The sequence below is a fragment of the Urocitellus parryii genome, chromosome 15 (assembly GCF_045843805.1).
Source record: "Urocitellus parryii isolate mUroPar1 chromosome 15, mUroPar1.hap1, whole genome shotgun sequence".
NCBI lineage: Eukaryota > Metazoa > Chordata > Mammalia > Rodentia > Sciuridae > Urocitellus > Urocitellus parryii.
The window spans coordinates 16,358,217-16,616,389 of record NC_135545.1 but is presented as its reverse complement, the minus strand read 5'-3'; the positions used below and the strand labels follow the sequence as shown (position 1 = coordinate 16,616,389).

Sequence of the window (258,173 nt, the reverse complement as noted above, 5' to 3'; positions counted from 1 at the left end):
CTTGTCATTTTTGGAAAAATTACAGGATGCAATGACCAAAAAGACAATAAAGGATTAGATGGTAAGTGGTTATCAAATGAAACATTAGATTTGCACATGATTATTGCCCAAGTATTTAACTCATTAGCTAATTCATCAATTTGATTCATAGTATATGGAGTAATAATTTTATTAGGAGAAATTCCAAACACTGCCTTTGCTGTTTTTATTCCTTTGAGTATTAATTGTCCTACAGCCTCAGGATACCTAGTAAGAATAGTGTTAGGAGAATAAGATAAATGTATCCATAATAATGGACCTTCTTGCCAAAATACTTCTGTAGGAATATTTTTTGTTGATAGTACAATAAATAATAAAGGCAAACTTATATCAATTCTATCCAAATGCATATTTTCCATATATGTTTCAATGATTTTTAATGCCTTTCTTGCTTCAGGCGTCAACATTCAGGGTGAATTTGGATCTGATGGACCTTTTAGGATATCAAATAAAGGTCCCAATTCTCCTGTTGGAATACCTAGATAAGGCCTTATCCAATTTATGTCTCCTAATAACTTTTGAAAGTCATTAAGTGATTTGAGTTGATCTACTCGTATTTGAATTTTTGGTGGACGGACCATGGTTGAGGATAATAGAACTCCCAAATAATTAATTGGAAAATTTAATTGTACTTTATCTATTGCTATCTCTAGATTATAATTTTTTAATAAGTTTGTAAGTGTGGCATAACATTCTAGCAATGTGTTTTTAGCTTTGTGTGCTAATAATATGTCATCCATATAGTGAAATATTTGTAGCTCAGGATTTTGATTTCTAAGTGGCTGGATTACTTTGTTAACATAAATTTGACACATAGTTGGGCTGTTAGCCATCCCTTGAGGGAGTACTTTCCATTCATATCTCTGATCAGGACCTTCATGATTTAGTGCAGGGATAGTAAATGCAAAACGTGGACTATCCTCAGGATGAATTGGAATTGAAAAAAAACAATCTTTAATATCTATAACTAAAACATACCAAGTTTTTGGCAAAGCAGACAACTGAGGAATCCCCGATTGAGCAGGTCCCATAATGACCATTTCATTATTAATGGCTCTTAAATCTTGCAATAATCTCCATTTACCAGATTTCTTTTTGATGACAAAAATGGGAGTATTATGGGGAGATACAGAAGGTTGTATATGTCCTTCCACTAATTGTTGTTTGATCAGATCATGGGCTACTTGTATCTTTTCTTTAGTCAAGGGCCACTGAGGAACCCATACTGGTCTTTCTGATTTCCAGGTAACTTTTATTGTCTCAGTGGCCCTTTGTGAAAATCCAACCCATGTCTGTCTGTTCCTTGATTTATTTGTATTGGTGCTGCTATACCTTGTTCTTGTTTTTCTAATCTTTTTCCTTTCCTAAAACCTTGTCTAGCCATAATAGTGGGTGCATTTTGATTGATATTATTTGTTAATGTTAAACCTAATTGATCTAAGACATCTCGTCCCCATAAATTTACAGGAAGATGATCCAATACATATGGCTGTATAGTTCCTTCACATCCTTCAGGATCCTTCCAATCTAATACCATTGCACTTTTATCGGGATTATTCGCCACTCCTAGGCCTCGAAGCGTTTGAGTGGCTTGTTGTAATGGCCAATGTTTTGGCCATTCTTGACGAGAGATAATGCTAAGGTCTGCACCTGTATCCAGTAACCCATTAAATTCATGTCCTTGAATATTTAGTTTTAGCATGGGGCGAGAATCTAAATTTAAAGAAAGCATAGCCCAATCTACACCTGTGGAGCCTAATCCCTTGGAACCTCTTTCTACGGCATGACTGGAAAATTTATCATGTAGGCATGGTATTATTAGTAACTGTGCTATTCTATCTCCTGGTGAAATTACTGATATACCTTTTGGAGAACTGGCTATAATTTTTATTTCACCTTCATAATCGGGATCAATTACCCCAGGACTTATCAAAAGTCCTTTTAGAGTAGAAGAGCTGCGTCCCAATAATAAGCCTACTGTTCCTTTGGGAAGAGGTCCTTTCACCCCTGTGGGAATGATTTGAACTCCCATCTCTGGAGTTAGTACTGATTTGGCGGAGGCGCAGATGTCCAACCCTGCGCTCCCTCTAGTCTGTCTGACGAGGGATCTGATGCCCTGGGCACTACCCTGATGGGGTTGCTGGGGTTGCTGGGTTCCTCCAGAGCTCCGTATATTTGTGGTTTGGGGCCCCGGAGCATTGGGGCCCCCTGTCCATTTTTTGGCAACGGAGCCTGATGCCTTTGTCCACGATATTGTGGATAAAAACCTTGTCCTTGCTCGTTTTTTGATAATGGAGTACCCTCTATGGTGGTTTGAGAACGGCATTCATTAGCCCAATGTCTCCCTCTACGGCATCGTGGGCAAATACCCGGTATTCTATTCCTTTGATACCTAGTATTGTTAAACCCTCCTCCTATGGGGCAATTCCTTTTAAAATGTCCTGCTTGTTGACAATTGTAGCATGTTCTTGGCCCGGCATCTAAAGCCTGTTTTACTGCAGCTGCCATGACTTGCTCTTGTTCATTAATGTCTCTACACAATTTAATATATTTGTTTAAATCTTCCTGTTTCCATGGTCTAATGATATCTCTGCACCAACGATTCGCTTGGTCATAAGCCAGTTGTTTTATTAATGGCATTGCTTGTTCTGTATTCCCAAAAACTCTGGTAGCTGTTTGAATAAGCCTATCTACAAATTCAGCACAAGGTTCATTAGCTCCTTGTATTATCTTAGATAATTGACCTTGTAAACCTCCATGTCCTTGTAAAGTCTTCCATGCCTTAAGTGCATCTACAGCAATTTGTGCGTATACACCAGGATCATATGCAAGTTGTTGCTGCCGATCCTCATAAGGTCCCTTTCCTAACAACATATCTAGATTTCTCTGAGGATAACCAGCTGCTGCATTTCCCATAGCCGTCTCCTTGCAAAATTCCTCATTAGCAACCTTCCATAACAGGTATTGTCCTCCAGTTAGCACAGCTTTACACATATTAGCCCAATCTGCTGGCGTCATGTTTAAGTTGGTAATGGATTCGATCAAGCTTACAGTGAAGGGTGCTTGAGGACCATAGGTTGTTACAGCCTCTTTTAGCTCCTTCACTGTTTTGTAAAATAAACCCTGGTGAATTCGCTGCCCTCCTACCTCAAATACAGGGCATACTTGAGATCCTGTCTCAGGATCCCAACTATCAACTGCGGGGGTTGGGAGCCTCCTAGCATATGGAGGTGGTGCTGTTGATTGGACACTTATGCCCTCTGGTGATAGAATGCTGTTAGTAGCAGTCTCCTGTAGAGGTGGTGCTGTTGGTTGGAGACTTTCACTCTCTAATAGAAAGATGTTATTATCAGTCTCCTGTTGTAACTTTTCCCCTGATGGCTTTTGCTGCTCTAAACTTCCTTCCTCTACCTTTGTCTGAACTGAAGGCTTTGGACTAAGCAAACCAGATACGTTCACCCACAATGTCAATGTGCCAACTGGCAGAGTCCCTGGGTTGTACTTTTCTATTCTTTTTAAATCTTCACCATGATGGTTCCATTGTGATATATCTAACAACTCCTCCTTAAAAAGCCATGGGCTATATTTTTGTATTGTATCAACGTATGCCCTGAGTATTCTTGATTTTACTGAGATGCCTCCTTCGTCTAACAATTTACTTAACACTCTTTCGGTTTGTTTTTTACTAATTGCTGATCCCGTATTTCTACTATAATACAACCCAGCAAGATAACACCAAACCAAACCGAGACAGAATGAAATAAAGTTGGAACCACACAAAATCATTATATCAGCCTTTCTATCCTCCTGACGTGTGCATCCGTCCTTTCTCCCTATCTGTTCCTCAGACGCAAATAGTTTTTCCTCAGATGTGAGCGGTTTTTCTTCCATCTCACTCATCTCCAGGGACAGGCAAGTTAAAACAAAAATGAAGCAAAACAAAAGAGTAAACTTAGAATGGCTACCCATCCTCTCGCCCTGCCCTCAGGGGCGAGCAGTTTACTTACCCTCAGTCGCTCCCCTTGCGAGCCACCAAATGCCGCAGTCTGGCTGGGCACAATTTAGGAGCCACTTGTCAAAAGAAACAAACTTTATTTTTAAAACTACAAACGCCAAACAAAACAGCTCAGGAAAAAAAAATCCTCAGAGCCCAACTGCCACCACCGGCTTCCACAAGCCTCTCACCCACCAACCCTCACCACCTCCCACAATCCTCCTGCTCTTGAGGCCGATTGGCTAGGTCGTGTGGGCGGAGCCAAAGAAGTCCCCCAATGAGCAGTTCCGTAGTCTGAAGGGCAGGGAAACAGCCCAATGAACATGACCGCAGAGGAGCCAATCAGCTAGATGTTGCTGGGGCCACTGTGAGCCAATCATCAGCTGGCAGTCTGAAGGGCAGGGAAACAGCCCAATGAACATGACTGCAGAGGAGCCAATCAGCTAGATGTTGCTGGGGCCACTGTGAGCCAATCATCAGCTGGCAGCTTGAAGGGCAGGGAAACAGCCCAATGAACATGACCGCAGAGGAGCCAATCAGCTAGATGTTGCTGGGGCCACTGTGAGCCAATCATCAGCCGGCAGCTGGAAGTTTGCTGGCAGCTGGAAGTTTGCTGGGGCCCCTTTGGCTGTGGCTCTCAACAGTTAATTCCTTAAAATCTCCTATTCAGTTCATATTCAAATTGCACCAAAATAGTCCTCCATAGTGTTGTTCAGCTAGATCGTTTGTTTTTTGAACCAGGATACAATTGAGGTTCATATCTGCATGTGGTTATTAGGCCTCTAGGATTTTTAATGTTCTACAATAGCTCTTCACACCTCACCTACTACCTGCCATATAAAGGGGAGTTTATTTATTTATTATTTAGTTATTTGGTTAGTTAGTTGGAAGGATTGAACCCAGGGTGCTTTCCCACTGAGCCATATCCCCAGCCCTTTTTATTTTTGATTTTGAGACAGGATCTTGCTAAATTGCTTAGGGCCTCAGCAATTTAGTGAGGCCTTAAGCAAGTCAGTGAGACCTTGTCTCAAAAAATAAAAAGGGCTGGGGATGTGGCTCAATGGTTAAGCACCCCTGGGTTCAATCCCTGGTACCCTCCCCACCAAAAAAAGAGAGGGTGTGTGAAGGATACCTAGGACAGTGCCTGATACATTTCAGATACCTAAAACAGTGTGCTGTGCTCTCTAAATATTAGTTGCTCCAGGCACATCAGCCTGTGCTATGGTTTGAATCTGATTTTTCCCCCATCAAAACTCATGTTGAGGCTTGGTCCCCCTTCTAACTGTGGAAAAAGCCAACAGGGCCTTTAAAAAGGCTTTCTTGTTGGCATAAGTCCACCTGGGCTTGGAACTGGCTAGTTCCCTGGAGGGTGGGTTGTTACAAAGCCTGACATCCCCTGGGGCTCTACTTCTCTCCCACAGCCCTGCCTCCCCCTCCAAGACCCACCAGAAGTTGAGGCAGCATGAGGCCCTCACCAGAAGCCAAACAGATGTCAGCACCATGCTCTTGGACTCCCCAGCCTCCACAACCACAAAGCCAAATCAGCCTCTATTCTTCACAAGTCACCTGGTCCCTGGTCTGCAGGGGTAGCAACCAGAAACTGAGGCAGCCTCCCTTAGAGGCTGTGAACACCCCGAGGCGCTTGTCCACTTCAAGTCCCACAGGCCCTCTCTGTCAGGACCACTCCTCCCTGTCTTTCCCCACCAACCCCCATCTCTCCTTCAATGTCCCCTCCTCCCCCCTGGGTCAGGCACCTCCTCTAGGCCTGCGTTCACCTTTGTCTTCTCTGTCATGGCCCTGATCATTCTGATGTGTGCCACAGTCTGGCTCGACACAATTCAGGAGCCACTTGTCAAAAGAAACGAAATTTATTTTTAGAACACACACACACACCACACCACACAGCTCCTCAGGAAAACCTTCAGAGCCCAACTGCCACCACCTTCCCACAAGTCTCTCCACCTCCCCCACTCTTCCTGCTCTTGAGGCCGATTGGCTAGGTCGTGTGGGCGGAGCCAAAAAAAGTCCCCCAATGAGCAGCTCCATGGTCTGAAAGGGCGGGAAACAGCCCAATGAGCATCACTGCAGAGGAGCCAATCAGTTGGCAGCTAGAAGTTTGCTGGGGCCACTGTGAGCCAATCATCAGCTGGCAGGTGGAAGTTTGCTGGGGCCCCTTCGGCTGTGGCTCTCAACAGTGTGTGTTGTTGGTTACTTCCCCCTGACCTCAATGGGCTGCCACTCTCTGGTCATGTCAGTCTCCTCCTCTCTACTGGGAGCCTAGGAGGCCAAGAACAGGGGTGCCATGGTCCCCACTGTGTTCCCAGCATGGCCCTGCTCAGGGCTGAGCATGCAGAAAGCTCATTATGTACCTCATCCCTTCACCTGCGTTCAGGACTGAGCAGCACTTGGTGCTCAACACATTTGAGGAAAAAACCTGCTGCACCACACTAAGGCTTCTCTCCTGGCTTCACCCCCTCACACCATCTTTTGGCCTCCCTGTGACTTCTCCCCCAGCCTCACCTTTCCCCTCTCCTCCCTCACACAGCTCTGAAGTCCCCCTCTCTCGAGCAGGACATTCATTTTCCCATCCCACCCATTAATCTTGTGTCCTCCACTGCTCAGCTGACCCAAAGGAGCACCCTGAGTCTTCAGCCTCTACTGTATGCCCAAGCTTCAGGTTTCAGGGTGTTGCCAAGTCTGCCAATCACTGTGGCCATTGATGTTTAAATATATCATCTTTGTTGAAGTAAATGCATTTGGAAATGAAGCTTTAACCTATGAAATATCCTTACAAAAACTTGTTTGAAAAATCAAAACCTTAATATAATCTTTCTAATGTAATATCTCTAAAGTTTGGCTATATGTGAGGATCACCTGGGGCATTTTATTAAATTTGAAGTCCAGGCCCAAACCCAGAGAGTTCTATATATTCAGTCTGGGATGCAACCAGACATGGAGAGTGTTCTTGTTCCCCAGGGATTCTAAGATGCAGAATGATCTGAGGCACATTCAACATGCCTGGAGAGCTTGTTAAAATGCAGCTTTTTAAAATTCTAGGGCCTTTCACAGTGGCTCACGCCTGTAATCCCAGCAGCCCAGGAGGCTGAGGGCTGAGGCAGGAGGATCATGAGTTTCAAGTCAGCCTCAGCAACTTAGCCAGGCCCTGTCTCTAAATAAAATAAGAAAAAGGGCTGGGGTTGTGGCTCAGTGGTTAAGGTCCCTGAGTTCAATCCCCAGGACCAAAATAAATACATAAATGCACAAGGAAATAAATAAATAAAATGCAGATTCTGATTAGGCAGGTCTGGGTGGTACCTAAGACTCAGCTGTTCTCACAAGCTCCCAGATGCTGCTGAGGCTGCTGGGTCACAGCCACACTATGAACAGCGAGGGAGCCTGGGTTAGATCCAGGGAGCAGTTTATAGGCTCCATGGGGACTGCAAACCAGGTAAATGACCTACAGAAGAATCAGCAGAATGCAGAAGGTATGATATTTTTTTTTTTAAAGAGAGAGAGAGAGAGAGAGAGAGAGAGAGAGAGAGAGAGAGAGAGAGAGAATTTTATTTTAGTTCTTGGCGGACACAACACCTTTGTTGGTATGTGGTGCTGAGGATCGAACCCGGGCCGCACGCACGCCAGGCGAGCGCGCTACCGCTTGAGCCACATCCCCAGCCCAGAAGGTATGATATTATACCAGACAAATGTCACAGTTTCTTCAAGTGGGGAGAGAGAATTTTAATATTTATTTATTTTTTTAGTTTTCAGCGGACACAACATCTTTGTTTGTATGTGGTGCTGAGGATAGAACCCAAGCCTCACGCATGCCAGGAAAGCTCGATACCGCTTGAGCCACATCCCCAGCCCAACAGTTATTTTTTATTAGAACATTATAATTACACACAGTAGGGCTGGGGATGTGGCTGAAGCGGTAGGGCGCTCGCCTGGCATGCGTGCGGCCCAGGTTCGATCCTCAGCACCACATACCAACAAAGATGTTGTGTCCGCCGAGAACTAAAAAAATAAATATTAGAAGTTCTTTCTCTATCTCTCTCTCTCCTCTCTCACTCTCTCTTAAAAAATAAATAAATAAATAAATAAATAAATGGGATCTTAATTAAAAAAAAATAAATAATTACACACAGTAGTTGGGTTCTTTTTCTTATGAATTTCTGTGGTTTTTAAATTTATTTATTTAGTTAGTTAGTTATTGATGTATTTATTTATTTGTTTGTTTATTTGTTTATTTATTTATCTGCAATACTGAGAATGGATCCCAGGGCCTCACCCATGCTAGACATTTAACATCCCCCCAGCAATGTATGAAGGTTCCAGGGTCTCAACAAATTCACCAACTTTAGTTATTTTCCCTGTTTTTTGTTTTATTTTGGTCCTGGGGATTGAACTCAGGGGCCCTCAACAACTGAGTCACATCCCCAGCCCTTTTTTGTATTTTATTTAGAGACAGGGTCTCACTGAGTTGCTTAGCCTTTCGCTTTTGTTGAGGCTGGCTTTGAACTCCCTATCCTCCTGCCTCAGCCTCCCAAGCCACTGGGATTACAGGTGAGTACCACCAAGCCCAGCTATTTTCCCCGTCCTACTGGGTGCATGAAGTGGCATCTCATTATAGGTTTGATTTGTATTTACCTCATGACTAACTGATGGTGAGCACCTTTTAATGTGCTTATTGGCCACTCAAATCTTCTTTGGAGAAATGTCTATTCAAATCCTTAGCTGATTTTTATTTTTTCAATTTTGATTTAAGGGTATAATTGACAAATAAAAAATGTATAGATATTTATGGTATATAGCATGATGTTGTGATATGTGTGTACTTTGTAAAATAATTAAATCAAGATAATTAATATACCCATCACCTCACATACTTATTTTTTTGTGGTCAAACATTTAAGATCTGCTCTTATATCAATGTGCAAGTATATATGATTAACTATAGTCACCGGCTGTAGATAGAGCTCCAGAACTTGTTCATCCTGTCCAGCTTGAACTCAATACCCTTTGACAAAAATCTTTCTATCTCCCCTTCCAGCATGCCATGTCAACCACAGAACGACTTCTCGGCTGCTGTGAGTTCAATCTTTTAAAGTCCCGTATAAGTCAGAAAATGCAGCATTTTGGCTTATTTCACTTAGTATAATGTCCTCCAGTTCCATCCCATCCCCGTTATCACAAACAACAGGACTGATTTCTTTTTTTAAGGCTCAATAGTATGCAGGGGGCACATTTTCTTTATCCATTCATATGTCAAGGGACTCATCAGTGGATTCCGGATCTCGGCTCTTGTAAATAATGCTACAACAAGGCTGAGGATACAGATCGGGTAGGACCTGGTTTTGAACATGCCCCAGGGTCTGGGTTCAATCCTTGGCAACACACACACACACACTCACGCGCGCGCCGCGCACACACAGGAGTCTAATGATGCTGCAATAAACATGAGAGTGCACCTATCTCTTTGACATGCTGATGGATATATAGAAGTGGAACGGCTGGATCCTGTGGTAGTTCTGTTTCTAATTTTTGAGGAAACTCCATATTGTTTTCTATCATGGCTGGGCTAATTCTCACCAAGAATATATTTATCAAAAAATAAATACCACAAAAATCTGTGTTTAAAGTCTAGTCAAATGCAGAGGCCTGTTGAGGTCCACTCTATGCAAGGTTAGAAAGACTTTGAGGAGACAGTAGCATTTCAAAAGGAGTCTTTCTCCATGATACCATCATAAGACTGCATTACAGCCAAGCACAGTAATTACAGCCGGACATATCTGTAATCCAGAAGATCAGGAGGCTGAGGCCGGAGTATCGAAAGTTCTAAGTCAGCCTCAGCAACTTTTTTTTTTGGGGGGGGGGTACTGGAGATTGAACTTGGGGCACTCAACCACTGAGCCACATCCCCAGCCCTATTTTGTATTTTATTTAGAGACAGGGTCTCACTGAGTTGCTTAGCACCTCACAATTGCTGAAGGTGGCTTTGAACTCTTGATTCTCCTGCCTTGGCCTCCTGAGCCACTGGCAACTGTAGTTTTTCTTTTCTTTCTTTTTTTTTTTGGTACCATGGTACCAGGAATTGAATCCAGAGGGGCTTAACCACTGAGCCACATCCCCAGTCCATTTTATTTTTTATTTTGAGATAGAGTCTCACTAATCTGCTTAGGACCTTGCTAAATTGCTGAGGCTGGTTTTGAACTTGCAATCCTCCTGCCTCAGCCTCTCTAGCCAGTGGGATTACAGACGTCTGCCACAGTTCCTGGCTCCATTATACTATTGAGGGCTATTTCAGTGACTTCCATTTTGGGAATATTCTGAGTTACATTCACTGCATTTGATAGACAGAAGTGGGGAAATTCCCAGGGACAAATGGCTGGGTCATAGGTAGGCATATGTTCAGCTCCAGGAGAATGGCATTGTAGTTTTTATAAGGCAACAATTAGCACGTCACATTCATTCTTTGGAAAACTGACTTACGAACAGCAAGAAATAATAGTGAAAACTCAAGCCTGAAGTCAAAGAACATTTGCTTCATGTTGCAAACCAAAATGAGACCCTTTATGACCAGTGGCATATTAATGCCCCATCGATGACAACATTTTTGCTTTTATTGGACCTTTTATATAACTTGCAAATACTAAGAGTTGCCAACTATTTGAAATATTTCAAATTAGTGGCATAGCTCTGCTGTTTTGTAAATTATTTAAGCCAAACTTGTAAGATGTATTTGACAGTTCATGCAACATTATTATCATTTAAATTTTCTTGTTAGCCTTAATAATAAATGTAAATCAAAAGAGAAAAACTAGGACTGGGGTTCTGGCTCAGTGGTAGAGTGCTTGTCTCACATGTGTGGGACATGTGATCCTCAGCACCACATAAGTAAATAAAATAAAGGTATTGTGCCCTCTACAACTAAAAAAAAAAAAAAAAAAAAAAAAAGAGAGAGAGAGAGAAACTATAAAGTGGATTGACACACCAACTTAACCATTCTAACTGGAAAGCATCTCGTGCACCTTAATAACCAAGCCAGTGTCTTTATTTTGTTGTTGTTTTGGGTTTTTGTTTTTCTTGGCACATGGGGATTGAACCCAAAAGCGTTCTGCCACTGAGCTCTGTCCCCAGCCCTTTTTATTTTGAGCCAGGGTCTAAGTCTCTGAGGCTGGCGTCTTGACATTGGAACTGTAAGTGCTATTTGTTCGCATGCAACGGGGAAGCGTGGACTCTCAGAGAAAACACAAATGCCCTGGCCTCGGGGCTGAGAAATCCTGGGGAAGGTCTGGAGGCCCCAAACCCTCGTTTTCGCCTGCGGGACCAGCCCTTCGCCACTAGAGGGCGCCATAGGAGAGATCATGGGGCTCTGGGAAGCGCTGCCGTGAGGCGCGGTGCGGCCACTGGTCGCATTTATCCCTCGCAGAGGTGCCTTGGCTCAATTCCCACCGCCGCCCGTGCACGTGGTCTGAGAGCACCCATTTTGCAGATGTGCACGCCACGGAGGAGGCAGAACTAGGATTTGATTCTAGATCTCTTCCCCCTCCCAACCAGCCCCAACCCTGGGGCTGGGGATTGAACCCGGGGCCTCACCCATACATACTAGGCCAGAACTCAGGCTATGCTAGGACCCTGGCCCCTTTACATTTTTTAAATTTTGAGACAAGGTCTCATTAAGAGGCTGAGGCTGGCCTTGAATTTGCAATCCTCCTGCCTCAGCCTCTGGGGATTGCCGGTGTGCCATTCCTAGATGTCTTTGATTACACAACCTGAGGAAACCTCTAGCTATGGTTGTGTGAGTGTGTGTTGGGGGAGGGCTGCTTTTCTCCCACTAAACCCCTTCAATGTGCCCCCCTCCTTTCTTTTGACACTCTCCTCTTTCCCCTCTTACACTCCTCTCTCTCATCATCCTCTCCTCAGCCACGGCCTCTATAATCGGCCTCCTAAGCATGCCTTCCACCTCTCCCACTATAGCCTCCATCGCCCTGCCTTGGTCTGGCTCTGTCCTCCTCTCCTGCCTGCCAGGATAGGAGTTGGGGGTCCCTGGGTCCTTGCCTGGGTCTCCACCTGGGCTCCTGACTGACAGAAGTGAAGCCACCTGCCCAAGTTCACACAGAGGAGAGGAGGCAGTTCTGAGATTCAGGATGCTCAGGTGGCCCTGACAAGAAGCTGGTTCAGGGTCCCAAGAAAGCCCATTTCCTGGGATATCAGGGTGTGTCCCCAGCCCCCCAACCTTCCCTCCTCCACTACTGCAGCCTGGGAACCAGCAGCCATGGGCACATCACCCTGTCCAGGTGGCTGGATATCAGCTCAATCTAGAATGTCAGGTGTATAAATCACTTGCATGGCGGGAGCTCATAAAATCTGTCTCTCATCCTGGTCTGTCCTCTGGGTTCTTGTCTCCTCCTCCAGAACTCTCCTCCATTCTTTGGAGACTGGCCCAAGGAGGGGCCTGAGCATATATAGGGAGCTGCTGTGGGTGGGGCTGACCAGAGAGGCTTTGGCCAGAGAAGGTGAGGTGGGACCCTGGGAGTCTGGACTGGGCAGGGGGAGCCGGGAGGGGCGAGGTCCGGAAGGGGTGAGGTCCGGGAGGGCCAGTGCTGAGTTCTAGCCAGTGACTGCCTCCTGAAGCGAGGCTTCCTCTGCTGCCAAAGGGCTCACTGCCGGGGTTGTGGGGGCTGGGCACATGGGTACCAGCCTGCGCCCCTGCAGAGAGCAGGGCATCCTCTGGTAGCCCTGAGCCTCTGGGTGTGGGATGGAGATGGGGAGTCCTGCTCCCTCCCCCCCCCTCCTGGCCTCATCTCTGCCCATGTCATACAGGACTATGGCTTCTGCAGCAGCAGACGGGGAGAAGGGATCTCCAGTTGTGGTGGGGCTGTTGGTCGTGGGCAACATCATTATTCTGGTGAGCCATGCCGCAGTGCTGGGAAGCCAAGTGGGTGTGTATGTGTGGGGGGACCCTAAGCCTGGGGTGGGGGCCCAGGACTCTCCAGTTGACCTGTGTTTAGTCTCAAGTCACAGCAACCTGGTCCAAACCCAGCTCTGCCTCTCCCTAGCTACGTGACCTCAAGGGAGCAACCTGACTTCTCTGTTCCTCCTCCTCCTTATCGATAGATTGTGTCTTGGTTGTATGTATGGATTACTGTTGTAGAGATGAGTCCATGTACGGCCCTCGACTCAGAGAAAAAAGCATTCAGCAAACGCTAGCTACCATGATCAAGTGACTGCTTGGCACAAGAGGCCCACCAAAATGAATAATGTCTATTTTTTTTTCCCCTTTTTGGTGCTGGGGACAGGACCCAGGGCTTCAGGCATGCTAGGCAAGCGCTCTAGCACAGAGCTACACCCCAAACCATAATAATGGCTTTTCATTGACATTGTCTTTAAATATACCTGCTTGCTCCAGAGCCAGACAGCCTGGGTTCAGATCCCAGCTCTGCCACTTTCTGGTTGTGAGACCCGGGACCAGTGATAGAACTTCTCTGGACCTCAGTTTTCTCATCAGTAAAGTGGAGAGGAAACAGGAATGCCGTGAGGATAGCATGAGTTCTTGAATTCTTGTGCTTAGAATAGAGCTGGGCACACAGGGTCACTATTTGCATGACCAGAACAACCATAGGACACTACAGCTGGTGACAGTAGCGCTTATCACACGTAAAGTGTAGCTGCACAAGGCCTGGGACACAGCGGAGTGTTGCGTTTTTAGGGACCTGGCCATGAATTCCCCTCCCCGGGAATAACAGCACTGCCGAGGGAAGGCAGCGTGGGCCGGCATCTTGTCTGTGCCAGTCATGTGCTCTGGGCTTCGCATGTGACATCTTTTACCTTTGAAGCAACTGGCAGCTGGGATGTGGGGGCTGGGCGGGGGCTGGCTAGGCCCTCCCTCCTCTCCTGGCCTCCATCCAGTCTCATCCCTGCTCAGGGGGGACCAGGGCTCTGCCACTCTTACCATGTACCCACTTGACCCAGAGGGCAGCTGGGCCGCCAGCCCTGGGCAGACCTTCCTCACCAGCTGCCCTGTCCAGCTGTCAGGCCTGGCTCTGTTTGCTGAGACTGTATGGGTGACAGCTGACCAGTACCGGGTGTACCCACTGATGGGCGTCTCGGGCAAGGATGACGTCTTCGCTGGGGCCTGGATTGCCATCTTCTGCGGCTTCTCCTTCTTCGTGGTGGCCAGTTTGGGTGTGGGTGCAGCACTCTGCCGCCGGCGGTCCATGATCCTCACGGTAAGGCCCCAGGAGTGGGGTGGGGCGGGGACAGATGGCGTGGAGAGCACCGTGGCTGAGTTATCACAACTGCCACCACCGTGGCCCCTACGGGGACTCTTCATGGTGCCTCATTCAGAGTTGCTCAGGTGTTAGTTGTCCTGTCCCCCAGCCCAGGCTCCCTGTGACCCCCACTGTGGGAAGAAAACACGGGAGCTGGACAGCAGGGTGGCCGTAGCAGCAGGGCTAGGATTGGAACCCCAACGTAATGAGCCACCCCTCGAGCCAGGCGCTAAATGACTCAGATGGATTAGATCCTTATTCCTCAAGCTCCACACGAGACACTGTCATCCTTGTTGTCATCCTTATATCATCATCACTATGACCCTACTTGACAGAAATAGAAGCTGTGGCTCAGAGAGGTGAAGTCACTTATGCAGGCTCACACAGCCAGTCGGTGGCACAGCCATTTAAGTCCGAGTGGTGCAGCTCGTGAATTTCTGCCAACAATAACGCATACTTGCCAAGAGCCGCTCGTGGGCCTGACGTTAGAACGAGCAGTTTGGAAAATCAGCTCTCTGCAGCCGCCCGGAAGCCAGGGCCTGCATGGGGATCCCCGCCCTCCCAATACCTGGGCTCTCAGCCTCTCCATCTGGTAAATGGATTGGGAAGCATGGACGTCCCAGGGCTTCCAGGCGGCTGCACAGGTCTTCTGGAGCCTCAGGAGCAGCCACTTCCTCAGTCCACGAGTGTTTCTTGAGCAGGAAGCACTGCTGAGCCCCCGCTAGGCACTGTGGGTACAGTACTGAGCAAAACATAAAGGCCCTCCACCAAGGGGAAGGGGAAGGCAAGGCCTCAGGGTCAGGGAAAGCAAAGATCTGGAGCGGGCAAGGGAGTGAGCCAGGGAGCATTTAGAGGGAGAGCATTCCAGGGAGGAACAGCATGAGCAAAGGCTCTGAGGCCAGAGGGGGCTGGGGGACAGGGGTCCTGGGGCCATGGCCAAGGAGGGAGGAAGCCCGGGAGCCAGTGGGCAGACAGGCAGAGGGACGGGGGTGGGGGGGGTGAGAAGGTGCCCAATCGGCTGGGCCTCGTGGGACTGTGGTTTTATCCTGAGTAAAATGGACTCATCATCTTCCTCCTCCTTCCTCCTCCCCTCCCTCCCTTTCTTTCATCTTTTTTTCTTATCCTATATTTAATTTTCTGGCATAACAATTCAACCCACGTCCTAAAAGTCCACCAAACCAGTTAAAAAATACATATGTGTCCGCGTCTGGCTCCCCTTCAGTTTGTTATTAACTAAAACAGAATTGAAAAAAAAAATTTTTATTTTGGGAAATTTCAAACAGAGAGAGGGAATGACCTCTGGAGCCCCCTGAACCCCTCACCGACGCCGCACTGTCTCCCCCACCCGCCCTCCACCTGGCCACATTTCTTCTTCCTGGGATATTTTGAAGCACTTTCTAGACGAAGTCACTTACCTGTAAATACTTGAGTGCACATTTCTCTATGCCATCAGGACACTGTCTGAAAGCAGAAGGGCGTGTTACGTGATATCGTCCCATTTCTCAGCAATGGAGCTGGTACATCAGCACCCAGTGTCCCATTGCCTTAAGGGTGAGGGCTGGGGGCAGGAGGAGAATTTTCATAAAACACCAACCGTTGGGATCCCCCTCCCCCTTTATGACATTGGTACACACTGCACAATTGACCCTAATTCCTTCCTACCTTGCACTACCCAGTCTATGCTTAAATAAATGTCTCTGGTTGTCTTTATAATATACTTTTATTTATTTGTTTGTTTATTTATTTGTTTTTGTACCATGGATTGAATTGATGGGTACTTAACCACAGAACCACATCTCCAGCTCTTTTTATTTTTAAGTGTTTTTTATAAATTTAATTTAATGGGGGGGTGTTTCCAGGGATTGGACTCAGGGACACTCAACCACTGAACCACATTCCCAGCCCTGTTTTGTATTTAGAGACAGGGTCTCACTGAGTTGCTCAGCGCCTCACCTTTGCTGAGGCTGGCTTTGAACTCATGATCCTCCTGCCTCAGCCTCCAGAGCCTCTGGGATTACAGCACTGGGCTTGCTTCTTTCTTTCTTTTCTTTCTTTTCTTTCTTCCTTCTCCTATTAGACATTTATTTTACTTATTCCAAGCCAGTAATTAACTTTGGGGAATACATTGTACATTTATACTCATCCATTTCCCTCACTATTTCATTGTAAAATATTTTAAATGTGCAGAAAAGCTGAAGGACTTGCACAGTAAGCTCCCACCCGCCCATCACTGATGAGGCCATTGACACTGGTTTTTAGAAATCCTGTTTCCTCCCCCTCCCCGTCTGCAGTGCTGGGGACAGAACAGGGTCTCACACAACTGCCACTGAGCTACCCCACAGTCCCCAAAAGCCCTTCTACCCAAGGACCGGTCCCTCCAGGGCCTGGCCCGGCGGCCAGGCTGCCGGACTGACTGTCCCCCTGGTCTCCGCAGTACCTGGTGCTCATGCTGGTCGTCTACATCTTCGAGTGCGCCTCCTGCATCACCTCCTACACCCACCGCGACTACGTGAGCCGCCCCGGACCTGGACGGGCAGCGGGTCGGGAGGGTGGAGGGCGCCCTGACCCCACCAGCCCCCTGGCTCCCGCTCTCCCGTGTCCCCCACAGATGGTGTCCAACCCGTCCCTCATCACCAAGCAGATGCTCACCTTCTACAGCGCAGACTCCGACCAGGGCCAGGAACTGACCCGCCTTTGGGATCGCATCATGATTGAGGTGGGCGAGGTGGTCCCCGAGTGCGCCTGGCCTCGGTGGACAGGGCTCCCGTCATGTCCACGGGTAGATGAATGGGTGCTTCAGAGATATCCATTCCCGGGGACACTACCAGGGGACGGCTTTGCTCTTGCAGAGAGTACACAGGTCCAGAAAGGGAATGTCACTTGGCCAGGCTGGTAAGTGGCAGAGCTGGGATTTGCACCTAGCAACCTAAATCCACATTGTCTCCATAGCGATGATGATAATAACAATGAGAACAGTCATTAATTGAGCACTAACTTTGGAGTTTTTTAAATTTTTAAATTTGTTCTAATTAGTTATACATGACAGAATGCATGTTGACACATTGTACACAAATGGAGCACAACTTCTCATTCCTCTGGTTGTGCTTGGTGCAGTCACACCAGTAGTGTCATCATACATGTATATAGGGTAATAATGTCCATTTCATTCCACCGTCCTTCCCATCCCCACACCCCTCCCCTCCCTTCCTCCCACTCCTCTCTGCACAGCTCAAATTTCCTTCATTCATTCTTACTCAACCCCCAATTATGGATCAGCATTGTCTTATTAGAGAAAACATTTGGCCTTTTTTTTTTTTTGGAGGGGGTTGGCTTATTTCACTTAGCATGATATTCTCTAGCTCCATTTACCTGAAAATGCCATAATTTCATTCTTCTTTATAACTGAGTAATATTCCACTGTATATACATACCACATTTTCTTTATCCAGTTATCTGCTGAACTGCATCTCTCTTGTTTTCATAGTTTAGCTATTGGGAATTGAGCTGCTATAGACATTGCTGTGGGTGCATCCCAGTATTATGCTGATTTTAAGTCCTTTGGGTACAAACTGAGGAGTAGGATAGCTGGGTCAAATGGTGAGTCCATTCCAAGTTTTCTTAGGAATCTCCATACTGCTTTCATAATGGTTGCACCAATTTGCAGTCCCACCAGCAATGTATGAGTGTGCCTTTTCCCCACATCCTCACCAACACTTATTATTGCCTGTATTCTTGATAAATGCCATTCTGACTGGAGTGAGATGAAGTCTTAGAGTAGTTTTGATTTGCATTTCTCTAATTGCTAGAGATGATGAACATTTTTTCATATGTTTGTTGATCGATTGTATTTCTTCTGTCTTTTCAGTACCTTAGCACATTTATTTATTGGGTTTTGTTTTTTGTGGGTTTTTTTTTGTGTTATATTTTTTGAGTTTTTTTTTAAGATTTTTTTTAAAAGATGGACACAATATCTTTATTTTATTTTATTTTTGACATGGTGCTGAGGCTCCAACCCAGTACCTCACAAGTGCAAGGCAAGCGCCCTACCACTGAGCTATAACCCCAGCCCCTTGAGTTCTTTACATATCCTAGAGAATGGTGCTCTATCTGAGGTGTGTGTGGTAGAGATTTTCTCCCATTCTGTAGGCTCTTTCTTCATTTTATTGGTTATTTCCTTTGCTGAGAAGAAGCTATTTAGTTTGAATCCATCCCATGTATTGGTTTTTGATTTTACTTCTTGCACTTTAGGAGTCTTGTTCAGGAAGTCAGGTCAGGTTCTAAGCTGACACGGTGAAGATGTGGGCCTGCATTTTGTTTTGTTAGGCTCAGGGTCTCTGTGCTAGTGTTTAAGTCTTTGATCCACTTTGAGTTGATTTTGTGCAGGGTGAGAGAGAGATGGGTTTATTTTCATTCTACTGCATGTGGATTTCCAGTTCTCCCAGCACCGTTTGTTGGACAGGCTATCCTTTCTCCAATGAATGTTTTTGGTGCCTTTGCCTGGTATGAGATTACCGTATTTATGTGGGTTTGTCTGTGTCTTCTATTCTGTACCACCGGTCTACATGCCTATTCTGGTGCCAATGCCATGCTGTTTTGGTTACTATTTGAGCACTAACTTTTGTTTAGCACTGTCCAAGGCACCCGGAGCCTCACACATGTTAGGCAAGTGCTCTGCCACTGAGCTCCAACTCCAGCCCTCGGAACACTCTGATGGCTCATTCAATCCTTATAACTGCTGGGAACAGGAGATGAGCTTTTTCACAAGGAGGAAACTGAGGCAAGAGATTGAAGGATTTGCCATTTGAATGAGGTTACACAATGGGTCAGTCATAGAACTGGAAGGAGTCAACCCCAGGCCACCAGATTCTGGAAGCCACATTCGTAAATAAATCCAAATGCTCTTGCAGGAGAAGAGGAAGAAATGAGGTCATAAGGGAAATTGAGGTCCTAACTCAGCCCCCATCCTGGCCAGGAGTTGAACCATGTTTGACGGCTGCCCAGGCCTGTTTTTTCTTCATTCAGGGGCCATAAATTGCTCACCCCCTGAGACCAGGAAAAAAAACAGAAATCTGCCTTTTGGTGTCAATTTGTCAGCATAGTTGTTGACAAAAGAATTTAAAATAAATCTTGAATTTGTGTTTGATCCAAATCTCCCATCAGTCTCCTGGCTCTGGAACAAATACCAGTGATCCTTACACACACACACACACACACACACACACACACACACTTTGATCCCCAAGACACAGTCAAGTTGAGTCCCACTGAGGCAAAGGCCAAGCTTGCCTCTCCCTGCTGTGTGACCTCAGGCAAGTGGTTGTCCTCTCTGAGTCCCAGTCTGCCTCATCCGCAATTTTCTCTCCAGCAAGAATGCTGTGGCACATCTGGCCCCATGGACTGGGTGAACTACACATCAGCCTTCAGGGCGGCCACTCCAGAGGTGGTGTTCCCCTGGCCTCCGTTGTGCTGCCGCCGGACGGGAAACTTCATCCCTCTCAATGAAGATGGCTGCCGCTTAGGACATGTAGACTACCTGTTCACCAAGGTATGTCCCTTCCCTTTGCTGTACCTGTCTCACCATCCTTTTCTGGTCTCTGCTCCCTCCCACCACTCCCCTTCTGTACCAGGAATAGAATCCAGAGGCACTCCACCACTGAGCTACCCGCCCAGCCCTTTTTATCTTATTTGAGATGGGGGGACTGGCTAAGTTGCTTGGGTTGGCCTTGAACTTGCGATCCTCCTGCCTCAGCCTCCTGAGTTGCTGGGATTAGAGGTGAGAACCCCGGAGCCTGGCAGCCTCTCTGCTTCTTATTCTCTTTCTTTCCCACAATCTGTTCTCCTCCCCTCTCTGGCTTCCTCTTTCTCTCCTCTCTCCCTCGTTGTCTCAACTCTCTCTGCAAATCATCAGGAAGCACACGGGATCAGTCTGACCCAGATCCGGCACCTGCAACTTGTCTCAGACAAGAACCGCAGCCCAACATCAGTAACGACCCACATTTCCCAAGCCTTTCCTTTGTACAAAACAATCTTCCAAGGGCTCTCAGACTTATTTAATCCTCACGACAACCTTAGGAGGTAAAGGTTACAATTACCCCATTTTAAGGATGATAAAACTGAGAGGTCAGTCACTAGTGAGCTGGGAATGGATTTCAGGCAGTCGGGAACCAATGAGGTGCTTTAACTACCTCAAGACCAGGTTAGAGACGGTAGACTAAGAAGAGAACTGGTCCCACTGACTGCTTTTGGCTGCCTGGGACCTTACAATGGCATGTTTTGGATCAGGGACTGGGGAGCCCAGGGGCCAGTCACTACCAGGGTCGGAACAGGACAGCCATTTCTCAAGCCCCAGCTCCCCGCAGAGCACTTACAGGCACCACGTCGTGAGATTCTGTGGTTGCTCTCCAAGATGCCACTTCACAGATGGGAAAACCGGGGCTCAGTGGGCCAGAATAATATGCAGGCCCGACCATGGAAAAATGGCAGAGTTGGCCCCCACTTGGCCAGCTCTGACTCCAGGGCATACACCCCGAGCCTTTGTTCTTGGCTGCTGCCAGGCTGGGGCGGGGATCTACATGAAGGTGACGCTGGTGTGGCGCTCTGGGCCCACTCAGCCCCATCTCTAAATGGGCAGGTGTCAGAACCAGACTAAACCTAAGGATGGATTTTCAAACTCTTGGGACCTGTGGGCCGCATGAGAAGTGGGGAATATACAAAATCACCTTGGGCTGGCACTTCAGGGCCACCATCAGGGGGGTACTTTTTGCACAGGATCTGGGTTCAAAGTCCCCTCCCTGTTCCCCAAAACCTGCCTGGAAGGTAGATACCACCCTGATCCTGTGGCCCAGGTGGGGACACCAAGACTCAGGGACAGAAGTGACTTCTCCAAGGGTGCACAGTGGCCGTCCTTCAGCTGCCAGCCCCCCGGGGCACCTTGTCAGGTCCCTCTGTCCCCCTGCCCAGGGCTGCTTCGAGCACATTGGCCACGCCATCGACAGCTACACCTGGGGCATCTCGTGGTTCGGCTTTGCCATCCTGATGTGGACGGTGAGCGGAGGGAGCCCACGGGCTGGGGGGATGGGGTGTCGGCGGGGCACCCCCCACCTCACCGCCTCCCCACCAGCTCCCTGTGATGCTGATAGCCATGTACTTCTACACGACGCTCTGAGGAACAAGGAGAGGCCACCCGCGCACCTCGGTGTCCCCACCCTGCTGCTCCAGCTGGGGCCTCCACGGCCATCTGGCCCCTCCGCTCTTCCAATCCCAAGATTCTGTTCCAGGTTTCTAAGCCCTGCTGGCCCTACCTAGGTGTGTCCTCCAAACCTCTGGGTTTGTGTGCCTGTGCCCTTTGCCCTTGGCCTCACATCACCAAGCCGATTCCTGACCCATCTTTAGGTGTCAACTTAAAGATCCCGTCCTCGGGGACTTCCCTGACCACGCCCACCTGCTGTTATTTCATGATCTGTTGAAGCTCTGGTAGACTAGGATTGCCCTCAGGGGAGGGACAAGTTTTACGATGATCACTTTACTGTCCCCATCATTACCCAGTTCAGGACTGAGCATGGATCAGATTTTCAATAAATGCTGATGGATGGATTGATTGAATGGCTTCATTTTCTTTTGGAGTGAGGGTGAACGAACAAGAGCTTCTCTGAGAGAGGTGGCAGAAATCCAACTCACACCGACTGAAGCATAAAGTGGAATTTATTGGTTCATGACACTGGCTTCAGGCATGTCTGGATCCAGGAGCTCAATCAAGGGTTCTAGAAGATCTGCTGTGTTCTCAGAGAGGATTTCTCCACAACGCTAGATTTTTATCTTTATAGCTAAGCAATACAGGTATGAGGAAGGGCCTCTCTCCAAATAGCCTTAGCCAAAGTCAGGACTTAAATCTCACTGTCTTGGTTGAGGTATTGGCTCATCCTGTAGCTGGGGAAGGAAAGGCACTGCATAGATAATGCTGCTAAGGATGTATCCAAGATGGTGATAGGGAGGGGATGTGTTTATCACAAGACTGTTGAGATATACAAGTGATAGCATATTTCTCCTAGGAATTATAGCTTCCAGCAATTCTCTAAAGGTTCCATGACAGAATCTCAGTATCCTTTTGTTGTTGTTGTTACCAGGGATTGAACTCAAAAGCACTCAACCATTGAGCCACATCCCCAGCCTTATTTTGTATTTTATTTAGAGACAGGGTCTCACTGAGTTGCTTAGTGCCTTGCCATTGCTGAGGCTGGCTTTGAACTCCCAATCCTCCTGCCTCAACCTCTGGGATTACAGCTGCTGGGATTACAGGCGTGCACCACCACATTGGCTTCAGTATCTCTCTTTTGTTGTCTCTGAATCAGCCCTATACTTTGGCTGTTATGCAGCAACTACAATCTTGCAGAAGGGCCTGGTTTCCTTTCCTACCAAATGAGGTTTCCCTGGGTCCTCATTTTCTCCACTGGTCTGCAGATGGTCTATAATTTAAAAAAAATATGTACCTTAAAAATTGTAATGACCAAAAAGGTCATTATTTATTAGGGTGAAAAATCAAAAACAACCTACCATCCATCATCAGAGAATGGTTTATATAGTTCATTTTCTTAGACTGGAATTCTCTATGGCTGTCAAAAAGAAGGCAGCTCTTTATGAGTTGATATAAAAAAATGTCATAATGGCATAAATAATTAGAAGACACATATAAGGAAGTTTGTTGTAGTAATGTAAGTAACCATTAGTAGGGGACTGGTTAGCTATGCTATGTCCATTTCTAAAATACCACATATAGTACAAAATAATGAATGAGAACTTTGTGTTTTAGCATGGAAAAATACTCTGAGAAATACGGAGTAAAAGCTGGGCACAGCTGTAATCCCAGCAACTCAGGAGGCTGAGGCAGGAGGATTGCAAATTTGAGCCTCAGCAGCTCAGCGAGATCCTATCTCAAAATAAAAAATAAAAGGACTGTGGATGTAGTTCAGTGGTAAAGTGACCCAGAGCTCAATCCCCAGTAGCAACAACAACAAAAAAGAAAATACAGAGTAGAAAAAAAATTGGAAATTATATACATTACTTTTATTCTTGTAGATACATATGTAGGACTGGTCCAGCAGAACTTAAGCCTTTTTCTTTGTTTTTATTTAAAAAAATTTAACTCACATAAAAATTGTACACATTTATGGGGTACCATGTGATATTTTTTTGAGAGAGAGAGAGAGAGAGAGAGAGAGAGAGAATTTTTAATATTTATTTTTTTCAGTTTTTCGGCGGATACAACATCTTTGTTGGTATGTGGTGCTGAGGATCGAACCCGGGCCGCACGCATGATAGGCGAGCACGCTACCGCTTGAGCCACATCCCCAGCCCCCATGTGATATTTTGATACATATACATGGTGTGATGCTTAAATCAGGGTAATCATAACCATCTCTTTAGATATTTGTTTGTTTGTTTGTTTGTTTTTGCAGTACCTGGGATTGAACCTAGGGGTGTTCTACCACTGAGCAATATCCAGACCTTTAAAATATATATGTATTTTTATGTGGTGCTGAGAATCAAACCCAGTGCCTCACAAACTAGGTAAGCACTCTACCACTGAGCCATGACCAGCCCTCCAGATCTTTTTATTTTATTGTGAGACAAGATCCTTGCTAAGTTGCCCATGATGGCCTTGAATTTGTGATCCTTCTGCCTCAGCCTCCCAAATCTCTAGGATTACAGGTGTGCCACCATGCCCAGATTATCATTTTTTATAGCAAAAACGTTAAAAAATTATTTTCTCCTAGCTTTTTGAAATATATAGCATATTATTGTCATCTCTAGTCACCCGATTATGAATAGCACATCAGAACTCCCTGCTCCTCTCTAACTATAACTTAGTATGCATTGACCTTTTTAAATAAATGGTTTGATGTTTTCAAAATAATGTTTAAGAGAATGGCATTTTCAAAAGCTTATATGTACATTTTATGGAATCATGTCTTTGTTTTTTGTTTTTGTTTTTCTTTGTTCCGTGCTGGGGATTGAACTCAGGACCTTGTACATGCTAGGTAAGCACTCTACTACCGAGCCACATCTCCAGCCCTGGAATTATGCTTTAAATATTGCTTTACAACTTTTGTCTTTACTTAACCACATATTTTATATATATATATATGATTTTTTTTTTTTGGTGATGCTGGGGATTGAACCCAGAACCTTGTGCATGAGCTATATCCCCAGCCCCCAACCTAACCATATATTATTAAGTCAGTGAATATGAATCTACTTTCTTTTTTGGCAATACTGGGTATTGAACCCAAAGCCTCATGCATGCTATGTAGGCACTTTATCATTGAACAATATTCCCAGTTCTGAATCTACTTTTTCAAAACACTGTTGCAATGTATTCCAGAGTATAGATGGTGTCCCAGTGGAGCACTGAGCTAAAGTGGTTTTGTTTTTATACAAAGAATACATACATACCTATTTCCCTTGAGAGACTCCTTTGAGGAGTAAATGGGGTTGGGGCTGAGAGGAATATAAAGCTTATAATGTTTGAAACAATTTTTATAAGGATCATTTATTATTCTTTAGAAACAAAAATAAAGGGATTTCTAAAATACCAAATAACATACCACTTTACTTTTTAAACTAGAATTTCTAAAACACTACCTAGATGTGATACACACAGTATATTTTTAACACTTAAGAGTCCCTCTAGGCTGGGTGTGGTGGCGCATGCCTATAATCCCAGTGGCTCAGGAGGATGGCAAGTTCAAAGCCAGCCTCAGCAATTTAGCAAGGCCCTAAGCAAGTTAGGGAGATCCTGTCTCAAAATAAAATATAAAAGGGGCTGGGGATGTGGCTCAGTGGTTAAGTGCCCCTGGGCTCAATCCCCAGTACAAAAAAAAAAAAAAAAAAATTTCTCAGTGTTAACTGGCCTAACTGGCTTTTCTTCAGTCTCTGGAATGAAACTTGTCCCCAGTCCCTCAGTACATATTTGTCCAGCTCATAAAAAAGTTGAAGAAATGAGGGGATTCTATCTTAACCTGCTTTTAAAGTCAGGTGTCTTCCTGAGCCAGGTTACAGTGACAGTCTGTGGCTGGGATTCTCTGAAGCAAAGAGGCAGCACTGGGTTCTCAGGGGCCCCAACACCCTCTCTGAGCCTCCATGTGCCCCTCTATATAATGAGTGTAACAGTCCCTAGCTCATGGCAGAAAGCCTCATCCTAAAGAGCTCAAGAAATGGTCAACCTTTTTATCACGAATCAGGGATTTTCTCCACCCTTTGTTAGCAGAAAAAAAAAAAGGCATAAAGAAACTGCCTGATGGGACCACAACTATTTCTGGTAAACCCCAGTTTCAAATGTATAGGGTTCCTCCACTCATCCTCACCTTTCAGAAGCTGAATCATTGAAGTGACTTGAATATTTGCATTTAGGAAAGGAAAGTCACACTTGAAATTCAAAGTGCTTTCACTGAAAACTGTCCACCCCCTGGGGTAAGCTTATTTTGAATTAATATGAAATATTTGGCAGAAAAAATTTTAAAGAATATTTATGAAGTTATTAGAAATCAATATTATAAAATTCGGTTTTCCCTTAAAAGTCACACTGAAAATCAGTGTTTGATGGCATGGCAAATACCAGAGAAATTGCAAACTAAAAATTTATGTGATTAAAAACCCATGTTCGGGGCTGGGATTGTGGCTCAGTGGTAGAGCGCTCGCCTAGCACAGGCAGGACCCGGGTTCAATCCTCAGCACCACATTAAAATAATAATAATAATAATAAAGGCATTGTGTTGAAAAAAAAAAAAACCCATGTGCATGTTGGGACTAAAATTAAACACACACACATACAAACACACAAAATCTCCATAAGGTTAACATTGATTATAAAGGAAAAGGGGACTTACAAGGAATTCTTATTTCATTTCTTGGGTATTTGGGTATTTTCCAAATAGTTTATGATAACTGCTTTTGTCTTCCAACAGAAGTCAAGAATTAAATATCAATAAAAATGCCACTGCTAGACAGGACAGGAACACGGGGGAAGAGTTATTCTGCTAAACACATCCGTCTTTCCCTGAGCAGTTAAGACAGGCCAGATCTTGCCAGATGGGAGGATCTTGGGGTGGAGCTGGCCTCCAGGTGGTCAGGTAGGCAGGTCTCCATCTCTGCCCCAGGTCTGCCCCTATCTCCCATCTGGCCAAATACCTGCAGAGCGTGGCTCCACCAGCCTAGCAGCTGGCAGGACAAGTTTGTCTGCCCTGACCCCCTCCCTGGGAGGCCAGTGCCTGTGGGTGAGAGGGGAGCAGAAAGGTAAGAGCCAGGTTCACATGAGGGAGAGTCAGCCCCTCCGTGGTGATTCCTACTGCACCCCTGCATGACTGCAGGCCTCCTTGACTTCCAACCATCCACAATTCCCCAGCTCCCGCAGCACAAGATCTCGCTCCTACCTGGCACTGAGTGACCCGTGTAGCTTGGTTTCTATCCTCCTCCTCAGGCATCTCTCTCTTTCTCTCTTTCTCTCTCTCTCTCTCTCTCTCTCTCTCTCTCTCTCTCTCTCCTGATCCACTGAGACAAACTCTCTTTCACCATCTGAGATCAAAGACTGGGAAGAATAAACAATAATGCTCTGTAGTAATCAAGCAGGAAATGCATCTCTGACAGTATTCATTTTTGCTTACTCTCTTCCCATGAGGGCAAGTTGGTGTTTTGTTTTTGACTTAAAGTAAAACCTCTCTGACCCAAGCAGTTATATCTCTGGAATCTACCATATATGTGCACTCAGGAGTGGGGTGCACAGATCTATTTACTTACAAGTATGACTAAAGAGCAATAACTGGGGAGGAGAAGGGGGAGGATCATGAACTGAAATTGAATTCCATGCATTTATGAGTTTGTTGGAATGAACCCAGCCACTATCTATAACTATAAAACAAGCAATAACTGGGCCAGGCCCAGTGGTGTACTCCTATAATCCCAGGAACTCAGGAGGTTGAGGTGGAAGATTATAAGTTCAAGGCCAATCTCAGCAATTTAGCCAAACTCAAAAAATAAAAAGGGCTGGAATGTAACTCAGTGGTAGAGTGAGCCTAGGTTTAGTATCCAGTACTGAAAAAAAAATTCTGAATTAAAAACAATAACTGGGCTGGGGAATGTAGCTCAGAGTTAGAACATTTGCCTAGCATGTGCCAGGCCCTGGGTTCCATCCCCAGTACTAAAGAAAGAGAGAGAGAGAGAGAGAGAGAGAGAGAGAGAGAGAGAGAGAGAGAGAGAAAGAACAAACTGAGAAACTATTTCAATCACATTAATGAGAAAGGAAACTTGTTAAATAATTATTATCTTTCATACCATAGAATACTATACAGCTAAGTTTAAAAGGAACCACATTTACATCTGCTGATATGAAATCATCTGCAAGGTACATTGTTCAATGAGAAAAATGCAAAGTACAAAAATTAATGTATGCTAAGTTCAGTGTTATCCTCAATTGGATCCTGGAAGAGAGAAAAAAAGACTAGCAAAAAAAAAAAGTTCAATTTAAATAAAGTGTGGTATTTGGTTAATAATATCATAATATCTCATTGCTGTTAATCTTAGTGTTAATAAACGTGCCTTGTTATGCAATATGTTAGCATTGGGGATACCTGAAAGAAGCTATCACTGGGTGAAGTATATACAAGAGCTCTTATTATCTTTGGTAACCTAAACATTCAAGAGCTTGTATTATCTTTGCAACTTTTCTGTAAATCGAAATTTCTTCCAAAGTTTATTTTTATTTATTTATTTAAAAATATTTTTAGTTGTAGATGGACACAATGCCTTTATTTGCTTATTTATGTGGTGCTGAGACTTTAACCCAGTGCCTCACACGTGCCAGGCAAGTGTTCTACCACTGAGCCACAACCCCAGCCCCCAAAGTTTATTTTTTAAAAGCCGAAGGTACATTTCTGATTTTATAACTCCACAAGAGAGAGAGGGGGAAGGAAAGTTTTGTGATGTATAACCTTTCTTAATATAGTTTTATCTTTATGATGATTAGTTTTCCTTAATTTCTAGAATGATTACCTAGTTTGACAAAATGGTGACCATTCTTTAAAATATTTACTAAGGATCAAACCTAGTGCCTCACACATGCTAGGCAAGCGCTCTACCACTGAGCCACAACCCCTGCCCCAAAATGCTGACTATTTTAAAAATAATTTACACTTACATTTGTGTTGGGATTTTTTCAAAGGATCCACTGCCCTTATTTGAAACTTTTCTATACTGGTACACACTACAATTACACTTAACAATGGGATTCATTGTGCCATAGTTGTGCGTGCACATAATTCGACAATCTCATTCCCCAGAACCTTCCTTTTCCCTTCCCTATCTGCTATTCTATTGGTCTCTCTTCTATTGTGTTATTGTTCATTTGATTAGTGCATCATATATTTATATATATACACACACATATATAGTCACAGAAATTAAAATATGTGGGTATATATATGCATATATATGTATACATTTATACAAGGACATAACATAATCTGGTAGGTTTCATTCCCCAGTACATCTTTATTTGAAACCTTTTATCTAATGACATGATTTTAGAATGTCTTTGAAAGGAAAGTGAGGAACCGGGAGATGGGCCAGTGAGAAATGAAAGATGGAGACCAGGCAGAGATACACAGGATCAAGTTGTGGAAAAAATGGATTTTTGATTGTATTCCCCTCGGAACCACTAGGCTAAGAGTCTGAGTTAGAGACAGAGCAGGGAACGGGCTTTCCAGAAGGATAGGAAGCTGGAGGCAGAAATATTTCTCTGGAAAATATGGCCAGTGACTCACAGTTGCCCCAGTAGGTGGCCTTGCAGATAAGAATTTTGAGTGAGATCTGGGAGAGCCCAGAGGGGGTCAACCTCCTTAAATGGAAAATTTTACATTTTTATGTAAGGTTTTTGAGAATGGTGGTGTAAATCATGACCATTTAAGAGCAATATTATTGTAAGAAGTGAACTTTGCAGATGTGAGAGAACTTATCTAATGCAGAGAGATCACTAATAAGCTTGAGCTATTAAAGTGAGGTCCGTGTCCTAGGTGGTAAAATTGTGAATATCTTTTAAGCAAAATTGTGAATATCCTTGACTCATTCCCCACACACCTCCCTACCCCCATACTGGGGATTGAACCCAGGGGCACCCTGACATTGAGCTAAATCCCAAGACCTTTTTTTTTTTTTTTTTTTTTTAACAGGGTCTCCTTAAGTTGCTGAGGCTGGCTTTGATTTTGCAATGCTCCTGCCTCAATCTCCTGAGTCGCAGGCTTTGGCCCAGCGCCAGGGTCCCAGACTCAGTCATTCATTGTGATATTCATTGCTGGCCAATCTTGTGCATCCAGGGCTCTTCTAAGATCTGGGAACCCGTCGGGGAACAAATTAGACTTCAGACTCTCCCTTTATACAGCTGACCTTCTGGGGACAGGGGGTCACAGATAAAATCAATAAGAGAAACAGACGTGTCCGAGGAGAGTAGATGCCTAGAAGGAAAAGAGAAAAATAAAAAACAAAACCGAAGCCAGCCAGGAAAGGAGGCGGGTGGTTCCTGCACCACGTGCACATCCCAGCAGTGCGGCGTCCCTGGTGTCCCCGTGGGTCGGTTCCTGTCGTCCCTGATGGAACCAGTACTCTCCCCACACCGTGCGGGGGGCCATGGACAGTTCTGAGCGACCATTCCCGGCCGCAGACCTGACCTACCCTCAGGACCCTGGCAGTCCCATCCTCCGGCCCGGCCCGCGAGCGGTGACCCAGCTGTCGGTGACCAGCGCAGGTTCAGACCCTGAGCCTAGGGACCGGTGATCACACGGGGGGGGGGGCGCAGAAATGACCTCCTCTCCCTCCCTCAGCCAAGCTTCCTCCAGACGACGGGGTGACAAATGACTGAGAAAGCACTGAAAGATTTCAGTGTTAGCCCTTGACGTCGCTCTTGTTTTTATTGATATTAGAGGCCCCTCCGCCCCAGTTCCACTTGTCATGTTTGGCCTTGCCAGTAGAGGTCGCCGGAGGGACGCTGCTGGAGCCAGGGCTTCCTGATTCTCATTTTGTTCTCATTCCTACTGGGCCGTGTGACTAGTAAGTGGCTGTTAGTTCTTCACATTGCAAGTGATGGCCATTTTGAGCCCAGCTGGTGGCGCGCCACTTACCCAAGTAAGATATCTATTAAAACTTGAAGTAGCTTGACGCGGTGGTACAGCCCAGTAATCCCAGCAACTTGGGAGGCTGAGGGAGGAGGTTGGCCACGTCTGAGGCCAGCCTCAGCAATTTAGAGATACTCTCAGCGATTTCTGAAAACTTGTCTCAAAATTAAAAAAAAAAATTAATATAAAGGACTGGGGATGTAGCTCAGTGGTAAAGTGCCCTTCAGTTCAATCCCAGTATCAAGAGAAAACAAAAACCTCATGAATAGTATCCTTATTTCTTACTGAATTGAAAGCTTTCTCAGCTTCTCTCCACATGGAAACAGAAAGATGCAAAACAGAATGCAGAGGGACAAAAAAAGGCCTTTTTGAGGGGCCCATTCCCAACCTTGCTGAAAAAAAAAACAATCAAAAGAAAATACCAACAGTTCAGGAGGCTGAGGCAGGAGGATTGGGAGTTCAAAGCTAGCCTCAACAAAAGTGAGGAGCTAAGCAACTCATTGAGTTGAGGTCATTGAGACCCTATCTCAAAATACAAAAAATAGGGCTGGAGATAGGCTCAGTGGTCAAGTGCCCCTGGGTTCAATCCCCAGTATCACCCCCACCAAAAAAAAAAAAAAAAAGACCCAGATATTAAAGTTTGTTTCATAAAAACTTATTCTGAAATTTGAGGAAACAAATCTGGAAACAGAAAACAAAATGTTCAATTTTCAAGGTCTATACCTAGTCATGAATAGTGATATTTTTTTGCCTAAAAATGATTCTAGTCCAGGTTTATCAGGTAGCTTTTGTTAAGAACCCCAAAACACAGTGCCCTAAAATAATGTTTTCCCCCTCTATTAGACTTGTCAACAGGAGGTGTCCTCAGAGGAGGATCTGAGGAGAAGGAACTCCACACAGACCAACAGGGTTCTTGGTGTTCGTGAAAGAAAAGAATTTCAGCACATTCCAGTTAGAGACATAGACGTTTAATAGGAAGGAGATACACATTTAAGGGAGAATGTGGGCAATCTCAAGAGAGACTCATTTTGTGAGTTCCCAGCTCTTCTGGAAACTTGATGGATGAGGAATGTGGGAATGACCATCTCAAGCTGACTTCTACTGGTCTGGCCACTCAGGATGCTTAGGCTGATATGGTCTTCATTATCTGATCAGTAGATAGCCCTGGAAAGTCCCCCAAGTTATAGGTTCCTCAAGATAGTGTATCTCTTTGATGGATTGATTGGATGTTTAACAGAGCACAGGTAGATGACAGACTTCCCAGGAATGTGGAAGTAACAGGCCCAGAAGGGAGATAGGGCTTAGTGGGTAACAAGCATGCAGAACTATGGTTTGAATCCTATTTTTTTTTCCTTTGTCTTCTAGCTTGTTTCTTATTTCTTCTATCCTACCTAAGGACCATTCGGGCTGAGTTCAGCTGGGCAGTTCTGTTGGTCTCACCTGGGCTCCTTCCTGCAGCTGCAGTCTGCTAGTGGAGAGTCTGGGGGCTCCTTCATGCAGCTGCAGTCTGCTAGTGGAGAGTCTGGGGCTGGCTGGGCTAGAGCACCCTCCCATGTGTGGCATTTGGGGCTTGTTGGCAGTGGTATATGTAGCTGGGACAATGGCTCTGACTAGGCCATGTGTCTACTGCAGGCTGGTCCTGGCTTATTCACATGGTGCAGAGTTCCCAAGAACAGCTAAAGAGGACACAAGTCCCAACGTGCACAAAGCAATTATCAAGGCTCTGTTTTTGTCACATTTGTTGTCTCATATATCAAAGCAAGCCCAGAGTTAGTGTGGGAGGTGGTTACCCAAAGGTGTACAGCATGGAGGAGAATCATGGAGGCCATTTTCATAATCTACCACACAGGGTAGATGAAAAGATACCCACACAGTCTCCAGCAGAGGTAATCAAATGCCTCCACTTGAGTATTCCATTGTTAGGATTTCCTCAAATAGAGGAGTTCCCTGGAAGAAGTCAGATGGCAAAGAGGGCCAACAGTAGCCAGTCCTTGGGCCATTTCTCCAGTAAGCAGAATTATCCTGTGAATAGGTGCTTTTTCAACATTTCAGATATTACAGGAGGTTGAAAAGATAAGGCTCTAATTCATGTTGAAATTCCTGTTTCAAAACCCAAGTAGGAAATCTATTAAAGATATGAAGATTCCCTTAGATGACTGTTAGATACCCTGGCACTGAAATAGAAATACAATAGAAAAGGTAAAAAGTTAACAAAATGATCTTTCTGGAGTAACACTCTAGTCCTGTTGGAAATATAATAAAAAGAATGTCCCTAAGCATTCAAATCCTTCCTGTCCAAAAAACAAACAACAAAAAAAGACCAAAAAAACAAAACAGAACAAAATCTAAGATCAAACTGAAATATATGTCCCATCTCACAGTCCTTTTAACACTATACTGGAAGTCCTGCTAATGCAATAAGACAAGAAAAGGAAATAAAAGGTGTATAGATTGGGAAAGAATAAATAGGACTATCTTTGTTCACAGATGACAGCAACAACAGTAACCATCATAGAACTAATAAATGATTATATCAAGAATACAGTATTCAAGGTTAATAAACAAAAGATCAAACTGTAAGTCCAAGAACTGCATCTCTTGATTACATCATTGTCTGATGCCAAGTGAGTTACCATTAAGAGTCACAGATGAATCTAGAAATTACAGAGTAGTGACTGATATCTTTTTTTTATAATCATGATATACAAATGCCATTCCCAACTAGACTTTCCTGTCCCTCTTCAAGAAAATGATTCCAATCAAGTTCAAAACAGAATGAGTTTATGCTACATTTCTGTCATGGCATTCGGTAAGGAGTGGTGTAAATGGTCATTGTGACACATATCATATAATACCAAGAAATTTTGTGGAGAAGCAGACCTATTTGAATCCCAGATAATTACCAATGGGATGCTTATCATATAAATCCTCAGGTAGAGTGAGTGATTAAACCCCAAATATAACTACCTTCTTTTTCTCCTTTTCTTTCTCCTTTTTTTCTTTCCAGTACTGAACATTCAACCCAGGGGTACTTTACCACTGAGCTATATCCCCAGCCCTTTTCATTTTGTATTTTTTTTAACAGGGTCTCAGTAAGTCACCCAGTCTGGCCTCTTGAGTAGCTGGTATTATTGACATGCCTTGCTCAAACTTGACCTTGTGAAAACACTTTTTTTAAATGCTGGAAATGGAAGAATAGAAATAAAGTAGATTAGACAAGAGGAGATGGTAGGAAGGGAGGGGGGGATAAGCAAAGGAAAGACAGTGGAATGAATCTGACATAGTTTTTTCCCATGTATATACATGAAAACAATACAGTGAATCCCACTACCATGTACATCCATAAGAATGAAATTCTAATAGAATAAGATATATCCCATGCTTTTATAATTTTATCAAAAATGATTTTGTCACATATAACTTAAAAGAATAAGAAAAATAGAAAAGCAGAATGCAGTATTTCAAAGAATATTAATATATGCAAATGAATAATCAAATGTAAAAATAATCCATGCTATTTAAGTTAATTAGAAGGTGTTAAAAAGGTTTTTGTGTGTTCATTTTGTTTTTGTTTTGCTTATTGAATTAGCTAGATGAAGCCAGGTGTGGTAGTGCATGCCTGAAATACCAGCAACTCAGGAGACTGAGGCAGGAGAATCACAAGTTCAAAGCCAGCTTCAGCAACTTAGCAAGACCCTGTCTCTAAATAAAAAAATAAAAGGGGCTGGGGATGTAGCTCGGTGGTTAAGCACCCCAGGTTTAATCATGCAGTACCCCCCACCTAAATTTTATTTATTTATTTTAGTTTTCGGCGGACACAACATCTTTGTTGGTATGTGGTGATGAGGATCCAACCTGGGCCGCACGCATACCAGGCGAGCGCACTACCGCTTGAACCACAGCCCCAGCCCCCACTCAAATTTTTAAAACTAGGTATATGATATGGTATGAAGCAAGGAGCATGCTTCTGGAATTTTTTTTTTTTTTTTTTGGTACCAGCGATTGAACTCAGCTTAACCACTGAGCAACATTCTATGCCCTTTTTATTTTTTTTATTTTGAGACAGGGTCTCACTGAGTTTCAATCTTGCTGAGGCTGGCTATAAAATCTTAAATCTTGATTCTCCTGCCTCAGCCTCCTGAGCTGCTGGGATTGCAGGCATATGCCACCATGCCTGGCTGCGTCTGGGACTTTGTGTAGGGCTTAAACTGTCATATTTTCAATGCATATTAAATCAGCATATTTTACCAATAACCATCAAAAGCATTAAAATCTGCATAGCTTTTGAACTAGGAAATCTAAGCATTTATACAAAGGAAATAATCATTGATATGTACAAAGATATAAACTGCAGCCTTCCTTATAAGAGTGAAAAACTGGACATAACTTAGTGATTCAACAAGAATAGTTTATAAATTGTAGCACTTTTACAAAACTGTAAATGCTGTGATCTTAGGGGAGGTATATTATGCAATGAATGAAAAAGCAAATTGTAAAAAAAAATTATAAAATGCTAGAAATTTAAAAAAAATTAAGGTTCTTTTAAGGTATTTCACAAAATGTATCATTTTCTTTCCTTTTCTTTCTTGTTTTTTTTTTTGTTTGTTTGTTTTGTTTTGTTTTTTGCTAGCACTGAAGATTGACCCCAGATAAGGCAAGCACTCTTCAACTGAGCTATCCCTCCAACCCCTGAAAGGGTTAAGATCTGGGTTGTTAACATTATGATTTTGCTTTTTTCCTTTTTTTACTGGGGATTGAACTCAGGGCCACTCAAACCACTGAGCCCTATTTTGTATTTTATTTAGAGACAGACACTAGAGTTGCTTAGCACCTCGATTTTGCTGCGGTTGGCTTTGAACTCACAATCCTCCTGTCTCAGCCTCCGGAGCCGCTGGGATTATAGGCATGTACCACCTCACCTGGTTCCTTTTGCTATTTTTATTTTCGGTTTTCATAAATTACTACTTCATATGCGTAAAAGTCCCATCTGAGGCTACAGAATCAAAGATCCTTGGGCAGAAGGTCAAGCCAGATCTGTACTTCCCCAGGGAAGAGTGCCCTAGGGCACTTCTGTCACTTGGGTCCCAGAGTCTGCGGAGTCACGTGCATACCACTTTGCTTCTTGGGGAGGCCTTTGCTAGGGCAGCCATCTTTTTCCAGGCCTCCAGCTGGGAGAAGTTATGCAGGGTTTGCCAACAGGCACAGTCTGTAGGTCACAAGGTTTTCCTCTGGGCCTTTTAGTACTTGTTCCAGCTTCACTTTGTGAACATCAGATTTCTCCCTATACCTGCTTTTCCCACTTTCTCTGCCAACATACAAAGCAATTTTCTGCATTTTTATTGGTGCCCACACTGTTCATTCCACTTGTCCTCTGATCATATAGCACCGTGCCCATCCTCTAAAGCATTGTCAAATGTGATTCCCTGTTGTATTTCCTTTTTCTATCTGCAGACTAGGTGAAATCTGTGAAGGCAGGGGCTGGGTCTTCTCCAGGGCTCAATGTGGCCATATACTATGGAGGTTAGTATTTAAGTAAATGCAAATCTTTCGATGCCTACACATGGGCTCCAAGGAGCTTCAAGTCCTGAATTCTAAGTTTCACCTCTAAATCCCTGTGTAATCTTGGTTGCTGAGCCTCAATAATCATGGCCTTTGGTTTTTCCAGAGATCAAAGCTTAGTGAACTTAGTGAAATTCCTTTCTGCTTTGTAAAGTACAGAGTTATTTCTAAATATGCTGTGAACACTTGTGCAGTTGAGCTGAGTTCCTGAGTCTTAATCAACTGTCTGGCTCCAGCTGGACTTCTTACTGAATCTCAAACATACTAAGTTCACTCCTGGGTTAGGGCCTTCTACTTGCTACCTCTTCTGAGAAGGCAGATATCAGCCTTAATTTTCAGGGTCTAGAGCAGAGTCAAAGTAGTGGATTGCAAGGAAACAACAGTTTCCAGTGCAGTTGAGAAGAGATTTCACTGTTCTGTTACTTCTTTTGATTCTCTCTATTCTGATAGGTATGTACTATTATTATCCCCATTTTATAGTTCAGGAAATTCAGGTCCACAGGAATTAAGTAACTAGCCAAAGGTCTTACAACTAATACGTAGCAGGACCAGAATATGAATACAGGCAAATTTGGATCCAGCATCCATCTAATTAACCCCAGCTTCTCTTATGATTTTTTTAATACCTTTATTTTATTTTTATGTGGTGCTGAGGATCGAATCTAGTGCCTCACATGTGCCAGGCAAGCACTCCATCACTGAGCCACATCCCCAGCCCCCTCCTATGATTCTTGGGCTATATTAAAGTTTAGAATAGAGTCTGGCATGGATTGGGTGCTCAATAAGCAATAACTGTTTCTCCACTTTCTAGACAACTAACTCTACAAATCCTGCAATTCAACCCTCAGAACCAAGCTGACAACCCATCCTATTCCACCCTACCAGAGCCCGGTGCTGAATGTAAATTTGAGGACTTGGGAGTAGGATTCTTTGTGTTCCCTTCCAGGCTCCACCATTTTCTGGCTCTGTAAATACAGGAACGTTACATAGAATCCCTCCCTGGCTTTCAGTTTCTTCACTTATAAAATGGGGACAGTAAGAATCCCTATGTACTAAAATTATTATGGGAAATCAGTGAGATAATACAATGCATTATACTTCCTACCTTACCTAGTCTACAAAAAGGATCAATAAACTAGAAATTATCATTAGGGCTTCTCAATGAGAAGCCATTGTAAATACACCCTCAAACACCTTTAGGGCCAAAATTGGGACCACTTGAACTCAGTTTATAAATAAGCTTGACTGGGTTAGAACTCAACTGATTCCACCAAGGATTTATCAGACAAGTACTTCCTGGAAGTATGGTGGTTCATGGGATGATCCATTGGAGTCAGAAAAATCTGGAACTGCATTCCAGCTGATTTCTTCTCAGGGTTCTCACATCCCTAGCCTTATTTTGTATTTTATAGACAGGGTCTCACTGAGTTGCTTAGCGCTTAGCTAAATTGCTGAGGCTGGCTTTCAACTCCTGATCCTCCTGCCTCTGCCTCTGGAGCCACTGGGATTACAGGCATGTGCTACCAAGCTCTGCCAGGGTGTTTCTTTATCTGTCTAATGGGAAGTAGGAGAAGTGATTAACCCTCAGGTTTGGATTAGGAAGATCATGTGACATTCTACTCCTTGCTCAGCCTTAGATGAACTATATGACCTAGCTAATAGTATCTTGGTGAGCCCAAAGAGTCTTATCAGCACTTCTCAGGGTGGCTGTGAGTATTCCCCAGGAGCATGTGTGTCTGCACTCTGGACACTGTAGCTGTTAGGATATTATATATGAACGATTAGGAGCTGAGGTCTGGAGTAAGAAGAACAGGCCTATTCAAATTCGAGCTCTGACATTCCTCTTAGTGAGATCTTAGGAACAATCAGTTTCTTCTCTCAGCCTCAGTTTTCATATCTGCAAAATGAGAATAATAACAGTAAATACCTGTTAGAATTTGCTACAAGGATTCAGTCAGACGATGTAGGTAAAGCATTTAAACCCGGCCTGGTTCAGTTTAAGTGTAGAATAAGTGGCAAAAGATATTATACAGTAGACTCCCCCCACCCCCCACCCCCGGGGGCCTTGCACAAATTAGACAGGAATTCTACCACTGAGCTGTTCTTCCAGCCTTGATTGTTTAAAATAATCTTTTTTTACAATGCCAATTAATTCTCTCAAATATTCGAGGACTTGAAAATATGCAGACTCTTCAGGTTCAGATCCAAATCCAAAAGACAAACAAAAACAAAAAACCTTTCATTTGTAGATGAGGCAAACCAGGCAGGAACCATGTGACCACATCAGACCCACAAGATCAACCCTACTCAATAGTGTGGCTCAAAGGCTGGACTCCCACCAGAACAGGGTTCAAGGAATGCTCATATTCGCTGTGTGACCTGAGACAAATGACTTTCAGCTTTCTGAGCCTCCGAGGTTAAACCCGTATAGCAATAGTCTCCCTTGCGGGTTTATTTGGAAAGATTCAACGAGATGACGCGCAAAGAGCGATGCGTGGGAAGGGCTCCATAACGCGAGTTGTGGTTGCTACTACTACCACCGCGACGATCGCGACGATGGTTGTACTTATTGAGGTTTTTGCTCCCTCTCGGGCTGGGAACTCCTCTCGGGGGTGTCTCTGTCGCCACTCAAGGCTCTGGCTACTGACCCAGGTCCTTACCGTGTTGCCCTCCTCAAGTGGGTCTTCTTGCCCGTTCCCATTCCTCCTAACCCTAGTTCCTCTAGCAGCCGCCGGCAGGGAGGTGCCCGCAACCCTTTGCTGAGCCCCCAGCAGAGTTCTAAAAATAGCCTGAAACCGTTGGGCCCACCTCCCGCTCCCTCCTACACTGATCAATCAAGAGAGAAGAGTGAGCCTTCGGACCAATCAGAAGTGGCACCGGCAGAGCAATGCCCGCCTCTTTAAAGCGCCCTCGCGTCTCATTGGATGTCTCCGAGGGCACACTCTAGACGGAGACTGGTGCCAGCCAATCAGCCGTGCAACCGCAGCTGGCTGGTGCGAGGAAAGTGCAGTCAGCTGGCAGCGGGAGATTGGCGTGGTGCGAGCTAGCTACTTGTCAGCACCCAAAGCTATGGCTAGGCGGAAGTCCTCTGGCCATTTAATGTTGGGGCAGCACATTGGGCTACGGTGTGGTGGATGGCTGGTACCAGCAGTACATAGTTAATCCTGGCTCTGCAGAGAGTCGAGTCAGGGAGAATTGTAGTGAGAGTACCTAAGTCAATCACCGCTCAAGGCGCTGTCGGGTCTTGTGTCTTTCCTGCTCCCGAATACTTCCGGGTGAGGCAGGGTGAGTTGTGCAGCCAATCACCAGTGGGGCAGGGGAAGAGGCGGGAAACGGGAGCCACCACCGGCTTCTGAATCCTGGTCTCCCAGCCAATCAAACGTGGAAGCAGCCTACACGCCCCCTCGCGCTTATATAGAGTGTAAATCTCCACAGATTGTAGGAGGTTGAGAGAAAACTGAAAGGGTTTGCAAACAAGAGCCACTTAGGCCTGTAATCCCAGCGGCTCAGCAGGGGAGGATCGCGAGTTCAAAGCCAGCCTCAGCAACAGCGAGGCTCTAAGCAACTCGGTGAGATCTTGTCTCTAAATAAAATACAAAATAGGGCTGGGGATGTGGCTCAGTGATTGAGTGGCCCTGAGTTCAATCCCAGTACCCACGCCCCCACCTCCCGCCGCCGCCAACAACAAAGCCACTCAGGATAGCAGGATAAAAGCAAGAAAGGTGGTGGTTTCTCTAAGCTCTTGCCCAAAGAGCCTCAGGGTTATTCTGGTGAAGGGGGTTCAGGGCCCAATTCACAGATGGTGGCAAAGGGCAAACTCCATAGCCAATCAACTCTAGCGATGGGCTGGAAGACAAATGAGATCTCAGCCTTAGAGGCGCGAACCTTAAGCCCCTGGACCAGTCAGAGTCAAGGATCTGCTTCTCCGCCCGAGCTCCACAGCCAATCAGCTTCGAAGAAGTGGCGCTGTCCTAGGTGCCTCCCAACTGTTCAGTGCTCTCATCCCGCTCGAGCCGAGAGAGAGAGAGAGAGAGAGAGAGAGAGAGAGAGAGAGAGAGAGCGCGGCTGACGCTGCAACCAATCAGCGCTCGCTTCGAGATCCAGGCTCCTAGAGCTCTGGGCACCAGCTCTTGGCCTCGCGCTGCTCAGCTCTTTCTAACGGTCACTCGGTCACTCGGGCTTACGCTACCCTGAATGGGGAGAAGGAACAGGGTCTGAGTTGGTGAGTGCCGTGGATTTAAAACAAAAAGCAAAAAATCCTTTTTCTTTGGCCTTGGACCTGGCACTTGGCAAAACTGGAGTCCAGGGGACTTGAGTGTCCCCTTTAAGGATCGGAAGTGAGGGTAGAGAAAGTTGGTTCCTTTGGGCCTTCCTCTGTCCTGGAAAGGCTGAAGTGGGGGTTTCTGGGCACTTTGGGACCTAGGCTGGGCCAAAGTCAAGCTAGCATGCCCTCTGAGTTGGTCCATGGTCCCCGAGGCCAGCCTGCATTTGTAAGTGTGTTCTGGGGGTTCACTGACTTTGAAGTATGGTGTCTGGACAGTGAGAAGTTGTCTGGAGTCTCTGGACTGAGTGTGGACCTAGCAACTGAGAGTGGAGTCCTGTGGTTTTTCGAAGATTATGTAGTCACTGGCCAAAAGATGAAACTAGTGTGTAGTTGGGAGGTTTTCTGGGGTTTTGGGGGCCCAGCCTGGGCAGGGAATGAGTGTTAGTCAGGTTGACAGTCCACTGGGAAATTGTCAAGGGTCATTATTGCGCCCAGGCTGTGCTGGGAACCTGTGGTCCCAAGGATTTCTAGAGGGTTTCTGGACTGTGATTTGAGGTTCTCTTGGCAGTCTTTCCAATATTGGGTCTGGGTTGAACAATGTAGCCAGGAGATTAGGGAAGAGATCCTATGGAGGTTCTGGGAAGGAAGCCTCTGAATCCCAGCCAAGCTGGTTGCCCTGAATGAATTATTATTGCCCTGTGGTAGCTCTAGATACAATGGGAATAGGTGTTGTTTGGGGCTTTTCAGTCTCATCCCCACTCTTCCCCATGTTCTTTCTGGTCATTTCCAGAAGATATCAGGTTGTAAGAAGAGGCAGGTGCAGGGATATTGTCCTGGAGGATAATAAGTGTGTGAAATAGTCTGATCTTCAGGAAATCACCCAGGTTGTCTGTATTAATCATCTTTTTATACTCATGGGGCATTATGTCAGTATCTAATTTCATTCAGCTGTTCAATGGTGGTATAGCTTTCAGAGTACTTTTGTATACATGGATGGGAATGCAGGGGGTAGGTAGTATATGAGTGGACTTCAGGGGTCTGTTGGTTCCTAGAAATTAGAGGAAAATTTGTATAATGTGTGTATGGGGGTGCAAAAAAGGGCTATAAGGATAAGCTAAAGGAATATTTATCCCATTCAGGCATGGGCTTCAGAAAATCTGGAATTTCTTATCATTTGTTCATATGTAAAATGGTATGAATGTCTACACTTTTCTAATGTAATGGATTGGTCCTATGACTTACATTCTCAATTGGATGGAGCCCCCACCCCGAGAGTTTAAGACCAATTTGAATAAAATAGGTTCCCATATTATTTATGGGGAATGGGCAAAACTGTAAATATTCCCCTATTCTTCCCACATTTGGTATTGGCTTTCACCTCATGGCGTCTCACATACTAGTTTGCACATCCAAGCTTGCTCTACATCCCCCTCACACACAATCAGAACCCAGGGTGCGAATGTCAGCCACACAGTCCTCTCCTGAATGGACCTGAGTTGAGGCCCGTGTAGGCCATGAATGCCCACTTTAGTGTCAAATTTCAGGCCCTGGATACCCAGATCATGATCTCACAGCTGGTGGGGGGTGCTTTCAGTTTCCATGTGGGCACTTCCTAGATGCTCTTGAATTTTTCAGCTTATGGGAAAGGACAAAACCAAAAGATATCAGAGCTGGGCTTTCTGCCTGAGTTTAAGTACTGGTACCAAGTACTGGGTACAATACTACTACTAAAGAATAGCCATACTACTACTAAAGAATGCAGTGGACCCTAAGTTTCTGGCTTCAAGTCTAGTTTGTTTTCCATTTAATCCACAAAAGGTACGCTATGATAGGGTCTCTGTGACCTTGATTCATTTTGCCTGGGTATGACTATGTATGTGGTTCTTGGGTAATGTAGTGCACTGTTTAAAGGAAGGAACAAATTCACCCCATTGGGTGTCTTCTCTGATACATGTTGAGCACACTTATCTAGAAAGAGCAAATATCTTGAAAGTTCGTGTTGGATTTGAATAATTGGCCTTTATCTATATAAAAGGCCTTTCCTCACCTTGAATTGTGGAAAGAGGTGTGTTTCTGAGAAGAATTTTTCCTAGTAGAGTTTTTATAAATTGAATCTTGTTCAGCTTGGTTTGGGGAGTGGGATCAATATTTAAAATACGTGCAATAAAGGGAGAACATTTGGCTGGGGATATGGCTCATGGGTAGAGTGCTTGCCTAGCACACATGAAGTCCTGGGTTTGATACCCAGCTCTGGGGGGAAAAAAAAGGTGGGGGAGAACATTTTCATAAAACAAATAATTATCCAGGGCATTTATTTATTTATTTGGTAATGGGAATTGAACCCAGGGGAGCTCTGCCACTGAGCTATATCCCCAGGCCTTTTTATTTTTTTGTTTTGAGACAGGGTCTCACTACATTGCCCAGGGCTGGCCTCAAATTTGCAATACTCCTGCCTCAGCCTCCTGAGTTGCTGGGATTACAGGCAGGTGCCACCATGCTCAGTTCCAGGGCTTAGTCTGATGATCTAATTTTAATTATAGTATTTAAATAGAATCAATATTTTTATTGCTGTGTTGACATTGTTACATCAAGCTGGGTTGTGCCTGAAGAAGCTTATGATCCAAGATTTCTGGAAAGTTCTGATTTTGCAGCCAGGCTGTGCACTGAGAACTTCACACATTTTCCCCTATTGTCTCATTGGTCAAATCTATCAGAATAAAAACTTCCAGACTTCAAACTTGACTTGGTCATCTGAATATTGAAAAGAACAGAAGCAAAAACCATACCCCTTTTCCACAAGTTCTTTTCCAACATGACCTACCCTAATATTTCCTATGTACTTTATTCTGCCATGATACAGGCTCATGTCCTCCTAACCTGCGGTTTCCTTCCTCTATCCCAGGGGGACAATACATTCTTGTGATATCTCCTGAGTGTCACCTATTGAGTCAGCCTGGGAATTGGAAGGTAGGCAAGGTTTTTGAGACCAGAGAGGGGAGAACATCCAAGAATAATAAATCAGCAGTGTTCCTACCAAGTCAAAGTGCTATTTGCATCTGTTGTCACTACTTAGTGCAGGATGGTTTAGACTGCATTACCAAGAATGTAGGGGGAGAAGCTGGGCATGTTGCCACATGCCTGTAATTCCAGCTACTCAGGAGACTGAGGCAGGAGGATTGCAAATTTGAGGTCAGCCCTGGGCACCTTAGTGAGACCCTGTCTCAAAATACAAAATAAATAAATAAAAGGACTGGGGTTATTGCTTGTCAGTAAAGCACCCCTGGATTCAATTCCCAGTACAGAAAAAAAAATGTGGTAAGAGGTCAGAGAAGGGCATGAGGTGCAGAGGGCCCTGAGGATTCCTCTAAGGAGGTGCTAAGGGGATATCCTTAGATGGGGTAGACCCTAAACGGGAGGCAAGATGGGGTTTCCCATTCTTGGGGGTTTATGTTCACCCAGTGGGGAGTCCCCTTCCCTTTCTCTCCCCCCTTTTAGGTCCCTTGAAAGCCCACTGACACTGCGTGTCAACTGCATTTGGTTTTACAGAGGTTGCTGCCCTTTGAACACAGTCTCCAACTCTTGATCATCAATGAGCAAACAGTGCTAGTAGGGCAGCTGAGTCACAGGCACATGATGGAGGGGACCACATGGTCATGAGTTCATCTCCCAGACCCCTGAACCTTTCCTGTTATACTTGGGGGCTTCTTTCTAGTGGCTTTCTCCACTTCTTCCTGGACTTTAAGAACTTGTATTTCTGTGTTGGAAGAAGGGTGTTTCCCTGTCTTCATATACATATCAGAAGGATGTTTTATGTCTTTTACATGGGTGTCTAATGTGTCCCTGGGTGTGGTGGTGATATGAGCTCGGAAATGGAAAATACTCAAGCTTCAGAGTAGCAGGTGAATACCACATGCCCATTTGCATGTTCCCTTTCACTCTGACTCATCTTCCCCTCTCCCCACCCTGGTGCCCCTCCACCAGCCTCACCCACTGACACACCCTGTCTGATCTAGGAAGAATTAATACCTGCCTGTACCCAAGCTAGAATGAGATGGAAGGTATTTTAGATATTGAGGAAGAGAGAATAGGAGGGTACTCTGAACATTTTAGGATCCTGGAGCCAAAGGGAAAAAGGGGACCTTAGAGACAGTATTTGGGTGGAGGGGACCAGGATCTAAAGGAGATGTTAGGGGGAATCAGACTATGTCTTGTCACTAGAGCAATCTACCAACGCCTGACTTGTTTATCTTCTACTTATTTATTGCATGTATATGATATGCCAGACACACACCATAAATATTTTACCAACATTTGTTGAATGAATGAAAAATTTGCTATGGGATCAGGGATAATGGAGTTGTAGGAAACAAACTAAAAAGAAATTTGAACCTCTCAGGCCTTTTTCTCTTCCCCACACTAAAAAGTGCTTAAGTATGAAAGGAGGGGAAATCTCCAGGGACCTTGACCTCTAGGGCAGGAAATGAAAGAGGGTTCTGATTTCAGAGAAATGTCATTTGTCATCAGCCCAAGAAAAGAAGATTTTCTCTTCGAAGACCACCACAGGCTGTTCCTGGGGTTATCCCTTTGCAGAGCTTTGTGGGAGGATCTGAGTCACACACACATCCAGTCCCCAGTGGTGGCCCAGATGACAGAGTTCATTCCCATAGAGCAAGTGAGGCTTCCCAATACTAAGCCAGGGAGAAGGAAGAGGCATGCTTTTGGCCCTCCTTCCTTCTCTCCTTGAAATCCAGATGTTTCCATCCCTTTTTTATTTCTGAGATAGAAGAGTTTTCAGCTACTAAGCCACCTCCAAGAAAGGGAACTAATATCATCTGCATGTGCTATTACCTATAAACCACTTTCATATTCAAGCCATTTCATCTTCAAATGAGGCAAGCAGAGATTATCCTTATTTCACAGATGAGGTAACTGAGGCTCAAAGAGGTGACTTGCCCAAGTTGACTCAACTAGTAAAGGGCAGAGATGATACTTAAATGCAAATCAGATTATTCCAAAGTCCTCATTGCCAGAGATTCACTTCTGTGACTCTTAAAAGAGTTCAGAAATGAAGAGACAGGAGGTTAAGAGGCTGGGTTCTGGAAGTACAAGGGCCATCTCTCCCCTGCAGGGTAAAGCAGAGGCATAAAGCCACACCCTCTTGGGGGACTATGGCAGACTGATACTTGGGGCATCCAATGGAGGACTGAAGTCAGGGGCGGGGCTAACTCGGGGGTGGGGGGGCAGCATCCCCAACAGCATTTCAGAGCATGTGGTGTCAGGAGGCAGCTACAACCGGTGAGTGGATACCTTTCCCCAGCTGAGGCTTTCCTCCCATTACACCCCTCTTCCTGTCTACTTCTTACCAACATGTAACTTCCCTGAGGCATCCAAGTCATAACTCTCTCTTCTACAAGGGTCCTTATGGAGAACCTGCACCCAGAACTGGTGTATTGGCTGGCCTCTAAGCTGTGTTTCTGTTTGTATCTGAGTTCTCAGTTCTCTTCTTAAAAGTCAATATGATGGAGCCAGGAGCCTCATCGCATGCCTGTAATCCCAGCTACTTGGGAGGATGAGTCAGGAGATCACAAATTCAAAGCCAGCTTGGGCAACTCAGTGAGATTCTGTCTCAAAATTTAAGAATAAAAGTGGGGGAGATGTAGCTCAGTTGATAGTGCACCCCTGGATTCAATCCTTAGTATGGCAAAAAAGAGAAAAGAGCCCATGTGGTGGTTTTGATGTGACTTGTACAGTTCTTTCTATTCTTCACTTTTTGGCTTATGAGAAACAAAATGAAACCATCTCCTTACCCTCATGTTGGGAGAGAATAGCCTCCTCTCTCTATAGTTTCCATTCCCTTTCTCTCACTTTCTCAGGCACCAAAGTCTTCTCCAAAACCCTACTCTATCACTGGGTCAGGAGCCTTCTCTCTATGGCTCTTGAATTTGCATTCTTAACCCACTGGATGGGAGTCTTTAGTCTCTTCCAGTTCCTCCTCCAAAGATGTATTCTAAAAGCTTCAGCCTCAGGGAGATGATTGAGGGATGTCTTTGACCCTCCTGCAGCCATGACCACTGTCTTGCTGCCCTCTCTGTCTTTCAGGTATGTCTGGGGAGGACCTACTAGCTTTCTAAGCTCTCCTGTGAAATTGTGTCTTTGCCAGGGTTGACTGTTCTTTGATGATCCCTTTGTCTAGAATGAGGAAAGCTCAGCAGCTTGGAGGTCTTCCTCTGCAGAAGTACCCATGATGACTATTCTTAAGCCAGAGATTGCTTCCTATACTAGTCTTAAACCCACAACTGTTAATTCTCTGGCTCTCTCTCTTTTTTAATATTTATTTTTTGCTTGTAGTTGGACACAATACCTTTATTATCTTTTTTTATGTGGTACTGAGGATCGAATCCAGGGCCCTACACACACTAAGCGAGCACTCTACCACTGAGCCACAATCCCAGCCCTGGTTCTTACTGTTTAAAACTTGAATTTGATCTAATTTCCATTCTCTTACCACCACATTTTCACCACTGGCTCCTGTTATGACTTTGGATAAGTTTAGGTCCTCTCTTGGGTTAGCTTATTTGGTCTATTCAGAAGAGAGAACTCTGATCAAAGACCAAAAACTCATTCTTTCTCCCCTCCCCTCCACAGGCTTGAGAATATGCCGTATCTCCCTCCCCTTTCTGCCAAGGACCCCACATTGTGGTCTTTCTCTAAGAATCCCTAAGATTGGTATCCAAGGCAAGGCAAAATGCCCCTCCCCTCAACAAGACTGTTCAGCCCATATGGCTCTGATCGGTTGGTCCAGCTAGCAGCCAGGCTCCGGCCAGCACTATGTGATACCATGATCACCGTAGGAGACCAGGAGTTTCCTGCACACAGCCTGGTACTAGCAGGTGTGAGCCAGCAGCTGGGCTGCAAGGGCCAGTGGGCTCTGGTAGAAGGCATCAGCCCTTCCACCTTTGCCCACCTTTTGAGCTTTGTTTATGGGGAGAATGTAGAGCTGCAGCCTGGGGAGCTGAGGCCTCTTGAGGAAGCAGCCAGGGCTTTGGGGGTGCAGGCCCTGGAAGAGGCATGCAGAAGGGCTCGAAGGGACAAGGTTGAAGAACTGGATGAAGGGCTGAAGAAACATCAGGAGGAGCCAGAGAAACCCACAAGGGATTCAGAAAGAGGACTGTGGGGGCTTGGAGAGATGCAAAAACCAAAGAAATTTTTTAGAATTGGTGGGAGGGAACAGGAGACATTGCACGGGCACAAACCACCAATAGAGTACTCTGAGATGACAAGAGCAATACCAGAAGGTCAGGGGGAGATGAGATCAAAGAAACTCAGCCAAATCCCTGTTGACTACCAGGGAGCAGATAGAGAGCAAGGAGTGGTCGTGAGGGTGACAGAGAGAACAGGGGGCTCTGAGGAAAGTCTTCAGGGGTTCCCTAGTCCCCTTCCCCCAGCAGGTTCCCTCCAAACCAGCATCATCCCCAAGCCTTGGTGGGCCCAGGCCCCTTGGTTGCGGGAGGGCCAGCCTGCCCTGTGGAGCATCTTGCTGTGGCCGCCCAGATATGGCACTCCCTTCTCCCATAGCACACCCAGCACTGGAACCTGGCAGGAGGTCTGGCCTTGGAACCAGAGGTGAGTGAAGGGCCTAGTGGAAGACTCTAAAATGGGAGGGAGTGGTGCAAGAAGGGTAGCAGTGATGGATGAGGGGTACCACACCTCTTATCTCTACATTTCCTAAGCTGGTGTTGGGCCAAGAAATTCCCACCACAGGGGCAACCAGGGCCAAGCCGTGAGGGTTTGGGAAGGGGCCAGTGTTGACCAGGCTCCCAGGTCTTTCTATGGCTATAATTCTTCCCTGCCCTGTCCCCCAGGATCCCTCTGACCCTGAACAGCCCTAAAGGGTTCTGGAGTCAGAATCAGTTGGCTTCCTCCAGCCCTACCCCAGGTAAGCCCCTCACTGTCCTGCACACAGGGTCTCTTCCCCCGGGGCTGGGTCCCAGGCCTGACCTGAGCAGGGACCCCCACCTCACTCTGCTCCCTTTAGGTTCCCTCCCCCAGGGCCCTGTGCAGGTCAGCCCTGGGGAGATGGAAGACTCTGGGCAGGAGCGCAGAGGTGAGTAGGGTGAGGGCATTTTTGCTTCAGCCCCACTGGACCTACTGATTTCTTGCCCAGGTGCTAAGACTGTGGGATTCCTGGCCCTGCCCCGCTTTGATTTCTCTGTCCACACAGGCTCCCGGACAACCTGTGTGGGTCATGAGGGCACAGCAGGCTGCCCATCTCGCCAACACCCTCCCCCGCCTCCTGCTCGGTCTCGGCCCTATTCTTGCTCTGTCTGTGGAAAGAGGTTTGCACTCAAGCATCAGATGGAGACGCACTACCGAGTCCACACAGGTATGGGCGCCCAGCCCAGTGTGAAGCTGTCGGCATCCTTCCCTACCGGCGGTCTACCCACTCCTGGGTCCCTCTCTCCGGCTCCGGCGCAATTCCCTAGTCTCGTCGCCCAGTGTACCCCAGGCTTGGTCAGCCTTCGTCCCCTGTTCCTTCCTTAAATGGCCTCCCCCTCCCTCTGCCCTAGGAGAGAAACCCTTCTCCTGTAGCCTCTGTCCTCAGCGCTCCCGGGACTTCTCTGCCATGACCAAGCACCTGCGGACACACGGGGCTGCTCCCTACCGCTGCCCTCTGTGCGGGGCCGGCTGCCCTAGCCTGGCCTCCATGCAGGCGCACATGCGCGGCCACTCGCCCAGCCAGCTCCCGCCCGGATGGACCATACGCTCCACCTTCCTCTACTCTTCCTCCTCCTCGAGGCCGTCCCAGGCCTCCACCTCTCCTGGTAGTGCCCCCTCCACCACCACCTGACGGTGTGTTGGTAGGTCCTTTGGCCCCAGACGAATCCAATTAGATTTAGCAAATCTGACTTCAGAAGCGCCGCAGGACAGGCGCCGAGAGCCCTCTCCCGGATGACTGCGGGTTACAGAAGCCTGGGTCAGCGAGCTCCTGTGGGCTGAAATTCGCACGAGTGAGGACTAACTGTATGGGAACTGTTGATTTTATCACCATAATAAAGAGTTTCCTGTGCTCTCTGGTCTGGACAGGAAAGCCGAGCGCAGGCTTTAGTCCGTGTTTCGGCCCCCCGCCCCGCCCTCCCCAGCTTAGCCACTTGTCTTGTAGCGCCCCCTGGTGGCTGTGCTAACCAGCGGGACCGACACTTTCTCCATCTCTCCGGGTTCCTGGGCCTCCCACAGAGGCCATTGGCCATGAGGGCTCGGCATCTCGGCAAACTTCACGTCAGGTCTTGCAGGGATCGGGGTGAACTGTGAGATCGGAGGCACTGGCTCCATCCACAGCAATGCACGGTGCGCTGACTGATCTGGGCGCGCCCGGCCCAGAACTGGAAAGAAGCGCATGCTCCGGCTCTGCTTTCGGTTACTCGTCTCCTCTCCCTGAGCGCACAACCATCGTGCCTCAACACCCGACGGAACGGCTCCCGAGTCGCTCCTGGACCTGAAACTAATCCTCTGCTGCCGCCCCTTCCCCAGCCCACGCCTCCCGTACTGGCTAACTTCATTTGCCAGCGTCTGCCGGGTTCCCAGGGTCTGAAGCCCGCGGCACCCTGGGAGTGGTAGTCCATTCCGACCGCTGGCTCCGACAAGAACAATGGGAGGAGTCTGGGGCGCGGACCACACCTCCCGGAGACGGGGAACTGGCTTTCCGGGTCCCAGTCGGGAACCCCGTATTCTCAGCTCTCGCGTCCGAGCCGCCGGCGGAAGGAGCAAGGCGTCTGGACTACATTTCCCGGAGGCCCCTGCGCCTCGCCCCTCTACGGCCCGGACGCAGGGTCTGTGCTCTCTTCAGGTGCGGTCTGAGGGTGACGGCCGCCCGGCCCCGGACTCCCGCTCCCGTGGTGCCCTGCGCGTGGCCGGCCCAGCCCCCGGCTCCCGCCAGCCCCGCGGCGGCGCTGGTTGTTGTCGTGAGCCGCAGCCGCCCCGCTTCGCCCCTCCTCCGCTCCCCTCCCCCCGACCCTGCGCACGGGCCGCCCCTCCCCCCGCCTCCCCGGCCCCTCTCACGGTGCCAAGATGGCGGCGGCGGCGGGCGGCGGCAGTTGCCCGGGGCCTGGCTCCGCGCGGGGCCGCTTCCCGGGCCGGCCGCGGGGCTCCGGCGGGGGCGGGGGCCGCGGCGGACGGGGCAGCGGGGCCGAAAGAGTGCGGGTAGCTCTGCGGCGCGGCGGCGGCGCGGCGGGGCCGGGCGGAGCCGAGCTTGGGGAAGATACGGCCCTGCTCCGTTTGCTGGGGTTCCGCCGGGGCCTGCGCCGGCTCCGCCGCCTGTGGGCCGGCCCGCGCGTTCAGCGGGGCCGGGGCCGGGGCCGGGGCCGAGGCTGGGGCCCGGGGCCGGGCCGAGGCTGCGTGCCAGAGGAGGAGAGCAGTGACGGGGATTCCGACGATGAGGTGAGGTAGTCGGAGGCGTCCCCCGCGCCGGGTGGGGCGGAGGCCGGGGGCTTACAGGGACCTGGGTGCCCCCTTGGGGTGGCGTGGGCAAGTGGGATCCTCAGGGCTTCTGTGGAGGAAAGGCTTCTGGGAACAAGCATGGAAGGAGATAGTCTGCAGAGAGCTTTGGGTGGATAGGGCCTCTGAAAGTGCATAGAGAAGCCCTGTCTGCAGCTAGCCTCTTGGGCCCCAGACAGGTCTTGCCGAAGCGTCTTGGGCTGATCCTTCTTGGTAGCAAGACTAGGGGAATAGAAGTGTGGGCGAGAAGGCCATGAGGACTGCACGCCCAATCAGTGGTGGTTGACAGCAGCGACGGCAGCAACAGCAGCAGCGTGGCTTTAGTGGACTAGAGACTAGAGCAGTCTGGGCTCTTAGCTGTAGGCTTTCCCCCAGGACCTCAATCTCTGACACATCCCTAGTTTCACCAGTGCTCCAGTTCTTCTGCTGATCTTAAGGTAGAGTGGTGGAGGGCTTCTTGGGACACGGGTTGAAGAAGAATGAAAGGGAGGCTGAGACTGGGCACTCTGCCTGGTCTGAGTTCAGCTCCGGATTTATTCCCCTAACCTTTCAGAAAAAGCAAGAGTGTCGATTGTATTGCTGGGACCCCTATTAATCACCTGAGGGCTCAGTGGAGCCTGATATGATAAACCATTTGATGCTTGCTCCTTCCCCCCCTTGGGTGTCCCTACTCCCATCTTCAGGAAGAAACTGTGGCCTGAAAGGGTGTAAATGGAGATTCCAATTTGTTCTGAGTTGAAGTTGGCCATTAGTGTAGGGCTTACTTGCCCAACCTGAGGAGACACTGTTGTGTTTTCTTCTGGGCCAGGAACCCCTGGTGGGTGTGCTTGTCTGGCCTGGCACTGGGGAGGGGAGTTTAGAAACACCTTGTGCCTCCATTTGTAGGGAAAGACCTTCCTGTCCATTTATTTTATAAATAGGCAGAGGTACATTAAGGGGTAAGCTGGGGATGTTTCTCCATACCTTGAGTCCCAGGTGGAACCAGGGCTTTGGCACTGACTGCTGTTTCTCCCCTCCACCCCGGTCCCCTAAATCAGGAGTTTCAGGGTTTTCATTCAGATGAAGATGTGGCCCCCAGTTCCCTGCGCTCTGCGCTCCGATCCCAGCGAGGTGAGTGATGGGGGAAACTCTACCTCTGTAGCTTTACAAAAATGTTATTCTTGCCCTTTGTGTCAGTTCTTCCCTGTTCTGCTAGTCTCCGTCAGTTACTGAGTATGTCCTGTGTTCAGAGTCCAAGATAGACTGGGCTATGGGGGAAACTGATAAGTAGGACTTAGTTTCTGCCCTTCTGGAGCACCTTCCTCAGTCTGCAGGGCCAGTTTGACCCATCTCCCCACACCTATTCTCCTTTTAGGTCGAGCCCCCCGAGGTCGGGGCCGCAAACATAAGACGACCCTTCTTCCTCCTCCTCGCCTATCAGATGTGACACCTACCCCCCCAAAGACCCCTGCCCGGAAACGGGGTGAGGAGGGCACAGAACGGATGGTGCAGGCACTGACTGAACTTCTCCGGCGGGCCCAGGCACCCCCAGCCCCCCGAAGCCGGGCATGTGAGCCCTCCACCCCGCGTCGGTCTCGGGGACGGCCCCCAGGAAGGCCAGCAGGCCCCTGCCGGAAGAAGCAGCAAGCAGTAGTGGTAGCAGAAGCGGCTGTGACAATCCCTAAACCTGAACCCCCACCTCCTGTGGTTCCAGTAAAACACCGAACTGGCAGTTGGAAGTGCAAGGAGGGGCCTGGCCCAGGACCTGGGACCCCCAAACGTGGAGGACAGTCTGGGAGAGGAGGCCGTGGAGGCAGGGGCAGAGGCCGAGGTGGGCTCCCCCTCGTGATCAAGTTTGTTTCAAAGGCCAAAAAAGTGAAGATGGGACAGTTGTCCTTGGGACTTGAATCAGGTCAGGGTCAAGGTCGACATGGGGAAAGTTGGCAGGATGCTCCCCAAAGAAGAGTTGAATCTGGACAAGGAGGGGGCCCTTGTTGCAAAAAGCAGGAGCAGAAGCTAGAGGAGGAAGGAGAGGAGAAGAAAGAAGAAGAAAAGGATGAGGAGGAAGAGGAGAAGGAAGAGAGAGCTGAGGCTGAGGAAGAGGTGATGCTAGCCGAGGAAAAGGAGGAGGCAAAACCACCATCACCACCTTTAACTCCTCCAGCCCCTCCACCCCCTCCTCCTCTCCCACCCCCGTCAACATCTCCTCCCCCTCAACCTTGCCCTCCACCACCCACAGTCCCAGTGTCTCCCCCTCCACCACCATCCCCTCCACCACCTCTGGTCCCAGAGGAGCGAGAAGAGTCCCCACCTCCTGCAGTCCCAGCTACATGCTCCAGGAAGAGGGGCCGGCCTCCCCTGACTCCCAGCCAACGAGCAGAGCGGGAAGCTGCTCGGGCAGGGCCAGAGGGTACTTCTCCTCCCACTCCAAACCCCACTACCACCATGGGAGGCCCTTCAGAAGACAGTCCCACCGTGGCCCCCAAAAGTACCACCTTCCTGAAGAATATCCGGCAGTTTATTATGCCTGTGGTGAGTGCCCGCTCCTCCCGTGTCATCAAGACACCCCGACGATTTATGGATGAAGACCCTCCCAAGCCCCCAAAGGTGGAGGTTTCACCTATTTTACGACCTCCCATCGCCACCTCCCCACCTGCTCCCCAGGAACCAGCACCAGCTCCCTCTCCACCACGTGCTCCAACTCCCCCATCTACCCCAGTCCCACTCCCTGAGAAGAGGCGGTCCATCTTAAGGGAACCCACATTTCGCTGGACCTCACTAACCCGGGAGCCGCCCCCTCCTCCCCCCGCCCCTCCACCAGCCCCATCTCCACCACCTGCCCCTGCCACACCCTCCCGGAGGCCCCTACTTCTTCGGGCCCCTCAGTTTACCCCCAGTGAAGCCCACCTGAAGATCTATGAATCGGTGCTTACTACTCCTCTTGGGGCTCCTGAAGCCCCTGAGCCAGAGCCGCCTCCTGCCGATGATTCTCCAGCTGAGCCTGAGCCACGGGCAGTGGGCCGAACCAACCACCTCAGCCTGCCTCTATTTGCCCCTGTGGTCACCACTCCTGTTAAGGCCGAGGTGCCCCCCCATGGGGCTCCACCTCTAAGCAATGGGCAGCAGCCTCAGCCTCAGGCTCAGCTACAACAGCCCCTGCAGGCCTTGCAGACCCAGCTACTGCCCCAGGCACAACCACCCCAGCAGCCACAAGTGCAGCTGCAGCCATCACCACAGCACACACCACCACTGGAAAAGGCCCGGATGACCAGCCTGAGTTCTCTACCACTGTCTGGGGTGGAGGAGAAAATGTTCAGCCTTCTCAAGAGAGCCAAGGTACAGCTCTTCAAGATTGACCAACAGCAGCAGCAGAAGGTGGCAGCGGCCATGCCGGTGAGCAAGGTGCTGTGGCCAGGCCCTTTTCCCTAGTTCATCCAGCTGCCTCCCTAGACACTATTCAGCACTGTCAGCAGCCTTCAGAACCAGTTCTTCCCTTATCCTCTAGTGTCCTGTTTTGTCCTCCATCCTATTCCTTCCCTATGGCTATTCCCCTGTCCCCATCTGTCTTTACTTCCCAGATCCTGACCCTGTTTATTCCCTTACCAGCTGAGCCCTGGAGGGCAAATGGAAGAGGCTATGGGGACTGTCAAACAGACCCCAGACAGAGGCTGTGTCAAGTCTGAAGATGAGTCCGTGGAAGTCAAGAGAGAGCGCGCCTCGGTACGTAGTTGGAGGAGGGTTCTCGGAAGTAGGCTAGTTACGGAACACAGGGAACCATTGCCCACACTTATTTCTGGTTGCTCCTCTCCCAGGGCCCTGAGTCACCTGTGCAAGGCCCCCGTATCAAACACGTGTGCCGTCATGCTGCTGTAGCCCTTGGTCAGGCCCGGGCCATGGTACCTGAAGATGTTCCCCGCCTCAGTGCCCTCCCTCTCCGGGACCGGCAAGATCTCGCCACAGAGGGTAGGGGGGTCAATTTGGGGGGTGAGTTCTTGACAGCCACGTCAGGTTTGTGTATGATCAAGCACACCAGGAAGCTAGAAGAGAGGGAGCCTAGTTGGGGGCTTGGAGTTAGGTGGCAAATAAACTGAAATGCTGGATCTTTGACAAAGCAGGTTGACTCGGGAGCATTTAGAACCTATCAGTGTGGGAAAGTAGAGGCCAGAGGCCAGCTGAATGGAACTTGGGGGAGAACAGGAAAATGAGGCAGGATGCCTGGTGGCTTTGGGGCTCCATTTCCACTCTATCTTTTGCAATAGATACGTCATCAGCTTCTGAGACTGAGAGTGTCCCATCCCGGTCCCGGCGGGGAAAAGTGGAATCAGCTGGACCTGGGGGAGACTTGGAGCCTACAGGGTCTGGAGGGACCCTGACCCATACACCCCGGCGCTCACTGCCCTCCCACCACGGCAAGAAGATGCGGATGGCCCGGTGTGGACACTGTCGGGGCTGCCTGCGTGTGCAGGATTGTGGGTCCTGTGTCAACTGCCTGGATAAGCCCAAATTTGGGGGCCCCAACACCAAGAAGCAGTGCTGTGTGTGAGTAGCTGGGGGTGGCCTTGTTCCCGCCTGGGGTTGTTCGTGATCCAGACTTCCTACCCCAGCCCCTTTTCTGCCCAGCCAGAGCAGTGGGATTGGCATCCTTGTGGAGAGCTTCCTCTCTTCCCCCAGACCACCAGTCCCCTACCCTGGTGACGTGCTGCTCCCCTCCCCAGATACCGAAAGTGTGACAAGATAGAGGCTCGTAAGATGGAACGGCTGGCCAAAAAAGGTAACCAGGTTTGAAGAGCATTTTTTTTTTCACGAAACCTTATGTAGATTTGTGGTGTGGAGGAAGCCACATGTTATTTGCTCTTTCTCCTTATCTTTGCAGTTCTCTGCTTTTGTCTGTCTTCTTCCCCATCAAATGTATCATAACTCCTTCTGTATTCATTCTGTCTGCCCCACTTCTTTCTTGTCTTTTTTCTATCTCATTGTCCCATGTCCCCAGCTGAGCTCAAATCCTACTAAGTCCCCTGTTCCCACAGGCCGGACGATAGTGAAGACGCTGTTGCCCTGGGATTCGGATGAATCTCCTGAGGCCTCCCCGGGTCCTCCAGGCCCACGTCGGGGGGCGGGAACTGGGGGGCCCCGGGAGGAGGTGGTGGCCCCCCCAGGACCCGAGGAGCAGGACTCCCTCCTACTGCAGCGCAAGTCAGCCCGGCGCTGCGTCAAACAGCGACCTTCCTATGATATCTTCGAGGACTCGGATGACTCAGAGCCCGGGGGTCCTCCTGCTCCTCGGCGTCGGACCCCCAGAGAAAATGGTATGGACTACTTTATGTTTTCTCCATCAAGCAATCGGTTATGTTTCTTTTTCTCTTTTTTTTTTTTTTTTTTTTTAGCCATGTTGGGGATGGAACTAAGGGCTTAGTGTATGGTAGGCAAGTGCTCCATCTCTGGGCTACGTGCACAACCCTGGTCTTGTGTCTTTTGTGGAAGTGGCAAGGCATTCAGCACCAGGGCTCTTATCAGTCTGCTTGAGAGGGTGGCTGAGAACAGAGGAGGAGGTAGTTTTAGGAGAATATACAGAACTGGTATGTGAGGATCTCACTGAACTTACTGAGCAGGGTCTCGGGGTCATCCTTGTGGGTCTTAGTTAAAGAAGGCTTTGGTAATCTAGGTAACATTGAGGTTGTAGAAGACGATCATGGGGTATAGATGGGGAAGTCTCACTGCTCCCGTGTCCTGCCTAGAGCTGCCAGCACCAGAACCTGAGGAGCAGAGCCGGCCCCGCAAACCCACCTTGCAGCCTGTGTTGCAGCTCAAGGCTCGAAGGCGCCTGGACAAGGTCAGCACGGCCCGCTTCGAGAACCCCGAGCCCTGTGTGAGGCATGGCTCCTGCCCTCCAGGAGCTACCTGGCAAGTCAGGGTGACGGGCACACCGGAGTACTGTGGTGTGTCCACACCAGAGGACAGGCCTGAAGGGATGAGTCAGGCCTTGCCTATATGGAAAGCAGAGTGGAGTCTGGGCAAAGGTCAGGGTTTGGCAGGCTAGGGGAAGGGCATTGAGGAGGGGAGTCTGCAGAGAGGGTGAGATGGGCAGCCTCTGATCAGTTCTTTATCCCTCTTTAGGATGCTTTGGGCCCTAGCCACTTTGCTTCTTTTCCCAATGGCTGGACGGGAAAACAGAAGTCCCCAGATGGTGTGCACCGGGTCCGTGTGGATTTTAAGGTATGTCAGCGAGAGGGGTTGGTTGTAGGGATTGTGGTTGGAAGAAGCTTTTTGCTTGTGTCAGAGTAGCCAGGGCTTAAAGGATGGATCTGACCCAGGTTCCTGGCTATTCTGCAATCCTGTGTCCCCTCTTCCCCTAGGAGGATTGTGACCTAGAGAACGTGTGGCTGATGGGTGGCCTGAGCGTGCTCACTTCTGTCCCAGGGGGGCCCCCAATGGTGTGCTTGCTGTGTGCCAGCAAAGGCCTACATGAGGTTGGTGTTCTCCCTCTTTTCACAGACCCCCCCCCCCCAAGGCTTCATTGGCCCTTCCTGATTATTGGGGCCATCTCATCTCCTGGCCTTCTAACCTCACACTGTGCCCATCATTTGCTCTTTCCTATCCCACCTCTAGTTGGTATTTTGCCAAGTCTGCTGTGACCCTTTCCACCCATTCTGCCTGGAGGAGGCTGAACGGCCCCTGCCTCAGCATCATGATAGCTGGTGCTGCCGCCGCTGCAAGTTCTGCCATGTCTGTGGGCGCAAAGGCAGGGGATCTAAGGTGGGCACAGAGGCCAGCCTGGAATAGGTGGAGGCATGCGAGAGGGGTATATCCCTATGCCGATAGGTTTTACCATTGCCAACTTTCTCAAACATTCTGTAGCACCTTCTGGAGTGTGAGCGATGCCGCCATGCTTACCATCCAGCCTGCCTGGGGCCCAGTTATCCAACCCGGGCCACACGTAAAAGACGCCATTGGGTGAGAGATGAGGCTCACAACCCTCACTATGGTAGTGTAATTATGCCACCACCACCCCCGACTTGCCCCAGGGTTCTCAGGAGGAGGGGAGGGCTGGCATCACTTTGAGAATTTGATTAATATTTTCTCTTTAAATTTTCACAGACAAGATTTAGATGCAGAATTTGATGTAATGGTTTTAGGAGCTGGTGCATTCCACATTCCCAGGCTCAGCATTACCTGCCGTAGCCTGATGTCCATTTCTGCCCCTCTCCTCTTTCTCGTTTCCCCCACAAATCTCTTCTCTTATTGTCCTTCCTCATCTGTTCCCTCCACTTCTTCTCACCTATCTCCCCTGTTGTATTGCTTCAGCCCAATGTCTGGTTTCTTCCTAATATCACCCTGCTCTCCCAGATCTGTTCGGCCTGTGTGCGCTGCAAGAGCTGTGGGGCAACTCCAGGGAAGAACTGGGATGTTGAGTGGTCTGGAGATTACAGCCTCTGCCCCAGATGTACCCAGCTCTATGAGAAAGGTGGGACCTGCCAGGAAAATGGGGTCTGGAGGACCAGAGGGAGGAGGCCAGGCTCCTGATATAGGGCCCAACATAGGGCCTCTGCCAGCAAGAGTTGGAACAGATAGTCTAGTGGCTTTCTACCTTCTAGCTACATAACTTTTTGATTCAGAATATCCTCCCACAGAAGTTCATTTAAAAAAAGAGGGACACAGCCCCTCTGAGGGTGGTAGGAATAAAGGGCCTGGGACCCTACTCTTGGTCAGTTTCTGAGATCCTATCTATAAACTCCAATCTCCAATTGGCAATTCAAAACTTGGGATTTTTTCCTAATTTGTTCAAGCAGCACATTTAGCAAGACCCTGGTTTCTGAAGGGCATCAGGGCTGCAGAGTTAGAAAAGAGGCTTCATCCTCAGCCAGTGTGGGGGGACTATTAGGGACTTGAGACAGGCATAATGGATGCCTCCTACATGGCAGTCAAGGTGTGGTTGGCTCTCCACAGGGACTGTGAGGGGTAGGGAGTAACTCCAGCCTCTCTGACTCTTCCCTGCTTCCCTTTTCCTCTAGGAAACTACTGCCCAATCTGTACACGCTGCTACGAAGACAATGATTATGAGAGCAAAATGATGCAGTGCGCACAGTGTGACCACTGGGTGCATGCCAAGTGTGAGGGGCTCTCAGGTGAGTAGGCAGAGAATCTGGGGTGTAGCTTCAGCCCTAGGGGGATCCCTATCCCACCTCAGGTCCTTAGACAACATGTGGCTAAGTGTTCTTCATGGCCTGGGGGCTCCTAGGACCTCTGCCATCCTCCCAAAACATATTCTCCTCTCCTGCCTGGCTATTCTAGATGAAGACTATGAGATCCTCTCCGGGCTGCCAGACTCGGTGCTGTACACGTGTGGACCATGTGCTGGGGCCACACAGCCCCGCTGGCGAGAGGCCCTGAGTGGGGCTCTACAGGGGGGTCTGCGCCAGGTGCTCCAGGGCCTGCTGAGCTCAAAGGTGGCGGGCCCATTGCTGCTGTGCACCCAGGTCTGGAGGGCCCAGGAGGCAGGATGGGTGGGGCCAGGCCCAGCACCAGCCCTGCTGACTTTTCCTATTTGTAGTGTGGGCAGGATGGGAAACAACTGCACCCAGGTCCCTGTGATCTGCAAGCTGTGGGTCAGCGCTTTGAGGATGGCCACTATAAGTCTGTGGTGAGTGGGACAAGGGGAGGAGCAGGTGGGTGCCAAGAGGAGAGGGTAGGGCTAGGTCTGTGGGTTAGGGTTGGGGCTCAGACCCTGACAAACCCCCTTACAGCACAGCTTCATGGAGGACATGGTGGGCATCCTGATGAGGCACTCAGAAGAAGGAGAGACCCCAGAGCGCCGGGCAGGAAGCCAGATGAAGGGGCTCCTATTGAAGGTAAGCACTGGGGGATGTTGTTCCTAGGGCGGTTGAATGGTAGTGGGGGGAGAGAGTGGATTCATCAGACCCTGCCCCCACCAACTTTTGGGGAAGCCAGTTCTCATCCTGTTAACCCACTCCCCAGCTGCTAGAATCTGCGTTCGGCTGGTTCGACGCCCACGACCCCAAGTACTGGCGACGGAGTACCCGGCTGCCAAAGTGAGCAAGGCTGGGTAGCAGGAGGGAACCAGGGAGTGAGGGCAAAGACAGGGGCACCTACAAATCCAGGGTCAAGCTGGGCTGAAAATAGCATCAGAGTTAAGGTTGAGGATAAAGAAGAGGGTGGTGAAACCAGGATGAGATTCCCCGGCGGTTGTGGACTAGCAAAGACTCAGGTTGTGTAAGTTAGCTCTTGCTTTGTTTCTACTTTAATATAAGGCAGTTGAGGACAGAGCAGTGAGCAAGTAAGATTGGAGCTCACGTTTGGGGTGCTGGGCAGGTATTAATGATCTAGATGGGTAGGGTGGCAATGGGGAAATCCAGGGGGCTGTGGGAGCCTAAAGGAGGCACCTGCTGGAGGCTGGGGATCAGAAAGGCTTCCTGGAAGCAGTGATATCTAAGCTGAGAGGTGGAGGAAGATTATTTCAGGCATCAGGAGAACAGTATTTCTTACATCAAAGGAGGCACAAGAGGACCTGGCTTATTTGGGAGACTAAGAAAACTTCCACATGGAGAGAGGACAAAGAGTGTCATGGCACATTTAGACTGATGTTGTGGGTGGGCCCCAGTCCAGCTGTCCTTGTTAGACATATCAGATGCTAATCCTGCTTGTCCACAGCGGAGTCCTTCCCAATGCGGTGTTGCCCCCATCCCTGGACCATGTGTATGCTCAGTGGAGACAGGAGGAACCTGAGACCCCAGAATCAGGGCAGCCTCCAGGGGATCCTTCAGCAGGTACTGGCATGTGGGTGCTGGAAGCTAGTGCCCTTGAGCTTGAGGGCTAGTCTGCTGATCCTGATTCTTGGACTTCTTTTTCTGCATTCTTTCCAGCTTTCCAGTGCAAGGATCCTGCTGCTTTTTCACACCTGGAGGACCCCCGTCAGTGTGCACTCTGCCTCAAATATGGGGATGCGGACTCCAAGGTGAGGGCTGCTGTATGAAGCCTCAGGTTGTGGGGCCCTGGAAGCTCCCTCCTCCATCATACAATTCCTCTTCTGCCTATAGGAAGCGGGGCGGCTTCTGTACATCGGGCAGAATGAGTGGACACACGTCAACTGTGCTATTTGGTCAGCTGAAGTGTTTGAGGAGAACGATGGCTCCCTCAAGAACGTGCATGCTGCTGTGGCTCGAGGGAGGCAAATGGTGAGGGCTGGGTCCTGGAGAGAAGGGCAGCCCTGGGGTTCTCAGATAGGTCCCTGCCTTTAGTGGAAGCAGCTCTTATTTCACATTTTCTACCAGGACGTGTCTTTTGACTGCTATTTCTAGATATCTTTCTTGGTTGTTCCAGGACTCTGGTGCTACAGTGACAGATCTGGCCATAATTTGAGCCTGAAGCCTTGGGGGACTAAAGTTAGGCTTTAGTCTTTTTAGTCTTGTTTTTTTTTTTTCTTTTTCTTTTTTTTTTTTTTTTAAGAGAGAGTGAGAGAGGAGAGAGAGAGAGAGAGAATTTTTAATATTTATTTTTTTTAGTTCTCGGCGGACACAACATCTTTTTGTTGGTATGTGGTGCTGAGGATCGAACCCGGGCCGCACGCATGCCAGGCGAGCGCGCTACCGCTTGAGCCACATCCCCAGCCCTCTTTTTAGTCTTGTTGATTGAACCTGTACTAGATGTGCTATACCATGGCATTTTACGCTCATTCTGCCCCCATGAAGTGATGAGGTAGTACCTGGGTTAGAATTGCCCCCATGGACTGTCTGGCCTGGGGCAGGCCTCAGAGAGTGCCAAGTGCTCATCAGCACTTGGATGATGGAGATTCTGACTGAAGGGGTTAGTTGTGAAGACCAGATAGAGTAAAGCAGGCTCCACATTCGAATAGTGTGAGGAAAGGAAGATGCTAAACATCACTCAGTAAGTGTTGGCTATTGTTAATCTTTCTCTTTTTTTTTTCAAGTTGTCTAATAATGCTTTGTTTCAAAAACCCTGAAATGCAGGGCTGGGGTTGTGGCTCAGAGATAGAGTGCTTGCCTAGCATGCGTGAGACACTGGGTTTGATCCTCAGCACCACATAAAAACTAAAACATTAAAAAAAAAAAAAAAAAAAAGACCCTGAAATGGTTTGAATGTGCTCTTCGCCCTAATCAAGGAAGAGGTTTAGCCTAGTGAGAGCTTTTGTTGAGGGAGGTGCTGGGTTAGGCAGAGTCCTAGAATCAGCAGTGCCCGGCATGAGACCCTGGCTCTAGTACCTGGCTTGTCCACTAAGCAGCCCTTTCCCTTTGCAGCGCTGTGAGCTCTGCCTGAAGCCTGGCGCCACAGTGGGCTGCTGCCTGTCCTCCTGCCTCAGTAACTTCCACTTCATGTGTGCCCGAGCCAGCTACTGCATCTTCCAGGACGACAAGAAGGTTTTCTGCCAGAAACACACAGACCTCCTAGATGGCAAGGTGGGCCAGGACAGTTGGGGAGACAGTTAGCTGCCCATTGCACTTTCAGTGTCTCCTTCTTGTATGTTCTCCCACAGTCCTTAGGACAAGCTTCGGACGTGACAATTCAGTCCTGGCCTACAGAGCTATTCCCTCACATACCCCCACATTCCCCTCACTCCCACCAATCAACCTCCATTTGCCTTCTACTTCACAGGAGATTGTGACCCCTGATGGGTTTGATGTTCTCCGCCGAGTCTATGTGGATTTTGAAGGCATCAACTTTAAGCGAAAGTTTTTGACAGGCCTTGAACCTGATGCCATCAATGTGCTCATTGGTAAGCCACTTGGATTCTCCCTACTCTTCTGACCTTGCTTATCCAACTACCCGTCCTGATCTCTTGTTTGCACCACAGGCTCCATCCGAATTGACTCCCTGGGTACTCTCTCTGATCTCTCGGACTGTGAGGGACGGCTCTTCCCCATTGGCTACCAGTGAGCAATCCAGGGGTGATTAGTGGGTTGGGGAACTTCAGGACTGGATCCCTTTTTGCAAGTTGTCCTAACCCTCTCATCCCACACCCTCGACCTACCAGGTGCTCCCGTCTGTACTGGAGCACAGTGGATGCTCGAAGGCGCTGCTGGTATCGGTGCCGAATTCTAGAGTATCGACCGTGGGGGCCAAGGGAAGAGCCGGTTCACCTGGAGGCAGCAGAGGAGAACCAGACCATTGCGCACAGCCCTGCCCCTTCCTCAGGTCTGGCTCGGTACTACCCCATTCTTTTCCTTTGATGCTGCCCTCCCTAAATGGTTACCCATCAGCCTCTCTTTCCCTGCTCCCCTGGAGAAACTCCAGGAGGTGCTTATTTGTTACTGGCCATGCCTTACCTGCCTAGGGCTGTGCTCAGCATTTCCTAGGAAGTGATTGGGGGGAGAACACTCTGTGACTAGCTTTAGAGGAGTGGTGACTTGGGGACAGCCGTAAGAAGCGGAGTGGTTTTAGTTCCTGGATTAGGGCTATATGATATTTAATGCTTCACCAACTCTGGTGAAGGTATGGGTTCTGTGGTATTATATCTCATGGGGGACTTTTGCTATTGCAGTAACATATTGGTAGAACTGGAATTTGAATCTGGATCTACTTATTTCCCAACTGACAACCTCACAGCCATGCTGACAGGGAGGGATTAGAGCTGGATGACTCAAAGAATGTACTTAGAGATTAGTAGGAAAGGGAGAGGTCATTGTGGGCCAAATAGGAGGAAGAAGTGTGGATTGTATTTGTGGGTTAACAGTCTTACTCCAAGTTGGAGCATGATATGAAGTGGAGAGAAGAGGAGGGTGCATCCATCCTGACTGGAGAGAAGGGAGTGTCAAGAGGAGGCAGAGATCATCTTGCAAAGTCTGGGTGGGGCCAGTTAATGGAGAGCCTGAAACACCAGGATGAGGCTGATGTGTTTGATGTGGCATGGATGCTCAGAGCAGGTAGGAAGTGGTAGGACTGGCTATGTTGGAGAGAGGGCACTGCAGCTCATGGCAGGTGGTGCCTACTGTAGAGAAAGCAGTGGGCAACTAGCAAGTGGGGAGATAGCAAGGAAGAGGGGAAGAGACATCATGAAAGGACCCTGATGCAGGTGTTCATAGAGATTTTACAGGTGCCACAGATGGGGCCCAGTTGATGACAGGAGTCTAGTACATGATGTGACCAGTTCAGGGTTGAGATCCTGGACGGTGTATTTAGTTTAAATGAAGGGGGTATCGTGATGGGACACTTGGACTGATCACCCCTAATGCAGTTCTCTTACTTCTTCAGAGCCCCCGTATCATGAGGATTCCCCACCAGATACAGATGCCCTAATCCCTGGAGTTCCTGAGCATCACTCGCCTGTTCAGAATCTGGATCCCCCACTCCGGCTAGATTCAAGCAACGCTCCTCCTCCAGCCCCCCGCTCCTTCTCAGGGGCTCGAATCAAAGTGCCCAACTACTCGCCATCCCGGAGGCCCTTGGGGGGTGTCTCCTTTGGCCCCCTGCCCTCCCCTGGTGAGCACTTGGGGAGTGTCCAGGGGAGGGTGAAGTTGGGGAGGCTGGAGCCACTGGTTAACGCACTGACCCTTTTCACCACAGGAAGTCCATCTTCTCTGACCCACCACATCCCTACGGTGGGAGACCCGGACTTCCCAGCTCCACCCAGACGTTCCCGTCGTCCTAGCCCCCTGACTCCCAGGCCGCCACCATCAAGGCGGGCCTCCCCTCCTCTCAGAACATCCCCTCAGCTCAGGGTGCCCCCTCCTACCTCAGTCATTACAGCCCTCACACCTACCTCAGGGGAGCTGGCTCCCCCTGGCTTGGCCCCATCTCCACCACCACCCCCTGAAGATCTGGGCCCAGACTTTGAGGACATGGAAGTTGTATCAGGACTGAGTGCTGCTGACCTGGACTTTGCAGCCAGCCTACTGGGGACTGAGCCCTTCCAGGAAGAGATTGTGGCTGCAGGGGCAGTGGGGAGCAGCCATGAGGGCCCCGGGGACAGCTCAGAGGAAGAGAACAGCCCCACTACCCGCTATGTCCACTTCCCTGTGACAGTGGTGTCTGGCCCTGCTCTGGCGCCTGGCACCCTCCCTGGAGTCCCCCGAATTGAACAGCTGGATGGAGTGGACGATGGCACAGACAGCGAGGCCGAGGCAGTCCAGCAACCCCGGGGCCAGGGGACTCCTCCTTCAGGGCCTGGAGTGGGCCGATCTGGAGTCCTCGGGGCTGCAGGGGACAGGACCCGACCTCCTGAGGACCTGCCATCAGAAATTGTGGATTTTGTGTTGAAGAACTTAGGGGGGCCTGGGGAGGGGGCTGCTGGTCCCAGAGAGGAGTCACTTCCCCAAGCACCTCCCATGGCAAATGGCAGCCAGCCCTCCCAAGGTTTGCCCCCTAGCCCAGCTGACCCCACCCGGACATTTGCCTGGCTCCCTGGGGCCCCAGGAGTTCGGGTGTTAAGCCTGGGCCCTGCTCCTGAGCCCCCTAAACCTGCTACATCCAAGATCATTCTTGTCAACAAGCTGGGGCAAGTATTTGTGAAGATGGCTGGGGAGGGTGAACCTGTCCCACCCCCAGTAAAGCAGCCACCTTTGCCCCCTACCATTCCTCCCACGACCCCCACCTCCTGGACTCTGCCCCCAGGACCCTTGCTTGGTGTGTTGCCAGTGGTAGGGGTAGGGGTAGTCCGCCCTGCCCCACCTCCGCCTCCACCTCCACTGACACTGGTGTTTAGCAGTGGGCCCCCCAGCCCACCTCGCCAGGCCATCCGTGTCAAAAGGGTGTCCACCTTTTCTGGCCGTTCCCCACCAGCACCTCCCCCAAACAAAACCCCCCGGCTGGATGAAGATGGGGAGTCCTTGGAGGATGTCCCCCAAGTTCCTGGACTTGGTAGCAGTGGGTAAGTGAGTGTCCTGAGGTTGGGGCAGCAAGCAAGGATGATGGGCAGGAGAAGGCAGCTTGTCCTTTTCATGGATTCTCCCTGCCAGGTTTAGCCGAGTGAGGATGAAAACACCGACGGTGCGAGGAGTTCTCAACCTGGATAATCCTGGGGAGGAAAGTTCTGGGTGAGTGGCTAGGTCCCCTTTTCCTAGAGGCCAGTCTGGGACCTCTGTTCCTTTTTCTAACAGGTCTTTCTTCACAGGCCCCTCCAGGAACGGTCCCTTCTGCTGCCACTTCCAGAAGCAGGTCCTCCCCGGGCCCCTGATGGTACCCCAGACCTGCTGCTTGAGTCCCAGTGGCACCACTATTCAGGTAAGGGCCAGTTTTTCCTTTTCACCGTCTTTTTCTTGTGCTCGACTTAACTAGATGACTGACACATCCTGAATTGGCCCAATTTAAAAAAAGTACATACCAGTAGCTGAGGGTATGACTAACTTAGAGGGGCCCTGGGTTCAATTTTTAGCACCCGAAAACAAAGGAGAATATACCTAGTGGTTGTGAGCCCAAGGCTAAGTGCTATGGTCACAGAGATGCCCATGGGGATCTCAAGGCCTTGTGGCAGAAACAGACATAAAAATGATATTTTAGCTTTAATAACATTTCAGCAAAGTCCTCAAGTCCTTTGTCTGGCCTGCCCAGGGTAGCTTGGTCTGCCAGGGTCAGAGAGGTAGGTATCTAGTCAAGCTAAAGATGGACATCTTGGGGATCATCTAGAGAGGATGACCATAGGACCCAGAAGAGGGCCAGGAACAAGAGGACCAGAAGAGAGTGGTCAAGGAAAGGGAGTGGTCATTTGGGAATCTACCTGCCATAGGAAGCACCACTGGGAGTCTAGGAATAGTGTATGGTATGAGCAGGTGGAACGGGGTGAGGAGGATATTGTGTCACCATCCAAAATTAAAAGGTATTGGTTAATGAAGAAGCTAAAAGCAGGGCTGGGGATGTGGCTCAAGCGGTAGCACACTCACCTGGCATGCGTGTGGCCTGGGTTCGATCCTCAGCACCACATACAAACAAAGATGTTGTGTCCGCCGAGAACTAAAAAATAAATTAAAAAAAAAAAAAGAAGCTAAAAACAACATCAGGCACCTTGCCGAAAAGTTCAGCTAAGGGTTAGGAGGGGGAGGAGGTAGGGCAGCTGCTTAGAAGTATTTAGTGTGAGGTTTGAGATGAACCAAAGGATGCTTGTGGAAGGAAAGGCGAGTGGGAGAACTTATGGTGGTAAGCTTCAAACAGGTGACTCCTGAGATGGAGGAGAAGAGGTGAGATAGGTATCAATGCAGAAATTGGGAGATGATAGGGGCGCTCAGAGTAGTTTTGATTGCAGGACTCAGTGAAGCTAGAAGTGAAGTTCTCTGTTTAAGGGCAGTCTCTCGAGAGTCAGTTGGTGGTCAAACAGCCTTGCTTGGGATTTGTGGCCCAATCCTGTCCAGGTGTTTGGATTTTCTCATTACACAGAGATTAACTGTTGAGCACGAAAGTGGAGCAAGGTGGACTGAGACTGCTTAACTGAGAGGCTGCTTAGGGGGTCAGAGACAACATGAGGATATGGCAGTAACTTTGACAGGCATTTGTTGCTCTTAGGGACCATACCAAGTTTTGGTAGGGGAAGTAGACACAATGCAGTACAAGTGCATTGCAGGTTAGATGGATACTGTGAGGGAAAAATGAAAGAGTAGCTGGGCAAGAGCTCTGCAGTCAGCACTATTGTGCAGAGGTGAGGATGGGGAGCAGGTAAGAGAAGAGCTAGAAGTGGTTAGAAGTGGACCCTGGGGTGCTGAGTCCTGGGATGATGCGAGTCACACACACAGCAAGGGTCTGGTTTAGAGCTTCACTTGGAGCTGGGGAGGATGTGTGGCCAGGATACCCCTGAGAAGTGATGTGGCAAGAATGTGGCCATTGGGTCCTGCTATCCTAAATCATATTCCACTCAGGCTTTTGTGCTCTGACCCTGAACCCCAGATATAATGACCAGCTCTCACCTCTGAGAGGAGAATGTGGAGTCCTAGAAGCCAGGGAAGGAATGTGTCAAGGAGGGAGGGCACACAGCTGTACCAGTACTGCTGCTGGCACCACAGGATACAGACTGAGAGCTGGTCATTATATTTTCCCAACCTGCCAATTTTAGTGTGTCCCAGAGTCCTGCCCTTGATTTGACTATCTTTACTCCCAGATGTTCTCTTCTGGCTTTACATACGCATCTATAATCTGATAGTCCCCATATTGCTTTCCCAACCCAGACCTAATCTCTGAACTCCTAGTTTGCAATCTGCTGCCTCCTTTCCTTGCATTTCCACCAGCAAGTTGCAGGGGGAGTTTTCTAAGTGGCAACCCAAAGCCATAATGTCCCATTTTGAGCCCTTGACCTTCACCCCAAATTTGTTTTTCTTTTTCCTCACCATTGCAGTCAGTGGCAGTTTTATCCTTTCTCCATTTAAGCTCCAAACCTCGGAATTGTCTTTGGCCACAACTCTTTTTGTCACATCCACTTCTATGTCAGCAAGTCACCTACTCTTATCTTTAAAATCTATTAACCCCTGAGAAGTCTTTTAAATACCTTATGTACAGTGTACTTGGTTCTATGTGTATGAGTATGTATGCTTGTAATACATATATATATATTTTTTTTTTTGGTCCTGGGGATTGAACCCAGGGGCACTTAACTACTGAGCCACATCCCCAGCCCTTTTTTATATTTTATTTAGAGGGTCTCACTGAGCTACTTAGGGCCTTGCTAAGTTGCTGAGGCTGGCTTTGAACTTGCGATCCTCCTGCCTCAGCCTCTTGAGCCCCTGGGATTATAGGCATGCTCCACCACGCCCAGCTTACTTACAATATTTGTAGAAACTTACTGCATATAGGGCTGGGGCTGTAGATCAGTGTTAGAGCACCTGTTTAGCATCTGTAAGGCCCTGGGTTTGATCCCCAACATGGCAAAAAAAAAAAAAAAAAATGCAAAACATAATTTTCCAGTATTTTTAATTTGTGTGAAAAACAATGATGATTGATATATGGGCATTTATGATAGACTGGATTTGAGTGAGCAATCTTGTGTGGCCTGCAGAGTTCAAACACTCCATGCCTCTTTGAAACTGTTCTGATGGTTGAGAAGTCCTATAGAAAAGGAACCGCAGCCGGGCACGGTGGCGCACACCTGTAATCCCAGCAGCTCAGGAGGCTGAGGCAGGAGGATCGTGAATTCAAAGCCAGCCTCAGCAATGGTGAGGCGCTAAGCAATTCAGTGAGACCCTGTCTCTAAATAACATACAAAATAAGATTGGGGGTGTGTGGCTCAGTGGTGGAGTGCCCCTGGGTTCAGTCCCCAGGACAAAAAAGAAAAGGAAAGGAACTGTAGGCCCCTTAGAAAAACCCATGTTCTGGACTAGGGTGTAGCTCAGTGGTAGAAAGCTTGCCTAGGCATGTGAGGCACTGGGCTTGATCCTTAGCACCACATAAAAATAACATAAAATAAAGGTATTGTGTCCATCTACAATTTAAAAAAAAAAAAAATTAAAGAAAAAGAAAAGCCAGGCATGGTGGCACACGCCTGTAATCCCAGCAGCTCAGGAGGCTGAGGTAGGAGGATGGTGAGTTCAAAACCAGTCTCAATTTAGTGAGGCATTTAGCAACTCAGTGAGACCCTCTCTCTAAATAAAATATTAAAAAAGGGTTGGGGATGTAGCTCGGTGGTTGAGCACCCCTGGTTTCAATCCTCCATACGAAAAAGAAAAGAAAAACCATGTTCTGGGCTGGCGGTGGCATGCTTGCCTAGGGTGTTTGAGGCCAACCTAGAGTCAATCCCCAGCACCACCAAAAAAGAAAGAAATCCTTTATGAATGTCTCATTGAGAAAATTATGTCCATTTTATAGGGCTCACTGGGCAGAAGGAGCAGGAAGAGGGTGATTGGACTCCATAGTCTGTGTGCCTGGGGGAAGGGAAAGTGGTGTCTGCAGGGAGTACAGTGGGATGTTGGAGACTTTTGACTCCAGGAAGGTGATCCTTGCCCTCTTACCTGCTCATTGGGACCAGGTGAGGCCTCCAGTTCTGAAGAAGAACCTCCATCTCCAGAGGACAAAGAGAACCAGGCTCCAAAACGGGCTGGCCCACATCTGCGCTTTGAGATCAGTAGCGAGGATGGCTTCAGTGTGGAGGCAGAGAGCTTGGAGGGTGAGTTGGGAACAGTAGTGGCAGGGAAGAAAAGTGGCCCACAAGACCTCCTCCTGACTCTACTCTGGCACTGCTGTTACTCCAGGGGCGTGGAGAACATTGATTGAGAAAGTGCAAGAGGCCCGAGGGCATGCACGGCTCAGACATCTCTCTTTTAGTGGTAAGTAAGGGGTAGATCCACAGGGACTTGGGGGCTGGGATAACTCCCTGAGGGCAAGGTAGGCCTTCCAGGATTTGATCCATCATCAACCTCTCTCCTCAGGAATGAGTGGGGCCAGGCTCCTGGGCATTCACCATGATGCTGTCATCTTCCTGGCAGAGCAACTGCCTGGGGCCCAGCGCTGCCAGCACTATAAGTTTCGCTACCACCAGCAGGGAGAGGGTCAGGAGGAACCACCCCTGAATCCCCATGGGGCTGCCCGTGCTGAGGTCTATCTCCGGTGAGAGGTCTGGGAGCTCTCAAGGGTGGGAGCTGAGTCTGTAGTATTGAAACCAAGTCCTGGGAAGAAGATGCTAGGCTGCTCCAAGAGTGGTGGGGTTTTGTTGTTTGTTTTCTTTTCAGTCCTGGGGATTGAACTCAGGGGTACCTACCAAGCCACACCTGTAGCCCCTCCTCCCATTTTTGAGACAGGCTGTTGGACAGTCTGGCCTTGAACTTGTGAGCCTCCTATCTCAGGCTCCCAGGTTGCTGGGATTATAGGCCTGCACAATGCCTGGCTCCAAGAGTTATTTCTAACATAACATTCACATCAGAAGAATAAAGCCCACCATTTCCCCTTTTGCTGTGTCTTCAACAGCATATTCCTCCTATGCTGTCAGCAGCAGACCAAGGCCACAGAATCTGTAGGCAGCATGAAGGAATGTATGACCCTCCCTCCCTCCCTCCTTCCCACCTGCAGGAAGTGTACCTTTGATATGTTCAACTTCCTGGCCTCCCAACACCGGGTGCTCCCTGAGGGGGCCACCTGTGACGAGGAAGAGGATGAGGTGCAGCTCAGGTCAACCAGGTATGGAGGGTAAGCTGGGGTGCTGTGGGTGGTCTGAAAGAATCCTAAAGAGGGCGACCAGGGGTAAGAGAGCCCTCTTTCCTGGATTCCACACTTCTGTCTCCCACCAGACGTGCCACCAGCCTGGAACTGCCCATGGCCATGCGCTTTCGCCACCTCAAAAAGACGTCCAAAGAGGCTGTGGGTGTCTACAGGTTAGTGGGGTCGGGGGAGGTGCCCCTTGGGTGGATGGACAGGTGCCCTGGTAGGGGGTGATATGGTGTCTGGCCCTCTGCCCCCCTGAGTTTCCCCTTATCCATCCTACACGGCAGATCAGCCATCCATGGGCGAGGCCTGTTCTGTAAGCGCAACATCGATGCCGGCGAGATGGTCATTGAATACTCTGGCATTGTCATTCGCTCTGTGCTGACTGATAAGCGGGAGAAGTTCTACGATGGGAAGGTGGGCTGCACAGGCCATGGGAATGAGGTGGGTGAAGTGGGCCAGTCCTTGGGGATGAGCACCTGATTCTCTCCACCCATCTCTGTAGGGCATCGGGTGCTACATGTTCCGCATGGATGACTTTGATGTGGTGGATGCCACGATGCATGGCAATGCCGCCCGCTTCATCAACCATTCATGTGAGCCCAACTGCTTCTCTCGTGTCATCCATGTGGAGGGCCAGAAGCACATCGTCATCTTTGCCCTGCGCCGCATCCTGCGTGGTGAGGAACTTACCTATGACTACAAGTTCCCCATTGAGGATGCCAGCAACAAGCTGCCCTGCAATTGTGGCGCCAAGCGCTGCCGACGGTTCCTTAACTGAGGCCGTGGCTGCCCACCACGACTCCTCACAACTCCTCTTGCCATCTTGCCCCTAGCCTGAAGGATCCCTAGTCCCTCAGAGCATCTCACTTCCACCCTCCTGTTCAGAGTGGATGTGGACATGCAGGTGGCAAGGGGCCTGCCTCTACCCTTCCAGCAATTGCCCCCTTCCTGCCCTGGGGGCCCAGGATGTAGATATTGTACAAAGGTTTCTAAATCCCTTCTTTTCTATGCACTTTTTTTATTTAAGAGGGTGGGGTCTCAGGTGGGAACCCCCCACAATAAAGTCTGTCAATGTTTGGAGAGGTGGTCTTCCCATGTGTATGGTGTTGGGGGCAGGTAGGAGCTGTTGCTTCTCCATACCCCAGCCCTTCCTGAACCAAGGAAGTACATCAGCCTCAACAGTATGTGAGAGGCCATGTAGGAATTAGGAGTGAATTGTGTGGTCTGCGAAGTTTTCAAAGCAAGAAATGCCTCACGTTTTCTAATGTAGAATGCAGACTGAATGCCTGTGGATGAGCTGTCTGAGGTGCAGCAGGACTGTTCAGAAAGCAGCACTGAGGTCAGCTGTCCCACATGTGGCCCTTCTGTAGGGAGGAGGTGGTGGCATGTTGGGTCTTCTTTGCCCAATTAGGATTATGCTTCAAGAAGTCCCCTTGATGAGGAACAGACAGCAAGTTGAATTCAAGATAAACTATTTTTGAGCAGTAGGCCTGGCAAATCCCAAATCAGCCAAGCTTGGACAGCACCCTTAGTGCATCTTCCCTTCCTATGTGGGCCAGGTGCACACTTAGCTGGCCCAGGGAGGCAGATGGCTCCCTTGCTACCACCATCTCAATCAGGGCCCGCAATGGTGAGCGACTGGGCCGCAGTGAATAGGCAAAGGTGGACCAAGTAGCAGGCAGCCCATATCTTGCAGCCAGGTGTCGAGTGGTGCCATAGGCCATATATCCAGCAGGCCCGGGCTCAGGATCCAACAGCACTATCAGTTCCTCCAGCACCTCCAGTTCATCCAGGAGGCGAGACAGGGGCTGTGACTCCAGACCTGGCAGACCTGGGAAATGGAAAGTAAAAGGGAGGGAGGGGCAGACTTCTAGGTCACCCCTCACCTGTATGTGTCCTGTTTCCAACTAACCTTTGCCTGAGAGTGGAAGCAGAGATACTGTCCCTGTGGTCCTTTTCTCCAGTGCCTCCGGGGCAGCCAGGAAAGGTGAGTGTAAGGAGAGGATGTAGGTGTTGGGGTCTCCACAAACCAAGCCAGGAGAGGGAAGGGAAATGGCTTTTCCCTTGCGGGGACAGTAGTATCTTTGTAGGAGGCGCAGGAGGATCACTGCAAAGATCAGGAGTAGGACCAGCAAGGAGATCAGTACCAAAGACAGAACAAAATTTGGCAGCGTGTTGGTGCTCTCAGTTGTCCATGAGAGACTGGAACTCACTGGTGAACTAGGGGCTCTGGTTTCTTGAGATGACATAGGGCAGAAGTCCTTGGAAGGGATGGGCTTCTGGGAATAAAGATTTGGGAATTAATAGGGAGTCCATGTGCCACGCCTGTCCCAACAGCTCAAGCCCCTCCCATCCTTATATCCTTCATGGGGCTACATCCACTGTTCCATCCTGTCCCCACTCCACTCACCCCACACTACCTTAACCCAGTCCGCCTTCCCCACATCCCATCAGGCACACCACTTTGAGGTACTGCTTGGCCCTTCTGTGGGGAGGAGACCTTGTCTTAACTGCTGAAGGCCCACTCCTGCCTCTAAACAAGCCTCACAGGCCTGCCCTACAGCCCTCACTCACCCCTTACTCGGCTTCCTATCCCCTCCCTGGGTCCAAGCCCTGCCCATCGACCCCCAAACCATGCCTCCCACCCCACCTTGAGCAAGCCCTGACCCAGACCCTGGAGGCCGCCCAGCACCTCTTTACAACGTTGTAAGGTTCTGCTTCCACGGCTTCCCACGGGAGTGGAGGCTGCGACCCCACTGCTGCAGGGACTACATTGCTCTGAGTTGTTGGGGTTGCAGTGTCCAGGAGGACACTTTCTGAACGGGTGCATTAAGAAATCGCCGAAGTCGTTGAGCCCGCAGTTTTCCACGAACTCGAAGTCTAGAGGGAATCAAACGCATGATCCTGAGCGGCTGAGCGAGCCCCCAAACCTCTGCTGTATTAACTTGTCTCCTTTGCCCCATCCCAGTAAGTCCCGCCCCTTCAGCACGCACCCAGCCTAACAGTGCCCGCCTTCGCCTTCTCTTCTTTTCACACTGATCCCGCCCCTTTCACTACTTTATATTGGCCTCTCCCCTTTTTCCTCCACCCACTCTGCACCAGGCACTGCCCATACCCGAATTCACCCACAAAAAGGCCAACCTTTCCACACAACCGCTAGCCCCCACCCCACCCCCCACCCCGCCACTAGCGGGCCCCATCTCTGTCCTCCACATAGGCTCTGCCGGCCGGCCTTGTCTTACCTGCTGAAGGCCCACGCCTGCCTCTAAACAAGCCTCACAGGCCTGCGCTACAGCCCTCACACACCCCTTCCGCGGCTTCCTACCACCTCACCTGGGCAGGGAGGCGGCCCGAAGCGCTCTAAGCACCTGCTGCAGCACTTTCTGTCAGGGTTCCAGTACTCCAGGTGGCCGCAGTACTGGGAGGCTTCCGGCTGTGGTAAGGCCTGAGCCATAAGCAGCAAGGCGACACGGAGGAAGCGTCCGGTCCCCATCTGGGCAGGTCCTACACACCGCAGGCTGTGGCCACAAGACTTCCGACCACAGCTCTTCTGCTATACTTTCCAGAAATCCTGGGGGAAGAAGGAAGTAGGAGAATTCCTTGCGGGGAAGGAATTCCATGGCTTCTTTGGAAGTGGGAACCTAACCCCCACCAGAGGCCCCAGGCCAACTCCTCGTCCATTATCAGGACCCAAGGGGCCTCAAGATGGCTAAGGAGAACTCTGGATCTGGTATCCACCCTCCCTTTTCCATAGCACCTGGCTGCTGTGGAGAATATTATGTTATTAGAAGCGCTTGGAGCCAGCCAGGCCATGGTGGCCTGTAGGCCTGTTACTCAGAAGTTGCCGAGGGAGGACTGCTAGAGCCCAGGAGTTGGGAGATCAGCCTGAGCAAAATAGCAAGACCCTGTCTTGAAGGAAGGAAGGAAAATTACTTAGAAAAGTAAACCCCTTAGAACAGCACCTGGCATATACCAAATTCACTTCAAGTGTTAAGTATTACCACCATCTCAAGAGTGGTGGTCTTCAAGAACCCAGCCCTAACTCACTAGAGACTCCCACTGAACTACCAACCACCTCTCCCCTCCTGACCTAATCTCTTCCATGTTAGGAATCCTCCAACCTGCCATAAACAGATACCTCCCCCTTGAGGATGTCTCAAATGGAGAAGCTGAGGTTTCCAGGACAAAGGTATCCCCACCCCACCAGTACAGACCTGAGCCCAAGCCTCTCTCACATTAGTAGTTCGAAGTGCTTCTGCTGAGCGTGTGGCTGGAAGCCAGCAGTTTTCTTTCTCTCTCTCTCTCTCTCTCTCTCTCTCTCTCTCTCTCTCTCTCTCTTTTATCGGAAGTGTGGAAGGAAACTGCAAACCACAGATGACGCTCTAAACCCTCAGTGTGGAACTTTATTAGGTGAGGCACAGTAGAGAAAATCCTTGTTATAAAGATTACTTAATGGACTTCTGGAGCCTGGGGAAGATGGGGCTAGAGTGAAGGGGAGTTTGAGGGGTCCTTGCCAGAAACATCTGTGACTGTCAGGGGTGAAGGGCAAGGGAGCCAGTCTTAGAAGTGGTATGCCGGTGGTCTGGGAAATGGTGACAGTTCCTTTCTCAGGGATGGTGGCCAGTATGGGACCTCAGGGGTGATCTGGGGATAGGAAGGGAGAGAACTGGGTTACAGCCATTGGGAGTGGTGCAAAGATCCCCCACGCCTCTCTGCTCTGGGATGGGCAGGGTGGTCATTAATATAACTAGTGTTTCACAAGGTGGTTTCAGGAAAGGGCACTCAGGGATCAATCTCAGGGCTGGAGATCTAGGCTGGTCTTGGATTTGAGGTTCAAGCTGGTTTGGGGATTGAGACTGAGGTACTAGTTTTCAGATAGAGCTCACGACTATTCTTAGGGTACAAGAGTCTTGGGACACTGACTGAGATTTAGGATTAGGCTCATCTCAGGGTCCTTAGCTATAAGAAATCTTGACAGACTGGTCCCGAGTTACCTGTGCCTAGGTCACCGCCCATAGAGCTGCCGCCTGAGGTTCCATGATATGGGTCACAGGTGCATGAAGTTGCAAAAGCCACCTGGGGTACATTCCCTGAGTAGAGGATAGATGGATATAGGAAACTTTCCTCACTGGGTGTGTTTGAGCCTTCCAGCACACACTCAAGAGTCTGGGACTCTGACTCTGTCCCACCCTTAAACTACCATACCCCATTTCATACTGCTGACAGCATGACTCCTGAAAGTCGGTGACAGGAGACAGCTCAGCATGCACAGCCTGACCGTTGAACCAGAGGTTATTGAATTCAGCCACTGCCCCCTCTGCATCTTCATCCTGCCAAAACTGGAGAAAGTGGGTGGCTGTCAGCAGCAGAACTTGTGATCTTCAGGGAACTAGATAGTAGCTCTGAGGCTAGACAGGATTTAACTTAGTAATGGACCTCAAACTGTGAAGTTTCAGTGATGGTCACCAGGCATTGAAATGCTTCCATTTCAGGGCTGGGGAAAGGGGGGCTGGCAGCAAGCACCTTGACATAGACATTGTCCACGAGGTGGTCCCCCAGGCTGTCACACACATTCATCTCTTCAATCTCCCCATACTTCTCCTGCAGTTCTGTGAACACTTCCTGCAGAAGACAAGGAGAAACTCAGTTAAGCTGGCAGAGGAAACCCAACCTACCCGTGCTGACTCTCACCTCAAAGAAGTTATCATAGTGTTCCTGCACCTCTACATCGCTCATGTGACCTGGAGGTGGGGAGCAGGGTGAAATCAGGAGACGTCCTTCCTGCAAGGCTGTCTGCCCTGCTCCTGTCCTGTCTAGTCCCTTACTCACAATGAGATCCATCTGCGGTTGGGGCGGTGTTCTGTGATTCCGATATAGGTTGAGCAGCACTATGGTCTGAACAGAATTTAAAGGGGGCGGGACCTGAGCTCGGAGGGCAGAGCTTCATGCAGAGAGGGAAGTACCCAAGTTTGGGAGTGGAACCCTGCACCAGAGAAGAACTCTAAGCATCATCAGTGCATCAGCGGTGCTTGCCACTTAGAAAGAGGTGGGGGAGGACCTAGAGACAATAGACGGCCCAGCGGCACAGTCTGTCATAGGGGGGTGTGGCCAAGCCTCAGGGAGGGGGCGTTGAAAGCAAAGGGGAGGAACTTGCAGAGAGGGCCTACCAGAAAACAGCCGGGCGGTAGGCTGGACCTTAGAAATACGGAAAAGGTGGGACCTAGTGATGATGGACAGCGGAAGGGGAAGAGCCTGAAGGTAGTAGCCAGGCGGGATCCGAGTTCGGACTCATCTGGCTGAAAGTCGGCTTATTGTGAAGCCGGCCCCGATCTTGAAGTAAAAAGAGCAGTTAACCCTGGAAGAGGTGCAAAGACAGTGGTGAATTAGGGGCCGGGAAGGTCGGACACCCCAGAAACACCGTCCCCAACCGTCCGGCTACCAAGGACCAAAGCCCTAGCCCCCAATTCTCGAGAGGACACTCCCCGCGCCTGTTCTCACTTGTCCTTCTCAGTCCCGAATATCGAAACTAAATATTCAGCCATTTTCACTCGAACCCTCTAGCTTGCCCGATCCTTACGTCACTTCCGGTACTTAGGAGCGTTGGGAAGTGTAGTTCGTCTCTGCCTCCGCACGCTTATCACGCGCTCAGACTCCCTAGTGCGCTTGCGCATTGGAGGTCCGCGCCCCCCTTTCACAAACACCGCCGGGAGGTTCCTGAATGCGCATGCGTACAGCGTTGCCTCTCCAAAAAGAAAGAACTACAAACTCCAGCGAAACCTGCGGCACCTCTCGCAAACGTCCGTAGTTGAAAATACCAAAGGCATCCAAGGTAAAGGAAATAAACTCCACTGGTGAGTTTTGAGTCGCTTCGCGAACCCCAATAAATATAAAGAGCTTCGTTCACTCGTCCTGCTTGCTAATGGGAGCTGTGTGCCCTTCTTTCATCAAACCCACATCTGCATTTGTCTCTGATTTGTCGTAATAGGGGCGTGGCTGTTCGTGATCTCTGCATCTGTTACTTGGGTCTTGCCCCGCAGACCCTTAAGAGGACCCGGGTCTAGCGCAAATATGAACTTGGAGCGGGTGTCCAATGAGGAGAAGTTGAACCTGTGCCGGAAGTACTACTTGGGTAAGGGCCAATCCCTGAGGGTCTCGGGAGAAAAGAGGGGACTGAATTAGAGCGCTTGGGGGATAGAGGGCCTAGGGGTTTGGATTCGTGGGTCCCTAGGGGTAAAGCAGCTGGAAACTCCGACTCCTGGATCTGAGAGAAGGGAGGGTCCTGAGGAAGGAGGAAGTTGAGATCTCATCCTATAAGAAGTTGAAGAATCAGATTCCTGGAACCCAGGGAGGAGCCAGGATCCCTGAGCCCCTGACAGCAGCAATCTCCCGTTGAACTAGATCTTCTGTGTGGGCTTTGGTAGAGATCCTTATTGCTTTATAACCCAGTGTGGATTATCTTCCTAGGTGGGTTCGCGTTCCTGCCTTTTCTGTGGTTGGTCAACATCTTCTGGTTTTTCCGAGAGGCGTTCCTCGCCCCAGCCTACACAGAGCAGAGCCAAATCAAAGGCTGTAAGTCTAGGGCACAGAAGAAAGGGGAAGTGGGGGTGGGGGGTGGATGCTCCAGAATTCGGGGATCTGTGAAAGAGAAGAGAGGGATGGTCAGAGTGAGTCCAAAGAGCATCTGGAGGCCAACCCTCCTCATTCCTGTTCCCCATTATAGATGTCTGGCGCTCAGCTGTGGGCTTCCTCTTCTGGGTGATTGTGCTCACCACCTGGATCACCATCTTCCAGATCTACCGGCCCCGCTGGGGTGCCCTTGGAGACTACCTCTCCTTTACTATACCCTTGGGCACCCCCTGACAACTTCTCCACAGCCTGGGGACCTGATTTCTCCCTGGATGGGCTCCTCTGTTTTAGGTTCACTTTCAAGCCCCAAAGACATGTGTCCATCACCTGTCATCTCTGTTGACATCCCCAATAAATAACCCTAACTTTTGATATTGACTTCCTGAGATCTTTGGACGTTGAAGCATAAAATGATCATTAACATTCAAAAACATTTAGTGAGTGCTTACTTTGTATCAGGTTTAGTGCTTCACACATTATATGCATTTTTTTCCCCCACTAAAAACTAATAACCCTCTGGAATAGTAACTTTCCTGTTCATGAACCCTATTTTACAGATGAGGAGCCAAGAAACAAATAACATGCCCACTTCTAGAGGGTGCTATCCTGTAATGGTGGTTGTGAATTCAAAAACATGACTTTCTGGGCAGAGGATGTGGCCCAGTGGTAGAGCATAAGCCTAGAGTGCATGAGGACCTGAGTTTGATTCTTGGCATCACAAAACTAAACAAAAATATGAATTTCCTACTCTGGGCCCCAATATTCTCATTAGAATACAAATCAGGATGCTACCTCCTAGGAGTTTATCTAGGCCAAGACATGTGCTAAGTGGAAATTTTTCATTCTCTGAAGGAAGTGTTGTCTGCAGCAACAGAGGTGTTCAAGATCTTTCTCAACAGAAGTCTTCTTTGAACTTCCTATTTAAAATTTAAATTCCTGTCTTGCTCCCTGTTACCATTTCAAGCTATATTCTTTCTCTTATCATCAATCATTTGGAATATGTTATCTTATTATTGCCTATCTTCCATCCTCCAAAAGATAAGCTCCATTAGGGCAAGGATTTTTGTTCACTGCAATTTCCCCAGTGCCTAATTATTTGCTAAATGAATGAGATTGTACCTGAAATTAACATGTAGCTGGGCATCTAACTAGTGCTCCAGAAGAGGAGGCCACTCTAATTTAAGACTAGTCTCCCTTTTAGGAACCAGAGGGACTCCTACGGTTAGTTAAACCCTGTAAATAGGTAAATCGGTGTTCCCCAAACCTAAAACTACAACTCCCCAAAAGCCTTGCGATGCCGGAGCTTTTGTTTCCCACTGCGCCTCGCTCTGGCGAGGGCGGCGTTACAGATTGAGTCACGGGAGCTAGGACTACACCTCCCAGGAAGCACCCCGGGTTGTCGTTGGTTTGTTTCCGGAAGCGGCAGCCCAAAAGGTGGGACCTAAGGCTGGGAGCCGTGGGGGCGGCAGCTGTCAATTGGCCAGCGAACGAAATTGACGACTTGGCTGACTAATGGGAACAAGAGACTGTGGAAGGGGCCCACCCACAGAAGGGGAAGAAGGGAGGCGGCGGCCACTGCTGCAGTCGCGGCTGGACACTGCTCAAGCTGGAGGGCCTTCCGTACACGGAGCTTACCTTTGACCTCTCCCCGCTCGCCTCTTGCCTTGATTTGTGACACTAGGCACTTTTGGGTTTTTTGTGACCCAGCTAGCCAGACTCCGAAGCCAAACCATGTTCCCGGTGAAGGTGAAAGTGGAGAAATCAGGTGAGAACCCAGAGATCGGGGGGGGCCTGAAAAGGGAGCACTGTGCTGTTCAGGGTATTGGAGGTCTGCTAGGCAGGAGTATCGCGAAAAGGCGGCTAGGTGACTTCTGCTTGCAGCCCATCTGACAATCGCGATATCAGGCATCGATCATTCCATCCCCGTCTGTGCTGACAGTAGCTTTGAGATTGAATGGTGGTGGTTCAGACAGCTGGTTTGGTAAGAGGAGGGGATTTTCAGCCGGTAACTGAGAAGGGCCCTTTTCTTGCCCCCACCTCAGTTTCTCCGATTCCATCAGTGGTCATGTGTCAGGCGTTGTGCTGTGAATTTGAAAAATAAGGACTCTTAACCCTCACGGTCACTATATTCCAATAATCCTAGGAATAAGGAAGTGCATTGGATAGGGAAACAAGCTCAGACAGAAGAAGTCATTTTGGATTGGGGCAGAGCTGATGGGAATCCAAGACTGGCCTGGTAAAACCAGTGGGGAGGCAAAGAATTCAAACAAAAATATAATAGTCGAATGACATCCGGTGAATATTATTAAATATAGAAGACAGGAGCTGAGTTTGGTGGTGTAGTTCTTATCCTGTGGAGGATAAGAGAATCACTTGAGCCTGGGAGTTCTGGGCCTGCCTGGGCGATATAGCAAGACTTTGCCTTTTAAATCTTAAAGAGAGAAGTTAAGGAGATCAGGAGTGGGAGTGAGGCAAGGCACAGCAGAATGCTATGAAAATGATATTAGAGGGAACTGCCAAACAAAGGAAGTAGTTTTGAAGAAGGCCCGAAAAAGGCCCAGAAATAGAAGCCTTACCTGGTGAGTTGGGGGGACAGTAGGGAGGCCAAGGAGGCTGAAGCAGAGTGAGGTAGAGAGGAGGTTGAAGCAAAGAGGTGTTCAGGGTTGACAGATCTTGTGGGCCCAGGTGAGGACTTAGGCTTTTGCTTTGAGAGAAATAAGGATCCAAGAGAGGGTTTTGAACTCAAGTGGCTTAATAAAGGACCTTCCCAATGCCAAAAAAATATTCAGACCCCTTAGGGGTCTGAACACAAATGATGGTAGGGGCTAGAGATAGACCTGTGAACTCCAGACTGAGTGAAGACTCCACCCTCTGGGGGGCGCTGTGGAGTCCTGGAGGATTCTAAGCTGGGGAAAATCAGGGTCTTGTTTTTGATTTTGATTTTGGAAGTTCCCCTGGCTACCTTGAGATACTGAGGTTAGGATCCCAAGGAAAAGAGAAGACAGGACCAGGATGGGCAGGATAGAAAGGGTGAAGGAGGGAAGACACTCAGGAGGCCAAGTGGTCAAGCCATGGGGTAGAGGGCTGAGGCCAGTGTAGGGCCTGGTGCATAAAAAGCACAGGGGATGTCCAAGGGGAGGTGTCTAAGTTGTAGGATCTACAAGTTGGGATTCAGGAGAGAAGCCAAGACTGGGAAAGAGATGTGAACATGATGCAAGGCTCTTTGCTACAGTCTCAGCAGCCCCAACCCCCATCTTCAAACTGTCTGTCCTCTAAGGGATGTTGGGAATCCCTGTATCTCTCAGTCTCTGCCGGCTGTACCCTTTTAGCATGCCTGGACCAGGCAATAGTATTGGCCTTGGTGGAGATATACATACAGAGGTGACTTCTGCTTGGTACCCTTTGCCCCCAGAGTTGGAGATGGCCAAAGCCCGGAACCAACTGGATGCTGTTCTGCAGTGTCTGCTGGAGAAGAGTCACTTGGACAGGTTGGAACCTGGTCCAGGGTGGGATCATGGGGCTGGAGCTCTGGCAAATTGAAACTCCTGATCCTGGGTGGATCTGGGTGGGACCCCAGAGGCTAATTTTGGGAGAAAGGTGTCTCATGGGGAAGCCACTTGATGCAGTCACACACACACCAGGCCCTGGGAACCCTGAGCCAATAGTTCTCTTCTGCTACTAGGGAGCGGCTGGATGAGGAAGCTGGGAAAACCCCCTCAGACACCCACAACAAGTAAGCTGTTTTATAGGATCTGGATCCGAGAATGTGGTGGGTAACTCCTTTCCTCATCTAGTCCCTGGCCACTCTGCCTGCGCTTTCTCTGATACACTCCTAACCACACTACATATACAAAAACTGTGACAGAAGCAGTTTAGGTCCCCTCATGGTTGGCATCTAGAACCCCACGGTATGAGTGGGACACAAGACTCAAGGGGTCCCAGGGTGCCCTTTCAGGGGGTTTGGAGCAGGCATTTGTTTGAAGGTCAGCCTGCTAATGCCCTGTCTTTCCCCACAGAGATTGCTCCATCGCAGCCACTGGCAAAAGGTAAGGTGGCAGGGGCCCCAGCCAGTGGATGTGGTTTCCAGCCCTCACCCCTGTCTTGACACTTCCCTTCCTCACACAGGCCATCTGCCCGCTTCCCCCACCAGCGGAGGAAGAAGAGGAGGGAGATGGATGATGGGCTAGCTGAGGGAGGGCCTCAGCGATCCAGTGAGTAGGCAACCCCTAGAGGGTGGGTGGGCAGGGAGCCAGGGGCTACATAAGGATGCTTACTTACCTCCCACCCCCACCACCCCAGACACATATGTGATCAAGCTGTTTGACCGGAGTGTGGACTTGGCCCAGTTCAGTGAGAATACACCGTTGTACCCAATCTGCCGAGCCTGGATGCGCAACAGCCCCTCAGTGCGCGAGCGTGAACACTCACCCAGCTCACCACTGCCCCCACTGCCCGAAGATGAGGAGGTGGGATGGATGGTGGGCCCCAGCCCAGCAGCCAGGGAGGGCAGTGGGTAGACAGGCTCAAGGGACCCTCCCCTTAAGCTAGTGGTTGTCAAGTATAGGTCCCTAAGTCTCCCAAATGAATGTTGGACCAGGTGAGGCACACAGATGTACATACTCAGGCTAGGGGTATGGACAGAGGTCCCCTGAGGCAGGCAGACATGGCAATGTGGCCTTAGGGGAGAGGCAACAGGGCTCCCTCGGTCCAAGACATGACCTCCATTATTGGGTTCCCAAGGGCTAAAGGGCTGAACAGGGATCCTTAGTACAGATAGGTGAGGCTACTAGGTATAGCATGGACCCTCCTGGCTATGGAGGGATAGATGGGGATCTGTTAGTCATCTGGCCTGAGAGGGTAGACAGGGGTCCCCAGGACATACATATGACCCTTTGAACTATTAAGATACAAGCAGAGCCGGGCATGGTGCACACGCTTGTAATCCCAGCAGCTCAGGAGGCTGAGGCAGGAGGATTGCGAGTTCAAAGCCAGCCTCAGCAACTTAGAGAGGTCCTAAGTAACTCAGTGAGACCTTGTCTCTAAATAAAATACAAAAAAAAAAAAAAAAAAGGCTGGGGTGTGGCTCAGTGGTTGAGCACTCTGGATTCACTCCCTAGTACAAAAAAAAAAAAAAAAAGATCAGAGCAGACCACAGGTAATGGTGGAAGAGGGTTCCTAGGTGACACAGACGTGACCTCCCACCCCAGGATGACAGGTATAGATGGGGTTTCCTGGGCTGGGCAAGGGTAGACAAGGGTTCTTAAGCTGACAGGAGAAGACAGGTATCCCTGGAGCAGACAGAGCTGACTTCCAGGCTGTTTAAGGTATCTGTCCTTCAGATATGAGTCCTCCAAGTATAGATTTCCCAGTGAGCCCCTTAAGTCTATTGTCTGGGAAAGTCAAGAAGGATAAAATGTGTACTCCCAGCCCTTTACTCTGATTCTCTTGGGCCTGGTATGGGGTATTGTATCTCTAGGGTTCAGAGGTCGCCAACAGCAAAAGTCGTGATGTGTACAAGCTGCCTCCACCTACAGCCCCTGGGCCACCTGGAGATGCCTGCAGATCACGCATTCCATCCCCACTGCAGCCTGAGACCCAGGGCACACCCGATGATGAGGTGGGTATAGGAGGCTGGCCTGAGGCTGTGGGTCATGTTGTGGGGCTCCAGTATGTACACCTGATCTCTATCCACACAGCCCTCTGAGCCGGAACCTTCACCCTCCACACTCATCTATCGTAACATGCAGCGCTGGAAACGCATCCGCCAGAGGTGAGGTTCCCCCAGTTGGCTTCCCCCCATGACCTCTTTTTCCATTTACTGAATCCTCGCTCTACCTCACCAGGTGGAAGGAGGCATCCCATCGGAATCAGCTTCGTTATTCAGAAAGCATGAAGATCCTCCGGGAGATGTACGATCGACAGTGACATTCCCAGCTCCTCCAATAAATATCCCCCAACCGTACACTAGCGTGTGTTCCAGCCGTTTCTTCCCAGTCCAAACAAAGCAGTTGACAGTGCTGTAGCACATTTATTGGGGAGTGAGCCTAGGAAAGAATGGGGGCATGGGGTGACGGGTCATTTGGTAAGGGAATGAAAGAGTGGCCACTTGGTTGGATCCTGGAGGATGAGGTGTGGAGGGTGGACTGGAGGTCAAGACAAAGGGACTGGAGAGTTATAGTTAACTGAGGAGGGGGCCCGACACATCTTTGTCTGGGGAGGTTGGGGGGCAACCTATACAGTTTTGAGTTTGCAGGTCCTAGTTGGCCTGGGATAGGTGTCCCAAAGTTTGGGAATCAGAAAAGAGCTCAAGAGTCTGGGTGGCTGGATGAGGTTTCAAGTCAAAAAATGGGGTGGGGACACTGGAGTATCTGCTTTTAGGAAAAGATCCAGAGTATTGGGGCATAGCCCTAGACTGGAGTGGGAGGTTTGCAGTCTGGGCCGTTTGGGGAGGGGTTATGCCTGACCAAGCAGGGCTACATACATCATAATCCGGTGTCAGAGTGTGTATGTGGATAAAAAAATTTTTCATCAGTTAGAGGGAAGTACAGGAGGGAATCTTGAGGGGATATAAGACAAGAAAGTGGAGTCATTGCTAATGGAGTCTAGGCTGGGATCTAAAAGCTGGACGGGGGGTGTCATTGGAAGGGTCAAGGCTATTAAGGTTGGGTCTAGGGTGAAGGGGTCAGGACGGAATCTTGATTTGGATGGAGGGACTGTCTTGGCGCTGGGACTTCTGGCTGGGCGGAGTCAGATCGGCTTTAAGAAAAGGAACCTAAAGCGGCACCCCTCGCAACCACGGGGTTCAGGCGTGCCTGCACCTCTATTTGGCGGCAGGCGGTGGCGGCAGAGGGGCCTGGGACGACGCAGGTGCAGCCTGGATGGAGAGGACGCCCTCAGGGGACAGAGCCGAGGTCACGGCGGCAGGATCCACGCCCGGTGGCAAGCGGTAACGACGGTGGAACTCGCGAGCGATGAATCCGTGCTCGTCCTAGAGGGCAGAGAGGCTTCAGCTGGCCCGCCCCTTCCCGCAGGCGCCCCACCCCTCGCGCCTGCGCACGCCTTCCGCTCCAACCCGCCCGCGCTCACCGGGCGCTCTTCATGGCGCGCATGCACCTCCACGTGTTCGCCCACCACCTTGACAGCAATTTCCTCAGGCGAGAAGTGCTTCACATCCAGCAGCACCGAAAAATGACCGGGGTCTGTCGGCACCTGCGAACAGCGGGCGCGGGGCCGGGCGGGACTGTCATCAGAAGGGGCCGGGATCCCCAGACCCGGCGAGGCCCCACCCCTGTCGGCTCCATAACTACAGCTGACTCTGGGAAGTCCAGTTCCCTAATGAGAGTCAGTGAGGACCTCGTAACCCACTATAACGGGTATCCTCCCATCCCCTCTAATCACTGGATTCCCCTCACACAGAGAGTGATAAGGTTCCCTTTTCCTGCAAGGTCAGGTCGGAAGCCATCCTAAGGCGAGAAAGCCTGTCCCTTCCCCCAGTGTCAAACTCCATAGTCACTCTGCCCCCGCCCCAGCAGTCCTAACTCTCCACCCCGGCCAGAAATTGTCAAGATGCCTCTAACCACAAGTTTCCAGAATCCTTCTAAGCCCTCCAACTCGGGTCACCTAACCTCCTGCGCTCTCAGCAGTTTCTGGTACCCTTCCCCTGCTTCAGTGGCCAAGATGCCCTTCATCAAATCACAGGATCCTTTCTCTCCTTTACCTCTCCAGGAGACATCCGGGGAAGCACACACATCCTCCAAACTAACAACAACAAAACTAACAACCCTGCAACCATTCAAGAATCACTGCCTGCCCTTTCCCCCAGATTCCCTGGGTCACCGGCATCCTTCAGAGCCAAGACTCCCCTCCGAGTGACCCAGCCCTTCCACTCCCCTTAGAACTACGAGTCAATCCCCCCACCCCTGCCCCTTCTGAGTGATGGGGATCTCGAACTCTTTTCAGCAACCCGATTCCAAACTGAGGGAACTCCAGAAACCCTGGGTGGTCGCACTCTCCACTATGCTCAAAGTCATCCCAGCACCCCCTCGGAGTGACCCAGACCTCTGGCTTTGAAAGTGGCCGAGTTGCCCCCTCCCCCGTGCCTGGCACCTGGGCGGTGGGCAGCGCCACGCTGGGGGCGCGCAGGTAGTAAGGGGCGAATGCAGCAGGACAGAGCGCAGCCAGCTCCGCCTCCAGCAGCCCCTCGCCGAAACGCTGGTCAAAGAGGCGTCCGGGAGTGGAAATTCCCGGCAAGGGGGCCGAAGCGCGACGTAGCCAAGACGGCTGCACAGGCACCGGGATTTCCATCCTGTTCCTCCACCGCCGCCCTGGATCCCGCAGTGCCCCTGCATGCACAGGCGCTGATTTATAGTGCGTCTTGTGCCGGCCCCTCCGCGGGCCTCTCGGGGACACTGGGACCGTGGCCAGATTCGGCCATTAGGAGCCTTATTTAGAAACCCCAATAATGACTTGGCTATTTATTAAGCGCCTGCTGGATGCTTGGAAAGGACGCCAGGAAAATGTCATTAAGATTCTTCAGTATCTTGAAAGGGAAACTAAGGCTAAGAGGGCGGAGCCTTGAGGAGTATGGAGAACACAAAGTAGCAGTTGGGACCGAGAGACGAAAAGTCCACCAAAGAGTCCTCAGTTCTCTTAACCCACCACCACCCAGCTGGCAGCTCTGAGGATGACGCAGATGGAGGTCTTAGGAGCAGATTGCTGGAGAATGCAGTAGCCGGGCCAGGCTGTCAGAAGGACACAAAACAGACCCTACCCCCATCTTCAGCCCTGCCTTGGGCCCAGCCCCCCAGCAGGCTGGGCCTAATTCTGTGCCTCTGACTCAGCTTCGGGTACACAGAGGCCCGGGGGCGTGAGCACTAACACTCCAGTCTGGCCCCCCAGGGGCCTCGCGCTGGGGCCCGAAATAGCTCATTTTGATCCCGCTACCTGGGCCAGGAGCCCGGGCCTGGCAAGAGGTGCAACAGCTGCTCTGCAGCAAGAGGGAAATTGTTGGATGACCATCAGGGCGGTCTGACTGGCCTGATGGAGATTAGAAAGGAGAAAGAGTACCCGATTACCCTTTCAACGGGTAGAACACATTGGACTCGGGCGGGGAAGAACTTTCGGCTTCCACAAGAAGGGGCGGCGTGACAGCAGGACTGCAGGAAAATAAGAATTCTTTAGAGCGCCTCCAACTCCAAGCTCATTCCATTGGTCCACAGTCTTGCCAATTATTGCTGTACGCTCCAGGTTGTCCAATCAAACGCGCTCTCTCAAGCAGGCCAGCGTTATATGCAGTCGGAGACACCTCCCATTAGCCCCTTTCCAACTTTTATTTTCCTGTCTCTCATTGGTCGCCTTGGAGGCCGCTCTCTTCCAGAGCGGGCACTCCCAAAGAGGGGCGGGGCTGATGGAGCATTGCTAAGCGACAAGATGCGCACTGGGTTTGTCGGGTGAAGAAGCGGAGCTGGCACAAGCGCCCCAGAGTAGCTGCAGGATGGACCGTGGGTGAGGCTGATTATTCTTCCCGAGATCACAAGAGGTTTGGGAAGGGCCGAGGGTGAGGGTAGCACCAGTTTATGCTACAGTCCAGAGTGTCGGGTTCAACCGCATTAAAACTACAACTTCCAAGATGCTCCACAGCCTTTGGCCGCCCCAGCCTTGGATTTCACAGTCCCCAGTATCCCTAAATGCCTTATGTTCTTTTCTCTGAGTACCTGTAAAGGATTATTTCCCTTAAGGTCTTCTAAGAAGACATGGAAATTGAGTTTTTAAATTTTGAAATTGCCCTAGACACCCAAGGGTGTTGTGTTTGAACTTTCTTAGTTAGGCGGAGCCTAGTGAATCATGGGAATTGTAGTCCATTTCCTAGTGTCCTCCAAGGGTTTATGGGAAATGTACGGTGTACGGTCTAGTCCCGGGTCTTTTGTTTTTGTTGTTCGTCTTTTGTTTGTGTTTTCTCTACCAGGTATGGGGTGGTTGGGGTGGGGGGGAACTCAGGTGTTTTAACCACCTGAGTTACAGTACCCAGTCTTTTTTTTTTTTTTTTTTTTTCGAGACAGGGTTTTGCTAAGTTGCAGAGGCTGGACTGGAACTTGCAGTCCTCCTGCCTGTAAGCACCACCATTCCCAGCCTAATCACGGTTCTTAACCGTGGGAAATGTTTAAGGAGATAGAAATTATAATTATCCTGATATGATCATTATACATTATCTACTTGTATTCAGTTATCACACTGTACCTCAAAATGTGTACAATTCGTGTAAAAAAAAAAAAAATTAAAACAGGCCGCAGACCACATTTTGCCTTTGGGCTGCAGTTTTTAAAAAATTCACCTGGGACAATGGGAAAAAGATAGGATGCCTAGCCCCACTTCCTGATATTCTGATTCTGTCAGGAGTAGGAATGTCTTGTTTGTAATTTTAAACAAACCCCCACCCCCCTCCCACCCCCACCAAAAAGTGGATCCAGAATTGAGAACCACTAACAACTGGTTCCTAGGTTTTTCTGTGGCTCTCCAAAGGCTCATGGGACTCATGGCTCCACTATCATTATCTTAAATGTGCATCAGTGCTTCATGGGAATTATAGTCCATCTCTTCCAGGAATCCATGAGAATTGTCTGTTCTGCCCTCTTCTTCCATGCTCTGCCTTCCAATCCCATTCTTTCCTTGCAGCCTGTCAGTTTTCTCCATCCAAGAAAGCCCCTTTGGAGATGCTTCCCTGGATGGAGGCCATGATTGGCCATCCCAAAGCCAGACCCGGCAACCCAAGGTGAGGACTGCCCACAGAGAGTAGTACCTCTAGTAGAGAGGGAAGGAAGGCTTATATGGAGAGATGAAGATGAGACATTAGGAGAAAGTCCCTCCTTACCTCCCCATAGCCTTCCCTTGTACAGCTCTTTACTGCTTATATCCCCCATTGTTCCCCCAATCACCTGAGGTTGCTAACAGTGATAATATTGTGGGATTTGCTTCCTCCCCTCTGAACTGAGACTTCACATGTATCTTTGTTCCCTACAGGAAAGACCCTTCGGACCTCACTTTTTTCTTTTTGTGTCCTCCCCTATCTTAGACTCTGAGCCCATCCAGGTCCCAGAGATCCAAGCTCCCACGAGCTCCCCAGGCTGCAGCCAACTCCCCTGAACTGTTGGAAGAGTCCTGGCCATCCAGTTCAGGGACCTCTTCCCCATCCAGCACCACTGAGAAGGCCTCTCCACCACCTACCCTGATTGACAGTGGGGACTCAGTGATGGCCAAGTAAGTACCAGAAACCCTGAAGGGAAAGGAGAGTTTGGGTCAGGGGGAGGGAGAAGGTAATAATCATCGCAGGCAGACTGTTTATACAGTGCTCTTATAGGGCCAGGTGCTTCATGTGTGTTATGGAGGGCTTTGAAGTTCAGCTGTGTGGGTTCAAGTCCCAGCTCTGTCACTTACTCTCTGTATGATCTTGGCCTCAGTTTTTTTTTTTTTAATCTTTAAATTGGGGATATTGATAGCACATACCCCTAGGGCTATTTTGAGCTTTCAGTGAGTTACTGTATCAAATGAACACTTGAATTTGTAGGTTAAGGATCAGCTGCTGTAATAAAGAGTCTAAATTAATTATGGCTTGAACAACTTTGCATTTATTTCTCCCTCATCTAATGGTCCAGGCAGAAGCAACATGGCTGATATGGCAGCCTCTGCTTGAGGTGTCAGAGATATGGGTCCTTCTGCTTACTGCTGTTCCATCCCTGGACTGTGTTCTTTCCTTCATGGACCAAAATGGCTCCCAACTGAATCGACTTTCTAGAATTGCATCTCTTCATTTCATGTTTGTCAAGTATCTAGTCATGAGATCACAAGTCACATGGCAAATGTAGTCCTTAGAAGAAGTGACTACGTATCCAACAAAAATTGCATGGCTGGGCCCAGCGTATTGTAACTCAGTGTTAGAGCTCTTTCCTGGCATGCAGGAGACCCTGGGTTTGATTCCCAGCACTGCCAAATAAATAGATCAAATAAAATTAACACATAAGAAAGGAAAACAATTATTGAAAGACAACTACTTGCCTTTAGTGGTTAGATGGAAAGCAGGGTTTTGTTGGTTCTGTGGTGTTTGGGGTTTTTTTATATGTGTATGTGGTATTGGAGGTTGAATCCAGGTGTCATGCATACAAGGCAAGTTCTCTGTCACTGAGATACATGTCCATCCCATCTTTATTTTATTTTGAGACAGGGTGGCCTCAAACTTGGGATCCTCTTGTCACATCCTCCCAAATATCTGAGATTAAGGTGTGTGCCGCTACCATACCTAGCAAAAAGCAGGTTTGGTTTTTGTTTTTATGCTGGGGATTGAACCCAGAGGCATTGTACCACTGAGCTACATCTCCAGCCCTTTTTATTTTTATTCTTATTTTTATTTTCAGATAGGGTCTCACTAAATTGCTGAGTCTATCCTCAAACTTGAAATTCTCCTGCCTCAGCCTTCCAAGTCACTAGGATTATAGTCATGTGCCGCATGCCTAGCAGCTACCACTTGATTTTAGAATGAACATAGCTTAATCAGATTTTTTTCTTTTCCTTTTTTTATGTGTTCTTACATGACAGTAAAATGTATTTTGATGTTTCATTCATACATGGAGTCTAACTTCCCATTCTGTGGTTGTACATGATGTACAACCAGTTACTCTGGTTGTATATTCATATAGGAACATTGGGAAAGTTATGTCTGATTCATTCTACTCTTTCCCGTTTCCATCCCCTCTCCCTTCTTCTCACTCACCTCTGTCCAATCTGGTGAACCTACACACACACACACACACACACACACACACACACACACACACCCCTATTGTGAGTCAGCATCCTCATATCAGAGAGATTATCCCGCTTTTGATTTTTTGGTATTGGCTTAATTCATTTATTGGGATAGTCTCCAATTCCATCCATTTACCAGCAGATACCATAATTTTATTCTTCTTTGTGACTGAGTAGTATTCCATTGTATATATGTACCACATTTTCTTTATCCATTCATCTGTTGAAGGACACCTAGGTTTCATAGTTTAGCTATTGTGAATTGAGCTGCTATAACATTGATGTGTCTGTGTCGCTGTAGTGTGCTGATTTTAAGTCCTTTGAGTACAAACTGAGGTATGGGATAGCTGGGTCAAATGGTGGTTCCATTCCAAGTTTTCTGAGGAATCTCCATACTACTCTCATAGTGGTGGAAACCAATTTGAAGTCCCACCAGCAGTGTATGAGTGTACCTTTTCCTCCACATTCTCCCTGACATTTATTGTTACTTGTGTTCTTGATAATTGCCATTCTGACTAGAGTGAGATGAAATCTCAGTGTAGTTTTAATTTGCATTTCACTGATTGCTATGGTTGTTGAACATTTTTTTCATACATTTGTTGATCGATCTTATCTCTTCTATGTCTGTTCAGTTCCTTAGCCCTTTTATTGATTGGGTTGTTTAGTTTTTTTGGTGTTTTTTTTTTTTTTGAGTCCTTTATATACTGGAGATTAATGGTCTGTCTGAGATGCAGGTGGCAAAGATTTTCTCCCATTCTGTAGGCTCTGTCTTCATATTCTTGATTGTGTCCTTTGCTGTGAAGAAGTTTGATACCATCCCATTTATTGCTAATTGATTTTATTTCTTGGGCTTTAGGAGTCTTGTTGAGGACTATGGTTCCTAAGCTGACATGATGAAGATTTGGGCCTACTTTTTCTTCTATTAGGCACATTGCCTAGGTCCTTGATCCACTTTGAATTTTGTGTGGGGTGAGAGTCAGGGTTCTAATTTCATTTTGTTACATATGGATTTCCAGTTTTCCCAGCACCATTTGTTGAAGAGGCTATCTTTTCTCCAATGTGTGTTTATGGGGCTGGGGATGTGGCTCAAGCGGTAGCGCGCTCGCCTGGCATGCGTGCGGCCCAGGTTCGATCCTCAGCACCACATACAAACAAAGATGTTGTGTCCACCGAGAACTAAAGAATAAATATTAAAAAAAAAAAAAAAACAATGTGTGTTTATGGTGCCTTTCCAGTGTGAGATAACTGTATTTTTGTGGGTGTTTCTCTGTGGCTGCTATTTTGTACCATTGGCCTTCATGTCTGTTTTGGTGCCAATACCATGCTGTTTTGTTACTATAGCTCTGTCGTATAAGTTAAGGTCTGGCATTGTGGTGCCTCTGAAAGAAGTTATTTTTTAATTTTTAATATTGTGGTACTGGAGATTTCACCAGTTTTTTAGCTCTCCTCACATCCCCTACCTCCCATCCTCTAATGCTTGCAGGTATATAAACAGGTTCCGCCAAGCTCAGCCCACAAGTCGAGAGGAACGCCAGCCTGTAGGCCCAACCCCTGATGACTTTTGGTGGCTTCGGCCAGAGTCTCCAGATCTCAGCAGTCAGCATGCAGCAGGTACCTCCTTGCGCCCATCCACCCCCAGCCTAAAATCCTTCCTGATCAATGACCCCAGCAACCACTCCTTCTGGCCCCTTCACTCAGTTGAGGTTTCTCAGCAGGAGCCCATGAACGGAAAGGAAAACTCAAAACAGCAATTCTCGCTCCCAAGGTGGCCAGCGCATCCCAGGCTGAGGCTCCACTTCAGGAAATAAAGCAGGTGACCTCCTCATTTACTCCCTCTTCTGTGTGCCTCAACTATCAGCACCAGTCCTGAGATAGAATTAAAGCCATTCCCCAATTCAAGGAAGCTTAAACCTTAAAAGGAAGATTTTTTTTTTAAAAAATTTTATTTTGTTGAGTGTAATTGCAAGCTCCAAAAGTAGATTCTTTTAGGTGTGGCCAGATCAAGGTGTTTTGGACAATATTAGGAGGAACTCAGCTTTTTTGGTTCTGTGTTCCTCTGCTGGGTTCTGTCTCAGGCAGGCTTTCCCCTCACAGTAGCCAACATGGCCTCCAGCAGCTTAGGCTTCTGAGTACTAACTCAGCGACTTTAATGGAGAGTGGAGCTTTTCCATTAGCTCCATCCCAAACCCCAGGACTCTCTCTTATTCCCCCATCCTAAATCAATTGCTGTGAACCAGAGGATAGAATGCTTTATTTAGTCAGGTTCTCTCAGGAAAGTTGGTTCAATCCTTCAACAGTAGTGACTTGCAAATGAAGGGTGTGGATCCAAGAGGAAAACTGGGTCTCCATTCCCTGAGGAAATTGTAAGCTGCCACGTGAGGTACCAGGTGGAGTAGAAACCTGCACTTGAGCCCTCTGTCCAGAGCCCTTTTCCCAGCAGCCTTTGTGGGGGGGAGTAGCCTCTGACCCCTCTCATCCCACAGAGGCTCAACACATGGAGCTCGTCGCTGCTGGACCTGGAGACGCTAAGCCTGCAGAGCAGAGCTACCAGGCTGCTCAAACGCAGGTGCTTCCCCTACCTCCTCACCCTTCCCACTGCTCCAGCCACAGCCAAGCGCACTGCCTGGGCGACATCCAGTGCCTCACTTCTGCCTTCCCCTTGCAGCAAGGCCTCCATCTCCTCCTCCTCCTCCTCCTCCCTCAGCCCCAGTGATGCCAGCAGTTCCTCCTTCCCAGTCAGCTCAGATGGCCTCTCTCCCTTTTCCATGACCGTCATCCCTGACGCCAGCAAGGGCTCTGGCTCCAGAGCACCTGGTAAGTGGTGAGAGGCAAGGATTGAGGGCAGCCTGGGTTCAAATCCCATCTCTGCTGCTTACCCGCTGTGTGACCTTGTCCTCTCTGGGCCTCGTTTCCCCAACTGTGAAATAGTAGTGACAGTTTGATCCCTCTCCTCCAGGTGTGGTGAGGATGAATTGAGTTCACTTAGCACAAGTCTGTCAACAGGAGCTGTCATAGCTGGGTATGGGGGTGCACACCTGTAATCTCAGCAATTTGGGAATCTGAGACAAGAGAATTGCAGGTTCAAGGCCAGCCTGGGCAACTTAGTTGAGACTCTGCCTCAAAATTTTAAAAAGGGCTGGGGATATAGCTCAATGTAAAGCACCCCTGAGTTCCATGCCCAGTACCAAAAACAAAACAAAGCAGGAGTTGTCATGAGTGTGAGAGACCTAATGTTCTTTCTGCAGTGCGGAACACAAGCTCCAGTATCAGGCGGCTTTTTGCAGATTCGGTACCACATTGGTTTAACAACAGAATCTGACCTATGAGGCTATTTGTAGTCTGTATTGATCACATTTAGCGTTAACACTATACATAATTCTTGGTGAATGTATATTACATTGAACCATAGGGAATTTTCATTTTTATAAATAAAAGATAGGTGAATATTGCCATTCTGTATGGTTCCACTATATTTCTTTTTTGGGGAGGGAGGATACGAGGGATTTAACCCAGGGATGTTTTACCCCATTGAGTTAAATTCCCAACCCTTTTTATTTTTTATTTTGAGACAGGGTCTTGACAAGTTGCCTAGGTCCTCACTAAGTTGCCAAGGTAGGCCTCAAACTCAGTCCTCCTGCCTCAGACTCCCAAGTCACACTCCAGTGTCTGGCTTGGTTCCACTATATGTCAATATGTTTGAGTCTGATGTATTGCCTCAGACCCATGTCAATGCTATACATATATCATGCAATTTGGCTAAAGTATGCAAACTTTGGAACTCCAGATCAATTTCAGAGATGGGATGATAGATCTAGGTTACTATTACTACTGTCCCGATTGTTACTGTTACTTTGTGCTCAGAATGCTATCTTGGTCTCACAGGGGTCCCCTGATTGGGTACAAGTAAGCAGAAGTTAACAGAGGTGTTCATGCATGTTGTATGATCCTACCCAGGGACTCACCTATCCAGTTCTTCACTCTTTCTAAGCTTTGTCTTTTATTCATCTCTCCCTCCTGAGCCTCAGTTTTCTCATTTGTAAAATGGGGATAAAATTAGTACCTTCTTCATAAGTTATTTTGCAGTTAAATTTATTCAACTCATTTACATATTGAATCCTACCATGTTTGAGGCTCTGTGAATAGGACTGAGGATTTCATAACAAACTATGAATACATGGTACCTCCTTCAAAACCTTTACGGCATAGTGGATGTGGGACAGAGAATCACCACATAACCCTCCCATATATAAGTAAAACATGCAGAAATGAAGGATAGGCAGGAGAGTACTGTGGAACTAGAAGTCAGGGAGGGCTTCCAGAAAGTGCTAGCTAAGTGGAAACCTAGATGAGGAAGGTGAGATGAACAGAGCCTTCTAGCATATACAACTGACTGAAGTGAGAGGGAGCGTGGTGCAGACAATAGACCAGAAAAGGCAAGAGCCAGGATCAGACTAGCATAGGAGGGAGAGATTGGCAGGGCACCTCGAATGCTGGGCCTTGGAGGCATGGGGAGGCATCTGGTTGTAATGTTTAGATTGGAGATCCTCAAGAGACGTTGGAGCATGGAGAGGATGAACTTTCTTGGGTGTTAGCAGACTTCCTCTGGCTTCTATCTATATCCAGTGAGAGAAGCTGCTGGTTTGAAGTGGGCCAGAACTGAAGAGTGCAGTGGAGGGAAGTGTCCAGGTTAAAAGTAGAATTGCAGGATGTAGTAGGGGTGATGGGGGTGGTTCCTCCGCTCTCTGTGCAGCATCAAATGATAGGGCTTCTGAGAGATCATGGTAGCTCTACTGATAGGACAAATGAAATTATGCCCAGGGTGGTAGAAATAATGTCTGTTTGCCCAGTGGAACAAAAATACCCCCTGGCCCCCCCCTTTTTTTTAGGTATAATTAGCTTGCTGGCAAGCAAACCTTATTTATTTATTTATTTATTTACTTTAGTTGTAAGTGGACACAACTACTTTTATTTTATTTTTATGTGGTGCTGAGGATCGAACTTGGTGCCTCTCGTGTGCCAGGCAGGTGCTCTACCACTAAGCTCCAGTCCCAGCCCCCTGGCCCTGTCCTTAATCATTACCATTTCCCCAGTACATAGTTGGGGACTGAGACAGGGCACAATAAACAGTTCTTTTTGCATCGTGTCTCAAATATTGATTGCACCGAGCTCTATTCTTCACAGTAGGGCAAGGGTAATGGACAAGACAGACAGAAATCGCTCTCCTTGCATAACTGGCATTGTGGAAGGAGAGACAAACCATAATTAAGCTAGAAAATACCATTCAGTATGTTAGAAGAGGGTAAGTGAAAGGAGAAAAATGAAATAGGACAGAGGACAGGGAATAATAGGGCTGGTGGTTGTTGCGCTTTTGAATAGAGTAGTCGGGGAAGGTCTCACTAAGAAGGTAACATTTGGACAAGACACAGAGCAGGAGAGGGAATGAAGCATGTGATACATGAGGGAAGACCAGTCCAGACAGAGGGAACCACCAGCACTCAGTGGCCTTTGCCTTTGACCAATAGGGAGGTACAGCCAGGGGAGTGTTCATAACCAGGAAGGCCCTGGATACTCAGGTATTCACAACCTGCCTCTGGCTGTGAGTCTGGCACAGATTGGGAGGACAGGAGAGCAGGGGGCTCAGGCAGGAGCCTGTGGCAGTCACTATGATAGTCCAGGTGGGGTGAGTGGGGCTGGACCAGGGTGAGGGCAAAGGAACTGTTCAGTGCTGTAACCCCCATATCCAGAACACATCTGCGTGGCATGTAGTAAAAGCTCAGTAAATATTCATTGGATGATTGAAGAACTGAAAAATGATGGATGGCTCTCTCCTCTGACCTTGCCCCCTCCCCACTTCCCACTCCAGAGAGGAGCTGGCATTACTGAACAGCCTGTCTGAACAATCTTCTGGCACAGAGAAGAGTGTCTGCACAGGCTGTTGTTTGGTGGCTGATCACCTGACTCCTACCTCTCCTCTGTTTCCCTCACAGCAGCCCCGGTACCAGCCCAGGCCCCTACCCCTGCTCCAGCCCCAGCCCCAGCCCCAGTCCTCGCCTCCCCCCAAGAACCCCTTCGGCCAGAGGATGACATTTTGTACCAGTGGCGGCAGCGGCGGAAGCTTGAACAGGCCCGAGGAGGTGAGGGGGATGGAACCTGGGTGCTGCCCCGGACCCAAGCCCTCGGCACTCGGGTGAGTTGGAGGAAGGGGGAGACAGGGGATTGTAGGACCCTCTACCCTCTTCCCCACCCTCTCACACCCCTCTTCCCATCTGTCTACAGCCCTCTCCTACCCCTGCTGTGACAACCCAGCCTAACTGTGTCCCCATGGGAGGCAGTGTGGCCCAGCCTGGTCCCCACGAGGCCTTGTATGTGGAGAGGCCTCCTGTTCCCCCAGGGTCCTCTCCACACATCATCTGGGCCCCCAGCCCCTATAGCTTCTTCTGGGCTCCACAGTCCAGCCCCTGGGTATCTGTTGGGACCGTTCCTCCCACGCTGCTGGCTGCCACACAGGCTCCCTTGGCCTCTACCCTAGCTACCCCCGTTCCCACTCCGGTACCCTCAGCCTCCATCCCAGTGCCCTCAGCCTCCACCTTGGCTCCCCTGGCCTCCACTCCCACGCCCCCCACTACCCTCCAGGGCCCGGGCCCTCCCTCCCCTGAGCCAAGCAGCCCTGCCCAGCAAGAGAAGCTGGGCCCCAAACCTCGGAGGTCCAGAGCTCTGCGCCCAGAAGTCTCTGGCGAGGGGCCTGACCTGCAGCTCAGGGGCGCCTTGGGTCAAGTAGTGACAGCTCGGCTGTTCCCTGACTTCCTGGAAGACACACCCCCTCGCCTTGAGGGCCCGCCTCCAGCGGCCACTGAATCTCAAAAAGGCAAAGTCACACACCCACAAGCCAAGGTTTCGCCCCCTTGCCCAGAGGTCACGCCCGCTCCCTCTGACCCTCACTGTTGGTCAAGGGCCCAGGCTCGCAAAGCCAAGGCCACGCCTGCTCCAGCAGGGTCAGTGCTTCAGAAAGTTAAAGCCACTTGCTCTGCTGAAGCCGAGTGTCCACAGCCCAAGGCCCCACCGCCTCCAACTGAGGAGGCGTCCACACTCCCCAAGGCTCCGCCCCTAGAGTTCAAGGCGGGGCCTCTTGAGGCCATGGCCACGCCCCCACCAGGGGACCCTCAGCCCCCAGCAGAGGACTTGCTCTCCCAGGCCGCGCGACTTCTGGAAGCTGCAGAAGGTGAGCGCGTTGCTGGGGCCTCTGGGATCTTGGCGTCTGCCTCCTTGGAGTCCTGCGCCCCGGAACTCACTCTTTACCCATCCACCCAGACTCAGATGGCAGCGAGTTCCAGGACGACCCCGTGCTGCGGGTGCTAAGAGCTCAGAGGGCAGAGCTGAGGCTGCAGAAGAGGTAACTCTCCGTCACTGGGATCTGTGACACTGAACCCCTGAGTCCTCTGAGACCCGGGCTGGGTACCCGACCCCCACCCCATCTACATTCCCAGAACCTCATCCACTGTCCCAGACCTGATCCTTGATCCTGAGCTGCCTCTACTTCGCCTTCTCCAGGAAAGTGGATGCCCAATTATCCATCCTGTTGGACCATGCTGAAGACCCAGGATCGTGGTTGCCTCCAGCCAGGTCACCCGCAACATCATCCCCACGGAGGCGGCTGCGCAGGGAAGGAGTCTCTCTTGAAGCTAGACGACTTTGAATTGTATATGATCTATTTTTCCCAATGAAACTTGTTTTTCCAGGTTCCTCTTTGTCTCTGAGTAATGGATTATTGTGAAATGGCCAAGAGTTGTGCCAATTTAAGGAAATGTCCCTCCCTCTCTATTCTGACCACTGAATCAAAATTTATTTTCTGGGCTGGGGAAGTCTGGGCAAGTCTGAGACCTAATTTATCTGACTTCAACTCAGGAGTGGATCTTTTTGACTCAGGTGGACAAAGGGACTGTCCTCTAGGTATGAAGCTAACTAGGGTCACCCAAGCATTGACCAGTAGTCGATATCCTGCTTGTGTCAGCCACAGCCTTTTATGCAAGGGATCCTTCCCTCCTTGAAGCACTTCTTCCTCTGCTTCCAGAACCTTCTCATTACCTGTTGGCTCTTGCCTCTTTATTGCCCCAACGTCTCAACTTTGGTGTCTCCCAAGGCCCTGGCTTTGACTTACCTATCTACACTCTCTCCTAGGTGCTCTTGTCTAGCCTAATGGCCATACACTCCATCAATATTCTGATAGCCCCTAAGTTTCTATCTCTGGCCTAGAATTGTGTTTCTACATTGCGTTGCCTGCTCAACATCTCCACCCAAAGGTCTAAGAGACTTCTCCAATTCCATAGGTCCTCAAATTCCTGAGCTCCCAGCCTCCCCGCTAAACTTGCCTGTCTTTTTCCTCAGCTCTGTCCTTTTAGTTGACAAGCCAAAGCCTTATAGTTGACCTTGACTCTTCTTTCCCTTCCACCTACAGTCAGTCAGAAAATTCTGTCATTTCTAGCTTTAAAATTGTCCAAAATTTAACCCTCTTCTTCCACGGCCCTCACCTCAATCTAGGCTGTCACCACCTCCTACCTGGACTATTGAAAACTTATTATTAAACATGTTGGGGCTGAGGTGGTGCTCAGTGGTAGAGGACTCACCTAGTACCTGTGAGGCACTGGGGTCAATCCTCAGCACCACATGAAAATAAACAAAAGTATACATACATAGAGTATAAGTTTAAAAAAAATGTGTATTTTTTGGGGGGGGGCAGGTACCAGGGATTGAACTGAGGGGCACTTAACCACTGAGCAACATCCCCATCCCCTTTTTATGTTTTTATTTTGAGACAGAATTTCACTAAGTCCTTAGAGCTTTGCTTAAGTTGCTGAGGTTGGTCTGGAACTTGTGATCCTCCTGCCTCAGCCTTCTAAGTCACTGAGATTATAGGCATGTGCCACCACATCTGGCTTATGTGTTCTTTGATACACTTGCCAGGAGGTAGTCTACATTCCTTCCCTTTGAAACAGCCACTCAACCAATAGAGTACAGAGGAAAGGATGCAGCTTAATTTCCAAAACTCAGAAAAGATGATATCATCCATTTAGTTTCCTTTGGCTCCCTCTCTGATCCTTGTTTTAGAGTCCATGTTTAAAAAAATAAACCAAACTGATTTACCATGCTGGGGATGGATTACACACTTATAAAACTCAGTGAATTTTATTGTAGGTACAGATTTACCACAAAAGAAAAATAAAGATATGTGTGCTTAAATATTTAGGGGACAGTATACCAACCTATGCAATTTGTTTTAAAATGCATCAAAGATTAATTGAATTGATGAATGAATAAAGTAACAGATGTGAGATAAGACAAATAAAATGAAATGTTAATGGCAAGATCTAACTGGATATTTGGATGTCCTCTAAAATTTTTCAATTTGCTATAAGAAACTTTTTATAATAAAATGATGGAGAATATATGACCAAGATTGTTATATCTGTCTATAAAAAATAAAAGGTGGGTTAGGATGGATTTCTAACAGCAGCTCTGTGTGTCAGAAACATGATTTCCTGACTTTCTGAACAAACCATACATTTAAGGGAAATAAACAAGAGGATAATAGCTGTTTAGACATAAGGAGAAATAAAGAGATGTTTATAGTAGCAGAACCTGGTCTAGTTGAGCAAGAGAGCTGATTTGTAAAGAAATACACTTAAGTTGAGCCACTTAAGAATTAGCTAATTCACAAGGGACCACCATAATTACTACTGCTGGGTAAAAAGCTAACCCCAAATTTTAGTGGCATAACACAATCATTTCATTATACTCATGTATTCTGTGAGTCTGGAAATTTGGAGAGGACAAAGCTGGGAATAGTTTATCTCTGCTCTCTTCCCATGAAACTCAAGAGGTGGCTTAACAGCTATGGGGCGGAATCCTTTGGAACTTCTTCATTGACAATCTGGCACCACTTCAGGGCTCAGAAAACTTAAAGACTAGACTCATCTGGGACTGTTGACTGTAATGCTCATACGTCCTCTCTCCATTGATTTGGACTTCCTCAAATATGGCTGCCTCAACATAGTCACACTTCTCAACAGGATACTTCAGGTTCTTTGTGTGTGTCACTGGCGATTCAACCTGGGCCAGCACTGATCTACATCCCCAGGCCAGCCTTGGTCCATTTTTTAGACTGTCTCATTAAATTACCTAGCCTGGCCTCAGACTTGTAATCCTTCTGTCTTGGCTTCTCCAGTGGCTGGGATCACTGGTTTGCACAACTGTGCCCGGCTGTTTTAAAATATTTGTAAAATATTGTCTTTTCCCGTCAGCTTTGAGTTTCAATGTGGATAGGGTATATTTTCCCGTTTTGATTGTTGATGTATTCACAAAATTGGTCGGAGTTTTTTATGGAATGAGTGAGTGAATAAACCAACGTATGCTCTCTTGAGGTGAAGGCTCTTCTGAGGGTATGACCAACGACAGCGTCCTCTTGGAAAGAGCATTGTTACAGAGTATTTCCTGGTCATGGCTCAATCTGTTGTAGGAATAATTGAGAATGGCTTTATGGGAGGCAAGATCATGTTCCAGCATTTGGGGTTAAACCTTTCTCCAGGACAAAGGAGTCGAGGATGCTTGTAATAAGCAGTAGAAGGGGAGACGAGGAAAATGTCCAGTGGGTACGCCGAAGGCAAGTCGTAGAGGACTGAAGATTTTATCCCACGCAGGGTGTGCGAGGCAATAAAAAAAAAAAAGAAAGTGGGTGGAGCGCCCTCCTGATTCCGTGGGTGGGGTCAGGGTCTGGACTGACAAGGTGGGAGTCGAGGACCTAAGCTTTGAAAAGCTGCTCGAGGACTGGACCCAAACCCTAAGGCCGTGGGAGAATCCAATTAAGAATGTCGGAGTAGTGATCACTGAGAGTCAAGAGGACCGTCTATTGCTTAATATTAGAAATGTCGGAAGCAAAGGATAAAGAACCTGGGGGTGTGTCTCAGGAGGAGGATGACAGCCAATAAAAAGCAGTCATGGGCGTGGCGCTGTCAAACTTCGGGGGTGGGATCGAGGAGAGACAGAGCCGGGGGTGGTACCCAAGACAAAGCCAATGAAAAAACTCCAGGTGGGCGTGGCGTCGCCAAAAGGCCAAGGGTGGGGCCAATGAGAAGCGGCGCCGCGTCCCCGTTATCCCCCCGCCCCCGTGGGGCGCGCGCTGAAACCACCGGCGGCCGTTAGGGGCGGGGTCTGCAGCCGCCCGCGCGCGGCTCGCGCCCTCCCCTTTGTGTCGCCATGGCGGCGGCGGCTGCGGCGACGAGGACCATGAACCAGAGGTCTAGCGCGGCCGGGGCCTGACGGAGGCTACGCGACTATGGTGGTGAGGGGCCCACGCGGCCGTCAGTCTGTCGGTCCGCGTGTCACTCTGTCCGTGCGCGGCCCCTCCCTGCGCGCCCCGCCCCTGGCCCCGCCCGGACCCTCGGCCTGCGCCGCCCCTCACCCTTCGTCGCGATCCCTCTAGTCCCCAGGCCAGGTCCTGGGTCCGACCCCTTACCTCGACCCCGCCCCCTCCGCGCATCCCTCTCCGCGCCCTAAATGGGGCTGACAGTGGCCGAGGACCCAGGCTTTCGAGGAGGGACTGGTCCAGGGAAGGACCCGCGCCACGCGAGTGGCCCCCGCAGGGGTCTGCTGAGACTCCCTGGAAACCAGTCTCCATTCCAGCGCCTTCCTCGGCATCCTCATCCACACCCTCACTCCCCCCTGGTCTAGCCCCCTCCTCCTCCCAACAGCCCCTTTCTCATTCCTGAGCCCCACCCCCACCGGCTTCATCCTCAGCCTGACCCTTTTCTTCTCCTTCTCCCTCATTTTCACCCCCATCTCAGCTCCTCTCAATCCCCCGCCCCCCATCTGTCAGAACCCTTACCTTAGCCTTTCCAGCCGCTCCCCTCCTTACTCCACCCAACAAGCCAGTACTGTACCTCCCCTTGATCCTTGGGTCCTCTCCATCTTCTTGTGCTCATCTCCCCTCCTCCACTGGCTCCCTCTCCCACCACTCATCCATTCATCCATTTGTACCTCATTCCCTCACTCAACAGACATGCTCCAGGCACAGAGAGAGTCAGATCCCATCCTGCCTTGGGGAGCTTCATGGGCTGGCAGGGGACAGACCCTGAGGGTGAGACCCAGGGATGAACTCCGGGTTGCAGGGACATGGAGGAGGGAGAAGCTGGAGCCCAATGTGGGGAATCCCTGAATTCCCATCTGGTAGTTGGCTAATTTATTCATCAGGTTTTACCTAGCCCATGCTGTACAATGGGGCTGGCACTGGGCATTGCAGACCCAGAGAGGAATGCAGAATGATCTTCTCTATGAAGAGTAGCAACTGTGCCCACCTCTGTGCTGGGCGTGCTGGGGTGTCTCATCCTGGGGCCCTGTTTCTGGGGAGATAAAAAGTCCAGTGGGGGAGATGGGCTTGTCACCAGATAGTGGCATCTCAGGAGTGCTCATGGCTATGATGGGACAAAGTCAGGTAAAGTTGTGGAGTTTGGGATTGGAGGACTTCAGAGGATGGAGAGAGTCTAGAAAAGATGCCTGGCACAGCCTAAAAGATCAAGAAAGGCTTTCTGGAGTAGTACACATGTGAGTTGAGGCCTGAGGGGTGAGGAGAGGACCTAATGATAGGGTAGGGACAAAGGTTCCAGGCTGAGGAAATAGCATGTGCAAAAGCATAGAAAGAAATGAGAAGAAGGTGGTGCTTTTGTTGGACTCTCAGAAGTTCAAGAGCTCTGAGAGTAGGGACAATGGGGAGAGACAGGACTGGAGAGGTAAACAGAAACCAATTTAGAGAAGTTTGAATATCAGACCAGAGACTTCCAACTTCATCTTGAAGACAGCAGAAAGCCACTGAAGGTCCAGGATCTATGGATAGACAGGGCCAAATTTGGGTGATCCTAGCACTTGTGAAGAATCTGGAAGGGAGGGAGAGGTTGGAAGCAGAGGACTGACAAGATGTGAACTGTGAATGTCCAGAGTGTGGCAGGAGATAACTGTACCCTGCAGAGGCTCCTGAAGGGTCTTAAACAGGGAGAGCTGAGCCCACCCTGCTCTCTCTCCTGTTGATGACTCATGCCTTGGCCCCTGTTCCTCTAGTCCTCCACTCTAGACCACACATGAAGAAGCCTATCCTCAGTCCAGTCCTTACCTCCTGGTGACCTACCATTTTGCCCCATGCTCAGGAAAACGTGGAGCAAGGAGCAATCTGGGCCTGTAGGTCCAGGCTGGCAGATAACAATGCTCCTTTTGTCTGTTTGCTCCCATCTCTGGGAGCCTCTGATTCTTCTCTCTGCTCTACAGGCCCGCAGCACTGACAGCTTGGATGGCTCAGGGGAAGGCACGGTGCAACCTGTACCCCCAACTGGGGGGCCCAATGTGAAGGGGAAGCCTGGGAAGAGGTGAGGGGTGATGGAGGAAAAGGTTTAGCTTAGGAGGAAGGGAAGCTTAAAGAGGGAGGGAGCCTGAAGGAGGGAGTCATTGGTGATGTGTCACCTTCTCCCAGGCTCTCAGCTCCTCGAGGTCCCTTCCCCCGCCTGGCTGACTGTGCCCATTTCCACTATGAGAACGTTGACTTTGGCCACATTCAGGTATGGGGTCTTTGCATCCAGGTAGGAAGGTGAGATCCTACCCAAACATGAACCAATATCAACTGCTTTATCACTGAAGTCTGTTACTATACTAACTGCTCCTCCTGTCTGAGCAGTCAGTAGCAGGAGTTGCAGGGGCTAGGGCAGATGGGGAGAGCTGCTCATTTGTTCATCCAATTGTTATTTGACTTATTCATTCACTGATTTTTTTCTTAGTTATCTGTTCTGTACCAGAGCCCTATACTCTGACCAAAAGATCAGTAAGTCCTATCCTTGGGAAGGTTCAGGAGGATGACACAGACCCATCCCGAGATAGTGCCAATTTAGAGAGGTCAGGATTGAGACAAAAGTGTGGCCTTCATGTGGGCCTTTGTTTCCCTCTGCAGCTCCTCCTATCTCCAGAACGTGAAGGCCCCAGCCTCTCTGGAGAGAATGAGCTGGTGTTTGGGGTGCAGGTGACCTGTCAGGTAAAGCCACCCTTGCTTTTCATGTAGCCTAAGGAACTGGCCGCCATGGTCCTGCTCAATGTAATGGGACCACTGTTCTCTTCTGTCCCTCTTGCTCCAACAGGGCCGTTCTTGGCCAGTTCTCCGTAGTTATGATGACTTCCGTTCCCTGGATGCCCATCTCCATAGGTGCATATTTGACCGAAGGTTTTCCTGCCTCCCAGAGCTCCCCCCACCCCCGGAGGGTGCCAGGGCAGCTCAGGTAACATACTTGTTGTCTCAGCCCCTGCCTCAGCCATTGGTGTGTCTTCACTAGGCATGAGTGAAATCACCATGGTGGGGGGATAGATACATATTTAAAGATTGGTATGGTCTGAGTCCCAACCAATCAGAGTGGAGAAGCCTTAGAAATATAAAAGGGTTCTGGAGGCTTCCTTTAGTTTTGGGATCGTGGGAAGGTCCAGAGATTCCACAGGAGGGTTAGCATAGCCATATCAATTTCGCACTGGAGCTTAGCACAGCTTGTTTACCAATTGATGTGACAATATTTCAACACCCATGCATCCAGGTTGAATTTTGATCCTACCCAGAGATGAGCCAGGGCAGTGTGGGAGGGCAGAGGCTCTCTCAGCATCTGTTCACAGGAGCCTACCCTTACAACCTGCCCACAGATGCTGGTACCACTGCTGCTACAGTACCTGGAGACCCTATCAGGACTGGTGGACAGTAACCTCAACTGTGGGCCTGTGCTCACCTGGATGGAGGTGGGCATGGGCAGGGGGGCTTGGAATTAGGAGAAAGCTAGGGTGTCTGAGGTGTGAGAACCAGCTGGGAGTGTGTGTGGGCACAGAAAAGAAAGGAGCCAGAGTGAGGGAAGCGTTGGTATTTTAGTGTCTATGTGGGTGCCTGTGAGAGAAGTATGTGTCTATGCATGTCTGTGTTTTAGCAGGTGTTGGACTATGGGCACCTGAGCATTTAAAGGTATCCCAGTTAGAAATGGATTGGGCTGTAACTCAAAGAACACCTGGTTTAAAACCAGAGGGGTTTTAGATAGTAAAAACACTCCAGGTGCTGGAGTATGTGGCGAGGTCTTGGGGTCAGAAGAGTCCTGGGACTTGTCAAGTGTGAGAAAAGGGAGAATCGTTTTAAAGGCAGGGGGCAGGAATTTAGGTGATTGACCAATAGCTCTGAATGACAGAGGCTCTTAAGTCGGGGGACAAGCAGTGACATCACTGCTTTATTAACTTTATTAACTCTTTCTTTATTAACTCTTTCTTCTGACCTCTCCTTGCTACATCTTACCTCCCTCTCAGCTGGACAATCACGGCCGGCGACTGCTCCTCAGCGAGGAGGCCTCACTCAATATCCCTGCGGTGGCTGCTGCCCATGTGGTCAAACGGTACACAGCTCAGGCACCAGATGAGTTATCCTTTGAGGTGAGGCTGTGGGCAAGCAGGCTCCAACTGGGATCCCCACTTCCCCTGCCCCTTCTGACCTCCCTACTCCCACTTGCCCATTTCTAGGTAGGAGACATTGTCTCAGTGATTGACATGCCACCCACAGAGGATCGGAGCTGGTGGCGAGGCAAGCGAGGTTTCCAGGTGAGCCTGGCTTATTTTGGACATCTGGGTCTAGGGTGCCATGCCAAGTTAGATGGCCCAGCCACTGACAGTGCCTCCTCCTCAGGTTGGCTTCTTCCCCAGTGAGTGTGTAGAACTCTTCACAGAGCGGCAGGGTCCAGGCCTAAAAGCAGGTAAGTGCCGTGGACAGAGTGGGAGGCCACCCGCATCCTCTGCCTACCATCCATCCTTTCCACCCATTGTCCACCCCGCAGATGCTGATGGTCCCCTGTGTGGCATCCCAGCTCCCCAGGGTATCTCCTCTCTGACCTCAGGTAATGGAAACCAGGGGTCAGGTCTGTTCCCCCTGCCCCACCAGGCTTATGACTGAGCTGACCCTACAGAGCCTTCCTTTCCCCTACAGCTGTACCTCGACCTCGTGGGAAGCTAGCTGGTCTCCTCCGAACCTTCATGCGCTCCCGCCCTTCTCGGCAGCGGTTGAGGCAGCGGGGAATCTTGCGGCAGAGAGTGTTTGGCTGTGACCTTGGAGAACACCTCAGCAACTCAGGCCAGGATGGTGAGAATTGGGTCCACCACCCCACCTCACCCCTCTTATCTAGAGTGCTACCTCCCAGCCCTGACTCTGTTGCTTCCCCCCAGTACCCCAAGTGCTACGCTGCTGCTCTGAGTTTATTGAGGCCCACGGAGTGGTGGATGGAATTTACAGGCTCTCAGGCGTGTCCTCCAACATCCAAAGACTGCGGTGAGCGCCCTCCACCAACCCCTTCCATAAGATTCACTGAGCTCTTCTCTAGTCCAGCCCTGTACTTTGTGCCAGGTTCATAGTTATGGGAATTTAGGAAGGCACAGAGAAGGGGTGAATAAAAGCTGGGGTCAGGGAGGGAGGGCTTCCTTGAGGAAGTGACACCCCAGCTAAGGCCTGAAAGGTGAGAGTAGAATTAGCATAAGCAGAGGGATTAACCTTCTCTGGGCACCTGCCACATACTGAGCACTAGTCCACACTAGTAATGGAGAACAAGACAGAAACCTCTGCCCTCACTGGGCTCACATACTAGAAGGAGAAAAGAGCAAAAAAAGAAAAAAATGATAAGAGTTTACTAGAAGGTGACAGATGCTTTGGAGAAGAATTGATTAGGGGTAAGGAGGATCAACCAGGAAGGAGGATTGCAGTTTTAGATAGTGTGGGCAGAGGCGCCTCATGGGGAAGAGCAGTGGAGGCGGTGAGGGAACAGGCCACGTGGATCTCCTGGGAAAAGCAGTCACAGTGGAGCAAGCAACCAGCACAGTGGGGATAGCAGCAGGTGATGGGGTGGAGATTGTTGGCAGTGTGTGCCCTGCCTTTTCGTGACTGTTAGGATTTAGGCTTTTATTCTGAGCCAGGGAGAACCACAGAAGGATTCTAAGCCAAGAAGAGTCAGCCTTCATAACAGTCTAGTAGTGGGAAGGAATGAGGATGGTGGCACACACCTGTAACTCAGGCTTCTGGGGAGGCTGAGACAGGAGGATAGCAAGTTTAAGGCCAGCCTGGGCAACTTAGTGAGATTTTGTCTTAAAATAAAAAAACGTGGGGCTGGGGATGTGGCTCAAGCTGTAGCGCGCTCGCCTGCCATGCGTGCGGCCCGGGTTCGATCCTCAGCACCATGTACAAACAAAGATGTTGTGTCCACCGAAAACTAAAAAATAAATAAATATTAAAAAAAAAAAAAGTTAGGGGTTCAGTGGTAGAGTGCCCCTGGGTTCAATCCCCAGTATTGAAAAAACAAAATACAGCAAGGGAGGCCAGAGGCCATGAAGTGAGAGCTCAAAGCCCAAAGGAGCAGTGAGACCAGCAGGAGATTGTTCTACACAGGAGCTTCACCTTCTAGCACTGGGCCCCACCAGAGTTATGAGTAGGGGGTTGCTAGGATTTTATCTGCATTTTCCAGTGACTGCTTAAAGCCAGATGAATGACACAACTTCATGGTAGGAACATGGTTGCTCTGGAGTCAGCCTTCAGTAGCTATAGGCAGAGGTATCACAGACCAGAGCCTCAGTGTCCTCTTCTTTAAAATGGGGCACCCTTGTCTTTGCCACACAAGGTTTTTTTGGGGGGATTGTAAGGTTCTCTCTCTGGGTAGCTCAGCATTGGGCCTAGGGAAGACAGTTATATTCATCTGCGGGAACTTGGGGTAGGGCTAGGGGAATATGGCCAGGTGAGCCAGTTTGATCTGAACCTTCCTCCTCTGGATCTAATGACCTCAGGCATGAATTTGACAGTGAGAGGATCCCTGAACTGTCTGGCCCCGCCTTCCTTCAGGACATCCACAGCGTCTCCTCTCTCTGCAAGCTCTATTTCCGAGAGCTGCCAAATCCCTTGCTCACCTACCAACTCTATGGGAAGTTCAGTGTGAGTAAGGGAGCTGGCAAGGTTGGAGGGTGCGGGGATGTGTCTGGCCCAGCCCCATCATGCCTGTCCACCATCTCAGGAGGCCATGTCAGTGCCTGGGGAGGAGGAACGCCTGGTTCGAGTCCATGATGTCATCCAGCAGCTGCCCCCACCACACTACAGGTAAACCGGGAGCACCAGGGAAGGACTGTGGTAGGTTCCAAGGGGGCTGAGGCTCAGCTGTCCCCCTCTGCTCCCTTTCTCAGGACTCTGGAGTACCTGCTGAGGCACTTGGCTCGAATGGCACGACATAGTGCCAACACCAGCATGCATGCCCGCAACCTGGCCATTGTCTGGGCACCCAACCTCCTACGGTAAACTGGCAGCTTACCAGCATGACCCTCTTCATATTTTTCAAGTAACTCCCATGTACCAGGCCCTGATGTTAGCACTTGCAATATAGAAGTGAGCAAGATCCTATCCTCTTGGGGCCCACATTCCCATGGAGGAAATGGACAATGAATCATCAAGAAGAAAAATACAATGTAATTTCTGATACCAAGAAGGAAGAGAGGAGTCAGGAAGGGAAGCGTACCAAGTCATGGCGGTTTGAAGTTTCTAGATAGAATGGCAGAGAAGGCTTATGTCTTTTCCTTTTTTTTTTTTTTTTTTTTTTTTTTTTATGGTCAGCAGCAAGGTAAGCCCTGGCAGATCTGCTGCTAACCAAGACAGGTAAAATCTGTATCCTGAATCCTGGAGGAGTTCCATGTTCTGGGAAACATGCAAATAAGTAAAACAGGTGGTGCATCAAAAAAGGGCACAAAAAATATGGGAGAAATTAAACAGAAAAGAAAGACCAAGGGTTCAGAGAAGGAGGTCTACAATTTTAAATAAGGTGGGTGGGGAAGACTGCACTGAAAAGGTAAGATTTGAGTCAAGACCTATGTAGGGTGTGTGCAGTCTGGGAAGGAACAAGCCAAACAGAGGAGCAGTGAGTGCAAACAGAAGTTGGGATGGACCCTGATGTGTGGGAAGAACAGCAGGGAGGCCGGTGTGGCTGGAGCTGAATTGAGGAACTGAGGGGAGGTAAAGATGAGGTCAGAGAAGTAATCAGACCAGATAGAGGCGTGACTCACAGATCATTTGCTTTTAGCTGGAGTGTGGTGCAGCTGGGATGGGGCTCTGAACAGGGAAGGCCCTGATCTGACTCAGTTTTGTTCACAGGCTCCCTCTTGCTACAGGTAGGAATAGACTCTGGGGACAGGGATAGGAACAGGAGGCCTGGGAGGAGGTGCTCTGATGTTCATGTGGAAGGGAACAGACTCTGGGCTAGTGTGTCAGTCAGCTTCCCATCACTGTAATGAAATACTGAGATGATTAACTTATAAAGAGAAAAGGTTTATTTTGGCTCACAGTTTTGGAGGTTTCAGTTCACAATCAATTGGCCCTGTTGCTTTGGCCAGTGGCAAAGCAACACATTATAGCACCTAATGGCCAGGACACCAAAAAAAAGTGAGGAGGGGACTAAGATCCCCAAATCCCCCTTAAAGTCATGCCTTCAATGACCTAAAGACCTCCCACTAGCTCCGCATCTTAAAAGTTTCACCACCACCCAATAAACACCACCTTGGGGACCTTATGGGGGACATTTGTGATCCAAACCATAGCAGCCAGGGTATAGTAGAGGGGAGAAGAGTTAGATTCTGGGTAGATTTTATAGGTGAAACCAACAGGTTTTGCTGACAGATTGGATGTGGGTATGAAGGAAAGAGAGGGGTCAAGTAGGGAAGCTTGGGGAAAGTCTGGGCACTCAGTTCCACATGTGATTAGTTCAGGAAAGTCTGAGGTGTTGAACAGACAGTCATTACTTCATTGGTTCCCCACACTAGAACCTGCCAGCCCAGGCTTTAGGCGCCTGCCCCCTTCTCTTCTCCCAGGTCCATGGAGCTGGAGTCAGTGGGGCTGGGTGGAGCAGCAGCCTTCCGGGAGGTTCGGGTACAGTCTGTGGTGGTGGAATTCCTGCTCACCCATGTGGAGGTCCTGTTCAGTGACACCTTCACCTCTGCTGGCCTTGACCCTGCAGGTATGCCCATCCTACCCTCTGATGTCTTGGCTACTGCCCACTCAACGTCAGGGCAGCAGTGGGAGGGCAGGTGGGCTCCAGCCCTATCCCTACCCCACTGAAGCCGGACCTCCCTCCCAACTCCTTGAGGACCCCGCCCGGCCCATCCCTCTCCCTGCCCCCCCCCGCCCCCTCCTTCTCATTTCAGCTCCTACGCTCAGGATCCCCACTTCTTGGCCAGGACGCCGTTCTTCCTTCACCCCTTATAGCTCCTGGGGGCACTTGGGGCCATGGGTCTACCTGGGAGGAAGTGGGAGGTCCCCAGATTTGACCCTGCCTGGGCCCTGCCCAGACTCCCTGCCCTGCCCGGGACCCCAGCCCAGTCAGGATTCAGCTCGTCGGAGGGCCCTCTGGCCCGAGGTAACTGACCAGAGCCGCTGCCCTTGCTGGCTGCTGGGAGCTGCCTTCTCATCAGCTCGTTCTGCCTCACCTCTCCTCCTCGCCTGCCTGCTGCCCCACCCCCATTCCCTCCTAATCCACCCTGGCCCCCTGCCTTGCCAGCCCGGGTGGGCATGCTGCGGGCTGGGGCTTGGGCTGTGGCGCTTGGCTTTGCCTGTAGCCTTAAGTGACCCCCAAGCTGATAGTTTCCCCCTTTCTGACCTCCCCAGGCCGCTGCCTCCTCCCCAGGCCCAAGTCTCTTGCGGGCAGTGGCCCCTCCACTCGCCTGCTGACACTGGAGGAAGCTCAGGCTCGCACCCAGGGTCGGCTGGGAACACCCACTGAGCCCACAGCTCCCAAGGCCCCCGCCTCACCTGTGGAAAGGTGAGTGGGATTTTGGGTAAATGAGGAGGAGGACTGGAGGTGCACCGTGACTCAGATTGCCTTTTGTTTCTCACCCAAACCCCAGGAGGAAAAGGGACAGAGGTGAGAAACAGCGGAAGCCAGGGGGTAGCAGCTGGAAGACATTCTTTGCTCTAGGCCGGGGCCCCAGTGTCCCCCGAAAGAAGCCCCTGCCTTGGCTAGGGGGTACCAGAGCCCCACCGCAGCCTTCAGGTCAGTGGCTGTGGCTGTGCAGTTGGCACGGGGGGTGGGGGATGGTGTGTGGAGGCCCTCCTACCTCTCCTACCTCTCCTCACAGGCAGTCGACCCGACACAGTCACACTGAGATCTGCCAAGAGTGAAGAGTCTCTGTCATCCCAGGCCAGCGGTGCTGGTGAGCAGGGGGTAGGCCCTACATGTGCCCAAGCATCATAGGGGAACTGAAGCCCCAGTTTTGTCCCCAAAAGTTATATTTCAGATTTGGGAGGATTCTTGAATGTTTAAATTTTTAAAATCTGAACTTTAGGTACAATGAATTGGCTAAAATCCACTATACACTCTGCCTCCTGGCTCATCCAGTTTCCTTTAAAACAGTCTTTTGTTTATGCATTCCTTTTCAAAAAATTTAAATATTATGAATACCCACCAACTCCCTAAGCACAGCTAGAAGAGCCCTAGTATCTTGCCCAGGAGTCCCTTCCCTCTCCCCCATCATCTAAATTTGATGCTGATCATGAACTTGTTTCAAGGTTTTATCACATACAAGTATATGTGTAAAGAACATATTGCTCAGTTCTGATGCTATTTACAGGAAATGTTAAGAAAGGGACGAGGAGGTATCATGCTGTCTACAGAATGAATTTTTCATTCACAACTCCATTACGAACTGCCATCGTGTTGCTGAGCATAGTCCAGATTCAGCCCATTGCTTTCTATTCTGGGGTGGTGTCCCATCCTAAATCCCCAGGGTGAGGAATCCCTGTCATAGGTTGCTGTGCCACATTCCCAGGAGTAGAGGTGCTCTACTGTAGGGTCTGCACACATTGAAATTACAGGACAAGGGTGACTTGCTTTCCCCAAACAGTCCCATCTGGACGCCCAGCAGCTCACAGACCCTGGGGCAGCAAGACTCCATTCTTGTTTGGGATCTGGAGTGGTCTCTTCGTGGTCTTGCCTGATCAATTCTTCCTAAATCCACGGCCTCGTTGGCCCTCTCTAGGGAGGTGCCTCTTGTGTTGCTTCCTGCCTTTCTGTGGACCTGTGTCCTGTTTGCTCTGACGTCTGGTCTCTAACTGTGCCCCTTCCAGGCCTCCAGAGGCTGCACAGGCTACGGCGACCCCACTCCAGCAGTGACGCCTTCCCTGTGGGCCCAGCACCTGCTGGTTCCTGCGAGAGCCTGTCCTCCTCGTCTTCTTCCTCTTCCTCCTCTTCCTCCTCCTCCTCCTCTTCCTCCTCCAAGTCCTCAGCAGCTGGCCTGGGGCCACACTCTGGGTCCCCTTCACACCGCACCTCAGCCTGGCTAGATGATGGTGATGAACTGGACTTCAGCCCACCACGCTGCCTGGAGGGACTGCGGGGGCTTGACTTTGATCCCCTTACATTTCGCTGCAGCAGCCCCACCCCAGGGGACCCTGCACCTCCTGCCAGCCCAGCACCCCCGGCCTCTGCCTCTGCCTTCCCACCTAGGGTGACCCCCCAGGCTCTCTCACCTCGGGGGCCCACCAGTCCTGCTTCACCCACTGCCCTGGACATCTCAGAGCCCCTGGCTGTATCAGTGCCACCTGCTGTCCTAGAACTGCTGGGGGCTGGGGGAACACCTGCCTCAGCCACCCCAACACCAGCACTCAGCCCTGGCCCGGGCCTGCGCCCCCATCTTATCCCCCTGCTGCTGCGTGGAGCTGAGACCCAACTGAGTGACACCTGTCAACAGGAGATCAGCAGCAAGCTGGCACTGCCTAGTCCCCGGGGAACCCAGGGCCAGCATGGTGAGTCCTGCTTGGTCCATCTCATACTCTCTAGACCCTGAGGTTGTCCCAGAACACAGCTGACTTCCTTCCCATTCCTTTCTCTGTAGGTCCTGGTATGGATTCACCATTGCTACCCCCACCCCTGACCCTCCTGCGCCCTGGGGGGGCTCCACCTCCACCCCCCAAGAACCCAGCACGCCTCATGGCTCTGGCCCTGGCTGAGCGGGCTCAGCAGGTGGCCGAGCGACAGAGCCAACAGGAGCATGGGGGCACACCATCTGTTCCCCGTTCCCCTTTCCGCCGCTCACTGTCCCTGGAAGTAGGCGGGGAGCCTGTGGGGATCTCAGGAAGTGGGCCCCCCCCTCACTCCCTGGCCCACTCGGGTGCCTGGGCCCCAGGACCCCCATCCTACCTACCAAGACAACAAAGTGATGGGAGCCTGGTGAGGAGCCAGCGGCCCATGGGGACCTCAAGGAGGGGACTCAGAGGCCCAGCACAGGTCAGTGCCCAGCTCAGGGCAGGTGGGGGGTGCAGAGATGCCCCAGAGATGGCAGCTCAGTCCCCATGTTCTGTCCCCTCCCAGATTCCTACTCCTGGCTTCTTTTCCCCAGCCCCCCGGGAGTGCTTGCCACCATTCCTTGGGGCCCCCAAACCAGGCCTGTATCCCCTGGGCCCCTCATCCTTCCAGCCCAGCTCCCCAGCCCCAGTCTGGAGGAATTCCTTGGGCCCTCCAGACAGGGGAGAGAACCTGTACTATGAGATTGGGGCAAGCGAGGGGTCCTCCTACGCGGGCCCTACCCAGTCCTGGAGTCCCTTTCGCTCCATGCCCCCTGATAGGCTCAATGCCTCATATGGCATGCTTGGCCAGTCACCACCACTCCACAGGTCCCCTGACTTCCTGGTCAGCTACCCCCCACCCCCCTCCTGCTTTCCCCCTGACCATCTTGGCTACTCAGCCCCACAGCACTCTGCCCGACGTCCCACCCGGCCTGAGCCCCTCTACGTCAACCTAGCCCTAGGGCCCAGGGGTCCTTCACCTGCCTCTTCCTGTTCCTCCTCTTCCCCTCCGGCCCACCCCCGAAGTCGTTCAGATCCCGGACCCCCAGCCCCCCGCCTTCCCCAGAAGCAGCGGGCACCTTGGGGTCCCCATACCCCTCACAGGGTACCTGGCCCCTGGGGCCCTCCAGAGCCTCTCCTGCTCTACAGGGCAGCCCCGCCAGCCTACGGGAGAGGGGGTGAGCACCACCGAGGGTCTCTGTATAGAAATGGGGGTCAGAGAGGGGAGGGGGCTGGTCCCCCACCCCCTTACCCCACGCCTAGCTGGTCTCTCCATTCTGAGGGCCAGACCCGAAGCTACTGCTGAGCCAGAGCTGACAAGGACCTTATTCCCCTCCTTCGCCCTCAGTGACTCTCAGCCCAGCCCAATCCCTCATTTTGTATTTACTTGAGTTCCTGAGCCCTACCCCCGGTTTCTAACTTTGTAACTTGCTTCTGATGGTCCCTCACCTCAAATCAGTGTCCGCCCTGGCTGAAGGGTTTGCCTATCTCCCCACCATCTCGCACAAATCCAAGGGAGGGCTAGGTCGACACCCTGTTCTCTCTCCTCCTCCGGGAGCCTCCTGACTGTCCTGATTGTGCACAGGGGGTAGGGGGACAACTCCTGCCTTCTTTCCTCGTGTGCCCCACTAAACCATCTGACAAAATTAATGAATAAAAATGGTGAAAATGTGGCTGTTGTGTCTGTCATGCTGGGGCCAGACTCGGCAAATGAAAAAGACACAGGGTTGGGGGTTGCTTTATCTTCATTTTCTTTCCTCTAGGCACTTGAGGGGGTGTCAGTCTCTACTGGAAGGCTGCAGGGGGGTGATATCTTCTGGGAGAGGACATTGGCGCCCTAGCAATCTGTGCCAGGGGTGAGGCTGGGCTCGTCTTCCAGTTGGCATCCACTCTGCAGCTCTGCCATGATCTCCTCCAGAAGGTCCATCCTGGGGAGCAGTGGGGCAGGGAGAGACCCATGGTCACCTCAGGGATGAGGGAGGAGCCCAGGGTCCCCCCACCGGGGCTCCATTTCTCACTGCTGCAGGCTGGAGAAGAGCCCTTCTTCGATCAGTTCAGTGCCAGGTGCCTGCAGGGGAAAAAGGCTTGAGCTGCCCCTGGGGGTCACGCAGCTCCAGCGGGCCTGGAAGAACGGAAGGCGCACGGTGGGTGGGCTCAGGGTCCTCCACTTTGCTTGCCCTCATGGCCTTCCCTGCCAGCAGCCTCCCAAGGTGTGGAAGCCTCCCTGTGGGTCACCAGGCAGGGGTGGGCTCACAGGGCCGGGGGTCCAGCGGGGCAACCCTGTGTGGGTGCTGCAGCAGCCCCTGCAGGGCTTGAATCTTGACTGAGAACTTCCTCTCAAACTGCTCCTCAGAGCTCTGGGTCCCCAGCAGGGAGGCCGATTCCTGGAAGCTGGAGGGCAGGGCAGGGCCCTGAGGGAAGCAGGTTGGTCAGGGGTAACAGGTTCAGAGTCCCTGGTGGGGAGGTTCACTGGTCAGAGGAGAGGGGGCCAGGGGGCTACTGGGCAGGGGGATTGGGCTAGCAAGGGCTCTGGGGTGTCCGTACTATGGAGCTAGGTTCCAGACAGCAGTGCAGGCGGCCCCTGGCTCTGGGGCTAGGGCTGCAGCTGGGGCTGCTGCTGAGAGTCAAGCTGCTGCCGGAGTCCAAGGTTGCACTCCTCTGCACTCTACTGTGGCCAGTGGCCTCAGGAGTCTCCAGGGCCTGCAGAGAACAATGGCACAGTAGGCATGGGTCACCCAGGTGCCCCACACCTGCCTTGGTCCCCCACCTCCATTCCCCGGCCCCTACCTGGGATGGGACGGGGCCTGGTGGCACAGGCCTGGGTCTGGTCTTGACTCTGGAAGCTACCTCATAGAACAGTTTCTCTGGGGAGACAGAGCAACTGTTGTAACCGGGAGGCACAGATCCGCTACGCCCAGCACCACCACCACCCTTCCTTGCCCTCTAACCTGGTGGGGAACCCTGCAGTAGAGGAGACAGTGTGGTCCACTCCAATGTGGAACCAACCTCAGGGGATGAGTCCTGTGGAAAGGAGGCGTGTTGTGGGGGACAAAAGCCTGCCTGGGATTCCATGACTACCCCCAACCCCTGCTGACCTTCCTGTACCTGGGCCATGGCCTCCCGCAGCAGGTATCGAGTACTCTGCAAGCTGCCCCAGCGGTCAGCAGGCCCTAGGCCCAGCCCAGCCTGAACCAGGGCCTGGTAGGGGGCTGGCACCATGGGGTCCAGAGTTGGGCTCTCACCTGCCTCCAGCTTAGCCTTCACCTCAGGCCCCTCTCTCCCAGCCCAGGGCAGCTCTCCTATGAGGAAGTACAATCAGGGAACCCAACCAGGTGGGATGCCTCAATGGGCCAGGGTATAGGGTGGTCACTCACTGACCAGTGAAAACCTCCTGAGCCAGGATGCAGAAACTGTAGAGATCTGAGGTGGTGGCAGGCATGTCACCGTGGATCAGCTCAAGTGGCAGCCATGGGTACAGTTCAGGGGGTGGGGGCAGCCCTTGGTTCCCCCAAGGGTAGCCCTGCTGCAGCCTGTGGAGCCCAAGGGGCCTGATGAGGCAGTGGCCACTGGGAGGCTCACAGGGCAGGCAGGCGGGTGGCGAAAGCACTCACCTGGGTCGCAGCCGGCATTGATGCAGTGGGCGCCCATGCTCCAGGTTGCCCACCTTAGCCAGGCCTGGCCGCACCAGCTGCACGGCATGGGAGGTAAGTCCACCGTGGGCCCGCCAGCGGGCCTGCAGGAAGAGCAGGGCCTCCAACACCTGCAGCAGCAGGTGGCCAGGCAGCAAGCCTGGCACGGTTTGGGGACCCTCCTCACTTGGTCTCTGTGAGTGCAGCACCACGTGCAGGGAGCCCAGCCACACGGGCTCAAAGAGGAGGCACAGCCCAGACAGGTCCACCGAGGGGCTCAGTGCCATCAGCAGCAGCAGGTTGGGGTGGTGCAGGGTGCTGGGCGGGGAGGAGAGCGGGCCACTCACAAGCAGGCCCAACCTGCACAGGGTGGATTCTGTTCCTGAGCACACACCACCCACCCTGTGCCAGGGGCAGGCCACCTGCGCCAGCCACCAGCTAGAGGGAAACCTGAGACCCTGGTCGCACAGCCCCACGGTGGCAGAACCAGCACTGAGCCCATACTCCCCATCCATTTACCCCTCCCTATGCCCGCCTCCTCTCCGAGGCCCACGGGACACAGCACAAAGAACTGGGCATCCACTTTCCAGTGGAAGGGGAATCACCCCAGCTCGAAGGCTCCATGCTGCGTTCCACCCAGAGGTGAAGACTAACCATGGCTACCGCCACACTGCCCTGTCGTGGGGTTATGGAGTGCTGAAGTTGGGAGGGCAGGTGGACACTGGCGCAGGGAGCAGGCTGGGCAGCGGGGAGGCTGGGACAGGATACCTGCAGTGCTGAAGGTCAGCCAGCAGCACATCAGGGTGGGCTCCTGGGACCTTCAGCCGCCGCACAGCCACAGGGTGGCTCCTCCACAGGAGGCTAGAGAATGGCGAGCAGCAGAGGGCAGGTCTGAGACATGGGAGCAGGATTTCCTTGTGAGGGGGACAGGGAGCAGGGGGCACTGCAAGAACACAAGAGGGAGCTCTCACTTGACCATGAGGGTATGGGAAGTGCTCTCGTAGGTGCGGTCAGGTTCGCCCTGGGCTGGTAGCAGCTCCTTGAGGTCCACTAGGGGTATGCCTGTGACCAGCCCCAGCGGCTGCAGGCTGCTCAGCTGGGGACGGGGAGCAGGACCATGAGACATGAAGAAGACAAGGGTGGTCCACGCTCCCCCAATACCTCCCACTTACCTGGCCAAACCCCAAAGCTGGGATTTGAGGGGATCTCCTGATCTGCTCTGGCTTCAGTGTTCTGGAGTAAAGGGTGGGCTTAGGGTGAATCTGGAGTAACTGAGCATGGTGGGTGGGTGAGCTCTCCAGGGTGCAGAACATTACCTGTCTGTCTGTACCAGCCACAGAGAGGACAGGGAGCCACACATGCTATTCCCGGAGCTGGCCTGCAGTTGGCCCAGGGAAGTAGTAGGTGCCAGGTCAGCACCATGCAGTAGTGCTGACATATGGGCACGACACAGCTGCAACAGCTCCAGCATCTGGATGGGGACACATGGGTGAGGCTGGGTATGGTGCTGGCCCTGACGTCCCCACCTGCACCAACGCCACTGCTTACCTCCCAGCTTGGTTTGGCACCCCCCTGCTCAGCCCAGTCTCGCGGTGTGCGACCCTGCTGGTCATGCAGGCGCAGGTCACCCCCTGCCTGCAGCAGGTGCAGCATCACCAGGCCACAGCCTGAGAAGGCGCCCGCATGCACTGGTGTGCTGCCATCACGGCAGCGGCTAGGGCAGAACAAGGGTGGGAATGGATTAGGAAAGGGATGGAACAGGGGCAAAAAGTGGCAGGAAGATGGCCTTGGGGGATGGAGGCGTCACTGTGAACAAGGGAAGTGGGTACCAGAATGGGAAGGGTTACTTGAGGATGCCATTGGGTCTTTGGGGGGCTGAGAGGAGGACCACTGTGAGCATGGGAAGCAGCAGGGATGAGAAAGGGCTACCCCAGAGGATCAGGGGATCACCAAGGGATAGAAGAGGAGTCCTGGCTTTCAGGCTCAGGACCCTGGGCGTGTGGGGGCATCTTGGCCTGTCCACTCACTGGTTGGGGTTGGCACCAAAGGCCAAGAGAAGCCGCACGGCAGAGCTGTGGCCCAACAGTGCTGAGAGGAAAAGCCCCGTCTGCCCAGCAGAGTTCTCACCATCCACCTGGACAACTGAGAGGCAGCAAGACTTAGGACTGCCCCTGCCCCGCATTCCTGGGTCAGAGGTCCTAGGGCCATCAGGCAAACATTCTTGCCAATTCCCAGCCTCCACGGTCCCTCCTAGACTGGGTGACCCCTGACCCCGGGTTCCATCAGGGTCCCAGAACCCCCTCCACATATATGCACCAGCTGCTGAGGACTCAATCCTCAACAAGGTGCACCGGAAATCACCATTAGGTCCACAGAACAAGGGGCGACATCTGCCTGTCGTGCAGCATCCATATCTCTAGAGGTGTCAAGATCACAATGGGGCTGGGAGGAAGGAACCATCACGAAACCTTGTGCATTGTCCCACTGTCTGCGACAGGCAACCTTCACCCAGCCCTAACTCAGTATTGTATATAGTGTCCAGCCTTCAATCTTCAAGAAAAGCAAACTTTCTGGATTCTACGAGGAAATCTCATTAAACACTGCACCTAAAGGCTAACTCCAGATGGCAACCTCTTATTCACTGCCACCTCAATGCTGTGCCTTCCCCCATGTCCTTCCCCATCATCACTTTGCGCAGATGCCACCTCCCATTCACTCACCCTCTGCTCCATGCTTTGTATCTATGCCCCTCCCCATGATTCCTGAGTTCCTCTTTCTCCAGGTCCTGCGCCAAGGAGGGCCAATGCATGGTGTCCTTGTCTTTGTATCCCTGTGTCCTCGGCAGAAACAGTCAATCAATCATGCACTTGGTCCACCCCGGCTGGCTCTCTACCTCAAAACCCCTCAAATGTAGACCTTCCAGAACCTCTGAATACCACATTCACTGCACCATGTTTTACTCAAGCCCATCTTTTGCAATGGTCTTCTAATTGGTTTTTGCACTCATCATGCAATACAAAGGCATCTTCTTTAAATACAAATCATTTAAGAACTAGATAATCTTACACAAGTTGTTCCAAAACAATAAAAATTAAAAGGATGGTAAGGCTCACTTTCTGAGGCCAATCTGACCTGAATTCCAAACCAGATGAGAGTTTCCAGAACCAGAAAATACAATTATATTATCAGTTCTGCTTGTGATCATGTATGCAAAAACACTAAATAAAATAAAATTGCTTTATCTCTAGAAAGCAAGGATTATTCAACCCAAGAATAGCTATCCATGTAATAAAATGCATTCATGGATTAAAGGTCAAACATCACATACTTAAGTAGATAAAAAAGTACTTGATATAAGTTAATATCAACTTATAATTGAAGGAAGAGAACCTCAGAAAATAGACGGGAACTCCCTTACTTGATAAGAATTGTAAGCCAATAGCAAGCATGATAAAACAGAAACAGAGACTCAATCCCTTTAATATCAAGAACAAGGATAAAGAAGGGAAGGAAAAGGCGGGGGACCAGAAACTGAAATGGAGTAAATCAAATTCCATGCATGTACGATTCTGACAAAATGAACCCTCCTATTATGTATAACTATAATGCACTAATTAAAAGGAGGAAAAAAGAAGGAAAACTATGTCTGCCAACAACATGGTTTGGGAGTTCTGGTTAATACTCAAGGGAAGAAAAAGAAACTTAAGAGTTCAAATATTGAAGGGCAAAGACCAAACCTTAACCATTTTCAGCCAACAAATCATAAACATTTAAAAATAAAAATTAAGAAAAATAAAAGAATCAACAATTACAACAACTAAGCAAGTTCAGAAATAGGCCAGAACTTAACAAAAATCAATGAAAACAGAAATTGTAAATTTTTAATGCTCATTGTGATGTTAATTTCCTGCTTACAATTCCAATGGTTTTCCATCCCACTGAGAACAAAATCCAAAAAAATCACACACATTCTGAAGCCCTTTACTATCTGGACCTGAGTCCTCTACCAGAGCCCATGCACACACATGCCCAGTTTGCTTTGATTTCAGTGCCTTTGCATAGGCCATTCAGCTTCCAAGGGGGTCGGGGTCTGTCTGTCTGACTGTCTCTCTCTTGCATGATTGGCTCCTATACCGCAGGATTAAAGTTTTACTCCATCTGAAAAGCCACTTGTCCGATGTGTCTCATCCTCATTCCTCTTATAAGGCCACTATCAGATTTCATTCTCAATGATTCAGAAGTTAGATTCACCCTAAAATCCCCATCTCAGACTTCTGAGTCTGGCGCACAGTAGATGCCGGTGTATACAGCTGCTCACTGGCCCACTGAAGCTGTACCTTCCACACCCACCCACCCCACCCCACGCCCCTTGGTCCTGTCCCGCAGGCCTCCCAGCAGCCAGGTCCTCACCTCTCCGCAGGAGCCTGGCCAGACCCCAGCTTGGGCCCCCGGCCACGGCCAGACGATGCAGACGGCCCACCTGGGCATCTGGATCCCGCACGGAGCCCAGTTCCACTGGGAAGCGTGAGGGCAGCGAGGGCATCTGTGGGCTGTGGACTCAGTTCCCGGGCGGGGGTCAGCTAGGGGGTCTCATGAGGGCAGAAGGAGGTGAAGGACCGCACCTCTGGGGGCAATAAAGCAATAAAGTCAGAACTGGCCTGGTGGGAAGGGGACTTGGGAGGGTTTGATAGGGGTGGAAGCGTGGTCCATAACAGAAGGTCAGCTGTAAGGGGGCCTGAGGATCGAAGCCCGAGGGCAGCATAAAGGCGGGGAGAGGAGCTGGGGGCTGGGGAAAGGTGTGGCAAAGGTGACAGAGTCTGGAAGAGCGTCTGAGGGGTTAGGAGGCGGCTCTGGACGTTGCAGATTGGAGGAAGAGGCCAGCGGTGGAGGAAGAGGCGGAGTGGTCTACCCGCCTGGGAGAGGCCCAGGTGGGGCCTGAGGAGGGCCAGGTGGCGCCTGAGGAGGGCCAGGTGGCGCCTGAGTGCGGCGGGAGGAGGAATCGGAAGAGTGGCCAAGCTGCGGCGGTCTGCAGCTTGGCCACGTATTCTGGGATCGGGAGGGTCCCTGGAGGCTGATGGAAGGGACTAGTAAAGGGAGGGGACCGGGGGCGGAGTCTGAGGCCTGGGGGAGGAGCCTGGGGCGGGGTCTGAGGCCTGGGGGAGGGGCTGGGGGGAACTGAGGGGCCTGAAGCTTGAAAAAGTTCTAGGCCTGGACCCCAATCCAGGTGGCTTTGCACCTACCGTTGGGCCCTATAGTGGACATCACGTGACCACCACGTGACCGTGACCGCAGCGCGCGATGGCTGTCTGGTTGGGAATCTAGGCGCACGTGCACCAGCGGCTCCTGTTACTCTTGCGCAGAAGCTTCCCTCCCCGCAAAAGGGCCCTGGCAGACGTGTCATCGTGTCATCGTCAGTGCCTCAGCTGCACTCTTCCTTCCCCGCTTCTCGCCTACACTGCAGAACTTTTGGGGGGCAGCAGGCCCTTCCTGACCCTGTGTAGATTCCTTGGCTGTCTTGCCATGCTCCTCATTTAGCCTTTTCCCTGCACCCTATTTCTGAAGGAGACACAGGGCACCTCCCCTTGGACATCTGCTGGGACCATCACACACCCCAGGACCCACAGTGGCCTCAGAATTCTCCCCAAACTGTTTTCTCCTGTATTCCCATCTCAGGGTTGGCCCCACTGTCCCCCTTTTCCAAGTCAGAGCCCTGGACTTCGCCCTGGCCATCTCCCTCCCATTTGGCCCTCAGCCTCGTGTCCCACGACCTGTCTCCTCCTCCCCTCCCTGCCCTGCTCCAGCCTCTCTCAGGCTCCCAGCCTGATATCACTTTCTACTCCATTCTCCACATGGCAGCCAGGGGGGTCTCCTACAGCCCAAACTGACCCTGTTTCTCTCCAGTCTGAACCTCTTCTGATTCCCCAGTTCCCCCAGGACCGAGGCCAAGCTCTACAGTCTGGCCTGTGAGGCGGTATTATCCCACCCCTCTATCCTTGCCTCCCCACCCCCCAATCCATGCCAGACTTGTGTTTTGCACATGTCCTTGCTTTGAATGCTCCTCTCAATCTTCGTGATGATTCTTAGGAATTTTGGGGGATGGTCTCTTGATCATCCTCAGCTTGGGTCAGGTGCCTCCTCTGGCTTCCCACAGCCGCCATGCTACCCCAACATAGCCCTGACCACTCTGGGTTATCACTGTCTGAAGTGGGTCTGTCTACACCTCCTGGCCCTGTGATGCAGGGCCCAGGATCATCTTTGTCACTGTTATGTCACCAGCCTTACTCACCTCAGAACCTAGCTCAAAAAGAGCCCAGTGTTTATTAACTGGGAAAGTGCTCTGTTCGTCCCTGGCCATGTGTCCTTGGCCCAACCTTTCATCGTCAGTGCCTCAGCGTGCACTCTTCCTCCATGCTCCTCTTTTGGGTATTGGCTGAGATGAACGAAGCTCCCACATCAGTCACTGCCCAGGTTTATCCCAAGATGGGAGATCTCAGAGTGGAGGGGGACGTTTTATTCATGCTTGAACAATGTCCTTGGTATGCGCAGGGGGCCATTTAAAGAATCTCTCTTGAGCCCCACATCTCCTTCGCTTGGGTTGGTTAAAATTGAGATGAACCCTTCCACAAAAAAGCAGCATCAGTGCAGGACAGCAGCCTGGGCAGTAGCTCAGAATCTTTATTGAACACACAACCCTTGGGGGTGCTAATGGGGTAGCCTTCTGCTTCTCCCCAGCAGCCTCCGCCACAGTTCTCGGCTGAGCAATGCCTGCTCCCTGCGGGCACCCTGCAGCACACTGCGGTTCTCCTGGGCCCTCCGAATCAGGTAGGGGATCACCTCCTTCAGGCAGCCGTAGGGGATGGACTTATACACCATATATCCAGCCTGCCCTGGAGGGAGAGTGTTGGCAGGGGACAGGCTCAGGCTTGGGGAGAGGCGCCCAGGCCCCATCTTCAACAGAGATTTCCATTTTAAGAACATGGCAGACTTGAGTGAGTTGGACAAAATTTCCCAATGAGAAAAAAGTTTGATTCTGGAGTAAACATTTCAAAGAATCTTCTTAAGGTTATTAAAATGCTGCCAAGAGCTGGGCACCTCGGCTCACGCCTGTAATCCCCAGTGGAGTATCAGACAGGTGGATCGAAAGTTCAACGCCAGCCTCAGCAACTTAGCCAGGCCCTAAGCAACTTGAAATTTAAAAACAAATAAATAAAAAGAGCTAGGGATGTGGCTCAGCAACCCCTTGATTCAATCCCCAGTACCAAATTAATAATAATAATAATAATTCTGCTAAGACAGCAAGGAATTTACTAATTCAGAATTAAAAGAAAATGAGATCTGAGAAAGAAGGACGTACAGGAAGCTACGTATGCTTTGCATGCAAACTAGAGCTCCTATTTGATGATTTCACTGATGTCAGGGTACACTTGAGCTGTGAGCCTCACTAGAGGGAGAATTATAGGAAAAATTTTCCAAAACTACATTGCAAAACAGAGAAAGTTACACCCCTTAGAAAAAAAATCAAGGAGAAGTAAATTCTTCCACTTTCCCCCACTCCCAAGAAATGAAATGGCCATAAGTAGAACAGGGAAGAAAACAGAAAGATCCATCTCTTGAGAGGTCACTGCCATGGGTTAGTTCCCTCTCATATTTGCAGCCCAAATTTGCATCCCTGGAGAGCTCAAGAAACCTCAAGCTGTGATTTAGGGTACAATGGTTTTGTATCCCTGAACATCTTGCAGAAGGAGACATAAATCTTGTGGCCTCGGGTCCTGGGGAGAAGCACAGTCAAGATCACAAAGCAGACAGGAATTGTGGCCCCATGATCAAGAACCAGCAGAGAGCAGGGACCCAGCCCTGCAAGGCCCACAGATATCGGGACAACTCATCTATCTGGAGGGAGCTGGAGGATGGAACTCTGTGGACTCTGGATGGGAACACGGCCAGGATGGGTTGGGGATAGCAGAAAGGATCTGCTGGGAGGAAATGAGGCATGCAGCAGGTAGCTCCAGGTATGAATGGGAGATGGGCCCTTCACATACCCAGTGCTAGGGAGACGTGGTCACACATGCCCAGAAGTTGTCCAAAACAGACAGGTCCATCCAGAGGAATGCCCAACTCCCACATGCTACAGAAAAGACCACATCATCCATCAAGAAAGATAATGACTGAATCTGGAGCAGCAAGTCAGCCACTGCACACTCATAGGTTGCTCTGGCTATTCAATATTGAAGTACTGTTGGCCTGCTATATCTACGGATTCTGCATCCTCAGATTCAACCAACCAAGGGTGAAAAATGTTATTTTAAAATTGTGCCTGCACCAAACGCATACATTTTCCTTGCAATTATTCACTAAACAGTACAGTGTAACAACTATTTACATAGCATTTATGTTCTATTAGATATTATAAGTACTCTAGAGATTATTTAAATATATGAGGGGCTGTAGCTGTAGCTCAGTGGTTGAGCGTTTGCCCAGCATGTGTGAGGCACTGGGTACAATCCTCAGCACCACATACAAATAAATACAATCAAGTTGTTGTGTCCACTAACAACTATTTTTTTAAAAGTACATGAGAAGATGTGCATGCAAATATTATGCCATTTTAGACAAGGGACTTGAGTGTCCCAAGGATTTTGTCCGAGGGGGTGGTTCCTGAAACCAATCATCTGTGGATAATGAAGAATAATTGCACCTCCAAACTCAATGATAAATAACTATATGAGTCTCCCAAAGAACTCCCAATGAGTCCTGGTCACTTCCTGGAACTATCAGACTTCCCCACACCCCAGTATATAAAGGTCAATTCCTTGTCCATCCAGGGCTTAAATATTTTTATATCCTCTCTAAAGCACCGTAACCCCATCGCCCTCTGCCCATCCGTCTGAAGGAAGGGGGCCCTCCTGTGAGCACCTGTTTCCCACTCCCCCTCCTCATACCGCTTAGTTGCCTGGCGAACAGATTCTTCATTGTGGGAAGCCACCATGAGGTGGCACATGGGGCCATGGTGGGACACAAGGCTCAGCATCAACTCCAGACAGCGGCTGTAACTGAAGGGAGATGCCCCATTCGGTTCACCTGGTGGGCGAGGGTCAGGCCCCAGGAACGGGGGTAGGGTCTCTGGAGTTCAAAAGTCCCCTCATCCCACCTGTCCCAGCTCTAAGGGACATCCCTTCTCTGAGGCATTTCCTCTTTTTGTGGCCATGTGAGTTCAGTGACAGGGCTGCTGTGAGGGTGTGTGTGCACAGTCTCTGACACAATGGCAGACTCACAACCAGGGGGAACGCTGCCAGCACGGGATGCCAGCACCCAAGGGTGGTCCCCGCACCACCGTCCACAGAACAGGATTGGCAACAACCCACAGGGAACTGGCTGTATGAACTAGGGCACATCGAAGAGCCTGGGGTGATGGTTGGGGACAAAGGGAGGAGCAGGGAGCCCAAGGAGGAGGCGACCATTCAGGTGAGCAGTGTCCTGGACCAGGGAGGGGAAGTCACGCGTAGACAGATACAGGATGCTGGCCGGCAGTGAACTCTGATGAATTCAAGGTCACGTATTATTATTGCTCCCAAGACTGCCTGGCCCAGCCCTACCTCCTACTGGTGGCCTCATAGTCAGGCTGAGTGGGATCTTCTGTCCCCTGGAGCTGGGACACTTTTCTCTCCTTTTCCAGATAGGCACCTCGGACCAACTTCACTCCAAAGGCCAGGCCTGCCCTGTGTGCGCCCTCGGCATCACGCCGCAGCCGTTCGTGTGTATCCTATGGGGCACGTGGCGGGTGGAGGTGGGGCAGGTGCTGGGCCCCCACCCACGGGCCTCCAGAGGGCATCACCCACCTTCAGATAGGCCTGGTACGTGTTCCACACCCAGGGCCCACCTTCCCGGGGGCTGTTCCAGCGCACAGCCAGGGCAGCGACCAGCAGAGAGAGCGCGGGGTTGATGAAGGTGTACTCCGCGTCCACCAGGAGCCTCACCTGCCGGGCCTGGGCATACTGAGGGGAAAAGAGACCCTGGTGAGGATCCCAGGGATGTCCCGCAGGGGCACAGAGCAAGACTGCAGCTGGCATTACCTGTGCCACCCGGTTCAAGCGGCTCAGGGAGGCCTGGAGATGCTGGTTCTGCTCAGTGTTGAGGCAGGACACCTGGAGGTTCTGGGAGGGCAGCAGGGGAGCAGAGAGGGGCTCAGGATTGCTGGATGCTTCCAGGGCCTATGTCTCCCCTCCCCCATCATCAAGAAGGGGGAAAAAATTTAGAAATTATTAGAAGTAGAAAAAATAGCCATATCCAATAGACACCATTTATTGAGATAGACGTAATGCAAAGGTTAGGAGATCACACTCTGGGTTTGAATCCTGGCTCTACCATTCAGTGTGTAATTTTGTGTGTGTGTGTGGGGGGGTGCTGGGGATTGAACCCAGGGTCTTGTGCATGCGAGGCAAGCACTCTACCAACTGAGCTATATCCCCAGCCCTACTGTGAGATCTTGAGCAAGTCATATAACCTCTCTGGGCCTCAGTTCCTTCCTCTGTAAACTGAAGATGATAATAGTTCCTTCCTGCTGGGGTTGTTGTGTGCAGAAGATGGGTTAATATGTGAAATGCTCCTGGATGTCATCAGGACAAGACAGTGTCACACATAACAAGCACGCACTGTTATTACTAGAATGAGTAGAAGGCTTTACATACGATCAGACTTAGTCTTCACAATGATCCTAACAGACAGATATTAATGTTATTCAAGTTCCAATTTCCGGTGAGGAGATTAAAGCTTGGAGAGGTGCAGAGACTCAGGATGACATGGAAGGTGCTGAGCCCAGCGGCCGGCTCACAGAGACTGCCATGCTACCTCACAGTGGTCTCTTGGGACCTCATTTCCTCATCCAAGGCCAAGGGCCCCACTGTAGCCCCCAAAGGCTTCTCCTGGTCTGGTCCTTTGTGACTTCTCTGCTCCACATTCCTCCTTGCTCTGCCCTCTACACTGGCCTCCCGGTCACCCTTGGAATGTGCCAGCTACCTTCCCCCTGAGGGTCCTCGTCCTTGTTACCCAGATCATGTCCACTTGCCTGGCTCCCTCCTCTCCCTCTCCCTCATCTTTGTTAGTTTGCTGTTCTCTCCAGGACCTGCCTTTCCTGTTCCTCTGCCTCGTTTTCCCCGCAATGCTCATTTATACCTGTCACATTCTGACTTGGGTTTTAATGATCGAGGGTCTCCTGTCCCTGGCTAGCAAGTAAGTGACACCAGGGCAGGAACTTAGTTGTCTTGGTCACTGTGTTAGTCAGTTTCCGTCCCTGTGACAAAATACCCTAGGTAAACACCTGAAAAGGAGGCAAGGTCTATTTTGGCTCACAGTTTCAGAGGTTTTGGTTCATGGCCACTTGGCCCGAGGGGCCCGTGGCCAGGCCGCACATCAAGGTGGGGACTGCATAGAGGAGGAAACCGCTCATCTCGTGCAGCCAGAAAGCAAATAGAGAGACAGGAGGGTCCAGGTGCCCCAGTATACCCCTCAAGGGCACAGTACCCCAAATTAAATGTGTTAGGAACAAATGCAATTGTAACATGGTAGCAATAATTGTCCCAAACTCCCAGTCTTTTTGTGGGGACTCAAAAGGGTAAATGGGAACTGTTGGGGTGCAAAGGGACTCTAGCTGAGTTCAAAGAAATTGGGAAGGTAAAGAACGAGACCCAGGTGGGACTGAATCCCTTATTATATCCACGGAGTCCCCCCGGGACAACATAGCCTGAGGCTGCTGACCGACCCTCACCTGGGACGCATTGTTCTGGACACTGCAATCTTCCCATCTTGGCAGAGAGGGTTCTCCAGGAAGAAGGAAGAGCTGGGGGCACCCGCCCAGTCGCCTCTTCCCCATCACAGAACTGCCCCTCTCCCAGCCTGGAGCTTGGTCTCAGGGGTTGTGGAGAGTTAGCAGCTGCCAGGGCTTCCTCCCCATAACACCCCTCCTCCTAGGGCCCGACTCCCTGCAGCCCGCCACTCCAGGCACTGGCCAGGTGTTTAACTCGTTTGCGGTCTTCTGAGGGAGGGACTGTCATGGTCCCCATTTTGTGGACGGAGAAACTGAGGCACTGAGAGGCAAAGTCACTTGTCCAAAGTCACACAGCTAGTCGGGGCACACTTGGGATCTGAACCTCAGCCTCCTCCAAAGCCTGGGTTCCTAGGTTCATTGTCTAAACTCATGGCAGAAAATATACTTGAACGTATGTGAAGCCGGACAGTATGTGGCATAGTGTGAGTGATGAATAAGTTCTCCACGATTCATTTGTTTGATGTGTATTAATCATATCTCGTCTAGATGCCAGGGGCTGGGGAAATGGCAGTGACAGTGGATATGGAGACCTGGGCAGGGGGGTGGAGTCGAGATGGGAGGAGAGGGACAGGAAGGAAGGACAGGTTTGGGGAGACACCGAGGCCAGTGTGAGATCCATGTTCCAGGGGAAGTATCCATGAGGCTTGGGGGAAGGGCTGGGGCTGAGACAGAAATATGGGCATCACTAGTGCAGAGTAGGGAAACCGAGGCTGCTGTGGTGGGGGAGAGGTGGGGCCAGGACCTAAGCCTGGGGAACCTTCATATTTGAGAAACAGGCAGAGCCAGGCACAGTGGCACACACTTGTAATCCCAGCAGCTCGGGAGGCTGAGGCAGGAGGATCACGAGTTTAAAGCCAGCCTCAGCAAAAGCGAGGCACTGAGAAATTCAGTGAGACCCTGTCTCTAAGTAAAATACAAAGTAGGGCTGGGGATGTGGCTCAGTGGTCGAGTGTCCCTGAGTTCAATCCCTGGTAAAGAAAAGAAAGAAAAGAGAGAGAGAGAGAGAGAGAGAGAGAGAGAGAGAGAGAGAGAGAGAGAGAGGAAGGAAGGAAAGAAAGACATCACAAAATAAGATGGATTGAAGGTGGATAGAGGGATAGATATGAATTAAAGGAAGTATAGTGGACTCTCCAGATTGGTGGGTTCTGTTTCCATGGATTCAAGCAATAGCTAGTAAAAATAATGAGAAAATTACATCTGTACTGATCATGTAGGACTTTTTTCCTGCCATGATTCCCTAGACAAGAGAGTATATTTACATTTGCATTAAATATTATAAGTAATCCAGAGATGATTTAATGTGTACAGGGGATGTGCATAAGTTATATGCTAATAACAGCCAGCGCACACCATTTTATGTAGAGACTTGAGCATCCTAGGATTTTGGCACCCTTGTTGGTCCTGGAACCTGTCCTCTATATGTACTAAGAGATGACTATATGATTAAAGGTGGTGGGTGGACAGCTGTTTTATATATATATATATGATTTTTCCTGTTCTATGTTTGAAAATATTCATCATAAAATATTGGGGGAAGCCTGGCGCAGTGTCTCATGCCTGTAATCCCAGTGGCTCGGGAGGCTGAGGCAGGAGAATCATGAGTTCAAAGCCAGCCTCAGCCACTTAGTGAGAACTGTCTCTAAATAAAATATAAAAAAGGGCTAGGGATGCGGCTTAGTGATTGAGTGCCCCTGAGTTCAATCCTCTGTGTGTGTGTGTGTGTTGGAAGTATCACCCAAAATACTATTTCTGGAAACAAATCACCATAATAAAAAGATCCATACACACTACCCAAGATGGAGTGGCTGGGGGAGCCCCAGGACATGGATACAAAAAGGAATAAGGAACAGCCTCTGCACTCGGTTCAGCTGTGTTGACTGATAAAGTGTTGATACCCTGTCACCTGGGGAGAGAGCTGCTGTCTAGCCCTTCTTTGGGAGCACTCAGCCCCTGGGCTCCCCGCTGAGAACCCTGGAGGGTTCATATGCCATCCACGTCCACCATGTGCCACGGCTGCAGCCACATTCATCCTGATCGTTCTAAGCCTGGGAAGAAGTGGCAGTTAAATACGGTGCAGCCTTTGCCACTTACACACGGGGACTGACTCTGATAAACGCGCCACCGTGTGAACCTCATGAAGTGTGCTTCCACACATCCAGAGCTCAGTCATCAGCTGTGGCCTCTTTTTTGGGGGAGGGTGGGCACCAGGGGTTGACCTCAGGGGCACTCGACCACTGAGCCACACCCCCAGCCCTATGTTGTGTTTTATTTAGAGACAAGGTCTCACTGAATTGCTTAGTGCCTCGCTTTTGCTGAGGCTGGCTTTGAACTCACGATCCTCTTGCCTCGGCCTCCTGAGCTGCTGGGATTATAGGCGTGCGACATCAAGCCCCGCAAGCCGTGACCTCTCAATGCCAGAGATTTGGCAGACACGAGATCTATGAAGCTGCTGCCTGCATAACACAGCGCACATTTAAAACAATGACAGCAGGGGGTGCCGTGGTTCAAGCCTTTCATCCCAGCAACTTGGGGTGTTGAGGCAGGAGGATCCCAAGTTTGAGGCCAGCCTTGGCAATTTAGAGAGACTCTGTCTCAAAATAAAAAAAAATTTTAAAAAGGAAAGAAAGAAAAAGTCTGGGGATGTAGCTCAGTGGTAGAGTCACCCTGGGCTCAATACCTAGTACCACAACAAAGAAAATAAAACAATGGTAGAAAGGATAATAGAATACATAAAACAGTGACATAATTGTTATCATTATCAAATAGGTACTGTATGTGGTTGCATGTGTTGTACTTTTATTTTTACTTGTTTATTTTTTGTATTGGGGATTGAACCCAGGATTTCAACCATGTTAGGCAAGTGCTCTAGACTGAGCCACATCCCCAGCCCTTAATATATATATATATGATAGACACAATACTTTTATTTTAATTCATTTTATGCAGTGCTGAGGATCTAATGTAGTATCTCACCCATCCTAGGCAAGGGCACCAGCTCTCCCCTCAGCCCTTTTTATTTTGAGTCAGGTCTCCCTAAGTTGCTGAGGCTGGCCTCAAACTTGTGATCCTCTTGCCTCAGCCTCCTGAGTCACTGGGATCACAGGCGTGTGCCATTGCACCCAGCGGTACTATGCTTGTCTCCGACTGGTAGCACAGTAGATTTGTTTCCACCAACATTACCACCAATACGTAAGTGATGGCATCGTGATATGACGTCACAAGAACTATGATCTCACTAGGCAATAACAGAAATATTCAGATGCATTAGACTCTATGGGATCACGTCACCTGTGCATCATTCTGCCGCTAAACTCGCCGTCTCTCTCAACATGCCTGCTACGTCTAGTCTGGGGGACTCTGCTCCCGGGCACTGCCCCCCTCAAGTCCTTACCTGTCCAGAGTCCATGGCTTCTGCCAGCCTCTCCGGGCTCAGCTCTGAGGAGACCCCTGGCTTTGTGATCCATGAGGTCAGGTCCTTCTGAAATGGGGTGGCGGGTGGCGGGGTGAGGGGACGTGGGGGGCAGCCCCTCCGCCACCCCCATCATCTTACTTGTCCCTTACACAGAGCCGAGTGCTGGCCAGCGCTGTCACCTTCAGCTGCATGAGGGTCTTCCCAGCCAGGTCGGGGCTCTCTGGGAGGCCTCGTGACAGGTCCACACACCGCAGCATGGCATCCAGGTTGCCCTCATACCAGGCCTCACTGCCCGGCCAGCAGAGGACAGGGTCCGGGGGTCAGCCTCCTCCTGCCGTCGCCCCAGCCTCCCTGGCCCTGGCCCCTACTCACCCCGTCTGGGCAGCCGCGTCTGGCTCCTCCTCAGTGGGCACTGCCAGCAGCGGCCGGAGGCCCAGGGCCTGGAGCTGCCGGACACAGCCGTCCACCTCCTCTTGGGTCTCTCCAGCCACAAACTGCCCGTACACAGATGCCCGGAGAAGGGCACCCGACAGCCGCGAGCCCAGGAGTCGCTGAGACCAGGCCTGGAGCTGGGTGACAGGGAACAAGGGCTCAGAGCCAGTCCTGGGAGCCTCCAGGCCCATGCTCAGGGTCACAGCTCACCGCCAGCCCGTGGGTGACCAGAGGGGGCCAGGCACACAGCCGTAGCACCAGCAGAGCCCGCGCCAGCTCCGCTGTGCCCTTGAGGTGGAAGGCCTCGCCATCGAAGTTCAGGGGCTGCCGGCCCCCAGAGGAGGGCCCAGCCTGGGAGTAGAGCACCCGATGGGTCCGGAGCATCCCGAGTCCCTTGCCACTCCACGCCGGGGAAAGGGGCTTTGATGGTGGCAGATGCACACTGACTGCCCCTTGCCCAGCCAGGGGACAGTGACTGATTAACTGGGCAAATCTTTAAGATCGAAAGCTCTTTGGGGGCAGTAAATTATTAACCAATGGGGACAGAGTTCGGAGTAACAGTAACAGGAAAGGAAACCCCCAGTTTCGGCCCCCGGCCACCTTCAGTGTCACAGTGCACTCTTGCGAGATGCGCACCACATGCCTGGGGCTGCTGGGTGGACCACGGTCTGGGGAGCAGGAACTCTGGATTCAAGGCAGTTTGGCTTTTCCATCTTGGGAAAGTCACCTAAGCTCTCCTGTTGCAATTGTTTCATATTTTAATGAGAAGCAGTGTAGTGTTATTGAATAAAATTTAAAATACACATAATCTATAACCCAAATGTTCCATGCTAAGTATATATCCTGCAGAACTGGAACACTGGCATCAGGGAAAATGTACAAAAATGTTTATCATGGCCCCAGATGGGAACCACCCAAGTTTTTATCAAAGAAGAATAAATAAATACATTGCAACTTAGTCAGACGAGGGAATACTATACAGCACATAAAAAGAACAAACTGCTGATATATACAACCGCATGGTCCAATTTCACAAACACGATGTTGAGTAACAGAATTCAGCCATCTCTCTGACTTTTGTGTTAATCATTTCCTTGTTTTTCTTACTCTTTTGTCTGACCACCCATGTGTGTGCCTCTAAAACATTATTATAGTTTTACTTTCCCTGCTTTCAAATCTTAAAGATTTGCCCAGTTAATCAGTTACTGCCCCCTGGTTGGGCAAGGGGCCGTCAGTGTGCATCTGCCACCATCAAAGCCCCTTTCCCTGGTGTGGGGTGGCATGATGCTCTGCCGTCGGGTGCTCTACTCGCAGGCTGGGCCCCCATTTGGGGGCTGGCAGCCCCTGAACTTCAATGTCGAAGCCTTCCACCTCAAGGGCACAGCAGAGCTGGTGCGGGCTCTGCTGGTGCCACAGCATGCGTGAGGCACTGGATTCAATCCTCAGCACCATTAAAAATAAATAAAATAAATGTGTCCATCTACAACTAAAACTTTTTAAAAAATAAAATAAAAAATTAATTTGCCGTAGTATCAGTCTCCCAGAGTTGTTTTGAGAATCCAGTTAACGGACATACATAATTAATGGTGTATAACGTGTTCTGTAAATACTGGCTGTGATCATCAAGGGCTGTGTATGCACAATCTCATTGACACCTGTCTCTCTGGGGAGGCATGTGTCATAATCAACTCTGTGTTTGGGGATCCCCAAGACCACCTCGGGTTCAGTGATTCCCTATAAGGTCTCATAGAATTCAGAGAGGCCAGAATACTCAACATACGTGTCTAAAGAATGAGTTTGTTCTCCTACGTACCCACAATGTGAGTCTCACTTATAAGAAAATATCAATAATTCCTTAGCACCTGATATCTTACCCATGGTAAAAATTTCCCCAATTGCCTCTAAAATGGCTGTTTAAAATTAACTAATTAGCCAGGCGTGGTGGTACATGTCTGTAATCCCAGCTTTTCAGGAGGCTGAGGCAGGAGGATCACAAGTTCAAAGCCAGCCTCAGCCACTTATCGAGACCTTAAGCAACTTAGTAAGACCCTGTATCTAAAATAAAATATATTTTTAAAAAGCGCTGGGAATGTGCCCTGATAATAAAATGCCCTGGATTCAATCCCTGGTACCAAAATATAAATAAATGAAGAAATTAAATTAAATAATTTATTATTTTGTGCTGGGGATTGAACCCAGGGCTTTGAGCATGCCAGGCAGGTGCTCTACCACTCTGCTATGCCCTCAGCCTTTGTGATTCTTTTTTTTTTTTTTTTAACTAGTCAATTCAGGTTCATGTTTTGCATTTGGTCATGTTTCTTTAGTTTATCTTTGCAAGAGGGTTGGGGTAGGGTACAGTTTTCCTGACATTTAAAAAAATAATATTTGCTTTTTAAAAGCTCCCATGCAAGTTGTAGAATGCCCCACATATTGGATTTACCTGATTATGTCCTTATGACATCATGTGATGTGTCCCCTCATCCTCTATAATGCCCGTAAGCCAGTTTTGGTCTACAGCCATAATTTGCTAAGCCGGTTTCCACTGGTGACCACTAGGTTGCCTCCAGGGTCCTCGTGCCAGACCTCTTAACGACCAGGCTATTACATGGCCCTCCAGGCCAGCCTTCCAAGGCCTCTGCTGGCACCAACTCAACAGGAGAGAAAGGGACAGTGCGAGCCGCTGGTTCAAAGCCCCCAACACACTCTCACTGGAGGGCTGGGCAGCTTCGGAAGGGATTAGGGAGACACAGGGAGAGGAGAGAAGCCAGAAGCAAAACGGTCTCCTGGGCTGGATTGTGGGGGACCTTAAAGATTCATTATGAAGTGCTGACTTTACCTTGATGAGGCCAGGGAGCCATGGAGGATTCTGGGCAGGAAGTCTCGGATTTAGGCTTTAGGAAGATTACCCCTGGCTACCAAGAATAGAGTGGATCAGAGAGGGAGACGGAGGCTGGCAGCACAGGAGGAAGGGGAGGCAGATCAGAGTGGGCCAGTGTGGGGCTGAAGGAGAAGACAGGTACACAGGAGGCAACGTGGGTGGGAGGTGACCTAAAATTCCTCATGGGAACCCCAAGTCCCAAGGCAACGGGGATGGAGACTTTGGTCTAGTGTGGCATCTAAGGGACACTGTCCCCTCATCTGAAGACATTCCCATGGGAGCCCCATGTTCTAGGGAATCAAGCACAGAGGCTCTGGCCAAATATAAGAATCGGACTCCTGCTTCTGACCCCCCCATTTCCTCTTGCAATCTCTAAACTACCTTCCCTCCCTCCCTCCCTCCCTCCCTCCCTTCCTTCCTTCCTTCCTTCCTTCCTTCCTTCCTTCCTTCCTTCCTTCCTTCCTTCCTTCCTTCCTTCCCTGTCATTCTTATTTGTTCCTAAGAGGCTGCAGCCCCCCATTATGGGCAGCACATATTAGTGCTGAGTAACTATTGAATAAATCAAAGAAATGAAGTAGGCTGTGGTGTGGATGCGAGGTGTCTCCCCCTAAAGTTCCTGTTAGTCCAGGAATGTTCAGAGGTGAGGTGGTTCCATCATGAGCGCGGTGACCTAGTCAGACCCTCCTCATTTGAACAGACTGGGCAGTACCTCGGGGCAGCTGGGGCATGGCCGAAGGGGGCGGGTCACCGGAAGCTGCTCTGGAAGGGTGCAATTTCCCTACGGCTTCTTCCTCCCTCTCTGTGTCTCCTGACCCCACCGGGAGCTGGCACAAGTGGCTGGGAAAAGTCACTCGTGCCCTTTCCCATCATGCGCTGCCTCACCTCGGGCCAGGAGCAATGGAGTCCGTCATCTATGGACTGAAACCTTGGAAACTTAGAGCCCTAAATAAACTTTTCCTCCTTGAAGTTGTTCTTCTCAGGTCTTTTGGTCACAGAGACCCAAAGCTGACTCAAACAGAAATCGGCACTGGGGAGTGGGGTGGTGCTGTCACTTACCTCTTACCATGTGGTTCAGAAGTCTTTGGAGCCAGTCTGTGGGACTTTTAAACCTTGGGAGATGCAAGCTGGAAAACTTTTAGAATGTTGCAAGTGGAGCTTAATGGGTGATTCGGCGGGGGGGGGGGGGGGGGGGGGGGGCTCAAATGACCAGAACGGTGACAGGAATGAGGACTGTGCTCCTGAGGTCTCAGGGGGAAATGAGGACTCTGTTGGGAATTGGACTAGAGGCCACCCACGCTATGTTCTGGCAAAGGACTTGGCTACTTTTTGCCCATGTCCTGAGACTGTGTGTGAGGCTGCATTTAGAGGTGATGGTCTAATTAATCTGGCAGAGGAAATTCCAAGGCAGGACAGCATTTAGTCAGTGGCAGGGATGTTGCTGGCAGCTTTTGGCCAGGATTACTGTGAGACTAAGGAGCAAAAAAACAGAGCTAAAGGATTTTTTAAACTTGCAAATTGGCCAGAAAAATGCTTGTAAAACTGGGACCAAGGAAGTTGTGCTTATTGAAGGGATTAGAGTCCCTAAAGGGATGCTGAGTACTTCTCACAGGGACAATAGGAAAGTTGACTTGGGGGCATCTCAGGAATTTGCAAGAGCACATCTACTACAGGCTCCAGGGTACAGAAGAGAAAATTCTTTTGAAAGGAGATCATGGGGGTTCCTGCTCATACATGGGGCCTAGGAATTTTTTTTTTAACCATGCTGAGCTACATCAGCACTCAGAGGATGCTGCAGCTATGATTCCGTGGAGCTCAGGTATGTGTGAGCTGGCAGCAGACCTTGGCATCATCCACGTGAGGCTGGAATGAGGGGATCATGGAGGCTTTCCCTGAGGATTCAAAGGAAGGCCTGGGAAGCCAGGCAAGGGGTAGCAGGGTCTGTCGGCTTTTGCTGAGAGGGTGATGCATGAAGCTGTAAAGGAGAAGCCAAAGCTGGAGTGGGAACCCCAGGACCCCCAGTAGTTAGGAAATGCCAGTAATGTGGACTGGCTGCAGAGAGAGACAGGTTAAAAGAGAGGCCAGTGCCTTCCAAGGGACAAGACCAAGGGGCAGAGCTGCCCAAGACCTTTGGGGAAAAAACAAAAAACAAAACAAAACAAAAAAACCCTTGCCATCATGTAGTACAAGGGGGAGTGGGTCACTGATTGGCAGATGCCCTGGGCAGGTGCATCTTCCACCCCATCTTCCACCCTTCGGCTGTGTTGTTCTGCCTCCTCTTGGACTCAAACAATGGAGTTGGCCCACCATGGATCGAACCTCTAAAATCACGAGCCAAAATAAACTCTTCCTCCTCTAAGTTGTCCTGGTCAGGTATTTTGGTCACAGCAACAGAATGCTGACTTACACAGTGGTCCCTCCCAGATGATGGGACGTTCTACCATGTCACACTCTAATACCAAAGCAACCTTGCAGATCTTGCCATGTCCGTTCTTCTTCTTTTTTTTTTTTAATATTTATTTTCTAGTTATAGGTGGAAACAATATCTTCATTTTATTTTTATGTGATGCTGAGGATTGAACCCAGTGCCCCACGTGTGCTGAGTGAGCACTCTACCTCTGAGCCACAGCCACACACAGCCCACGTTTGTTCATCTTTGAGTAAGCACTTAGTTAATCCCTCCCTCCTCACTGGGCTGTGACCATCATGAGGGTAGGAATTACATTTAGCTTTGTCATTTATTTATACATATTACTTAGCACAGGACTTAATTTTTGTTGAATGATGTAAATATAGATGTTTAGCATTTGGTGGACAAGGGGCTTAGAGATTCCTTCTTACATGAATACAAGTAGATTCTAAATAGGACTCACTTTTGTAGTAGTAGTAGTAGTAGTAGTAGTAGTAGTAGTAGTAGAAGAGATTGAATCTAGGGACATTTTACCACTGAGTATACCCCCATGAGTGACTGTGAATGACAAAATCAACAGGACTCACGAGTGATTCCGTTGGTTCCAGAATACATAATACGTATGAAGAACTTAGAGTGGTAAGTGGAAACGGAATAAATGCTGTTATTACTGTTGCAAAATGACTTCCGTCCTCGGATAAAGGACAAACTCCCTAAGGTAACGTGATTGATCCTCGCTCATTTCATCAGCCTCAATTCCTACACTTGCCCTTTATTTTTCAGCAATTTTAGAAAAATCCCTACCTGCGCTGTGCTCCTGGAGTCCTCTCGGCCTCTACTCCTGCACCGCTACTTATCCTTAAATATTGGGGTTCAGTGGCCACTTACACGCAGGGGACACTCCCTGACCAGTGTTAATCTCCAGCACAGACCTCTAGCCCTTGAACACCGGAACCCCCTGTGCACGCGCTGATTCACGATCGCTGGCCAAGTCAAGTCTTCTCAACGGGGCAGTGCCGCCCCCTAGTGGGAGATTTGGCATTTGCACACGCGTTCGTGGTTGCTACATTGATCACAGGGCGCGGTACCCACTTTCAGAAGTCAGGGCCCAGAAAACTGGGCATTGCTTTCGCAGCCTGAACAACTTGAAAATGTCCTTACAGGCATTCGTGTGGGTAAAAATAAAAGGCAATACGATATTAATTACATTATTAACATAACATATATGCAAACATGAAAATTTTGGGTATGGTTAAAATATATTGACCCTTTGTGTACCTGTGTGTGGTGGGGGGTACTGGGGATTGAACTCAGGGGCACTCTACTTCTGAGCCACGTCTCCAGCCGATTTTCTTCCTTTCTTGTCTGTGTGTGTGTGTCTGTCTGTCTGTCTGTGTGTGTCTGTATGCGTGTGTTTTATTTATACACAGGGTTTCACTGAGTTGCTTAGCACCTTGCTTTTGCTGGGTCTGGCTTTGAACTTGCAATCTTTCTGCTTCAGCCTCCCAAGCCTGGTGCCCCCTGTGCCCAGAATATATTGACCTTTTCTGAAAGGAAACTATGATACAGAGTGACAATTGTTCCTTTTTAATTTACCATACTAGAAAATCACAATCCCAACTGTGAGATATAATATAAATTTTTAAGTAAAATATAACACATATAAAAGCATGGCCATATTACAAGCGTTCAGTATGATAAATTTTCAGAGAGCGACCATGCCCATATAGCTAGCTCCCAGGTCAATAAATAACATTATCTACTACTCCCCACCCCAGAAGCTCTCCTGGCACGGAAGTCACTATTTACCAAAGATATCTACTCTTGACTTCACAGATTAGTTTTTGCCTGTTTGCAGTGGAAATCATACAGCATGTTCTCTTTGGGTCTGACTTGGATTCCCTATTATCTTGGTAAAATCCGTCCATGTTGTTCTATATATCAGTAGTTCATTCATCCTCATTGCCTAGAATCCGTTGGATGAATATATAATTGAGTTCCATTTTCCTTTAATGGACAATTGGGTTGTTTCCAGTTGCTGATGCCATTGAACCTACTAGTTAGTGTCTCTGTTCACATATAGAATTATCTCCATTGGGTGTGTAACTATTGGGTCATGGCATATGCATATATATGTTCGGGTTTTGTAGATACTGTCAAAACATTTTTGGTTGGCGGTTTCACCCTCACAAGCACATGGTTGTGCCTGAATATTTCTTTTTCTTTTTTTTTTCCTTCTAAGCCTTCAGAAACACAGAACAGATTAATTATTATTCATGTGCATTCTTGTCCGTGCAAAGCCCATTTTTGTGTTTTGTTAGTTGGATTTCTCTTCAATTTCTATTGTAGTAAAATACCCATAATATAAAACTTACCATCTTTTTTTTTTTTTTAAGAGAGAGTGAGAGAGGAGAGAGAGAGAGAATTTTTGATATTTATTTTTAAGTTCACGGCGGACACAACATCTTTGTTGGTATGTGGTGCTGAGGATCGAACCCGGGCCGCACGCATGCCAGGCGAGCGCGCTACCACTTGAGCCACATCCCCAGCCCAAAACTTACCATCTTAACCATTTAGAAATACCCAGTTCAGTGGTATTAAGTACCTTCGTATTGGTGTGCCATCGTCACCACTGAAAGAGCTGGGCAGAACCAAGAACCCAGCTTCACATTCTTTTCTTCGCATCTCTGTCATTGTTAGGCACCTTTAAAACACATTTTTTTAAACTTTAACTTTTATTTTGGCATGATTTAAGACCTATGGAAAAGTTCCAAGAACAGAACAAAGAATTCCAACGTACACTTTGCCCAGATTCCCCAAATGTCAACATTTTACCACGTTTCATCTGGTTTTATCTCTGTGTAAATACGCATATTTTTTTCTCATCTGTTTGAGAAGAAACGGAAGCTGCAATACCCTTTCACCCTAAATATAGAAGAACACACACTTCTAAAGAGCAAGGCACTCTCTTATATAACCAGAGCACAGTAAATCAGTTTTTCCTAAAAACGAAATCACATGGTGTGTATTCTTTTGCATCTCCCCGCCTTTTGACGGCCTATTCTTACACAGGTGCTACAGTTTATGCATCATGTTTTATATACGTGGAAAACAATAAGCCGAGTACAGGCAGGACATAACCATGGTTCATAAACTCCACTTATTATTAGCTATTCCAGATGTAATCAAACTCAAAATGAACTGAGTTTTTTGTTGTTGTTGTTTTGGCTTTTGGCGATGCTGGGACTCAAACCCAGGGCCTCAGGTGGGCATTCTCCCACTAAGCTACATCCTCAGCCCTGAAATGAGGTTTTTTTTCTTTCTTTTTAAAGATGGCAGGGTTTTAAATTTTTTTAGTGGTAGATGGACACTGTACCTTCGTTTTATTTATTTGTATGTGGTGCTTGGGATCAAACCCAGTGCCTCATGCATGTTAGGCAAATGCTCTTACCATTGAGCTACAACCCCAGCTTCCCCTGCCCAGAAATGAGTTGCTAATATGTCTTTTCTAATTTTGAATTTTTACTTCAGAAAGCATAAAGACCCTTAGAATAGCTATTTATTGTTGAGGTGTCACGTGAATGACTCTGCCCCTTGAGAGAAGTTGAGTTTCTAAAACTAAGCCCAGAAAGAGCCTTGGTGATGTTTTGACACCAGCTTGAACCTTCTTCTGTCACTTACACATATCCCCCCACCCTGGGTTCTGTCTTGAACACAGTTCTGTCACACCAGCTCTCCCCTCAGCTCAAAGGGTAGAGAATCAGATCTCACAGCATCCAAGTCTTCTGCCACTTGGTCATAGATTCCTCTTGGGTTCTCATACTTGTCCTCATGCCAACGGAGGTCATAAGGATCCTAACAGGCAAAAAAGTAGAATTAGAACCATGGAGAGATCCTTTTGGGTCATCGTCACAGCTATGGAGGACACACAGCCCTACTCACCTTCCCAGGGGAAAAAGTCCTACTTAATTAGGGAAAAGATCCAATCTACACACAGAAGAGTGATTATAGTGAACCCCCTCATGAACCACAATGTACCAACACATAACTTCCACAGAACCATCCCTTGGTCCATCTTGATTTATCTAAATCTCTGCCTCTCACCCTCTACTTCCACCCAACTGGATTATTTTTGAAACTAGTTCAAGATATCCCATGATTTCATGGCAGGAAAATAATTTAAATGTCAGGAATACAAACCCTTTGTAGATATTGATATTGGCTATGGCAATTTTGGAATATGGGTCATGATTCTGTTAGCCCTGTTAGCATTTACAAAACGCTTCCCCCATCAAAATTAGAGAGAAAAAAAGACAATGAAGGGTTATCCTTGCCAGAGATGTGCTTTGTTCTAGAGCTGGGAGAAAATAGTTGTTTAGCAAACTTTAGAGCAGATTGGCCCATGAGCCAAATACAGCCTGCCACCTGTTTTTGTATTGCCTGAGAGCCAAGAATGGCTTGATATTTATAAATTGTTGTTGGGAAGATCAAAGGAATAATAATATTTGTGGCATATGAAGATGACATGAAATTCAAATTTCAGTGTCTAAAAATAAAGTTTTATTGTAACATAGCTACAGCCATTCTTTTATGTATGAGTGGCTTTAACCCCACTGTGGCAGAGCTGAGCAGTTTTGAAGAATCCTACGTCTCACAAAGCCCAAAATATTTACTCTCTGACCCTCTACAGAAAATGTCTGCAGATTCCCTCATCTGTGCCTTCCGGGCACGGACAGTCCAGAACCATGGACAGCGCCATGGGGCTCTACGTCATTTCCTTGTTGGTACAGAGCTACAGTCTGAGAAAACAATGCACCAAGGGGGACATTGTTAAAGGGGACTCCTTTGGCCCAAAATGCCAGAGCATTAGCCAGGCCACACACAGTCAAGCCTTCTGTCCCACTTCCCTTACTTTGGGGCAATGGGTGGGTGGATGGTCAAAGTGCCTGCTGTTTTCATCTACCTAGACACCATCTTTACTTTCTTCTTGGTTGTCTGTCTTCTCCCACCCTCAATCTGGTGAACTGAGTAGAGTTGGCCTCTATTCCCTGATCCCATGGGTGGACACGGGTCCAGGCTTGTCCAATTAGTACAGTCAATCCCCTGCCTCCGTGGTTGGTTCAACAATGAGGATATGACCCAAGCTAGATCAATACCATTACTGGGCATTGGGAGTTTTGGAAAAGAGGCATTCTCTTTCTTTGAAGATTCCTAATCTAACTGTCTACAAACCTGGTGTTTCTAGGAAATCTTTAGGGAGAAACTCCCGGATCTGTCTGGTCCTGAAGACAATTCTATCCCTCCTCAGCTAAATGAGCCAAAAAATTCTTTCTCTCTAGTTGCTTAACCATTGTGGTAGAGATTACTAAGTGCCCAAGGAAAAACTTCCCTTCAGTCTTCCACAGTAGCAGAACTGTAGTGAGGCGTGTAGGTACCAAGGTAGACTACATTTCACAGCCTCCTTTGCAGTGAAGCATAGCAATGGGACCCTGTTTTCCCTGGTGGAATGAGAGATGTACGTGTACCATTCTGGACCTGGGCCATAAGGCAGGGTGGTGCTTCCTTTCACTCCAGCTGAAAGTGGCCCTTCCACATAGACCTGGATGATGGATGTCCCAGGAGATGGCAGAGGAACACAATGGAAAGAACTTGGGTTCTGAATAAACATTTACAGTAGGGCTCACCTCTGACAGCCACGTGAGAAGAGAAAAACTGCTTCCTGCTTTCTTTGCAGTGCTGGGAATTGAACTTATGGCCTCACCCATGCTAAGCAAGAGCTCTGTCACTGAGATACATCTTCAATCCTAGACTGTCTTCTTTAAGCCACTGGATTAGGGCCAGGCCTCTTTGTTACAGCAGCTAATTTACCCTAACTAATACAAGCAGTAGGAGGCAGGTTTCCAGCCTGAACTGCGTGTGATACAAATCTCCTTACCATATGTACTTCATCATACAGGGGTCCCCAGGCTCCAGATGGGGCATACATTCTTTCCACCTCATCATACAGGTGCCCAGGAAAGGCCATGTCCTCATCTTTGAGACCTGTGAAACCCAGGGTTGGAGTGGAAGGAAGAGTCATCAGGGCACCCAGTCCAGACGTCAGGAGAACCTTGGAATAGGGGCGGTCCTGAGGGGGTCCTGACTCACCTTGGGGATAAGATCCCTCCTCCAGTGTGGGAGGCAGCCGAGGGCTGAAGTCCTTCATGGAGTGGTAATATGGCTCTACTTCTGACGTGCTAGCCTGTCAGGCACACACACACACACACACACACACACACACACACACACACAAAACAGGTAAAGTCCTTTCCATTTTCTGACTCCACAGTTACACAAAGGGAAATGATTAACTTGAAGCTCACAGAAGAGTTTGTCACTCCCTGTCATTGGATCCGTCCAAGCCACCCCCACTCACCATGGAGCTTTGAGTGTCCCGGTCCCCAGTCCACTGGCTCTCCTCATATTCATTCCTGACTCTCTCCTCCTCTGACCTTCCAAGATGGAGGTATGGACGGCAGTTGGGTGACTGACCCTCTGCCACCTGTCACCCCCAAACCTCCTTCCTCAGAGCCTTCTTTACAGCAAAATGCCCCTACTTACCCTGCCTCTGTCTTCTCTGAGGTGCCTGAGAGAAATAGGGGGAAAGGAATCAGAGACAATCATGAGCCCACCTGGTCCTGGGGAGATCTCAAATATGCAGCAACCCCAGGGTTCCTGTCCCCCTAGGGTCTCTGTCCTGGCAGGGGCAGGACCTCTGCTCACCCTCGGCAAGATGTTTCAGTCTCCGTCGCCAGAGGAATCCCGCCACACAGGAAGCATTGGAGAGCAGCAGAAGACCCCCGACAGCAAACAACATGGGCAGCAGGGGCAGCCCGGAGGGTCCTAGGGGTGGGGAGACCTCTCAGTGAGCCCCAAGCCATCTTCTCTGGGTGCAATGGGAGCTGTCTGAGAAAGCCACCCCTGATCAAGCAAAGCCTCCACCCCCACCCAAGGTCAAGGAAGCGAATGAGCAACAATCTCCGTCTCCACCTCTTCTTGCCATCTAAGGACAGGTGGCTCCTCCCTCAAGTCAAGTCAGCAGCAGGTTCAGCCATTGCCTGAGCCCTCTCTATAATCCAGCCTATTCCACAGCTCCAGTTTTGCCCACCAACCACAGACCCCGGAATTGTACCTTCTGGTCACACAAACGAACCACTACCTATTTCCAGAATCGCCGAAGCAAATTCACAACTCTGAGCCTTGGAATAATCAAGGGCCTATCCTCAATGTCCTTTCTTCTCCACAGACTTCATCACCAATGACTTATTTCCACCAACCGCCATCCCAGCCAATAGTGGGTCACCACATCCCTGAAGACAAGGTTCAGTCCCTCCATTTTGCCATCAACTGCTAAGGACACTTGTTTTCCTTTGGGAAAAGAGCCAGTCCCCTGCTCCTAGTCTGTGCGGTTCCTACAGAACTCTGGGGGGATCACCTGACCCACCCTGGAAAAGATCACTCATTCCGCTTTCCAGAGTGATTGGCATTTGACTCGTGGTGGCTCTTTGGCACAACAGTTAGGACACGTCTACACACAGCCAAGAAGTAGAATGAAAGCTAGAAGTGTGGGAGGTGGGAGGGCCTCTCACCCTGTTTTTGTCTTTTTCTTTTTTGGTCCTAGGGGATTGAACCCTCAGCGGTGCTCTACCATTGAACCACATCCCAGCCCTTTTTATCTTTTATTTTGGGACAGGGTCTTGCTAAGTTACTTAGGGCCTCACTAAACTGCTGAGGCTGGCCTCAAACTTGGAACCCTCCTGCCTCTTCCTCCTGAGTCCCTGGGATTCCAGGCTCCTGTATCGCCACGTCCAGCTGTTTCTACACTGTTGCATAATCCCCCTTCCACCCAACTCTGCTGGAGCCAATGAGACAAGAACAAACGTGACAGAATCAGAAACTTTAAAAAATGCTAGTAAATTAGTTTTTCTTCTCTTTCTGTTCTTGGGACCCCTAGGACCACCTCCCTGTGAATATGACAGGGAGAGACGTGTGACCCAGTTATCTCCATTGTCCCAATCAAGAGCCAGATGACTGCTAGACATGTGAAGAGAAGGATGCTCTTTGGTTTGAATATGAAGTGTCCCGAAGGCTCATGTGCTGCAGGCTTCATCCCCAATGCAGCAGTGGGGGGGGGACACTTTGGGGAAGAGATCCGATCATGGGGGCTCTAACCTAATCAATAGATTAATCCACTGTTGGATCCTTAGCTAACTGGACTATTGGGAGGTGACGGCAACTGCAAGATATGGGGCCGAGTTGAAGGAAGAGGATCCTTGGGGACTCTATCTTGTCCCTGGATCCTTCCTTTCTTCCCACAGCTGGCTCTTTCTCTCTTTGCTTCCTGGCTGCCACGAGGTGAGCAGCTTTGCTGTGACACACCCTTCTACCATGATGTTTTGTCCAAAGCAATGAGCCAGCTGAACATGGACTGAAAACTGAGCTAAAATAAATCTTTCCCCCTTGAAGTTGTTTTTCTCAGACGTTTTTGTTACAGTGACAAAAAGCTGACTAACATAGAGGCCATCCTATATGGACAATTCTCAGTCCTGCTGCCAGCTGATTGTAGAGATGACTCAACCCGCCTAGATCAGAACCGTTTCACCAGACTCAAGGAGTCATGGGTAATGACGTATGTTGCCATAAGTGCCCATGTTTGGGTGGTTTGATATGCAGCTAAAACTAACCGGCTCAACCTCCTTACAGAGCTCAGAATCAGTGAATTCTTTTCCAATTAAACTAAATTTGGAAGAGAAAAAATCAATCACTCCAGTAAGAGGAAGAGCTTCAGATGCAAGTGGGAATCTTCAGGGACAGAGCAGTTGTGACCACAAGGGAGAGGAGATGGGGTCAAAAGTTCCATTCTCAGGGGAGGGGGCAGGATTCAGGGGTGGAGCCCTTGCCTGCAGGCTGCTCTGTGGGTTCCTGGTGGTCAGGTTCTCCAGAAGGCTGGTCCAGGCCTGGGTGGGGGGTGAATATAGAGATTATGCATTAATAACACAAATCTGAGATGATTATGTATTTCTCAGTCTCTGACTAAGCTTTTCACCTCACTTTGAAACTCGTTGGAATGGGAACATGATTTCTTAGGGGTATTCTAAAGATAGCCAAGTATTTCTGATAATAATGACAACACACTAATAGCAATAGGAATATCAATAATAATAATAATAAATTATAAATGAGTGCTTTATGTTGTCCAAAGTCCTTTAACCTGAATTATCAATTTGCTGACTTAACCCTCCCCGTCTCCCTAAAAAGATATTGGGCTCTCAGGATCCACATCCTGAGCCCTATTTCATATTTTATTTCTAGACAGGGTCTCACTGAATTGCTTAGTGCCTTGCTGTTGCTGAGGCTGGCTTTGAACTCACGATCCTCCTGTCTCAGCTTTCCTAGCTGCTGGGATTACAGGCGTGCGCTACCACACCTGGTGTGTGAAACCTTATTTTTAGAAACTAAGGCACTTGGGCTGGGGATGTGGCTCAAGCGGTAGCGCGCTCGCCTGGCATGTATGCGGCCCGGGTTCGATCCTCAGCACCACATACCAACAAAGATGTTGTGTCCGCCGAAAAGTAAAAAATAAACATTAAAAAAAATTCTCTCAAAAAAAAAAAAAAAAGAAAAGAAACTGAGGCACTTGCCTAAGTTCACAAAACTAGGAAGTGGCAGGGGAGGTGGGGGCTTGAACCCAGGCTTTTCTGAGCCAGACCCTGTGGGATTAACCACGGGGCCTGTCAGAATCATAAGACTCTTCTTAGACATTTTCAAGGAATTTGTCCCTTTCATCAAAGTCACTGAACATGTTGGTCTAAGGTTATTCAGAATATTCCTGCATATCTTTTCTGTGTCCGTAGAGTCAGTAATAATGTCTCTTCTGGCTTTCCTGATATTTTTGGAAGTTGTGTCTACTCTCTTTTTTGTCTTGATCAGTTTTACACATTTCTTTTTTTAAATATTTTTTAGCTGTAGATGGACACAATACCTTTATTTTATTTGTTTATTTTTATGTGAAGCCTGGGATGGAACCCAGTGCCTCACACATGCTAGGCCACAGCTCGGGTCCCAGTTTTACACACTTCATCGATCTTTTCAAAAAACAAGCTTTCTGTTTCATTGATTTTTTTCCTTTTTTTTCTGTTTTCTCATTCATTAATTTCTTCTCTTAACTTCCTTCCATTTTCTTTGGGTTTAGTTTGCTCTTCTTTTTCAAGTTTCTTACGATGGACATGTAAAATGTCCATTTGAAGATTTTTTTTTAATAAAAAAACTAATATAAATTTTTTATGCCATCCAATTTCCTCTTAGCACTACTTTAGCTGCCCCTCAAATTTTTTGTTTTCATTTTTATTCAATTCAAAGTATTTTCTAATTTCCTCTTGTCAGTAATCACACCAAGATAGTACAGGTAGATCTATGGAGCTCATCTGCCTGAGATTTCAATCTCATCTCCACCTCTTCCTAACTGTGTGACCTTGGTTGATTTGCTCAACTTCTCTGGGCTTCATCTGTAAAAGAGGAATAGAACTAGTATCCATTTCACTATGCCACCCTCTAAGTCCTCTGAGGAACTTTCCAACCTGCCCAAGACTGTCCTTCCTACCTGGGGTAGTGACGGAGAGCTGTAGTCCCTTTTCAGCTAAGCCACTGTCCCCCAGGGCATTGCTGGCCAGCAGCCAGACCCTATATCGTGTAGAAGGCTTCAGCCCAGTCAATGTGAAGGTGGTGGCCTGGGGTGGTATGACATCCATGTAGAGAAATCCTGGAGTCTCCAGGGCCTCGTACCTGTAGGACAGAGAGGCCAGTAAGTTCAGGAAAATGACCAGCCCACTGGCTGCCACACCTTACTTGCCTTGACAGGGCTGACCCACCTGATGCGGAACCTCTGTGGCAAGCCCCCATCAAAGCCAGGCTTCCACTCCAGCCCCACTGAGTGTGGGGTGATGCTTACGACCTTGAATCCCAGGGGTGGGTCAGGACGGCCTTTGGAAAGAAGGATGGGGAAAATAGAAGATACAAAAGGATTCTAGAAGATTCCTTTCAGGTTTTTCCTAATAATAATTCTAAATTACAGTTAATTTCATTATTCATGGTGATTACATTCAATAAGTTCAATGTGAACACTAAGCTGGAAAATACTAAACTGTGGCTTGTAAAGGAAACTCAGGGTTAGTTTTCTTCAAACCTCTTTGTCACCGCATTTTCATCAACCAATGAATACAGGATCTTGTTTAGGCGTGTTCCTGTTAAAGGTGCCTTACACAACACATACCGGGATTCACCACTAGTACGTGGCCAAAAGCACTCTCACTCCAGCTCGAACAAACTTATCCAGAGCACAAGTATTTTTTCTATCACAGCCATCTTGCACTTAGAAATAGTGGACAGCATTTCAGCTTTGTGCTTGGCAGGCATTTTAAATGACAAAATCACCAACCCAAAGCACAAAAAGTTTTTTTTAAAAGTGACACTAAATAAACCACACTTATTTACAGTATAAGAACTGGAACAAGATGTGGAGTGTCATCTTGTTCAGTCTCAGCTAGGAACACACACAGCAGGTGACTCAAATTTTGCATTACTCTGTATATGTCCTTGAGTGACCACAAAGTACTATGAGTATTGATTTGGAGATTACAAATAAATTTTAGCAAGTAGATGAACGTGTATGTATAAAACATATGCGTATATGTTACATACATACATACACACACACACACACATACATACACATGCACACACATGTTCCTTGCAGTGGGTTTTTTATGCCAACCTCACATCCATTCTCATTGCTTACAGTTCCAACATCCTGAATTTCCCTTTGGAGAACCACCCTCCCACATTCTCAGGTCACATTCTTCTGATGGAAGTGACTCCACTCCTAGGAAGATGGACATGTGACCAGGCCTGACCAATTAGAGGGTTGCCCCTTCCATCAGATGATTGATTCGAGGATGAGCTGGAATCCAAGCAGAGCCAATGATATTTCACTCTAGTTTTTCCATATAACTGTTCAGAGGAGAAAGAATTCTATTTCCTCTGGGAATTCTAAAAGCCCACTAGGAGGAGCTTTAGAATTAAAGGCAAGACAGAGAAAAGCAGACCTAAGAGCTGGCCCTAGATCCAGCAACTCCTGAAATATACGCTTTTCAGTTACTTGACCCAATAAATCTTCCCAACTCATTTTAATCTGTTTGTCTTTGTTGTGGGTTTCCCTGAAGATCTAGTCTCCCATTAGGAAATTCAGGGTGGTCAGAGACTCCATCCTCACTCATACACACCTTTCAGGTGTCAGCAACACTACCAACTAGGGACTTGGGAGTTGACCCAAGAAGCATCCCCCTGAACCCTCCCAGCCCCCTCCCATCATACTAATGCTGACGAGCTGAATGTTGGTGTGGTCTGAGCCAAGGGGGTTGGTGGCTGTGCACGTGAAGAGGGCGTAATCCTGGGCTGCAGACACATTGGCAATGGTCAGGAGACTGCTGTGGACCCCACCCTGGTGATAGGTGTGCTCCGTGTACCTGGAAAGACAGTGAGGCAGGGATTCAGGGGCTGGGACCAGAGTTTGGGCTGGACCACTTCCTGGCAGGCCTGGCTCACCTGGGATCTTGGAGATCCAAAGGAACCCCATTTTTGGACCAAGTGAAGATGATGTTGGGGACGCCTCGGGCACGGCAGTGGAGGGTAGCAGAACTGGTGCTGTCTCCAGCTGCAGCCACTTTAGTTAGGGGAGTAGGATGTTCCACCTGGGGGGCAACTAGGATGGATTGGGGGATCAACATGAGGTGTGTGGGAGGACACGAGAGCCGTGAGTTCAGTGGCAGACTTTTGAAGTCAAGAGTTTAATGTTACCCACATCTGACGACAAGACGGACCAGCCCCCGGGCCGGAGGTGCCACTCCATTGTCCACAATGCACTGGTAAGCACCAGCCTGTGTCAGCTTGGCATGGTGAATCCGCAGGCGTCCTGTGGATCCTTTTGATATCTTCTCCATGTCATCTAGGCTATGGTCCTCCTCTTCTTCTTCTCCCTGGGGACCCAGGACTCAGAGGTTGTCCTCTAGTTTAGCCCCAAATCCATCATCACCCAAACTGTGTCCCATCTGTAAAGTCATTCTCCCACTCACAACTACTCTCCACAAAGCTATTGAATGAAAATTTCTCTTATAATCCATCCAAACATTTATTCGAACCATTCACGCAAGCACCAATCCAACCAACCACTCACCCACCCATTTATCTAACTACACATGCCTGGAAGCATCTTTCCACCCACACATCAATCCATCCATTCATTTAACTATCTAGCCACCCATTCATCCACTTATACTTGCATCTACTTACCCACTCATTCATGAAACCAACATTTGTCTTCTACCTATGCACCCATCTATCCATCCTTGCTGCTCCCTACCATAAGCACATTTATTCACTCATATGTGCACACACTCATAAATACATACAACCATTCACCCATATATCCAGCTATCTATTTATTCATCTCTCCACTGTCAATCCATACATCAATTCATCATTCCATATACATCTTTCCACTAATGATGCATCCATCTACCATATACACTGATCTGTCCACTAATGTCTCTCATTCCATCATCTAGTCACCCATCAACTCATTCATCCACCCATCTATCCATCCACCAACCCACTCACCTAACTGTAAATCCACTCATCCACCCGTCCCTCTACTGTTTGACTAGCAGTTACTCATTCTTGGAGTATGCCCTGATGAATCTCTAGTTATACAATCACACGGATGTGGACTTCACTCCCGAGGATCTCACAGTTATGAAAGCACAGCCCCCTGCCCCACCTCCATTCACTGAAGGCTGGGTCCTCACCAGCCTCTCCCAGTTGAACATCCCTGGGAGGATGGGATTGGCATCAGCAGTGCAGACGATGTCCACAGAACCCCCGACATTCACCTCTGTAGGGTCCTGGAGGGCACGGATGGTGGGAGCATCTGGTGGGAGATAGGGGGTTGGGAAAGGCACTTGGGCCCAGATAGATCATGGTGGGAGAGTGCTCCAGGCAAGAGGCGTGTCTTAGAGGTGACCTGGAAAGCTAGGTGTGTGGAGAGTTTGCCATCTATGTGATGTACTTGAAGAGTGAGACTTTACAGTGGGCTTGGCTCCCTGAAGGGAGTAGCACCCTTTTAGGTGGTCCTTCTCTTTGGGTAGAGATTCCACACTGGGTCTTTTTAGTGGGCACAGATTCCACAATAGAAGTGAAGGGACTTCCAGAATGGGAGTATTCTAGGATGGGTGGCTGTCCCTAAGTGGGCAGAGCTTCCGCAATGAGACTCCACAGTGGGTCCCAAAGTCCCCAATGGTAGGCAGGGGTGATCGGGGCGGGGCTCACAATGCACGTCCAGCCGCACTAGGGCTTCAGCGGTGCCCTCTGAGTTCTGGCAGTGCAACTGGTAGAAGCCATCGTCCGCACGCGTCACGTTCCATAGCTGCAGAGCCCCACCAGACAGGATGCGGTGCCGGGGACCGCCAGCTGGGGAAAGTCAGGGTAAGGGGCGTGGCGGACCCTCCCATCACCAGGAACCCACACCCCGCTCTGGGTCCCCTTCCCGCACCTGGGCTGAGGCGATAGCCGCGGAAGGTCCAGTTGAAGGCCTCCGGAGCGGGGTTAGCGGACACCAACACAGGCAGCAGTGCCTGGCCCTGCTCCACCGCGGTGACCACGAGCTCCTGCTCCCCCAGGAACTCCGGACGGTCTTCAGAGGGAGAGCCGCAGGGAGTCAAGCGTGTTGTTAAAGTCGGGGTCGGGAATAGAATTGAGATCAGGCACAGGTCTAAGGGTTAAAGTCGGAGTAAGGAAGGACTAGGGTTGGGGAGAGGTAACAGGATAGACGTTAAAATTCAGTTTAGGAAAAGTCTAGAACCAACGTCAAGCTGAAGGATGGAGAAAGGGGTCAGGATAGGGGTTAGGGGTTGGGGCAAATACCAGTTGGGGCAGGGATCAGGATAAAGGTAGGAAAGAAACAGGATTGGGGTAGTGGCTAATGACAGTGTCAAGGTGAAGACTGCAGTAGTTTAGGGTCAGAGAGGGGATCAAGGGTTACAGACCAACCACGTACACAGCACATTGAGGCGGTAGAAGGAGCTCACGGTTTCGCGGAGCTCCGCACTGTGGGCGCTGCAGGTGACCCGGTGGCCGTGGTCGCGGGATGTCACTTGAAGAAAAACGCTCCTGGACGCAGCAGAGCCTTTGAACGGGGCGCTCTGGGGAGGTGCGGCCACGTCTTCCAGCCTGTGCACACCGCAGACAGTTGGGTCAGCCAGGGCTGGTGCCAGGGTGGGACCCAAACTAGAGACTGGAGGGCTGTTACTCCAACAGTCTCTAGGGCCCAACAGTCTCAGGTGGGACCAGAACCGACTGGGTGTGAACCGAACCTTGGAAGGGCGGAGCCTCACACGCTCACCTCTCCCCCTCCTTGTCCCAGGACAAGTTGACTGGTGGGTTGCTGCTAATGCTGACACACGTCAAGTTTAAGGCGTCCCCTGGGCGCAGCGCAGACACGTTGGCCAGGATCGTCAAATTAGTCGGAGGAACTTAGCGGGTCAGAGGAGCGAGGCTGAGTCAGGAGACCCCTGGCCTACTTTCACAGCATCTCGACCCCAGACCCTGCCCAGTCTGCAGTCCCCAGCCCGGCCCCGCCCACCACTTGGTGTCTGTACCCCACGCCAGCCAAACCCTCCACCCGTCCAGTCCTTTGGCATCCTCACACTGCACCACCAGCTGCGTGGACACTATAAGCTGGCCCGCCTTGCACGAGAACCTGGCCTGATTGTCCGACGGACCTGCGACCAGCACCAGTTCGCGGGAGAAGGTGCTCCCAGACTTCTCGGTACTTCCCAGGTGCACCCGCTGGGACTCCTGCTGCAGCCGCTGCTCCGTCACCACGCGGGAGTTCTGAGGACCGGGACTGGCTGGGGACCGCAGGTAGCCCTGCCCTTCCCCACCCAGTCCTGAGACGACCCTATTGGATTGGTCATCGCCAGACCAGACAAGGCCTTTGTGTGATAAGGAAAAGGCATTCCCATCAACTGGCATCCCGCTAGAGTTAAGAAGTGGACCAGGAATTCAGAACCCCTAACCCCGAGTCTCTCCCTCTTTCCCTGAGCCCCCTGAGATCCCGCCTCCTGCCTCGCCCCACCTCCCCAGTCCCCCAGGACCCTCTGCCCCACTCCTCAAATTCCATTTCTTCAATATTAACCACCCTATGAACCAGAAATTTCCTTGAAATTCCCAAATCTTTGGCAGAACTTCCTTCCCTTTTTCCTATTCTCAGTTCTTTTACTTAACATTCCCACTCTCTTTGACCTTTCACTTAATTCCAGTGACTTCCTTGGAGTTCTCATCTTTTTTCTCAATATTCCCTTATTATCCTAATCACTAGAATCCTATGTGTTGCCCCAATTCTTGGTATTTCCCCAGAATTCCATCAATTAAAATGGAATCCTGTTGCCAGCCTATAATTCCTAGTCTTTTCTCCAGAATTTACAGTAGCTCCCTAACTTGCTAGAATTTTCCCAGAATTCTATCCCGTTTCCTTTAATTTTAATGGAACTTTATTTTCTTACCTATACATCTCAAGAATTCAATTTAATATTAAAGGATTTTCAATGTTCTGTGAAATCATTCGTCTTTTCCCCCAAATATCTAGCCTTTGCCCAAAATATCATTGTTATTTTGTTTGTTTTTGTTTTTTGAATTCCTGGTTTTTCCCTAAAATTCTTGACATTTTCCCTGAATTGAACTTTTCACCAGAATTTCTTTTAACTTTAATGGAATTAATTGCCTTTATCTCTAGAATTCCCAATCTTGATTCAGAATTCCTTCTTTTATCCTGGAATTGTTTTTCCAGAATTCCCAGAATTTTCCTTAAGATTCCATATAATTCTCATGACAATTTTTTTTCTCTTACAATTCCCTACCAAAATTCAGAATCTCCAGTATTTTTCAAGAAATTAAGGTTTTTCCAAGATCTCCAAAGATTCCGAAGGAGAGGAGAGTCCTCATCCTCCCCCAAATTCCTGGTCACCCAACAACCCTTGCTGGCACTGACCTTGTACCAGGTGAGGGAGGGGTCTGGGTTGCCCCCAATGGCCAAACACACCAGCCTCACCCGGGTCCCAGTCCTGAGATACTTCCCCTCTGGTGGTCCCTCAATCCACAGCTTCTGGGCAGGATCTGCAGGGAGAGGCTGGAGGGTGACTTTGCCTCTGGGCTGGGGCCTCAGGGTGGGATCTGTGGGGCCTGGTGGCATTCCTGGATCAGGATAGGGACTCACATTTCACATTCAAGGTGAGCGACTTCTTGAAAGTTTCCTTGGTGAAGGCCTCACTGAAGGCCTCGCAGGTGAGGGTCAGGCCATTGTCTTCCCGCCGCACCAGGAACGTCAGATTAGACATGGAGATGTGGCCACCATGCAGGCCCTAGCAGAGAATGAGATTTGGGACTTGGGGACTAAAACATCCCCACCCATGGTACCAGACCCCTGGGCCTACCCCAGACCCCAGCAAGGGCACATCTTGACCTCCTCCTAGTCAGATGCAGGATTCAGGGGACCCCAGGCCACGATTCTCAAGGACAAGGCCTCCGAGCCTTCTTGTCCCAGCTCCAGAAGTTGTGCCCTCAGCCCCCCGCCTGGCTCAGCCCCCTCCTCACATCCATGACTGTTTCATCCGTAGGAAGCAGCTGCCGCCCCCCCAGCCACCACTGCAGCAGGACCCGAGGGCGACTGGACTTGGAGATACAGCACAGTGTCACGTTCTTGTTCTCAGTCTGTGACGCAGATCCCAGGATGGTAATGGCACTGGGGGGAACTGCGGGACAGACGGACAGAGAGAGACCCTGGACTGAACTGGGTTCCTCACAGAACCAGCCTAGACAGACAAGGGGATGGGACCCAGATGGCAATGGATAAGCATGATGTGGGGACATGGGCTGACAGACAGCTAGCACCAGGACTCACAGGTGACCTGTAGCGTGATGCTTTGTTCCTGGGTCCCTGTAGATACGCTGTTGTAGGCTTCACAGCTGAGCCTTGCTCCGTGGTCTTTTGGCTGCACGGTCATCACCAGCACACTGCGGGCCACTGCCTGAACATGCTCTGTGCCCCACGCTGTGGACACAGGCTGGCCATTCTGGAGATAGGGTTAGACCTAGAACAGCTCAGAGCCCGTTCCTGGCTCTGGCTCTCCCCCAGCCTTCCATGTTGGCCTTTGCCCTCACCTTCAGCCACTGTAGTGTGGCTGGCGGATTTCCTCCTCGTGCAGTACACGGCAGCTCCAGGCTCTGCCCTGCCCTCACGTGCCCTTCTTCCAGGCCTGGCCACTGGATGACAGGGGGTCCTGGGGGGACTGGGGAGCAATAGCCACTCAGTAGGCCTGGGGAGTCCATTCATTCTTTCTAGTCCCCATAGCCAGACTCTGAATTCCCATGTTTCTCTTTGGCATGACTGAATTTCCCATAATTCTTGCAATCCCCCAAGACCCCCAATCCTGCCTCCCATCCTCCATGCCCACAACGGGGTCAGTTCTCCACTTACACAGAACATTCATGGTGATGGAAGCCTTGAGGGGAGTGTCCAAAGCTGGGCTGGACGCCTCACAGACTAGTAACTGCCCATTATCTGAGCTCTGGGGTGTCACCCTGGGATGGGAAGTTGGAATTCTGGAGTCAAAGTCATCTTCTGAAATTGATGAAGTGGGAGTCCCAGGCCTCCACACCTAGTCTAAGTCTCCATACTGATTTCCTCTAAGATCTGGAGTCCCATGGGAAGGATTTGGGGCTTTAGCAATAAGAATTGGGGCATCAGGGGGCCATACTGGCCCCAAATGTTTATACTTAATATCCTGAAACCGGGGTTCCCTTGAAGAAGTTTTGGGTGTTGGGTAAAGAATTGAGTCCCAGATGTTTATACCCAGCCTGAGTTTCCAGCCTGAACACCTGGGCTATGGAGCTCTTATGAAGAAACAGGAAGACAGGATCTGACATACCTGGCTGTGGCCTCTGTCATGAAGAGTTTCTCCTGGGACCCCTCGTTCACGTTAGCAGAAACGTCAGATATTGTTTGTCCACCTTGGGGCAACAAGAGGGCTGCAGGGGTGCTGGGCACTCCCCACAGTAGATTCTGGGGTGGTCATGATGCCCCCTTCCTCCTGGTTCTGGAGGAAAAGAACCTGAGGTGCCAGCTTCGTGCCCTGGAAATTCCTGTTATCTTGTAAGACTTAGGACTCCCTCACTTCTGTTCCCTGGAATTTTCCCAAATGATTGGAGTTCTCAGGTCCTGGGCCTCTTCTTTCTGTTGGCATCTTTATTAGGTTGTACCCCATGCCCCCATCACCTCAGCTTTTCTTTCCTGTGCTACCCTCACTGCCCACATCTTGCCTGAATCTTGGCTTCTTCCAGGCCCCCGACCAGCATTCCTGTGGTCTCCTGGATGCCTCCCGCCGGGTGTCCCCTCCCATCCAGTGCATCCCATTCGGGCCTCAGCTTCTCCCCTTGCCTACTCCAGGGTCCTATCTTGGTTATATTTTCTGGGTCCCTAGGAAGGCACCTAGCATAACACATGGACTCCCTACTCCAGGGACATCACACTGACCCCACCAGTTCACCCACACTCACTTTGGAGAAAGGTGATATCAGGTGCTGGCTTTGCATCCCCAGACACACAGCTGACCGTATACTCCTGCCCAGCTACCCAGGTGACTGTGCTCCCTGCCTCAGGGGTCAGCTGAAGCACCTTGGGGGGAACTGATGAGAAAGGATGTAGAATCAGCCTCCACCACTTGAAAGACAGGAGGATGTGGGCCAAGTCTCCTTGCTCTGAAATGAGTTTTGTACCCAGGATCTGGGGGAGGAGGATCTGGGACCATCAGCTCCCATGTCCTGGGGGAGAAGAGGACTAGAAGCCCAGACTTGAGGGTCCTGGGGGTCTCTCACCCATACCCAGGATGGAGAGGATGACTCTGGGAGACAGGAGCTCGGGGCCCATCTCTGAGCGGCTGACCTGGCACTCATACTCGGCGTCATCGCTGAGGTCACATGCTTCAATGTGCAGGTGGAATTCACCTGCAGAAGAGGCCCAGAGGGTCAAGGCCACAGCCTCTGCTGGTGGCTCAGAGTCTCAGGCTCTGATCTCTCACCTTTAGCAGGATCTCCTTTGAGGCGGTACCTCGGGAAGCCCGGGATCCCAGGGTTGGGGCCTAGGAGTAGCCCATCTTTGGCCCATTGTACCACACTGCCAGGGGCAGTGACCCCGCACCGCAGCTCAACTGTGGCCCCCTCCACAGCCGTCAGGTTTTCAGACAGGGCCCAGAAACCACGAGGGGCCGAGGCAGGGATTGGCAACTGAGCCAGGCCTGGAGACACAAAAGGATCAGCAAGAAGGGGCAGACGTTTGTCTAAAAGGTGGGAAATGAAGGCCATTTGGCACTGGGTACAGAGCCAGGGTCCCACTCACCTGTGGTCAGCAGCCCCATGAGCATCAGGGGAGCCCTGATGGGTGTCCTCAGGGCCATTCCAGTTCCTCTGGCCGTGGCTCCCACAGTGCTCATTGGCTGCCACTCATGTCTGCCACTACCTTTCTCTGACTCCCTCTCTCTGCGTCTTTGCCTCTTGTTCTCTTTTTGTCTCTTTTTCCAACTCTCTCCATTTTCCTCTCTCCGGGAGTGTCTCTTTATCTCCATCTCATTCTCCCTCTGTCCCAGTCTCTCTGAGTCTCCTCCTCTGTCTCTTGCTCTCCCTGCCTCAGGCTCTTTCTCTCTGAGCAACTCTCTGAATTCCCCCCTCCCCCCCACCACCACCCTTGGCCTGTCTCTCCACCTCAATCTATCTATCCATCCATCTGTCCATCCATCTCCTTGACAGTCTGTTTCTCTTCTCTCCTGCTACCCCCTGCCCCTTCACCCTCTTCCACCACTCACAGTTCCACAAAAAAAAAAAAAAAAAAAAAAAAAAAAGACTCGCTGCTCAGAGTCCAGTGAGCCCCATCAGCCCAGGAGAGCAAAGAGGCAGACAGTGGCAGAGCCAAGCCACTCCTGAGTCTCCAACTCCAGCCTCCGCCCAGCAGGCTCCTCCTGGCCCAGCTGGACCATGAAATCCCCTGTCAGCACATGCCAGGCACATTCCTCGGTGCCTCCCCAGCTCCCATAATCCCAAGGGAGAGCAGATCAGACATGGGTCATCTCCTAGTTCAGCTTAGGGAGTAGAGAGCTGGGCCAGCTCTTCCCTGTCCAGAGCATGACCTTGGCAAGTCCCATCCTTTCCTGAGTAGACAATCAGCCCCTCAGTGTATATGGGATCTCTGCTGGGGAGTGTACAAAAGTGTATGTGAAACTGGGAGAGTGTGGGAGAGAGGGAAGTTACCTGTGTGTGCATGTGGGTGTGAGAGCACGCCTGTGTGTGAGCATGAGTGTGAGAGGAAGGAAGCCAAGAGTGAATTGTGATTTGTGAAGGTGTGTGCTGAGTGTGTGCCTGGGTCAGAGTGTCTTTTGTGTGAGTGTGCAGGGCTCAGGGCAGTCAGAACGGTGCAAGGAAAAGATGAGTCCAAATCTGCCAGCCTTTAGTGTGGGTGACCTTTAGGAAAGATGCCGTGAGCTTCTGTCTCCATTCCTACCATTCCCCCCTCTCTTCCTCCCTTCCCTGTGTGTCTTAGTCCCTTTCTTTATCCATTATGATTTATCTTTATCTCTTTGAAACGTCTCTCTCTCTCTCTTTCTCTCTCTCTCTCTCATAGTTAAATCTCAGTCAACCTTTTATTAACTATTCCACTGTCTTTCTAAGCCTGTTTATTTTTTTTAAATTTTTTTTTCTGTCTCTGTTCTCAGCTCTCGCTGCTCCTACCTCACATTCAGTCTCTCATACCTCAGGAACTCAATAAATATTTGTTCTCAGTGAATCTTCCTGCCTGTGCCTCTTTCTCTTATTAGTTTCTCCAGCTCTGAGTCCTGATTCTCACATCCCTGAATTTTATAACCATATGCTAACTGGCCCGCCCTCTCCACCCCAGTGTGTACATACACACTCGCATGGGATAAGCTCCTTCTGTCTGCTTATCTCTTGCAGGAATTACAACGGTTCATGTTTCTTCCCCCTCCCTGTGACCCCCTATCTGATCCTCCTCCAGGAACAAGGCAAGGCATCTGGCCTGAGCTGGGGCAGCTCCACCCTTGATGCACCCTGTGGTTTTTCTCCCCTGCTTTCCATTATTGACTCCTTGCCCTCCTCCCACACTCCCTTTCCCAACTGCCCCCCACACCTCCTGGGAATTGGGCTGGATGCAGACCTGGGAGGGTCTGCCATGAGGCCCTCACCAGATGGTGTCCCTGGAGGTCAGGGTGTAGAGCTGTCAGTTGCTGGGACCTTTAATTAGCACAAACCTTCTACCTTCCACCTTGGCTGTTTTCCTTCTCTGCATGCTCCAGGGACCTCAGGCTCTCCATTTTTCCATGCCTGTGACCCCAGAGAGCCAGGAAGGGGAAGCGATGTCAGGTGTCTGGAAAAACAGTCTCATCACCTGACTTCCTCCCCAAGACTCAGGAGTCCTAGATCTGAGCCTATCCTAATTCAACATCCATGCCCTGGATCCACAACCCAGAAGCCAGGAATTCATGCCCCCAGAATTAGGAGTCTGGGCCCCCAGGACCCTCCTCTCTCCAAGGACCCAGCAGTTCAGATCTCCAATCCTACCGCCTCCCTCCCCCCACGGGACTTCGGACAGATGTTACTGTCTGTAGCTTTTCAAATCCTCCTGGGTCCGTATGGGGATGGGAGAGAGATTGTGGTTAAATCCACTGATTCTAAGACTTAAGACCAGATATTTGATCATCACCCAACTGCACCATGCTGCTTGCCTCAAAGCACCGGGAGTTCAGGTCATCAGAGATCTCGACCACCAGTCCCTACAGTCCTGGAAATCCAAGCCCCTGCCATTTAGGGAGGCTGGAGTCTAAGAGCCCAGGAGCAACTGAGAATCTAAATGTGGACTTCAATCCCTACAGGTCCACAAATGTCTGACCCGGGATCCCATCTCTCCAGACCCTAGACCCCGCAATAAGCTCAGGGTTCCTCCCACCTGCTCGGCCAGCTGCGCAGCGTGGGAACGCCCCAGCTGGGCTTCATGGAGCCGTCAGAACAAGCTGCGCAGTTCCCAGCCTCCCCGCCTGTCCCATCCCGGGCACCGCCGCCTCCCAGCCGTCGCCTGGCAACCAAGGCCCAAGGGCCCAGCCCCCGCGGAATGGGGAGAGGGGCTGGGCCCGGACTGCGGGGTCCTGGGAAAGGAGAGACTGGAGGCCTGGACTCCTGGGTTTGGAGTGTGCTACGGTTTGCAGCAATAACAAGGCAGCAGAGCGATATTTTTGAGGAGTTGTGTGATGTGGGGAGCAGAACCCCCTTTCTCAGGGGTCCCAGCTGGCCCTCCCGCACCCGGGTGCCCTCTCCGCGACCCGAAGACCCACGGGAGTCCTGGGCCCCGCCTCCCCAGGGCTCGGAAACTGGCGAGGCCCCAGGGGCTCCCGTTTATAGCTCGGTTTCCACTCATCACAGTCCCTGCAGGACCCGGGCTGAGCAAGTTTCTTCCACTCTTTCCCTTTTCTCCTCCTGCTCCTCCTCCTCCTCCTCACCACCCGCTCCCAGGACTCTCCCCAAAGCCGGCAGGACGCAGGTGTCCACTCCAGGCAGGACCCCCTTCTTGCACCCAGGTGTTCCGGCTCCCAGACCCCAATTAGGCTGCCCCCGCCCCCGCCCCGCGCCCGTTTCCTCGGAGCCCGACCGCGGGAGTTTCTCAATGGGAAGAGGGCGGTCCTCCCAGGGGGCGGGCGGGGGCGGAGCCGGCGGGATCAGGCCCTCTTGGGGTCTCCGAGAGACCCAGCGCGCGGAACCCGCAGGCCGTTTCAGAGCTTCAGAGGCTGCGGATGAGCAAAGTTGGAGGACTTCAGGCCAGAGCCAGGGGACCTCCAGTCTGGGGCGAAGAGTAGGGTGCAAGGGGGGGTTCCCCTCTAGGCTGAGGAGAGATCCGCAACTAAGGAAATTGGAGCGAAGCCAGTGCAACAGCAAGTCTTGTGGACCTTGGGGGACACACACTCAGGATGCTGGTCCCCGCCCTCCTCGTCCTCCTCTTCTGCTTTAGAGGACTTGCAGGTACCCAAGACCGGAACGGACGAAATTGGGGAGGATTGTTTGCTGACAACCGCTTTGGGGCTGGGACTCCTGGGTCTGAGGGAGGAGAATTCTGAATTCAGAATCCAAAGAGCGAGCAGGTTGGGAACTGGACCCCTGGGTCCTGAGTGAAGGAGTTCTTTAATGCGCTAAGCTCAGATCTGCTGTTCCCCATTCTCCTAGGCCGGTCGCCCCATTTCCTGCAACAGCCTGAGGACCTGGTGGTGCTGCTGGGGGAGGAAGCCCGGTTGCCCTGTGTTCTGGGCGCATACAGGGGTCTCGTTCAATGGACTAAGGATGGGCTGGCTCTAGGGGGAGAAAGGGACCTGCCAGGTGAGGCTGTCCCCTACTCAGGGAGCACTAGCACTAGAGTGGGACTACTGGGCTTGGGCTGTATCTGAAGTTTCTATTATGACGTTCTCAAGTTTGGGAAATTGATGGGATCAGGTAAACACTGGGAGTCAGGGTTATTGAGATGCTTCTTTGGGGGTGACTCATAGAGTTTGGGATTATTATTTTTTTACTGTAAAATATTATAGAAATGCGTAAAGTGCAGTAAACATAAATTATAGAAGTCATGTAACCAATACCTTGGGTCATTGCTAGCTCCCCCCAAATGCCCCTTATTCCTTTCCACTATCATAGCCCAGAAGTAGGTGCTAACCTTATGTTTATAGCAGTCATTTTCTTGTTTTCCTTTCTGATTTTATCACCCCCACATTTTCTGCATTGGGAATGGGGTTTATTTCTCTGGGTCTACAGCACACTTTTTAAGTGTCTAACCATGGAATGTGTGGGTCATTTTTTGGTGTGGTATATCTGGGGATGAAGACCAGAGGTCAAGAGCTCAAACTGTGGTGTGACTGCCTTTCCCCTGACTTTAGGGTGGTCCCGGTACTGGATATCTGGGAATGCAGCCAGTGGCCAGCATGACCTCCACATTAGGCCAGTGGAGCTAGAGGATGAAGCATCGTATGAATGTCAGGCTACACAAGCAGGTCTTCGATCACGACCAGCCCAACTGCACGTACTGGGTGAGGATCCAGCCCACTTGTCCTTAAGAGCTGGGGGCGAGGGTTGCAGCCAGTACTAGCTAGGAGTATTGGAATTCAGAAAAACCAGGAAAGTGGTTGGTTGGAGCTGAGAAGATGAGGGTCTCTGGGCCCAGGATCCAGTTCTGATCCAAGATCTACCATACAGTGCCCCCCGAAGCTCCCCAGGTGCTGGGCGGCCCCTCTGTGTCTCTGGTTGTTGGAGTTCCTGCAAATCTGACCTGTCAGAGCCGTGGAGATGCCCGCCCCATCCCTGAGCTGCTATGGTTTCGAGATGGTGTCCGGCTGGAGGGGACCACCTTCCACCAGGTCGGGTCCAAATCCTTTTGCTGGTTCTTGCCTATTCAGTGAAACTTAGGGTCCACTTTGATCATTCACCCAGAGTACAGGGTGGGGGGGGCAAGGATTCAAAGGTTAGGACCCTTGGAATGTGATTCAAGATAAGAACTCTAAGGCCAGACTACCTGGATTCAAATCCAAACTCAGACACTTGCTAACTGATTGATATTGAGTATGTTATTTAACCTCTCTGACCCTCAGTTTCTTTATCTGTACAATGGGATTAATAGTATGTACCTTATAGGATAATTATGAGGATTGAATAAAATAATACCTGTAAATGCCTAGGAGTGTGCCTGACACATAGTAAGCATTACCATATATAAGGGATAGATGAAATCATTATTATTATCCATAACCTCTAGAACCTGCTGAAGGAAGGAACCACTGGGTCAGTGGAGAGCACCTTATTCTTGACCCCTTCCAGCCATGATGATGGAGCCACCTTAGTCTGCAGAGCCAGGAGCCAGGCCTTGCCTACAGGGAGAGATACAGCTATCACACTGAGCCTGCAGTGTGAGTTCAGTTGGCCCTTCGGAAGAGGGGTGGGACCTAGATTCCTGGATCTGCTATAGCAGGAGAGGACAGAAAGATGGCTCATTGGGAACTGGAAGCCCAGACTGATGGCTCAAAGAAAGGAGGGAAGTACAGATTCAGCTTAGTGGGTTAGAGGGTCTGGGGACTGGATTCCTACCTAGATCAGCAATAAAGGTGTTCCAGGTCTTTGCCCACTCTGACCATTGTCCCATCCTTATAGACCCCCCAGTGGTGACTCTGTCTGCTGAGCCACAGACTGTGCAGGAGGGAGAGAAGGTCACTTTCCTGTGTCAGGCTACAGCCCAACCTCCTGTCACTGGCTACAGGTGAGGAAGAAGACTACCTCTCTCCAGCCAGAGCACCTGTTTGGGGAGACTGAGACATTAACAATACCATCATCTCTGCAGGTGGGCAAAAGGAGGTTCTCCGGTGCTTGGGGCCCGAGGACCAAGGTTGGAGGTGGTGGCCGACGCCTCATTCCTGACCGAGCCGGTGTCCTGCGAGGTCAGCAACGCCGTGGGTAGCGCCAACCGCAGCACCGCGCTGGACGTGCTGTGTGAGCAGGGGCGGGGCCGTGGGTGTGACCAAAGCGGCGAGTGGCTGTAGCGCACGGTGGGAAGACCTGGGGCTGCAAAGAGCATATAGGCAGGATTGGGCTGTGCTGGGTTAGTGCCAAAATGGGGCAGGGGCGGGGCAGGGGCGTGTAAGCGTGGACAATTTGTGGGTGTACTTAGGCTGTTGAATATGCGTTTCCGAGAGGCTGATCCCAAACCAGGGGCTTATCCTGCCCCAGCCATGTGACCCCTTCTCTTCCTCCTCCAGTTGGGCCGATTCTGAAGGCAAAGCCAGAATCCATGTCCGTGGACGTGGGGGAGGACGCCTCCTTCAGCTGTGCCTGGCGCGGGAACCCCCTCCCACGGGTAACCTGGACCCGCCGCGGTGGCGCGCAGGTGAAGCTCGATTGGGAGCCTGTGGCGGTAGTTGGCATGGCTCGGGCTTCCTCGCAAAGTCCCACCCCTGATGCCCTTTCACTGTCCCAGGTGCTGAGCTCCGGGCCCACGCTGCGTCTTCAGTCGGTTGGACCTGAAGATGCAGGCGACTATGTGTGCCGGGCTGAGCCGGGGCTGTTGGGCCTGGGGGGTGGCACAGCCGAGGCTAGGTTGACCGTGAACGGTGAGCAAGAGGGACTTTCTAGAGATCGGGAGGGTCATGGGATAGGAAGTGGTCAAAGGGGGTGAGGTCTAAAGGGAGTGGGCATGACCTTGAAAGTTTTGTAGATGGGGGCGTGCGGATTGCAGGCCATTCTGTTGAAAGGGAGACTTTTGAGAGTCGGTTGGGGTTAGCTGGGAGTGCTCAGGCCTGGTCTCCCTCTGGGGAGGGCGAGACCTCTCCTGAGTGGTCCACAATCTGCATTCCAGCTCCCCCGGTAGTGATGGCCCTGCACTCTGCGCCTGCCTTCCTCAGGGGCCCCGCTCGCCTCCAGTGTCTAGTGTTTTCCTCTCCAGCCCCAGAAGCTGTGGTAAGGAAGAGTTCTCCCTACCTTGACCTGCCCAGCCACACCCCTGAAGCTGCTGTGACTTTTTCTGACTTTCCCAGCATCCCACCCACTTCTTCCCTCCCTCCCCAGTCTCTTCAGTGATCTCTCTCATTACTTTATGTCCCCAGGTTTGGTCTTGGGATGAAGGCTTCTTAGAGGCAGGGTCAAGAGGCAGGTTCCTGGTGGAGACGTTTCCAGCCCCAGAGGGCTACCGGGGACAAGGTCCAGGTTTGATCTCTGTGCTGCACATTTCTGGGACCCAGGAGTCTGACTTCAGCAGTGGCTTCAACTGCAGTGCCCGAAATCGGCTGGGTGAGGGAGGCACCCGGATCCGCCTGGGTCGTAGAGGTGAGACATTGGCTCAAAGACCCCAAATCTGGGGATTTCAAACCCTAGGAATGCCAGGATTCCCAGAGTAGAGCTGCCAAAGAATAAGACCACCAAATGTAGAGAGCATGAAACATTGGGGACCTCAAAACTATGGGTTCCTTGAATCCTAAGACCCCCAAACAATAAATTCCCTCAAGTACAGAATCCTAAACCAGAAGACTCCTTGTACTTAAGAACTCCAAAAACGGAGCCCACAAATGTAGGAAATTGTAAAATAAAAGATTCCTCCAACTCTAAGACTCTCTAAAGCCCAGGAGTTTACACTCACACACTCTGAGACCTTTCAAACCTCAGATTCATGAGTTCATAAGTCCAAAACTAAGTGCACCCTGTAATCCCAACAGCTTCGGAGACTGAGGCAGGAGGATCACAAGTTCAAAGCCAACCTCAGTAACTTAGTGAGACCCTAAGCAACTCAGTAAGACCCTGTCTCTAAATAAAATGCAAAAAAAAAAAAAAAAAAAAAGCTGGGGATGTGGCTCAGTAGTAAGTGCCCCTGGGTTCAATCCCCAGTGCCAAAAAAAAAAAAAAAAAAAAAAAACCCACCTTGGATATTCCCAGACTTGGTGGCCTTTTGAACCCAGAGATCTCAAGCCTGAGCCTTGAGCCCCAGTTTCCCTGTTGTTCTTCAGTCTTTTGCTCAGCATGTCCCTTCTCCTCCCTGCAGACTTGCTGCCTACTGTGCAGATGGTGGCTGGGGTAGCTGCTGCAGCCACAACCATTCTTATTGTCATTACTGGGGTGGCCCTCTGCTGCTGGCGCCACAGCAAGGGTGAGTGCCTGATCCAGTCTCCAGTCCCAAAGCCCCCAGCCCCACACATGGCCTGCCCACTGACTGCTGGCCCTGGGACTTACCCCTGCACAGTTTGGTTCTCCTCAGCTTTTCACATTGTCCTCAGTGTCACCACCCACTTCCAAGACAAGGTTATCATGGGCTCCCAGACTCCCCACCGAATCTACCCCAGTCCTCTCTGTTGTGGCTTATTGATCCCCACAAACTGTGATCCTGCCCATCACTCACCTCAGCCTCTCACTGTTGGGGCTGCAGCCTCTTTCTCCAAGCAAAAGAACTTGGTGCGAATCCCAGGAAGCAGTGATGGCTCCAGTTCACGGGGCCCAGAGGAGGAGACAGGCAGCGGTGAGGAACGGGTAAGATGAAAGGGTCCCAGACCTGACTGTGCTTCCAGACCCCAATAATAACCTAGTCCAACCCACAAACTCAAATACTGCCCCAGTCCTAACAGTGATCCTAGACCCAAATGCACCCGCAGTCCACATATGCCCCTGACCATATCATTCCCTAGGCCCAATATATCCCCCAGCCTCTTGTCCTGAGTCCAGATTCCTGTTCCCAAGTGATCGCTGTGGCCTGCCTCCACTGGCTGGCTGAAGGGTCTCTGGGGTCTGTCATTGGGGCAAGAGGCTCCTCTAACCACTCCCTCTCACTATTTTCCATACCCCAGGGCCCCATTGTGCACACAGACCATAGTGACCTGGTTCTGGATGAGGAAGGGGCGCTGGACACCAAGGTGAGGAATGGGAGGGTGCGGGGTGGGGGTGGGGGGCTCCTTCACTGTGTCTATAACTCTTTCCCTGCTTTTGTCTCCTCCATTTTCATTCTGTCTCCTCTAGACCTGAGATCTATCACTTATGCATGTGTGAGAGCGAGCGCGCGCGCGCGCGCACACACACACACACACACACACACACACACACACACACCCCTCTTGGGCCTTATCATCCAGCTCCACAGCCCTAATTTGCACTATTTGTTGATTCCACTTATCTGCCCTGGCCTTAGTCTCCAGCTTGAGTCCTGACCAGACATTCTTTCCCCCGGCACAGTCATGTTTTAGGCCTTCTGGATGTCTCTCCTTGGTTATCCATGGTCTTCCCAGGCCCCTTCTACCTACTAGGTCCCATATTAGCTTCGCGTCTCCCCAAACCCATCCCACCTTTGGGATCCCACCTCAGGACAGCCCTGTTGGTTCCAGCCCCAGTCCCCTCTCTCCTCATCATTTTCCTCTGCACTTAGCAGAGGCCTGAAACCCTCCACGTTCCTACCTCCATCTAATTCCCTCCTTTATTCCTCCAGTCTCAGCCCAGACTTTGCCTATTCTAGGAAGCCCATACTTTTCTCATCACAGCCTGGTTATTCTGCCTGCAATTTTTCCATCACAGCCATAACCACTCGGTCCTGGGCTTCCCTGTCACAGCATGATCACTTTGCCAAAGGGTCCCCTGTCAGCCCCAGTCACTGCCTGTTCTTTTCCTAGTCACATCTCTGACCTCTCTGGGCTCTGCTCTATCTGGGGGTTTGTCATTCCCTCTTGGCCTGAAATCTCCATGAAGACAAGGTCCAGGCCTCCTCTGAACATGTCTCCAGCAGAGGCCCAGGGCATGATATAAAATCAAAGCCCAGGGGCTATTAGGCAGATGAATGAATGGCTGTCCTTCCCTCTGCCCCCTCCTCTGCACCACCACCCTCCCCTCAGTAGGCCTGTTCCTCTGTCTCTGTCTCATTCTTTTTTGTCCCTGTCTCTAGCTTTCTCTGCTGGTCTCCTGTCCCTTTGTCTTTGTGGCTATTTTTGTGTCTTGCTTTGTCTCTCTGCCAGTTTTTATGTCTGTCTCTCTGTCTCTGGGTCTTTTCCTGCTCCTGCTTCTGTCTTTTCGCCTCTCTGTAGGTCTGGAATCTATCTCAGTCTGTCTGTCCATCCTTGATCCTCACTTCCCTGTACTTTTATATGTGTTACCAATCCAAGTCCCATTTGTCCCCTCAGGACCCAACCAACGGTTACTACAAGGTGCGAGGGGTCAGTGTGAGCCTGAGCCTTGGTGAAGCTCCAGGAGGAGGCCTCTTCCTGCCACCCTCCTCCCCCCTTGGACTTCCAGGGACCCCTACCTTCTATGACTTCAACCCACACCTGGACATGGTTCCCCCCTGCAGACTGTACAGAGCCCGGGCAGGTTATCTCACCACACCTCATCCTCGAGCTTTCACCAACTACATCAAACCCACATCCTTTGGACCCCCAGAGCTGGCGTCCGGGACTCCCCCCTTCCCGTATGCTGCCTTCCCCATGCCAAGCCACCCACGTCTCCAGACTCATGTGTGACATCTCCAACTGAAGAGTCCTGGGATTTTCAACTTGCCATAATGGGTTGTCCTGATTTCTGAGGGACCAGAACAAGATGACAACCTTATTCCTCCAAAGTTGAACATCAAGGTGTGGGGGGGGAAGGATCATTACAATTATCAGGATCATTTATACATAGTGAACTCAGCCAAAGCAAATGCCCCAAGTGGAAGCAATATGGCCATTGTGCCCACCTAGTCTGCTGTGGAAAAGGTATTCAAGGGTTTAGGAATGTAGGTCAGTGGTCGAGAACTTGCCTAGTCTGAAAGAGGCACTGGGTTCAATCCCCAGTAAAACACACACACACACCCACACACACGCACACACACAAAGATATTCAAGATGCAAGGCCCTTTGCAGAGGTTGAGGACAGAGGGTGATAAAAGTTAGGGGCAGGAATGGAAGTCATTTCTAGTTACTGAGGAAATATATTTCAAGAAGACGACTTGCATTGAGAAGAAAGATAGTATAGGGCAGATCAAGATGGAAGACATAAGCAGGCATGGTGGCACATGCTTGTAATTCCAGCCACCTCTGAGGCTTAGCAAGGCCCCTTTGTCAAAATAAAAAAGATTGCTAATGTAACTAAATGGTAAAGTGCCCCTGAGTTCAATACCCAGTACCACCAACAAGGGGGGAAAAAAGACACTCTCACTGTGTCCTGGCTTTCCCTGACAGCACTTTATTTAGCCAATAGAAGTGCAGCCATCTTGATTCCTTCCACCGTCCTTAAAGACTCAGAAAGAGCTGAACTCAAACAGTGGGGATAGGGTGAGAACTATCATTGTGGGGATGAAGGAGACTCTGGGGATAAGAATATTTATGTTTATTAAAAAAAAAAGAAAGCCAAACAGGCAAGCATGTCTGGAAGATTTTCCTGGTATTATTACTTTTCTTCTTCAAGGAAGAGGTCGATCAAACATGTTCTAAGGGTCTTCTTCTACCCTAGCCTGGGAGGTGACTGTAGGAGCCAAAACTCTGAGCCACCTCTCAGTCCCTTGCTACCTGTTTAACACTCTAGATGTTTTAACTATACAACTACACAAATCTATACATACACTTGCATACTCAGAGCTGCAAACAGAAATATAGATACCCATGTACCCACAGGACACACACATAAAAGTCCATATTGATGCACACTTGTGACACAGCTGCCCCAGTTAGCCGGGGAAAATAGAATTCTAAGCTGTCATTTGAGGAGACAAAGCAGTGAGCACTGAAGGGGAGAAGACTCGGGATGGGAAAATGGAAATCCCTTGGTCCTTAGAGTGAGGATAGGGGGCCAGACCTTTGTCCTGAGGTGCTGGGTCCTTGATGGATGCCAGACTTAGGTCATCCTTACAAAGCGGCTGGGAGCTTTGGTTCATGGATCCTTGGGCTAGAAATTAAAGGTCCTGACACCAGGGACTTAAGAGGCAGGATAGGAAGACTGAACTTCTGGGTCTGAGGAAGAAAGGGTGGGAGGGTGGTTTGCCTCTGTTTCTGAGGGAAAAGGGGCCTGGGGCTTCCTCTGAAAGAGGATGGAAATGGATCTCCATCGCTGTGTTCTTGATTGAGGAAATTTGGGAGACTGAATTCTTGTGACCTCCAGAGAGGAATTTACTGGGAGGGGGGTTCCCCATGCTGGCATCCCTGGCGGAGGACAAAGCCGCTTATGGGTGTCTGGATCGGAAGAAGAAGAGGGCTGTGCATGACAGCCCTGAAGGAGGACTCAAAATCCCAAACCGCACAGCCCATGAACCAGACTCCTGGCTGGGTTTTTGCAGGAGTGGGTAGGTCGCCTGGAATCTCAAGGGGCGGGGGCCTGGAGCTGGCTCCCACTCGGGGTTCCGGAGCCGCTCCACTCTGCGCAGAGCTGCCACGCTATTGTCCTGGCTGGGAAGGCGGGGCCGGCGCGGGGCGGGGCTGGCGGCGCCGGCGCAGCCCGGGGGCAGCGGGAGGAGGAGGCGGCGGCGGTGGAGCTGGGAGCTCCTGTCACCGCTGGGGCCGGGCCGGGCCGGGCGGTGTGCAGGGGACGTGAGGGCGCGAGGGCCGGGACATGGGGCCGGCCAGTCCCGCCGCTTGCGGTCTGGGCCGCCGCCGGGGCCCGCCGCCGCTGCCGCTGTTGCTGCCACTATTGCTGCTGCTCCTGCGCGCGCAGCTCGCCATCGGGAGCCTGGCCGGTGGGAGCCCCGGCGCGGCCGAGGTGAGGCCGGGCCGGGTCCTGGGGGATGGGGGAAGGGGTGGGACCGGGCCTCGGTACCCCGATGCGGACTGTCTAGGGCAGAAAGCGCAGTCTTTTCAGCCAGGTGGCCCTCTCCCAGGAGCCCCTAACAGCACTAGGTATTCATGAACCCAGGATTCCAGGCCCCAGCTACCCCATCATCTGACGTCCTAGCCCACTCCCACCCGCAGCATAGGAACTGGCTTTTCCAGAGCCCCTGGACCCAAAAGTCCAGCCCACTCCTCCACACCTTCTCAGCCTGGACGACTTGGCCCCAACCCCTTGCCACCTGAACATAGGATCCACCAGGCAGCAGGGCACTTGAATCTAAGAATCCGGGCTCCTTGCATCCTCTGGTCCCATGAGGGCGCCCACAGGCTCGCCGGAGCCAGGAGTCCAAGCCTCCAGTCATTACCCGCCCCCCAAACAGAATGCAGCTCTCCAATCCCAAGGCCCTGGTGTCCAGGCCCGCTGGGAAGCCAGGCCTTGTAGTCTTCGCACCCCCGCAATAGGAGCCTGAACTAGGGATGGAGGGAGGAGGGGCCAGAACGCCTGGGTTCTGGCCTCCTCCCCCACGATTCAGGTTTAACCCTTTCCGACTCGGTCTATGCAGCGCTGGGGTGGGGGCGGAGCCTGTCTCCGCAGCAACAAGGCCGCGAGAAACCCGGGGGACCTGGGTCGCCATAGCAACGGGAGAGCTGGGGCGCTCCCGCCCTTCAGGAGCTGTTTCCCAGGGAACGGTGCCTCCACCGAGGCCGGTGTGCGGTGCTTGGGGGGAGGGCTGGTATTGGGGATATGAGTAGCTGGGTCTTAGGAAGCAAAAGACCCCGTTCGTCAGCTTCCCCGAGGCTCTCACTGTCTCCTCCGCCTCCACTCCCAGGCTCCGGGATCAGCGCAAGTGGCCGGACTATGCGGGCGCCTAACCCTTCACCGGGACCTGCGCACCGGCCGCTGGGAGCCAGACCCACAGCGCTCACGACGCTGTCTCCGGGACCCGCAGCGCGTGCTGGAGTACTGCAGACAGGTGGGCGGGACCAACGAGAGGGGCGTGGTCAGCGGGAAAGCCGGTTCCAGAAGGGGCGAGGTCTAGGCTAAGAAGCTAGACTTGCAAAAGGCGGGATCCAAGGACTTGTGGGATTTAAGTAGAAGGGAAGCTAGGGGGCGTGCCCCACGAAGAAGCAAGGCTAGTTTAGGGTGAGACCTGTTTTGAGAAACTAAGGAGAGTGGAGAACCACGCAAGAATGCCAGCTAAGGAAGATACCCAATGAAGAGGCAAAGTTTAGAGATACGTGGTGGATTTTTGTCACGAGTACAGCTGTAGGTGGGAGAGGCTAAGGAAGGAGCGTGGCAAAGAAGTAAAAGAAACCTAGGGACCAGCAAGATGGGGAGGAACGGTGGAACTCAATGGGAGAATAGATAGCTAGGAGGCGTGGTTTAAAAAGGAGGGCTTAATATAAAGAAAACCTGTAAGATCTACTGAGAGGGACCTGATGGGAGGGGAAGAGTAACCAGAGTAAGGGGCTTAGAGAGGTTAAGCTGATGGGTTAGGTGGAAGGACCTCCATAAAGAAACTGGGCAGGAAAAGAGCACCTAAAGATGGCCAGATTTTAAAGGAAGAGCACTAGGGGATTTGACCAATGGGCAGGAAGGACTTGGCATCTAAGGCTGCTTCTATGGAGAAGCAGGGACTAGGGAGGAAATGTCCGTATGAATACTAGACCCTTGAAAAGGAGATGGGCGGCTGGCAAGGTGGGACCGTGGGTTGACTGCCCTTTCCTGGTGCCCTTAGATGTATCCGGAGCTGCACATCGCACGTGTGGAGCAGGCTGCACAGGCTATCCCAATGGAGCGCTGGTGCGAGGGTGCCCGGGGTGGCCATTGTGCCCACCCTCACCACCAGGTTGTGCCTTTCCGCTGCCTTCGTGAGTCACAGGCTGGGAGAAGGGAAATGAGGTGGGAGTCTCCCAGAGAGGAGGTTCTGAGCCCCTGTCTCGGACCCACATTAGAGGGCTGAGCATCTGAACTGAGAGTGGGGCAGAGAAGCTGGAGGATAAAATATCTGGATTCTGCGGAGCATGAGGCTGGTGGCTGTAGGAGAGCCTTAGTCTGGTGTCCCCCTTTCCTCAGCTGGTGAGTTTGTGAGTGAGGCTCTACTGGTGCCAGAAGGTTGTCGGTTCTTACACCAGGAACGCATGGACCAGTGTGAGAGTTCCACCCGGAGGCACCAGGAGGCACAAGAGGTCAGACCCTGGCCCACCTTTCCCCATCCCTCAAACCCAGGAGTCCAGGCCTATAGCTCCCTCTTCCCACTGGGATCTAGCACTTCTATCCCCCAAACCCTTTCTCTAGAGCCAGGAATCCAGGCTTCCAGCCTCCTCATCCCCCAAGACCAGCTCTCAAAGCTCCCCTCTATACCCTCCTACTCTACAATCCTGGCATCTGGGCCCACTCTTCTTACAGGCTTGCAGCTCCCAAGGCCTCATCCTTCATGGCTCGGGCATGCTTTTACCCTGTGGTACAGATCGATTCCGAGGTGTGGAGTATGTGTGCTGCCCTCCTCCAGTGACCCCTGACCCATCTGGGACAGCAGTTGGGTGAGTGGGAGGGAACCCTCCATGCCCATCCCAAGATTTCTGAGGCAGGGGATGGAAACATGGCAGCCTAGGCTCAGAATCTTACAGACTGAATCTTCTGTTCTCTCAGTGACCCCTCTACCCGGTCCTGGCCCCTGCGGGCCAGAACAGAGGGGAATGAGGATGAAGAAGAGGAAGAATCCTTCCTACAGCCAGTAGATGATTACTTTGTGGAGCCCCCTCAAGCCGAAGAACAGGAAGAAGAAAGAATCCTGCTCCCAAGTTCCCATACCCCTGCAGTGGTCAGCAAAGGTCAGGCAATCTACCAGTCCTCTCTACCATAGAGGAAAGGGTGATTTGGGGAGCCTTGGTATAATAGCATCTTTGGGAAGGACCTGAAGGGGAGAGGCCCATTTGGGAAGAATGGAAGAGACGTGTAGCTTTGGGTTAAGTAGAGGTGGAAGGGTTAGCCTGTGAACAACGCAAAGAGCTTTGGGGCACTTGGAAGTGGAGGGGCCATTTGGTAGGTCATAAGTATCATTTTGGGGAAAGCTCAGAAGTATAAAGGATTCCTGAACTTTGCAAGAGTAGGCCCAGACTAGAATTTCATCTCCCATGTAATTCCTAGCAGCTATGACTAAACCAGATACACAATGGTCTCTAGAACATGTAGTTCTCCAGGTAGGAAAGGTGACCTGGAGGTGGGCTGCAGACTGATCTCCTGATTCCTGGTCTTGCAGTCACTCCCACCCCAAGGCCCACTGATGGTGTGGATGTTTACTTCGGCATGCCTGGGGAAATCAGTGAGCATGAGGGGTTCCTGAGGGCCAAGATGGACCTGGAGGAGCGTAGAATGCGCCAGATTAATGAGGTGATAATACTGGGGACCCCAGGACCACACCACCCCCACAGATTTCCATAAATACCAGGAGATTCCTTAGAAACATTGATATTGACACTACATCTGAGGGATGCCCAGCCTCCTTCAGTTCTGAGCCCTCAACACTACTGTGTAAGATGACCAGGCATCCCTGACCCACCCAGAATCCCACTGAGATGCCACCAAATTCCATGGAAACTCTGGTCCATGGTGCTCTTCCACTTTCAGCTTCCTCTAGGTCTTCCCTTTGGGGAACCCAAGAATCGGTGGGACTTAAGGGATCTGGGCTTTCCAAAGTCTTAAAGAGGGACTGGGAGACTAGCCGGGTCAACCAGGGTGGGCTCCCGGATCCTGAAGCTCCTCCCCCTCCAGGTGATGCGTGAATGGGCCATGGCAGACAACCAGTCCAAGAACCTGCCTAAAGCTGATAGACAGGCCCTGAACGAGGTAAGACAAAACTTCCAGTGAGTCCCACTCATGCCTGTCCACTATGAGGGGTGCATGGTCTCAGCCTGGCTCTGGCCATATTCTGCTCCATCCATTTCAACCCCTCTTACTTACCTTGGCCTTTTCCCTACATTTGGCCCTGTTCCTTTTAACACCACATTACTCTCCTCCTCAGATTGGCCAGGTTTAGCCCTATGTCTCCTTGACTTTCCTTTGAGGACTGCCTCTGGAGTCTTCTTCCAACCCCAGCCTCCTGCTGTCATAACTGGGCCCTTTTTGTGGAAGTATTCATGGCCCTGTTAGCCCCCAACCCCTTCACTTTGGTCCTGCCCCTCTGACGTCACTTTTATGCAGTCCCTCTCCAGTAAACATGGCCTTTGACCTCTTGGCCCCTCCTCCCTTAACCCATTCCAATTAGCTCCCATTTGAACCCTTGGTCCCACTCCTATCAGCCTTATTGGGGCGCAGCCTGTCTCAGTTTGACCCTAATCTCCCTAAAAGTTCCCTTGCATCTTAACATTGATCAGTTCTGTTTCCAGTTCATTCCCATCCAGTCAACACCCTCAGACTAACTCCAGTAAGCCTCGTGCTACCCCTACTCTACCAGGTCCCATAGCCCCTCCTTCCAGTCAGTCTCCTTTGACCTAGTCCTACCCTAGTTTGGCCGAGATGCACTGAACCCCACCTTACCTGCCCCAATATCCCTGCCTTTCACCCTTCTTTATCTCTCCTGACCCCTTGTCCACCTCCACCCCTAGCACTTCCAGTCCATTCTGCAGACCCTGGAGGAGCAGGTGTCCAGTGAGCGACAGCGTCTGGTGGAGACTCATGCCTCCCGAGTCATCGCTCTCATCAATGACCAGCGCCGTGCTGCCCTGGAGGGCTTCCTGGCAGCGCTGCAAGGGGATCCTCCTCAGGTACAGGGCCATGGGGCACAGAGCAGAAGGTGAGGAGAACTAGGGCAGGCCTGGGCAGCCTTTGTCTCTCCCACAGGCAGAGCGCGTCCTTCTGGCCCTACGGCGCTACCTGCGTGCAGAGCAGAAGGAGCAGCGGCACACGCTGCGGCACTACCAGCACGTGGCTGCAGTGGACCCTGAGAAGGCCCAGCAGATGCGCTTCCAGGTGTTCATGTTCTTCCAGCCCCCACATGCCTTGCCATCCTCAGACCCCAGTCCCTCAGATTCTTCTCTTGTCCCTCAAACCCTCTTTCTGTCCCGTGGATCCCCTTAGAGTGCCTTCCTTCTGTGCCCCAGGACCCATTCCAGTCCCTCAATTCCACTTCCTGTCCCATGGATCCCTACTTCCTGACTCTGGTACACTGCCCCTACACACGCACTGGGCCTTTGACCCCCTTCTCCTCCCTTGGATTCTTACCTCCTGGCTCTTGAATTTCTACTTCCTTTCCTAGAATCCTCTTCCTGTACCTAGAAACCTGTTCCTGCCCATCAATCCTCCTTCTTCTCTAACTCCACTTTTGTTTCCTGGAACCCCTGTTCTGTGCCCTCAGATTCTAATTCTTTTTTTTTTTTTTTAGGATTTTTTTTATTGGTTGTTCACAACATTACAAAGCTCTTGACATATCATATTTCATACATTAGATTGAAGTGGGTTATGAACTCCCAATTTTACCCCAAATGCAGATTGCAGAATCACGTTGGTTACACATCCACATTTTTACATAATGCCCTATTAGTAATTGTTGTATTCTGCTACCTTTCCTATCCCCTACTATCCCCCCTCCCCTTCCCTCACATCTTCTCTCTCTACCCCATCTACTGTAATCCATTTCTCTCCTTGTTTATTTTCCCATTCCCTTCACAACCTCTTCAGATTCTAATTCTTTCTTTTTGGTTATCTTCCTGTCCATGAATGCTCTGTTCTGTGCTCTTGAACTCCAGGTCTCGCTCTTAATCTGCTGTCATTTCTATATGACTCTCCAATCCCACTTCCTGTCTCTAGAATCCCCTAAAACCCCACTTTCTGTTCCTCAGATCTATTTTCCGCCCCTGCCCCACCTACCTTGGCTTACCTTGTCTCCTGTGCCCACTTCCTTAGGAATCACTTCTTTCCCTGGTACCTTACTTCCTTTCCCAAGCCCCTCACTTCCCGTCCTGTGTACATCTCTTCTTTCTCTTTGTATCCTGCTTCTCCTTCAGTTTCCCTCCTATAGCCCAATTCCTGAACCTTACTCCCTACAGGGTGGCTGTCTATCATTATGGGCTACTTTCCCTTGGACCCTACTGAATTCCTCCTTCATGCAGGAAAAGAGGAAGGCGGTATTGCCCATTTCATCCTTCCAACCTACCCTCTGCAGGTGCAGACCCACCTTCAGGTGATTGAGGAAAGGATGAATCAGAGCCTGGGATTGCTTGATCAGAATCCCCACCTGGCTCAGGAGCTGCGCCCCCAGATCCGTGAGTAGCTATGACCCTGGGCCCTCATTCCAGATCTCTCAGGGCAGACTTTGACCCTCAACCCTCAGCCTTCCCTGATTTCAGTTATCTGTTCTTATATAACAAACCATCCCAGAACTTAGTGGTTCAAAACAATGACCATTTTTCTTTGTTCATGATCCTGCCATTTGTTCTGGGTTCAGCTGGCTGCTCTGGTAATCTTGCCAGTAGTCAAATGTGCAGCTGTATTTAGCCAGCAGACTGACTGGGACAGGCACTCTCTGGTAGATGGGTCTCTCTTCTCCAAATAGGCTCAGGGCTTCTCTTCTCCATGGATCCTCTCCATGTGGTCTCTCCATCAGGATAGATGGATTTCCTACATGGTGGCTCAGGCACCCCAAAGCAGAAAAGTAGAAGTTGCCAAATCCTTTTATTTTTTTTCAGTAATGGGGAATCAAACCAAGGTCTATGTGCATGCTAGGCAAGCACTCTACCACTGAGTTACATCCTCAACCCCTCCAGATCTTCTTAAGGCTTAGATAGACATTCTATTGGTTATAATGAGTTACAAACCAAGTCAGATTCAAGGGGAGGGGCCTAAATAAGATTATGAAAATGTGGTCACTACCAGAAAGTGTGACCTTGCACAGCCTCCAAATCTATGTGACTTTTTCCTGGATGCTCCATACCTAACCCTAAACCTCCTGATATTTAAGAACACCCAGAATCCTGGATACACTTGTTGCTACCCCACACTTGGGGCTGCCTCTGCTATCTGTGTAATCATCCAATCACTCTACTCTTAGGGTTTTATTCACACACCCAGTTTTCTTTGTGGAGTCCCTGGGCTCACCAACCCATCCACCTTTCTATATGTTCTTTTCAGAGGAACTTCTCCATTCAGAACACCTGGGTCCCAATGAATTGGAAGTCCCTGCACTTGGGGGCAGCAGCGAGGACAAGGGTGGGCCGCAGCCTCCAGATTCCAAGGATGGTGAGTGAACCTAAATATCGATAACTCAAGATTTTGGGGGACAAGCCTCCAACCTTATTTCTATTCCCCTAAACTCCGTGGGTGTCTGAGTCACCATAGTGAGTAAAAGAGGATAGGGAGGAATGTTGAAGGTGTGGAGGCCTCTGCAGGGTCCTCTGTCCCCCTTTTTGTGTCCCTGGGAGGGTGTTTCCCTGCTCTTTCTTTGATGATACCTTCCTCTCTTTACTATTTCACCTGCCTTTCCCCCCACTGGCTGCCAGCAGACACCCCCATGACCCTTCCAAAAGGTGAGTGTCCAAGTCACTAAATCCCACTGAATCCTAAACCCAGAATGGAAAAGGTCCATACCTTGGGGACCTCAGACCTCCTGGGGTGGAGTCTGGTGCCCTTTATGACCCCCTCCTCAGGCAGGGGCAGCACCCCTCTGGACCCTCAAGAATGAGATGGGACTTGGGGGGTAGGGTCCACAGAACAAGATAACACATCACCTGGAAAAGAGAAGATGACCCCCTTGGAGCAATATGAGCCAAAGGTAAGTAAAACAGACCTGTGGGCACCTGAGGGAGGACAAGAGGGAGCCTGGACCCCTAGGCGTGAGGGAGGGAGGTGCTAAGGGTTTCGATGCCTTGGCCAGAGGAGAAAAGAGGGCTGAAACCATGGGCTTTGGAGTCCTAGGAGAGAAGAAGGCTGTGGGGAGTCCCCTTTTGGGCTCCTGGGGAGGAAGAGGCTGGGATCCATGATATCTCCTGCTTCCCCAGGTGAACGCGTCTGTTCCAAGGGGCTTTCCTTTCCACTCCTCAGAGATCCAGAGAGATGAGCTGGTAAGAGGAAGCATATTCTCAGTGCTTAGGGGGAAAAGATCAGAGATCACTGTTTAAGCTGTGGCTCCCAAAGCCACAGGACCTAGATAAGCCTCAAAGATGTCTTTGGCCCTTTATTCTCTCCCTTCAGGCACCAGCGGGGACAGGAGTGTCTCGTGAGGCTGTGTCGGGTCTGCTGATCATGGGAGCCGGTGGGGGCTCCCTCATCGTCCTCTCCATGCTGCTCCTGCGCAAGAAGAAGCCCTATGGGGCCATCAGCCATGGAGTGGTGGAGGTGAGAGGCGCAAAGACCTGGTGCGGACATGGATGGACCATGAGCTCTGCGGCCAGGTCTCTGAGTTCCATGAGCCCTCCTCTGCCCCTGTTGCAGGTGGATCCCATGCTGACCCTAGAGGAGCAGCAGCTTCGTGAACTGCAGCGACATGGTTATGAGAACCCCACCTACCGCTTCCTGGAGGAACGACCCTGAACCCACTCCCTTGATGCCTTCAGCTGAGCCCAGACCTCCCCTCTTCCTGGGGCCCCAGAACCCCAATTCCCAGCCTAGGGTGGGGGAGGGAGGTCTTGACAAGTTCACTCTTATTTCCCCTTTCCAGTGCCATCCCTAAGAAATACTCAGACATTCCCAGCGGCCAACCCACTTTGGACCTCCTCACCTTAATTTATTTTGTAAGTTATTGCTACTTACACTTTGGTTCCAGCGTCTATTTTTCCCTAGAGTTCACCTGCTCACGTTTTCCCCACTAACATCCCAATAAAGTCCTCTTCCCTACCAGGTCATCCTATGTCTTTATGGAAGATTCAGTGTGTAAATATGCTGGACGCGATGTCCCTCTCTGCCCAGGCCTCCTTTGGGTCTCTAAGTAAGAGAGAGCTTTAAATCTGGGCGGAGCCGGCGGAAAGGGCGGTTGGGCAGGGGGGCAGGGCCCAGAGACCTAGGTGAGGGTTTCTGCGCATGCCCAGGAGCTTTCCGTGGTGCTGAAGTGGCTGCGACTTCCAGGTGTCTATTTGCTGGGTTCCCGCAAGTTTCTCCACCCTTCTAGTTACCCGCCCATACAATCATACACAGCATCTGCCCCAACCTGCGAGCACTGGGAATCTGGAATCATTTCCCAATCCCAAGTCTTCATAGCTTCTAGGGAGTCAAAAGGAGATTCCCTGGAATGTGGAAATTCCAGTCTCCTGTCCCAGTGGGGTGTATGTGATGTCTGCAAACACCTATTGGAATGTATATACTCAAGGGTCCCATCAGATGATGTATTCCCAAGACAGTCATTATGATGATTAAAAGAGTCAATATTTGTGGAGATATTAAAACTGTTCCTGCCACTTAGCAAGTGTTTGTTAAATAAATTGTAAAACAAAACACAATGGAGGGGACCCAGTGGTAGAGCAGTTGCCTAATATGCGTGATACCCTGGGTTTGATCCTAGTACCAACACACTTTACATGCTTGGGTGCGCTTCATCATTATTTTCATTCCATAGAACTGGAATTAATTTATCTCCATCTATAGCTTAGGAAAGGCAGGATGAGAGAAGTGAGATCAAATTTCCTTTTGACTCCATCATCTAGGAAGGATGAGCGCTGGGAATTCAACACAGACATCCTGTGTCCAGTGCATATACTTTAGAGCACTTTGCTAACATACTATTTAATAATTCAAGACTGTCATATATGATGCTTAAATTGTGCACTGCAAAATTCCAAGTCATGCCTACTATTCCTTCACCCTTAGACATTGCAGATTTGCTCTTTTACCACAATTTCCCAGCAGATGGCGGTAATGTGCCATGTTCTAATGTAAGCATAATTTTTTCAGACAGATGGCTTAGGGAGGAAGCACCTATTTCTAACTCTCCCAAAGGGCCTATGAGCTAGCAGAGTTCTTCATAATATATCCCTGTAAATACAGGTCATGTATATTAAATACACCCTGGTAGGTGTAAGGAGGAAGGTGCTTTTAAAACGCAAGTTGGATACAACGCCACAGCTTTGTTAGAGAATTCAGGATGCATCATCATTCCAACAGTGGTTATGTCTTTAGTTATAGTCAGATGAGCTCAGCAGAAATCTATCGCCAACAATACAGGCTTGGGGGAAAGCTGTCTTTGTGTTTTCACAACCATGAGTGAACAACAGGCTAACAGTAGGGAAGGAATTTCGAGCAGGTGAGACCAGGACTGAAAGGCCATTCTCTCTCCAATCTGGTCAGTGTCCGATTCCTTAACCAAGTTTCTACTTTAGTGGCGATGCTTAGAATAATTCATTTTAAAATGCTATTTTTATGAACATATTGATTTTATAATGCTCATTTGATGCTTTTGTGCCCTTAAGCCACACTGAAGATGATTTTATTAATTTTTCTTTTAATATAATTTAGGTTTTCAGGGACATTCTAACATATTAGTGGCTTGTGAGTGTGTGTGAGTGTGTGTGTGTGTGTGTGTGTGTGTGTGTGTGTGTGTGTTGATACATGTCTTAGTTCTGGTTGCTATAACAGAATACTATAGACTGTGTGGCTTTCTCATGGTTCTAGAGGCTGGAAAGTCCACGCTCAAGGTACCAGCAGATTTTATGTCTGAGAAGGACATGCTTCCCAGTTTGCAGATGGCTCCATCTTCTTGCAGTGTCCTCACAGGACAGAGCAGAAAGAGGGCAAGCAAGCTTTCCCCTGTGTCTTGCTATTAATCTCATCATGAGGGTTCCATGCTCATGACCTAATTACCTCTCAATGGCTCCACCCCCATTGGGGCTTGTTATTTCAACATATTGATTTGGGGGAGGGACACACAAACATAATAATATGAATTGGAATAAACATCCATAATAATATAAATCGGAATAAATATATGTCAACAAAATTTCAGATGCTATCAATGATGAGAAATAACATCATTGGGCTGGGAACATAGTTTCATGGTAGAGGGCATGAGGCCTTGGTTCCAATCCCCAGAAACACACACACACACACCCCACAAAAAAACCCATTGTTTTATGTATCACAAAGGAAAAAGGGCAGAAATTAAACTATGTCACACAATTGGTTGTAAGATGAATTCCAATTAAGTTATTCTTAGAATCAATGAAATAAGAGCATCTTCATATAAATTCTTCAGGGGCCAGCTGCCACTGTATTGATACATATAAGAGTGACACAGGTTGGCATATAGAAGCTGATGGGAGAGTTAAACCAATGGCCCCTGACAACTCTGTCTCCCAGTTTTCCCAACTCTTGTCTCCCAATTTTCCTGCCCCTCACCCCGCATGCTGATTCTGGGCATGGCCCCATGACTAACATTGGTCAATGGCATGTAGGAGAGCATGATACAAGAAGGGCATGCTCTTTTGGAATGCTCTTTAAAAAAATTTTTTTTTAGTGGTAGATGGACACAATGCATTCATTTATTTATTTATTTTTATGTGGTGCTGAGGATTGAACCCAGTGCCTTGCTCATGCAAGGCAAATGCTCTACCACTGAGCCACAACCCCAGCCCTTGGCCTGCTCTCTTTTGGAGCCCTTATCCACCATGTGAAGGGATCCACCTACCCTCCTGGACCACGTGGAGATATTCTTGGTCCACTCCCAGCAGATCCAGCAATCTTAGCCCAGAGAGCAGACCTACGAGTGAGGCTGTCTTGGATCCAGTCCAGCAGTGTCCAACTAACTGCAGCCACATGAGTGACCAAAGCTACAGAACAGAACTGCTAGCTAAACCCAGCTCAGACTGTAGAATCATAAACATTTTAAGAGGCAAACATTTTTAGCTTTAAAAATTGGGATGGAGACTCCTGAGGTATGCAAATATATACTTGATTTGTTGTTCAAGAGACTCCGAGCAAAGGGGCTCAGGTGGGCCAAGGGGCTTTCTGAGGCGGGTGCTCTTGGTGTGATTCGTCTAGAATACAACCAGAGTTGAAGTTGTGGGGAGAGTATACGAAGCAGGCATGGCAGAGGAACTCAAGAGAGTTCCCCCAGAAGCTGACTCAGGCGAGCACTTAAGGTCAAGCTTAGGAGGAAGGGTTGGAGAAACTTGCAAGGGGAGGCAGGAAGAGACACAGAGAAGGGAAATGGAGTTTTTGAGTTCCCCCAAACCACTCTGGGAAACTAGTGCTTCATTTATTCTGTTGGGGGACTCTGGGAACCAGAGTAGAACATAAAAGTTATCCCAAGGGCGTTGAGGGACCTGAAGCATGTATGTACGATTTCCTAATAGTCACTGGCTGAGGGCTGCCCAAGAGGCAGGCATGAACTCCCTGGCCTTTCTTTTATTCTTTTCTTGTTTATGGTGCTGAGACCAAACCCAGCATCCTGCATATGACAGGCAAGCCTGCTACCACTGAGCCATACCTGAAGCTCGAATAAACTCCTTGGCTTTGCGTGTGCACTCGTGCATTCATGTTCGCACATGTGATAAATTGGGAATTGAACCCAAATGCGCCCTACCACTGAGCTACATCCCTAACCACCATCACCCTTTTAAAATTTTGAGATAGGGTTTCACTAACTTGCCCAGGTTGGTCTCAAACTTGTAGTTCTCCTGCCTCAGCCTCCCAAGTAGCTGGTATTACAGATGTGCACCACTATGTGTAGCATAAACTCCCTGGATTTTAGGATTTGCCAACATCTTACACAGTGGACACACCAGAAGTATGAAAATGCGTGAAGTACGAAGATGGTCCTCTGCAGAACCAGAGAACACCTTCATTAGAAATTGCACCTGTGGCATATAGGTCTTGGACTTCCCAGCCTCTACCACCATGAGAAATAATCCACAGGTGCTGGACCTAGCTATCAGGGCACAATGTTGGGTAGGTCGAGGTTGATGGCACCCACAGTGTCTATTACATGCCCCGCTGAGCACATGCATGCATACGTGACCCCTCAGTGGGGTGACAGCCACCTCCCTGCACCAATGTCCCCAGAAATGAGATGATAACAGTGATGTTCTAAGTAAAGTTTAATAGGGAGCTTAGAGGAGGCTCATATTAGGGGAGAGGGTTCACAGGGATGCTGAGATCTGGGGCAGGGACTCCACTGAATACTGAATCTGAAAGCAACAGACCCCAGGGACACTAGTCCCACAGGGTCCTTCTTATGTCTCAGGGGTTAGGACTGGAGGGGTGTGGGTTCTGGGGAAGGTTAGGGAACCCTGCTGAGGTGCTCCAAGTCCTATGAAAGGGTTACATGGGTTTCTAGACATGCAGGACTGAGTTAGGGGAGAGGATCCTGAAATACCCTAGTGGGTAGAGGGTCAGAGGGCCCAGGTTGTTTCACAGAAACAATCAAGAAGCCTCGATTTCATGGAAATCATCCAGATGGCTCCTTGAGGGTAGGGAAGGGGTATCACACCACCCCAAATATTGGGGACTGTTCACCCTCCCGGCAGCCATTTTGGGGTTTTAATGTAAGACCCTAATGGCAGGACATTCCACATACATTATCATGGATTTGCAACATTAGCATACGCTGGCTGTCCCACGGGACGGTGGGGACTGGAAAATCAGTCCAGGTTCTGGGTTTGAGTCCTAAGAGGACAAGCCTGGGGGTGCCACACGGCTCCTCTTCAACAACTGCCGGAGCTGTAGACGAGAAAAGGCAAGGTGAAAAGTGTGGGCGACTGGGAGGAAAGTGGGGAGTCACAGGCACCCACGAGTGAGGGACCAGAGAGGAAAAACCTAGCAGAGCAGAGATGAAGGGAAGGGTGTCCCTGGCCTGGGGTCTCAAGACCTTCGGGTCAGCACTGAATCAGAACCAAAGGGTTAAAGCAAGAGTTGGAAATACATTTGAGGTCAGGACCCAGAGTTACAGACAGGAGTTCAAAGGATCCACTGAGAGATCAAAGGGCACATTTAGGTCAAGATTTGGGGTTGAGAGCTCAGGGTTGGATAAGAAGTCAGAACCAGGTCTCCTGTGGACAGAAAGGACCAGATACTGACACTGAAGATCACATTTTGAAGTCGGGGTTGGATAAGGGTTGAAGGTCATTTTCTGAGATTTGAAGTCACCCTCCAAAGTCAAAACTGGGTCAGCGGAGGGGGTCCCTCTGTGGTCAGGCGCAGTACTCACCCTCTCAGGGCCCGGCCCTGGTCGCAGCAGGTGGACAGGCTGCTCATTCTCCAGGTTCCTCAGCGTTGGGTCTGCGCCGGCTGCCAACAGGTGCCGCACAATAGCCTCTTGGGGTGGCCCAGGGGGCAGGGCAGCTGCCATGTGGAGGGCTGTGTTCCCGTGGGCCTGAAGAGAGGGGGTAGGGTTGATAAGGCTGCAGGCTAAGCTGCCTGAGTTCTCCAAACCACACCTCTTATTCTTCTGTATTCGCATGCCACACCCCCCCTTCTGTCTGTCTTATGCATTCCCCTTCACCTCCCACCCTCTGTTCCCTCCATGACCACAGCCCACAGGACCCTCTACCCTACTGCCCTTCTCTCCCACAACCTGCATACCCCAGCCTAGGTCCCCACCTTCATGTTGACAAAGGCCCGCAGGTCTCCCCGGGGCAGCTCCAGCAGCAACTGAACCAGGGTAGGGTTGGCAGCCTGCACGGCCAAGTGCAGAACTGTCTTGTTACTCTTGATCTCCTGTGGGGGGCAATGGCAGAGGTCAAGGCCAGTCCTCCTCCCATGGAACTCAGGGTTCCTGCAGACCCTACCCAGGGGTGCCCGTGTACAGCTACATGTGTTGTAGCTGTGTAAGAGCACCACCTCCAAGGGAGACAGGTAGCAATTCACACCATGTGCAGCACAGAACTGTACCTTTTATATATATATTAGTTGTAGTTGGACACAATACCTTTTTTTCAAATTTATTTTTATGCGGTGCTGAGGATTGAACCCAGTGCCTTGCATGCTAGGCTAGCGCTCTACCACTGAGCCACAACCTCAGCCCCCAGAACTGTACCTTTTCTATGACTATTTTCCTGTTCAAGTGTTGTTGAGAAACAGGCTCCTTTTCCAATCCCTCAAAGGAACTCTGGCCTGCAGCTACCTGGCTGTCCTGCATTCTGCCTAACACATTAAAGTGCACCCTGTCCCACATGACTGTATTCTATCTACAAGGATAAGAGTCGGTGGCATTAATCAGTGGACTAAGCCTATATCCACTGCAATGTTGAGTTGCTCTCTCCGTATTTTTTTTAATTTTTTTTTTTTAGTTGTAGTTGGACACAATACCTTTACTTTTTAAATTTATTTTTATGTGGTGCTGAGGATAGAACCCAGGGCCTTGCACGTGCTAGGCAAGTGCTCTACTGCTGAGCCACAACCCCAGCCCATGCCCTCCATATTTTGGGGGAAAATAGACATTTTCTAAAAAGAAACTTCATTACCTGCCTTTATGGAATTACTGCACATTTTTAATGAACATCAAAAATTTTAAGTGCTTGTATTCGGAAAACAACCTATTTTGCTCACCAAATTATGATGAGAACACAAAGAGATGGAAGGAGGAGCTCTAAAATAAAAGTAACTTTAAAAAGACATCGTTGTAATATGTGGTTATTAATTACTTTCTTGTGTGTGTGTGTGTGTGTGTGTGTGTGTGTGTGTGGTGCTGGGGATTGAACCCAGGGCCTTGTGCATGTGAAGCAAGTACTCTACCAATTGAGCTATATCCCCAGTCCCCTAATTACTTTTAATGAACAAAAAAAGTCACTTTAGAGCCAAAAGGAAATTTGAACACAGCCAGGATTTTTGAGATTATGAGATCACTAATCTTTTAAGGTGTAATAGTGGTACTGGGAAGGGGGAGGCAACTTTTAAAGACACAAAGACTGGGGTTGTAGCTCAATGGTATGTTAGGGAAGGAGCAAGGCCCTGAGCTTTATCCCCAGCAGGGTCAAAAAAAACAAAAACAAAAAAAAAAACAGGAAAGTGGGAGAGTGGATGGCAGCACTGGCCATGAGTTGCTGATTACTGATATTGGGTATGTGGAATTCATTCTAGTATTCCTACACTTTATCTGTGTTTAAAATTCTTGATTTAAAAAATTTTTTTTAAAATATCTGTTTAGTTGTTAATGGACTTTATTTTGTTTATTTATATGTGGTGCTGAGAATCGAACCCAGTGCCTCACACATGCTAGGTAAGCGCTATACCACTGAGTCACAATTCCAGCCAAAAATTGTTTTTAATTAAGTGATATTTCATTCTCTCATCGAGCCTGCAAAGAAGCTTCATGGCAAAGGTGGATAATATGATTTAGAGCTGGGTTTTAGGGTCAGACTCCCTGGGTTCTAATTCTCTCTCTGACACACAAGTTTTAAGATTTCTGATTCCCTGTGCTTCAGTTTCCTTGTTAGTAAAATGGAGAAAGAAATAATAGCATGCGCCTTACAAGGTTCTTGTGAGGATCCAATAAGTTAATATATAAAATTTGGTGCTTGATCACTATTAAGTGCTAGATAAATCTAAGCTAAGATCCGTGACAGTACCCCAAGTTGACAACTAGAGCACAGAGAAGTAACATGTTCAAGGTCACACAGCTAGGGAGTGGCAAACTCAGGCTTTGTTTAGTGTCCCTGGACATCCAGGTGACCCTGTCCCACACACCCTCCTATGGGCCAGCCATCCACAGCCTAGCTCACCTGGCTGGTATGATCTGCACCCATGTGCAGCAACATCTGGACACAATTCAGCCTGTCTCTGGCTTGGGTACTCAGTGTCCGAGGACAGAGGCTGGGTGGGCGCATAGCAACATTGAGGGCCAGGATGGCTGTGTGGAGGGGTGTGAGTCCTGTAGAATGGAGAGAGTAAGGGACCTACAGCTGGGGCACCCACCTCGCCCAGCCTCGCCGCCATGCCAGCCCTGCCCACACATAGCTTACCTTCGAAGTCTCTGGCTTCCAGGTCCACCTGAACACCAGATTTAAACACAGCCTAGGAGGAGGAAAAAGATGTTGTGAAAGGGTCTCCCCAGGCCTCCTAGCCCTGGATCAGGATCTGGGCAACCAATCCACCCCAGACACCTGCCTGCCAGCTAACCATACCGAAAGGACTCCTGGGAGCCCGTAGGTAGCAGCCACGTGCAAGACAGAACGTCCCTGATGATCCGTGGCGTTAGGCTCCGCTCCCAGGTTCAACAGATCCTCCACAATCAGCGGCTGGTTGGCGGCAGCAGCCACCAAAAGAGGGGTCTGCAGGTCATGGGAAAAATCAGTCTGGGCCCCGAGCAATCTCCCCTCTGAGAATCAGGAATCTAGGTTCCCAGCCCTCTCCACCCTCAGACCCAGAAGTCAGGGCCCATACTGCTCCCTTCTCCAGGATCCAGGAATTCCAACCCCCAGCTCTTTCCTCCCCTGTACCCAGAAATCTAGGCCTCTATCCCTCACCTTGCCCTTATGTTCACGGATGTCCAGATGTCCGTACATCTGGAGCACCTCTGCTGCAGCATACGCTGCCCAGCGTAGTCCCCAAGCCGCAAACAGGTGCAGGAGCCTGCGGACAGGTAGGGGGAAGCAATGAGAAGAGTCCCCCTGCTGACTCAGGAGTGTGCAGATGACCCCTGTTTCCCCTATACTCACGTGTCTCCCTCCTCATCCTGGGCCAGCAGCTGTTGTGGCCCCAAAGCCAGCATATGAGCTCGGGCTGTCTCCAAGGATGGTCCAGTGGATGGGAGCAATGGTGGGGGTACTGAGGGGGGCCCAGAAACTCTCCAGGATTCTGCCTGTGACAGGGAAGGTTCTGCATAGAGCCGAGTGTTCAGGGGGTCCTGAAGGGGTAGGGACAGTCAGTCAGTTAAGAATTCCCCTTCCCAGCCCACCACACATACATATACACAGCCTCTGGTCAAGTGGCTAGGGCTGGGAACCCCGTCTATGCCAAGTGACCTTGAACCTTTGGGCCTGTTTTGCGAGTCTGGGGAATGGGATTTTAATCCCATTCCATAGTTCAGAATACTGCCCAAGGGCAACTGGGAAGTTTTCGAAGCCCTTCAGCATCCTTCCTCATTCTGTTTCTCACCTCCATCCCTAGGGAAAATGCACAGGATCGCCCTGAGTCCGAGGGCTGGTAGAACTCAGGATTCAGGAACCCTTCAGCAGCAGAAGCAGGGTAAGAGCAGGGGCTGTCTGTATAGGCGGCATGTGTGTTGGGGTCCCAGTCTGGAAAGCTGGTCAGGGGTGCCAGGGTGCCAATTCCAGAACCCACAGTCTCCTGGATTGTTGGGAAGTGAGTATGGCCTGTATGTGAGAGGAGGGCAGGTGGGGGCTTGGTTACCAGAGCTTGGGGGAGTCACAGTCAGGGAAGGAGGAGCCTGAGTCATAAGGTGCTCAGACAAGGATTTCTGGGACACTAAGGGGCTGGGGCCTGGGATCCTGGAATACCCAGGGGCAAACTGGAACCTGGATTTGTGGGGTCCTCACAAGGTGGAAGCCTGGGGCTCACGTGCATAGATGATTGGGATCCAAAGAAACTAGATCAAATTTCTAGTAAGTCCCAGAAAAAATGTGAACCTGAACCCCCTGTTCCCTAAAATTCTAAGAGTTGGGGTGTCTGAGGGCCTGAGGGAGGCTGGGGCTGGGAGCTCAGGGAACCAGATGAGTTTCCAGACTTACCAGCTTCGGCCTCATTCACAGACTGGGTCAGGGGCTGGGTCAGGGGAGGGGAGAACTGAATCTGTAGAGACATAAGCAAAAAGGAACAAGGGAGAATTAATCTGCCAGATTTCTCGGCATTTGTTTCCAACCTCTAGGGCATCAGAGTCAGAACTATAACTCTTATCAGTTCTGAGGGCCCAACAAGCACATGGCCTCTTGAGATTTGCTCCCCCCCCCCCCCCCCCCCCGCCTTTTTTTCTTTCATTGTACTAGGAATTTAACCCAGGGCGCTTTACCACTGAGCTACATTCCCAACCCTTTTTTATTTTATTTTTTTATTTTTTAATTGTTGAGACAGGGTCTTGCTAATTTGCTGAGGCTAGCCTCCAACTTGCAGTCCTCCTGCCTCAGCCTCCGGAGTGGCTGATTACAGGCGCACAGCGAGAGCTGTCTTTTAAAGTGCTTCTCAGGCCTCACCGGTACAGCACCAGCGTCAGGCTGCTGCTGGCGACGCCTCTGTTCTTCCAGGAGTTTCTTCACCGTCTGTGTTGGGCAGTGGCTGCGCTCATTTCGGCTCACTGGTTGGGGAGGAGAGAAGGAAGTCGTCAGGGGTCCTTAAGTCGTCTAAATGCACTCAGAGCGGGGGAGGAGTGGATGTGGGCACCCATCTCGCCCTCCCGTGAGCGGAAAAACTGGCACACAGATGCCGCCTGAGAACTCCAAAGCCAATAGAAGATTTTCAGTGCGGTGCCCGCCTCCGCCGTTTCCTTCTCTTTGCTCCGCACTTTCCCGCTGACCCAACTTTCCACCAGCGTCGTGGAAACTGAGGAAGGGGAGGGGGGAGAGCACCCCTCTACTTCTGTGAAAAATCCCACCCCCAGATCTCCAGTTCTGAGGCCTGGGGTAGGGGAAACGTCGCCAGCCACCATTCCCCAGAGACGCACAACCGGGTTCCCATGAAGCTGACGTTCTTTTACTGTTCCCCGGGAGACCAAGCGTCTGAGCCCCCAGGTCCCCTCCCCCAAGGAATCACGAGCCAGTAGCCCCCCCCCCCGCCAGCTCCCCAGAATCCAGAGGTCCAGAGCCTCCAGCTCCACCTCTTCAGAACCTGGAGTCCAGGGTCCACCCCGCAAACGCAGGAGTCCGGGAGTCCCGCGTCCTCCTCTCCAGGACGCGGGGGTCCAAGCCCTCAGCCCCCTCCTCTCCAGGACCGGGGAGTCCAGGTTTTCAGACTCCTCCTTTCTGTCACCCGGGAAGACCAGCCCTTCCACCACAACCTGCCGAGCTTGGGTTCCGGCGACAGAAGGGTTAAGCCGGCGTGGAGCAGATTCGGAAACCGCCCAGACACTGCGCGCTAACGTCACGGCGCTCGCGCAAGGGAATCTTCCATCTCCGCCTTCCGCTCCCGCCCCGCGCCGCAGGTGTCCCGCTCGAAGGCGGGGCGCGCAGCCAAGCGTGGCACTCCTGGAATCCCCGCACGCGGGGAATTCCTGCCCAGCTGGGGGACCTGGGCCGGTGGCGCTCTGGGAAACCCCAAGGAGGGGCAGGGTCGCTGCCAGCGTGGACCCTGCGCCAGGTGCCGGACCTTCGCCACTAAGATCAGGGGCAGATTTTAAACAACCACGCCCCCAAGAGCTCGCTGCAGCGGGTCCTTCTGGGGAAAGGAGTCCGGGCCACCATCCCTCTCCTTCCACAGGACACAGTAGTCTGGCCTCCCAGCTCTCGCACCGCCGAGAACCAGGATTCTGGATCTCCAGTCCCCAACGCCCCCAAAACCCAGGAGTGCAGAATCCTGGCACTCCTCCATCCCGAGCCGGGGGTCGGACCCCCTGCTACCCTCAAACACTGGGTACTCGATCTCAGAGCCCAGATCTTGGGGTTCCAGCTCTGTCCCTCAAGGACCCCAAAGTCCAGACCTCAGGCTGTCACTCTCTTAAGAGCCGAGGTACCTCACCATCCCCCCATCTAGTACCTCGGGGATTCCGTGGCGCGGATTGTGGGCCCCCAGGGCCGCGGCCTCGGCGCTGCGCCAGCCTCGCTGTTTCCCTCGGAGCCGCCGTCGGGTCCCCGATCTTGAATAGGGTCCCCGCGAGTTTTTAAATTAGGTTCTGGCACCGCCCAGTGCAGGGCAGGGCCCCGCCCTCAGCCCTGGGAGTCCCCACGTCACACCCCAGTAAACTCAGTTTCTAAATGGGCGGGGCTGAGTCAAACAAGTCTCCCCAGAAAAAGGGAGTTGGGGGTTAGATCTTTGGCCTGAAGGAGCCTGATACCAAACTCAAGGAGAAGGGTGACACTCGGGACCTAGACTCCTGAGTCTGTCCAAAGGGAATCAGGAATCCGGAGAGGTCCAGAGCCTCCAGCTAGAGACCTTGACTAGAGACCTTTCTAGAGACCTTGACTTTGAGGCTCTGGGCTCGGGGTGGACGGAGTAGTATTACTGGGTCCTGCGGGGAGAAGGGCCCGGGGATTGGACTTCCTGGTCTGTAGGGAGGAAAGATAAGGCTCAAATCTCTCGCTCTTTCCCACATGGCCTCCGAAGTCTGGTTTCATTTATTCTTTTATCATTTTAATAATTTGTTGTCCCGGGAGGCGCCTTGCTGGGTGCTGTGATACAAGTGAGAACTGAACAGGCAGGAATTCCCAGCCCTCAAGCCATTCCAGAGGGAGGAGATTCTCACTTCCCATTTGGTGGCCATTCTCAACACTGACAACAGTGACCAAATTTCTCCTCTGCTTTCAAGACTCCGCTCTTGTGGGTCTCCCCCCCCCCCTTGCTCCTCCTCCTCCCATTTCCCTGGCCGGTTTGTCCCCTTCTCCCATTCTCTCTCTCTCTGTGTGGAAGGGGCCCCTGTGTGGGGTTATCATCTGTCTGTACTCACTTCTTTGGTGATGTCATCCAGCCTCGTGGCTTTAAATACCAACTTTAGGCCATCAACCCCTGAACTGACATCCCCAGACCAGACTTGTCCCCTGAATTCATAAATGCAGCTTTGAGCATTCTACATTTCCACAGGGAGCTGTGTCAGACATTTTCCAACTCCGTATGCCTGAAACTCAGCGCTTGCCTCCCAAACCAGCTTCTGCCACTTCCCTCTCCATCCACACTCCATCTTTTCAATGACTCGGGCCAGAAACTTTGGTCATCCTGGATCCCTCTTGCCTACACACTTACATCCACTCCACCAGCAAATGTTGGCTGTACCTCTAAAATATTTCCAGAATCTCCCTAGATGATCATAGCAGCTTTCCTGGGCTCTCTGACCCTCCCCCAAAATTTGTTCCCCAAAGAGTCATAGAGACACCCACGCATACACACATACACAGGAAGTAAGTGGCCTTGCCACCATCAGGGTGACATCCGCTATAGTTACCTCTCTACTCCCCCACTGTTCCTCAGGACTTCTCTGGACCACAGCCAGATCCCTTCAGCCCCCAGTCCACCATGACCCCTCCAGGCCACATACTGCTCCTGCTTTTGCTCCCAGGTGAAGCCAGGGGCTATGGGGGGTGGTGGCAGGCAAAGGACTTGTGGGAAGGGTGACATCTGAAGGCAGGGTGGTGAGGGCAGGCCCTTCTGCCTGCGCCCTTTCTCTTCTTGGAGATCATTCTGCATCAGGGCTGGGCCTTGGCAGGGAGGGAGGGAGGAGGGGAGCTCCGGAGTGGCCGGTGGCCTGTTAACCTCCCCTTGTCATCGGTAGTCACTGCTTCTACTTCCCATTTTCTGTCTCTCTGTGTCCCTGGGAGCTTCCCTCTTCACTTGACCCTCTTTCCCATTCTGTCCCTCCAGAGTGGAGGTTCCTTCTCAGGATATCAGCTTCCCCTCAACCCTGCTCTGGGGCCACCTCACCCACCTCCCCTGTCCTTCCACAGCTGCTGCTGCCCAGATGTCCACAGGTGAGCCATCGCGCCCTACCTTTGACCCTGGAACTTCAGGTACTGCTTCCAGCTCTAAAGCCTGGCCTGAGGGTCCTAGAATGCCCCGCCTCCATGGCTCTGTGGTCACCAGCTCACGTCCTCTCCCCAACTCTGACTCCCCAGAGGATCTGCCACCCTCCCCAGGTCCCATCCTGCCCCCTCACCACCACTCCCTGAGCCCCAGGGAAAAAGAGGACCCCAGCCTCCCTTAGCCTGTGGCCTATGTGCCCACTGCACAGTCTCCCTGGAATCCTGGGACACTGCTGCTGCTACCGGTCTCCATCTTTCCTTCTCCATGCACCACCTGGGATCCACACCCCCCCACAGGGGACTTCCTCTTCTCCCTGTGGCCAAAGCACAGCCCCAGGGAACCAGGACCCCCCCCCCAGCCACTTTCTTGTCTGGGCCCCACCCTCCAGGTTCCTGTTCCGGATGTGGGCCCCTCTCCCCACTTCTCCTGGCGGGCCTGGTGGCTGCAGATGCCATCATGTCACTGATAATTGTGGGGGTGGTGTTGGTGTATGCCCGCCCACGCCCAGGACGGAGGCTCAACCATGGTAAGGGCGGGGCCTGGAGGGGCGGTGGCCTCCCAAGAGAGGGGTCCCAAGGAAGGGGCCCCGGGGGAAGCCCTGGAGGAGGTGCTGGGGAAACCCTGGGGGAGGGGTCTGGGGGAATCCCTGAGGAAACCCCTAAGGCAGGGGGTCCCCAGGAAGGTGGAGATGTGGGGTGGGTGGTGGGTGGTCAGGCTTCATGCTTTCTCTCCCCCACCCCCAGAAAATGACAAAATCTACATCAACGTGCCTGGTAGAGGCTGACCTCCTGTAACTTCAACCTTTGACTTCTGACCCTCTCATCCTGAATCGTGTGTGATGGCACAGGAACATGTACACCACCCCCACCCTTTTGGATTGAATAAAGCGGTTCAAATATCTCTGGTTTGATTCTTCTCCAAAGAACCTTAGGATTCCCCAAAACTCCCCTCACTTAGCTGTTTCTGTGTTCAAGACCCTTCTCAGGACCCCGCAAATCCCCAATCCTTTAACCCAAGGGTCCGGCATAACTCAACAATATTTTTGCGCTCTATTGTTTATTTGGGAACGTTAGTGGGGAGAGGTCTAAAATCCCAGGGAGGACTCTCCATGGAACTGTTTCCTAGTAGGAGTAGGAATGATGAGCTGGGTGGGCAACAGAGGTGACTGGATCCAGATATGGGTCGTTGACTAGGCTCATTTGTAATACTGCCTCTGTGTGTTGAGGTCACTGTAGACATCTGACCTCTGACCCTGGAGCTCCTAAAAGGAATGAAGGACATTAGTGGAAGGGGTTCACCAAATAAATTTCAAACAAAATCCAGACTTCTCCTAATGGTCTTCAAGTCCCCTGCCCCCCCCCCCGAAACTTCTTCAAACATGGCGGTCGAAGAGATCTGGATTTTATTCACCTGAATTCAGCATCCACCTTTCCTTGACTCACCATTATGCCCAGCCAGCCCCAGGGCCTTTGCATGTGCTATGATGCCCTCTGCCTGGAACACCAGTCCTGTAGACCTTCAGTCTCTTTCTCCCTCTTCAAGTCTCAGCTCTCAATTTCCCCATCTATAGTATCTTTCTCCCACACCCCACTCATTATCACACAGCCTGCTCTATTTTCTTCATGGTGCCTCTCCAAAATGATGTTGTTAATTTGCTTCAAGTCCATCTCCCCAGCTAGGATGTAAATTCTGCTATATATGTAGGTGCTCAACAAATCTACTGAAGGAATAAATAGACCAGGGTAACGCTTTGCCTAAAATTTCACTGCTATCAATAACAGGAAAGCTTTCTCAGTCTTCAGGACCTCACAGAACCAATTTGAGATTTTTACACTTTGCAAAGAAACATTCAATCTACAAGTGAAGCAAGCCAACAAAGCTGATTACGGATAATAAATTGGCTCACAAATAAGAGGTGTCTGTGGTCCCAGGGGGCAGGCCTTAGGTAGAATCCCTGAACTCATATACCAATAACCCGCCTCCTGTGTGCCTTTTTCTAAGGACAGGAAGGTCTCAGGATCTCATGACGCCCCTAAAGGATTAAGAAGGAGCCTTAGCAGAAGGAGAACTAGAGAGATACCTCTGTCTACATCACTTGAAGTACCTCTGGGGTTATACGCATGGCTTTGTATTTTTGTGGGTGGATTTTTCTCAAGAGTCTCTAGCTTTGATTACTTCTCAAAAGAATTTAGGGTTCCCATTCCTCAAATTCTAAGATTCCTCTCTTTTGAGTCACTAAACTAGGGCTGAATTCCATTCTTTGTCCTACTGAGGGCTTCTTCTAGCCCTCTCCTAGGGCTAAGCTTTTTTCCAGAACAATTTGGGGCCTCATAAGGCTTGTTTTTGATCTTACAAAGGCAAGACACCCCTTTATTTCTGCTCCACACATTTTAAGCTAAGCTTAAGGTTGCAGTTTATCACCGAGTGTGCTTTTGGACAGATGTCCCATTTGCCTTCTAGTTATGGGGTAGCACCTGGGAAAGGGGCATTAGGGTCCTCAGGAGGACATGGGGGTGTCCCTAATCCAGATGCCCAGAGGAATGGGCAGGAGAAAGATGTGGGAATGAATCTGGTTTTCTTACCTGATAAGGTGACTCCATCTCAGTGATGTGCTGTTTCTGGGTCCCTGCAGAGGGACAAAGGGGTGACACAGGGTGCAAAGATGGACAGGATAGTAAACTAGAACCATTTCTTTTTTGTTTTTGTTTTTGATAATGGGAATTAAACACAGGGTTGCTTTCCCATGGAACTACATCCCCAGCCCTTTTTTATTTTTTATTTTGAGACAGTGTCTTGCTAAGTGGCCTGGGCTGGCCTTGAATTTGCCATCCTCGTGCCTCAGCCCCCAAGTCACTGAGCTTACAGGTGTGCGCCACCGCACCCAGCCATATTGCTGTCTTAAAACCAGCCCTTCTCCCTCCAGCCCTTTGGATGCTTGTGACCTGGGAGCTTACACCCCACCACCAGTGTCTCCCTTACAGGGTCCCCGACCATCTCTTGCCAGCCCCACTCGCCTGCTGCAGTTCCTCGTCCCCGAGGGACAAGCCGACCTAGTGAGTACACGGCCAGGGCGATGAGCAGGGTCAGCACCAGGTCCCCCAGCACGATCCCCGCCAGCACGCCGCCGCTCACTGGGGAGCAGTTGCATTCTGGGAATATGGCACATGGGTGAGGGGAGGTCTATATGCTTTGGGAATTAGGGGGTGGGTGTCAGCAGGGGGGAGTTTGAATGGATTGGGGAAGGGTCTTTGGGAGGGAGGGAGAGGGACCGCAGGGTCTAGGCCTACCATTCTGAGCCTGGACAGGACTGAGACCTGAGGAGGGAAAAAGAGGTAAACTGAGGCACAGGGTTATGGCTGGTAGTGGGCCTTAGAAGCCAGAAAAAGCAGAAAGTTGTATCTGGTGGGACCTGGGAGGGGACTAGCGCCAAGGCTTAGATGCCATGTGACTTCTCTGCCCGTTTGTCCTGTTGCAACACCCTTAGATGGTCCCCTTCCCCCACCCCAGCCGAATCTTGGGGGCTCAGATTTAGAGACCCAGGGGCTCCACGCGGACCTGCTTCCACCCAACCTCCCCTCTGGTTCTCACCAGAACCACACTGCTCTGCTGCTAGCTGAACCCGGGGCCTCAGGACACAGCTGCAGAAGCCCCCAACTCACCAGCCACAGTCAGGAGGAGAAGGATCGGGAGCCGCCACGAGGGATCCAGGTCCCCCATGACTCCTGGACACTGCCGGACACCACAGTCCAGGGGCCAGTGGGATGCGATGTGGCTTCCAACCAAGTGAAGGAGGAAGTCTGAGGTGGGTGGTGCAGCGGGAGGAGGGGACAATAGGGGAGGAGGAAGGACAGACAGAGATAGCACCAGAAAGAATCAGGCCCAGGGCCTGCGCAGCACGCAGAACCTAACAGCTGCAGGTGAAGGGCGAAGGGTACCTGAGTCAGCTCTTGACCCCCATCACCAGTCAGGGGTCAGCAGCCTTGTATCAGGGGAGTCACTCCTGAGTATAAGTGAAGCCAGTCCTGCCTCTTCCTGGCCAGGCAGCCTTGAGCATCATCAGCCTCTAGGCCTCACTTGTAAGACTAGGAGGAAAACAGTGCCTAATTGTGGGGTTGTTGTAGGGGACTCAATGAATTAACGTTCTTAGAACAGGGTCTGGCACCTGTCAGCTATAATTATTTGATAATCAGACCCCTTTGGAGGGGGATGTCCTGGGGACCAATTCCAGGATCCTGTGTGTTCTAGGCAAGCTCTCCACCACGGGGCGACCTCCCCAGCCCTGGTAATCAGACTCTTGTGCTGTGCATAGAATATTGAGAGCCTCAGCATCTAGGCACCATGACATATAGTACTCTGTCCCAAGTGTTAAATCATTTAATCCCCACAAACTTCCTCTGAGGTCGATGCTCTTATTCCCATTTTACAGAGAGGTAAAGACGCTTGCCTAAGTTCACACGGTAAATAAAAGTGAAAACCGAACGCACGACGGTGATGTTAAGTCTTAGGGGGAAGAAAAAAGAGACGAAAGATGGAGAAGGAAAAAATGATGGCAAAGAAGAGAGAGAAAGTAAGAATTCGTGTCACAGAAACCACACCACAGAGACAGGATTGGGTTTAGGTGAGATGGGGGAGGGCAACGCGGTGACCACTGAGCTGCCTGCCTGAGGAGGAAGTGGCTGGGAACAGGGACTGAGGGAGGGCACCAGGAGGAGGCAGGGACTTCTCTCTCCCAGTGGGAGCTGAGGCAGGGGCAGGAGAAGGAGGAACCTGAGGTCAGGGTGCTGGGGGTGAGCCAGCTGCAGGAAGCCCCCTCCCCCGTCCCCACGTCACACCCCAGCACTCCCAGGCCTGGGTGCAGGAGAGAAAAGGGGAAGCTGGGTGCTGGTCATGGGGCAGACGCTGAGTGCCAGCAGGGGAGGGTTGGGGAGTTGGGGGCTGCTGGAGGGTCAGGGCCAGGCTGGCTGCTCACGGCTGCCCCTAGGTCTGGCCAAGTCTGATCCCTAAAGAACCCAGAACCTTCCCATTAGGTCTAGAGCAAGCCTGGAGGAAGAGACCCTGTGCCCTCCCTCCCCACCCCACCCTCACCCCAGAGCAAAGGGAGCCAGCAGGGTAACCAGGGCCCTCACCTGACAGGTGTTCCCAGGCTCCCTCTGGCTGTGGGTGGGAGCAGGAAGTGGGGCAGGCAGCCTGCTGCGGTGGTCGGGTTTTGTAACATCTCTTAGAATGTCTGGCACAACTGCAAGGGCTCAAGAAATGTTAATTACCATCCTCATTATTGATATTGGTGTTAGTACCGCCCCGTATTGAGTTCTGGGCTTGATAAAAACCCTCCCTCAGCCCTTCAGCATCAGCCTCCTGACCCAGCCTCCAACTCCAGCCAGGCCCCTGGGCTGTCCCCAGAAGACATCTAGTCTGACAGTCGGATCACCCAGGCACCATCCAGTCAGAACAAACGTGGCCTGTGGGCTGGGCTGAAGTCCTGGAGTCCCTTTTTAGTGTGAAGTTCAAGGGGGTCCCAAGGGGATTGGAGTGATGCAGACACTTTTTAAAAAAATATTTATTTTTTAAGTGTAGATGGACACAACCCAATGCCTTTATTTTTTTGTGGTGCTGAGGATCAAACCCGGATCCCGCCCATGCTAAGCAAGCCACAATCCCAGCCCCTGATGCAGACATTTATAAGACATGAGTTAACAGTATCTTTATCAGAAAGAAGTGAAATACCTCCATGTTTTTGCAGTGGATGCAGGTGTGCTGGCGTAGAGCACAGAACGCAGTGGCCTGGGCTGGTCTCTGGGCCTGATGGGCAGCTAAGATTCCCCCTTTGGGTGAAGGAAGATAAAATGGACGGTATCCCCACTGTCTGGCCTCTGCCTCCAAAGATGCCGGGCTGAGGAAGCTGGACTGAAGGTCTCCACACAAGACCTGCAAAGTGGCCCCACCTGTCCTGGCAGCAGGCCAAGAGTGGGCCCAGGCCAAGAGTGGGCCAAGGCCAAAGTCGGCTTTCCTGGAAATCAGGCAGTGACCTCTGTGGAAGCTGCTGCTGTCCTCCCCGACAGCCAGAGGAAGCTTTTTGAAATATCAGACCAACAGGCCTGAGGTGGTGGCTCAACGGGACAGAGCCACCTCACATACTTTAGGCCCTGGGTTCCAACCCCAGCACTGCAAAATATAAAAAAATCAGACAAATATTCTAATTCTAAAAAATGGCCCTAAGAGCTGGGCGTGGTGGCATATGCCTGGAATCCCCGTGCAAGATCAGCCTGAGCCACTAGTGAGACCCTGTCTCAAAATAAATAAAATAAAATAAAATAAATGAAAAGGGCTAAGGGTATGGCCTAGTGGTAAAGCAATGCTGGGTTCAATCTCCAGTACACGCCCCCCCCCAAAAAAAATTGTCCCATGGTTTTTTGAACACTTAACCGAAGAAGAGACACATATAGCCACTACTGAACATGAGGAAAAGTATGTGGCATCATTAGTCATTAGGGAAATATAAATGAAAACCACAAGGAGACATCACCATGCACCCGCTGAAATGACTAATTAAAGAGATTGACCCTTTCAAGTGTCATTCAGAGACGTGGAGCAATTGGAAATCTCATACACTGCTGGTGGAAACATGAGACTAGAGCAACTGCTTTGGGAGCTTCTTAAGTATTCACCTACCCAGCTTCCAGCAAACCCACCACTAGTTATTTACCCATGAGAAATAAAGCCATAGACACATCAATGTGTGTAAGGTCTACAGTATTTCTCCCCCTGCCTGTCCCTCCTGTCTCTCTCTCCCCCTCACTGACTACACTATTGCCTGACTCACTTACTACCCCGCCCTCCAGGCTGCTTCTCAAATAAGTCAAGTTCATTCTCACCCCAGGGCCTTTGTACTTGCTACCACTGCTGTTCTGTGAGTTGAGTGTCTCCTCTAAAACTCATGTTGCCTTTGGAACAGCATGAAGGGGCAGGGGCTTGGGCAACTTAGGGAGACCTTATCTCAAAATAAAATAATAATAATAAGAAGAAGAACTGGGGATGTGGCTCAGTGGTAAAGCACCCCTGGGTTCCATTCCCAGTACCATGAACAAAAACAAAAAAAAAGAGGTGAGATCTTAAATGGATAGATGCTTCATCAAGGAAGTACGTGTCTCATCAAAAGGATAAATTCCTTCAATTTCCTCTGCCTGGCATGTGATAGCCTGCCCTGCTGCCATTTTATGACTCAGCAAGCAGGCTCGCTCCTGATGCCAGCCCCAAGCTGCCAGACTTCCCAGCCTCCAGAGCCCAGAGCCAAATCAACTTCTCTTGTTTACAAATTCCCCAGTCTGCCGTATCCCGCCACAGCGGCAGAAAGTGGACTGACACCCTGCCTGCGATGCTTTTTCCAAAGTCTTTGCATCCTCAGGTCTCAGCTCAAATGTCAAGTTCACAGAGGCCTCTCCTGACCGCCACAGCTAAAGTCACCCCACCACCCTCAGTTTCATTTTCGCCCTGGTATTTGTCAAACCCTTAATTCTCTGATTTATGAGTTCCTTTTTTTTTTTCCATCTGCCATTTCTTCTAGAATGGAAACTCCGTGAGAACAGGGACCTTTTTGTCCTATTCACTGTTGTATCCCCCAACACCCCAATCTTTGGCTATGGAACTAAATGACAGCAATAGATGGTTGAATTAAACCCTGCTCCTTGTCTCTGCAGGAGTCTAAGGGTATCCCAGACCTGTGCATGGTACCTTCTTGATTTTATCACTTGACAAATAAAAATGCTACTGTCTCAAATACTCTATGATTTCATTTATATGTGCTGCTCAGAGTGGTCAGAGTCCGAGAAATCAGGATGCTGGTTGTCAGGGCTAAAGTGGAGGGAGGAATGAGAAATTCATGTTTTGGTTTTATTTATTTTTTTATAAATGTACCTATTTATTTAGTTTTTAATACTAGGGTTGGAACCCAGGGACACTATCACTGAGCCCAGACCACTGAGCTGAGCTACATCCCAGATCCTGTCCTTTTCTTTTCTTTCTTTCTTTCTTTTTTCTTTTCTTTTCTTTTCTTTTTTTTTTTTTTGCCAACATTTCACTGAATTGCCTAAGCTGGCCTCAAATTTATGATCCTCCTGTCTTAACCTCCTGTGTAGGTGGGATTACAGGTGCACACCACTGCACCTGGCGGAATCAGTGTTTAATGAGTGCCTTAGTCCACTTTGGGACACTATAACAAAACACCTGATGAAATTTATAAAGAAAATAGATTTATTTTCTACTGTTCTGGAGGCTGGAGAGTTCAAGTTCAAGGGTCCTGTATCAGGCGGAGGACTTCTTGTGCATTATCCCATGCCAGAAGGCAGAAGGGCAAGACATTTGAGAGCGAAAGAACATGCAGGAGAGGACCTAATTTACTTTTTTTTTTTTTAATTTTTTTTTTTAATATTTATTTTTTAGTTCTCGGCAGACACAACATCTTTGTTGGTATGTGGTGCTGAGGATCGAACCCGGGCCGCACGCATGCCAGGCGAGCGCACTACCGCTGAGCCACATCTCCAGCCCCTAATTTACTTTGTTTTGTTTGTAGTTCTACGGATTGAACCCAGGGTCTCCTGCATGTCAGGAAAGTGCTCTACCACTGAGCCATGCATGTCCCCAGCCCCATAATTTACTTTTATAACAAAACTGCTGTTGTAATAACAGACCCACTTCTGAGAGAACTGCAAAAAACCATAATCCTTTCTCTCTCTCTCTCTCTCTCTCTCTCTCTCCTGTTTTTGTTTATTTTGTTTTGTTTTTTCGTTTATTTTTTTGTACCAGGGATTGAGCCCAAGGGCGCTTTACCACTGAACCACATCCCCGCCCACCTTTTAAAATATAATTTATTTTAGAGACAGGGTCTCACTGAGTTGCCTAGGGATTTGTTAAATTGCTGAGGCTGGCTTTGAAACCCCAAACCTCCTGCCTCAGCCTCCTGAGCTGCTGGGATTACAGGTATGCACCACCACACCTAGCCACTAATCATATCTTATAGGTTGAACCTCTCAATATTCTTGCATTAGGGATTCAATTTCCAACGCATGAACTTCAGGCACATATTCAAACCATAGCAATGGTTATAAAATTTCAGTTTAAGAAGATGAAAAGAAGTATGGAGATGGATGGTGGTGATGTTGTATAACACTGGAAATACATTAAATACCACCATACTGAATGCTTACTGGTTAAGATAGAAAATTATATATATTATGTGAATTTTAATACAATAAAAAAATGAAAATTAAAAAAAATATTCTAGTGTCCTCCAATATCCTCTTGCTTCTTTTGCCATGGAATTTTTATCAGGACTTAGGCCACTAGACAAGGCTATATCTCCCAACTTCATTTGCATCTAGAGTGATCACATGGCTTCATTCTGGTTGACAGACAGTGTGCGAAGTGAGGTAAGCCATTTGTAGGTCATATCTTTGTGAAAGAGTGTACATTAACTCCTCTTCTTTGATTTTTCCACTTGCAGAAATCTGAATATGTGAGGGGTCCTCTTGGAACAAACAGATGAGAGCAACACCATAGAATGAGAGAGAAGCAGGCCCTTCGTCTTGGAGGGGCCACACCAACCCTAGACTAGTAACTTCTACCTTGTTTAAGCCTTTTGTGGCAGGTGGTCTCCAAAGATGGTCACCAAGAACCCCTCCCTCCCAACACGCACATGTTGTCCCCCTCATCAGGAGGTAGACAATCTATTTTCCCTCCCCTCAGGATCTGAGCTGGCCTTGTGACTTGCTTTGGCCAAGAACACAGTGGAAGTGATGCTCTGCCAGTCCTGAGGCGGGGCCTTAAGAAGCCTGTGAGAACAGCTTCTGCTTTTGGAACTTGGCTGCCATGCTGTAAGGAAGTCCAATGTCTACCTGGAGAGTGAGGCCTCACAAAGAGGCCCTAGGGGAGGAGACACCAAGTGGAAAGAGAGGCCTCACAGAGGAGAATCAAAGAACCCCAGCCAACAGCCAGCACCGAATCCCTAGACAGATGACAGGCATCATCTTGGATGTTCCACGCCATCCCAGACACCAGCCAAATGCAGCCACGTGAGTGGCCCAGGCAATACCACATGGAGAAGAATCAATTCACAGAATCATAGGAAATTAGAAATCTTTGTTTTAAGCCCATACATTTAGGAAATGAGGGGTCTGTTACAAAGCCATGGACATTGGAAACAGCACTGTTATCTTGGAGATTTTTAAAAATGTTTTTAGTTATACAAAAAATATTGTGGATATTGTGGAAACAATATCTTTATTTTGTTTATTTATTTTTATGTGGTGCTGAGGATTGAACCCAGGGTCCCTCACATGCCAGGCGAGCTCTCTGCCACTGAGCCACAACCCCAGCCCCATCTTGGAGATTTTTTATTTTTTTTATTTTTTTATTAGTTCTTCAAAACATTACAAAGCTCTTGACATATCATATTTCATACATTAGATTCAAGTGGATTATGAACACCCATTTTTACCCCAAATACAGATTGCAGAATCACATTGGTTACACATCCACATTTTTACATAATGCCATATTAGTAACTGTTGTATTCTGCTAGATTTTTTAAAATATTTTTTTAGTTGTCAATGAACCTATTATTTATTTATATGTGGTGTTGAGAATTGAACCCAGTGCCTCACACATTCTAGGCAAGTGCTCTACCACTGAGCCACTAACCCAGCCCCTCAGAGACTTTTTAATGCAGGCAAAGCTATCCCTGTTTGAACTGGCTGAGTTAAGAGGTCGTAACTGGCTCATAACTTGATGACCCCCCAAACTAATCATCTGTAGCTGGCACTGGGAATCAAAATCTATAAGATGACACGGTCCATAAGGATACCAAGATGAATGGAGGAAGCAGTAGTCTCTAGAGAGAAGCTGTTGGTACTCACCCACATCCCTCCGCACTTACCATCTCCAAGCACACCACTGGGCTTCCAACTGTCTGGACTGTTGACTATCTGACATTGGCACCCACCCTGCCCAAGAGTCGGGCAGACTGGAAGGTCCAAAGAATTAAAGCTCCTGAAAGAAGCTCTTAACTAGCAACTGATGGAGGATGCTTGATAAATGTCCCCAGTTCCTTCACCCTTTGGTTGGGACAACTCTATGACACACAGTCTGCACTGGCTCCCAGAAATCCCCAGCAAGATTAAGCCCCAATCGCTGTAGATAACACACCCTTCATTCACCCTTCCCTGTGACCCTTCCCTACTCCCCATACATCTTCTTGGTACCTCCCAAGTAAATGACCTGCATATGAATCTTCTTTTCACTGTCTGGTTCAGGGACAATCCACACAAAGACAAAAGAAGTGTCATTCCTAGAAGGAAGGAGAGACACTGGGTCATCAGGACAACTGATGTCCCTGATATCTCCCCATTTCTACCTCCTTCTCAAAGAGCCTGCTGTTTCTACGCTTTGGAAGTGGAAACTGCATGTGCTCATTTCTTGGCTCCGATCAATAAGACAGACTTTACATCTGACTCACATGCAATCAGCATGCTTAATTGCATGCAATAAAAGACACTTTAACTAGTTTAAACAGAAAAGAGGATATGTTCAAGGACATCAGGGAGCCTGGTGAATCTCTAGGAAGGTCAGAGAATCAGTCCTGAGCTACACATCTTGCTGTCATGGAGTACAAACCCCACAGTTCCTCTGCTAATACCACCCTGGATTTTCTGCTAAGACCTTTGTTATGCGTCTTAGACACTTGGGAAAATAGTCCGGCAGTTCCTCATAAAGTTAAATATACATTTACCATGTGACCCAACAATCCCCTTCCAAGGTATTTACCCAAGAGAAGTGAAAACTCAAGTTCACACAAAAAACAGAACAATATGTGAATGGCGCCTTTATTCATAATTGCCTCAAACTGGAAACAACCCAAATGTTCTTCAATGGATGAATGGCTAAAGAGACTGGTACATCCACCCAAAAGAATACTATTCAGCAATTAAAAAAAAAGTGGGCTATTGATACTTGACAGCAGCAATCAAAAAGGAATGAACTGATACATGCAATGACCAAGACCAATCCGTAGCATGATGATAAGTGAAAATCCCAATTCAAAAGGGCACATACTATAAGATCCCCTTTGCATGACATTCTAGAAAGCCAACACTACAGGGACAGAAATCAGATCAGCGGTTGCCAGAGTATCTCTAGGCGTAGAAGAAGCAATTGATTACCAAAGGAAAAGAAGGAACTTTTAAGGTGCTAGAATTCAACTTTTTTTTTTTTTTTTTGGTACTGGGGATTGCATTGCACTCAACCACTGAGCCACATCCCCAGCCCCATTTTGTATTTTATTTAGAGACAGGGTCTCACTGAGTTGCTTAGCACCTCACTTTTGCTGAGACTGGCTTTGAACCCGGGATCCTCCTGCCTCAGCCTCTAGAGCCACTGGGATTACAGGCGGGCACCACTGCATCCCACCAGAATTCTATATTTTTATTGTAATATTGGTGACATGGCTGCATACATTTCTCAGAACTCATAGAATTATACATTTACAAGGGTGACTTTTCCTTTATAAATTATACCTAGATTAAAGTTTTGTTTTGATGAAATGGAAAGTATAAGCACCAAAGAAACCAGGGAAGAGGCGTCATGATCCCTTTATTTCCTATCAGTTGCAATATCAAAGATCAGCCGGACTTCTCCCACCCTGACTCATTGGAAAGTGCTAGCAAATGCTGGCTTGCTAGAAGGTGTACAAGACAGAAAGCTAGCAGTCCAACAATATTTTTTCTCTCCTTCTATTGAAATAGATTTTGCGATTGGGTGAATAGTCCCCTAGCTAAGACGATGTTTCTCAGCCCTTTTGCAGGCAAGCATCTGCATCTTTTTTGTCTTCTAGTCAATGGAATGTGACAGAAATGATGTAGAAAACTTCTGGATTGTGTCCTTAAAGTCATGGTGTGACACTACATCATGTACAACTAGAAAATGAAAAATGGTGCTGCAATTGTGTACAATGAATCAGAATGCATTCTGCTGTCATACATACCTAATTAAAATGAATAAATAAACTAATAAAAAAAAGGAGACTGTGCCTTCCCTTTTTCTGTCTCTTCTCTTGGCTAGAAGGTGGCTCTGCTACTGGCAGTGGACCGTGAACTTAGACCACAATGGCTAGCTTTTCTTTATTTGTAAAATGAAGGCTTTTGAAATATAATTCAATAATGCTTAATTGGGTTCTTCAACTGTGGTTCATTCATATCATAAATGAAGCTGTCACTAATAAATTGGAACTCTGAAAACTGACTGAAAGGAATTTTAACTGAGAAAAGCAAAATATAGAAGAATGAATAGAATACAACTCCAAACAGCAATCAGAAAGAATCCCTTATTAAAGTGTGTGTGCATATTTACACCTTTGTTTGATGATGGGGAAAGCTAGGATGCATCTCAGCTGGTAATGTTGGCAGCCTGTGTAGGAGATGGGAAAGAACAAAACGGGGTGGATATCAAAATAGATTCTACCATCCTGTATCACCAAAAAAACAATAATTTTTTTAATTAAAAAATAAATTTAAAAGTCAGGGTTGAAAGTAAATGAAATATATAATGACATTTTGTTGGACAAGATGCCATGTACATAAGTTAAACTGTAAATCTGTGTAGAAAAATATGAAGGTGTAGTCAAGAGAAGGTCCACAGTGGTATCTCTAGGTGATGAGATGTAGATGTTTTACATTTTATTTATTTATTGAACTGGGGATTGAACTCAGGGGCACTCAATCACTGAGCCACACCCCCAGCCCTAGTTTGTATTTAATTTAGAGACAGGGTCTCACTGAGTTGCTTAGTGCCTGGCCTTTGCTGAGCCTACCTTTGAACTCGCAATCCTCCTGTCTCAGCCTCCTGAGCCACTGAAATTTCAGGCGTGCACCATCATGCCCAGCTGTTGTTTGAATTTTTTACAGGGTAAAACATGCAACTAAAGTCAATTCTGTGGGAGGAAAACATCCTGGACTTCTGCTACTAGTAATGATTCTCCAAATAACCAGAAACTACCTTCCATCCAACAAACCATAACTTAAAATGCTGGATGAAAACACAATGGGATAAAATTTTGGAAAGTGTGAAGCACTAGGAATAGGGCAAGTGATTACAGCACTGTCCCAAACCCAGAATAAAAAAAGAGAAAAGCCCAAACTCAAATGCCCTCACGTTACTGATTGTATTTTTCAATCCAGATGACAGTTTGAGACTAAGTGGGACAACAGTAAAGACTCAGGCCTACCCAGACGGGACAGTCCGAAAACCAGCTCTTCATCTGAAAGATGTCACCCTCAACTGGGCATGGTGGCTCAGGAGGCCGAGGCAAGAGGACTGTCAAGTTCAAAGCCCTCAGCAATTTACTGAGGTTCTAAGCAATTTATTGAGACCCTGTCTCAAAATTAAAAGGACTGGGGATATAGCTATTATTAATTAATTAGACATTGCCAGCAGCAGGGAACGAGATATATATATAAATAAAACACCCTCAAGGTAAAAGTGAATCAGAAGTCACTGAGCCCTCCTGTGAATTTACTGCTTACCTTTGTACCCGCTAAATGAGTTAGATAAACTCAAGTCTTATCCTGGATTAATGATGTTCCAAGGTGACTGATAGAAGCAAAAAAAAAAAAAAAAAAAAAAAAAAAACCACTGTATTAGTCCTTCACAGTCTTCCTACAAATCAGAATGAGAACCAGAAGAATCAACAAATATGAGAACATATCCACACACACTTATATACTAGAGTTTTCAGATACAAACTATAACATGGCTGCATGTATTTCCAAGAAAACAAAACATAGATCAAAAAAAAATTTTTTTTCTGGGGATACTGGGGATTGTACCCAGAAGACCTCAATAACACCCCCCAACCCTCTTTACTTATTTATTTATTTTACTTTGAGATAGGATCTCACTAAGTTTCTAAATCTGCCCTTAAACTTGTGAATCTTCTGCCTCCGTCCCCTGAGTAGCTGGCATTAAAGGCATGTGCCACCATGCCCGGTTCCACTTTCACTTTTTATAGTTCCCTGATAAGATTTTCAGATTTGTGAGCCAGGCCCGGCAATTTAGGGAGATCCTATCTCAAAATAAAGTAAGAAAGGGGGCTGAGGATGTGGGGTTCAGTGGAAGAACTCCTCTGGTCCAATCCCCAGTACTCCGCCTGCCCACCCGCCCCAAAAAAGGTGAGAAAGACTGAGTGCTAAGCTCAGCAATAGAGCTATGGGTTTGACCCAACCCTCACCTTTATACACACACACACAGAGAATTGCATAACAGAATACAAAACAAAAAGCAATTACAGAACTGAAAAATACAATCGCTAAAATTAAAAACTCAAAAGATAATGTGACAGACATTATTATACAAAGTAATGTATGAAGACTTGAACTGAGTGTCAACATACTTTATATACAAACAGAGATACAAAAAAAAGAGATAAAGTTTAACATAGATTAGACAGAATTGAATAAAAAGAAAGTAGGTCAAAAAAAATATCAAGAATTGGGCAGAGACAAAAATACCAGATAAAATACAGAAAGTTTCTAGCTTATTTTATTGTGGTACCAAAAGCGTGGGGCACAGGCAATATTTGAATAGATAATAATCAAATTAGAGTTACAGCAAGAATGCAAGATTGGTTAAATATTCAAAAACCAGATATTAATGTAAACCAGCACATTATGAGTTTAGGGAGAAAATCATAGGGTACCTCAACAGATACAAAAAAAAAATACTGGATGAAATTTAACCTTAATTCATGTTTAAAACTCTCAGCATAGTAGGAATAGAAGTAAATTTTAAAAAAATATTTATTTATTTGTGTATTTTTTTAGTTTTAGGTGGACACATTATTTTATTTTTATGTGGTGCTGAGGATCGAACCCAGTGCCTGATGCATGCTAGGTGAGCGTTCTACCACTGAGCTGCAACCCCAGCCCCTAGAAGTAAATTTTTTTAATTTGATGAATAACACTACCTAAACTTACAGCCAGCATCATTTGTGGTTAAGTATTAAAGCAGCTAATTTAAAAAGTAATTAAGTACCAAAAACTTTTCTTCCTTCAGAATGAGACAAAAATGCCAGTTGTTTATTTTGTCTTGGAGACATTATATGGTAGTAAAGCAGGAAAATAAAAGTTATTAGCATCATTATTAAGAGGTGATACAATTGTGGTTACAGAAAATTTACAAGACTCTATAGAATCATTTATTAGACTTCAGGGCAGATTTTAACTAGATTGCTTGATAGAAAATCAATTTTATAAACCCAACAAAAGTAGAAAAATAACCATTTGTATTATTACAAGTGGTCAAGTACCTAGTAGCAAGTTTTGAAAACTACATGAAAATTCTATACCAAAAAACCTTATAAAAGACCTAAAAGACTTTTTTTTAAAAAAATTGGAGGTTTAACCCAGGATGCTTTATCACTGAGCTACATTCCCAGCACTTTTAATTTTTCATTTTGAGACAGTATCTTACTAAGTTGCTTAGGGCCTTGTTAAATTGCTGAGGCTGACCTCAAACTTGCAATCCTCCTGTCCAGCCTCCCAAATTTCTGGAATTACACGCATGAGCCACACACCCAGCTATAAAAGACGGGCAGAGTACTTGCCTAGCATGTGTGAGGCACTGGGTTCAATCCTCAACATCACATAGAAATAAATAAGTAAAATAAAGGCATGCTGTCCATCTACAACTACTAAAGTTTTTTTTTATACTAACTAAAAATAGTGTTATATATCAAATTACTGGATCAGATGTCAGTTTCCCTCTGAATTTACTTATTTATTCAATTCATTTATAATCCAAGTTAAAACATTTTTTTCCTTTGTAACTTTCATGTGGATTCCAAATTTTATATAGAAATACAAAGAGTCAAGTCTAACAAAGATGTTCTTAAGGAAAAACAAGGCAGGTGGTCTCACTACTTGGAACCAAGACCTATTATAAAGCTACAGGAATTAACACAGTGATTGGTGAATTTGAATAGAACAGAATCAAGAAATACTCTCATGCATATGTGGCCACCTGATTTGCAATAGACATTTTACTACAAAACTCAGTTGTGGGGGAAAGCACTCTTTTTAGTAAAGAAGCTAAGCTAGTTTGCCATCCAAATGGATAAAAATGACATTAGATTCCTCTTTCATTCCAAACATAAAAATCCACTCTGTCTAGATAGATTATGGACCAGGATGTAAAAGGCAAATCAAAAATTTCTCTTTTCTTTCTTTTTATTATTTAATTAATTAATTTATTTTTGGTACCAGAGATGGAACTCAGGGGCTCACTGGGATACATTTCCAGTTCTTTTTATTTTGTGACAGGGCCTCACTGAGTTGCTGAAGCTGGTTTTGAACTTGCGATATTTCTGCCTCAGCCTCCCAAGTCACTGGGATTACAGGCATGTGCCACTGTGCCCAGCCAAAAATTTCTTAAAGGTAATGTAGAAGGATACATTTATAACCTCAAGGGAGGGAAGACCCTCAAAAATCACTGATTATAATAGAGAAGGTTAATACCTTTGACTAATTAACTTCAGGAATCTGTAGTCATCAAATGATATTTTAAATTAATATGATTTTATCTTTATATTTATGCTGGGCATGGTGGTGCATGCCTGTAATCCCATTAACTTGGGAGGCTGGGGAAGGAAGACTGCAAGTTCAAGGCCAACCTTAGGAATTTAGTGAGACCCTGTCTCAATAAAAAATAAACAGGGCCAGCGATGTAGCTCAGTAGTAAAACACCCCTGGGTTCAATCCCTAGTGCCACAAGAAAAAAAAGCAAGCAAGAAAGAAAAAGAATATTTACCTATCATGCAGAGACAATGTCTATTAATATTTAATTCTATTTCTTCCCCTTGTTCCTGGGCATATTTTTAATAAATTCTAACCATATCATAGATACAAATTTGTATCCTGCCCATTTTTGTACACAAATCATATTAACCTGGAAGGAACAGCTGTATTCCCTTTGCTCACCTGTGACCTGACCTCCCTGTTATACATTGATTCTTTGCCCTGGAAATAACCAAAGAGACAACCCCTGACAGTCCTTAGGGAAGAATAAATTAAAGCTGATTTCATTTCTCAACTCATCTGTGTTCGGAAAGAGCCGTGGAGGGAGTCTATTTCCTTTCCCCTTCCCACCGCGTGGAATAGGGACAGGTGTTACCAAGAGCATCCTGAACCACACAGGCCTGGGCACTCTCCCAGGAGGGCAAGAAATAAACAAAACAAAGATATTATGTCCATCCACAACTTAAAAGAATATATCAATGACTTCAGAGTTGGACAGCTACCATTTCTTCAAGGCTGATATTTCTAAAGAAAATTAGAAACAAGAGAAGTTGCTGATTATACATGAACTAAAGGTAGAAGCATCCTGCATTTCTGACCCCATGAAGCCTCCATACCAGGCCTGGACTGTTTATGTGTAGTCTCCAGTAGTCTTCCCTTATCCAGGGGGGATACCTTCCAAGACCTCTGTGAACACCTGAAACCTAGGACAGTACTAGGCCCTATATATACATTTATACCTATGATAAAGTTTAATTTAAAAATTAGGCACTAAGAGTTTAACAGCGATGAATAATAAAATAAAGCCATTTTAACTATATACTATAATAAAAATGTGAAAACCTTCTCTCTCTCTCTCTCTCTCTCTCTCTCTCTCTCTCTCTCTCTCTCTCTCTGTCATTTGAACACAATGATTGCACTACAGCACCAGTGGATCAGACAACTGAAAGGGCTACTAAATATCTAATAGGTAGGTAGCGTATACAGGGTGGATACATTGTGCCAAGGGATGATTCCCATCCTGGGTAGGACAAAGTATTACAGTGTGGGATTCATCTTGCTACTTGGAAGGCTGAGCAATTTACAACTTAAGAATAGTTTATTTCTGGAATTTTCCATTTGATCTTTTTGAAACTGAAACTGTAGAAAGCAAAACCACAGAAAAGAGTGTACTGGTGAGAGAGAAAAGTTCTTCTCTCTTTAAGCCACTGTTATATTGAGTTCTGTTGCTGGCTTCACATCCTACCTACTCTTCCTAACAATTCATTTATAATCAGCAACTTCTCTTGTTTCTAGATTTCTTTAGGAATACCAGCCTTGAAGGAATGGTAGCTGTCCATCTCTGAAGTCATTGATATATTTTTTTAAGTTGTGGATGGACATATCCCTTTATTTTATTCATTCATATGTGGTGTTGAGGATTGAACCCACACATGCTAGGCAAGTGCTCTGCCACTGAGCTACAGTCCCAGCCCATGAAGTCACTTATATTTTTAATTCACTCATTCCTTCATTCAGCACTTACTTATTGTCTACTATGTCTAGGCCCAGTAAGGGGCGATGGGGATGTGGTGGTGAACAAAACTGCTCTCGTTTCCTAGTGGAAAGAGACAGACAATAAACAAGAAAGCAAATATATACAGTAAAAGTTCTCTATTTTCAGGGATAGAATATTGCAAAATGAGTGGCAGAGGCTGGCTAATTGCTCATGAAAGCTCTTCCCTTTGCACATAGCTGGACTGTATTTCCCACCCTCCCTTGCAGTCATGCATGGGCAAGTTACTAATTTCTGGCAAAGCCGTTGTGCTGCCTGGTGCTCCAGGCATGAGCATAGAAACCTCCCACACAGGGTCCTTGCCTCTTCCAACCGCCACGGAGGCTGGCGATGCCAAACAGAAGGAGCCTGAGTCCCCATCTGCCTCCAACAAACAAAGTCATCCCCCTGACTTTATTGCCCTATAGAGTGAACGATTAAGCCATTGAGATTTGGGGGGGCTCTTTGGTTAACAATGGCTAATTATTTACCTAACCTAACATACCCCAGGAAGAAAGGACTCTGATAGACTGAGAAAATGACTCCAATTTGTCACTCCTCCGTGTCTCCTTGCCCTTTTGCCATCAGACTTCACAGCAATTCCCATCAAAGGGTGGAATCTATTTCTCCACCTGTTATGGTCTGGACATGAGGTGTCCCCCCCAAAAAAAAATCAAACTCCTGTGTTAATGCAAGAACAGTCAGAGTTGAAATGATTAGATGATGAGTTATGACCTGAGTAGTCCATCGGAGTTAATGGGCTAACTGGATGTTAACCCCAGGCAGGTGGGCAGGGCTGAGGAAGTGGATCCCTGGGGGTGTGCCCCGGAAGTGTTCATCTTCCCCCAGGATCCTTCCCCTTTCTTGCTCTGCTTCCCAGTGGTAATGAGCTGAGCAGCTAGTCTCAGCCTCACCTTGGGCCTAGAGCAGGGCAGCTGGCTGACCATGGACTGAGACCTGTGAAACCATGAGCACAAAATAAATTTCTCCTCCTCTAAGTTGTTCTGGAATGCTGGTTTGGTAACTAACACACCACCCACTGAATCGGGGTAGGTTTTAAAACCTGATTTGGCTGAAAAAAATGAGACAAAAGGGATGCAGTGACACTTGCCATCCATAACAAATTCATGCAGTTGCTCTGACAAATAAATTCAGAAATTAAAGCCTAGGAGGCTCCTTCTTGTATGGTTGCCATGGACTCTAGCATGTCAATGAACTTTGCTGTGACAAACAGCTCATTTAACTTCATGAACGCCATCATTCCCCATATTTCATTTAGCTAGGAGTGCCTTTATCTTTGAGTACCTATTAATATCCCATGGATCTTTGTCAAATGCTGGCAAGATGCATGGTTACTACCAGTTTGTTTTGGTTCCCCTCCCACTCCACTTTATTTTGCTATTATTCAAAACTGGCATCAAAATCCTTGTTCTGAAATCTTTACCCACTACCTGGATCACTTCCAGATATTGAATTCCTAAAGTATAATTGTTAGATCAACAGATGTGCACATTTTCCGTCTTTGGACTTGGATTGCCCAGACCTTCTCCAGAAAGGTTGTTCGTATTTGCATTCTGAACAGGACGAATGGGGTCTCTCGCCCCTCAGAGCTCTCCTGGGCTACAGGGAACCACAATTCAAACATCTTTGCCGATTGACAGGGAAAGGGATGTGTCTCCATATTTCAAGTAGCAAATCATTCAAATACCAATTAAGATAAACTTGGCTTTGATCTTTGTGTAGTTATTTGCATTTCTTTTGTGAGTTATCTATTTCATTTGTCTTTCACATTAATTCATTAATATCTTCATTACATTTAGAACAGTAACTATTTTTCTATCATCCTTGTTGCATATATTTTTCTCTGTTATTCATTTAAGTTGAATTTTTATCATGTTCTTTTTGGATATTTGGAGTGTTCAACTCTTAATACAGTCAAACCCATCAATTTTTTTCCTTAGTGATTTGTTCTTCTGCTTTAAAGTACAGAAAGTCTTTCCATGCACAGAGGTTATTAAATATTTATTTCATCTTCAAGAATTTTATTGTGTAATATTCTTCCCACATTTTACTCTAGTCCATCTGGAATTTATTTTCATTTTGTCATGTAAGATGAAGCTCCAAATTGATATTTTTTCCCCCGAATGGTTGAGATATAAATCCAACTGGTATGATATTATGCTTCTGTTCTATAATACATTTTTGCTTTCTCCATTTGGTCTGCTATATTACCCAAGATGATTGTTCTTACACTGAAGCCAGATTTAAATTATGCAAGCTCTCTTTTTTTTTTTTTGAGCTGGGGTCTTGCTCTGTTGCCCAGGCTGTCCCTCTAACTCTTGGGCTCAAATGATCCTCCTGCCTCATCATCCCAAACAGCTGGGACTACAGATGTGTGCTGCTGTGCCTGACTGAGCTCCTTGATTTTATTATCTTGTTACCAGTGTATCTGCAGAACCTAGAATCTGGTGCCTGGTATGATCTCAATAAATATCCAGTAAAAGAATGAATGAAGGGCTGGGGTTGTGGCTCAGTGGTAGAGCACTTGCCTTGCATGTGTGAGGCACTGGGTTTGATTCTCAGCACTGCATATAAATAAATGAATAAAATAAAGGTCCATCAACAACTAAAAATATTTTTAAAAAGAATGAATGAGTAAGTGAATAAATGAATGAATATAATATATCAGCCCTGATCTGGGAAGGGAGCCTATTTATGTTAGGAACAACGTTCTTCTCCTTCCTCTGTGAGACCCACGGAAAACAGCAGAAAACAGTTCACTCACCCTGTATCAGGTAGCTATTGCCACATAAACAAATACCCCCAAAACTAGTGGCTTAAAACAGCACCCATATTGTTGTTGTTGTTGTTGTTAACACTGTCCAGTGTTTCAAAAATTTGGATAGAAATGGCCTATCTCTGTTCCACATGATGTTGGCTAAAACTAGAAGAGCCAAGAGACCTTCTTCTCTTCCATGACTGTTGCATCAGGAAGAGCACCTTAAATATCTGGAGTCAGATGTTAGGGACATCAATACTTGCTCTTTTCAGCTTCCTCAGTTCTCCTCCAAGTGGACTCTCCATGTGGACTCTAAGTGGCCTTTCCATGTGGTCTCCTCAGCAGGGAGCTCAGGGCTCCTGAATACACAAAAGCAAAAGCACCAGTCTGTTTTCCGTTGCTACAATAGAATACCTGAGACTGGGTAACTTTTAAAGGAAATCAGTTATTGTGGCTCATGGTTCTGAAGGCTGGGAAATCCTAGACTGTACGCTGGTATCTAGCGAGGGCCTCCACTGCAGGAAAGCTGAAGGGCAAGTGGGCACACGTGCAAAAGGCAAACCACAAGAGGCACTCACGACCTGTTCTTGTGGCCCATTTATAGAGAAAGTCATTAATCCCTCTTAACAGTCCCTTTTTTCCCTTCCTTTTTGCATACTGAGAATTGAACCCAGGGCACTTAACCACTGAGCCACATCCCTAGCCCTTTTTAATATTTTTATTTATGAGACAGGATCTTACTGAGTTGCTTAGGACCTCGCTAAGTTGCTAAGGGTGATTTTGAACTTGTGATCCTCCTGCCTCAGCCTCCTGAGTCCCTGGGATTACAGGTGTCCAGCCTCTTAACAGTCTTACCACCTCTTAAAGAACAACCTTGCCTCCCAATACGGCCACAACGGCCATCAAGTTTTGATATGAGTTTTGGAGGGGATAAACAATATTCAAATCATGGCCACTGAGTTTTAAGAATGAATAGAACTTGCTCATTCAAACAGAAGAGCATGTCAAGATTCATCAGTGAGAAATCATTGATTCAGTCTGGGTGAATTGCTGAAATTCAAGTTGGGGAGATGAGGCTGGAGTCCAAACAGGGCCCATGGAATGGGCGATAATGGAGCCACTGAAAGGTGCATAAATAAATGTGGCTTTCAAATCAAAACTACCCTAAGATACCATCTCACTCCAGTAAGACTGGCAGCCATTAGGAAGTCAAACAACAATAAGTGCTGGAGAGGATGCGGGGAAAAGGGCACTCTTGTTCATTGCTGGTGGGACTGCAAATTGGTGCAGCCAATCTGGAAAGCAGTATGGAGATTTCTCGGAAAGCTGGGAATGGAACCACCATTTGACCCAGCTATTCCCCTTCTCGGTCTATTCCCTAAAGCCCTAACAAGAGCATGCTACAGGGACACTGCTACATCGATGTTCATAGCAGCTCAATTCACGATAGCAAGACTGTGGAACCAGCCTAGATGCCCTTCAATAGATGAATGGATAAAAAAAAATGTGGCATTTATATACTATGGAGTATTATTCTGCATTAAAAAATGACAAAATCATAGAATTTGGAGGGAAATGGATGGCATTAGAGCAGATTATGCTAAGTGAAGCTAGTCAATATTTAAAAAACAAATACCAAATGACTCCTTTGATATAAGGGGAGTAAACAAGGACAGGGTAGGGACGAAGAGCTTGAGAAGAAGATTTACATTAAACAGGGATGAGAGGTGGGAGGGAAAGGGAGTGAGAAGGGAAATTGCATGGAAATGGAAGGCGATCCTCAGGGTTATACAAAATGTCATATAAGAGGAAAGGAGGGGTAAGTCAAGAGAATACAAATGGAAGAAATGATTTACAGTAGAAGGGGTAGAGAGAGAAAAGGGGAGGGGAGGGGAGGGGAGGGGAGGGGGGATAGTAGAGAATAGGACAGACAGCAGAATACATCAGAATCTAGAAAGGCAATATGTCAATCAATGGAAGGGAAACTGATGTGATACAGCAATCTGTATACGGGGTAAAAGCGGGAGTTCATAATCCACTTGAATCAAACCGTGTAATATGATGTATTAAGAACTATGTAATGTTATGAACGACCAATAAAAAAAAAATAAAAATAAATAAAAAGAAAAGAATAAATGTGGCTTTCATCTGGGGGGACAGTGAATCCCAGCAGCATCTGTGTATCAGAATTATGAGTCCAGGTGTGAATATCATAATTTGGAGGTTCCTAAGCAACTTTGGGGATGTGGGAAATGTCCAGTTTACAATCAATCTATACATCAGGAACGGGTATAGACGGAGAATTGTAGTCATGTAGATAGTCATCAAGGCCACCAGAATAGAGAAGGTCATCTAAAGAGAATGCATGGAGTCAGGAGAGAAGAAATGTATGTAGTTAGAGGTGACCACCACATCAAGAGGTGGGATTTAGGTAGCCTCATCTTGGGTGAGCTTGTGACTGTTTTAACCAACAGACAGAAACAGAATTGATGCTCTGTGACTTTGGAGGATGTGTCAGAAAGGGCCATGCTTTGAATTCCTGGCTCCAAGGGACGTTTCCTCTGGAAGAAGCCAGCTGCCATACAGGCTCTCAGGGCTGGAGTGGCCATGTGTGGTTGTTCTGGTCAACAGCCCAGCTGAGCTCTCGACTGACAGTCAGCAACATTGCCAGCCATGTGAATGAGCCACCTTGGACATCAGCCCAGCTGAGCTTTCAAATGACTGCCACCCCAGAGGGACACCAGGGTAAGGACAGCCTGCTGAAACCTTCCTGAATTCCTGACCCGTAAAATTGGAAGAAGATTAAAATGGTTGTTTTTAAAACTGCTTTATTCAGGGATGTTACTATGCAGCCAGAGATCACTGAAATTCAATCCTAACCCCCAAGTGATCAAACAGGGTACCCAAATCAGGGCCTGGTACAGGACAACAGGCATGGTGGGACCCCTGTCACACTGAGGGACCTGTTCACTGCTGCTCTGGGCTGTGTCCCTTTCTGCCAGCTTCTCTGGCTGCAGGTTTCAGCCTCCCCTTCATCTGGATTCACCTTCAACCACTGGGAAGCACAGGAGGGGACGAGAGCCGAAGCCAGGGGCTAGGTCACTCTCCCCCTTCTCCTGCGGTGTGCCTCCTCCACAGTTCCAGCTCCTAACAGCCAGACCATCTCCTTTTGGGTCCCCAGCTTCTATTCTGCGACTTCCTCTCTGACCTCTGGTAATACACCACCTCCTCTCTTGGTCCCTCTAGCCTTTAGTGACAGCAACTTGCTGCTATTACTCACTTCCTCTTGCTTCACTGATTCCCATTTAGCCCAAAGAAAATCATCATATTTCTCCCTTAAATACAAAGGATTGTTGAGCTGAAGAAGGTTAGAAAGCAGAGGGACTTTCCATCCTTTCTGTGTCCGCCTAAAGGCACGACATAAATCCTCCTTTGCTGATGATGACTTTTATCAGCTCAGAACCAGGCACTAGGGATCTGCAAACCCGGCTCCACTAAATTCTTCCCATATATTTGCATCGCACAGTTTCCCATCTTTTAGCTGCCCTCCCTTGTCCTGTCACGGCTCTCAAGATTTATTGTTCTTCGTCTAAAAAATACAAGAGCACCTTGCTTGGGTTGATTTCTGTGGATTTCACAGTCTTGGAGATCTCCAGGTACACACGAATGTAACTAAATTTGTAAGCTTTTGCCTTATTAATCAGCCCCTGTATAAATTTGTTTCCTTGATCCAGCTAAAGAGCCCCTATAAGAATTAAGGGTGGTAATCTCAGGGGAAATAGGATTACTTTTCTTCCCCAGCTTAGGCAGATTGATCTGTCCTTAAGTACACACCCACCAGAGGAAGAAAGGAAGTCATCCAGACTTTGGGGGATGGTAACAGAAGATCTCAGAAATGACTCTCCCCCAAATTAACGAGTGAATTACAACCCCACAGAGAACTGTGGAATGTAGCCTTTGAATCACCTCTTCTAAAGACCCCTGTTCCTGCCGATGGGGAGAATCACAGCCTTTGGAACAGGAGTCCCCTGTGTTTCTCCTTTACTAGCAAAGCAATAAACCTTCTTTTTCCTTTTTCTTAAAAAAAAAGAAAAGAATTAAGGGTGGTATCAGGGATCTCTCCTTCCCCTAGAGGTCCCTCAGCTCCTCCATCCCCTGTATGACCACCTCCATGTGTTAATGTCCCTCTTTTCTCACATGGGAGTGGTTCTGCATCTTCTCCAGTCCTTACAGGTTTAGAGCCTCCAGCCCACTGAGCCCAAGTAGGAAGATGGACCCATAGTCAGATATCCTTGTGTGGCAAAAGTCAGAAGTAAGGATCATTGTGGGAAATGTTCCAAGAGTCAAATACTGTGGATTTCCATGGTCCTCTGATTTCAAAGTAGATAGTGGCTCAAAAGAGACTGAGGAGGAGCAGAGGAATTAGATCACTCACTGGGTCAATGAGCAGACCTTTATTGAACATCTACTATGTCCAGACCCCTTGGGAGAGTTGGAGACCAGAGATGAGTAAGACAAGTACCTGCCCTTATATGCATGAGTTACAGTGGGGGAGACAAACAAATGAAGAGGGAGAGGAAGAAGGGCATGTGGTATCTGCCATGCAGAGAATCAAAGGTGATGTGTGAACAACACACGTGCAGAGGAGTCAAGATTTAGTTAGTGGCACAATGGCAGCTTTGAGATTGGGCCATGTGAGTTGAGACCCCAAAATCCCTGCAAAGTTCTGGGAGAACAATGTTCCCAGAAAAGAGAATGGCCGTCACAAAGCCTCTGAGGCAGAAAAGAACTGGGAGTTGTGTGAGGAACAGAGAGAAGATTAGCGTGATGGCTGGGCAAGATGGTGCACACCTGTAATCCCAGTCACTCAGGAGGCTGAGGCAGGAGGGTCTCAAGTTCAAAGCCAGTCTCAGCAACTTAGCAAGGCCCTAAGCAACTTAGCAAGATCCTGTCTGAAAACAAAAATAAAAAATAAAAAGGTCTAGGGATGTGGTAAAGCACTTCTGGGTTCAATTCCTGGTGCAAAAAAAAAAAAAGGTATGGTTAGGGTGAAAGGACCAACAAGGAACTTGCAGGATGACATGAGGATGTGGAGGCTTCGGTGGCCACATGATAGAGGGCCGGGGGACTTCAGGAGGAGTTTGGATTTTACTCTAAGTACAATAAGAAGCCATTGGAAGTCTTTACACAGAGGGAATCTGATTTATGTTTTTGAACAATCTTTCTAGCTGTGGTGTGAGGACTCTCAATAGGAGACAAGATTAGAGGCAAGGAAACCACGTTCTAAGCTAGTGTAGTGGTCCAGGTGGGACCCAATGGTGCTTGGATCAGCAGTTCACAATGAAGTGGTGACAAATGGGTGGGCTTGGGAGGGTACTGCATCACAGAAACCAGGAAGGAGCTTTAACACAGGAATGGTTTGGAGGGGTTGTTAGTAACTACATTGAAAAAGTCAAAAGAAGTCTGAGTGATAGAGTGCTTGTCTAGCATGCCCAAGGTCCTGGGTTCAATCCCTACCCCCCTGCAAAAGAAACTCAAAAAGAAACAGGTTAAAGTAATTTTAATAAAATATTATACTTGGGGCTGGGATTGAGGCTCAGCGGTAGAGTGTTCCCCTAGCACGGGCGGGACCCGGGTTCAATCCTCAGCACCACATAAAAATAAAGGCATTGTGTTGTGTCTATCTACACCAAAAAATAAATATTAAAAAAATATTATGCTTGTATTTAATTAATAATAAATCACTAATATTTATTAATTTATCCCAAATATTATCATTTCAACATGTTATCAATATTTTAAAAAATTATTGATAAGACATTTTACATTCTATATTTTGTATTAAACCTTTGAAATTTCAGTTGTGTTTTATACTAGTAGCACATTTCAGGACTAGTCAAGTCTTCAAAAGCCATCTGTGTGGCTGCTGGCTACCAAATTGGACAGCACTGGGCAGGCCAGGAATGTCAGCTATTGTTGCAGAACTAGTAAGTGGAGGATGGAAACTTGCCTCTGAAATTAGCAACAAGAATGAGCTTTCGAAATAAAAGGTTTCATTTTTGTGAAGCAGAGAGAGAAGGATAGAGTATGTAGACACTTCCTTCCTGAAGTTTGGCTGTGGTTTTGCAACAGATGGGTCAGGCTGACAAGACTCAAAACCAACCCTAGATATTAACATCACACAAAAAGACAATCAGACATTATGTCCTTCCTGATGGAAAAACTCAACATCATCCATGAAGTATTCTTACCCCAAAATTGAACCTGAATCTGACCCAGCTTCTAGATCTACCAGTTTGCAAGACATAACAGGGGACAGTAAAACATATTAACAGACACAAAAAGGTGCAACCAGTCAAAGCCAACTGTAAGATGAATGAGGAGGGGGAACAATTATAGAATAAAAGTTAAAGAAGTACCCAGCAAATACAATATGCTGACCTTGTTTGGATTCTAATTTGAGCAAGTGGAGAGTTAAAAGAAGGGCTGGGGTTGTAGCTCAGTGGTAGAGCACTTGCCTAGAATGTATGAAGCACTGGGTTCAATCCTCAGCACCACGTAATAAATACATTAATTAATTAATTAATTAAAAATGTTTTCTTTAAAAAAAAGAGTTAAAAGAAAGTTGTAAGACAATCAGAGAATTTTGGAGACAGGTTGGATGTTAGATACTATTAAAGAATTAGTGTTACTTTTTAGGTGTGATAAAGATGTTATAGTTATGTTTTTTTAAAGAACCTGGTATTTTAGAGATACTATTTATGGATGAAATCATAGGATGTCTGGGATTTGCTTTAAACTAATTCAGGGGGAGGTGGAATAAATAAAACAAGATTGGCCATATGTTGACAATAATTGAAGCTGGGAGATGGGTACTTGGAGGATCGTTATATAACTCGATTTTTGTGTATGGATTAACATTACCACAATAAGGTTTTAAAGGCGGGGGGAGGTGGCTGTGAAGAAAAAGAAAATAAGGGGAATTTTTTTCTATCAAGAGCCATCAACATGCTCAAGAGCTGACAGGACGGTTTGGAAGCAGGGAAGCCAGAAAGAGGCTGAGCGAGCTCCGGGATATAGCCAGTCGTGGAGGGTGTTGAACTCTCTTTTGCTGGAATAAGGGCCGTCACAGCCTCTCCTGACAGCTCTGCCTGCAGTATGGACAGCCACAGCCCCTACACCACACGTTCCGTTACTATCTACCCCCTAACGTCCCGTGGGACCCGCAGACCTTCCGCGCCTGCGCAGCACCACCCTCCTCGGGGCGTGGAGCCCTGTCCCCACACCCCATAAACCCCCGCGCCGCTCTGGAGGCGCGCACTAGTGGGGCGAGGCCTCCACCTCCAGACCAGAGCAAGGTGAGGCAGAGGGTGCCGCGTGGCATTCTGGGAAGTGAAGTTCGCTCCCAGGCTGTATCCACCGCTTAACCTGCCCGCTAGACTACGCACCCCACAATGCACCGCGCGCGTAGCGACTGAGCGGTGTGTTGCTGCCCCCACCTGGCCGTTGAGCGGTTGGCCAGGAGTCTAGGAATCGTGCAGAGAGGGAACCGGACGATGCTGCGAACGCTGAATGTCGCTTTGGGAATCTCTTTCCAGAGAGTGAGGCTCCCAAACCTATGCCAGGAAAGGGTGGTAGCATGAAACTGGAGGAGGGCCTGCTATGAGGATTAAATGAAATCAGGACAGTAACTGTTGGCTGCATACTGTGGTTATTACAGCTAGTGCTTGTCGAGTAAGCTCTTTTCCTGTGCCAAGTACAGCTTCCAGTGCTTTACATGTATTAGCTTATTTAATCCTCTCAACCGCCATTTGAGGTATTATCAAACCTCTTTACAGGAATGAAGTGGAGGCCCAGAGAAGGGAATGTCAGCCAGAGTTGTCAGGGTTCAGTGGCAGAGCTGGGATTTGAACCCAGACAGACTATCCAGCTTCTGTCTGTTCTTTTTTAATATGAATATCATATTCTGTTATCTTGAGGTTGTAATTGGCACATGAATCCACTGAAAATGGCTATTAACCATGTGAACTTCTTAAAGGAGTTGGTGATTATCCATGCTATTCTTCCACAAATTAATGACATTTTTTAATATTTATTTTTTAGTTATAGGTGAACACAATATCTTTATTTTTATGTGGTGCTGAGGATCAAACCTGATGCCTCACACATGCTAGGCCAGCGCTCTACCTCTGAGCCACAACCCCAGCCCCAAATTAATGATTTAGACCCGCTCTGGGACAAAGTTTACAATCAAAACAGATTAATAATTAGCATATGAATCATCACAGGTTTCTGTTCACAGGGATCAGATTTCTGATTAGTTCCTGAATCAGTAGTGGTTTGTGTCAGATTGGGAGTCATTAGGTTTCTTATTTGCACAGTGACACACACAGGTTTTGTTCTCCCCCAGAAAGGCCTATTCCCTTTTGGTCCAGGTGACCTCCTTCTTTGTGTCATTCTAATTTTAGTATATGTGCTGCAGAAGTGAGCACTGGACAAGTTGCCCCATCCCTTTCTTGAAATCCACAACCACCACCATCAACACCAGCAGGTAGTGTTCTTGTTCCTCTCCTTGTTCTTAATGGAATATCACAGTGACAAACACAAGTTCAGAAATTATCTGTTCTCTTTGCTGCTTATGAGGAGAATCAAATTCAAAGCAAAGACTGTGTCTGATTGATGGGCATGTTCCCAGCACGAGACCCACACACAGAGAGGGCTCAGAAAGAGCACTGGTCACTCATCATCATCCCACACTGACCTCATTAGACTTATCAGATTAAGCCAGGTCCACTTTGCCCTCAAAGTAATCAAATTTGTGTTCACTCTAAAAGCAGGGCATGGTAGATGAGTGGTAGTCAGGGGGAGATTGGGAACTTCTTCCTGGAGCAGGATTTGGTGTAGTGGGTGGAAGGTAACCCAATAGCTTCTTCCTGCTGCCTGTCCCTAAGTTTCTGGATCTGTTGGTAGCTAATACTGGTGCCATAATAATCCATACTCCCTTTGTGGCTGGATGGGAACTGCCTGACCTGGGAATATATTCTAAGCCCTTTTTGTATCCTGGATGACTGTTTGACTAGTTCTCTTTAATAAAATATGAACAGAAAGGATGTCTGAAGGTCACTATTGGACAAGTCTTTTTTTTTTTTTAATATGGAACGCTTCATAAGTTTGCATGTTATCCTTGTGCAAGGGCCATGCTAATCTTCTCTGTGTCATTCCAATTTTAGTATATGTGCTGCAAAAGTGAGCACCGGACAAGTCTTTTAAGAAGTTGAAAAACCACCTCCATCCTGTCTCTTCCCTTTTACCAGGTAGAAACTGATAACTTGATAACTCTGAGCCTTAGGAAATAATGATGTCTCAAGATTAATGAGTCTGGTATGTGAATCACCAGATGGAGGACAGCTGCCAACCAACTAGGACACCTGTGAATGAGAAATAAAATATTGTATGAAGTCAGGGAAATCCAAGGGGGTTATTTGTTATAGCAGCTGACATTACATTAACTAATACACTGACCCTTCCCCTCTGGGCTCCTGATGTCTGTAAATCTTGAGCAGTATTAGTCTGTGAAATGAGCTTCTAATCCCCAGCTGTGGCATTCAGGCTTTCATATACAATATCTGTACAATGAACCAGAGTCTCTATGCTTGTTAGTTAAAAGTTAACAGTATTTCCCCCCATTCTTTGCACAAATATAAACTTTTTCCCATGTGCTTATGGAAGTCTTCTTCCATGTTGGTAGCTGAAGTCATTAAGGCAGACCCTGACAGTTGCAACTAGGTCTTCCAGCATTATTAAGCAGAACCTCATGTATGGGGGCTTCTTTATTGCCCTGCAGAAGTTAGTGCTTCCTAGAACCCCTTAGTGTGATTTAGAGTGATTAGTGTGGTGGTGGAAATGGGGATGCAAATCTTCATGCCACCTTCTTTTGATCCCACCCTGTAGAGATACCTTTGGGTCTGATCTTCAAAGTGAGTTCCTAGTCCTCAGTCCAGATCCATGTGCTAGTTACAAAGCTGAACCAATTCCAGTGAAACCCACAAACTTGAGCTGGTGGGTGCTAGGTGAGAGATAGGAAAAAACCACCTCCTCCCTCCTTGCTCTGACAGCCCCCTGACTTGGAAGGGGACTACGTCCCTTTATAAAGTGACCCTTTGGGGCAGATTAACTGATTTCATTGATTTGGGTGCACATGCATATGCCTGTGTGTGTGTGTGTGTGTGTGTGTGTGTACCCCTTCCTGTGGGTGTTTAAACATGAACCTCTGTTTCTTAGGGGAGGGGAGCCAGAGAGAATATGTGTGCAGACTGCTTCTACACACATGCCTGGTGTAAGATTGTGTATGTGCATGTCCCTCTGTCTGAACATGAGCCCATGTGTCTGCATGACTGTGTTCCAGTAAGCCTCAGTACATGATGTGCATGTGTGAGTACGGGTGTGTCCCCTGCGTGTCTGTGTCTATAGGGGAATGTTCTGTGTGCCTCGGGCTGTGTGCAGATAGGAGCAGTCTCCTTCCCCACAAGGCCCCCTCAGCTCACAGGAAGTTTAACCTCATTCTTTCTTCTGCGGCTGTTTCCGTCCTCTTCTCCAGATGTTGCAATTAAGCAAATGCAGCAATTAAGCAGAGTCCCCCAAACATTCATCCCACCAGAATCCCTTTCCAGGAGCTAATGAGGGGTTACAGAATATGCAGACCCACTATCCAGGCACTCAGGGACTCCAAGCTGTACGTGCCATGGCAGGAAGGCACAGGCGAGCTGCGTGGACACAGTATAAGGAGCCCTCAGCCCGGCTGCCTCATGTGTACTTCTCCTTCACATCTCAGTATGTTGGTCTCCTACTCCAGGGAGCCTCCAAGGCTCAGGATGGGGCGGAGAGACTGGATTTTGCTTCTGGAGCCCCATGCCCTCTGCTTTCCCCATAAGAGCCTGGGCTACTCTGGCCTGTGCTTTGTCATCACAGACCTTGTTATTTTGCCCTGAGCTTTTCCCTTCTCAGCCCTGATGGCTCTGGGCTGTCTGGAAATGTGACTCTCTCCCTTCTGGATGTGAGTTCACTGAAGACAGGACCTGAGCTCTCTTGGTCACCACTTTTACTGCAGTGTCAACTAACATGACCATGTGCAGAAATCTATAACAAATGCCAAACTAATGATAGCATCTGCGCCTCTGAATCTCTGTTTCTGGAACATACCTGGGCTGCTACATCATCCCCTCAACTCACCAGGTTTTAGCATAGCTGTGGTGGACAGTTCCCTGCACATTGCAGATGTTCTCAGTTTAGTCCAGTGACTATCAAAGTGTGGTCCCCAAATCACCTGGGAACTTGTTGAGAATGCAATTGTTGTCTAGGTCCCACCTCAAACCTATTGAGTCAGACTCCGAATCAACTCTGAGCTTGGGTCCTAGAGGTCCATGGTGAACAAGCCCTCCAGGTGATCCTGATGATCTAAATTTCAAGGACCACTCACTGGTCAAGGCACTGTTTCTACTTTTCCACCTCCCAGATCTTGCATGGCTCATAATTACCATTTCTTCCCCCACCCAACCCCCAGCACGCACACACACAGGGACAATCATCACCCAAGGTGGGCCAGAGATCATAGATAAATGCCCCAGCTTCTTTGAACTTTGCTGGGGGACTAGAAGGACAATTCTGATGTTTTCTATAAGGTCCCTTAAAGTTCTCTAACCCCAGTTGCCCAGAGAGATAACGTGCTCCTCATCAGTACACCTTCCACTAGCTTTCTTTCTCCCCTACCCAGTTCTTCTCTTGCCTCTATTTCCTGGGATCACTCCCCAAATCAGCCAGTTCCACTGAATTCTCTAGTCCTGCTTTCAGTCCTCCATTTCTGTCCTCTTTTCCCAGCTCCTCTAACTTTGTAGCATCTCTGAAGCTTCTATAGTCTTTTTCTGAGTTTCTAAGTGACCAGTATCTGCTGTGCTGGGCCAGGAGCACTGATGAACTTTGCTAATGATCTGGAAAGGCGGGTCCCAGGGCCAAGTTAATTTTAGCTGCAATTTTTCAATACACATAAGTGCAAAGAGCCAAAAGTCTATTCTGAAACCTTCAGCAGACTAGGGATGCCAGGGTGATGTGCATCCACACCCCAACTGCAAGGTTACTTTACTCTTCTCCTCAGATAGTGTATGTAGGATACTCCCCAGGACCACTCAGATTCCCCAGTGTAGGGCCATGTCCCCAGACCACCCAGGGCAAAATTGTTCTCTTTGGACCAGGGCTCCTGCAAGATCAGTTCCCTCACATTGCTATAACAAAGTTGCCAGATTTGCAGACCATTACCCATACCCTTCTGCCTAAGATACCATCTGCCGTGACAGTGTGGGACACCCGCCCCCATCCCTTCATCACTCCTGGTAGCATCTTCTGTGGGTAGTGGCCCTGAGAGGCAGGAGGGGAAAACAGTGGACATAGTTCTCTGAGCCAGGCCAGCCTCGTCAACCCCCTGCCTCTGAACCATTTCCTATCTTCTCTCTCCTCCCTAGGGCATTTTCTCAGTGCATCTTGAGGTCTACCCCTAATCCTATAAGGTAAAGAAACTTAGATCCAAGTTTTGTCCTTTCAGCCAGGGAAAGGAGACTTGGGGAGGAGGTCTTCTGGCTTGAAAGGCCAGGCCTGTTGCTGGGCAGAACCCAGGTACGACAACTTCACCTGTAGAAAGGACATTCCAAGGAGATGGTGCTGAGGTAGAGGGGCAGGAGACATGTGTGTGTTGGCTGGGGTAAGGGGTGTCTAGGATGGAGAGCTACTTCAAAGCTATGAATGAATTCCAAACACACATCTACACGTACCCATCCTCATGGTCTAGTTGCCCCCAAGTGCTGCATATTAAAGCTTGTGTGTGTGCGCACGTGTGTGTGCATGCCCATCTCTGTCTCTGACTTGTCCTTGCCTCTTGTCTATCTCTCTGAGTCTCTGTCTCTACATTTCCGTCTCTCTTTGAACACATGCGTGTATTTCTGTCTGTATCTCTCATTCTGTTCCTCTCCGTCCCTCAATCCAAGCTTGCCCATCTTTTTGTCTCTCTCTCTCTCCTATCTCTGTCTCTCTGCCTTAGTCTCTGTGCCCGTCTCAGTCTCCTTGTATCCAGGGATTCTCGCTCCCAGCAGTGCTAGGGCGACTCCATAGGAGGTGGGGCCAGGGGCGTGCCTTTGAGAAAGGGGGGGGCTGCCTACGCCTTTAAGCGCGGGCGCGCGCGAGGTCTGCGCCTTTAAGCGCGGGCACGCGCGCGGCCCTGGGTTCCCGGCGAGGAGGCCGCGGGAGCTCCGGGACCCGGCCCGCCTGCCCGGCCCGCCTGCCCGGCCCCCGCCCGGCCCTCTCCCCGGCCCCGGCGGGGGAGGGGTCTCTGAGCGCGGCCCCTCCCCCCTGGCGCCCCCGCCCGCGCTGCGGTGCCCCCATCCTGCGAGTTCCTGTCTGTCAGTCCGTCTGTCTGCGCCCAGGCCTCGCCCCACCCCGGCCCTGGGGCTGCCGGGCGGGCGCCCCCCTCCCCACCGCAGCGGACCCCCTCCCTCTGGGCCAGCGCCAGCTGCAAGCCGGGAAGCAAGCCGCGATGCTGCCGCCCTAGACCCTGGGCCCGCACCCCGACATCGGGGGCTTTCACCCCGAGATTGGATGGAGAGATACGGAAACCCAAGCCTGAGACCCTGATCTGGGGCTAGCACCCCGAGATCCAGCCCGAGAAACCCGCAGATCTGGACCCTGAACCCCAATATCTGGAGCTGGAATCCCAACATCGGTCCCTGGGACCCCAAGATTTGGAAACTGAATCCCATGATTTAGAGCATGGACCCCAAGATTTGGTATATAAGCCCCCAAATCTGGAGCTGAACTCTCAATTCTGTGCCTGGCACCTTGAAATCTGGGACTGGATTCCAAAATCTATATCCTGGAACCCACTATTTGGGAACTGAACCCTGGGATTTAGGCCTCAAATTCCAAGATCTGAACCTTGGGATTCCAAGGCACCTGAACCTGAATTTGGGCCTGAAGTCCTTCCTGCAGACCTGAAGGCTGAAATCTGGGGCTAGAGACCTCCAAGTCTTTACTTGGCACCCCAGTATCAGAACACAGAACCCCACTACCAGAATCCAGGGTTGGATTTGGAACTTAGACCCTAAACTTCCCCATTTGACTTATTTAGCATCCTAAGACTGGAGCTGGGAAACCCTGACCCTAAACCAACCAAACTTGGGCCAGGATCTCTAAAACAGGATCCTAGAGGTCCTATATTTGGGGGTCTGGGACCCTAAGTATCAAGATCTGGAGACTCCATGGGCACGGATTTAAGCTGAAACACAACAGTCCTTCTAGAGACCTCAGGAACAGGGACGGCATGACCAGACACCCCCTCCAGAGTCCTGACCTCTGACCCCCTTGGAGCCTGAGGACTCCGCTCCCTGGGGTGGCTTCCAGCTCAGGTAAGGCCATTGAGAGACCTCCGTGGTGGGGAGGGACTTGAGAGGACCTTTGTGACTGGGGTGGAGGACCAGGTCCCCTTTGGCACTCTTGGGTTTCCCTGGGAAAAGTCATTTCATTCTCTACATCTACCTCCAGTCCTGCTCTCCCTCCAACATTCCCAGGACACTTGGCCAGCCTACCCCTCTGACCTCCTCATTCCCAGCAGATAGCATCTCCAGTTCTTTGCTGCCACCACCCTTACAGCTTCTCACCATCTGTCCTGCCTGACCATCTCCAGCTGCCTTTCATGTCCACCACCACTCTCTCTAGTCCCCTTTCTGCCCCTTTCCTCTCAGTGACCATCTCTGTTCACCTTTACTCTCTCTGATATATCTGACAGCTCTGTCCACAGCTCCTCTCTCCAGCCATCTCTGTCTACTGCTTCACTCAGTGACCATCTTTGACATCTCTGTCCCCTGTACTTTTCTCTAATCATCTTCCACTGGCTCTCTTGCTCTCTGTCCACACCTGGCTCTAATCCTGGGTCTGTGATCGCCTCTAACCATGTTTGACATCTCTATCCACCACTCTTCTCTCTAGCTGCCCTGCGGTCCCTCCTCTCTATCTTCCCTTTCTCTAACCATCTTCCACTATCTCTCCTGCCCTTCACCCACCCCAACTCCAACTCTCTGTCTACAACCATCTGTTCATCTCTGGCCTTTCCTGGTCCCCTCTCACCCGTTATCTCTCTTAATTGTTGATCTCTGATTATTTCTACCATCTTTGGTTGTCTTTCTTCCCTATGATGACCTCTCCCCGCTCCCCTGATCTCCAACTGGTTCTGATGTCTGTTCTTTCTCCTCTCTCTGAACGCCTCTCTGGCTTTTGACCATGTCAAATCACTTCTCTCTCTGACCAGCTCTCCTGGCTGGACTATTCCTGACCACCTCTGACCACCTCTCCTCTCTGGTCACGTCTGACCATTTCTGATTACCACCTGACCACCTCTTCTCTCAGTAGGAATCTTTGACCCTCTCTTTGCCCACCCTGGCCAACTCGCCTATTCTTTGACCATCTCTGCCCATTCCCTAGCCTCTTCCCTTCCCTCTGACCATCTTTGTTCATTTCCCCTCCCTCTGTGCCTCCACTATACACATCTCTGAGTCTCTGACTACCTCCTCTGGCTTTGGACTGTGTCTGACCACTCCTCCCTCTGAGCATCTCTGACCAGCTCTGCTGCTCACAGCCCATGGTGACCTTCTCCCTGTGGGGCCCCTCTTCTGGCCTCAGCCTTCCCTAATGCTGCTCCTCTTACCTGCAGGTGGCCCCCGCCCGCGATGGCCGTCCTCCCGTTGCTCCTGTGCCTGCTACCGCTGGCCCCTGCCTCGTCTCCACCCCAGCCAGCCACATCCAGCCCGTGTCCTCGCCGTTGCCGCTGCCAGACCCAGTCACTGCCCCTAAGTGTGCTGTGTCCAGGGGCAGGCCTTCTGTTCGTGCCACCCTCGCTGGATCGCCGTGCAGCCGAGCTGCGCCTAGCAGACAACTTCATTGCGGCTGTGCGCCGCCGCGACCTGGCCAACATGACGGGCCTGCTGCATCTGAGCCTGTCTCGCAACACCATCCGCCACGTGGCAGCCGGCGCCTTTGCTGACCTCCGTGCCCTGCGCGCCCTACACCTAGATGGTAACCGACTGACCTCGCTGGGCGAGGGACAGCTACGTGGCCTGGTCAACTTGCGCCACCTCATCCTGAGCAACAACCAGCTGGCAGCCCTGGCAGCTAGTGCCCTGGACGACTGTGCCGAGACACTGGAGGATCTCGATCTCTCCTATAACAACCTCGAGCAGCTGCCCTGGGAGGCTTTGGGCCGCCTGGGCAATGTCAACACGCTGGGCCTTGACCATAACTTGCTAGCTTCTGTGCCTGCTGGCGCCTTTTCCCGCCTGCACAAGCTGGCACGGCTGGACATGACCTCCAACCGCCTGACCACCATCCCACCTGACCCCCTCTTCTCTCGCCTGCCGCTGCTTGCCCGGCCCCGTGGTTCTCCTGCCTCTGCCCTGGTGTTGGCCTTTGGTGGGAACCCCCTGCACTGCAACTGTGAGCTGGTGTGGCTGCGGCGGCTGGCTCGAGAAGACGACCTCGAGGCCTGTGCCTCGCCACCTGCATTGGGGGGCCGCTACTTCTGGGCTGTGGGTGAGGAGGAGTTTGTGTGCGAACCACCTGTGGTGACCCACCGCTCACCACCCCTAGCAGTGCCTGCAGGTCGACCAGCTGCTCTGCGCTGCCGGGCAGTAGGGGACCCAGAGCCCCGTGTGCGCTGGGTGTCACCCCAAGGCCGGCTACTGGGCAACTCGAGCCGTGCTCGTGCCTTCCCTAATGGGACACTGGAGCTGCTGGTCACCGAGCCAGGCGATGGTGGCATCTTCACCTGCATTGCGGCCAATGCAGCTGGTGAGGCCACAGCTGCTGTTGAGCTGACCGTGGGTCCCCCACCACCTCCACAGCTAGCCAATAGTACCAGCTGTGACCCCCCGCGGGACGGGGATCCTGATGCCCTCACCCCGCCCTCTGCTGCCTCTGCCTCCGCCAAGGTGGCTGACACCGTGCCCCCTACTGACCGTGGCGTCCAAGTGACTGAGCATGGAGCCACAGCTGCTCTCGTCCAGTGGCCAGATCAGCGGCCCATCCCAGGCATCCGCATGTACCAGATCCAGTACAACAGCTCAGCTGATGACATCCTCGTGTACAGGTGCAGGGGCCAGGCAGAGGGGTAGCTGGGTGGGGGAGTGAGGAATGGGGAGGATGGAGGGCACACCCATGAATGCTCCATACTGAAGCACAGCTGAGAAATGATGCTACAGGGTCACAAAGAAAATCAGACGGCAAAGGTAAAAGAAATCTGGCAGCGAGGTTCACCAGAATCAGGCAGAAGTGGTAAAAGAAATTTGACAGCAATGGTAAGAAGAAATCAGGCTATAAGGAAAAAGGAAATCAGACTATAGGGCTAAACAATATCAAGCAGTAATGATAAAAGAAATGAGGCTGTAGAGGTAAAGAGAAATAAGACAGTAAGAGTAAATGGTAACAAACATGAGGAAATTAGACAGCAAGAGTAAAGAGTAATCAGGCCAAGAGAGTAAAACATTAATGGGGATGAGTGGCGGGGGATAAAAGCAAATTTCAGCAGTAAAAGGTAAAGAGAGAAAAGCCTAGTTTTCTAGATGACGGCTTTATACAAGCGAGGCTGCAAGAAGAAAAAGATCAAGCAGGAAGGTACAGGAATGTCAGAGAAAATGAAATGAGGCAGCCCTGTTACAAAGGAAATCAGACCAGAGTTTAAAAGGAAAACTCGGGGGGAGGAGGTTAAATAGAGACTAGGCTTTGGGTTCATGCGGAGAGTGATCTCTGTACATGTGGAGTTCTGATAATGGTGACATCAATTTTTGATTTGCTAAGTCAAATCAAACCTAATTCAAGCTCTTCTTTCTGGGTGATCAGAAATATCCTATTTGTCACTCTTGGGGGTTCCCTTCTCTCTTCCGTGGTTGCAAACAAAAAACGGAGTTTTTAAGAGTCCAAGAGGTGGGGTGCTTCAACTTCTGCCCCCAAGCCAGATAGCATTTGGTACATATGGTGGAAAGTGGTTGCTGCTGACACCTCTTACTGAAGTCCAACCTTGCATGAGCAGTTGTTAATGACACCCTGTTCTTGCCACCAGGCTGGGCCAAGTGTGCAGTCCCTGAGGCGTGGTTCCAAGTGTGCAGTCCCTGAGGCGTGGCCTCAGTACTGGTCTTCATCTTCGTGCTGCTTATGTGCTTATGCGCTATAAGGTGCACGGTGGCCAAGGACTGGGATGTACAATGTGGAAACCCAATACCAGGACCCCCTCCTGCCTCTGGGACCCACCCCTCAAGAGATCATCACTTGTTTTTCTTTTCAGTCCTGATTCTATTCCTTTTTCTCAGGCAACACTACTCAGTAGATTCCATGGGGGGCTCACTCTGAAAAATCACACAAGTCCTGGCCTCCTTGCCTAGACTTGTTAATGGGACCAGCGGTCTTTTGGATGGCCACCATCCACAGGCAATCCTGGAGATTCCTGTTTCTCTCTCAATAAAGCAGTTTAGTAATAAAACAAGTTAAACCTCCAACAGGGTACACTGCACCTACAGGAAATATGGTGGAATTGGGTGGTAAGGTTAAAAGGAAATGGGAAAGGTAAGGATAACAATAGACATAAAAGAGAGTTAAGTGATGAGCCGGAAAGAAATAAGGCAACAGGGAGAAAAAGAAATCAGCAGCGGTGATTCAGATGACAGGACTCACTGGAAAACAGACTACAGATACGAGGATGATAGTAATAATAAGGGAATGGGGCTAGGGGGAAATTTTTTGGCAGCTTAGAGGAAATCAGGCAGCAGGGTAACAGGGAATCAGGTAGTTAGATTAAAAGATTAGAGAGAATTCTGCTATACACTAGGGGAAAATCAGGCAGCTGGAAAAGGAAAATTAGGCAGAGACTGGAGAGAAGTCAGATAGGAACCAGAGGGGAATTGGGTGGGGGTCTGGAGGGTGATGGGGGAGTGAGGGTAAAGGGAAATTGGCTGGCAGGCTAGAAGGAAAGGGGATTAGGTCCGAGGGAATTCAGACAGGGTTAGAACAAAATTGGGCTGGAGAGACGGCTGGCATCAGGACTGGCAGGAACTTTTATAGTCAGATCAGAGTGAAATCAGGCAGAGGATTGGGGGAGAACTAGGCAGGGAAGTTGAGCTGCAGAGTGGAGGGAAGTTGGGTGGCAGTGCCAAAGAGGAACAGGGCAGGTGGGTATAAATACACTAAACAGAGTGGAGGAACTCAGGTGGTGGGCTGCGGAGAAACTGGGCATGGGGTCCAAAGAAAAAGCAAAAAGAAGTGGGTTGGCAGGCTCAGGGAGGCAGGAGGGTGGACTAGAGTGAGATTGCAGAGCAAACTGGAGGGACGTCAGGCAGGTCGCTGAAGGGGTGTCAAAGGCCCAAGGAAACTGAAATGCTGGCCAGAGGGAACTTGGTGGCTAGAAAAAAATGAGGTAGCAGGGTGGAGGGAATCTAGCCCCGCGGGGCTTTGGGTGGGGGAGAGAGAAGATGGGTGCTGGGCAGCAGGGACCTGACTCCACCTGCCTGCCCCTCCAGGATGATCCCGGCAGACAGCCGCTCGTTCCTGTTGACTGACCTGGCGTCAGGCCGGACCTATGATCTGTGCGTGCTTGCGGTGTACGAGGACAGCGCGACGGGGCTGACTGCCACGCGGCCTGTGGGCTGTGCCCGCTTCTCCACCGAGCCTGCGTTGCAGCCGTGCGGAGCCCCGCACGCACCCTTCCTGGGCGGCACAATGATCATCGCGCTCGGTGGTGTCATCGTGGCCTCGGTACTGGTCTTCATCTTCGTGCTGCTAATGCGCTATAAGGTGCACGGTGGCCAGCCCCCCGGCAAGGCCAAGACACCCGCGCCTGTCAGCAGCGTTTGCTCCCAGACCAATGGCGCCCTGGGTCCCCCGCCCACTGCACCTGCCCCTGAGCCCTCCGCACCCAGGGCCCACACCGTTGTCCAGCTGGACTGCGAATCCTGGGGGCCCAGCCACGAACCCACGGGACCCTAGCTGGGCACCCACCTCTACGGCTCCTCTGGCTCCAGGGGACAGCAGGACCCGGACACCCCGCGGGACCTGGCCTCAGACTCACCAAATTGCTCACGGTTTTTAAAACTCTGAAGGGGAGGGTGTCGGGGCACCGGGGCACAACAAAAAAGTCCTATTTTTCTAAGCTTGGGCCTGGGCTCTTGCCCTTGTCTCTGTCTGTGGGGTTTGGGGGAATGGTACAGGGGTCTGGGGCTGGTTGAACCTCTTCTGAGAGACCCCCAGTTCAGCCTGAGGTCCTGGGGCAGGAGCCGGTGGGGAAAACTGAGGATGTTCATCCATTCAGTCAACAGACATCCCTGGAGTGTCTACCTGGATGACACTGCAGTGACCCTGGAAGCCTTGAGCCCTAACCTCAGGGAGCACAAAGTCCAGTGGGAGACATGTCTTCAGGCAATGATAGCCCAAAGAGACTGGGAATATGGTGATGAGTGGAGCCTGGGGGATTGTGGAGCCGGGAAGTAATGACTGGCTCAGCCTGGGGTGTGGTCAGGGAGGAGACCTGGGCTCTGAGAAAGACATCTGAAGGAGATAATTGGGCAAAGGGCTGAAGAAAAGCTGTTCCAGGAAGAGGGCACAGATAAGCAAGAGCTTAGTTTATAGTAGGTACTGGGTGTGCTGTGATAGAGCTACAGCAGGAGGGTGAGCAGGGTTTAGGCCTGCTAGAGCTAGGCCAAAGACCTCAGGCTGTGGCCTGACAGGGAGCCATGGAGGATTCAGTGCAGGGAAGGGATAAGGCAAAGGGATTTGGGCTTTAGGAAGATCCTTCTACTTAAGGAAGATGGACTAGGGGAAGAGACGAAGCTGGGAGCAGGAGGAAGCCAGAGCCAGTGTATGGGTTGGTGAGGACAAACTTGGACCAGGGTCGGGGAAAGGAGAGGGAGTGGGTAGTAGAGGCAGGAAGCTGGGATGGTCATGGAGCTGAGGGTCATGGGGAAGAAGTGCCAGGATTAGGCCCTGGGCTCTGGGAAGGGAGATGGTGGGACTTCCCTGGTAGAGGACCAGGGAGAAGGGGCAGGTCTGGGGAGGACGCTCTGGCCAGTGTGGGACTCAGTGGGTGTGGGGGATCCAGAGGATATCCAGAGGGTGACATCCAGGATACCAAGGAACTCCTGGTCTGAGGGTGCAGCTAAGGAAAGAAAGGAGGGTTTTGTCAGCAGAGATGGGAACTGAGGCTACTTGGGGTGAGAGAGTCTCTGGGAAGGGTCCCAAGTCCCAATCACTAGGACTTTCCATATTTAAGGGGGAAACAAAAACATTAACAAACAATACAGGAGCAGGGGCCGGGGAAAGAAAGACAAGCAATTCAGACCCAAGTAACTATTGTGTTTAATAATGTGAAAGTGGAGGTGACACCATCAAGAAAGTGGAGGTGACACCATCAAGGGATCAGTGGGGGCAGATGCCACATTTGACTGATTTGAGAGTAGGAGGCGAGAAGTGTAGACAGGACTTATAACCTGTGTTTCTGTGGGCTAGAGCCTGGTTCAGTTTGATCTAGAACTTGAGACCACGTGACTTTGTCTGGTCCTCACTCCGTCTTTGCCCTAGGCCCCTTGGGTACCAGACCTACAAGTTTGTGGGATCAAACACTGGGCCCAAGACACGTCAGGCCTCATTGGAGGTCCAGACGTGGGATGAGCAGCAAGAGGCCAATGGTGGGTCCAGGCAGGAATGTGAGGAAACTTGGATCCCATCCCATCAACCCTTTGGAGTAATACTGGTGTGAGAGACATGGTGAGGAGAGCCCAAGACTAGAGTGACCATTCATTCTCATGCCCTGGTCACATGACTTGGTCTTGATGGGATGACAAATCTTAAATTCCCCAGTTTTTGTGGTGGACCTTGGCCTTGGAAATAATATTCCATTAACCATGGGAACAACTTGAATCCCAGAGACCTTGGATTCTTCCCAGTCTGACTTCCCAGTTCCCCAGCAGCAAGTCCTTCCTCTTATGAGGACCTTCCTCTTATTGTTTGTTATCCTGGGTTGACTGAGGTCACATGAGGTCATCAGGGACAGTGAGGGCATCAATCTTGGGGAATAGGTCCTAGGGAGTAGGAAGATTGTGCCCGCTACAAAATACCAGTTTCTGCCATAGGGGGGTGGGGAGCCAGCGTGCACTGTTCCTGGACCCTCCTTTTAAATTTGAAGGACCTTTACTGTGTGCCTACTGTGTACAATGCATTGAGGACTCAGTGCTGAACAAAAGTAGGTCCTTCCCTCCCTTATCTCACCATCTGTAGGGAACACAAATGTTAAATAGTCCCAAGCAAGTTTTAAAGCAGCCATGGTGACAAAGGGGATCATGTAGGAGAGAGATGGAACTGTGAGGCTATCATCAAGGGACCTGTCCCAAGAAAAGTCGAGGAAGGCTTCCTGGAGGAGGTGAGGCCTGAAGCATGCTTAGGTTAGAGTTCACTACAAGAGATAGAAGGGTGTTCCCTGGGCAGGGAAGGGCATTGCCAAGGGGTCATGGTGAGTTAAGAGAGTGAAGGAGGCCAGGTGGCTAGGGTGGGATGCAGGAAGGGGAGTAACAGAGCTTTGAGGCTGGAGAGTTGGCAGGAGACCGATGATGCAGTAACCTGGGAGGAGGCTGCTGGGAGGAGTCTGGACTTTCTAAGTGGCATGACAAGCCATTGGAGGGTTTGACCTGTGAAGGAAGTCATGTTCCCTGATCTCAAGAAAGCCCCGGTGGCACATCTGTTTACATGTGGAGGGTAAAGGAGAAGCCAGGGAGGAGAATATTGCAATGGCCCAGGTAGAAGGGTGGAATGGGACAGACCTGAAGTGTATGAGAGATGTGAAGCATTACCAGAAGTCTCCAACCCTACCCAAAAGGAGCAGTGTAGACTACTATCCAGCTGCCCAGTGCTCAGGCAAAACTGCAGAGACCAGGGAAGAAGAGCCGTGGAACCCTGATCCCGGATATCCCAGGATCCATCCGCTAGGTGTGGAGCTGATCTCTGTAGCACAGGCATGAAGAAGATTTCCAAGTCCAAGTCCCAGGCAGACAGTGCACGGAGGCTGAAAAGCAGATATTGTGTCTGGCTGGGAGGATGTGGACGCAGGGAATATACAGCCAGAATGGGGACGTGCACCCAGTGATAGCTTGTTACAAGTTTGGAAACAGGGAGAGTGGGAGGATTTGGGGCAGGCTGGTCCCTCTAGCATGGCTCCCTTTGCTCCCCACAGGATGCTGGGACCATTCCTCATCCCCTGGGTAGGAACAAAGGAGATTGTGTCTAAGATTTAAAGTTAAAATTTGACCTGTCCAATCCTGCCCAGATGAACCCTCCAATTTCCTGAGCTCAGGAGTATGGCTTTTACTGTCCATTCCCTATCTGGCTTTAGAAAATGCCCTGCACAATCTAGAGACCAAAACTCTATTGAGTCTATTGAGGCTTTTTTTTTTTTTTTTTTTTTTGAGTAGTGGAGATGAATCCATCCAAGGGTGCTTTTACTTTTACCACTGAGCTACATCTCCAGCTGTTTTTTATTTTTTTTATTTTGAGACAGGACCTAAATTGCTATGGCTGGCTTCAACCATGCGATCCTCCTGCCTTGACCTCCCAAGCTGCTGGGATGACAAATGTAATCCACCACACCTGGCATACTGAGGCATTTTCTTGAAGTGACTGTAGTCTTAATACCAGAATTCTCCCCAGCCTGCATGCTGCCAGATCCAACCCATGTGTCTTGGAATGGCTTAGTCTAGCACAGGTGCTCAACATCTGGAGATGCTTTTGACCCCTGCAAGGCCTACACTAATGCCAGACTTTTGCAGCTCTCTCCATGAGCTCCTATGTGGGAGAATTGATCAGGGGTGCTCCTGAGGAGGATGGTCCTCCTTTGGGTGGCACTTGGTGGCTGCTGCCTGTGATTCCTCATTGATATCCCTGCCCCCATCTCCACGTGTCACAAAAGCAGTGTTAGGTGTTAACGCTTGGTGTTGCCCTGGTCTGTGTGGCAATGCTGGGATATAGTGGTAACCCAATAGCCCAAACTCTACTCCCTCAGAATTCCAGTTCTAGGGGAGCAAATAGATGCTCTCCAAATGACATCCCAGAATAGTTGGAGGTGGGGTGGAGAAGCGTGAAGCAAGAACAATTGGGGGGGATGGGGATGTTTTTGCAGAAGCCCAGAGGACTTCAGGAGCCTCCCAAAGGGGGTCCCCAACTGAGATGGAAGATGGGGAGAATCCAAGATTTCCAGAAGGCAGGGTCTGCTTTATGATAGTGTGATCTGAGGAGTCACCCAGCACTGCACACTTAACAGGGACCCTGTGTTTGGTACCAGGGATTGAACTCAGAGGTGCTTAACCACGGAGCCACATCCCCAGCCCTTTTTATATTTTATTTAGAGATAGGGTCTCACTCAGTTGCTCAGAGCCTCACTAAATTGCTGAGGCTAGTTTTGAACTTTCAATCCTCCTGCCTCAGCCTCCGGAGCCACAGGGATTATAGGCATGCGCCACCACACCCAGCTCCCATTTTCATTTTGCACTACACCCTGCAAGTTATGTAGCCAGTCCTGCCTAAAGGAGAGTACTTGAAAGATATACAAAGAGAACCAGGGCAGAGAGGGTCTTCTAGGGAGGAAGCATCATGTGTAAAACCAAGACAAGAAGAGGGGAATATTCACTTGAAGAACTGGCAGGAGTTGGTGTGACTGGAACACAGGGTGGGACAAGAGATGTGACAGGTAAGTTCAAGTGGTGGGCGGAAGTCAGCTGCCAGGCCAAGAAGTTCTGAGGCCATCCCAGGGCGCTGTGGAGCCAGGGAGCATGATAAATAGTGGAGGGGAAGCTCCAGGTTTGCACTTCAGAAAGATCCATTTGCTGCTGTGGGGAGGGAGGAGGGGGCACGTGACCAAGAACAAACAGAGGTTTCAGCTGCCTGTGGAGGGGGCTGGGAGTGTCCATGACCCTGAGGAAAGGCTTGGGGAGGAGAGGTCAGTGTGGGCAGGCTCATGAAGAACCTTGAATGCTTGGATGACCGACACTCCAATATACCAGGACAACAGCTGGGGAGACCCCAGAGCCACAGGATGAGCTTAAAGCTTCATTTTCCCTTGAAAATTCTCGCTATAAGGGGTGGGGAGGAAGCACAGAGGTTGAGTTACAGAATGTCACTGGTAAGTACTTGAAAATCTTTTTATATGAGCACTCGAATGGCTAGACTGATGGAGGTGAATGCAAAATTGGCAGGAATTTAGAGTATAGAATGTGAGACTTCAAAGGACTTTATTCTGGATATATTCTGGCTTCAACTCCATGGAACCCTGGGGCACTCTTCGCTCTCCCCAGCCCTCTGGATTCAACCAGCAGTTGCTTGGGAATTTCCTCTTCAACTTCCCACTAAATGCTGTTCCCGCCCCAAGGCTGGAAACTGACCTCCTTCTTCCTTCTCTTCTCACCTCCTTTTGTAGCATCCACTCCAGGGCCTCAGTTTTTCTTCTCTGCTGCCAAACTCTGCATATCTCTGTCTCTGTCTCTGTCTCTCATTGTCTCTCTCCTTCTTTCTTTTGGAACACAAGAGTGAGCTATCTCTCAACTGCATCCACAGCCCCCTTTTATTTTATTTTGAGAAAGGGCCTCACTAAGTTTCCCAAGCTGGCCTTGAACTTATGATCCTCCTGCCTCGGCCTCAGTGTCACTGGGATTACCGGTGTGCACCACCACGCCCAGCTGACCTCCACATTTCTGTTCCTGTGCCTGGCCTCTCTTAAACCCCAGACCTGGCTTACCTCAACTTCCTGGACCCTGTCCTCCTGGACAGCCCCCAGGCTCTCATACCCACCCTGGCCTCAGTTTCTTCCCAAATGTGCCCCTCCTCCCAGGTCCTATCTCAGGGTAACCCCTACTCAGCTTCCCCTGTGTCCATCCCACCACTCCTTCCTCCCTTCTCTGGCCCTGTCCTGATCTAGCTGGCCTCAGACATTTGGGTCCCTGCACTGGCCTCCCTCTGCACTGCCAGCCTCAGTCTCCTGATTCTGGTAGAAAATCTTCCTAGAGCCAAACCAGACCCTCCTTTTCATAGACTCCTTTATGGCTCACGGGGACAGACTCTAAGCTCCCCAGCCTGCTATTGCTATGCTGTCCTCCTTCCCCCAGTGCCATCTCCAGCACGCTTGTTCCCACCTCGGGCTGGAAGGAAATCTGCTCCCTAAAAGGCAGGGACAGGGACATTCAGCTCTTCCTTCATGTTGTTCGCTGTGCCCTCTCTGGAACCTACCCTCACTTCCTGCTTGCAGTGAAGAGCCAGGAAAAGATCTTAAGAGAATGGCAAATGAAGCTACTGGAAGAAAGCTAGTTCCTTCTTGAATTGTACCCTGTCTCCACCAAAGGCAAGGGTTCCAGGGGAGAAGGGATCTAGGGGTGTAGGCTCCTGGGGCCTGAGGTGGAAGGTGGTTGGAAACTATCACCTTCACCTTTTCCTTTCTAGAGACTGCCTTGTCCTCCACTCCCAGACCCCCTCGGGAGAAAGCAGCTCTGTTGCTCTCCAGCTAGGACTTCTGGGAGGATGGGAGTGGAGGATGGCCATTGTCCTCCCGTGGGGAGATCTGCCCCCCACTCTCCACCTCACATCTGAGTGCATGGTGTCCTCTCCTGCTCCTGTCTCCACTCACTTCTGTGACCCAGAAGTCCAGGCCTCCCACCCCTCCTTCCCCAAATTCAATTCCCCAGTTCCCTCCTCCCTCAGACACAGGAACCCAATCTCCATTCCCCTCCTTCCTCAGAGCGTTCCTTCCCAGGTCTCACAAGCACAACCTGGAAGCTTGTCTCCCCCTCCTCAGCAGGCTCAGTGGGGGGCCACCTCTCTTTTCTCTGGGGTTCCCCTTGTGCCTCCTACTGCTCCTACAGTGGGAGGCTAAAGAGAAGACAGGCAAAGGCCTCCAGCCCTTACCCAGTTATGGCTGCCCACGTGCCTGGCCTTCCATGCCTTGGTGCTCTAGGTTTCCCAGGGGCTGCAGTGATCCATGGGGGACACAGAAAGCAGGTAAGCTGGTCTGGCCTTATAGCAGAGGACTGGTCATGCTGGCTGGGGTTGGCATGATTCTGTGACAGAGGGGTGACAGTGAAACTTCTTGGGATCAAGCCCTGGCCGGCTGGCACACAGGGGCTATTAGGACAAACTCTGTGCCAGGGGTTGGCCAAACTGGAAGGGGGCACAGCAGTTAGTTCAAGGAAGCAACTTTAATATTTATACACAGGACACTGATCCATGGCCTTTCTACTCCATTTCATCTACCTCCAATAGCTCTATGAATCGTGTACTAATAACCCCTTTCCAGATGAGGCAACAGAGGCCCACAGAAGTTAGATACCTTGCTCAGCTTTATATGAGTAGAACCTGGCAGTCCGGATTAAAACCGGATTAAATCCACCCAGTTATTCTGACTCCTCTCCCCTCCAGCTTCCCTCAGACTCAACAGCTGCGTCTGTGGGTTTCTAGGATAGCCACTTCATCGCAGCTTTCTTGGAAAACGGGGGCGCTGAGAAGCTTGACTTCCGGCTGTATGTATTGCCACCGCCCAAAGGCCCCCGACGGGGGTGCTAGTGACAGCGCCTGAGCGCTGGCTCGGAATCCCTGTGGGGGCGCCTTCCTGGACGCGGCGCCTGCCCCACGGCGCCGCCTACTGGGCACTTACTGCTTGGTGGCGATGCGGTGGCAGCATCCCCGCGACAGGCACAAGGAGTGGGGCTGGGAGTGGGTTCAGTCCACGTGCCTGTGTGTCTCACGCACCCTGTGCTGGTCCTGCTGGATCGCGCCGTCCACCCTGCCGTCGGCCGTTCCTCTTGCACCTCGAACGGTTCCGGGCACCACCGCTACAGAGCACAGGCCACCAATCTAGCTCCCGCATCCTGGCCACCCATCCCGTCGCGCTACTTACTGGCCGGCCACAGTTGCCTACAAGCTAGAACAACCGATGCCCTAGAATCTCTGGGGCCACATCAGTGGTTCCCTGACCCCGAGACAGCGTGTAAGTGGCGGTTAGTGGCCTGGGTAGCCTGCACTTCTTCTGGGGCCACCTCCAAAGGACGCTGTGTGGGCGTGGTGTTTCTTTAGTTCTTTGGCAGTGTGCAAGTGCTTTTTCTGGTGGCAGCCAGGGCTCCCAGAGATGCCACCTACGATCCCTTTTTCGTACACATGTCATGAGTTGGAATGATCGGCTGGAGCTTCAAACTCACTGTACAGCCGTAATTTTCCAACGTGGCGGTGCTGATGGCTCGCTCCTGCTCTGGTGGACCTGGACCGTGGTTATTGCCCTGCCCAGGCCCTGGCACCTCAGCCCTACTGGCCCCAAGCCGCATCGCCAGCAGCAGCCTCCTGGCCAAAGCCAGCTCAAGGCTTCCCTGAACCGAGGAGGCTTAAGTGTACCGGTATAGAGTTGTGCACCACCTGGAGACTCACAAGTGACCAGTGCTTCTGGACTGTGGCTTTAGTGCAGCCAGAGGTTCAACAGACCTGAGGACCAAGGGTCTTGGGAAGCGATCGTATGATGGGATTGCTGAGGATGGGATCGAGGAAAAGGACAACACTACATTTGATTCTCGAATAGCAGCCAGAGAGACTTTTTAAATGCAAGTCACATTCCTACTCCACTCAAAATTCTGCAATGTATGGCTGAGGTTGTGGCTCAGTGGTAGAGTGCTCGCCTAGCATGCATGAGGCATTGGGTTAGATCCTCAGCCCCACATAAAAATAAAATAAAGATATTGTATCCACCTTTAAAAAATAAAATAAAATAAAAATTTCTGCAATGTAATTATCCCACCTCTCAGCAAAAGCAAAACCTTTACAGTGGTTCATAAGGCCCTACACCTTTGCTGCCGTAACCGCTCTCTTCCCACTGTGTCCTTCCCTCCATCTACACCAACCACACTGTTCCCCTTATTTTCTTCTTTCTTCACCAGAGCCTTTGCACTGGCTGTCCTGGTGACATCCCTCTGGATCCTTCTGTCACCTCCTTTGCTCAAATATCACCTTCTGACTGAGGCCAACCTGACTACCAGATTTTAAATCACAAACTCCCACCTCCTATATTCACTAGCTCCTTTCCTGGCTTTTTCTTTATAGCACATATTTCTTTCTATATGCTTATTTATTCTATAATATTTCTCTGTTACACAGATGTTCCTTGAAGGCAATGATTTCCCATTGTTTAAGTAGGTCTTAAGATAGGCAGTTAATTGCACAGTGTGTAGGTATCTAGCCTGAATGAATTGTCACATATATGTATGCCTGTGTAACCATCATTTAAATGAAGCTATAGACATTTCCATCACCCCAGATAGCTTCATAAAAGGTCAGATTTTTTTCAAGAATATTTTGTCCACTGTTGAATAGCCAGAATCTATGATACTGCTCAGTGCTAAGTAAATACTTATGGAATGAATAATATTCATTATATTTTGTTAAACATACACCACATCAGCCAGGCGTGGTGGTGCTCACCTGTAATCCCAACTACTCAGGAGGCTGAGGCAGGAGGAGAGGATCACAAGTTCAAAGCCAGCCTGGGAAATTTATGTATACTATGTCTCAAAATAAAAACTAAAAAAAGGCTGGCTCTGTAGCCAGCAATACAGCATTTGTCTAGCATGTGCGAAACCCTCAGTTTGATCTCTAGTACTGAAAAAAAAAAATAACACATCTTGTGCCAGGTGCTGGGCTCAGAGAGGAAACTGTTGGCCAACACGTTTTCTTTATTACAGTGTAATATGCAAGTAGTGGGGCAGGGAAGGGACAAAATAATAAAGGTTAGTACTGAGTGCCTTCATATTCATTCTCATTCTTTCTCTTCCCCCTTTCCCGCTTCTCCCTCCCTCTCCCTCCCCCTCTCCCTCTCTCTGTTAGTTGGGACCTAGGGCCTTACACATGCTCGATAAACTCTCTACCTCTGAGCTATGACCCAGGCCTCTGCATCCTCTTTTTATCTTCCTGCCAGCCTTTGAGCTATAATAATATTGAAACAATTCCTTTTTCCTGAGGAGAAGGAAAGGGGCCAGAAGTCACCTCTCTTGCCTTACATGACTAAAAAGTGATAATATTTGAACTTAGGTCTGCTTGCTTCCAGAGCACAAGCTTCAAATCACTTTTTGGGTGGTAGTGGTGGTGGTGATGGTTTTGTGTCTGTGTGTGTGTGTGTGTGTGTGTGTGTGTGTGTGTGTATTTTGTACTTCCTCACAAAGACTTATAAATAGTCCAGACTTTATGGGCTAAGTGGTAAGTGCTTCTCTGTATAAAGTACATACATCATATAATATATTCCTCAGTCACCCTGGAGGCAGGTGTTTTATCAAGCCTCTATTTAATAGAGAAGGCAGTGAAGATTGAAGGCGCTAAATCATCGCCCAGAGGCACACAGGAGCAGGTGGCAGCTTGTACCCAAAATTCGCTGGGGCTGCTGGGAACCAACCTTGTGGCGGTGGAGAGCGCAGTGTTTCGCGCAGACTCAGTGTGTCTGGGCGCTGGCCATGGTTCTGAACACACTGAGACTCAGGATTTTTCTGTGTCCTTGGAATTAAGAGACTCCCACTCAAATTTTTTTTCCAGTCTTGAAAAACAAACAGGAAACCAGGGAGATGCGAGAAAAAGTGAAATAATGTTCAGAAACAGGCTGGAGTTTTTCAGAAACGAAGACCTTGACTTCATTTTTTCTAATGGCTTAGAGCTGAACTCTGGAGCCAAGAAAATTCAAATCCTGCTCAAACCAAACTGTGAGCCCTTGTACAAGTCGCTTCATCTCTCTGAGTCTCTATTCCCTCCTCTGTGAAAGTGGATAATAAGGCCAACAACATCATAAAGCTGTTGTGGGTTTTTTTTAAATGAATTATAGAACAGTGCCTGGTAAGCAGTAAATATTTGCTATTACTATATTTTGATGATCTTTTTTTAGCATTTACCTAAGGCCAGTCCAATTGTAGACACTGGAGATGCAACAATGAACCATATAGACAACATCCTTACCCTCAAGGTGTTGACGCTAATCAAATCTGTCTAATCCATACTAAAACTTTGTTTTCCATTTTCATAGAAAATAAACAAAACTCTAGAAAAAGCAAGATTATCTATTAAAGATCCACTTTGTAGGGGACCAACTTCATCACCAGCTATGAACAAATATCTCCCCTCCCTAGGAAGAAGGAAGGCAAGCTACTCTCAAGGCTGCTTAATGTGTCAAGCTGAAGTCTTCACTGGTCAAAATTAACCCACAAGATGTGTTTGGACTGACTGACACAGGTGTGTGTGTGTGTGTGTGTGTGCGCGCGCACACACATGTGGGTGTGTGTGTGCATGTACAAGTGCTGGGAATTGAGCCTAGGGTCTCATACATGCTAAACATGTGCTCTACCACTGAGCTGCACCCCCCAACCCCAGGGATTTTTAAATAATTGAATCTGGTTATCTTTACATGGGGCCTGTGCTCTACAGCTCACACCAGTTCTATTCTATACCCAGACTGTGCTGATCATTTCTGTATTTTCCCTCAGTCCCATCCTTCTCCTCCTTCTGATACATATAGGCCCACTTAATTTTATACTAGGAGCCCTGCTTGCTTCTGAATGTTGAGTTTCTGGTTCCAAGGAATCTGGGGGCCTAGATATGGAGGCAGGTCAGGGGTGAGGCTAAACACAGGCATTAAATTCTCCTGTGGCTTCTCTTTATCTCATCTCCAGGCATTCTGACTGAAGAGCAACTGAACCCTTCCAAGAATTCCATCCCTTCCTAGACTCTTGTCATGAGACATCCATGGGCTGTGTATGAGCTATGCACGTTTGAGTGTACAAGGGGACTGATCTGGTGTTTCACGGTTTTGGGGCTGTGCGATGCATGTGTGCCTTTCCTCTCGCTCTGCCTGTGATCCCACACAGCACCTGAGATGGGTGTGGCTTTCCAAGATGTCAACCAACCTGATGACCACAAGACATCACCAAGCAAGACTCCACCCTTCGAAACCCAATCCTTTGCCTTATTTGGGTGGAATATTCTATGAATGGCTTTTCCCCCAATAAATAGGGGGGTTTGCCTTGCCTTCCTTGCTCTCCTTGCCTTCCAGTGTGGGAGCTGACACCTGAGGTCTCAGAGCCATCCCTGACCCCCAAAAAGGAATTTCTGTGTTTGTGTGGGGTTTTAGTTGCCAGCCTGGACAGCTGGTGACCCTTTCCTGGTAGTGTCATTCCAGTAAGAACTTTGCATGCTGTGATGGGTTTACGTGTCGCTTTGTGAAGCAGAAGCCTAAATCTGTGTCCAGTAACCATGTCACATCTGGTCCCAAGACCACATCCAGTTCCAAGATGGTATTTCTAAAAGGCTCCAAAACAGAATCCATCTCCATCTCCAAAACCACAGCAATGGCTGAGCCAGGATCAAAGATCGCACCTGAAGCTGCTTCTATGGTCATTGCTGAACCTGCACCTGAACCTGTGGCCATGGCTCAACCAGGGCTTTCATGAAGGGCTGTGGATGAGTGTCTGGCCTGAGCCTATAGCTGTGGCTGAGCAAACACCTGCATCTGTACCTTCATCCAAGCCCGTAGATGAACCAGTGTCTATAGCCACATCCAAAGTCAAGTCATTCTGTCTGTCTGGATCAGAATCGTCACAGTGGGCAAACCACAGCTCAAAATGGTAAATGTGACTGAACCAGTCTTACAAGCTGTGACAAAACTAGAACTTAAAACTGGTGTCTATGGCCAAATCAAAGAGTAAGCCTCTCTAGCAGGGGCAGAAGGACACCACAGTGGGTACCTGCTAGGCCTCTGGGTTGCCATACCATTATACTTTTTTGTCATAGTTGGAATTGAACCCAGGGCACTCCACCCTTGGGCTACAAACTAACCTTTTTTAAAATTTATTTTTGAGACACAGTTGCTGAGGCTGACCCCAAACTTGCAATCCTTCCTTCTACCCCTGCCTCCCAACTTGCTTGGATTACTGGTATTTGCCACCTACACTTTAGATGGCCTGTCTACACTTTCAATGGTTATTTATTCCCTGTGCCTGCTCTGGAAGGAAGTATCCCCTGTGCTCTGTACAGTGTGCATCTTTGACATCATTGCTTGTGCTGTCAAGCATGGGTAAGAATCCTAAGGCATGGGATCTTGGGAAAACTCATCCTTCTCTCTCCACCACTTTGGTCATCTCTAAAATGGAGGCAATCATACAGTCCAAAGTTCTTTGCCTTAAATGCTTGGCCCAGGTCATTTCAAGTTTTGGAATTTAGAATGATCATACCAGTGAATGCCACATATTATATAACACAACACTACTATCCCTGAAGTGAACTATCTGAATATTCACATTAAGTGGGGACAATTAAGAGTATAAGCAGACACCCATGGGTTCAGGTCAGCAAGTGCTGCCAATCAAGTTTTAACATCAAATCCAACTTTTGGTCTTTAGGCTATTTTTCACTCTTGGGGATAAGGGATTGTGAATCTTTAGCTCATGGCATTCCTATGAGGTGGAAATGATTTAACAGATAAAACGTGCCTGAAACAGAGCCCAGCTCATAGGAAGTGGCATATGAAGAGTGTTTGCTATGTTTATTTTCCCCATAACACTGCCCTCTGGAACCTCCAGATCCTCTGAGCTTTGAACATATCCTAGGACCACATGCAGCTACTAGAATGTTCCAAACTTCTCCTCAGAGGAAGTTTAGGGATAATGCTCTGGTTGAAAGGTTGTAGGGACCACAGTATATTTAATCAAGGTTGCTAGAGGAGGAGACTTGAGAGAGGTCATGGATGTACTAAGTCACCCTCAGCACCACTGTAGGAAGACTATGGGGAAATTCTTAAAAAAAAAAAAAAGAATAAGAAGAAGATGGATTCTGAAGACAAATGGCCTGGGTCCCAGCTTAGCCTCTACTACTGTGTGACCTTGGGCAAATTATTCAACCCCTCTGGGCCTGTTTCTTCATATGTGAAATCAGAATGATGAAAAGATATAACCTGTAGGGCTATGGTGAGGATTAAGGAAACTAATATATGGAAAACTCAGAGTGTGAAATGCTAGGACCTGATATATGATCCCGTAATGCTCTATATGAGAGAGAGAGAGAGAGTGAGAGAGAGAGAACACGACTCTTGAGATGTTACCCTGCCACTCAGAAGTCCCCAAATGCTCCCACAGCTCTCCATGATCCAGTGGCCTCCACCCCAGGTATTCAGGACCTTCAAATTCTCAAGGATCCAGATCTGTTCTCTCACTAACATGAACTCTTACTTCCCAGGGACCTGACACTCCTGTGTTCCTTCCTTCCTTAAGGAGTGTTTTATTATTATGTATCAAGCCTTGTTGAAGGTGCTGAGGACACATCAGTGACCAAGACAGGCAAAAATCCCTGTTCCTGTGGTGGTTGTGTTCTGGCAAAGAGAGATAAGCAATAAATATAAGTAAATTGATTACATAGCATGTTAGAAGGTAATGCACACCAAGGAGAAAAAAAATAGAGCAGGGAAAGTGGGATCAGGATTTCTGAATGTGCAGTTTTAAATAGAAGAAGAGGTTCAAGCCAAGTCTTAGAGGAAGTAAGGGAGAGAGCTATGTGGCTGTCTGGGAAAAGAGCATTCCAGGCGGAGAACAGCAAGAGCCTAAGGTGGGAATCTTCCAGGCACACTAGAGGAACAGCAAGATGCTCACTGCAGCTGCTGCAGAGGGATCGTGGTGCAGAATAAAGGGAGAGATGACAAGGACCTCATCACTGCAAGAGGCTGAGGCCACCACACATGCTGGCCCTGGGTGGTAAATTCAACTGGAAGGGGACTGACAACATGGGCACAGATGGGCCCTGCAGCACCTGATGCCCTGAGCCACATCCTTTGAGCTGCCCCTTGCACCAAGCCCACATCCCCACAAGAGATCCCAGGACCCTGTGCTGTTCTGGCTGCCTGGAAAGGTGTGTTTCATCACTGTCACCGAGTGCTGCTGCCTACGCCCTTCAAGGCCAGCTGCAGTGCCTGGAGTTGCCACTTCCCCAACCCCCATGCTGCACAGTCCTCACATCCATGCACATACATGTCAGTGCCTGGGGGTCAGTGTCCATGGAGGTTCCAGGCTGGCTACTGTAGGCAAGCCTCCAAGGAAAGGGTTAATGGCTGATGGGGAAAGAAACTCGGGGAATCAGGAGTGACGCTTCTTACTTCTGGAGGTCTGATGCTGGGACAAGGCTACTGGTCCCTGGGGTGGGACAGCCTCTAGGTGCTGGGAGCAGAACTACTAAGTTGTTGGGGGTGGGGTAGTTAAGAGGAAACTTCTGGAGTCTGGAGGCAGGACTTCTTGGATCCTGGGTCCTGGGGATGGAGACCCCGTGGCTCTAAGGCTGGGACTTCTTGGTTTCTGGGGAAACAAGACGTAGGTCCTGTGGGTGGGGGGGACATCCGAGTCCTGGGGCAAGGACTTCTAGGGCCTGGGGAATCAGAACTACTTCATTCTAAAAGGGATGGCTTCCCAGATTGGGTGGACTGAAAGGTCTTGGTTCTAGAGGGTGAGAAACCTATGGGCTGGGATAAGAGTTCTGTGTTCCAGAGCCAGACTCTCATTTTGGATGGGGGACTTTGGGTTTCTGAGGACATAAATTTCTGTACCCTGTGAGTCCTTTCAAGAACATGTTGGTCAGGACAACAAATAGCAGCTCAAACACTGATAGGCATTATGGGAAGATTCCTAGCCCTGTGGCAGAGCCCTCCAGAACCCACATTTCTTACCTAGGGATCCAAGAATACTCAGAACCAAGACTGGGTTCCTAGTCTCCAGCTTGACCCACTCTCTTCCCAACATCTGGTGTGTCAAGCCAGGTGTGGTGGTGCACACCTGTAATCCTAGTGACTAGGGAGATTGAGGCAGGAGGATTGCAAGTTTAAGGCCAGCATCAGCAACCTTGTGAGACCAAGTTTCAAAAAATAGCTCAGTGATAAATCCCCTGGGTTCAATCCCCAGTATCACACCCCTGCCAAAAAAAAGAAAGAAAGAAAAAGAATCTGGCATTTCAGACTCTGGGCAACAATGTCCACCACGGGTGGGACACTGGTCAGCTGCACCATTGACCTACTTGTCACCTACACTTTGGGATCCACGTGGTACTGTGTCGAGAGCCACCTGTGGGCTGTGTATGTCGTAGACATCTTGTGCATTGAAGCCTAATGAATAGGAAAATCTGGGAAGTGCCAGTGGACAGTTCCTCTGGTTGACTGCCCAGACACATTGTGAGCCCTATTCAGGTTCAAAGGTCCAAAGGTCCCACACAGCACCTGAGATGGGGTGACCTGCTGTAGCTGCACAGCCCCTCTGAGATGGGTGTGACCTACCAACATGCCAATCAACCTGCTGACTGCAAGACCTCAGGAAGCAAGACTCCACCCCTGAAACCTATCCCTGCCTTTGATGTCCCCCTTAAATAAACCGCAGGAGCCTTGTGCAAGCTGGGGGTGCAGCTGGGCACCTTCCACACAGCCTGCTGCTAAAGCCCTTCTTCCAGGCTTGTGTAGAGGCATGGGCATGCCTGCCTGGACCACCAAGAGATCAGGCCTTGCTCTCTTCCTGCCTGTGACCCTGTGTGGCAGCAGCCAGACAGCTGGTAGCAGGGAACACCCTGGAGGGTGGCAGGCTTCCGTTGTGAGTCTTCTACCCAAGGTTGTCTAGAGCCAGAGTGAGCGGGGACATGAAGCCTTTAGTCATCCACAGGTATCAGTTGAGGACCTACTAAGTGCTGTTCCCAATGCTGAGGACAGCACCAAACAAGAGGAATTCTGTGTATATTCTCATGGAAAGGACAGATTTCATTTGAGTTCTTAGCTAACACAGGGCACTGTGTGGGAGGAGTATGGAGACCAAGAGAGGGAGGAGTAAAGTAGTGGGGTGGGCATGGGGAGAGAGGGGGTCTTCAGGACAGGGGGCGAGATCTGGAGGCCTCTGTGGTCCCTGGGGACGAGGGGGGGATGGCAGTTTGTACAGAGCCAGGGAAGAGGCGGGAGGGATATTGGGTGCTCTTTTAAGGCAGTAGTTCTCAAAGTTTCTCAGCAGCCCCAGCAATAACCAGGGTTTGTTAAAAATGCAAATTCTTGGGGTTGGAAGTTTTTAGCTCAGTGGTGAAGTACATGGGTGAGGCCCTGGTCCAATCCCCAGCAGGGATTGGGGTGAGGGTGATGTAAACCCTTGCCTTACCCCAAACACACTGAATCAGAAACTCTGGAATGGAGCCCAGCCATCTAGGTTTAACAAACTCTCCAGGAATTTCTGGAGCAAGGCCAGACCTGAGAGCCTCTGTTCTACCTCCTTTAATTTAGCTCACTCTGTCATCAAACTGCTCTATGACAGGGCAGGGTGTAGAGCACTTGTCTAAAATGCACAAGATCCTGAGTTTTACCCCCAGTACTGCAAAAACTCAAACAAAAGTTACTCCACAAGATAGCAACAATTGTCTGACTTCTACAGTTGAGGAAACTGAGGTGTAGAGAAGCTAAGCAACTCCCGCATATCCCACAGCCAGTAACTGGCCTTTCGGCTGATCCCAGAATCCTGACTCTGACTTATTGTGCTATAGCACCTCTACATAAGGTAAGAAAAGTCTCAATGATGGTATAAAAAGACACCTGCCACTGAGGAGGCTGAGGCAAGAGGATCACAAGTTAGAGGCTAACCTCAGTAACTTAACAAGAGCCTGTCCCAAAATTAGAAAAATAAATAAAAAGGACAGGGAATACAGCTCAGTGGTAAAGTGCCTCTAGGTTCAATCCCCAATACCAAATATAAATAGATAGATAGATAGATAGATAGATAGATAGATAGATAGATAGAGCTGATCTTTTTATTTATTGTTTATTTTTTCATTGTTCATAGATCTTTATTTTATTTATTTATATGCAGTGCTGAAAATTGAACCGAGTGCCTCATACATGCTAGGCAAGTGTCCCACCACTGAGCCACAACCCCAGCCCATAAAGCCAATCTTTACTGCTAAGCCCTCTCCTACTTCAATTAGCTCTCCCATCAGCCCCACCAGGCAAGTACATTTTACAGATGAGGGAAACCAAGGCACAGATGGCTAAGGAATCTGCCCAAAGTTACACACCCAAAATATGGCTCAGCTGGATCCAAACAATTACTCATTTTTTTTAAAAAACAGAATCTCACCAACTCTGAGTCTCTGTGTCCACTCCTGAACTCTTGGCCCCGCGTTGACTTACTCTTTTGTGTCTGTGTCCTCCACTCCCCACCACCCAACCTCTCCCTGCCTCTAGGTTCATGCTCCTGGGGACATCTGTTTGTCTAGTCTTACTATATATATGGATGACCTCTATATGTACTTTTTGTCCAGTTCTGACCCAGTCAACTGGCTATAGCACAGGCAGGGTGCGTTTTTTTTGTGTGTGTGGCACTAGGGACTGAATCCACTGCCTTGTACCTTGAGGTTGTCCCCAACCCTCTTATTGTATTGTTTTACTTTGAGAGGGGTCTCACTAAATTACGCAGGCTCACCTTGAACTTACAATCCTCCTGCCTCAGCCTCTTGAGTAGCTGGGATTATAGGTGAGTGCCACCATCTGGATTGGGCAGGGTTTTGCTTTTGTTTTGTTTTGAGGGGCAAACTGGTTTTTTGGTTTTGTTTTTGGCTTGCAGTGCTGAGGATCCTACACCCCAGCCCTCAGGCAGTACTTCTTTTTTTGGTACTTCGGATTTTGAACCCAGGGGCACTTTACCACTGAGCCCCTACATCTTAGTCCTTTTCATTTCTTATTTTGAGACAGGGTCTCACCAAGTCACTTAGCACCTAGCTAAATTGCTGAGGCTGACCTCGAACTTGCAATTCTCCTGCCTCAGGCTCCAGAGCAACTGAGATTATAAGCATGCACCACTGGGCCCAGCAAATAATTTTTTATTATTCTTTGTTTGTTTATGGTGCTGGGAATTGAACCCTGGGCTTTACACATACTAGGCAAGCATTCTACCAAATGAGCTATGTCCTCAGCCCTCAGGCAATACTCTTAATGGTAGTGTCAGAATCAAAGAGTGGAAGAAAAAAGGTCTTGGAGCACACACAACTGCAAAGACTAAAGGGGCATTTCTACCTTCAGGCTTAGCTAGATATCGGGAATTCATTCTCTCTCTCTCTCTCTCTCTCTCTCTCTCTCTCTCTCTCTCTCTCTCATTTGTTTGTGCTGGATTGAACCCAAGGGCACTTTTCCACTGAGTTATATCCTCTGTCGTCGTCTTCTTCTTCTTCTTCTTCTTCTTCTTCTTCTTCTTCTTCTTCTTCTTCTTCTTCTTCTTCTTCTTCTTCTTCTTCTTCTTCTTCTGTATCTCTTCTTCTTTGTCTTGCTCTGGCTTGTCCCTTTTTTCCCCCGCCCCCCCCCTTAGTTAGCTTTATTATTTATTTGGAACAGAGTTTCCCTAAATTGCAGGGGATAGCCTCCAACTTTCTTTTTTTTTTCTCCACTGAAGCAAAAGAAGAAAATGTATTGAAAATCGAGGAAAATCAAACAGAAAATAGCCTCAAACAAGTAACAAAGCAAAGACGAAAAGGAAAGAAGAGGAAAAGATATCTAAATTAAGACAAAGCTCCAAATTAGTTCAAAATGATGAAATTGGATTGGATATGGAATCTAAAAGATTCAGGTGAGGGATGGGGATCTGATGTGGGTGTGGCTGTCAGCAGAGGACTGTGGGAAAATCCTTGTGGGAGAGCAGAGGTCCTTCATTCCTGGAGATGCAGGCAGCCGCTTTGCTGGGCTGTAGACCAAGATCCCCATAAATGAGGATCCTTGGGCTGTAGACTAGGGGCGGGGGCAGCATCAAGGGAAGGAAGTGCACCCAGGAACACCCTTTCACTCCCAGACTGGAGACCCAGACACTCCCAGGTGACTCAAATGACAGGTGAGGACAACAATTAGATGGAATAGTGGCCAGAGTGAGGACCTGTGGGACCTGTGGGATGGGGCAGGTGCACAACCCCCATCCACTCCGAAAGCTCCTGGACCTGATTTGTCTGCGCCTTCAAGGTCACCTTCCTCAGGCTCTGCAGTGGACAGTCTCTTCAGGGCGGCTTCTAGTTCCTCATCCTCTCCCCTGAGGGGCCAGGCACTCTCCTGGGCACCAGGTTCCCACAGGCCTGGGCATGAATGGAGAACCTTCTGGATCTTCTGGGGCTGGGGTAGTGGACATCTTTCAGGATGAGCATGTACAACAGAAGCTAGACCAGGACGGGCCTGCCCAAGTTGAGTGGGCCCACAGTGAGCGCAAGGGCCGCCCAAGGCGTCGTGCAAATGGCTGATAGCCTCGTTCAGGGTTTGGATATATCTTCTGTTGCACCCTAAACCAATTCTGCATCTGTTGCTCCTCTAGGCCGAGGCTGGAGGCCAGGGCCATCAGGGTACCGTGGGATGGGAAAGGGGTCCTTCAGGAAGTCTGCCTCCAGCTCCTGCATCTGCTGCTTGCTGAGGATCAAAATAGACCAATCCCAGGCCGATGGGCCCAGCATATTGTGAAGGCTTTCGATCTCATCCATGGCAATGGAGGCTCCGTTCAGAGGAATGGAAGCCTCCAACTTTCCATCCTCGAGTCTCAGCCTCCTGGGTAGGAGAGATTACAGGTATGCCCCAACTCGGTTCAACTCTATTCTCAAACAGATTCTCCCCCCATGGTAGCAACAAGGCATCAATAATTTAGACTAAATCCTACAGCTTCAAAGCCTAACACCATTTTCCCCAGTAGCAGCTTTCTGTAGGCTTTGTTGGCCAATTATCGTGGCCTGGAGGAGGGAGAAATAATCTGAAAGCCAGACTTGAGGCTTGTTAGCACCCCTAACAAGGAGGCTGGTGATGGAATCACCTAGGTCCACATATTGAAAGTAAGGATGGAGAGGCTGGGTGTGCAGCTCAGTGGTAGAGTAGTTTCCTGGTATGTGTGAAGCCTTGGATTTGTTCCTCACAACAGGAAAAAAAAAAGGTAAGAATAGGCAGTTGTCCAGGTACAGACTGGGCATGGTAGCAACTCTGGAGGCTGAGGCAGGAGGATCACAAGTTGCGGGGCAGCCTCAGCAACTTGGCAAGACCCTGTCTCAAAATAAAAATGGCTGGGGATGTGGTTCTGAGTTCAATCTCTGGTACCACAAAAAAAAAATAAATAAAGGAAAGGAAAGAAGGTACAGGTTATTATTAGAAGGGTATGGAAGCCCTGCATGGGGTTG

At 49.5% G+C, this 258,173-nt stretch overlaps 18 protein-coding genes and 2 non-coding genes across 40 annotated transcripts; 11 read left to right on the top strand and 9 right to left on the bottom strand.

The window, feature by feature from the left end:
* The first annotated feature begins 12,857 nt into the window (after window positions 1-12,857).
* Window positions 12,858-21,466, top strand: Upk1a (uroplakin 1A). Its single transcript, XM_026380109.2, has 7 exons — window positions 12,858-12,938; window positions 14,059-14,259; window positions 16,736-16,810; window positions 16,910-17,017; window positions 19,667-19,846; window positions 21,262-21,345; window positions 21,422-21,466. Exons 1-7 carry the CDS (start codon window positions 12,858-12,860, stop codon window positions 21,464-21,466), a joined length of 774 nt encoding a protein of 257 aa, XP_026235894.1.
* Window positions 21,467-47,023: 25,557 nt separating this feature from the next.
* Zbtb32 (zinc finger and BTB domain containing 32) lies at window positions 47,024-49,126 on the top strand. Of its 2 annotated transcripts, XM_026380114.1 has the most exons (6): window positions 47,024-47,573; window positions 47,646-47,901; window positions 48,141-48,214; window positions 48,314-48,382; window positions 48,500-48,661; window positions 48,846-49,126. In XM_026380114.1, the coding sequence occupies exons 1-6, from the start codon at window positions 47,024-47,026 to the stop codon at window positions 49,124-49,126; spliced, it is 1,392 nt and encodes a 463-aa protein (XP_026235899.1). The 2 variants fall into 2 exon arrangements, with proteins under 2 accessions (XP_026235899.1, XP_026235898.2); XM_026380113.2 differs by having other exon boundaries at window positions 47,024-47,901.
* A 1,217-nt stretch (window positions 49,127-50,343) lies between these two features.
* Kmt2b (lysine methyltransferase 2B) lies at window positions 50,344-71,620 on the top strand. 4 transcript variants are annotated; one of them, XM_026380063.2, is made up of 37 exons: window positions 50,344-50,712; window positions 51,807-51,879; window positions 52,124-54,141; window positions 54,355-54,468; window positions 54,561-54,711; window positions 55,008-55,287; window positions 55,464-55,519; window positions 55,776-56,054; window positions 56,484-56,578; window positions 56,863-56,961; window positions 57,102-57,215; window positions 57,355-57,501; window positions 57,604-57,699; window positions 58,093-58,210; window positions 58,758-58,871; window positions 59,038-59,222; window positions 59,297-59,386; window positions 59,490-59,594; window positions 59,722-59,795; window positions 60,415-60,530; window positions 60,627-60,718; window positions 60,801-60,938; window positions 62,019-62,177; window positions 62,374-62,494; window positions 62,573-62,651; window positions 62,753-62,913; window positions 63,970-64,197; window positions 64,282-65,584; window positions 65,673-65,750; window positions 65,828-65,937; window positions 69,656-69,793; window positions 69,879-69,953; window positions 70,056-70,233; window positions 70,693-70,800; window positions 70,911-70,994; window positions 71,112-71,241; window positions 71,330-71,620. In XM_026380063.2, exons 1-37 carry the CDS (start codon window positions 50,344-50,346, stop codon window positions 71,603-71,605), a joined length of 8,151 nt encoding a protein of 2,716 aa, XP_026235848.2. In that variant the 3' UTR covers window positions 71,606-71,620. The 4 variants fall into 4 exon arrangements, with proteins under 4 accessions (XP_026235848.2, XP_026235847.2, XP_077649498.1 ...); XM_026380062.2 differs by having other exon boundaries at window positions 70,693-70,809; XM_077793372.1 differs by lacking the exon at window positions 51,807-51,879 and having other exon boundaries at window positions 50,632-50,712; window positions 70,693-70,809.
* A 696-nt stretch (window positions 71,621-72,316) lies between these two features.
* Window positions 72,317-76,979, bottom strand: Igflr1 (IGF like family receptor 1). 3 transcript variants are annotated; one of them, XR_013342498.1, is made up of 6 exons: window positions 76,657-76,979; window positions 76,519-76,568; window positions 76,351-76,449; window positions 76,033-76,166; window positions 75,822-75,917; window positions 74,322-75,471 (listed from the first exon to the last, which is right to left on the bottom strand). XR_013342498.1 is itself a non-coding variant. In XM_077793374.1 (5 exons), exons 2-5 carry the CDS (start codon window positions 74,318-74,320, stop codon window positions 72,333-72,335), a joined length of 1,041 nt encoding a protein of 346 aa, XP_077649500.1. In that variant the 5' UTR covers window positions 74,321-75,471; window positions 75,822-76,018; the 3' UTR covers window positions 72,317-72,332. The 3 variants fall into 3 exon arrangements, 2 of the variants coding, with proteins under 2 accessions (XP_077649500.1, XP_026235849.2); XM_077793374.1 differs by lacking the exons at window positions 76,033-76,166; window positions 76,351-76,449; window positions 76,519-76,568; window positions 76,657-76,979 and adding exons at window positions 72,317-72,658; window positions 72,740-73,106; window positions 73,520-73,707 and having other exon boundaries at window positions 74,161-75,471; window positions 75,822-76,018; XM_026380064.2 differs by lacking the exons at window positions 76,033-76,166; window positions 76,351-76,449; window positions 76,519-76,568; window positions 76,657-76,979 and adding exons at window positions 72,317-72,658; window positions 72,740-73,106; window positions 73,520-73,707 and having other exon boundaries at window positions 74,161-74,398; window positions 75,822-75,881.
* A 547-nt stretch (window positions 76,980-77,526) lies between these two features.
* Window positions 77,527-78,823, top strand: Psenen (presenilin enhancer, gamma-secretase subunit). 2 transcript variants are annotated; one of them, XM_026380067.2, is made up of 4 exons: window positions 77,527-77,656; window positions 77,813-77,956; window positions 78,292-78,396; window positions 78,548-78,823. In XM_026380067.2, the coding sequence occupies exons 2-4, from the start codon at window positions 77,896-77,898 to the stop codon at window positions 78,685-78,687; spliced, it is 306 nt and encodes a 101-aa protein (XP_026235852.1). In that variant the 5' UTR covers window positions 77,527-77,656; window positions 77,813-77,895; the 3' UTR covers window positions 78,688-78,823. The 2 variants fall into 2 exon arrangements, with proteins under 2 accessions (XP_026235852.1, XP_026235851.1); XM_026380066.2 differs by having other exon boundaries at window positions 77,570-77,678.
* A 1,100-nt stretch (window positions 78,824-79,923) lies between these two features.
* Window positions 79,924-84,784, top strand: Lin37 (lin-37 DREAM MuvB core complex component). Of its 2 annotated transcripts, none has more exons than XM_026380074.1 (9): window positions 79,924-80,218; window positions 81,866-81,941; window positions 82,136-82,186; window positions 82,470-82,499; window positions 82,579-82,664; window positions 82,753-82,919; window positions 83,988-84,070; window positions 84,150-84,223; window positions 84,297-84,784. In XM_026380074.1, the coding sequence occupies exons 1-9, from the start codon at window positions 80,185-80,187 to the stop codon at window positions 84,344-84,346; spliced, it is 651 nt and encodes a 216-aa protein (XP_026235859.1). In that variant the 5' UTR covers window positions 79,924-80,184; the 3' UTR covers window positions 84,347-84,784. The 2 variants fall into 2 exon arrangements, with proteins under 2 accessions (XP_026235859.1, XP_026235858.1); XM_026380073.1 differs by having other exon boundaries at window positions 83,930-84,070.
* On the bottom strand, window positions 84,462-86,854 carry Hspb6 (heat shock protein family B (small) member 6). Its single transcript, XM_026380075.2, has 3 exons — window positions 86,560-86,854; window positions 85,540-85,662; window positions 84,462-85,441 (listed from the first exon to the last, which is right to left on the bottom strand). The coding sequence occupies exons 1-3, from the start codon at window positions 86,755-86,757 to the stop codon at window positions 85,274-85,276; spliced, it is 489 nt and encodes a 162-aa protein (XP_026235860.1). The 5' UTR covers window positions 86,758-86,854; the 3' UTR covers window positions 84,462-85,273.
* A 259-nt stretch (window positions 86,855-87,113) lies between these two features.
* Window positions 87,114-100,670, top strand: Proser3 (proline and serine rich 3). 8 transcript variants are annotated; one of them, XM_077793365.1, is made up of 11 exons: window positions 87,114-87,957; window positions 89,125-89,221; window positions 89,539-89,706; window positions 92,732-92,859; window positions 92,964-93,061; window positions 93,732-93,814; window positions 93,914-94,062; window positions 97,236-97,435; window positions 97,525-98,467; window positions 98,557-98,638; window positions 98,797-100,670. In XM_077793365.1, the coding sequence occupies exons 2-11, from the start codon at window positions 89,163-89,165 to the stop codon at window positions 98,939-98,941; spliced, it is 2,055 nt and encodes a 684-aa protein (XP_077649491.1). In that variant the 5' UTR covers window positions 87,114-87,957; window positions 89,125-89,162; the 3' UTR covers window positions 98,942-100,670. The 8 variants fall into 8 exon arrangements, with proteins under 8 accessions (XP_077649491.1, XP_026235856.2, XP_077649488.1 ...); XM_026380071.2 differs by having other exon boundaries at window positions 92,961-93,061; XM_077793362.1 differs by having other exon boundaries at window positions 89,522-89,706; window positions 93,953-94,062.
* Window positions 100,671-103,297: 2,627 nt separating this feature from the next.
* On the top strand, window positions 103,298-115,673 carry Arhgap33 (Rho GTPase activating protein 33). 2 transcript variants are annotated; one of them, XM_026380097.2, is made up of 21 exons: window positions 103,298-103,375; window positions 104,554-104,651; window positions 104,756-104,840; window positions 105,227-105,307; window positions 105,411-105,548; window positions 105,958-106,050; window positions 106,600-106,722; window positions 106,810-106,887; window positions 106,973-107,039; window positions 107,121-107,180; window positions 107,270-107,422; window positions 107,506-107,608; window positions 109,108-109,252; window positions 109,332-109,414; window positions 109,498-109,605; window positions 111,169-111,314; window positions 111,962-112,115; window positions 112,201-112,346; window positions 112,432-112,506; window positions 113,420-114,097; window positions 114,187-115,673. In XM_026380097.2, the coding sequence occupies exons 1-21, from the start codon at window positions 103,298-103,300 to the stop codon at window positions 115,440-115,442; spliced, it is 3,948 nt and encodes a 1,315-aa protein (XP_026235882.2). In that variant the 3' UTR covers window positions 115,443-115,673. The 2 variants fall into 2 exon arrangements, with proteins under 2 accessions (XP_026235882.2, XP_026235883.2); XM_026380098.2 differs by lacking the exons at window positions 103,298-103,375; window positions 104,554-104,651 and having other exon boundaries at window positions 113,906-114,097.
* Window positions 115,674-115,973: 300 nt separating this feature from the next.
* Window positions 115,974-122,308, bottom strand: LOC144250301 (inactive serine/threonine-protein kinase TEX14-like). The gene is made up of 15 exons (XM_077792813.1): window positions 122,176-122,308; window positions 119,793-119,907; window positions 119,314-119,479; window positions 119,082-119,236; window positions 118,938-118,998; window positions 118,737-118,861; window positions 118,534-118,626; window positions 117,748-118,083; window positions 117,515-117,666; window positions 117,242-117,435; window positions 117,085-117,157; window positions 116,924-117,000; window positions 116,681-116,836; window positions 116,155-116,204; window positions 115,974-116,064 (listed from the first exon to the last, which is right to left on the bottom strand). Exons 1-15 carry the CDS (start codon window positions 122,306-122,308, stop codon window positions 115,974-115,976), a joined length of 1,977 nt encoding a protein of 658 aa, XP_077648939.1.
* A 2,159-nt stretch (window positions 122,309-124,467) lies between these two features.
* On the bottom strand, window positions 124,468-133,883 carry Prodh2 (proline dehydrogenase 2). Of its 3 annotated transcripts, none has more exons than XM_026380103.2 (10): window positions 133,641-133,883; window positions 133,371-133,567; window positions 133,148-133,286; window positions 132,978-133,064; window positions 127,836-127,916; window positions 127,602-127,757; window positions 127,359-127,525; window positions 126,705-126,815; window positions 125,805-125,890; window positions 124,468-124,652 (listed from the first exon to the last, which is right to left on the bottom strand). In XM_026380103.2, exons 1-10 carry the CDS (start codon window positions 133,812-133,814, stop codon window positions 124,468-124,470), a joined length of 1,383 nt encoding a protein of 460 aa, XP_026235888.1. In that variant the 5' UTR covers window positions 133,815-133,883. The 3 variants fall into 3 exon arrangements, with proteins under 3 accessions (XP_026235888.1, XP_077649369.1, XP_026235889.1); XM_077793243.1 differs by having other exon boundaries at window positions 133,178-133,286; XM_026380104.1 differs by lacking the exon at window positions 124,468-124,652 and adding an exon at window positions 124,922-124,949.
* Trnaa-cgc (transfer RNA alanine (anticodon CGC)) lies at window positions 128,159-128,231 on the bottom strand. The gene has a single exon. It is a non-coding gene; the product is annotated as a tRNA-Ala (tRNA).
* An 8,555-nt stretch (window positions 133,884-142,438) lies between the features above and the next one.
* Window positions 142,439-159,312, bottom strand: Nphs1 (NPHS1 adhesion molecule, nephrin). 2 transcript variants are annotated; one of them, XM_026380101.1, is made up of 29 exons: window positions 159,255-159,312; window positions 158,938-159,153; window positions 158,741-158,863; window positions 158,417-158,545; window positions 157,789-157,870; window positions 157,338-157,441; window positions 157,022-157,149; window positions 156,762-156,933; window positions 156,455-156,612; window positions 156,078-156,222; window positions 155,853-155,977; window positions 154,510-154,696; window positions 154,206-154,335; window positions 153,861-154,033; window positions 153,357-153,497; window positions 153,134-153,274; window positions 152,614-152,735; window positions 151,611-151,785; window positions 151,355-151,511; window positions 151,124-151,275; window positions 149,623-149,734; window positions 149,355-149,536; window positions 147,655-147,711; window positions 145,478-145,597; window positions 145,316-145,340; window positions 145,131-145,206; window positions 144,863-144,956; window positions 144,651-144,757; window positions 142,439-142,570 (listed from the first exon to the last, which is right to left on the bottom strand). In XM_026380101.1, the coding sequence occupies exons 1-29, from the start codon at window positions 159,310-159,312 to the stop codon at window positions 142,439-142,441; spliced, it is 3,723 nt and encodes a 1,240-aa protein (XP_026235886.1). The 2 variants fall into 2 exon arrangements, with proteins under 2 accessions (XP_026235886.1, XP_026235887.1); XM_026380102.1 differs by having other exon boundaries at window positions 144,651-144,768; window positions 144,865-144,956.
* Window positions 159,313-162,879: 3,567 nt separating this feature from the next.
* Kirrel2 (kirre like nephrin family adhesion molecule 2) lies at window positions 162,880-169,920 on the top strand. Its single transcript, XM_026380106.2, has 15 exons — window positions 162,880-162,931; window positions 163,133-163,282; window positions 163,834-163,983; window positions 164,150-164,310; window positions 164,706-164,856; window positions 165,098-165,203; window positions 165,285-165,433; window positions 165,700-165,827; window positions 165,918-166,050; window positions 166,296-166,396; window positions 166,543-166,762; window positions 167,472-167,570; window positions 167,853-167,953; window positions 168,268-168,333; window positions 169,585-169,920. The coding sequence occupies exons 1-15, from the start codon at window positions 162,880-162,882 to the stop codon at window positions 169,918-169,920; spliced, it is 2,103 nt and encodes a 700-aa protein (XP_026235891.2).
* Window positions 169,921-171,930: 2,010 nt separating this feature from the next.
* On the top strand, window positions 171,931-180,988 carry Aplp1 (amyloid beta precursor like protein 1). Of its 2 annotated transcripts, none has more exons than XM_026380088.2 (17): window positions 171,931-172,129; window positions 173,028-173,171; window positions 173,937-174,069; window positions 174,275-174,387; window positions 174,608-174,741; window positions 174,851-175,032; window positions 175,461-175,591; window positions 175,973-176,047; window positions 176,806-176,964; window positions 177,041-177,169; window positions 178,362-178,461; window positions 179,327-179,434; window positions 179,698-179,721; window positions 179,896-179,966; window positions 180,193-180,255; window positions 180,386-180,529; window positions 180,626-180,988. In XM_026380088.2, exons 1-17 carry the CDS (start codon window positions 171,983-171,985, stop codon window positions 180,722-180,724), a joined length of 1,956 nt encoding a protein of 651 aa, XP_026235873.1. In that variant the 5' UTR covers window positions 171,931-171,982; the 3' UTR covers window positions 180,725-180,988. The 2 variants fall into 2 exon arrangements, with proteins under 2 accessions (XP_026235873.1, XP_026235872.1); XM_026380087.2 differs by having other exon boundaries at window positions 179,695-179,721.
* Window positions 180,989-185,687: 4,699 nt separating this feature from the next.
* Nfkbid (NFKB inhibitor delta) lies at window positions 185,688-190,288 on the bottom strand. The gene is made up of 9 exons (XM_026380060.2): window positions 190,214-190,288; window positions 189,775-189,962; window positions 189,583-189,688; window positions 189,241-189,387; window positions 189,079-189,130; window positions 188,839-188,987; window positions 186,719-186,835; window positions 186,327-186,491; window positions 185,688-185,839 (listed from the first exon to the last, which is right to left on the bottom strand). Exons 1-9 carry the CDS (start codon window positions 190,217-190,219, stop codon window positions 185,786-185,788), a joined length of 984 nt encoding a protein of 327 aa, XP_026235845.2. The 5' UTR covers window positions 190,220-190,288; the 3' UTR covers window positions 185,688-185,785.
* Window positions 190,289-192,191: 1,903 nt separating this feature from the next.
* On the top strand, window positions 192,192-195,618 carry Hcst (hematopoietic cell signal transducer). The gene is made up of 5 exons (XM_026380111.2): window positions 192,192-192,364; window positions 194,186-194,273; window positions 194,659-194,721; window positions 195,123-195,260; window positions 195,478-195,618. The coding sequence occupies exons 2-5, from the start codon at window positions 194,231-194,233 to the stop codon at window positions 195,516-195,518; spliced, it is 285 nt and encodes a 94-aa protein (XP_026235896.1). The 5' UTR covers window positions 192,192-192,364; window positions 194,186-194,230; the 3' UTR covers window positions 195,519-195,618.
* Window positions 195,619-195,784: 166 nt separating this feature from the next.
* Tyrobp (transmembrane immune signaling adaptor TYROBP) lies at window positions 195,785-198,513 on the bottom strand. Its single transcript, XM_026380105.1, has 5 exons — window positions 198,394-198,513; window positions 198,022-198,048; window positions 197,749-197,883; window positions 197,317-197,360; window positions 195,785-195,995 (listed from the first exon to the last, which is right to left on the bottom strand). The coding sequence occupies exons 1-5, from the start codon at window positions 198,449-198,451 to the stop codon at window positions 195,930-195,932; spliced, it is 330 nt and encodes a 109-aa protein (XP_026235890.1). The 5' UTR covers window positions 198,452-198,513; the 3' UTR covers window positions 195,785-195,929.
* Window positions 198,514-226,028: 27,515 nt separating this feature from the next.
* On the bottom strand, window positions 226,029-226,135 carry LOC113175781 (U6 spliceosomal RNA). Its single transcript, XR_003300004.1, has one exon. It is a non-coding gene; the product is annotated as a U6 spliceosomal RNA (small nuclear RNA).
* A 4,124-nt stretch (window positions 226,136-230,259) lies between these two features.
* On the top strand, window positions 230,260-237,078 carry Lrfn3 (leucine rich repeat and fibronectin type III domain containing 3). The gene is made up of 3 exons (XM_026380110.2): window positions 230,260-231,325; window positions 232,627-234,057; window positions 236,477-237,078. The coding sequence occupies exons 2-3, from the start codon at window positions 232,643-232,645 to the stop codon at window positions 236,940-236,942; spliced, it is 1,881 nt and encodes a 626-aa protein (XP_026235895.1). The 5' UTR covers window positions 230,260-231,325; window positions 232,627-232,642; the 3' UTR covers window positions 236,943-237,078.
* The last annotated feature ends 21,095 nt before the right edge of the window (window positions 237,079-258,173 follow it).

Excerpts from the sequence above, each read along its gene's own strand:
- Igflr1 (XM_077793374.1), bottom strand. The coding sequence starts at position 74,320 with ATGGGGACCGGACGCTTCCTCCGTGTCGCCTTGCTGCTTATGGCTCAG. Across the intron at positions 73,708-74,160 it reads CGGGCCGCCTCCCTGCCCAG|ACTTCGAGTTCGTGGAAAAC; the intron begins GTGAGGTGGTAG and ends GATTCCCTCTAG. Across the intron at positions 73,107-73,519 it reads CCTTACAACGTTGTAAAGAG|AAGCCCATCCCTTCCAAGGA; the intron begins GTGCTGGGCGGC and ends CTTTATTCCCAG.
- Prodh2 (XM_026380103.2), bottom strand. The coding sequence starts at position 133,814 with ATGCTCCGGACCCATCGGGTGCTCTACTCCCAGGCTGGGCCCTCCTCT. Across the intron at positions 133,287-133,370 it reads GACGCGGCTGCCCAGACGGG|TGAGGCCTGGTATGAGGGCA; the intron begins GTGAGTAGGGGC and ends CTGGCCGGGCAG. Across the intron at positions 133,065-133,147 it reads TGGCCAGCACTCGGCTCTGT|AAGGACCTGACCTCATGGAT; the intron begins GTAAGGGACAAG and ends ACCCCATTTCAG.
- Hcst (XM_026380111.2), top strand. The coding sequence starts at position 194,231 with ATGACCCCTCCAGGCCACATACTGCTCCTGCTTTTGCTCCCAG. Across the intron at positions 194,722-195,122 it reads CTTTGACCCTGGAACTTCAG|GTTCCTGTTCCGGATGTGGG; the intron begins GTACTGCTTCCA and ends CCCACCCTCCAG. Across the intron at positions 195,261-195,477 it reads AGGACGGAGGCTCAACCATG|AAAATGACAAAATCTACATC; the intron begins GTAAGGGCGGGG and ends CCCCACCCCCAG.
- Upk1a (XM_026380109.2), top strand. The coding sequence starts at position 12,858 with ATGGCTTCTGCAGCAGCAGACGGGGAGAAGGGATCTCCAGTTGTGGTG. Across the intron at positions 14,260-16,735 it reads GGCGGTCCATGATCCTCACG|TACCTGGTGCTCATGCTGGT; the intron begins GTAAGGCCCCAG and ends TGGTCTCCGCAG. Across the intron at positions 17,018-19,666 it reads GGGATCGCATCATGATTGAG|CAAGAATGCTGTGGCACATC; the intron begins GTGGGCGAGGTG and ends TTTTCTCTCCAG.
- Nfkbid (XM_026380060.2), bottom strand. Across the intron at positions 189,689-189,774 it reads CAGGATGAGGAGGGAGACAC|GCTCCTGCACCTGTTTGCGG; the intron begins GTGAGTATAGGG and ends ACCTGTCCGCAG. Across the intron at positions 189,131-189,240 it reads GGCTCCCAGGAGTCCTTTCG|GCTGTGTTTAAATCTGGTGT; the intron begins GTATGGTTAGCT and ends TCCTCCTCCTAG.
- Arhgap33 (XM_026380097.2), top strand. The coding sequence starts at position 103,298 with ATGCTCCAGGCACAGAGAGAGTCAGATCCCATCCTGCCTTGGGGAGCT. Across the intron at positions 103,376-104,553 it reads GCAGGGGACAGACCCTGAGG|GCCCGCAGCACTGACAGCTT; the intron begins GTGAGACCCAGG and ends TCTGCTCTACAG. Across the intron at positions 112,347-112,431 it reads AGCCCCACCGCAGCCTTCAG|GCAGTCGACCCGACACAGTC; the intron begins GTCAGTGGCTGT and ends CTCTCCTCACAG.
- Zbtb32 (XM_026380113.2), top strand. The coding sequence starts at position 47,024 with ATGCCCCTCCCCTCAACAAGACTGTTCAGCCCATATGGCTCTGATCGG. Across the intron at positions 47,902-48,140 it reads GTCTGGCCTTGGAACCAGAG|GATCCCTCTGACCCTGAACA; the intron begins GTGAGTGAAGGG and ends CCTGTCCCCCAG. Across the intron at positions 48,215-48,313 it reads TTCCTCCAGCCCTACCCCAG|GTTCCCTCCCCCAGGGCCCT; the intron begins GTAAGCCCCTCA and ends TGCTCCCTTTAG.
- Tyrobp (XM_026380105.1), bottom strand. The coding sequence starts at position 198,451 with ATGGGGGACCTGGATCCCTCGTGGCGGCTCCCGATCCTTCTCCTCCTG. Across the intron at positions 198,049-198,393 it reads TCTCCTCCTGACTGTGGCTG|GTCTCAGTCCTGTCCAGGCT; the intron begins GTGAGTTGGGGG and ends TTCCCTCCTCAG. Across the intron at positions 197,884-198,021 it reads TCCTGTCCAGGCTCAGAATG|AATGCAACTGCTCCCCAGTG; the intron begins GTAGGCCTAGAC and ends CCATATTCCCAG.
- Proser3 (XM_026380072.2), top strand. Across the intron at positions 89,222-89,521 it reads GCCAGACCCGGCAACCCAAG|ACTCTGAGCCCATCCAGGTC; the intron begins GTGAGGACTGCC and ends CCCCTATCTTAG. Across the intron at positions 98,468-98,556 it reads ACTTCTGGAAGCTGCAGAAG|ACTCAGATGGCAGCGAGTTC; the intron begins GTGAGCGCGTTG and ends CCATCCACCCAG.
- Lrfn3 (XM_026380110.2), top strand. The coding sequence starts at position 232,643 with ATGGCCGTCCTCCCGTTGCTCCTGTGCCTGCTACCGCTGGCCCCTGCC. Across the intron at positions 234,058-236,476 it reads GATGACATCCTCGTGTACAG|GATGATCCCGGCAGACAGCC; the intron begins GTGCAGGGGCCA and ends CTGCCCCTCCAG.
- Kirrel2 (XM_026380106.2), top strand. The coding sequence starts at position 162,880 with ATGCTGGTCCCCGCCCTCCTCGTCCTCCTCTTCTGCTTTAGAGGACTT. Across the intron at positions 166,051-166,295 it reads GGCTAGGTTGACCGTGAACG|CTCCCCCGGTAGTGATGGCC; the intron begins GTGAGCAAGAGG and ends TCTGCATTCCAG. Across the intron at positions 168,334-169,584 it reads AAGGGGCGCTGGACACCAAG|GACCCAACCAACGGTTACTA; the intron begins GTGAGGAATGGG and ends TTGTCCCCTCAG.
- LOC144250301 (XM_077792813.1), bottom strand. The coding sequence starts at position 122,308 with ATGCCCTCGCTGCCCTCACGCTTCCCAGTGGAACTGGGCTCCGTGCGG. Across the intron at positions 117,001-117,084 it reads ACTGCAGGGTTCCCCACCAG|AGAAACTGTTCTATGAGGTA; the intron begins GTTAGAGGGCAA and ends CTGTCTCCCCAG. Across the intron at positions 116,837-116,923 it reads CAGGCCCCGTCCCATCCCAG|GCCCTGGAGACTCCTGAGGC; the intron begins GTAGGGGCCGGG and ends TGTTCTCTGCAG.
- Lin37 (XM_026380073.1), top strand. The coding sequence starts at position 80,185 with ATGTTCCCGGTGAAGGTGAAAGTGGAGAAATCAG. Across the intron at positions 82,500-82,578 it reads ATCGCAGCCACTGGCAAAAG|GCCATCTGCCCGCTTCCCCC; the intron begins GTAAGGTGGCAG and ends TTCCTCACACAG. Across the intron at positions 84,224-84,296 it reads TGGAAACGCATCCGCCAGAG|GTGGAAGGAGGCATCCCATC; the intron begins GTGAGGTTCCCC and ends CTACCTCACCAG.
- Kmt2b (XM_026380062.2), top strand. The coding sequence starts at position 50,344 with ATGGCGGCGGCGGCGGGCGGCGGCAGTTGCCCGGGGCCTGGCTCCGCG. Across the intron at positions 56,962-57,101 it reads GGGTCCGTGTGGATTTTAAG|GAGGATTGTGACCTAGAGAA; the intron begins GTATGTCAGCGA and ends CTCTTCCCCTAG. Across the intron at positions 69,794-69,878 it reads GGAGGCAGAGAGCTTGGAGG|GGGCGTGGAGAACATTGATT; the intron begins GTGAGTTGGGAA and ends CTGTTACTCCAG.
- Psenen (XM_026380067.2), top strand. The coding sequence starts at position 77,896 with ATGAACTTGGAGCGGGTGTCCAATGAGGAGAAGTTGAACCTGTGCCGG. Across the intron at positions 77,957-78,291 it reads GTGCCGGAAGTACTACTTGG|GTGGGTTCGCGTTCCTGCCT; the intron begins GTAAGGGCCAAT and ends TTATCTTCCTAG. Across the intron at positions 78,397-78,547 it reads GCAGAGCCAAATCAAAGGCT|ATGTCTGGCGCTCAGCTGTG; the intron begins GTAAGTCTAGGG and ends TCCCCATTATAG.
- Aplp1 (XM_026380087.2), top strand. The coding sequence starts at position 171,983 with ATGGGGCCGGCCAGTCCCGCCGCTTGCGGTCTGGGCCGCCGCCGGGGC. Across the intron at positions 172,130-173,027 it reads GGAGCCCCGGCGCGGCCGAG|GCTCCGGGATCAGCGCAAGT; the intron begins GTGAGGCCGGGC and ends CTCCACTCCCAG. Across the intron at positions 179,435-179,694 it reads GCCTCCAGATTCCAAGGATG|CAGACACCCCCATGACCCTT; the intron begins GTGAGTGAACCT and ends ACTGGCTGCCAG.
- Hspb6 (XM_026380075.2), bottom strand. The coding sequence starts at position 86,757 with ATGGAAATCCCGGTGCCTGTGCAGCCGTCTTGGCTACGTCGCGCTTCG. Across the intron at positions 85,663-86,559 it reads TGGCGCTGCCCACCGCCCAG|GTGCCGACAGACCCCGGTCA; the intron begins GTGCCAGGCACG and ends CGCTGTTCGCAG. Across the intron at positions 85,442-85,539 it reads CGCGCCATGAAGAGCGCCCG|GACGAGCACGGATTCATCGC; the intron begins GTGAGCGCGGGC and ends TCTGCCCTCTAG.
- Nphs1 (XM_026380102.1), bottom strand. The coding sequence starts at position 159,312 with ATGGCCCTGAGGACACCCATCAGGGCTCCCCTGATGCTCATGGGGCTG. Across the intron at positions 156,613-156,761 it reads CATCACGCTACAGGTCACCT|TTCCCCCCAGTGCCATTACC; the intron begins GTGAGTCCTGGT and ends TCTGTCCCGCAG. Across the intron at positions 154,034-154,205 it reads TGGGACAAGGAGGGGGAGAG|GCTGGAAGACGTGGCCGCAC; the intron begins GTGAGCGTGTGA and ends CGGTGTGCACAG.